The 288,358-nt window shown below is 37.4% G+C and overlaps 1 protein-coding gene and 2 long non-coding RNA genes across 3 annotated transcripts in view; all 3 read right to left on the bottom strand.

Annotated features, from left to right (window-relative positions):
• The window catches only part of ZFAT (zinc finger and AT-hook domain containing), a 291,294-nt gene extending 283,905 nt beyond the window's left edge, over positions 1-7,389 (bottom strand). Inside the window, 1 exon segment of the mRNA XM_072603001.1 lies at positions 1,444-7,389. Within this exon segment, the coding sequence (XP_072459102.1) occupies positions 1,444-1,462 (19 nt within the window). The 5' untranslated portion in view covers positions 1,463-7,389.
• An 81,924-nt stretch (positions 7,390-89,313) lies between these two features.
• Positions 89,314-110,981, bottom strand: LOC140500429 (uncharacterized). Its single transcript, XR_011965733.1, has 2 exons — positions 93,943-110,981; positions 89,314-90,649 (listed from the first exon to the last, which is right to left on the bottom strand). It is a non-coding gene; the product is annotated as an uncharacterized lncRNA (long non-coding RNA).
• A 21,213-nt stretch (positions 110,982-132,194) lies between these two features.
• On the bottom strand, positions 132,195-214,499 carry LOC140500430 (uncharacterized). Its single transcript, XR_011965734.1, has 2 exons — positions 213,810-214,499; positions 132,195-172,020 (listed from the first exon to the last, which is right to left on the bottom strand). It is a non-coding gene; the product is annotated as an uncharacterized lncRNA (long non-coding RNA).
• Positions 214,500-288,358: the final 73,859 nt, after the last annotated feature.

The following is a 288,358-nucleotide window of genomic DNA, read 5'->3' as shown; positions in this document are numbered from 1 at the left end:
ACTTAACCCTTCTTGCTTCAATTTCCTCACATGTAAAATGACTGCGAAGAGGAATGGATGAACCATTTCAGCATCTTTGCCAAGAAAAACCCAAATGGCATCACAGAATGGAACCAGGGACACGAAGAAAGGCAAAAACAAGGTCCCTGCCCACAGGGAGCTCACATTCTCACAGGATCATGTAACATGCAGAACACCTTTATCCATACTGTGCATAAGGACCGTCATCTCAAAGGGAAGGCACTAGTGGTGGTATAAAAGGGAACCAGGGCAGGCCTTTCTTTTTACAGAGAATGAAACTGAAGGTCACGAAAGCTCAATGACGTTTCTCATCCAGTGGCTGAATTTAAACTCCATTCAGTAAATGTTTAATGAAATAATATGTCATGGGAGAGAAGGAGCCAGTCGCTAGATACAGAGTAGCAGGGAAATTGGTGAGCCTGGAGTCGGGAGTCACTTCCCCAGAGCCTCTGTTTCCTCACCTGTAAAATGGGAACGATAATACTTGCCCTCTACATCATACTACCTTGGTAAGGAAAAAAATCCCTTTGTAAATGCGCTGTGAATTTTTTTTCCCATAACTGTTCTGGGAGCAAGATACTAGTATGACTATCCGCATTTTTCATCTAAAACTGAGGTAGATGGAGTTGAAATGGCTTGCCCAGGGACACATCTCATTAACATCCATGGTGGAATTTGAACTCAGGGACCCTCGACTCCAACATACAGAGTAAAACTTTATGGAAATAAAGTAACACAATAGGGCAACATACAAAGTAACCACTGCAACTTGTTACTGTTACCCAGAAATGTAGCCCTTAAAAACACAGGCGTCCACGTAAATTAACAGAAGCAAAAAACAAATAATAATAATTCTGGTTTCAATGTGTTTTATTTTTATTTTCTTCGCTTGAATTCTCATTAAATAATTTACTTCTTCCACTCAAAAAAAAAAAAAAAACCCGGCACAGATTTCAGTTGACGTTGGAGCCTCTGGAAGCCGCCCCCACGGCCCCCTACCTGGCCAGCTTCCCCGGGGTTTGCCCCCGATGCTCTCACCGCCACCCAGAAGGTCCCTGGCCCAGTCTAACAGGCCCAAGGAAAGCACGTGTCGCCCCACATCGCAAGAGCGACCCACCCCGTTTCCATGGAAATCCAGCCTCTTCCTCCCCCCACCCCCACGCGCCCGTGGTCAGCCGTATGCACTACTTTCTTAAGTAAGACGGCGTGATCCGCCCTGACTGATGCCTCACTCCCTGACGGCACTACATTCGCGGGTCCTCTCCCAGCCCCCGCCCCATCCTCTCGGGCGGCGCGCGACGAGGAATCCCTCCGCCGCCGCGACGGCCTCTACACTTCTTCCCAACGCTACATTCCAAACGGATCCCCGGGAGCCCCACCCCCACTCACATCTTTCCCCTTCCCGTTCCCAATCCGCCTTACCGGCTGCCTGCGTCTCCATGGCAACGCCCCTTCGGAGGAAAAAAAAATAGCGTCAGGTCCCTTCCGTGCAGACTGGGAAGGCTGGACTCTCCGCTGGCGACTTGTTTTCTAATTTTATTTTTTTTTTTAAAAGAGCCGGCGAGGTTATGGCGAATCTGCGGTATCCAACATGGCGGATGGAGTCTTCGCCCTCCTCCCTTTGGGACGTTGACGCTGGCGTCCCGAGCGTCCGCTCGGTTTAAGCTTGGGGGGGGCGGGCAAGTCCCAGGAGTATTTCCGGCTGGAGACCAGACCAGTGCGCATGCCTGAGCGCAGTTCCTGCTTCTGCTTCGCCGGAGTCTCTCCAGCCTCCTCGAGTTCCACTAATCCGGGTTTTCCTAAGCCCCTTAACCGGCTTCTATGGAGTCTTTAGGAGCTGCAGGTTCGGCATCGGGAGTCCTCTTTCCTTCCGCACCCAGCCTAAAGATTATCCGTCTCCTTGTCCATTGGCCTCCAGTGCTTTTTGAATGACTAAAATAAGTTTCCAAGGGAAGCGAGCTGTTTTCTCCAGGCGCCAAACTTTTAAAGACACGTTTTTTTCCCCCAAATCAAATAAAGATGATTCACGTTAATGTAGTCCTCTAAAGTTCTTCAAGGAGTTCCCTGTGGCTCTTTTAAATTACATTTCCATAGTCACACACCCAATAAGAAGGTAGCATTTACTGTCCAATTGCCAGAGAGAACCCAAGTCTAGTGTTTCTTCCTAGACCAAACTTCCCATATCGTTTTTCCTGGTTTTCTGTAACTCTTGGATCAAGGGATGGAGGATTTCTGAAGTCCCAGCTGATTGGTCATCTCCAGTTATCCCCGATCTATATCTGGCCCCTGGACCCAGATGGCTCTGGAGGAGAAGTGAGGCTGGTGACCTGCACAGCCCTCCCTCACTGAAAGCAAAGTCAAGTGCAAGTCATGTCATCATCTCCCTGATGTCATGGTCCTCTCTCAGAAGGAAGGATGAACCACACACACATTATACAAGTCATGTCATCATCTCCCTGATGTCATGGTCCTCTCTCAGAAGGAAGGATGAACCACACACACTCACACAAAGTCCCAGCTACAAATCATGCAGTTTATGTCTCAGTCAGCCAGCAAGCATGCAGAGATATTTCACCAATTGGAAAGATAAGGTGCAGCGACAAACAAGTCAGATATCAATTAATAGGGCCAGGTAAATGTGTAAAAATGAGAAAAGGACTGCAGATGATCTTTAACGTTCTTAACAGTATTTATGAAATAGATAACAGAGGGTTCCTGTCCTCATAAGAGATTATAGTTTAATAAGATGGAAACGGATTGCTATTGTCAAATGTGTGTATGTATTATTATGTGTGTGTATGTTACCCACATAGGACATATCTGTCTACATGGGTTTGTCTAGATGTGACTCACAGGGAAATATGACTAGATATCTCCAGAGACTCTTCCACTCACCCTTCTCCAATCAAGACTGGTTCCTGGTAGAAGAGCAGGAAATTGAAGCCATGAGGCTTACTACTCTGCTCTCCTCAAATAAAGGTTACTGGAATTCTATGTATCTTCCCCATAAAAAATGATGCAAGTCTAAAGGGGATAATTTTTTAGGTTCAAGTTTTGTTCTTGGTCCTTCACCCTGACTAGTTCCTGCAGGAAAGAGTGCCTCAAGCTATATATCCAAAGGCTTCACTCCCTTACCACCAAATGCCAATTACATAAAGACAAACATAGTGAGTAACAAACACAACATAAGAAGTAGCAATTACAGCCATTTATTCAAATTGATAAAAACAGAAAAGTTATACAGAGGAGAATATACCAGACAATACACAGAATGAATTAGTTCAACCATAAGAGACAAAGAGTTCCTAATCTCATCCAAGGGGAAATTCTCTAAGGTAAACTGGGAATAAGGACATGCTCAAGGATCTAGTGCCTCTACATGTTGATTTCTTTCCTTTTTCCTCAGTCCTTTCCTGACTCCAGGAACCTCTCCCTGAAGAGAGCATAGAACTGCTTATATCCCCTCTCCATGCCAGAAGCCAGATAAACTATGATCTCTCTTTTCCCCAGTTCTTTCTTGCTCACCTGTTCATACAGGCATGGAGCACTGTGTTACCCATTCTCTCTACCAACAAATAGGCTTGAGTCACATGTTATGTACTATAATATACAATTATATACAATATTATTCTGCATTAGCATTCCATAAAGCTAGAGATTATGAAAAAGATATAAACAGCTCTACCCCCATGGAGATCACAATCCAATAAGGGAATAAGATGGAACAGATAATTATAATCCATACATTATATTCTAATTGTTATATGACCTAGGTTTATAAAGGGGAACAGGGGTGTGGGAAGGGAGGAAGGTTGTGGCCAGCAAGTGAGATAAGAGAAAGCTTCACAAAGGAGGTAGAATTTGAAAAGACTTTAAAGGACAGAAAGAAATTTACCAGATATAGAGTTAGAATAGCACTGTGGAAAAGAATACTGGGTGGAATTCCTGGACACATTACTAACAAAATGGAAGACTAGACGTTTTCTCCAATCTTCACTGACCTCTCAAACTTCTGTGAAATAGGAATTATGTGCAAAAGATAAATATATTTCAGTTGCCTCTACAGTCTAGGACATCAAGAACTCTGGCAATATAGTAATCCACGAACTAACATCAGAGAAAGCTAATCCTTGGCCCACAACAAGTTCAGTCAGAACCATGTGCCCACCGTGCTAAGGCAAGGCTGCACAAGTTAATTCATGATCTTGACACAAAACTCAATTCTACCCTCCCACTCCTAGTGCCCCAGAAAACTAAAAGGCAGAAGTTTGCCCTGCCTAGGATAGCATCATGTTAGAACCTGTGCATCTACAGAGCTCAGTGAAACAACTGAGGAAGAAAGGAAATGGAGGCAAGAGGCTAGTGTGTTGGTCTGGGTGATACTCTAGTACACCTCAGGGAAAGAGGTCAGCATCCAGCTGGGACCAGTTCTATTCAATGCCCTACCCTTGTGCCCTCCCAGTCACTTGGTGCAGAAAGTGAGGCCTATGAAACATAAATTGTCCCCTATTAGGAGGACTTTGAAATGGCTTTGAGGTTTGTCTACATGAAAATGAGTGATAGAGGAATGGGGATTGAAGTCACCAAAGAACTCAACAGGAAGAAAACTCAAAGACCTCAAGCTTAAACAGATAACCCCAACAGAGAAGATGTTAATAACAGAAGGAACTGTGACCTCTAGATCAGCTAAGTGAATCCAGATGTCTATGAATAAATGTTGTAAAACAAAAAAAGTAACCAGTTTTTAAAATTCATTTTATTCTGGATAAAATTATTCTGACCTCATGATTTCAATATAAATGAATATATTTCAATCTAGAGGTGAATATAATTACATGTATATTTTAATGTAGATAAATAATGTTATAATTATTCTGACTTCTGACCTGAAGAGGCAGAGAACCCTATAGATGCCCAAGAAAGCATAGAACCACAGAAGGATGTTCCTTAATGATTTAAAAGTGAAATAAGAATTGTGAAAGCAGAATTCATGGCCTGTATAACAAAAAACAATTGACTGAATAGAAGAACTTAGATCTGTAGTTGCAAATCTCACCAAAGAGTCAAAAGAGAAAATAGCTAATTAGGAATGCTAATTAGGAACACAGAAAGAAAGAACAATTGGAAAGAAGAGAAACAAAAAAGTGACAGTGTTTAAAGAAAACATGATACAAGCACAATGTTGATCTTGAAAACAGAATACATAGTATTATAGGTCTCTCAAAAGAATATAACAAGTCAAAAAACCTGAACAATACAATGCAAAAAATAATACAAGAAACATTCCCAGAAGTTCTGAATACAGGAATGAATGCTGGATTTAGAATCAGAGGACTGGCTCTTTCGCTTCATACCTGTATGACCTTGGGCCAATCAGCTGACCTCTGGTCCTCCGGTCCTTTATCTATAGTATGAAGGAATTGGACTGAAACTCTAAATCTAGGATTCTCTAACTATATTCTTAAAGTCTGAGGCCCCTCACAGCTCTAAATCAGTAAGCCTGTTTCCTCATTTGCAAACAAGGAGGTTAAACTAAAGAGGCCTGCAAGATCCCTTTCAGGTCTCACAGCAGTTAACTTGAATGAACTGTATTATCATAAAGTTTCATTCTAAGTACAAATTGTCACTATTAGGCTTGAAGAGGAAGTAATAAATGAGCTTTCCTGTTTTAGAAAATGAAGTTTTTCATGACTTTCAAAGATCTAGAAAATTTTGTATCTTTTAATGAACAGAGATCTGAGTCTTTTCAGTTTCTTCTGCTACCACTGACCTTGTACCAGTACAGCAACACTTTATGGTTTCTACCATCAGGGGTCACTTGTGTTGTCCAGTAATTTTGCCAGGAAAATGAAATGTAAAATAGTACACTCTAACCGCATTTGAAATTCTTGTCTCTTGCTTCTAGTAATGATTTACCCTCCATACACTCATTACCTCTTCAAAAGCTTAAAATTCTGGAATCTCAAAATGCTGCCAAGTACAGTTAGACAATTTTAGGCAAAAAGATCCCAACATGTGGTCCTGATCTTATTCACAATACAGATTGTTTCCTAGGTGTGTTATGTCAGAATAATTTTTATCCAGAATAAATCAAGTAAAAAAAAAAACCTGTTAATTGGCTTTTCCTTTTTTTCATCCATTAGCAATGTAACCATATTGCTCTGAATTGATTTTCATCAGGAAGTCAGTATTGTTCTCCAGAGCTGACAAGATTGACTTGGTGCAAAGTTTTTCCTGCAACAGCATTTCAAATGTTACGTATTGATTAACAGATGGATTGCCTCTCCAGGCTGTTGTTGCCAAAGTGAATTTTGGGAGAAAAAAGAAAGTTTAAAATGGTCTCAAAACTCAATTACTGTGAATATTACTATGACCACATTAAAAGCTGAAAAATTAAAGAAAATGGATAATAGCCCTATATTAACTCTTATTATGCTACTTGTTGATCTTGGCAAGACAAAAGAATAAAAGACACAAATGTGACTATAAGCAATTTAAAGTTTTCAAAATAAAAGAAGGACATTTAGGAGATTTTCAAGATCACTACTTTTCATCTTTAGTTGGACAAAGTTCAACAAGCACTTATTAAGTACCTACTAAGTGCAAGACTGCTAATAATAGAAAGGAGGAAAAACAGTTTCTGTTCTCAGGGAATGAACAGTCTAATGCGCGGAGAGGGTTTGTTGGGTGGGGGTGGGACAACAATGCTAACAGTCAAGTGTGTTCATCCTTCTTTGCCAAAGAAGACCAAGCCATCAGAGAAATAATGACATTAGTTGCACTTAACTTTGTTTTGAGTGAGGGCTGTGCAGGTCACCAGTCTGACTTCTCCTGAGTCATCTGAATCCAGTGACCAGATATTCATCAGGGTGACTGGAGATGACCCAGGATGAGGCAGTTGGGGTTAAGTGACTTGCCCAAGGTCACACAGCTAGTGAGTGTCAAGTGTTTGAGGTGAGATTTGAATTCAGGTCTTCCTGACTCTTGCACTGGTGCTCTATCCACTACACCACCTAGCTGCCCAAGTCACTTATACATCCTCTTGTTGAAGACAGACACTCCTGTTACAACAAACTTATGCTTTATCTTCTTTTTCCCAATGAAGTCCTGGGGCCTCATCCCCAGTAGATAGAAGACTCTTTTGCAACAAAGAATTGCAGTGATATAAAACAAATGAACACACTTGCCATGTCTAACAACACAGGCCTTATTGGCATGTACAGCCCAAAACCTGCTTCCCCAAACAGACCCTTTTCTGCAAGCAACCAGGGTATAGGGAGGAAGCAATATATCACACAAACCTTGCAGGGGTCCAATGCTCCAGAGCTTTGGAATTCATTTAGCAAATGATAGATAGATAGATAGAGAGAGAGATAGAGAGATAGACAGATAGATAAATAGATAGATAGATATAGATATATATGTATATACATAGATATATATATCATATGATATATATATATGATAAATTGAGAATAGTCTTGAAAAGGATGATGAGGTTCAGAAATAGGGTCATCTGGAAAGAATTTAAGAGGCAGCTATTATCCTAGTCAAGAGGGTTTTATTGACACAAAAGCTGTGGGGCAATCTTTAGGGGTACTAGCAGATTGGAGAAAGACAGGATCTTACTTTTATACACAAGTCTTGGGCACTCAGCCAAGAGTGAGGTATGCTCCTGTGTGGGCAGTTAACACAGGGAAAGGGAAGCAGGTGCATTGGGTACTTTTAACCACAGGGAAGAAGAGGCAGGAAAAGGGAAGCAGGTGTGTCTTTTTAACAGGTAGAACCCCCTGTTACTGGGCAGGTTTAGATTTAGGCAAGGCTCTCATTGTTGGGCAGAAGTCAGTCTCATCAGTCTCAGAAGGAAGGCATTAAGATTAAGGGAAGACTAGGAAAGACTTCTTGTAGAAGGTAGGACTTTGAGACTTAAAGGAAGCTAGGGAAACCAGAAAGTAAAATTTTAAACTCTGCAATGACATAAAAATGACAAAGTTTCAGAAATGGAAGGAAATAAGAGGATATAAAACCACAGAGTTGGAAAAGACCTCAGAAATCAACTAATCATATCTTAATAAGAATTCCCCCCCATTTCCACCACTAGATGGCAGAGTGAATAAAGGGTAGGTAGGATTTAGGAGGCCCTGAGATCATATCCTACCTCAGAGACCAACTAACTGTGAGCCTGGGCAAGTTACTTGACTTCTTTCAGCCTCAGTTTTCTCATCTGTAAAATAATACTTTGCAGAGTTGTTGTGAGGATCATTGGATTAACATATGTAAAGTGCTTTGCAAACGTTAAACCAAAATAAATGATAGCTATTATTATTATTTGATTATACAACAACCTTTGAAATATTTGAAGACAACTCTTATCCCATTCCTTTCCCAGCATCTTCATTTCTCCAGGCTAAATACGCTCAAGTACTTTGATTAATTCTCATATGACATGAATCTTCACCATCCTGGTCATCTTCCTCTCTATGCTCTCCATCTTATAAATGTCCTTTTCAGAATGCAGTACTGGAAATGAAACATATTACTTTAGATGTGATCTGACCAGGTCAGTGTACAGAGAGACTGGCACCTCTCTAGTCTTGGGAACAATGCTTCTTAATTTGATCTGATATCACATTGTCTTCTATGGTCACACTGTTGGTCCACATTGAGTTTGCAATTCAAGTAGCAAACACATATGGGCACTGCATAGCATTTTTTTCTTCCCTCTGCAACATTTTAAAAGTTTGAGAGACACAGTTTCTGAGCAATTAATCATTTTGTTAAGAATGCTACTATATTATTCATAAAAGGGGTGTGGTCATTTTCCTGTCTCTCTCAGACCAAAGATGAATCATGTTGGTGAGCTCACAGTTTATATGCCCTCGGAAAAGTGAGTGTTCTTGAGGGTGGCAATCAACTATGACTGGTTAACAATTAATAAGAGAATGAATATTATAAGAGATTAATTTTAATTTAATTGTTTGCCATATAAAAATAAAACATCAATAAGACCTTTAAAAGACAGCAAAATTATCTGCTGAGCTTTCAAAGACCACTTTTTTATACTCACTACCCTCCCACACCTACTCTCCTCTTCCCATGATGGGTACAATTTAGGTAAGTGGAGAGAGAAGAGTAGAAGTTATCTAAAATGTAGGGAAGAACACACACAAAGCTGCAAATGTGGAAATGAATATGGTATTTGAAGAAAGTGCAAAGAAAACACAAACCAGAAAGAAAGTAAGGGTTCATATTGGGATTTAGAGGGATATATTACCATGGGACCCTGCTGCTGCTCTCATAAGTGTATAGGCACTAAAGAGTGCAAAGATGGCTTCTACTTCTAAAATTCTCTGACTTTATGACAGCTTCCATCTCCCACTTGGCAGACATTGAACAGATGTTCAGTTGTAGGTAGCTATCTGAATCTCTTTCATCTGGCCCACCTCCTCTCTGGGACATCTAAGATTGCTGATTGACATATATTTTGAAATAGATTCTATTTGCAAAGAGGGTTCACCATTAGTGACTCACAGTCATGACTTCAAAGGCTAAAGATTCACATCACACGCTAAATGTCATCAACAGCTATGTCCCAATTAGTGTGAATAATAAATCCTTTAAAGTGATGATGTGTATTCAGATTCACACTTTTTGAAGTTATGATTATGGAAAATATAATGATTGATTACAACCCAATGGAAATATAGAAATATGTGAATAGAAAGTGTGAATTCAAATAATGTAACCACTTCAGACGGATTCATAATTACATTAATCAGGATGTAACTGTACTATCACTTTAATGTTTGTTGCTGAGTTAAGCCTGGTCAGAGTTCCAAAAGAAATAGTTAACTTAAACAGTTACTTTCTGCCTCAGTTCTGAGACAGCAATTGCTGGGTTTTGAATATGATTAAGTTATTATATACAGGAGAAATATGAATACCAGAATCATAGTATTATTTGGGGACAAATGTAATTTTCCTCACTGTAGATGAGACTTTGTTTACTAATAAGGTAAGGAGGATTTATTCACGGAAAGGCTCCAGAATCTTAATTCAGAAAGATGAGACAAAACAGAGGGAAAAAAAAGAAAGATTATAGAAATGCATTAGCTAAGTTTGTAGCTAGAAGTGATGGATACTACATTTGCTGTCAAGGAGCAAGTCTAGATAAAGAGAGTAACAGTTTAGAAGCAAAGAATCAGATTAAGTCTCTCAGGGGATCAACTAATTTTGACTACAATATGATACTTTTTGAGGTATTAGTCAAGTATACTATAGATCAATTCAGTTTAGATGTCGTAGCATCTATTGACACAAAAGCTACATTCATCAAGAAATTTTTTATAGCTAAGACCTGAGACAGAAAGAAGAACCCAAAGTTTACAATTCCAAAATTATGAGTTTCTCTGAACATGAGCTTTCCTCATTCGTGTGCCTTCTCAGCAGGTTTCTGTAAGTGAGTGTGCCCACACTAGAAGTGCTAAATAATTATTTATTGAATTGAATTGAAGAGCTACCTACCTTTTCTGCTTTAGGTGCTGTGCTCTCAAGAAATGAGTTTGGGGTTTGGGTCTGTTCCACTTGTCTCTTTCAGTTCAAGGCACAGTTAATGGTAGTCACTCCACTCAAAAGCTTTAGTCATGGCTACCTTGGAATCAGGATTCCAAACCAGATGTTGCTGCCAACCCAGCAGGGAATTCCTAAGAAGCCAGAGTGATAGAACTTGAGCCCAGGGACAGCTTTAGACTTAAAACTTTATGGGACCACCATGCTATACAGGAATTGAGTCAAACTGTGACTCAATCCCCCTCTTCTCCCCTAAAGTGGTAAAGGGAAGGATGTTGCATATTTATTCTTATTATTCCTTTCCTTTGTGAAAGTGACTCTGTTAAGTGATTAAATGGAACCGAGGTTCAGGGAGCCCTAAAATTGAGGAAACACAATTGATGGGGTTTTGAGCCAATAGATAAAGCTAGACACTCTGAAATCCCTTTAGAAGCACTTAAAGAACACTGAGGAGGGGTAAAATGTTACCTCTTTGACCTTCAAGCAGTTGAGCCCAGGGTATTTACTGTTAAGCGTGATTTCCTCAGAGTTTTACTTCAGGATGACTGTATAATGAGCTAGAGACAATGAGGAAAAAGACAGATCTAGAATCTCTTAGAGAGGGGTCATGCAGTCTTCTGACCCATAGGCCATTTATGTTAATAATGGTTCTAACTGTATTTTATCAGAGAAATCACAGAATTTTAGAATTGAAGAGTTCCAAAACAGATCATCTAATACAATTTTCTCATCTTACAGATAAGTAAACCAAGGTCCAGGGTAGACCCAAGATCAAGCAAATAATTAGTAAAAGAAACAAGACTTGAATCTATGTCTTCTGATCCTAAATGTAAAGCTTTTTCCATTCTATATTTAAGGAGGCAGGATATGAGTGAAACAGATTGGCAGAACAGCAGAATTTGAGAAACTAACAATATTTCCGCTCCTTTGACACTATTGTTAAAAATTATGTTTTTCTTTTTATTTCTTGTCTACTTACTCCCTAAAACCTGTATCCAAAAACTTCTTTCTCCGCCCTGTAGCAGATTGATAGCTTTCTTCCTTCCCATCTTTCTTGGCTAAGACAATACATTGTGAAGTTTCATCTGACCTTCTCCTTTATATAGTCTATATAACCTATCCTGTTGAGGGTGGTAAGCTGAACTTATTTGTTGAAACTCAAGTACGATTAGCAAAGTTTTGAGAATCCATACATGTAAGAAAAAACAACTGTGGTATACAGTAAGAAGAATATTGGATTTAAGAGAACTTGGGTTGGAATCCTATCTCTACTACTTATTGCCTGTGAATCCTGGGAAAATCCACCTACTTCATCTAACATTCAGTTTCCTCAACTTTAAAAATGAGGGATTGACTTCTAAGGTCCTTTTCATCCCTGACTACTATGACCTTATGAAGTTGTGATCCTATTCCTTCTTTATATCAATGGACTCTATCTATATGATTTCCATCCAATTACAGTAAGGGTGGCAAATAATTCAAGCACAAAATCAATGCCTTTGAATTCTTTCTTGTAGAAGGAAAGAATTTTAGGCAGGGGTGAAGTGCAACATTCCAGGCATTACTAAAGTTGTGAGCATAAATAAGTCTCTACAGATATATAGTGATCCTAAGCTCCTAGGAATCTTTGCACTCAACAACAAAAAAGGCAGAGGCCATTCCCATTGTTCATCATTGCCTTCTTCATCCTGACAAGTCAATCAATCAATAAACATTTATGAATAACAATAATAATGACTAGCATTTATATAGCCCTTTAAAGTTTGCAAAAAATGCCTTATAGGGGGGCGGAGCCAAGATGGCGGAGTAGAAAGACGCAAATACACGTAGCTCTGAACCCACAACCCATACAACATCTGTATAAAGTAACTCACAGCGAATTCTGGAGCAGTGAGGCCACAGAACAGTGGAGCGAAGGAGATTTCTGTTCCAGAGGGACCTGCAAACCTCTCGCAAAAGGTCCGTCGCGCTGCAGATGCGGAGCCCAGCCCAGACCTGCCGCGGCCGCAGCACCGAGAGGAACAGATCCGAGCAGGCTTCAGGGATGGGATCTCCAGCAGCCGCACAAGTCCCTCCACTCACAGGTGACGGGGGTCGGTGAGAGAATCTCTTTGGGGGGTCGAGAGGGGAGTGAGGTGCCCCCATAACTCAGGCCCCCTCGGGAGGCAGAAGCTGAGAGGCAGCGGCAGACCAGGGCTCCCCAAGCAGGCAGGAGCCTGGATCCATTGTTCAAGGTCTGTGCATAAACCCCCTGAGGGAACTGAGCCTGAGAGGTGGCCCTGCCCCCACCTCAGCACCTGAACTTAATCTCACACTGAATAGCAGCCCTGCCCCCACCAAAAGCCCTGAGGCTAGAAGCAGCATTTGAATCTCAGACCCCAAACGCTGGCTGGGAGGATCAGGAGGCCACGTGGGTGTGAGGAGAATATTCAGAGGTCAAGTCACTGGCTGGGAAAATGCCCAGAAAAGGGAAAAGAAATAAGACTATAGAAGGTTACTTTCTTGGTGAACAGGCATTTCCTCCCTTCCTTTCTGATGAGGAAGAACAATGCTTACCATCAGGGTAAGACACAGAAGTCAAGGCTTCTGTGTCCCAGCCCACCCAATGGGCTCAGGCCATGGAAGAGCTCAAAAAGAATTTTGAAAATCAAGTTAGAGAGCTGGAGGAAAAGCTGGGAAGAGAAATGAGAGACATGAAGTCAAAGCATGAACAGCAGGTCAGCACCCTGCTAAAGGAGACCCAAAAAAATGTTGAAGAAAATAATACCTTGAAAAATAGGCTAACTCAATTGGCAAAAGAGGTTCAAGAAGCCAATGAGGAGAAGAATGCTTTCAAAAGCAGAATTAGCCAGATGGAAAAGGAGATTCAAAAGCTCACTGAAAAAAATAGTTCTTTCAAAATTAGAATGGAACAGATGGAGGCTAATGACTTTATGAGAAAGCAAGAAATCACAAAAGAAAACTAAAAGAATGAAAAAATGGAAGATAATGTGAAATATCTCATTGGAAAAACAACTGACCTGGAAAATAGATCCAGGAGAGAAAATTTAAAAATTATGGGCCTACCTGAAAGCCAGGATCAAAAAAAGAGCCTAGACATCATCTTTCATGAAATTATCAAGGAAAACTGCCCTGAGATTCTAGAACCAGAGGGCAAAATAAATATTCAAGGAATCCACAGAAAACCACCTGAAAGAGATCCAAAAGAGAAACTCCTAGGAACATTGTGGCCAAATTCCAGAGTTCCCAGGTCAAGGAGAAAATATTGCAAGCAGCTAGAAAGAAACAATTCAAGTATTGTGGAAATACAATCAGGATAACACAAGATCTAGCAGCCTCCACATTAAGAGATCGAAGGGCATGGAACAGGATATTCCAGAAGTCAAAGGAACTAGGACTAAAGCCAAGAATCATCTACCCAGCAAAAGTGAGTATAATACTTCAGGGGAAAAATTGGTCTTTCAATGAAATAGAGGATTTTCAAGCATTCTTGATGAAAAGACCAGAGCTGAAAAGAAAATTTGACTTTCAAACACAAGAATGAAGAGAACCAGGAAAAGGTGAACAGCAAAGGGAAGTCACAAGGGACTTACTAAAGTTGAACTGTTTACATTCCTACATGGAAAGACAATATTTGTAACTCTTGAAACTTTTCAGTATCTGGGTACTGGGTGGGATTACACACACACGCATGCACACACGCACACACACATAGAGACAGACTGCACAGAGTGAATTGAAGAGGATGGGATCACATCTTAAAAAAAATGAAATCAAGCAGTGAGAGACAAATATATTGAGAGGAGAAAGGGAGAAATGGAATGGGGCAAATTATCTCTCATAAAAGAGGCAAGCAAAAGACTCATTAGTGGAGGGATAAAGAGGGGAGGTGAGAGAAAAACATGAAGTCTACTCTCATCACATTCCACTAAAGGAAAGAATAAAATGCACACTCATTTTGGTAGGAAAACCTATCTTACAATACAGGAAAGTGGGGGATAAGGGGATAAGCAGGGTCGGGGGGATGATAGAAGGGAGGGCATGGGGAGGAGGGTGCAATTTGAGGTCGACACTCATGGGGAGGGATAGGATCAAAAGAGAATAGAAGTAATGGGGGACAGGATAGGATGGAGGGAAATATAGTTAGTCTTATACAACACAACTATTATGGAAGTCATTTGCAAAACTACACAGATATGGCCTATATTGAATTGCTTGCCTTCCAAAGAGAAGGGGTGGAGAGGGAGGGAGGTAAAGAAGTTGGAACTCAAAGTGTTAGGATCAACTGTCGAGTAATGTTCTTGCCACTAGGAAATAAGAAATACAGGTAAAGGGGTATAGAAAGCTATCTGGCCCTACAGGACAAAAGAGAAGACGGAGACAAGGGCAGAGAGGGATGATAGAAGAGAGAGCAGATTGGTCATAGGGGCAATTAGAATGCTTGGTGTTTGGGGGGGGGGAGGGGGTAAAAGGGGAGAAAATTTGTAACCCAAAATTTTGTGAAAATGAATGTTAAAAGTTAAATAAATTTAATTTAAAAAATACCTTATAAATAGTATCTCATTTTATCATCACAACAAACCTAAGGAGTAGGTGCTATTATTATATCCATTTTATTCTTTTCTCTTTATTTCTTTTATTACATTTTAAGTTCTGAACTGTCCCCTTTCCCTCCCACACACACTAGAGAAGGCCACCATTTGATGCAGATTTATAAATATATGTAAAACCATACTATCCATACTTTTGTTTATCAATTCTTTCTCTGATGTTGTAAAGCATCTTCCTTCATAGGTCCTTTAGAGTAGACTTGAGTATTTATATTACTCAGAATAACTTGGTTGTTCACATTTATTCTTCAGACAACACTTTCTTAATTCTACTCATCTCATTTTTCATTATTTCATGCAAATATTTCTTTTTTTTCCTAAAATAATTTAAAATTTCTTACAGTGCAGGAGTGTTCCATCATAATCATTTACCATAACTTGTTTAGTTGTTCCCCAATTGATAGGCATCCCTCTAATTTCCAGTTCTTTGCCACCACAAAGACAGTTGCTATAAATATTTTAGAACATATAGGCTCTTTTCCTTTTTCCCCTGATCACCTTGCGAAACAGACCTAATAGTGGTCTTGCTGAGTCAAAGGCTATACACAATTTTATAAATTCTTTGGGAATAATTTGAGATTGCTCTCCAAAATGGTTGAATCAGCTCACAGTTCTACCAATGGTGTATTAATGTCGAAGTTTTTCCATTTTAACCAATCTAATAGGTGTGAGATGATGTCTCAAAGTTGTTTTAATTTGCATTTCTCTAATCAATAACAATTCAGAACATTTTTTTATATTGCTATATATAGTTTTGATTTCTTCACTGAAAAACTATCTGTTCATATCCTTTGAGCATTTATCAGTTGGGGAATGACTCACATTCTTATAAATTTGACAAAATTCTCTATATATTTCAGATTGAGACCTTTGTCAGAAACTGTCTATTGAAAGAAAGTTTTCTCTGATTTTATGCTTTCCTCTTAATGTTGGCTACATTGGTTTTATTTGTACAAACCTTTTTTAATTTAACATAATCAAAAAAATTTAATATAGTCAAAATTATCCATTTTACATCTTACAATGCTCTCTACCTCTTATTTATTCCTAAATTATTCTCCCATCCATAAGTCTGATAAGTAATGTGTTTCATGTTCTTCTAGTTTTCTTATACTATCTCCCTTTATATCTACACCATGCATTCATTTTGACCTTATCTTGGCAAATGGTGTAAGATATTGATCCATACTCAATTTCTGCCAGACAACTTTCCTGTTTTCTCAACAATTTTTTTTACTAAATAGTGTATTTGTATCCCCAAAGATTAAATCTTTACTTTTGTCAAATATAAAATTACTATAATCATTTACTACTGTGTATTGTATGTCTACTCTGTTCCACTGATTCACTTTTCTTTTTTTTGACCAGTACCAGATAATTTTGATAATTGCTACCTTATAATACAGTTTAATATCTGGTACTGCTAAAGCACCTTCCCTTACATTTTTTCCCATTAATTCCTTTGATATTCTTTACCTTTTGTTCTTCCAAATGAATTTTATCATTGTTTTTTTTTTTTCTAGCTCAATGAAACAATTTTTGGTAGTTTAATTGGGATGGCACTGAATAAGTAGATTAGTTTAGATAGAACTGTCACTTTCATTGTAGGGACTCTACCTATCCATGAACAATTAATATTTCTCCAGTTATTTAAATCTGACTGTTTGCATATAAAGTGTTTTATAATTATGTTCATGTAGTTCTTAAGTTTGTTTTGGCAGATATACTACCAGATATTTTATACAGTCTACAATTATTTTAAATGAGGTATCCCTTATTATCTCTTCTTGCTGGATTTTGGTGATATATGGAAATGCAGGTGGTTTATGTGGGTTTATTTTATATCCTGCTACTTTACCAAAATTACTATTTCAATTAATTTTTTTGTTGAATCTCCAGGATTTTCCAAATACATGATAATATCATCTGCAAAGAGAGATAGTTTTATTACCTCATTACATATTCATTTTTTTCTTTTATTGCTATTACTAGTATTTCTAATACAATATTGAGGTATAATGGCAATAATGAGTATCATTGTTTCACTCCTGACCAAACTGGGAAGGCTTCTAGCTTATCTTCATTATAAATAATGCTTAGCCATGGTTTTAGCTAGATGCCTTCTTATCATTTTAAGGAAAAATCCATTTATATCTGGGTTTTTGAGTGTTTTTAATAGGGATGTTGTATGTTGTATGTTGTCAAAAGATTTTTTTCTGCACCTATTGATGTAATCATATGATTTTTGTTATTTTGTTACTGATATAATTAATTGTGTTAATATTTTCCCCTATGTTAAACCATTCCTAGTATAAATCCCACTTGGTAACCATTTATAATCTTTGTCCTAGCCTCCTGGCTGGCATTTTATTTAGAATTTTTGCATCTATTTTCATTAATGATATTGGTCTATAATTTTCTTTCTTTGTTTTTGTTCAACCTGGTTTAAGTATCACTATCATGTTTGTTTCATAAAAGGAGTTTGGTAGCACTCCTTCTTTGCCTATTATTGCAAATAATTGATTTAATATTGGAATTAATTAATATAGTAGAATTCACTTATAAATCTGATCCTGATGCTTTTTTATTAGGATGCTCATTTATGGCCTGTTCAATTTCTTTTTCTAAAATAGGCTTATTTAGATATTCTATTTCCTTTTTTGTAAATCTAGGCAGTTTATATTTTTGCAAATATTCTTCCATTTCATTCAAATTGGTAAATTTCTTGGCATAAATTGGGAAAAATGACTGCTAATAATTGCTTTGATTTTATCTTCCTTAGTGATATATTCACCCTTTTCATTTGTGACACTAGTAGTTTGGTTTTCTTCCCTTTTTTTTGTTATCATGGTAGACAATGATTTATTATTTTTTTATAAAACCTCATTTTCTTTATTAATTCAATGGTTTTCTTACATTGACTTTTATTAAACTCTTTTTTAATTTTTATCATTTCTACTTTGGTGTTTAATTGAGATTTTTAATTTGTTTTTCTTGTTTTTTTTTAATTACATACCCAGTTTATTGATCTACTCTTTATTTTATTGATGTAAGTGTTAAGAAATATTAATTTTCCTCTGATTACTGCTTTTGTTACATCTCATAGGTTTTGATATATTGTTTCATTAATATCATTCTCTTTAATAAAATTATTTATTGTTTCTATGACTTGTTCTATAACTCATTCTTTAAGATTAGGTTATTTAGTCTTTAATTTTTAATCTTTTTTCATGGTCCCTTATCAAATATAATTTTTATTGCATTATGATCTGAAAAGGATGCATTCAACTACCTTTTTGTATTTAGATGCATTCAACTGCCTTTTTGTATTTAATGTAAAATTTGTGTGCCCTAAAAATGTGGTCAATTTAAAGGTATCATATACTGCTGGAAAAAAAAAAAAGATATATTCTTTTCTATTTCCATTCAATTCTCTCCAGATATCTATTATATTAACCTTATGTAAGAATCTATTCATCTCCTTGTCTTTTTTTCTTATTTATTTTTTAGTTACATTTGTCCAGTTCTGAGAAGGGAAGACTGAAGTTCTCCGTTACTATACTTGTGTTACCCATTTCCACCTGCAATTCATTTAGCTTTTCCTTTAAAAATCTGGATGCTATAGCATTTGGTGAACATAGGTTTAGTATTGATATTACTTTATTATCTATAGTACCTTTTATTATAATGTAGTTTCCCTGTTTATCTCTTTTAATTAAATCTATTTTAGTTTTAACTTTGAGATCATGATTGCTAATCCTGCCTTTTTTTTATCAGTTGAAATATAATAAATTCTATTCCAGCCCTTTATTTTTACTTTATGTGCATCTCTTATTTTTAAATATTTCTTGCAAACAATATATTGTCAGATTCTGGTTTTTAACCCATTCTGCTTTACATTTCTATTTTATGGGTGAATTTTTCTGATTCATATTATAAGTTATAATTACTAGTTGCACATTTCCCTCTCTTTTATTTTTTGTCATTGTTCATTCTTCTCACCCTCTCTTTTTACCGTCCTTCCTGAAAGATCTAATTGACTTTTAACCATTGCCTCTCTAATCCACACACCCTTTCTAAGAATCCCTACTTTATTCTCTTCCTTCACTATCCTGTTCCTTAATCTATCCCCCCCCCCCTTCTGAGTCCCTGCTCTATCCTTTCCCCTTCTGCTCCTATTTCTTGATCTGTACACCCTTCTAAGAGTCCCTCCCTTATTTTTTCCTCTCACCCACCTACTTTGCTGAATGTTATTGACTCTTTAACCCAGTTCTGATAAGAATAAAATTCCAGCATTACCAGTCTCCCCTCCCCCTCTTGCTTCCACTGTAGCAGTTCTTCCATTTATGCCTCATTTGTTTGAGATGCTTGCTCCATTTTACCTCTTCTTATTCAATTTTATTTTTTAGGATCATCCTATCATAGTCAACTCAACCCCAAGTCTTCTATCTATGTATGTTCTTTCAAACTACCCAAGTAATGATAACATTCTTAAGAGTTACAGATAACACTTTTTCATATAGCATGTAAAGATTTTGACCTCATTAAGTCCTTAAAATTGGTCTTTAGTATTTACCTTTTTATATTTCTCCAGAGTCTACTAAGTCAAATTTTCCAATTAGTTCTGGTCTCTTCTTCACAAATATCTGAAAAATTCTTTAGTTCAATAAATATCCATTTTTCACCCATTCAGGATAATACACAGTTTTTTATTCATTATTGCAAGCCCAGCTCCTTTGCTCTACAGAATATATTGTTCTATGACCATTACTCTTTAAATGTAGAAGCACTTAAATCTTGTATTATCCTCCATAGTATTTAATTGTTTTCTAGTTGTTTGTAGTATTTTCTCCTTGACCTGGGAACGTCAAAAGTTAGCTATGATGTTCCTGTGAATTTTCATCTTGGAATGTCTTTTAGGCAGTGATTGCTACCTTTTTTTTCTATTTCTATGCTTCTACCCTCTCATTCTAAAATTTCAGGATTTAAAAATCTCTTAAAGTGTAATATCTAGGGTTTTTTTTTTAAAAAAATCATTACTTTCAGATAGTCTGAAAATTCTAATATTGTCCCTCTTTAATCTGTTCTCCAAATCAGTTTTCGAATGAGATGTTTCACATTCTCTTCTATTTTTTTCATTCTTTTCATTTTGTTTTATTATTTCTTGGTGTCTTATAAAGTCATCAGCTTCCCCTTGTCCAATTCTCATTTGTTTGTGTTTTTTTATTTTATTTTTTAAAATATTTTTTGAGCTTTATTAATTCATTTTTTTTTAATTTTCAACATTCACTTCCACATTTTAAGTTCCAAATTTTCTCCCCATCTCTCCCCTCCCTCACCCCAAGATTGCTTGCATTCAGGTTATCCCTTGCCCCAATATACCCTTCCTCAACTCCCTTCCCTTCTATTTTCCTATAGTACAAGATAAATTTCTATACCCCATTGCCTGTATATCTTATTTCCCAGGTGCATGTAGAAACAATTTTTAACATTCATTTTCAAAACTTTGAGTTCCAAATTCTCTCCACTCATTTTAGAAGGCAAGCAATTTGATATAGGTTATACATGTGTAGTCATGCAAAACACTTCTATAATAGTCATGATGTGAAAGACTATGTTTCCTCCATCATATTCCACTCCCCCACCCATTTATTCTATTCTTTCCTTTGAACCTGTCCCTCCTCAAAAGTGTTTGCGTCTGATTACCTCCTCTCCCAATCTGACCTCCTGTGTATCATCCCCACGTCTTTTCCCCTTCCCCCTGCAGGGTAAGAATGATTTCCTGTAGGGTGAGCTTGATTTCCATACTCAGTTGAAAGTGTATGTTATTCCCTCTTTAAGTCAAATCTAAAGAGAGTAAGGCTGCCCTCTCACCTCCTCTGTCTTCCCCTCCATTGTAAAATTTTTTCTTGCCTCTTTTATGTGAGATAATTTACTCTATTGTACCTCTTTCTTTTTCCTTCTCCCAGTACTTTCTCACCCCTTAATTTTCTTTTTTAGATATCATCCCTTCATATTCAACTGTTTATGTATACACACACACACACTATACACACACACACACACACACACACACACACACATATATGTATGTATATTCCCTCCAACTACCCTAATAATGAGAAAGGTCTCATTAGTTACAAATATCATCTTTCCATTTAGGAATGTAAACAGTTCAGCTTTAATAAGTCTGTTATAATTTCTCTTTCTTGTTTACTTTTTTGTCCTTCTCTTCAGTCTTTTACTTGAAAATCAAATTTTCTATTCTGCTCTGGTCTTTTCATCAAGAATGCTTGGAAGTTCCCTATTTCATTGAAAATTCATTTTTTCCCCTGAAATATTATACTCAGTTTTGCTGGGCAGGAGATTCTTGGTTTTAATCCTAGCTCCTTGGGCTTCTGGAATATCATATTTGAAGCCTTTCAGTCCCTTAATGTAGAAGCTGCTAAATCTTGTGTTATCCTTATTGTGTTTCCACAATACTTAAATTGTTTCTTTCTGGCTGCTTGTAATATTTTCTCCTTGACTTGGGTACTCTGTAATTTGTCTACAGTATTCCTAGGAGTTTTCCTTTTGGGATCTCTTTTAGGTAATCTGTGGTTTCTTTCGATTTCTATTTTATCCTGTCATTCTAGAATATCAGGATAGTTTTCCTTGATAATTTCTTGAAAGATGATGACAAAGCTCTGGTGTTTTATCATGGCTTCCAGGTAATCCAATAATTTTTAAATTATCTCTGCTGGATCTATTTTCCAGGTCAGTGGGTTTTTTTCATGGGATTTCTCACATTGTCCTCTATTTTTTCATTCTTTTTTTTTTTTTTATAATTTCTTGATTTCTCATAAAGCCATTAGCTTCTATTTGCTCCATTTTAATTCTGAAGGAATTATTTTCATCAGTGAGCTTTTGGACCTCCTTTTTCATTTCGGTAATTCTGTTTTTAAAGGTGTTCTTCACCTCATTGGCTTTTTGTACCACTTCCTCCATTTGAGTTGGTGTATTTTTTTAAGGTGTTATTTTCTTCAGTATTTTTTTTGGGGGGGGGGTCTTCTTTACCAAGCTATTGACTCAATTTTCATAATTTTCTTGCATCACTCTCATTTTTCTTCCCAATATTTCTTCTACTTCTCTTACTTGATTTTCAAAATCCTTTTTGAGGTCTTTTATGGCCTGAGACCAATTCATATTTTTCTTGGAGGATTTGGATGTACGAACTGTGATTTTTCTTGTCTTCATCTGGTTGTATGTTTTGATCTTCTTTGTCAGCAAAGTAAGCTTTTATAGTCTGATGTTTTTTCTTGCTACTTGCTCATTTTCCCAGCCAAGTACTTGACTTTTTTAGCTCTTTGTTAATTGACTTCCATTGTGGAGGCTGTACTGTCCTAAGCTTCAGGGGTTTTGTGCAGCTCTTTTCAGAGATACTTGTAGGGACCCGTAATTTTCAGTTTTTCAAAGGTGGCATGATCAAAGGAGAGGTGTTTACTCCTCTACTGGCCTGTAATCTGGTCTGTCAGTGACCATGAGTACTCTTTTCTGCTTTGTCACTGTGAAGAAGATTACCTTTCCACCATTGCTACAAGGTCTGCCATGTCAACACTCCTCCTTGCCCCATGTAAAAGCAAGCAGGCTGATATCCACAGGAGGGCCTGCTCTCACAAGTTTTTTGATCTGTTTTTCTAAAAGGAAAGACAACTTTTGATGGGTCAACAATCACTTTAATCAAGCACATATATCATTCACTTAGTTCAGGGGGAAAAGTCAGAACCCTGAACTTCAGAGAAAATACAAACAGAGAAACAAAGATCAACCAACAGACAGGGCTTCCAACTGTCTGACAGATCAAGAGACAGATAAGTGTCTGACAGTACATACATAGTTACCAGAGAGAGAAGGACCAACATCTGGGTTTTCAAAGCCAGGTGACTCCTTAGCAGTTGCCCAAAGTCTCATATGGCCAAACAAACCCTTCCAATGAGTAAGCCCCAAAACAAAATCTCACCTCAGAGTATATATACACTTTTCAGAGTTAGAGGGCATCACAACCCTTGGGAACCAGTGCCTCATTAACAAAAGATGTGGGCCTTCCTACAAATCTCCCCTAATCAAACTCCCCTTAATGGAAAGGCCTATTAATGGGTGGGGAAAATCTTTAATCTCAATAGCATTACATCCTGAGACCATCTCCTAGGACTGCAATCCAGATCCAAACACAGGCAAAGCCCAAGAATCCTGCCTCAGTGCCAGCAAAGAAATCTCTGCAATTTTCCCCTAATTATCCTCTTCATCCTCCCACCATCTGGAAGCAGCCTCTGCTGGTGTCACCACCCCAGGGCTGGGGCCTGATCAGCCTCCTCTCTCATCCAGGTCTGACAGATCTTTCCTACTGACCTTCTAAACTGTTTTTAGCATTTGTGGATTGAGAAGTCTGGAAACTGCCACAGCTACCATTGATTCATTCCTCTGATGCCTGCTCCAGGTTCACCAGGGCCCAATCTGTGCTGGATTACACTCCTTTCTCAGTCTCCTGTAAAATAGATCTTTCCTATGGACTTTACAGGTTGTTTTAGACTAGAAATTTGTTTCTTTCTTTCATTTTTTTGGATTCTGCTGCTATAGAATTTGTGTAGAGTCATTTTTTACAGGTATTTGGAGGTGTTCGGGGGAGAGCTCAAGCAAGTCCCTGCTTTTACTCCACTATCTTGCCTCCACCATCGCCTAATTCTAATTTTAAATGAGTTATTTTCTTCTGTAAGGTTTTGGATTTCTTTTTCCAATTGGTTGACAGTCATTTCATAATTTTCTTGATTTTCTTGCATTACTCTTATTTTTCCCATAATTTTCCTCATTCTCTTTTTTATTTTTTAAAAATTTATTTATTTTTAGTTTTCACCATTCAATTCTACAAGATTTTGAGTTCCAAATTTTCTCCCCATCTTTTCTCTCTGCCCACCCCAAGAGAGCATGCATTCTGATAACCTCTTCTTCTACTCTCCCCTCCCTTCTATCACATCCCTCCTTTCCATTATCCCCATCTCCTCTATTTTCTTATAGGGCAAGATAGATTATTATACCCCATTACCTGTACATCCTATTTCACAGTTGCATATAAAAACAATTTTTAACATTTGTTTTTAAAATTTTGAGTTCCAACTTCTCTACATTCCTTCCTCCCCACATATCCCCACCGAGAAGCCAAGCAATTAAATATAGGTTATACATGTTTAGTTATGCAAAACACTTCCATAAAAGTCATGTTGTGAAAGAGTAACTATATTTACCTCCATTCTATCCTGCCTCCCATTTATTCTATTCTCTCTTTAGACCCTATCCCTCCTCAAAAGTGTTTATTTCTAATTACCCCCTCCTCCCATGTGCCCGCACTTCTATCATCCTCCACACACCATGCTTGTCCTCTTCTCCCCTACTTTCTTGTAGTGTAAGGTAAATTTTTCATAGCAAATTGAGTTTGTATGTTATTCCCTCCATTAGCCAAATGTGATGAGAGTAAACTTCACTTTTTCCTTCTCATCTTCTACCTCTCTCCCTCCATTGATAAAGATTTTTCTTGCATCTTTTGTGTGAGAGATAATTTACCCCATTCTTTTTGTCCCTTTCTCCTTCCAATATTACTCTCTCACCTCTTAATTTTATTTTTTAGATATTTTCCCTTCCTATTCAATATACCCTGTGCCCTCTATGTGTATATAATCCCTCCAACTACCATAATACTGAGGAAAGTTTCAAGAGTTACCAATATTGTCTTTCCATGAAGTTCAACTTTAGTAAGTCCCTTATCATTTTGCTTCTTGTTAACCTTTTCATGCTTTTCTTGATTCTTGTGTTTGAAAGTCAAATTTTCTCTTTAGCTCTGTTCTTTTCAAGAAGAATGTTTGAAAGTACTCTTTTCATTGAATGATCATTTTTCCCCTGAAGTACTATACTCAGTTTTGCAGGATAGGAGAGTCTTGGTTTTCATCCTAGCACCTTTGACCTCTGGAATATCATATTCCAAGCACTGTGATCCCTTAATGTAGAAGCTGCTAGATCTTGTGTTATCCTGATTGTATTTCTACAATACGGGAATTGTTTCTTTCTGGCTGCTTGCAATATTTTCTCCTCAATCTGGCAACTCTGGAATTTGGCTACAATATTCCTAGGAGTTTTCCTTTTGAGATCTCTTTCAGGAGGTGATCCGTGGATTCTTTCAATATTTATTTTACCCTTTGGTTGTAGTATATCAGGGCAGTTTTTCTTGATAATTTTTTAAAAGATAATGTCTAGGCTCTTTTCTTATCACACCTTTAAGTTAGTCCAATGATTTTTAAATTTTCTCTCCTGGACTATTTTCCAGGTCAGTGGTTTTTCCAATATGGTATTTCACCTTGCCTACTATTTTTTCATTCCTTTGGTTTTGCTTTATAATTTCTAGATTTTTCATAGTCATTAGCTTCCATCTGCTCCATTCTTGTCTGTAAGGAATTATTTTTAAGAAGCGTGGTGTGCACCCAGCACCACCTAGGACGTGTGGAGTGCAGCCTAATGTAGCAGGAACAGGACCCTGAACAGACTTCAGGGAGCCACTGGCAAGCACCAGTTCCCAGATTGGTCAACCCACAAACAGCTTCAAAGGTCAGTGGGAAGGCTTCTTCACCCAGGAGAGGAGAATGCAGTGTGGACCCCATGCAGCAGCCACTACAATGGCAGCTTCCATTTTTGGAGCCCTCCACCTAGAGCCCCTGGGGGAATTGAGCCACTGATCTGAATCTTAGCCCTGAACTCTGCCCTGACAAAGAACTCAAAATTCAAGTAACTGGCTGGGAAAATTCCCCCAAAAGGGAAAAAGAATAAGACAATAAAAGGTTACTTTTTAGTGAACAGGTATTTTCTTCCATCGTTTTGGATGAGGAGGAACAATTTAGGTCTTCAGAGGAAGACCTAAAAGTCAAGGTTTCTGCATGCAAAACCTCCAAAATAAATATGCAATGGTTTCAGGCCATGGAAGAGCTCAAAAAGGATTTTGAAAATCAAGTAAAAAAAGTGGAGGAAAAATTGGGAAGAGAAATGAGAGCAATGCAAGAAAAGCAAGTCAACAGTTTGCAAAAGGAGATCCAAAAAAATGCTGAAGAAATTAACACCTTAAAAAAAAGACTAACTCAAATGGCAAAAGAGGCCCAAAAAGCAAGTGAGGAGAAGAATGCTTTAAAGAGTAGAATTAGCCAAATGGAAAAGGAAGATCAAAAACTCACTGAAGAAAATAGTTCTTTAAAAATTAGAATAGAATAGATGGAAATTAATGACTTTATGAGCAACCAAGAAATTATAAAACAAAGCCAAAAAAATGAAAAAATAGAAGATAATGTGAAATATCTCATTGGAAAAACAACTGACCTGGAAAATAGATCCAGGAGAGATAATTTAAGAATTATGGGACTACCTAAAAGTCATGATGAAATTATCAAGGAAAACTGCCCTGATATTCTAGAACTAGAGGGTAAAATAAATATTGAAAGAATCCACTGATCACCTCCTGAAAGAGATACCAAGAGAGAAACTCCTAGGAATATTGTAGCCAAATTCCAGAGTTCTCAGGTAAAGGAGAAAATATTGCAAGCAGCCAGAAAGAAACAATTTGAGTATTGTGGAAATACAATCAGGATAACACAAGATCTAGCAGCTTCTACAGTAAGGGGTTGAAAGGCATGGAATATGATATTCCAGAAATCAAAGAAACTAGGACTAAAATCAGGAATCCCCTACCCAGCAAAACTGAGTATAATACTTCAGGGGGGGAAATGGTCATTTAATGATACAGATGACTTTCAAGCACTCTTGATGAACAGACCAGATCTGAAAAGAAAATTTGACTTTCAAACACAAGAATCAAGAGAAGCATGAAAAGGTAAACAGGAAAGAGAAATCATAAAGGACTTTCTAAAGTTAAACTGTTTACATTCCTACATGGAAAGACAGTATTTGTAACTCTTGAAACTTTTCTCAGTATATGGGTAGTAATGGGCAAATTATATCTCATAAAAGAGGTAAGAATAAGCTTATTCAGTGGAAGAGAAAAGGGAGGATGTAAGAGGGAAAAAGTGAAGCTTACTTTCTTCACTTTTGGCTTAAGGAGGGAATAACATGCTCACTCAATTTGGTATGAAAATCTACATTACACTACAGGAAAGTGGGGGAGAAGGGGACAAGTGGGGTGAGGGGAATGATAGAAGGGAGGGCAAATGGGAGAAGGAAGTAATTAGAAGTAAACACTTATGGGGAGGGACAAGGTCAAAAGAAAGAATAGAATAAATGGGGGACAGGATAGGATGGAGGGAAATATAGTTAGTCTTACACAACATGACTATTATGGACTATTATGACTTTCACAAAACTACACATATATAGTTTTTATTGAATTGCTTCCCTTCTCAGTGAGGATGGGTGTGGAGGGAGGAAGGGAGAGAAGTTGAATTTCAAAGTACTAGGAACAAATGTTGATAATGTTTTTGCATACAACTGGGAAATAAGAAATATAGGCAATGGGGTATAGAAATCTATTTTGCCCTACACGAAAAGAGAGGTGATGGGGATAAGGGAAGGGAGGGTGTGATAGAAGGGAGGACATATTGAAGGAAGGGGTAATCAGAATGCAAGATGTTATGGGGTGGGTGAGGGAAGAGATGGTGACAAAATTTGGAACTCAAAATTTTGTGGAAATGAATGTTGAAAACTTAAAATTAATAAATAACCATTTAAAATTTTTAAAAAATTGAATAAAAAAAGGAATTATTTTCTTCAGTCAGTTTTTGAACCTCCTTTTCCATTTGCTTGTTAGGGCATTCTTCTCCTCGTTGGCTTTTTGGATCTCTTTTGTCATTTGCATTGGTCTATTTTTTAAGTGTTATTTTCTTCTTTTGTGGGATCTCCTTTAGCAAGAAGTTTACTCATTTTTCATGATTTTCTTCCATCACTTTTATTTCTTTCCCCAATTTTTGCTTTACTTCTCTTATTTGATTTTCAAAATCATTTTGGAACTCTTCCATGACCTATGACCAATTAATATTTTTCTTGGAGTCTTTGGATGTAGGAGCTTTGACTTTATTGTCTTTTGTTTGTATACTTTGACCTTTTTTGTCATGAAAGCAAGATTCTACAGTCTGATTCTTTTTCCAATTTTTGCTCATTTCTCCAGTCATTTCCTTGACTTTTGAGCTCTTTGTCAAGGTAGTTCTCTGCTTCCAGTGGGGGGGGGGGGGGGAAGGTTTGCTGTCAGAGGCCGGACCCTCCACAATTTGTGGGTCTAGAACTCCAGAAACAGATGTTTCAGCTGCCTCTGCTGCTGCTGGGGCTGCTGCGGGATCCTCTGCCCCCTCCCCACTCTGCTGCCCTGGTGCTGGGGCCACACCACTCTACTCTCTCAGACAGGTCCCGCAGGTTTTTTCCACTGACCTTCCAATTTGTCCTCAATATTTTGGGGATGTGAAGTCTGGAAATCACCACAGGTGACCAAGATTCAATCCCCCCAAGACCTTCTCAGGTCCTGTCAGTGCCAGTGTGGCCCACCCTAGACTATGTTCTGCTTCTAGCGCAGCATGATAGGTATTTCCTGTTGACCTTCCAGGCTGTCTCAGGCTGGAGATTTGCTTCACTTTGTCATTCTGTGGGTTCTGCAGATCCAGGATTTGTTTAGAGATTTTTTTAATAGATATTTGGCTGGGTTTGAGGGGGAAAACTCTAGAAATTCCATGCTGTTACTCTGCTCCCTCTTATTTGATTTTTTAAATCCTTTTAAAACTCTTCCAAAAACTTTTGAGGTTTGTGATTATTTTACTTTTTTCTTTGAGATAGAAGTCACTGTTTTAACTTCGTTATCTTCTTCCGAGTTTGAACCCAGATCTCTGTCATTACAGTAGCTATTTATGGTTGGGTTCCTTCTCTTTTGCTCACTCATTATTATTTTAGCAGCTTATTTCTTGTCTGTTAACTTTATGTTAAAGTCAGGCTCTAGTCCCAAGGTATGGGGGATAATATCTTGGACTTCAGGTTTTTTGTGCTGTTGTTTTCTCTATCCACTAACCTGACTTCAGGCATTCCTCTCTGCCCTTGAGACATGACCAGGGTCTCCAGCAATGTTTTTACTACAAATGCTCTTATTCTCTGTGGTTCCTCTTGTAACTGCAAGCTTCATCTCACCTCTCTATTGTGGAACCAAAACCAGAGACTTTCTGAGTGCTCACCACCAGCAGGGCCCTACCCTTTGCTACTGAACTCACATTGCCTGTGCTACTTCCTCCTCACCCACAGCCCTGCACCCTTTCCCTGAGAAGCTGTTTGAGGAAAAAGCTCCTGAAGCTGAGGCTGCAGCCTACCATACTGCTCCCAAAAGTTGTTTATTGATTGAGCTCCCTCCAGGGCTTATTGTGTGTTGATTTGGCAATATCTGCCCTGAGGTATTTGCACTTCAGTAAGATCAAACCGACAAAGGAGGTCTGGTTTTTCTTAAGGTCCTCAGAGTTGTCTTGACACAGTGCTTCTTGTGACCCCATATTGGGTCCCATAACTGAATGTGGGGATCCTGAAAAATTTGGCAAGTGTAAAAGGTTTCTGAACATGCAATGGCCAAAATCAAATTCAAAATTAAATGTGTAGTGAATCTGATGTGTTTCTGGCAGTGCTTGCTCCTACTGCATCATATGATTTTACTCCAACCTTGTGCTGAATACCCAAGATGCACACTTTGCACTGTGCATGTTGTCACAAAATGCTTCTGAAAACATCTCAGTTCAGATTTGAGACTATTGTATGTTATGAATTGCAGTGTTTTTTTACTGTACATGCAAAGTTTTCTGCTCTTATAGAAACATAGTAGTTTAGTTGTGGAAAATAAAGACTTTTAATATTTTCCTATCATTCCTCAGAATGTAGGTATCAAATTAGTATATCTTTGGATTGTATTGTGTTAGAATGTTTGATTTTTTAAATTAGTTTTCTCCTTCTTTTACAGAAACATAAGTGTTTAATTGCAGCAAGTAATAACAAAAGCCCATTAGTAATATTTTTCCACCATCACCACTGTATGTGTATATGTGTGAATATAAATTTTTAAAATTGAGCACAAATGTAATTTCATAAACTAAAGCCAGTTTTATTTGAGAAATTTTTAGCAATATTTATGTTTTAGGACAAAAATATTTTTTGTTATGGATAAGTAGCTAAATTTAGACAGAAGAGGTAAAAATACTGATGATAAAGCAGTGGAGTCTTCACTACCAGGTTGTAGCACACTTAAATCAACAAGGAAAAGAAAATATATCAAATCATGTGGCTCTCAAGAGGGAGAAATTTGAAGAGATTACTGAAATTAAAAGATGAAGTTCTTATATTTTTAGCAAAAATTTGATTTTTAATTTTTTTCATAATGACATAGCTTTCAAAACTGTGATTTGTCAGATATTTAAGAAAACTTCAAGGAAAAAATGTAACATATTTCTGTTAAAATATAAAATTGAAAGTTTTTCTAAAAAAGTAAACATATGGAAGAATAGGGTGGAAATGGTTCTTTAGAAATTTACAGCTACAGCTGATTTTATTATTGAAAATAACCTTCCCAAAGATTTAACTGTAAGAGTAATACTTGATCATCTGAAGTGCCTGGAGATGCAGTTTCAGAAATACTTCCCTTCAAATTTTGATTCTAAAAAACAAAGTTGGGTTCATAAACCATACTCAATTGAAATAAAAAAAAACTCAGTCATCTGCCATTAAGAGTTCAAGAAGAATTTTCTGAGTTATCAATGCCACAGGTTTAAAATTTGAGTTTCCTAAAAAATATTTAAATGAATTTTGACCTAGGATTAGGATGGAATTTCCAACAATTTCTGAAATGGCCTTAAACATACTTCTATTATTTTATACTATGTATTTATGTGAAGTGGTGTTCTCAGTATTGACAATTATAAAATGAAAATATCAATCAACTCTGAAAAACTTTGAAGATGCTCTATATCCTGCAGTATCAAATATTCCATGAAGATTTTTTTATGTAAAAATAGACAAGCACATCTATCTTGTTAGTATACAAATTTGTTTTACTTTTAATAAATGGTAATATTATATGTATACCAAAGAACTGTTTTAAAATAAATTTCTTTATGATTTGTTATCAGTAAATTTGATTTGTATACCCATTTTACATACCTATATGCCACAAAAATTTCTCAGGCAAAAAGGGGTCAAGAGTGGAAAAGTGTTTAGGAATCCCTATCTTTAGGGACAATTGCTTTACCCTGACCTTGAATTAATGCTGAAGCTCAAAGTTTGCTCTGAAGCATTATTTTATATTATTTGTGTGGGAATTTAGGAGAGCCAAGTAATTTCCTACCTTATTCCGCCATCTTTCCAGAATCTTCTCTATTATTACATCCATTTTAGAGAAGAAGAAACTGAGACAGACACAGGTTAAGTGACTTGCCAATGGTCATATAGCTAGTAAGTGTCTGAGACTCAATTTGAACTCAGATCTTCCTGATTCCAGGTCCAGTGCTCTTTTCACTATGCCACCTAGCTGCCTTATTTAAATACATAAATGTGTAAGCTTACTGTATGCATCTAGGTAAAAATATCCCACTACCTCTCATACCTTGACTCCTTTACCTGAAAGTATATGCTCCTCCATTTGGGATTTAAAGCCATTCACAATCTGGCTTTGGTCTATCTTTCCATGATGCTCGCACATCACTCCTATTCATGAATTCTACATTTCAGCTCAGCTGACCTAATTGCTGTTCCCTATAATCAACATCTTAAGATCTTTCTCAATCCTTTTTACAAACTGTCCTCCATGCACTTCAGCTTTATCTCTTGTCGCCCCCATGGTGGTGGTCAGCTCTCACTTTCTTCCATAGACCTTTCCTGATTCTTTCAGTTGTTAGTGACATCATCTCTCCCCTCCACCTCATCACTGTGTATTTAGTTTTTGAGTATCCAGTGATTCCACAGTACTCTGTGACCAGGGTGAAATCTTTTGGAAGAATGTACTCTCTTTGAGGGCAGGGACTATTGGTATCATGGCCTTACACAGAGCATGGCACATAGTATCACTGACCAAATGCTTGTTGGTTAATTGTTTGATTTGTGTTCTACTTTAACTTGTTCCGATTATGACCAGTCCCCATCTTCTCATCCTACATGATGCTTTTCCATGATTTTCCCTAGGGATCTACCCAACCGTTCAGAGTCCTACCTCCTGTTTTTTTTTTTTAAATATTTTGCAAAATACTAGTACAGCACCTACGTTGCTCACCTGTCTTCCCTAGCTCATGCTCCATGACCATATATATATATATAGAGAGAGAGAGATATATAGATATATTTTCCCTTAGAAATTCCTGCTTATCATACTAGATAGAATGCTGGACACAGGGTTAGGAAGACCTGAACACAAATCCCACCTTAGACACCTTACTAATCATAGTACCCTCACCAAAAAACTTAATCTCTATCTGCCCCTGTTTCCTCATTTGTCAAATGTGGATGATGGTAGTATCTACCTTATAACATTTTTGTGTGGATCAAATGAAGGCTATTTGTAAATCTTCAAGTACTATATAATCATTAAATTAAATTAAAGTACTATATTATCATTATCATTGCTATTATATTTTAGCTCACAGTCATTGTGGGTCTTTCTATCAATCTTTGCTCTAGGCAGAATTTTTGTTCTTCTAAGATCATAGTATTCCTTGGTTTACAACCATCTAAAATCACTAGGAGAAAATTGGGGTTAAACAGTAGTTTTTTCAATTTATTGGAGAAGTTATTAAAAGTATCTTCCTCAACCTGTAGAAATGCATGTTAAGTATTTGCCCACCTTGTGCTTAGCCTGAAGTTGAAGAAGAGAGCTGGGTTCTACTTGTGTTTCAGGCATTTGACAGTTGTGTGAACCTGGGGAAGTCCCTTAGCTATGAACTCTGAACTTCACTTGCTTGGACTATTAACTGGGGTTAATAATAACTGCAACTCCTCAGTTACAGAGTTATTGTGAGAATCCAGTGAGATAACATATCTAACAGAAAAGTTCTATGTAACTATCAGCTGTGATTCCTCCCAAGGTTGCAGAACCAGTCCCAGCATCAAGGCCTTTAGGGTCCCAGTCCAGTGGTCTTGCCCCCTGCACCACATCATCTTCATGAGTCAGCAGCTATGAAACTGGAAATGACACATGTTTTGAAATGGTATGAAAATATATATATATATATATCTTGGGACCTTAAAAGATAAATGAATATATTTAGTAATTGACCTTTTCTGGATTTGAATTTACTGATTTGTCAAATGAGGGAGTTCAACTACAATGATCTCTGAGGTAATTTCCAGTTCTAAATCCTCCTTGACTCTCTGATAAATTAATTGGGGAATGATGGAATAAGAAAAACATAAGATTAGCTGAGGAACCTTGGTTGGTTGTTTTCCTTCGTTCTCAAAGAGGATCAAAATGACATCACTATGATAAAGTCAAGTTTCAATGTATCCAACTGTGGCTGATCAGATCAATATGAGTTCAGAATGTTCTACCATAGGTTGGGCACAAATAGTCTGTGTCAACATTTGGGGTGGGTACTCTAAATGTGTACATTCTGCATTTCCTTTGAGCTGTTTCAATTTTGCTTTGCTTATAGAGCACAGCATTGTCTCTGATATGGGCACACCATGCTGAGTGGTCCTGTGCCAGTGTCTTCCATGTCACGCAATCATGCCAAGGTTCTTGAGAGTGTCTTTGTATCATTTCTTCTGGCCATCATGTGATTGCTTACCCTGTGTCAGTTCTCCATACAACAGTCTTTTTGGCAAGCGTGTATGTTTTGCATGCAAACAACGTGGCCAGCCCATCAGAGTTGTGCTCTTTGAATCACAGTTTGAATGCTAGACAGTTTAGTTTGGGTAAGGACCTCAGTGTCCTTATCCTGCCAGATGATCTTCAGAATCTTCCTGAGACAATTCAAATGGAAGCAATTCATTAAATTATATTTATGCCTACATTTTTGAAACTCATTGAGTTTGCAAAGTGGGGGAGAAAAGCATTTGTTAAGCACCTACTTTGTGCCAAGCACTGTGTCAACAATTTTACAAACATTCTCTCCTTTGATCCTCACAACAGTCCTGTAAGGTAGATGCCATTATTATCCATCTTGACAGCTGAAGAAACTAAGTGATTTATTTGTCAAAGTTTACAAAGCTTGAAAAGAGTGGATTTGAATTCAAGTCTTCCTGATGCCCAGTTAGGTGACTGATTTACATGATAGGAACAATATCTTAACCTTGACCCCCATGCAAATTAAGCTAGTTTTTTTCTTAAAAGGTACTGAGACTTTCCTAGAGACTTGATTGGTTCAGGAAGCTAAAAGCTCAGACAGTCTATTGATGTTACATCTTCTTCATCTGAGCACAAAGCAACCATGAAGAGCTCCAGAGGTTTCTGATGCTCAACTGGTGAATCACAATGAATAATTAGCTCAAATGCATGAACTCAAGGTGGCAAAGCCTCTCTTTGTTGACTGTCCTTCTCCTGTTATAACTAAATAAGACCTTTTTTTCTTAACTGTCAAATAACCTGAGTGTCTTGTTCTGTTCTAATATTGAATTTAACTTACTTGGAGACCGTCCTGAGTCAGGGTCAGCCCAGACCAATCCAATATACCTTAGTGCATCATGTTGATTAAGAACACCCAACTGGCTAGAGCCAGTGTAAATCAAAAAAATCTGAACACTAAACCATGAAGGGGAAAGGTGGGACAACATTCCTGGAACTCAGGTACAAGATGACAGCTGAATCAGCAGCAAGACTGACACAAACTCTTGGTCCAGGACTTCTTATATTCCTTCTAACTAAGAGTGGAAGGACTTCAGAATCTTGGGAATTGATCAAAGGGGATTAAATTACAAAAATTAGAAGTTAACCTGAGAGAAATTAAAGAAAATTAAAGCTTCAAGAAGGTGGTTATAAGTAAAACATGATCTGAGATATACAATTGTGTGACCATGGGAAGATCATTTAAACTCTCTGATTCTCAATTTACTGATCTGTAAAATGAGAATAAGCATATTTTTGCTGTCTACTGAATAGGATTACTATAAGGAAAATGCTTTTAATGATGTAAACATCTTTATAAATGTGTTTCTCATTACCATCAATACTTTTGGGTGATGGTAGTAGAAGGTCTAACTAGGATAGAATGGGAGCACTCTGAAATGTGATTGGATATAGTTTTTTACATCCAAAGTACAAATGAAATGCATAGGCAATAATATGATCATTCAATATTTTTAGGATGTGTAATTTTGTCAATGTGGGTACTCCCTCCATTGAGGCAACTTGTAATCCCTCTAGGACTTAGAAATTGTCTTTGAGAGTCAGTGTGACTGAATTATTCATCACCCTCCAGCCAACCTGATATTGATGAACTAGCTCTTCTATACTTGGCTAGGCTGGGTTATTGGATGGAAGACATCTACCTAGTCTACTACTGGACCTGTATTCAAAGCTTTCCCAAAGGGGTATGACTTTCCAGAGCTTTTGCTCTGCTAGCACAGACTTTGAAAATTCAGAGTCATACCTCTACACTACCATGAGACATCTGGGTATAACTTTAGTGGAGGATGAATAAGAGGAGGAGGAGGAGAAGAAGGAGGAGGAAGGGGGGAAGAAGAAGGAGGAGGAGAAGAAGAAGAAAAAGAAAAAGAACTAGCATTTATATAATGCTTTCAGGTTTGCAAAGTACTTTACAAATATTATCTCATTTGATCCTCCCGGTAAGCCTGGGAAATAAGTGCTATTATTACCCACCCATTTTACAGACACAAAACTGAGGCAAACAGAAGTTATAGCAGAAACTAGATTTGAATTGAGATCTTCCTGACTCCAATTCAACTCTTTATGATAATTCACATTTACTTAGCATCACAAGGACTACTGATTCTGTCCCTCATGACTAGAACACTTCCAAAGTCATCAGTGATCTCTTTATTGGCAAACCTAATGAACTTTTCCCAATCTTCATCCTCTTTGACCTTTCTGCAGCAATTGAAAATGTTAAATGCTCTCTCTTTCGGAATTCTCTTCTCTGGAATGATACTGTTTTGGGCCTCTTACCTTTTTCTCAGTCTCCTTTGCAGAGTCATCATCCATTGCCTATCCCCCCATGGATGTATATACCCAAGGGCTCTGTCCTGAGTTCTTTTTTCTTCTTCCTCTCTCTGATCTCATCAGTTCCCATGAGTTCAAGTGTCATCACTATGCACAAAACTTCCAAATCTATATGTCAGTCACTCAAAAAATATTTATCAAGCACTGCACACTGTACTAAGTATGAAGGACACAAATAAGAAAAAGAAAGACAGTTTTTGCCTCCCAAAAGATTACATTCTAACGGGGAAAGAAAACACATAAAAGAAGCTAAAAAGAAAGAAGAGAAAGGTGGAGAGAAGAGAAGAAGGTACTCAAAGTGGAGGTATGAGAGACTGCCATTCAAAGAGCGCAGCTAGTGGGGAATAAAATGGCTGGTCTGCGAACTCCCTTTAAACAGAGCCTTTGGAAGAAGTTTTGTTTGCTTTTGTTGTTGTTCCACCTGCCATCCCTCTAATCAGAGGGACAGAGGATACTAAACATACTGAAGAGATATGAGTAGCAAAGCTGACACAGTCTCACAGTATGATAGGTTTCCTGGGAATGCAACTTATCCATTCCTTATTCCTTGAGCCAGTAAAGGTTGGCTAGAGTCACACTGTGTATAGCTTGAAACACTAAACTTCCAACTAGCCATTTCCATGTAAATGGCCTAGAGAAACAAACTCAACGTATGAAAAAAAAAAAAAACAAACTCATTATTCTCCTCCCAACACACACACACACACACACACACACTATACTTTCCTCCTATTTCTGTTGAGACCACCTCTACTTTTCTAATCCCCTGGGTTCAAAACCTAGGAGTTACTTTGTACCCTTCATTCTCACTGATTTCCACTACTGTATTATGTGGCAAATTTTAGGTAATTCTACCTTGGTAACATTCCTTGAATCTGTCCCTGTTTCTCTACATGCCTAATCACTGCACTAATTCAAGTCTCTATTACTTCTAAATTGGTCTTCCAGAATCCTGTCTTTCAACTTCTCCATCTATCTACCACAACTGCTAAACTGACATTCATAAGGCATAAATTTAACCATATCACTCCTTCCTCAAGAAGTTTCATTGATTCCCTATTGACTCTTGGATAAAATAGAAATCTCATTGATTCCCTATTGACTCTGGGATGAAACTCTGTTTGACATTTAAAGTCCCTCCCAATCTGGCTTTAGCCAACACTTCCTGGCATAGTACTTATCACTTCACTTCACAGTGCTCTATACTCCAGCTAAACCAGACTATTTGCTGCTCCCTATACATGGCATTCTAACTCCAACTCCAGGGTCCAGGTGGGCAGACTATTCCCTATACCTGGTATGATTTCCTTCTTCTGCTTCTTGAAAGGCTCAGCTCAACACTATCCCCCTCAAGGAGTCTCCTGATTTCCTCAGTTGTTTTTACCCCACTCCTTTATAATACTTTGCGTGTGTGTGTGGGGGGGGGGGGGGTGGTATGTGTGTATGGTTGTCTTCCAGGTTAGAAGGTAAACTCTTTGAGAGCAGGAACTATTGATTTAAAAAAATTCTGTAACCTGATGGCCTCCACACAATTGGTTGGTTGTTGTCCTTTGTCTTTGAAGAGGACCAAAATGACATCACCATTGTAAAGTGAAATTTCAGTATGTCCAACTGTGGCTGATCAGACCAATAAGGGCTCAGAATGTTCTGCCACAGGTTGGGCACAGATGGTCCATTTGAATATTTGGAGTGGATATCCCAAATTTGCACATTCTGACTGTACTTTGTGCTGTCTGAATTCTGCTTTGCTCAAAGAGCATAGCACCTTTTCTTATGTGGGCACGCCATACTGAGCAGTCCTGTGCCAGGGTCTCCCATGTTGCACAGTCAAATCCAAAGTTCTTGAGACCATGAGAGTATCCTTGTATTGTTTCTTCTGGCCACCATGTGATTGCCTGCCCCATGCAAGTTCTCCATAAAATAGTCTTTTTGGCAATCCTACATTTTGCATTTGAACAACATGGCCAGCCCATCGGAGTTGCACTCTCTGAAGCATAGTTTGAATACTTGGCAGTTCAACTCAAGCAAGGACTTCAGTATCTGGTACCTTATCATGCCAGGTGATCCTCAGAATCTTCCTAAGACAGTTCAAATGGAAATGATTCAGTTTCCTGGCATGGCACTGGTAGACTGTCCATGTTTCATAGGCATACAACAATGAGATCATCACAATGCCCCTATACACCTTCAGTTTGGTAGTCAATCTAATAGCTCTTCTCTCCTAAATTTTTCTTAGAGCCTCCCAAACACTGAGCTAGCTCTGGCAATGCATGCATCAACCTCATTGTCAATGTGTACATCCCTGGAGAGTACACTACGAAGGTAAGTAAATTTATCCACAGCATTAAAAACTTCTCCATTTGTTGTAGCCGATGGTTCCACATATGGATGGTTCCACATATGGATGGTGTGGTGGTGGCTGATGGAGAACCTGTGTTTTCTTGGTGTTAATTATCAGGCCAAAATTAGCACAGGGAGCAGAGAATTGATCCATACTTTGTTGCATCTCAGCTTCAGAAGCTTCATTGAGTGCACAATCATCTGCAAAACAGAAAATCATGCACCAGCACTCCCTCCACTTTGGTCATGGCTTGTAACCTTTCAAATTGAAGAACTTACCATCAGTATGGTAGTTAACCTTGATACCGTGTTCATTCTCATTGAAAGCATTTGTCAACATGGCTAAAAACATCATACTGAAAAGCATGGGAGCAAGCACACAACCCTGTTTCACTCCATTGGTGACTGAGAAGGCACGAGAGCTTTGTCCATTATCCAGAATCCAGGTAAACCTGCCTATGAAACATGGACAGTCTACCAGTTCCATGCCAGGAAACTGAATCGTTTCCACTTGAACTGTCTTAGGAAGATTCTGAGGATCACCTGGCATGATAAGGCACCAGATACTGAAGTCCTTGCTTGAGTTGAACTGCCATCAAGAAATTGATGTACAATGTTGATGAACTTCTCCTGGCAATCAAATTTTGACATAATTTTCCATAAGCCCTCATGACTAACAGTGTCAAAGGCCTTGGTCAGATCCACAAACATTGTGTACCGACCTCTGTTCTACTCCTGGCATTTCTCCTGGAGTTGTCAGGCAGCAAACACCATATCAACTATTCCTTGGCCCTTTCTGAAGCCACACTGGCTCTCAGGTATATGCCCATCTTCCAGGTGAAGGATCAGCCTATTAAGGAGGACTCTAGCAGGAATTTTGCCAGCAATGACTATGACAGACATCCTCCTGTGATTGTCACAGGACAATCTATTCCCTTTACCCTTATAGAGATGGACAATGGAGGCAACCTTGAACTCCTGGGGGATAACCTCCTATTGTCACATAACCTGGAAAATTTCAGTCAGCTTTTGTATGAGCAATGGTCCCCCTACCTTGTAAATCTCAGTTGGAATAGAATCAGCACCAGGTGCTGTGCCACATGAAAGGAGCCTAATGGCCCTCAAAACCTCTTCTTCAGTTGGAAGTTCGTCTAAGGAGGGATTGACTTCAACCTGAGGTAAATGGTCAATGGTCTCAGCATTTATTGATGATGGTCTGTGGAGAACACTATGGAAGTGTTCAGCCCATCTCTCTAGGATCATGTCCTTACCATTTATTAATGTGACTCCATCAGAACTGAGTAGTTGTGATGCACCATAAGTTCTTAGTCCATAAATAGCTTTCAGGGAACCATAAAAGTGCTTTGGATTGTTGCTATTATCATAAAACTGAATTTCATCTGCCTTCTTACTGAGCCAGGAATTCTGCATCTCTCTAAGCTTTGCTTGTACTTTGCTTTTGATGGAATTAAATGCTGCCTTCTTAGAGGTGGATGAACTATCCTGCCGGTAAATTCTGTGGAGTTCACATTTTTCATTTAGCAGCTTCTGAATTTCCCCATCATTTTCATCAAACCAGTCTTGGTGTTTTCAAGTGTTCTGACCCAGATGAGTAAATGCAGTGCTGTACACCAAATATCTGAGAGCTGCCCACTCCTTTTCTGCTCCACTGTTACCAACTGTATGTTGGCTCAACTTTCCCTCCAAATCAGCAGCAAACTCTTTGCACTCAGAGAAGAGCTCTAATTTGTTGACATTAATTCTTCTGGTAGTCACTTTGCCTTGGGGGCAGGACTTTTGATGAATGTGAATATGTAGCTTGGAAAGGATAAGTCTATGATCAGTCCAGCACTCTGCACCACACATTGCCTTTGTCACTCTCACATCTTGTCTGTCTCTTCTCCTTACAATCACGTAATCTTTTAGATGCCCATGTTTGCTGCAAGAGTGCATCCATGAAGTTTTATCGCATTTACGTAAACAAAAGACAGTGTTGGTGATGAGAAGGTCATGCAATGTACAAGTCTTTAGCAGTAAATGACCACTGCTGTTGCTGTTTCCAACTCCATTCTTCCCTAGGACTCCCTGTCAAGTCTGGCAGTCTGAGCCTACTCTAGCATTAAAGTCACCCAGTATTATAAACTTGTCCTCTTTTGGTACATTGATGATAAGGGTCTCTAGGCCTTCATAAAATTTTTTCTTTGACTTCATCAGGGTCTGTCATGGTGGGAACATAGACACTGATGATGCTGGCATGGAATTTTCCTGTGAGTGGCAATTGCAATGTCATGACCCTGTCATTTTGGCAGGCATACCAGCTTGCTGATTAGTTTGGTTTTGATTGCAAAACCTGCACCAGCTTCATGGCACTCCCCTTTACTGTGCCCACTCCAGAAAAAGGTGTATCTGACTCCAACTTCAGTAAGCTGGCTTTCATTTGCCAACTTTGTTTCACTCAGAGCTGCTATTTAGATGCGATACCTATTGAGTTCTCTTGCAATAAGAGCAGTTCTTTCAGGTCTACTGGATTTTGTGTTGTCTCTTATTATGTGCACGTTACATGTGCTGATGGTGAGTACAATCATCTTTGCAGATGTTTTCGTACATATTTTTGTGTTTCGACCACATAATGGAATTCTCCGCCTACCACGGTAATCAGGCCAGGGTTGGGTAAGCAGGCAGTGTTTAGGGCACCCTTTCTTGCCCCCTTCCTCACACCAGGAGATGAGCAGTGTGATCCTTAGAAGGCTGCTTAGACACCCAGGAAGCTGTTGAGTCCCATTGCTGCTTCCAGTGAGAAAGGACCCGATGGTGTGGGCTGCCTGTATGCAGAGTTGTGACTACAGCTCCCAGTGTATCCACACCTGCTGCTTCATCACTTGCATGTTGCCACATGACTTTGAGGCATAATAGTGAAATGGTATGGGTGATGTCCTTTGATTCGTGGACAAATTGGATTTAAGTAAGGCAGAACTGCATGAAGTCTTCAGCCTCACTCTCTCCTACTGAGTCAACATAGTCCAGTGGCAGGACAGAGTCCAGATGGCTGGGTGACGATGGCTCAGGATACAGTGGACGACCCTGGCATCTTTGGTGTCTAACCAAGCTCTAAGTGCTCCATGTCACCTGCTTCATCTGCCTTCATGGCCATTGGGGCAAATTGTTCTGATCTGCCCATTTCACCAGATGAAGTCTTCACATGCTTGGGGTAGACACCCCCCTAACTCACCAATGTGTTTGAGAACCCTTGATTACCCTCAACATGATTTGCCCCTTCTGCCGAAACAGTTTGCTGGGGTGTGGCTGCTGTGCATGCTGCAGCTTCTTAGAGCCACAGGTGAGAGTTAGGCAGAACAGATGGACACCACAGGTGGAAAGAGCCCCAAAAAGGGCTCGGCAGCCATCACACCAAAGGTATTGGTCCTTCCTGAATATACCCTACACCCCACACAGTAGATGCATATTAAATGCTTGTTGAATTTAACTGAATTCCCATTTCACAAAAAATCATAGTAGCTCTGGTACAGGAGTTGGTCTTAAGTTGAGAGATTTGGTTTCAAGTTAGGTTTCTGATGAGTGCTGACTGCGTGACTTTGGACATCTCCAGTCATCCTGAAAATATCTGGGTCCAGATGTCTCAGGAGGAGAAAGTGAGGCTAGTGACCTTGAAAGCCCTCTCTCACTCAAAACAAAATCAAGTGCAAATCATGTCATCATTTCTCTGATGCCATCATCTTCTTCAAAAAATGGATGAGCACAACAAACTTTGGACTAGTCACTTAAACTCTCAGTGACCCCAGGCAACTGTAAAATCTGCACTGATAGATTTATCCATATCAATGAAATCATAGATTCAGTGTTGTTCAAAAAAAAACCACCTGGCTTTTACAAAGGGTGTTACATCAATGACTTCATACATTCTTACAAGAACCCTGAAGGATTTCTATAGTATGTACTTTCTATACCAGGGCTGTAACCACTTTGCCATCTAGCTGTCTCTAGCTATTATTTTATCCTTGTTGTTACAAATGGAAATACTAACTAAATAAGAAATCTGAGAGCTGTGGGGTTACTCAGGCAAGAATTGCTTAGCCCTGTTATGCCTAAGAATCTGCTATACTTTATTAGGATAACTTTACCCCCATTTCACAGAAGTAGAAACTAGGATTCAGAGAAGTTAAGTGATTTGCCCAGGGCAAATGTATACATCTAGTAAGCCTCAGAGAGAGGATTAAAACCCAGATTTCACCTGCTTTCATATCTCCCAGCACTTCACATAGTACTTGGCTTAATAAATGTTCATTGAACTGACTTTTAACTGTACCACAGGATCACTCAGCCAGTAAGTATCAGAACTAGAATTTAAACCCAATGTTTTCAGATTTCAAGTTCCCCTAAGTCACAATATCTCTCATATATAATCCCATATACCATTGGTGTAGTTAAAGTGGTACAATAGATAAAAAACTGTTGACCTCGAGTTAAGTTACTAACTGTGTGACTCTGGGCAAGTCACTTAAATCTGTCTGCCTCAGTTTACTCATTTGTAAAATGGGGGTAATAATAGTAGCTACCTCCCAGTGCTGTTGTGAAGGTAAAATGAGAATGCATTTAAATCAAGAGGTTTGCAAACCTTAAAGCGCTATACAAATGCTTTCATTTGTTGTTCAGTTGTTTCAGTCATGTCTAGCTCTTCATGACCCCATCTGGGGTTTTCTTGGCAAAGATAGTAGAGCGGTTTGCAATTTCTTTCTCTAGTTCATTTTACAAATGAGGAAACTGAGGCAAAAGGGTTAAGTGGCTTGTTCAGGGTCACACACAGATTTCAACTCAGAAAGATGAGTCATTCTGACTCTACTCCCAGCGCGCTAACCACTTTGCCACTTGGTCCCTTCGAGCTACTGTTTTATTCTTGTTGTTACATAAAGAGATATTAACTAAATAAGAAATCTGAGAAACATGGGGTTAATCAGGCAAGGATTATTCATTGGAAGGGCTCAACCCTGATGCTTAAGAAACTAACACTCTAAGGGAATATTTATATCCAAAAAACCCCAAATTCAAATATCCTTCTAGTCATTTTTTTTTTTAAATCGTCAAAGCCCCACTGTTCATATTAAGCTTTGCAAAATTAGGCTTGTCACTAATTGGACTCACATTTTTACTCCTCTACCCACTTCCACATCTTGAGTGTGTTTAAATTGGCTAAATAGGACTGAACTTTGGTGGGATTCGAATATCATAGGGTTCTGTGATCCTGGATTGCTGATTTACCTTCTTATCTGATCGTTATATTGTAACATATGTCAAGGGAATGACTGAAGGAGAAGTCTGACCTGGGAATTAATTGCTGCAAATGAGGCAAATCCTGCTAATGCCATGGGGAATATCAGCAATATTTCTCTTTCCAGAGGTAGCACTACCCCCAAGCCAAACTCCCACAATGATAAAACATATGGAGAATCTGGCTATCAACCTTCCTCAGCTTAACAAAATTCCCCTCAAGTCTCACATGATATTCATTGATCTTGACTCATCCCTTTGATGCTTTTCTCCTTAAAATGCGTTTTGCAAATTTCCAACTCTCTACAGCTGCTATAGAACCACCCAAGTATACATAATCCTTTCCCTTCTTCCTTCCAAAACAGATTAGATTGTAGAAAATCTAATGCCATTCACACCATCTCCAAGAGCTTAAGTGTACCACTAGGGACTGAATTCTCTCCATTGCTTGCACATATGTCCCCATTCTACAGCAAACACCACACACTTAGAATATGGGTATTTGTGCAAGGGTGAACATAAACATACTCCCAGTCATGGCATGTTATGGCTGGAAAGGAACTTTTTGAAAGTATTTAGTTCAAACCTTTCATTTTACAGATAAGAAAACTGAGACCCAAAGCAGGGGCGCAGGGGAGGGATGTGGGAGGTGAGGATAAAGTGACTTATCCAAGTTGCCAAAGGCAATTAATTCATGGCACTGTGGGAACTAGAGCCCAGAAGTCCTAAGTACCAGTTCAATACTGTTTTGAAAAAAGAAAAACTGATATCTTTCAATGAAAACATGACCATTTTCACTTGAGTAAGATAAATGTTTCCATGAGTATCAAAAAGAAAGAAGAGAGGGAGTGAAAAATGTAGTAAAGAGAAAGTTAAAGGAAGAATGAACATAAGAGATGAGAACTATACAGAAAAGGAAGGAAAGAGAGAAAAAGAGAAAGAAAAGGGGGAAGAGAGGAAAAGGGGGAGAGGGAGGAAAGACAGAGACATACAGAGGCAGAGAGAAGGAAGAAGGGAGAGAGATGGGGTAGGGAGGGAGAGGAAAAAGAGAGGGAGAGTAAGAGAGATTGTAACCTTCATACAAATGAGAGTATCTAAGTATCACAATGTTATAATACTGCTGGCAGTTTTGTTTGGCTTAATCTTATTAGGGGACTCAACCTCATGTTTCTTCTCCACAAAAGAATGTCAGGGTCCAAGTAGTTGGAGCTGAGATGCCTTTCTAGATTTAGGTGGACAATTTTCTTTCTTGTTTTTCCTTCTGAAATGATGTGAATGGCTAAGGAAGGAGAGGACAACACACAGGGCTTTGTAGATTCTCCAAAAGTCAAAGAAGGAAGGAGGTACGTTTCCGAAGTACCTATTATATGCCAGACACTTTGTAAATATTATCAAATTTGATTCTCACAGCAATCTTAGCAGGTAGGTGCTATTAATATCCCCATTTTAACAGGTACGGATTTTGAATTGGGGTACTTCAACTACCTCCCATTTACATTATCCTTACGGAAAATAATAAGAAAATATTCTCATAAGACCCTTTACTTTCTGAAACCAATGAAGCCAGTTAAAGTAGAATGCTCTAGCAAGAAGAGTTGGCACAATGGATTGGGTGTTAGACATTGAGTCAAGAAGACCTGCATTCAAATCTTGCCTCAGAAATTTCCTAGCTGGATGACCCTGGGCAAATCACTTAACCTCTCTCTGCCTCAGTTTTTCTTTCCCTCACCTATTAAAAAAATGGGGGTAGTGTTTACTTCGCATGGTTGTTGTAAGAATCAAATGATTTAACCTATGCAAAGCATTTTACAAACCTTAGAGCACTCCATAAATGTTAATAATTAATAGCTAATTTTTCCCATTAATTTTGCAAGAAAATCCCTTTTTTCTGTATTATGAGATTATATGGCCTAGACTTGGAAAAGAGCTTAGAAATCATTTAGTCCAACCCTATCTTTCAACAGAGTAAAAATATTTAGGCACAGAGAAGTTAAAACAAACAGAGGCATATAAAGATATTTGTGCCCAGAATCATGTAGGAAGTAGTGGAGAAACTTGCTAAAATGTAGGTGTTGACTTCTTATTAGTTATAATATGGTGAACTTTACTGAATCTTTTATTTTCAGTTGAGGATTCTATCACTTACCATCTTACATCTGGACTATTAAAACCAGCCTCCTAACTGATTTATCCAGCTCATTTCCCTCCTCTCTAATTCATTATATCCTGCAGATGACTTCCAGAGAAATTTTCCTAATGCACAGTTCCAATCCTCACACTTTCAGGGCTAAAAATTTCAATGGCTTCCCATTGCTTGATGAATAAAATCCATATCCCTTATTTGGCACTGAAGCCTCCTACTTCCCTATCTACCTGGTCCCCAACCTACATTTCTAACTTTATCTCACAGTACTTCTCTTTATACAATTTGTACTCCTATCACACTGGACTGTTCAATGATCCCTAAACCCCAGTTTTGGTGATTACATTTTTCCCATCTCTGCCATTACACAGAATGTATCTCTCTTTTGCATTTATCATATATTATTTTACGTTATGAGTATATTTGTGTGTGCATTACTAGACTGTTTATTCTATGAGAGCAGGAATAATTGCTTAACTTGACTTGGTATTTTCCCCAAGGATCTAGCACAATACTCTGCACACAGCAGGTGTGTAAAAATTTTTTGGGGGGGCAAAATAAATAGAGTTCCATCAACGTACCCAAAACCCAATTGTAGAATCTTCATGTTGCAAAGGAGATACTTGATCCAATCCACACTTGAACAGAAATTTCTTCTGCAAACAATGGTCATCCAATCTTTCCTTGAATAGCCAGTGAGATAGAATTCTTTCTCAAGGTATCCCATTCTACTTCTGGATAGCTTTAATGGTTAGAAAGTTTTTTGTCAAACCTGATTGCCTCTCTGCAATATGCATCCATTGGAAGCTAGGTAGCACAGTGAACAGAGAATTGGGCTTGGAGTCAGGAAGACCTCAGATCCAGCTTCAGATACTTATTAGCTGTGTGACTCTCAGCAAGTCACTTAACCCTGTTTGCCTCAGTTTCCTCATCTGTAAAATGAGCAGGAGAAGGAAATGGCAAAACATTCCAGTCTCTTTACCAAGAAAATATCAAATAGGGTCATAAAGAATCTGATACAACTGAACAACATCCATTACTCAAATTTACCCTATAGAGTCAAGCAGAAGGAACAACTTTCAATTTGAAGTAGACTTCTTCAAACACTTGACCACCATGTCTTCTCTATTCCAGAATAACTTTCTCCACTTCAAACGATCCTTGCATGGCACGTCCTCCAGTTCTCTTGCCTTTCTGGTCACCCTCTTTTAGACACATTCTAATCTGAGCTACAGTTTGGAGAGAGGATTTTTACCCACAAAATACTGCAGAACCTGTGGTAAAAATTAATACTTAGAGTGAGAAGAGCCTGTGACTTAAATATCATCTTGCTTTGTTATATGCTTTTCAGAGCATTTGGCTCAGTAGTGTCAAAACCACCTTAAAAGCTTTCATTTATTATGTACTACATTCCAGTGCTGGGGATACAAAGAGGCAAAAGATAGTTCCTGTCCTCAAGGAGCTCACAATCCAATAGAAGAGACAACAAGCAAACAAATAAGTACAAACTAACAACATACAGGATAAAAAGGAAATAATTAAGAGGGAAGGCACTAGAATTAAGAGGAGTTGGGCATAGCTCCCTGTAAAGGATGAAATTTTTAAGAAAGCTAGAGAAGCCAAGAGGCAGGGGTGAGGAGGCAGCACATTGTAGGCATGGAGGACAGCCAGAGAAATGCAGGGGGCCAAGAAATGGAGTGTCTCATCAATAAGACAGCAAGCAGATCAATGTCACTGGGGTGGGGTGGACATGTAGAGGTGTGAAAGATGTAAGAAGATGGGAAAGGTAGGAGGGAACTAGGTACTGAAGGACTTTAAACACCAAACAGAGGATTTTGTATTTGGTCTGGGAGGCAATAGGGAGTCACTGGAATTTTCTCAGTATATTTGCGGGGTAGGGTTTACATTGTAAGAGCTGCATTTTAGGAATATCACTTTGGAGACTGAATAAAGGATGGGTTAGAGTGTAGAGAGACTTGAGGAAGTGTATCTACCAGTAGGCTATTGCAGTAATCAAGGCATGAAGTGACAATGGCCAGTAAGAGAATGGTGGCTGTGTCAGTGGAGAGAAGAAGGTGTATCCAGGAGATGTTGCCAAGGTGAAATAACAAACCTTGGCAACACTTCGGATATCAGGTGATGAGAGACAGTGAAGAATTGGGGATGGCAACAAGATTGAGAGCCTGAGGGACTAAAAGGATGGTGTTCCCATCTACAGTAACAGGGAAATTAGGAGGGTGAGGTGGAAAGATAATGAGTTCAGTCTTAGACATGCTAAGTTTAAGATGTTTACTGGACATGTAGTTAGAGAAGTCTGAAAGGCAGTTGGAGGTGCAAGATTGGAAGTGAGCAGAGAATTTAGGGAAGGAAAGGTAGATTTGACAATTATCAGCATGGCAATGGTAATGAAATACATGGGAAGTGATGTGATCACCAAGTGAAGTAGTGTAACAGGGAGGAGAGAAAAGGACCCAGGACAGAACCATTTGGGGCACCTACAATAGAGGGCATGATTTAGATGAGTATCTGGCAAAGAAGAATGAGAATGAGTGGTCAGATCAGTAGGAGGAGAACCAGCAGAAAGTGGTTTCCCAAAAACATAGAAAGAAAAGTATAACAAGGAGTAGAGAGTAATCAACAACATCAAAGATTGCAGAGAGACATTCAGGAGAATGAGGATGGAAGAAAGGCTTTGTGTTTGGTAATTAAGACACCATTGGTAACTTTGGAGAGAACAATTTTGGTGGATCAGAAGGCAGATCATAAAGGGTTGAAAAGAGAAGGAGATGAAAGAGGAGGCAACTACCTAAAGAGTTTAGCCCCACATGGCAGAAGAGAGAGAAGAAAATAGTGGGGATGGAAAGATCAAGTGAGAGTGTATACATTGGGATTACTTATTTGGAAGTTACAACTACTAGGACAATTTTATTCAATGAATTTCTGATATCAAGTGAGATATAAAACGGGAATATGTGCATGCCAAAGGTATCCTCAGATGTTAAGGGAGATATCCTATATACAGTTTAAGTCAAAAAGGGATTTCCCATGGATGACAATGTACATATGCTCCTGTCTGAGGAGGACATTATGCTGATTGCATCAATCTCCAGAATGTTACAGGGTCTCCTCAGTGGGATCCATGGTCACTTAAAAGAAAATATCCTAATAATCTGCTCCAGAAAACAAAACAAGCAAAAAACAAATGGATGAATACAACTGAATGGCTAGTCCATTTAGTTCTCTCATCAATATGTATAACTTGAAAAAGCACCACCAGTGGGCAGTGAATTACCACCTAAAATGAATAGGAAGAGTGGTCTGAATTGTCTTTGGAGAACTGTATTGTGTTTTCAATGATCCTAAACCATTCTCTGCCTCAAAACTCATGTATTTAACACCAATATTCTCTTGGTAATACTATATGACTACAAATATGGAATATTATAGAGGTTGAAAAATCAAATTCAGGAGTAACTCGAAGTATAATGAAGACACATATGGTGGGTCTAAACAGTCTATAGCATTTATCATTTGTTGTTGTTGTCATTTTTCAGTTGCATCTGCCTCTTCATGACTCCATTTAGTGTTTTCTCGGCAAATATACTGGAATGGTTTGCCAATTCCTTCTTCAGATCATTTTACAGATGAAAAACTGAGGAAAACAGGGCTAAATGATTTTCCCAAGGTCACACAGCTAGTAAATATCTGAGGCCAGATTTGAACTCAGGGCTCCCTGACTACAGTCCTGGCACTCTATCACCTATGACATCTAGCAACCCCTTAATTGTTATTTAGGACTTGTGCACTAGAAGTGCAACAGAAAGTGCCAGCAAAGAAATACATGATGAATGAACGAAAAACCATTGGTTAAGCTCTTTCTATGTACCAGTTGCTAAGACACCTACTCAGGGATAGGTGAGATAGTACCTGTCCTTAGAAAGTTTATACACTAATGGTAGATTTAGAACTAGGTGACCTGGGATTAAATCCCAGCTCTGCCATTTAATGTGTAATCTTGGGCAAATCCAGTTCACATCTTTGGGTCTCTGTTTCCTAATCTATGAATTGAAGATCTTCTCTAAAGTTCCTTTTATGCAAGAGTGTTGAGTCTCAAATGAGATAGTGGATATAAAGCACTTTGTAAACCTTAAAAAATGCTACATAAATGTCATTGTAGCAGCAGCAGAAACAGCAACAGCATCCTTAGCTTCCTGTCACAGGCTTCCAGTCTGGTGATTACTCCATTTTCTTGTACTGTATTTCTAGCTCAAGCAATGTTTATAGAGCAATCCAGGGGTATGCTGGTAAATATTTAATAATCAGGCTCTGGGGGGAGGGAGGAACTGGATTTTATGCACATACTTTTTAAACTGAACCTTCATTATTAACACATCCTAAGTCTAGACAATCAACAAAACAACAAATCAAGCTTTTATTTGTAGTGATTGTAGTGATTTCTGAAATGTAAATGTTCACCTTGAAAATTTAACAATGGACTCCTACAAACTTGTTAGAGCTGACTCCAACACACTCTTTTTAGATGTAACTTAGATGAAGTCTACACCCTTGCTTTCAGTGAGGATCAACATGGTATCAAGGTCAACCACCATATGGATGGCAAATTCTTCAATCTGAAAAGGTTACAAGCCAAGACCAAAGTGGAGGGAGTGCTGGTGCATGATTTTCTGTTTGCAGATGATTGGGCACTCAAAGCAGCCTCTGAAGCTGGGGTTCAACAAAGTATGGATCAATTCTTAACTGCCCATGCTAATTTTGACCTAATAATTAACACCAAGAAAACACAGGTGCTCCATCAGCCACCACCACACCATCCATATGTGGAACCATCAGCTACAACAAATGGAGAAGTTTTGAATGCTGTGGATAAATTCACTTACCTTGGTAGTGTACTTTCCAGGGATGTACACATTGACAATGAGGTTGATCCATGCATTGCCAGAGCTAGCTCAGTGTTTGGGAGGCTCTGAAGAAAAATCTGGGAGAGCAGAGGTGTTAGACTGACTACTAAACTGAAGGACTACAGAGCCGTTGTGCTGACTTTATTGTTGTATACCTCTGAAACATGGAGAGTCTACCAGCACCATGCCAGGAAACTGAATCGCTTCTATTTGAACTGCCTTAGGAAGATTCTGAGGATCACCTGGCAGGATAAAGTACCAGACACTGAAGTCCTTGCTCGAGCTGAACTGCCAAGTATTCAAACTATGCTTCAGAGAGCACAACTCTGATGTTCTGGCCATGTTGTTCAAATGTAAAATGTAGTACTGCCAAAAAGACTATTTTATGGAGAAGTCACATGGGGTAGGCAATCACATGGTGGTCAGACAAAGGGAGACAAGGACACTCTCAAGGTCTCTCTCAAGAACTTTGGATTTGACTGTGCAACGTGGGAGTCACTAGAGCAGGACCACTCAGCATAGCATGCCCACATAAGAAAAGGTGCTGTGCTTTTTGAGCAAAGCAGAACTGAGACAGCACAAAGTAAACATAGGATATGCAAATTTGGAGTAACCAGCTCAAATATTCACACAGACTACTGGTGCCCAATGTGTGGTAGAGCATTTCAGTCTCATATTGGTCTGATCAGCCACAGTTGGACACACTGAAATTTCATTTTATTATTATGATGTCATTTTGGTCCTCTTCCAGAATGAAGAACAACAACCAACCAGATGAAGCCTAATGAAGCACTACTAAGGGCTAGACCATGTTCAAGATCCATAGATAAGAAATAAGTCAAAAACAGGGGCTTTTCACTTAAAAAACTGGGCTACAGTTCCTTCCCTCCTACTCATAGACTGGACCACAATAGGTCTTTGCCCAAGTTCCACTTAATGGCTTTATTTTGGGCCCTCCAGGCTTAGAGTGAATGTCAATGGTAACTTTCTCTTTTGGAACAGCAACTCTGAGGGTCTTCCACTCCCGGCTTGATTTTTTTCTTTTTTTTTCTAATTAAAGGGGCCATCCCTTGACTCACTTCTTAAAGAGGCCCATTGACTGAGTCACCTTACACTAAGTGAGTAAGTAAGTGAAAAGACCTTAATCTAAAAGGACTAGGCTCTCGAATTGCATCCTGGGTCATCTCCAGTCATCCTGATGAGTATCTGGTCACTGGACCCAGATGGCTGTGGAGAAGAAAGTGAGGCTGGTAACCTTGCACAGCCCTCCCTCATTCAAATCAAAGTCAACTGCAAGTCATGTCATCTTTTCCCTGATGTCATGGTCCTCTTAGAAAATGAAGGACAAACACAAAAGAACATTACTTCATTCAATAAACATAGAGAGTAAAGGCTTAAAATTTACATTTAAGTCTCTCTGTGCCTCCTAAATCAGGGGTAGGAAACCTGGGGCCTCGAGGCCACATGTGACCCTCTAGGCAGTCCTTTGACTAAATCCAAACTTCACAGAACAAATTCACTTAGTAAAAGGATTTGTTCTGTAAAACCTGGACTCAGTCAAAAGGCCCCTCCCAAGCACCTAGAGGCCTACATGTGACCTGGAGGCCACAGGTTCCCCACCCCTGTCCTAGATCTTTCCAGAGCCAGTCCCACTCATAATCTTATCTGTGTTGGGATCATTTTCATCAGCTAGAAACCAAAAGAGAAAAAGAACAGAGGTTCTCTACTTTGCTCTGCCTATTAGTAGTTCTCCTTAGAGAAGGAAAATGGTCAGATTTATCTTCTATAAGGAATCCAAATTTTTAGGCAAATGAACATCTTGAAGGAAGATTGAGAGGCCCTGCAAAGAGGTGTGGTAGCAATTAGGCAAAACTAGATTCAAGAACTCCAGAATCAGAAGTTCTTTGGATTCTGGCTTTCTTATCCCAGACTCTATAACTATCTCTGTTACAACCTTGTGCCAGTCATGGAAAAGCTTAGTGTCTTCGTTTCTTGTCTATAGGATGATAACATCTACTCTGCTTACCTCTGAAAGTTGTTAGGAGCATCAAACAAGAAAACTGTTGTAAAAGCATTTCCTAAAGGCATTAAGAGGTGCTATAATGCAGAGTGAATGGCTGGTTGAATATGGGAAGGCTCAGAATAAAAAGACAAGGCATTATTGTTAATCATTTTATTCTGTCATTGTCCAAATATATCCTAATGAGATTATAACCTTCTTGGAAGCAGGGGCCATGTCTTAGATATCTCTGTGTCCTTAGTATCTGGTATGGTGCCCCATATATGAGAGATGCTCATTGTGCATGGTGATAAGGCAATGTGATACAATGGAGAGAATACTGGATGAGTCAGAAGACCTCAATTTGAATCCAGATTCTGTCAGACATCACCTGGATGATACTGCACAAGTCTCTATAATTCTGGAAAATGAGGAAACACATACCAAAGCTTTAAGGTCCCTTCTGGTGTTCAGATTATCTGTATAATCTCTGCTACAATAGAATGAAATTCATATAGCATGTTCTATTTAAAAACAGCTCCATAAATTCATCTACAATATAAATATAAACCCCCATTTGATAAAGCTAAAATATTCCACTGGTAACTTTCTTTAATAAAATCAGGTGTTTCAAAATCCTAACTCAAAAGGAAGAGAATTTGAGGAAAAATAAGTGATTAGAAATGATCAATTGATTTTATAAATGCATTCATAGTGCTTAGCACTATTTATTCCAAGTAATTGAACTGTAGAATTGGAAGAGATCCAGCAGAAAGAGCAATGGACTAGGAGTCAGAAGACCTGGGTTCCAGTCTTTCCTCTACCACTTAGCAGAGGTATTAAGAGGTATTAGACTGCCGAACTGAAGGTCTACAGAGCTATCGTGCTGACTTCACTGTAATATGCTTGTGAAACAGCGCCATGCCAGGAAACTGAATCGCTTCCATCTGAACTATCTTAGGAAGGTTCTGAGGATCACCTGGCAGGGTAAGGCACCAAACACTGAAGTCCTTGCTTGAGCTGAACAGCCAAGTATTCAAACTATGCTTCAGAAAGTGCAACTCTGATGGACTGGCCAAGTTGTTCAAATGCAAAATGTACACTTGCCAAAAAGACTCTTTTATGGAGAACTTGGGGCAGGCAATCACATGGTGCCCAGAAGAAATGATACAAGAACACTCTCAAGGTCTCTCTCAAGAACTTTGGATTTGACTGTGCAACATGGGAGACACTGGCACAGGACTGCTCAGCATGGCATGCCCACATAAGAAAAGGTTCTGTGCTCTTTGAGCAAAGCAGAATTGAGAAAGCACAAAGTAAACTCAGGATGCGCAAATTTGGGATATCCACCCCAAATATTCACACAAACTATCTGTGCTCAAACTATGGTAGAGCATTCTGAGCTCATATTGATCTGATCAGCCACAGTCACACACACTGAAATTTCACTTTACAATGGTGGTATCATTTTGGTCCACTTTGAAGACGAAAGACAACAACCAACCACTTAACACCTGGGTAACTTATGGCAAATCACTTAACCTGTTTAGGCTTCATTTTCCTCATGTGTATAGTGAGGGGATTGGATTAGATAGCCTTTAAGGGCCCTTCCAGCTCTCAACCTGTAATTAATGATTGAGGTCATCAAGTCCAACCAATGCAGGAACCCCTTCTAGAATATGCCAGACACAGGAGGATACAATAGACAATTAATACCTACTTGCTTAATTGATTAATTAATTAAGCATGGAACTTCTTTAAATAGCAAGCACTCCTCCATTCTATGTTATCCAAGGCCCATCTCAGAGAACTCCAATTCATCACTACTGGCCATAAGGTGGCAATCACCATGCCAGCTATAAGGTGATGAATATTTTAGGCATAGTCTCTCATACTGACTGGCTACCAAGAAAGGAAAGGTTGTGTTCTGCATTGGGGGGAGAACTATTCTCACCAATAGAATTACATATCATCATATCTACAGAGCTCTCCTGGTACATTTAATAACAATAATGTAATGGGTATGTAGCATACCTTGGCACAGTACAAAAAAGGCTGATCTTGGAGTCAAAAGACATGAGTTCAAGTCCTGGCCCACAATGAATAGCTGTGTGTGACTGGGGCAAGTCATTTCTCCTTGGTGAGCTCTCAGTTTCCTCTTTTGTAAAATAATGATAATAGTACTTTGCATGATCCAGCTCAGTTCATTTTTGCAAAACATAAATAAATAAATAAAAACCCTTTCATATACTTTAAACTTCTGTACCTCAAAAGATGAGTGCTCTCTACATGAACCTGAATTATAATCACCAGTTAACTTAATTAGAACGTGAGCTATGAAGGATGAAAAATTCATCAACTTATGGCCATTTCTCTGAACTTCCCAAGGATGTTTGTTGGATGATAGACACAAAGTCCTACTATGGCCCCATATCCAGTCTTTCCAGTGTGGTGGCATTTTCCAGAACTTGTGCTCTCAGCCTGATGTACCCTTTGAGAGTCCCAGGCTCCCCTCCATACCAGAGTAAGGAAGAGTAAGGACAGAACCTGAACAATCTGTAAACTTACAAAAGCCCATCTTTTCAATGCTAATATTTTACCAGTGTTACTATATGGCAGCAGAACATAAAATACCACTGCTTCTGAAGTATTAAGAATTAGTATCACTCAAAGGGCAATGGAGAGGCATAGGGTAGATGCAAGAAGATTGTAGCAGAGAACTCATGAGGACCTCTGATAAAGAATATGAGTAAAAGATGTCACAGAGACATTGTACAATGGGAAGAGAAAATGGGCTGGATGACTGATAATAATGATGGGTGACCAGGGACAGTCAGAGCAACCCACTGGTACTTTTGCAATGTCAGCAGAAAGTGAGGAAGACCTTCAACATGTTGGTGGGACTCCCTACGAGGAATTTTTGGGAAGACATAGGTAAGAGTCCCACAGTGTGGGCAGATATGCATAGGTTTTGCTCTGCATCATTGGAGGGAATTCCACAATTGACTAGACCATAGATGAATTTCAGTATTTTATTATGATAATTATTAGAGACAGAGGCTATGGTGTGGTAACTATAGATAGTTGTTCTTGGAGTCAAGAAGACCTGGATGGAAGTCTTACCTCTGATACGTTCCAGTGATGTGATTATGGGAAAGTAATTTCACTTCTCAATGTTTTCCCCAGGTGACTCCCTGTGATAATGTTTACAGACAAGTTGCCAAACTGAATTGGTGGAAGGAATTTCCATATCAAGGGTCTCCTAAAATGATGAAATCACAAGGTGAAGAATAAGCTTGTCTGCATAATTCCTTTGTAGGTAAAGGAACACACAAGGAAAGATGTCTCATGGAAACTGGCCTCAAATCCTCAAGAATTCTGGGATTGCTGTGTTTCTCTTGACCTTGAACTAGAGAGTCAAACTCTGGGGTTTCAGTTTCCAAGAAGTGACAGAACATTTACTTCACAAGAGTGTTGCAGGTATTCACATGACATATCATGTAATAATTATACTTGGAAAAATAAACAAACAAATCTCATGAAGCCAAAAAATGGAACAATGGCTGCAAAGTGAACTTTTAAAATGAGGTGTGGATTCTTTAGGAGAAAGACAACACTGTATTACATGTGCTGGCTTCCAGCTTGTTGACACAACTTTGTACATGTTTCTAAGAAGAGACAGAAATCAAATTCATTTTCATCTATACTCTCTTTGTCTCAAAAAAGAAGAATGGGTGGAGTCTGAAAATTGGAGAGCTATGAGCCTGACTTCTATTCCTGGCAAAATTCTAGCACACAATATTAAAGAGATAGTTTGTGAATAATTACAATTACAAAATTACAGAAGCGATCAGTGTGGGTCAACATGGTTTTGTCAAGGCCAACTTCATTTCCCTTGCTTCCCAAGGTATTTAGATAGTTAAATTAAGGAACTCCAAAGAGATTGTAAATTTATATTGCATCAAAGTAGTTGATGAATTATCTCCAACTATTCTCAAATGGGAAGTTAGATAATAGTATACACTTGGGTAGATTTGGAATTGATTAAATGACCACACCCAAAGCCTAGTACAGTGACACAGTGATGGAACAATGTCATCTTAGAGGGAGGTATCTATTGGAGTGCCTTAGGAATCTGTCCTGGATGGTATGCTCTTCAACATTTTTTAAAATGACTTCACTAAATCCATAGAAGGAATGCTTGAAAAATTTACTGGTTTCATGAAGGGTGGAGGGATGCCTAATACACTGGATAATAGAATTTAAATGTTAAAAAATAATCTTGATAGAATAAAATGTGCTAAATATCAAGAAAGTGAAAATATATATGAATGTAATATCTTTTACCTAGGTTCAAAAAGTCAATTTTGGAAATATAGGATGGGAAATGCATGTCCAGAAAAAAATTCCTGTGAAACAGAGATGGGATTTTAGTGGTTTATTAACTCAATATGAGTCAACTGTATGACACAGAAGTTAAAAAACAAAACATCTAATTTTCTTTTAGACTGTCTTGAGAAGTATGTAGTTTAGAGGGAATGCAGTGATAGGTAGTTCCACTGTATTATGCCCAGATTGGACAATACCTTGAGTATTGTGTTCAATACTGGATGTCATATTTTGGTCAGGTCATAAATAAGATGAGGTGCATCCAGAGAAGCATAGATAGGATGTGGAGAGGACTGGAGAATGTACAATCATTAGAGGAATTGAGGATTTTTGCCTTCAGAAAGAGAAGACATCTGAAGGAACATAACAGCAATTTTCAAATATTTAAATGTCTGTCATGTAACTGATAGACTGGACTTGTTCTGGCTGGACCTAAACAGTAGAACTAGGAAAAAACATGTCAAAGGAAGGTAGATTTAGGTTTGATAGAAGATGACATCCAGAACTGAACACAGTGCTGCAGATGTGGCTTGAGGTCCTTTTGAAGCTGGCAAGTCTGATTCATTATGACAGTTGAAATAGATGTGATATTCTCAGAGGAGAAGTAGTCTTCAGTTAAAGCAGTGATGTGGGCAGAGTACTAGTTGAAAGTCTACAGTTATAGTTGAGTTTGTTGAGAACAGAGCAGGGCATGGTAGAATGAGCTGGAAGATCGATGTATTGATTTCATTCTTAGGAATGAATTCGTTTGTTCAGAATTAGGATGAGAAATCAGGAGAAGATAATATGACTATGAGGTTTCCATCTAAGCAGAACAATGGAAGGTTGACTGAAGTATCATACTGTGTCCGAAGAACAGAAAGAATAGACTAGTAGAATTGATTAATCCCTATATATAGGTTAAATTAAAGGCCTGGATCTAATGAACTTCATTGATGGAATTTGAAATTCTGGTGTTTTAGAATGTTCTCCCTCTCTGTCCACTCTGGACCTTTAATTTTCTTTCCACTCCTTTAGGGTGGATGTTAGACTCCATTTTGTCCTTAACCATCTTCTTTTGTCTTTCTGTACTTTGTGGGTGACCTTTATTCCAATAGAGTCAATAGTCATTTCTATGGGGATGATGTTCAAGTCTACGTTTCTCTTCCTAACCTCTCCTCTCAGACCCAGCACTGTATTTCCAAATGCCTGATGGATATTCCTATCTAATGTTTATCAGCTCCTCAAACCCCATATGTCTAAAACTGAACTTCCCTCCCTGCCCCCAAGCCTGCCTTTCCTCCTAACTTATCAACAACTTACCTCCTCTATTTCTTTTGAAAGTACTATGAACCTACCAGCCATCTAGGCTCATCAACTCAAAGTTATCTTTGGTTCTTTCTCTTCCTTTGCTTCTAAATCCAATAAGTTGCCAAGACTGACTGATTCTACTTTCAAAATATCTCTTGCATCTGTTCTCTTCCCTCATTGTGAGTATTTTTAAAATTGTCCAGTCTACAAGAAAAACAAAACAAAACAAAACCAACACCAAGGCAAAGCTCTGAACCCTTTATTAAAGGGTCCATGGTCCCCTCTAATGAAGTGGACCTCAAATCTTCCTCACAATCTGAGAAGCCCCCTTCCTCCAGGGACTTAGTTTTATAGTGCTTGATGCCTAGACAATACAGATGGAGCAGGCCAAAAATACAGAGTCTGATTGGTGGATAGACCTTGCCCTGGACCTTCCAGGAGGGTCTACACAAAATATAGAATCCCATTGCTAGTGAAAAATGGTTTAGTGAACAGACCTTAACAGATTTATCTTGACCTTTTAGGAAGTCCTACCAACCTGATGAGCAGAGATTGGGCTGATAAGCAGATGTCAAAACATCTACATGGACAGACAGGTCAGAAGAAAGGCAGGCCACAGGCCAGAAACTAGAGTCACTCAGTGGCTATATGCTCATGTTCGTCTCCTCATGTTGGGCAGCACAGGAATGACAAGGGACAGAAGGGTAACAAAGATAGCTGGGGGACTTTCCATGTAATTGAGTCACCTCTGTCACACTGGTCTTGGTTACTATAGCAAGGAAAAACAAGAGTGGAGGTCTTCTAGTTAACTTCCTATGATTAACCAAGTCAATTTACAATCTATGGTTCACAGCTCTAAGGCTTACTACCAGAACTTATAATCATCACCCCTATGGAATCACATCAATTTGATTAATAATGATTGGAATAGGAATTATGATTGGAATAATACTGATTAGGAACTGGACCCAATAAAATAGGGGTCCAATTAATCATCGATCACATATTCATAAATCTCTCACTTGGACTAACCAATCTTCCTGACCACAGTTTATCCACTTTCCAATATATCCGTCATATTATTGCGTAAGTAAACTTTCCAGGGCCCTGCTCTGGTTATAACTCCTCTACTAAAAACACAATAAAATATACTGCCTACCAGATACTGCATATCTTAGCATGTAAGGCCTACTCTAATCTGACTTTAACATCTTTCCTGCTTGATTACATTCTACTTCTCTTAATCTCTTTTGCTCTATCCTCCCTAGAAGACTAGACCCAGAAGAGGAGAGTTAGTTGGGGCCCTTTGGTGAAATGCCAGGGAACTCACTCTCCTAGTTTTTCATGTTAGAATGAATTTAGTTTCTGTTGCCATTTCCTAGACTTTAGTTGTTGGGGTTTTTCTTTTTCCTCCCCATTTCCTTGTGACTATAATTGGGACAGTGCTAAGGAGAATAATAATTATAAAAGCTATGAGGGAGGTGTCTGAATAGACAGAGGAACTATAAATTCAACTGAAGCTTCCACGGTCTCCAACGTCATTTGAGAGCCACCTGAACTTTGTCTTGTAATGGATTCCAGAATTAATAAAATGAGGAAAACAAGGATCAAATTTTATTTCTGATAATACCTATCTGCATAGTGCTGGGATCAGCTGGCTTGATCCATTTCTTTTTAACATTAAATATTCATTAGTTCCTGGAAATGTATGCCTTTGTAGACAGGCTAGGCAGTCATGACATCCACTGGCCTGTGGAAAGGACTAACTGTAATTGCCAAGGAAAGACCCTATGAAGGAGGCAAAATTCATTCTCATCAACATCTGTCCTCCACCCCTTCCAATGGAAGCTAAAAAGAGGTCATTAATCCAGCAACAAACTCCTGGGCTAATATTAATTTGTAGTGGCCTTCCCAGTTGGTTAGTTTGCTGTATCCCATCTCTTAGAACTACATTTCTCAGCTCAAAGAATATCTCTGACATTCCCAACCCTGCCCTTGCTTCTCTCCCCCTCTCCCCTTTCCCCCTGTGCCTTTAACTGTGACTTTCAGCTCCCCTCCTGGAGCTATGTTCTCCTGATCAGTAAGACTTCATGATATATAGCAAGCCTCAGACTGGACCACACTTCACTCTGGTCATTTTCCATATTCTTCCCATTCTGCTATATGCATTCTACCACTTTCCATTATAAAATCAACACTAGTATACCTAGGAAAGGGAATGTAAATTGATTGCCTATGTATGCACTCATCAGTCTTGTGATTTTACAGACCCAAACTCCCTCCTGCCCTAGTCACAACTTTCCTATAGATTTCATATGCTTGAGGGCAGAGGCTGTCTTACATATTTGCATGTAGGTGGCATGGTGGATAGGGTACTGCACCTGGAATCTGAGTTAGAATCCTACCTCAGACACTTACTAGTTGTGTGACCCTGGATAAGTCACTTTACCTCTCCATGGCTCTGTTTCCCCATCTGTAAAATAGGGATAATTATAGCATCTACCTCCCAGGATTGTTGTGAGGATAAATTAAGAAATCTGTAATGTGCTTTGCAAACCTTAAAGAACTACATAAATACTAGGTGGTAGTAGTAGTAATAGCAATAGCAGTAGCAGTAGCAGTAGTAGTAGCAGTAGTTGTCGTAATAGTAGGAGGAGGAGGAAAAGGAGGAGGAGTTTTATCATAGTGCCTACAACATAATAAGCACTTAACAAAAGCTTTTTTGTTCATTTATTTACTGGGGTTTTCTCACTAAAACTCAAAAATGGCTCCTTCCCTTCCCCACCTCCCCACCACTGCCCCTGATTTCCCCTAGGAACATAAGAGTTTGGCTCATGTCTAGTATTTCCCCACAAAAGGGGGAAAAAGGCCCCCAGTTTCCATACGAGCACTCAAAGTACAATAGACTATATATATGACAGATTTTGTTTAGCCCAACAGAAGATGCAAAGGATTTATACCCAAGCCCTTAAATAGTCAGGAGACCTCTTATCCTCTACTGGTCTCTCTCTTCTCATGGAAGTATACATATTACACAAGATTCATGGAATAAATGAAGAAAGAGGACTAAGATATTCCTCCACTAGGCCTCTAAACCCTTTGTCCTGGAAAATCTGGATGACTAGATTATGTAGGTCTCCCTCCAGGGAACCAAGGCCTTAGAGCTTCTGGACAAGGTGAGTGTTTCCTGTGTTCTCCATTACTTGGTACTATTGCCCTTCTGTCTGTGTTGCTATCTCCATGGGAGCTGTGTCCCAGCCTCTGGTAAGTGTTCTCTGTCTCATTGTAAAGATCCAAAGGCTTGATGAAATATCTGAATTTCACATAAAGGATGGAAGCCAGGGTTCTGGTAGTGCCAGAGGAGGGAATAGATAAGTGATGTTTGGAAAGGTGAATCAACAGGACTTGGTAACAGATTGGATAAGGGGAATGAGAGAGAGAGAGAGAAGAATCAAGGATGACACCTGTATTGTGACCTTCAGTGACTAGGAGGCTGGAGATGTCCACAATAATAGAGAAGTTAGGAAGAGGGGAAGGTTTGGGGGGGAGATAGTTCAGTTTTGGACATGTGGAGTGAAAATGTCTAGGGGACACTGAGTTCAAGATGTCCAATAAGAAGTTAGAAATGTGAGACCAAAAGGTGGGGAAGACATTGGGGCCAGACAAGAAGATCTCAGAACCTTTCTACATAGAGATGGCAATTGAAACCATGAAAGTGGATAGAACCACCAAATGAAATGGTATAAAGGGAGAGAAAAGTGTCCAGGACAGGCTCCTGGGGGGACACCTAAGGGTAGTGGGTGAGATCTATATGAAGATTGAGGATTGAAGAGTAGTTAGATAGTTGGAGAATCAGAAGAGAGAAAAGTCACAAAAACTTAGAGAGAAGAGAGTACAAAGTGGTAAAGGCTAGAGGGATGTCAGGAAGGATAAGGATTGAGAAAAGGACATTAGATTCAGCAATGAAGAGATCGTCGGTAACTTTGGATAGAGCAGTTTCAGTTGGAAAATGAGATTGAAAGCCACACTGGAATTAAGAGAGTGACAAGAAGAAAAAGAGGAGGCTGATGGTATACAACCTTCTCGAGGCATTTAGTGATGAGATGGAGAAACATAGAACAATAATTAGCGGGGATGGGCAGATCAAATGAAGGATGGAGAAGACATGGGCATGTTTGTAAGCAATACAAAAGCAGCCAGATGACAGGGAGAGACCAAAGATTACTAAGAGAGTGGGGATGATAAAAATCCATTCTTAAAAAAAATAAAAGGGCATTCTGCCAGAGAAAATGGGATGGAATGGGATCACTTGTGCATATAGAGGCGTTTGCCTTGGCAAGGAGAAGGATCTCCTCTTCAAGTGAGACAAGGGTAAAGGGAAAGTTGTGTGAGATAAAGAGAAGTGAGGACTATAAGTGAGATGTAGGAAGGGGTTAGGTTATGAAGAACTTTCAGTGCCATAAAGAGGACTTAATATTTTGGAGGTAATAGGGAGCCACTGAAGTTTATTAAATGGGGAGGGTCAGACATATGCTTCAGAAAAATCACCTTAGCATCTGAGTGGAGGACAGATTGGAATGGAGAAAGATATGAGGAAGTTGGAAGGCTACTTTCAGTCAAGTCGAGAGGTGAAGAAGACCTGAACTAAGATGGTAGCTATATAAATGAAGAGAACCTCAGTCTTTTTATCAATACAAGTCAACACCAACTGTTCAACTTAGAGTCTTAGAGAGTTGCCTAGAGTACTGAGAAATTAAGGGACTTGTCCAGAGTTCTGCAACCAATGTGAGATCCATCAGAACAGGGCTAACACATGGAACTAGTGCCTAGGACAGGGAAAGCTTACCATGTACCAAAGAGTTCACCTTGGGTTGGGAATGTAATTCTTTATTTAGGAGATAGAAACAGGGAAAAGGACTTAACTTGGCTCTTCTAAGGTCCTACACCTTGTAAATGCAAAGACAGGACTCAGGAGATCAGCTTTTTTGATTATGGTACCAAGGTTCTTCTCACAACAACCTTTAATTTCTCAAAGAAGAAAGTGGAAGGCAGGGCTTGAAATCAGGAAAACCTGAGTTTAAATCCTGTCTGGGACATAACTTAATAAATGCTTGTTGGCTGCCTGACTTCAGTTGGCCCAAGGAACAAAATCAGAGAATATATTTTTACTTCTCCACTCTGCAGCATACTACCTGCTATGCTTGTGGCAAAGAGTTTCCTTTGACATAGGTGGCTTCTGATGAATTTTCTCAATTACTTTTCATACTCCTAACTTAGGAAATATGGAAAAAATCTACACCTATCCCCTTCCTTCCTCCTATCCTGAGAATGGCTCCCTACCTGCAAGCATCTGGTGTACAATATTACAAAGAGGAAGACTGGCCAATGAGAGCCCAGTCCATAGAGTGTGCATAAAATGTTCTGCCTACTGTCAACAAATGTGGAGTCTTGGTGGACCTATTTCAGGAAGTAGCTTGAAGGATAGCACTATTGTGTGGCATTAGCCAGAAGACAACTAGGAACACAGTCTGTGAACTACAAAATGAATTACTCCATTTTGTAATGGGGGTGGGTAGAATAGGGAGCATTAGAATAGAAGCAAGAAGGGGCTAGTAAAAAAAAAAATCACAAAATTTCAGAGTTGGAAGAAACTCCAGTGGCCTTGTAGTCCAGCTCACACCTGAATAAGAATCCTCTCTAAAACATCCGTAACAAATTGTCCTTTCACATAAAGATCTCTAGGGAGATGAAACCCTCTACCTTCCCCAAAGTATTTCACTGTACTATTGCCTAACTCTAAGCATAAGACAAATTTTCCTTGTATCAAGCCAAAATTGATCACTTTGCAATTTCAAGTCAAAATTGATCACTTTGTAATTTCCATCCACTGATTTTTCTTTCTCTGCTCTCCTCAGCCAAATCAACGTCTGATCTCTTTTACACATGCTAACCCTTTACATACCTGAAGACAGGTATCATGTCCCCCTTTAATCTTATTTTCTATCCCAGACTAAATACTCCTATTTCCTTCATACAATACAAAGGAGTAGATCCTAGGTAGCTAGGGCCTTATATGAATATTTGTAACATCTGTGGGTACCTCCTTCCTCCTAGCTCACACATTCAATCTTCCAGACAAGACTTCTAAAAGTTCAAGGCATTCTGTGGGTCTATACTCAATCTAAACCATATCTTGCTAACTCTCATTCATGTGTTTGCCTTTCTAGTTAGCCAGAAGACTGAACTGGTTTAAAAAGAAATTATTTAATAAAATGGCATAGAAAAAAAAGCAGAAACAAAACATTTCTCCTATATAACTGAGGCATATCTTCCTATTAATAAAAATTGACCACATTTAGGACATATACTTGGAGAGCATGTGGGATCACATTATATAGGTTAGGAAGTTTTTATATTAAGCTAAAATTTGCCTCCCTGTAATATCAATTCATCAGTTCTAACTTCTGGCTCAAACAGAATAAAGCTAATTGCCCTCTTGCATAGCATCTCTTAAAAGATTTGAAAAGAGTTATCATGTCCTACTGACATGTCTTCTCTTCCCCAGGCTAAACATCTCAAGTTCTCTCAATTGTTTACGTCATGAGTATTTTGAATTTCCTCATACTCCTGGTCCCTCTCCTCTGGATGAGCTCCAGTTTGTCAATCAATTCCTTAGCTAAACTGTGTTACCCAGAACTGAATACAACATTCCAGATTGGGTCTAACTGGAGCACAATATTGTAGGACTATCATTTTCAGCTTTAATACTGGGCACTTCCCTATGAATATAGCTTTAGATGACATTAACTTTTCTGGTAGCTGTATTACATTGTTAACTGATTAAACTGGACCTTGAAGTTCACTAAAATTTCACCTTTAGTAATACTTTCCAACAAATTAACAATAGCTTGTGCTTTTATCACATACCCCCAAAAAAATCTGTTCACAAAATTGATCCCAAAGTTCTTGCTAATCTGTTTATGACACCGAGAAGCTGGATGTAGTTGGTGATTACTTTCTACATTCAACTAAATGAAATAAATTCAAAAGGCTGTTTTTTTTTTCTTTCTGTATGTCCTGGGATGTCTTTCTAAAACACCATGAGAAGAAAGAACAGTGAACACAAAGAATGCCAACAGCTCATGAGTTTCTTGGTCTTGGGAAGGCAATTACTCTCACTATAATTGAGAAAATGAAATCTGGTGAATGACTCATGTATTACAACCGTCTTTCACAATTTGCTTCGGTGATTTATGGGAATTTTCCTAACTTTTTCATACCTTTCCAATGTAGCCTCTAAGAATCCTACATTTACAACCCAAACTAAAAACATCTATTTAATTATACTAAAATAATGATTCCCTTTCTTCTACCTAGGAACTCCCACCACTTAAACAAAGCATAATCCCTCTTCCCTTCAGTGGATGACTTCTATTTGCTGTAGCTTAGAAAAAAATAATATGTCACCCAGGGACCATCCTTCTGAGGATTAAGTCTCCCTACACATAGGTCAGCTGGTCCTCATTTGCAAGATGGGATAATAATAGAACCTACCTTCCAGGGTTGCTATAAGTGCTATATAAATGCTAGTTATTACTATTATCTTTCCAAATTGGTAAGACCTATGAGAGCCTGTCCTCCACTGGCATAGACTTTGAGAACCCAAAGTTAGCTTGTGCTACTGCAATGGGCTGGCTTCGCTTTGTTTTATGCATGGTCAGATCATTTAAGGTGGAGGCACCTTGCTTCTGAGAGGACATTCAGGCTTTCTCCACCATGCTGTTGGTGGGAAAGCTTTCTTTCCATTGGTTGTAGGTTGCATCTTTAAAAGCTGCTGGACTGAGTGTCCAGACACAGCATAAATGCTAGGTAACTGACTTGGGGGGCAGGGGCAGGGAAGGGATACCTTCCTCTCTTTTCATCTTTTAAGTCTCATTTCACTAGAAGTTGTCCTGGAATTGTTTCATTTGCCATTTTCAGTTCTAGATACAGGCAGCAGAATCCCCACTGGATTGGAGAGCTTGAGCTATGCAGACTTTGGAGTCAGAATTCTAGGCTGGCTATTACAGCCAGCCCTAGCAAGGAAGCTGAAAGAAGCACTGCTGCCTGGGACTCAAGTAAAGTGGTGACTTGGAACTTGGTGGGGCTGCTACTATATAAGAACTGAACTAAGCTGTGAACCTAAACCAGAGTATGAGGTGATGGTGGTGGGGAGAGATTATGCCTTGGGGGAAGTGTCTATGTATTTATTCTTGCTATGCCTTTGAACCAAATATTCTTTTGTAAACACAAATCTGATTGTTAAGTAGCTAAACTGAACTGGGAGGCAGTGGACCCCTAAAATTGGAGGAGCACTATCAGTGGGGATTAGAGCCAATGGCAAATACCTAGACACCCCAAATCCCCTCAATAGCATTAAAGAACTCTTGGGGAGAGGTCAAATATAACATACCTAGACTTTAGACAGTGAGGGCCAGAGTATCTACTGTTATACTATGATGTCATTGGATGAAACTTTAGTGGAGAGATCAAAATATTTAGGGAAATTAAAGTAGATAACCTAGTTAAAAACCTAATTATTGAGTCTATTATAAAAAGCTCTGTGAGTACTTATTTCTTCCCTGGCTATTCTATTTGAAGAGTACTGATAGAAATCATCTCAGAGTCATATTATCAGATAAGAGCATACTGAATCTAGTCTGGGGTTTAATCCCTTTTCTGCATGATAGCTCTTCAAATATTTGAAAATGCTATAATATCTGCTCCAGTTCTTTTCTTCTCTGGGTTAACCATCTCCAATTCCTTTAATGGATCCTTGTATAAAAATTATCTCCATTCTTTCCATCACCTTGGTCCCCTTCCTGAATATTCTCTAGCTTATCTATGTCCTTCCCCCTGCCCCAAATGGGATGTCCATATAGTCCAAAGAGGTTAAGTTAAAGATGGAAAGTTACCATATACACCAAAATAATCATAATAGCACTTTGTGATTGCAAAGAACTGGGGGAAGAAGTAAATGCCTGCCAATTAGAGAATGGCTAAACAAATTATGGTATGTGAATATAATGAAATGTTAATGCACCATAGGAAATTAAGAACATGAAGAATTCAGAGAAGTTTAGAAAGACTTATATGAACTGACACAGAACCAAGCAAATTATATGTATATGACAATGCAAATGGAAGGAGCAAAATAAAAAAAAATTTAAGGTTAGACAATTATAATGACCAAGGTTTGGTCCTGGAAGAGAGTTGAGCAAGTATATCTCCCTCCTCTCCTTGTGCATGTGTGGGATATGGGTGTGGAACATTTCATGTACCATCAGACACAATTTATGTCTTCATTATTTTTGATGAATTGCTTTTTTTTCTTTTCACATCTGTTTTTCTTGTCCATACATACAGCATGAAAGACTTTATAAAATTCTTTGTTGTAACCTAAGTATTTTATCTAAAATATTCTCCTGACTTACCAGTCCAGTCTCCTGTCAAAAAAAAGAAATGAGATTAGTCAGGCGCAATGTGCTCTTGATGAAGCCCTATCTTAGGTTAATGGTCACCACTTCCTTTCCAGTTGCTTATAAACCAAGACTTTAATGACGCATCCTAGATTTTTGCCAAGAGTTGAAATCATACTCACTGGTCAATAGTTTGCAATCAGTCAACAAGCTTTTATTAAAGGCTTATTGTGTGTCAGCACCATGCTAAGTAAAATTTGGAGATATAAAGAAGGTAAAAAACACAATCCCTATTCTCAAGGAGCTCATGGTACAAAGAGAAAGACAGCATGCCATGATTTGCGCATAAATAATATAGAAATGGAAAATAATATAGAAATAGTACTTGGAAAGTAATCTCAGAAGGAAGGCTGTAGCAGTGGTGACGATTAGGAAAGGAATCCTATAAAAGGTGAGATTTTACCTGGGACTTGAAGGAGGCCACAGGAGGTTAAGGTGAAGAGGGAGAACCTGAGCAAAGTGACAGACCCAGAGATAGAATATTGTGCCAGCAAAAGCACTAAGCCAGATTCTACCCTTCCAAGACACTTGCCCTTTTCCATTCCTGTAGCACTGTTCCCATTCTCCATGGTCTTTCAAAATTCTTGAAAACAGACTCAGTAATTATACCTACCAGTTGGAGTCAATGTGTGCCAGTGTTTTCAACTTACAGAGGGAAGCTAGAAATAACCCTCCACCCTAGTTCCAGTTAGCTACTAACAGCTGGATTAGCTTTTACAACGGATTCCTTACTTTAAAGGTATATCAACAAATATACAGATGTACTCCCCAACATATGATGCTTAATCTATTCTACCATTACCACCACTGCCTAATACTCTAGTGAGGAGGAGAATATCAGGTTGTTATCTCAGTTCCTATATAAGACAGTCCCAGTTGAAAAATTCTCCCTTTGAGCAGGCACCTTGGCTGGCTGGTTGTAACATCCCACTGGGAATCCTGGCTCACCATGGCTCAAATTCCTGGGTCTATGAAGATTACCACCCGAACCTAAACACTGAGAAGGAAAAATGATTCAGAACAGAAACAGAAATACCCCAAACCATGGAGCCTAAAAGGAGAGTAGAGAGGAAGGTATCCCCTTCCTGGAGGCAGTAGGATAAAGTTTCAAGTAAAAGAGCAGAGACTGTCCCAATCTGGCAGTCCTAAAGAGGCAGCTTGTTCCAGTCACACAATAGAAGAGGTTACATCCACCCACACAGTAGAAGAATGCAGGATACTCCTCCCAGAAGCATGGTGCCTTCATATTAGGGGATCTGAGCATGCACTAAGCTCCCGGTATAGTTACTTTCAGTCCCAAAATCATACTAACCATTTTTGTACTATCATTTGCAGACCAAATATAATTCTCTTTCAAAGAAGCAAAAAAAAGTGAATTAAATATTTTTGCCTTGCCATCTTCATCTACTATTACATCTCTTCCACCTTGAGTCCAGCCCTATTCTTTCTTTGACCCTCATCTGGCTTCCAACATAATTACAAGAATCCAATTTTGTTGTCTTTAGCATCCATCATCAGTACCAGCTAATTCGAAGCTTTCATGCTCTCCATCCTATTCTCAGTAACCTTCCCTTACTTCCATCTTCTATATGTACTTTTGTACAACCTGAATTAGCTAATGAATTCCCTGTTTGGTTAAGATGTTCTCTTTAAGGCATCTCCCTCTTTTCCTGCTTCCAAGAATTATTTTTATCTTCAGAAATTCGTTGTTGGGAGAGTTCCATACTCTTTAATCCTTGAAAAATGTTATCAGACCATTAGATCCCATTTTTCTTTCTCTGAATCTTTTGAAATTTGTTCTACTGAAGTCTGAGGTAGAGTCAAGTAGTCAACAAGCATTTACTGAGTTCTTATCATGAGCCAAGCACCGGAAAAAGTGCTGGGAAAACAAATACAGGCAAAAAGAGACAGTTTTTGCTCTCAAGGAGTTCATATTCCAGTGGGAAAAGAAAAGATGTAAAGGAAGATGGAAAGTGAGGATGTTGAAGGGAGAAGGGCATGGGGTCCAGGCAACAGCCTAGGAAGAAACAAAGAAATGGTTGGCCTAGGTGTCTTCCTTGGTCAGAATCATATTTCAAAAAGTAGTTCACAATATCATAGCCTCTAACTTTTGAAGAATTTTCCAATTTGCTTTTCGCTGTCTTCCTCATGCCCTCCCCCCAAGTATACCTTGCATCTATTTTGCCCTTTTCCCTCAGTGGACTTTAAACTCCTTGAGGGTAGGGACTGTTTCATTTTTTCTGTGTATCCCTAGCACCAAACACTCTAGAAGTCACCAGTTATCAAAAGATATATGATTTTGATTTGCAGGATTTTTTAAAAATTCTTTTTTTAAATTACCTTTTCTGATACCATGGACAATGATGGACAAATGTCTTCCTATAAGTAGGCATTTAAGAAATGTTTGTTGAATTGAATCAGGTACAATTATCTCTGTGATATTCTTTTTGCTTTAGTACCTCAGATGCATATGAAAAGGGACATAGCAAATTGCCCAGACTAACAGAAGAGGAAGTTGAATACCTAAACAACCCCATCTCAGAAAAAGAAATTGAACAAGCCATCAATGAACTCCCTAGGAAAAAATCTCCAGGGCCAAATGGATTCACAAGTGGATTCTATCAAACATTTAAAGAACAGTTAATTCCAATACTATATAGACTATTTTTGAAAATTGGGGAAGAAGGAGTCCTCCCAAATTCTTTCTATGAAAAGGGACATAGGTAGGTGTCCTTGAAATGATGTTTCTTGCTTCATTTATACACACAAAAGTCCTGCTCTGATGTTCCTACATGAAATGTAGGTAATTTCTGTATTCTCAAAAATAGTGGAGTACAAACTCTGGCAGATTCTACCAAGTCAGAAAGGCTCTGAGAATAGTCCTAGCCATGGACTGTGCCAACTGCCCAAGGACAAACCTAGTTAAGTACAGAGAGACTCACTATCATCTTTCTTGACCACAGCAATCCATAGAACAACACACACACACACACACACACACACACACACACACACATATGTGCTCTCAATCCATTATGGTCTCTTTCAACTCCCGTAGGGATCATGGTGAAGTGACAGAAAAGGATACTAAACATACTAAGAACATAGTTTGCAAGTTTTCTTTTAACATGGATTCAACTGTTCATACCTCAGTGAGAGACGTTTGTCTAATGAGCAAGACAGTGGGCAGTAAATCACATCAGGACTGACTTTCTTACTGCCAAGGAAACACACAAAATTGAAGACAACAGAAGAAAATTCCAAGGTTCTTCTCAGAGAAATGAATAAAGAATGGGCAGAGTTAGTTTCATTATTCACCCAAAGGCATCGGGAAATTGTATTTCATTTATTATGACAGCTCATAAAATTGGTTATCCTTTGCTAAATAGTCTCTAGCTATAGAATTCAATGTCCTCATGATTCTGTTCAAATCAATGAGCACATATTAACTACCTACTATGTACACATTTTCAGAAACAAGTTTTCTGTTTAGTAACAAGGAAGGAAGGAAAGAAGGAAGGAAGGAAGGAAGGAAGGAAGGAAGGAAGGAAGGAAGGAAGGAAGGAAGGAAGGAAGGAAGGAAGGAAGGAAGGAAGGAAGGAAGGAAGGAAGGAAGGAAGGAAGGAAGGAAGGAAGGAAGGAAGGAAGGAAGGAAGGAAAGAAGGAAAGAAAGAAAGAAAGAAAGAAAGAAAGAAAGAAAGAAAGAAAGAAAGAAAGAAAGAAAGAAAGAAAGAAAGAAAGAAAGAAAGAAATATTAACTGCCTACCATGTGCCAGGCACTGTGCTAGCTCTTTAAAAATATTATTTCATTTTATCTTCACAACATCCCTAGGAGATAAATGCTATTATTTCCCCAGTTTTCAGATGAGGTTACTGAGACAGACAGAGAATTTAAGAGACCTGCTCAGGATCACATAGTAAGTGTCTGAGGCTGGATCTGAACTCAGGTCTTCCTGACTTCAGACTCAGTGCTCTTATCATTGCACTAAATCTGCAGTGGGTGATATTGTCACTTTTACTACATTGGTGCAGCTGAGTTATAAAAACGAACTCTCAAACTGCTTCTGCCCTCTTTTATTTCTGTAAAAATTCTTTTGTGGCTATATTATGTAAGTTCTGAATGCATATTAGTTGGGTATTTTAGAAATATATAATGCATTTTAAGTGAAATTTCTCTTCCAATTTTTTCCTACTGTGTTTTGTTAGTAATATAGTCAATTAGTAAATATTTATTAAGTGCCTACTATGTGCCTGGCACCATGTTAAGCTCTGAGAATACAAATAAAGGCAAAAATAGCTCTTACTCATGAGAAGCTCACAATCTCAAGGGGGGACACAACACACAAATAACTATGTAGAAAAGCTATATACAGGACAAATTGGATAGAAACACCAGAGGGAAGGCACCAGAGTTAAGAGGAATCAGGAAAGGTTTTCCTATAGAAGATGAGATTTTAGCTGTAACTTGAAGGAAGCCAGGGAAGCCAGAAGGCAGAGATGAGGAAGGAGGGCATTGCATACATAAGGGACAAATTGTGAAAATTCCCAGAGCTTAAAGCTGCAGTGACTGTTTGAGAAACACTTAAAAGGTCAATGGCATTGGATTGTAAAGAATGCAGAGTGGACTAAGGTATAAGAAGACTGGAAAAGTAGGATGCAGTCAGGGTCTTAAAGAAGGGTCTTAAAAGCCAAAAGGACAACTTTATACTTAATCCTGGAGGTAACAGGGAGCCACTGGAGGAGGAAGATGACATGGATAGATTTACACTTTAGGAAGATCACTTTGGTAGCTAATTGGAGAAGTAGGGAGAGACTTGAGATGGGGAGACCAATTGGAAGGTTATTGCAATAGTCCAGAAATGAGGTGATAAAGACATCACATGGGCATGGGAGAATTAATATGACTTGGCAACAGATTAGGGAGGTGAAAAAGTGAGTAGCTAAGGATGTATTAGTTGCAAGCTTGAGTGACAGAGAAGATGGCAGTGCCCTCAAATGTAATGTAAAAATTAGAATAAGAGGAGTGTCGAAGAGGAAAGATGAGTTCAGTTTTGGACATTTTGAGTTTATGATGTCCATGGGACATCTGATTCTACATTATGCAGATAGAAAGTTTAGGAGGGAGTCTGAAGAAATGTTCAGGAGTCCCAGGACAAAGCAAGAAGACACTGCATAAAATGACTGACGGTAAGGAAGATGGCCAACCAACAATTGGTAAATATGTTGGCAACCATCACAGCATATCTTTGGGGAGAGAGGTCATCTGTGCCTTTGCCAAAGAAACCAATTTTCCTCAAGTATATATAGGGAGGTAAAGTTTTCCCTCCACTCCCACCTAGGGAGAATGAGAAGGAAGGGGAGGATCTAAATGGGCAGATATTTTTAATACTGTAACTAAGGAAACCCAGTAGAACCACAGGGAGTAATTGATCTGCATTAGAAGTCTTGAGAATTGTGCCCCCTATGCAAGAAAGGGAGATAACTCTTGGTTGGATATTTAATTGAAGAGAAGAAAGGGTAGCAAATGATTACCAATAGTGATAATATTACAATCTTTGGGAAGAACCTGCTTATTTTGAAGAGAACTGACCCAAATAAACTTCTAGGGCGGTAACATCTTCCCTTAGGTAGGAGTGTTCTGTCAACGGAGCAGCCTTCTAGAAGACAACACAGGGGAGCAATAGTAGTGTTTATGTATCTCTTCCCTTCCCATCATATACTAGATATATTCTATGATGTCTGTGCTTAGTACACACACACACACACACACACACACACACACATACACACACACACACACATCCTCAAATAGGGGTTGTCTATTCACTGGAAGGGTAGCTGAGTGTATAATAACAGAAATCTGGGTACAACCCAGGCTGCATTCTGTAAAGGTGAGGGATCTGACCCTCTATCCTACTCTTCTCTCAATGTGTTTAAGAGGCCCAGACACTATATTTGGCAGGGAATCTGGGTGGATAAGAATAGCTGACAGTTTGATGTGCATGTGTGGAATGTGGAGAGTGGTTGGAGCTAGAAAAACTGATTTGGGAGTCAATCCCATAAAGGTGAAAATGGAACCTTTAGCACTCACTCAGAAGGAAGGAAAGAAGGGAAGTCAGCAAAGATGGAAGAAAAATGGTTAGGTGGTTAGAGAAGAGTCTAGAAAGAGTAGTGTCATAGATGCCAAGTTAGGAGAGAGTATCAAAAAGGAGGTGGTCAGTTGTATCAAATGCTACAGAGAGATTATTGAGATGCGAAAGATGATTCTGTGCTTAGAAGATCATCATCAGAGTGATGGAGACAGATGTAACATTGTTAATAGGCGTGGGTGACGAGGAAATGGGAGCAGTGATCACAAGCTATCTTTACTGCCCAGGGATTCTTTATGTAGTACCTCACAAAGATCTGAAATCCCTAAATAGTATCCTATGTTCTGGAGCTATTTATATTTCTCCCATAATGCTCCATTAGTGCACAAACATGTGCCTAGCACATACAACATAACGTCCCAATACAATCACATACATCAAATACTAACACACCAACACATAACACAAATTTATATACATTATTTTTAGCACCTCTTTCGTATTTGTCACTTTGTCAGCTTATGAACATAAAAATGTGAGGTATAACTTGGCTTGTATCTGATACCATATGGCCTCTGGGGCCCCTTCCAAACTTTTGATCTATGATTCTGTGAACTCAGCTTTTGCTAGGAAAGACAAGAGAAGCGGTATCAGGAACTCTCCAAGGAAGAGAGGACAGAAGAAATGGAGGGTAGGGCCAGCCATAGGTAGGGGTCAAATTATTTACCATCATTCAGCCAAGCTCAATGTGGCAAACTGAGACATCTTTGAATAGCTCTGTGCCTTGTTATTTGCCTGCCACCAAACAATTGTAAACTGAATACTAGGCCATGATTCTCATTAGTGACTTCTCAGACCTTACTGTGACTCCTAGTTATGCCCTTGCTTCCGCATCAGACATATCTTTTCTTTGCCTTTGATCCATTTACAAACACGAATGTCTGACAGTCCTGATCTCACCATGTGTTTCTAACTCACCATTGTAGGGATTTCTTGGCCATCTACATCCCATTCCTCCCACTTTCTTTTGTTTATTTTCTCATTTTATATATTTTTAATAATTTTTTTGCCTGGCTACATTTAAAGACTGTTTTTAACATTCATTTTTAAATCTTTCTCCCTTCTTCACCTCCCTCCCACACACAACTTGTTATAGGTTATATATGTTCAATCATGCAAAATACTTACCATATTAGTCATGTGAAAGAAGACATGCACCCCCAAAACCTCACAAAAGCACAGAAAGTGAAAAATAGTATGCTTTAATCGGCATTCAGACTCCATCAGTTCTTTCTCTGGAGGTGGTCCTTTGGAATTGTCTTAAATCACTTATGCTGTTCACGGTTGATCACTGTACACTATTGCTGTTACTGGGCATGGTGGTCTCCCGGTTCTGTTCACTTTGTTTTGCAACAGTTCATATAAGTCTTTGCAGGTTTTTCTGAAATCCACCTGCTCATCACTTCTTATGGCACAGCAATATTCCTTTACAATCATACCACAACATGTTCAGCCACTCCCCAACTGATGAGGAGACCCTCAGTTTCCAATTCTTTCCCACTACAAAAAGAGCTGCTACATATATTTTTATACAAATAGGTCCTTTACACCCCTCCACTTAAAAAAAAAAAAACATCTCTTTGGGATACAAATCTAGTAGTGGTATTGCTGGGTCAAAGGGTATGTACAGTTTTATAACCCTTAGAGCATAGTACCAAGTTGCTCTCCAGAATGACTGGGTCAGTTCACAACTCCACCATCAATGTATTAGTGTCCTAATTTTTCCACATCTCTTCCAATAATTATTATTTTTCTTTCCTATCGTATTAACCAATCTGATAAGTGTAAGGTAGTACCTCAGAGTTGTTTTAATTTGTTTTTCTCTAATCAACTGTGATTTGGATAATCTTTTCACATGACTAGAGATAGTTTTGCCTCTCATTTTCCAAAGTGGGAAAAGTTCAACTAGGGATGGGCTAAGGGAGAGGAGAGCAGTATAATCTGCTCATATAGCATCATAGCCCCTTATTATACCTTAAACTTTATAAAGGCAGGGATCATGAATTGCCTAAGGTCTACCATTCTAGCACTTGGTATAATATTCTGGGCATAGTAGGTTCTTATTAAATTACAACTGACTTGAATGAAAGTGGATATTTGGTATACTGAAAGATCTGAATGTTTAGACCTAAGTGGGACTGATGGCAAAACTTTTACCTTATCTTTTTTTTCTTTAGGTAGGCCAAAATGTTTCTCCTCTAATCCCTTTTAATCCCTCAAGCTTTCTCTCCTTTTCTTTTTCTAAAAATTATTTTATTTTTAATGTAAGGAATAAAACAAGCATTTCCATAATATAGTACAATTAAAAAAGATGATTTCACAGGAAACTGCAAATCTCCTATGGACAACTGCTACTCCTTTCACATATACAACAAAATTATCATGTAAATTTCTATTTTTTTCCTATCTCCCTTTCAAACTTCCATGTATGCCCTTAGATCTCTGCTGTTGTTTTGGTTGAGTTGTATCTGACTCTTTATGACCCATGAACCATATTGTGCCTGGGGTTTTCTTGGCAAAGATACTGAAGTGGTTTGCCATTTCCTTCTCCAGTGGATTAAGGCAAACATAGATTAAGTTAGAACAGCTATCAAGTGTCTAAGGCTGGATTTGATCTCAGGTCTTCCTGACTCCTGGCTGGGCACTCTATCCACTGGGCCATTTAGCTGCCCTTTAGATCTCTACCCACATTCAAAAAGAATTTTCTCTATGCCCTACCAGGCAACACACCCCCAGGGCACTTGGAAATGATTGTCTTATAATGCACTACTACTTCTCAGAACTATTAAGTGTTTCATAGAGGACGCAGGAGAAGAAAAAGTCTTAACCCCCCCAAAATGATTCTCTAGTAGTGAAATTTCAGAGAGTGTGTTAGGACCTATAAGACAGACATTTTTGGAAGGTATTTCTGGGGGCCTGAAAAAGTAATAACAAAAAGAATAGCAGTAATTCACGTTAATATAGTATTTTAGGGTTTCCAAAGGATTTTGCTTCCAATCCCCTTGTGTAGTAGATAGCATATGTTTCATTACCATTCTGGTGATGAATAGACTGAGGATAAGAGAGTTTAAGGTATTGTCTAAGGTCATAGAACCAATGAATGGAAGATTTGAGCCATTCAGATTCCCATTCCAGTGCTCTTTCCATCACACTAAGCTTTCAAGATGATATAAGACTGGCCCTAGATTTTAATTATCTCCCTCATCAGCACCAATAATCAGATAAACTGGGCATTTCATCTCTCTGCCCCAAAGGGTTTCCAGGAATTAAACTTTGTTCCAAAGTAGCATTAATGTAATGGGAAGAGCACTGGGTGAAAGACAGGAAACCTGGGTTCAGGTCCAGGCTCTGTTTTCATTTATTATGTGACCTTAGACAAGTCATTTCTCCCCCCTGGGCCTTGATTTTTCTTTCTATAAAATAATTAGATTTGGGGACGTTCTTTCTAATTCTTAAGTTCCAATTCCAGGTCTAGTTTCTTTTTGGATGAATGAGTTTCAAATACAGTCAGTAAAAGGTTAATTCAATCCTGTTATCTGACAATAAATCAAAGCCTTGAAAAGAAAGAGAGCTGCGGTCTCAGTATGTGACCACAGACAGGAACTCAAAGGCATGTTGCTTATTCATTCGAGAAAAATGTCAAGGACTGAACAGGTTATTAAAGGGAAACTGCACAGCTCAAGTCAAGTCTGGAATTTAGGTTTTTAATCCCTTCTGAAAAGGTTTCTTCCTGTAATACCTATGTTCTGTACTCAATTTTGTACTATTATCTATTGGAGTACCTAAGAGGCAACTAAAAGGCCATATCATTTTCCTTCCTCTCCTAAAAGTCTACTGAATTTGGCAGGAGGTGGGGTTGGAGCAGTGAAGCAGAAGGCAAGGACAGTTTGCTATCAGAAGTGGGAGAAAATATTATGAGACAACAGAATCTTAGGTAGGATGGTTCTACTCATCCTGGAAATGGAGGATGGGGGCTCAAATCCTCGCTTTGTCCCTTACTGCACGTGGGACATTGGACAAGTCACACTGACTTGCTGAATCTTGGTTTCTTCAACTATAAAATGAACAGGTTGGATGAGATGCCTTCTGAAGCTCCTTCCAGCTTTTAATTTTTGATCCTGTGATAACTGATAATTTAATAAATTAATTGCTGGTTCAGAAAGATGGTTGCTTTCTAGTTTTTGACCATGTCATTTCCTATGTTTAGAAAAGCATTCCCTGACATTTCTGCCTTTTGAAATCTCACCCATTCTTCAATCTCCAATTCAAGTATTCACTTTCCATGAAGCCTTCCCTGACTCTTTTCACTCTCCCCAGCTAGAAATCAGTTCAGTGGATTCTGAATTTCCCTAGCACTTTCTACCTCTCTTGTGAAGTTTTATATTCTGCTTTGTATTGATCTGTATATATAAATATATATGTGTGTATATATATAATATATACACACACACCTATATACACATACACATATATGTGTATGTATGTATGTATGTGTGTGTGTGTGTGTGTGTGTGTGTGTATATATATATATATATATGTGGAGATTCCTCAGACTCCTTAAGGCTTAAGACTCCTGGGTGTTTCCTAGCCTTTCATTTCCCTACAATGTCAACCCAGTACCTTTTGTATATAGATGATTAATAAATGTTTGATGAATTAAATTGCTAAGTAAATTAAATTTCATCTGTATATATTATTATCATTATTATTATGTATCTCCTGATAAGGACAGCTAGGTAGTTAGAGTGCTAGACCTGGAGTCAGGAAGACTCATCTTTCTGAGTTCAAATCTGGCCTTAGACACTTCCTAGCTCTGTGACCCTGGGAAAGTCACTTAACCCTGTTAACCTCAGTTTCTTCATTTGTAAAGGGAGCTGGAGAAGGACCCAAATGGGGTCACGATGAGTTGGATATAACTGAAATAATTCAACAACAGCAAATAACAAACTCCTGATGGTCTTTACAATAGTACCATAAGGAAGGTGATCCAGGGAGCTGGTCCTGTCTTTGTTCTCTAGGGTCAAGAAGCTGTCTGGCTTCCAATAGTGAAAAAGCCTTCTAACAGGAACTTTTCCAGTGTGGAAATAGGAAGTGAGCTCTTTATCACTTAAGGCCTTTAAGCAAGAGGTCAGGTAACCGGTTGTCAAGAACGTATAACCAGATGGCCTCTAGCAAACCTTCCAAGTGTAAATCTACGATTTTATTGTTCTCATTTTACAGACATGGAAAGTTAGGCTTTGAGAAGCTTGAGTGACTTCCTCAAAATATCACACTAAGTCACTGGTGGAACTCATAATCATAATGAAACATTAGAGCTTAGAAAAAACAAGTTTTCAAAAAATTGATTGGACACCAGTCTTTGGCATAGACATGCTGATCTCCACATGCTAGAAAGTATCAGACCTCTTACCACCATAACCACATAAAACAGAAGCAAGACAGATAAGAAATCCTCATCATTACAACTGACATTCAAATAGCAATTCAAAATTTGCAAAACATTTTAAAAACGACCGTTTATGCAGTGCTTTACAATTTGTAAGGCAACATATTTGTGTTAATTCATTTGACCCTCAAAACAACACTGTGAGATAGGTACTATTAATATCCTCTTTTTTTACAAATGAGGAAACTGAGACTGAGAGAGGGTGACTTGTCCAGGGACACACAGATAGTAAATGTCTAAAGTAGGATTTGAAGCCAAGTCCAGGGCTCAACTGCACCACTGAGCTACCTTTATATACATTATCTCAAGTGGTTCTTCTCTCAACAACTGGGAAATGGGCACTAGAGGTATTATTTCTCTCTGTTTTATAGTGTCATGAGCTCGCATCTGCCTTGGAACCCATACTTCACCAGTGCCCTCAGTACCCTCTGTCTCTTTGATTGGAAGCCCAGAAGACTAGAGCATTGAGCAAAGAACTTCTCCACAAACCCCCATTTAAAGAGGGTTCTGAGGCCAGCCACTTTTTATTTCCTACCTGGCTATATTTTTTTGGATTCCATTATGCCCCTTGTGGGCAATTTACTCCCCTCCCTTTTCAGCTTCCTTTTGTATATTGTCTTCTTCCATTTGATTATAAGTTTCTTGAGGGTAGGCACCATTTTTCTTTTTCACATTTGTATCCCTAGTTTCTTCTGTCACTACATAGTGCCTGGCACATAGTAGTTACTTAATAAATATTTATTGACTTAATGGAATAAGCCAAGGTAATAAGCAGTGCTTACTATGTGCATGCAGGGGCATGATGGCAATATAAACTGTCAGGAGGGAGATGAAATATGGCTGGCCTGGGTCCATCTGCAAAATGGAGGGCCCAGAAAAAATTCACAAATAGTAGGTGGGGAGGCAGTGTGGTAGAGGGGTGTTCCAAGGCAAGAAGACCCCTGACACTGTAGGTTTTCCCAGGGTGAGAAGACAGCTGAGCCATGGTGGCTAAGTCTAGAGAGTCAGAAGCACAGCTGGGAGGAGAAAGGTGAGGAAACTGAGGATCAGAGATATTCAAAACCTTCCTATGATCCCACATCTCATGAGTGTCAGCGTGACTTTCTTACTATAGTCCTTGTACTCAATCCACTACGTTAGGTTGCCTCTTGACAAAGCAAACCTACAACCTGCCCTGACTCTACTTCCCTCTCTGATCACTTAGAGTCACAGAAAGTTAGAGCTGGAAAGGATCTTAGAGAACAAGATGTTCAAGCCCAAAACACAGACTGTTAAGGACCTTGGAAACCATCTGCTTGTAGCATCAACATGATATTTGTAATACTTACTACAGCTATGAATATGCCAGCATAATTCTGAATCGTGAAATACCACAGACTGTCCATGTGGAACACAGAGCCAAAACATTTATTCAGACTCCAGAAAGCCCAATCCACCATAGCAACAAAGAAATCTATGTCCAATAACGATGCAGGGGGCACCACCATCCCCAAGCCTTCCCTCTCACCAGCTCCTTTAAACCAATCACAAACAGCTTCCTTTAAACAAAATCATAAACAAGCTCTCCAAGTCTTGCCAGTTGTAAGCTGCTTTCTCTCTTTCCCAGTTCTGACTAGTCTGACTCACTTCCTGCTCCACCCCTTCCTGTTCCACCCATTCAGCAAACTCCTCCCACCATAGGCTCCATGTGACCCAGGCAGTTCACATGGGTCTACTAATGAATGGGAAAGATCTTCCCATTTAAATTACCATTACACTACTCTAACCCTATCAGTTAAAAAATGAGAATACCCCAGCTCAGAATTGGGATCACACAACTTGATAAGAGTGTCAGAGCCAGGACTATCATTTGGGTGGCCTATCTCCTCATCATGTTTTCTGGAAGTCTGAGCCCACTATTCTAAGACTAAACAATGGTAGAGGGGAGGGTGTGCCTTGGTTTGGGAGTGGAATAGATATTTTTATGTTTCTATTCTTGATAAATCTTTTCAGTAAACATAATTTCATAAAAGCTAATTGGTATTAATTGGTTATCAATAATATTGAGGTGATTAATTAGTTAAATGATATTGTAAAGTTACTGATTGGATGATATTGGGAAGACGTTAACAGACTGACTGATATTGAGGTAAGAATACAACAGAATGAGGGCTCAAGTCAATAGCATTAGAAAGAATCCCATTGCCCTCAAAATCTCAGGGCAACTTACCCATAGACTATGCAGGGATGCTGTGGGGACAAACAGATACTGAGCTCTGGGAGTCCGGGCTACCATTAGAGTTGGTATTGGAAGAATAAGCCTTAGAATGCTTATTCTACATTTATGCTACATTATTCTACATAAATGTTACATTTTACTATGGCTTAATAAGATTAAGTGACTGGACCAAGGTCATCCAGATGGCATACGTCCAACTCCAACTCCAGATTATTCTTTTAAAATGCAATATAACTGAACAAACCTTCAACAAGTAACTTCTAGAACTCAGGTCTGAATTCAGTGCCCTTTCTACCATGACACACTTCATGGTTATGTCTGAACCAGGTCTGATACATCTCTTCCTCAGTGATTATTTTAAAATAACATTGGACACAGGACATACAAAGTCAACTTCATAAACAAGAATCAACAGTTTCTCTCAGATGATCAAGTCTTTCACACATTGCTAAGAAGTTCACTAATAGTGACTGAGTAAAATTAAAAAAAAAAAGATTTTCAGTCGAATTTTTGTCCAACTTTGCTATGACTTCTCTTGGCTTCACAAGAATGAGATCTAAACTGCTATCCTGAGAGCATGGCATGTAGCAGAAAGAGCGCAGGAGCATCCATCGCTTGGGAACCTGGAGTACTAGTCTTCACTCTGTTACTAACTAGGAGTTCAGGCAAGTTCTTCCACCTCTCCTGGCCTTAACTTCTTCTTATTCAAACTGAGGATGGACTAACTGGTATTTAGGGTCCTCCAGCTAGCTCATGCTAGCTTAATACCTTAATATCAAGCTATAAACCCTAGAACAATGACTTATAACCTTTACAGAGGGCAATGCCCAATCACCCTCTCATTTATTCGAAGAGCATTTATTAAACTCAAACTGTGCTCTATCATTAACCCCAATGCCTGTGTTCTAGTAGCATCATTCATAGTAATTTATATGTATGTAGTGCCCTACGTACACTATCTCACTGAGCTTCACAACAATATTGTGAGTTAGATAGTGCACATATTGTTATACCCATTTTGAAAAAGATAAAGTCAAAGAGAAACATTTTACAGATTAAAAAAATAAAAATAACAATTTCCCTAAATTCTCATAGATAATAAGAGAGAAAGCCTGGATCTTGGACATGACTGATTGCCATGAATGGAACAGAAGAGATAAAATAAATACACAATATTAATTCAAGGTAGAATACTGACAAGTATCAATTAAACATAGAGGCGGAATGTTATAGAGTTGGGTGAAGGGAAAAAGATCAGCATGGAGGTCAGCACAGAAGGCTTCAGGGATACAGGAAGAAGCATTTGAGTTTGACCTTGAAGGACAGATAAGATTTCATCATAATTGGTGAGATGTAGTTCTACATTTAAGAACATTGTGAAATGAATGAGAAGAAAAATGAAAGAATGTAGGAAAAAAATAGTTTGATATTCAGCGTAGATTTTTGTGAATATTGCTTTCAAACCGTTCTGAGAAAAGATAGATAAGATATCATGGACTGTAATTTTATAGAAGTCAACTCAAGAGGAATGGGAAGTTCTCAAGAAAGAAAATCTGAAGAGTCAAAGGGAAACAATTGTAATGTGGGAGGAAAAGGGATTTTGTCTAAAAAGACTAATGTGAGTGGGTAGGGAACTCATCAAATAACAGATTTTTAGAAGACATACAGAAGATGATAACAAAGAAAGGAAATCAGGGTGAATATATTAGTGTGTCAATCTTGTAAGAATAGCGTCATGAATACTAAAGGCCAAAATGACCTGCAGCCAAGTGCAAAAGTCTAAGGATGAAAAATTAAAATGCTGTTTGGGGAGTTGGGTGAGGTAGGTGTACCTATGAATCAAGAATTACAGAATTTCAGAATTGGTTGGGATATTAATGGCCATATAGTGCAACCAATACCAGGAAAAGAACTTCTATAATCTTTCTGACAAATAGTCATCCAGACTTTACTGAAAAAACTCCAATAAGAAGAAAGTTGCTACCTCCTGTGGCAGGCCATTTTTGTTGTTGTTGGTAAATTAATTGTGTCTGACTCTTTGTAATCCCATTTGGGGTTCTCTTAGCAGAGGTACCAGAGTGGTCTGTCATTTCCTTCTCCAGCTCATTTACAGAAGGGTAAGCTGAGGCAAACAGGGTTAAGTAACTTTGCCCAGGGTCACACAGATAGTATGTGTCTGGGACTGAATTTGAACTCAGACCCTCCTGACTCTAGGGTCAGCATTATATCCACTGAGACACCTAGTTGCCACTCTATTTTTTAATAGATCTGACTGTTAAGATTTTCCTTGTTTCCAGCCAAAACTTGCCTCTTGCGACTTCTATTGATAGTTCTGCCTTCTCAGGTAAGCAAAACAATTTGAATCTCTCTTCCACATGACAGACCATTAGATATCAACTAGCATGTACTCCCTAAGTCTTTTCTTCTGCAGGCTATATCACCAGTTCTTTCACTACTTCAATTAATGCTCAAATGGTATACACACAAAAACCTTTATAATAATCTTCCCCTGGATTCCCTCCAGTTGATCCCCTTTTGAGATGGAGGAAACAATGGACCACAATCACAGACAAGATAAAAGGAAAGAACAAAGACTCCATTCTCACTTTATTTCTGTTTTTACCACAGAGGAAAATGCTCTTTGGACTAGAAAGGACAAAACAGGAATGGCAGGTAGGGACTTCACACTCAAGAGAAGTAAGGAGATGATAATCGAGAACCTAATTACCCTGGAGGAAGCAAATCCACTGGTTCATATGGCAATACTCTAATGTAATGAAAAACTTGATAGACGAGATTGAGGAGGGTATAGTGGGGAGCCTTAAAAAACAAAAGAAATTAGAAAAGGTAACATAGGATTGGATTAGGGCAAATGTTTCCTGATTTGGGGAAAAGGGAGGAGAATGAACTCTGGAAATTATAAGCAAGTTAAGTCTGACAAAATTCTAGCACATTTTGCTAAAGGAATGGCTAGGAAACACTTAGAAAAGTAAGTGGTGATAATAACAAAGTCATCGTTGCTTCAAGAACAAGACATAGCAAACTAATGGTATTTACATTTTTTCTCAGGGTTATTATACTTGGAGATCATGAGAATGGTATAAATATAGTTTAACTAGATTTTAGGAAAACATTTGGCATCACATTTGCTATTCTTGTAGAAAATGAAAAGAGATATGGTCTAGGCAATATAATTTGATAGATTCAGAATTGGTTGAATGTCTAGATGAAAGAATGATCATTAATTCTTTGACATTAATTTGAGAGGTGGTGTTCAATGAAGTGGCTAGAGAATCTATGGCGTGCCAATTAAGTGGGAAAAAGTAAAATTATTTTATGTACTTATATGATGAACTTTACAACTTAAATCTTAAAAAAATTCTGACATGTAGTATGTCCTTCTTTTGCTGTAAACACTTGTTTTTAAATGATTTTTCATTGAGTTCACAGATTTTTTTGATACATTTTAAATATTTTATTATGAAAGCAATTTTTATTCCTTTTGGAAATTAAGTGTATCTTTGATAAACAGTCCATTTTCTCAAGGCTAATCTTGATTGTAATTCATAGGTTTCCTAGAGGTTTACATGGCACAAGTTTCAGGTCATTGAAACATATTTACATCCAGCTTTGGGGTTAATTTTTTGACTTTTCATCATGTGTGGTATAGTATTCTGCAACATAGTATTCCATCTTCATGTGGAAATTTAGGCATTCTAAAATAATTGTGCTTGTCAATATGTTGATACATTTATCAGAGTTAATTATCCCCCCAAGAGTATATGACTTCCAGGTCCACAAAAAATTAAAAAAGAAATTAAAACTTTTTTGGGATGAATCTTTTCATATCCTGATGAAAATGTCCAGATCTTATCAGCTCATCTGTACTTCTGATAACAGTTTTGGTATAGCTTTGAATGATAAAGTGAGTTTCATAACCAGATATTATCCTTTCCTGATGTTTAGTGTGCCAATCTTTGTATTATTTTGCCTATGACAAACATTTTTTCTTCATGGAAATGGTTTAATTCTGGGCTTTTCTTACTGGTCTTATTATTTGACCTTCAAGAAGCATATGGTTCACTATAGAGAAATGAATAATAACCTCTTCATCTACAAACTTCCTCTAAAGGTCTGGTTTGCTGAGGCTTAATTAGACTGTTTTGCAGCACACATTTGTCAGTTCTTGCTGTCTTCTTCTTCTTTTCTTTTTTTCTCTCTCATTATAAGTTTGAATGATCCTTGAAATTCTTGACTTCCCCACTCCAACAGCTTCTACAATATCTTTAAGAGTCACTGAAGTGTGCTATTTAGGAGCTACATATTTTGCATGTTCCCTTGAAATAATATCTATTCTTAAAGACCATGGAACAAGAAATCCAACAAAAGAGAGGAAGAAAATACATATGTGCAGCACAAAATCCAGCACTCAAAAGACCGACACTAAAAAGTGGGGGAAAACCAGCTCAATCCAGTTTCAGTTGACCAAGGTCAGATGTTCTGAATTAGCCTTGGGTCAACAGAAGTACACATGAATGATCACTGCTGTTATAAAATCAAATCAAAATGATTGTTTGTGTTGAGTATGAGATATGGTTTAGACAACAGTATAATTTGCTAAATTCATACTTGACCAACTAGCCAAATGAAAAGAGCAATCATTAATGGTTTGATGTCAACTTGGAAGGAAGTTTCTGCCAACCTGTCCCAGGAATCTATGTGTTGCCCTATGTTATTTAACAATTTTATCACTATCTTGGACAAAAGTATTTTTGAAATGCTTCCCATATTTGCAAATAACACAAAGCTAGGAGGTATGACTAACACATTAGATGACAGTCAGCATTTAAAAATTTTGGCAAGCTAGAACAAGGGGATTGAATCTAACAAGATGAAAATCAATGAAGATAAATGTAAAGTTTTACATGCAGATTCTAAAAAAAATCAATCTCATAAGTACAAGATTGGGGAAACACAGACAGACCACAGGTGATCTCAAAAGAGCTGAAGTTTTATACGAGTTAATAGTGTGCTATGACAGAAGAGAAACCTAAACTGATCATAGGTGGCATTAAAAGAAGCACAGTGTCCAGGATTAGGGAAGTAACAGTCTTCTTGAACTCATTAAATCTCAAAGGGGAGTGATAACCCCAACCTACACTAGAAGAAAAACCATTCATTAATAGGAAGAGGAAGAAGAGAAGAGCAGTTTTGCCAAGTGGTTGGCAATTCCATCCTAAGGGATACCAGTTTGGCTGTATGTCAATATGACAATGTCTTATGTTTCCCCAGGGTACGTATGCAAGATGTAACAATGTCCTGAGACTTGTTCAACTTAATAACTACTACTGTTATGGATATCCCAAATATGAAGAATTGGATTCAGTTTGGGGACCTGAATTTGAAGCACATGGATAAGCTGAAGAGTATGTAGAAAGGACTAACCAGAATGGTAAGGCATCATAGGAGGTTCATTTGGAGAAACTAAAGATGTCTAGTTTGTCTTCAAGTACTTAAAAATGCTATCATGTGGGAAAGGGTTAGACTTTTTCTTAGTCTCAGAGGGTATAACTGGGAGCAATGGGAAGAATTTATAAATGGACAAATTTAAACTTTTTATGAAGAGAAAATTGCTAAAAAATAGAGCTACCAGAAGTAGAATGAATTGTCTCAGAAGGAAGTAAGTTTCCCTTTTCTTGAAGTCTTTAAGTAAAGGCTGGGTAAGTCTTCGGATATCCCTTCTAACTCTGAGATTCAGTGATTTTAGACCAAAAAAGGAATATAAATAATCCAACTGCATATCCTTGTAGATATAGGATAAAGGAAAAATTATATGATTCCAAACTCCTCATGAATCAGAACCACATTATTCACCTTTATATGTCCTCCATAGCACCTTGCTTAAAATCTTGTACTCAGTAGTTGCTTATAAATGTTGAGTGAATGCTGAAATAGAAAATTTAATTTCCCTACATAGCACTGACTATAGCTCAATAATAGTAATACTACTTCTCCCATATTCTACATATCTGTGACCTCATCAGTTTGGGTATCCCTTCTGAAGGTGTAGAGTGCAACTCCATCATATCATCTTATCCAGCACCCTCCACCTATACCTATGCCTTCTCTCACTGCACCACAGGCAGTCCACACAGAGTTGTGGACTTTTCCATAGGTATGTTGACATTTGAAGAGAATCATTAGAGCAAAAGAATTGGTTATTGTTATTTAGTTACAGTATATGACTGGCCTACCTCCTTATCTGGTTATATATTTCTTTGATATATCTATTAGACTTTTTCTTCTCCGTGATTCTTTATCAATAATATGCTATAGGCATTCAAAAAGCACTTATTAAGTGCTTATTGTGTGCCAGGTGCCATGCTAAGTACTGAGGGATACAAAGAATGCTAAAATAATGTCTCTGCCATCAAGAAGCTCATACTTAAATACGGGAGACAACATTTAAACAACTCTGGATGTACAGAGTATGTGTAGAGTCGGAATAAATACTGAAATCGCAGAAGAAAGGTAGTAGTATTAAGGGGAACTGGGAAAGATTTCACTCAGAAGTTAAGATTTTGGTTGAGACTTGATGGAAACAAGGGAAATCAAGGTGGAAGTGAGGAGGGACAACACCAGCATGGGAGATTATCACTGAAAATGCAGAGTCAGGAGATAGACTATCTTATGGGAGGAACAACAAGGAGGTCAGCGACACCGATTATAGAGTAGGTCAAAGGGGAGTAAAGTATGCAAATACCAAAAAGGTAGAAGGGGGCCTGTTTTCTCTAATAATAATCTCTCTCTTGCCCTTGGTGGCCTGTATCTTTAAATCTTTTGGAAACTATGGTAGTTCATGATTATAGTAGTAATATTTATAACTTATATAGCACTTGGATCTTCACATCAACCCTAGAAAGTAGGTCCTATCATTATCCCCATTTTACAGATAAGGAAATGGTAGACAGGAAACGGTAGACAGGGGTTAAATGACTTACCCAGGGTCACACAGTGAAGTATATGAAGTATACGAGGCAGAATTTGAACTCAGATTCTTTTGATTCCAGGTCCAGTGCTCTATCCACTATGCCACCTAGCTGCCTCACAGCTATCTAATACCACCAGAGGTATATTAATGTTTAAAAGATTGTTTCTTTTTGTTTGTTTCAAGGAGATATTTGGAATCATCAAAAATACTGCATGATTTCCCAAACCACTGTGTTGATTAACAATTATTTATTTAGTAGGTGTTTTTACCTACTACATGACATACATTGTGTGAAGTGCTGGTATGTAAAGACAAAAATTAAATAATCCCTATCATCAAGGAGTTTATCTTCTCTTATGGTTTACATTCTATGCAAGTCAACCCATTCTCATTTTCCTATTCAGTCTTGCACTCAGTTAATTTTCTATGTTCAGTTCGTGTCCAAGATATCTGTGTTAATGGACCAGCTGTATGGGTGGTCTGTACAATTGCAAATCTTATTCTGGACAAAAGACATTCTTCATCACTTTGTTTTTTCCTGTGTGGAGAGTTAGGAAGAACTCTCTTGAGTGACTGAGAATGTCATTTTGGAGGTTCAGCAGTGTTCTCAGGCTGGATGTAATCAGCACAACATCATCTGCAAACATCTGGAGGATCTGGCCTTCTCTAGGGAGTCACTTCTATTTGGATCTTGTGCTAGATCGCTTGTGACAGTGGTGACTGCCTTCAGTGAACATGGCTTTCTGTTTTATGCCTTACTTGATATTAATAATTTGAGGACAATCGACTTATCAAAAACAATTATCCATTAAATATCTCAAGGACACATGACCTTAACACATCTGTGGAAGACACCTAATTGGAAGAGAGCCTTTAGGCATGTAAGGTTCTTTGCACCTTTCTGTCAATTGCCCAACTGGGTGGTCTACTACAAAACATTATTTGTAAAAGCCTGCCTGTTTATTTCTTGTACTTTTATCGATGATGGCCTTCATAGCTGTATGAATTATCCCCAGAAGGGTTTTGTAGAGGTGAGAAAGGAAGGATGTGGATTCATAGTTACCGATTTTTTTAGGAGCAATAATGTCCATTTTCCTCTAAGCATTTTCTCTGAATCAAACAGTCAATAAGCATTTATTAAACACCTACAAGGTGTCAGGTACTATGCTAAACACTTCTCAAATGTTATTTCATTTGATTGTCACTACACCTTTGGGAGGTAGGTTCTATTGGTATTCCTATTTTAGAAATGAGGAAATAGAGGCAAAGGTTAAGTGATTTGTCCATGGCCGTAATGCTTTTCAGCTAATAAAATCCTTTTGGTCCCGTTATTTAATTTAATCTTCCTGACAGTAGTCAAGGTGGGATCATTAGCCCATTGTTCAGATGAGGTAATTGGGGATGTGAAAACCGAAGAGATTTCCCTACTCACAATCACACAAATTAAGTGGCGGAGCTAGGGCTAGAACTCAGATCTTGGACTCCAGGTTAGTGTCTTAGGTCACTCATGAAGTCAGGTCTTAAAGTTTTCAAGTCCAGCGGTTCTATCCATTCATGGCACCACCAAGCTATGAGATGAAACAATATGTCCACATGTAAGTAAATAAAACATACGCACAATGAATACGCAATAATTTAGGGGAGGCTGAAGGCATCATGATAGGTTTCAATGTAGAAGTGGCACTTCTCTTTCAGATATCTTGAAAATCAATCCCTATGTGGTCTCAAAATAATAATAGCTCATAACTGTGTAGGTTTTATAGCTTAAGTACTTTCTTCATAACAGTTTCCATTTGAAATAATAAGTACAAATATTATCCCCATTCTATAGATGAGGAAACTAAGCAGAAAGGTAAAGTGATTTGTCAACTGACATATGGTTAATAATTAGCAAAACCAGTAATTACCAAAATCCAATCCAGGATTCCTGACTCTCAGGCCATTGCTATTTTCACAGTCCCACTTACAGTCAGGTATTTGCTTTGCCCCTACCCACAACCTTTTGTGGCTTTTTAAAAAATTTGGTTCAATATTTTATTTATTCTTAAACAATATCTATTTGAAACGCATTCATTCTTAAACAAGGAGAATCAGGATAATTGGCAATTGGCTATGATGAAAGTACATCCTTTATGATAACTGTCAAGCAGCACAAGATGTATTGGATGTTCTGATACAGATACAGAAAGGAAGTCATTGGACCCCATCTCAGCACAATCTGTATGCCAGAAATAGCTGACTTTGGAATCTAGAAAGCCCACAGCAGTGGAACATACTTTTAATCTAGCTGATGGCGCACAGGCCAAAGTTGAGATTGTAATGCACACATAACATCTATTGATGATGTGTCCACCGTAACCAGTTGAGCTGAAGAAAGCAAGTACTCTGCTCATAGAAGTAACCCACAAGCTTTTACATGTGACATAGACCTACGTTAAAAATCTCAATTAGGTAATTCAAACTGATTATACATTTTATAGATGGTCTCATTCTTGATTGTTAGCATCTCTCCTCTAGAATATCCAAGACAAATAAAAAGAGTATAAATGTGTGTATTATTTCATGCTAAGAGCCAGGAGACCTGGGGCCTAGTCCCTAATCTGTACCTTACTAGCTTTGGGACCTTGTCATTTCACCTCTTGGGGGTCTCAGTTTCTTCATCTGTAAAATGGGGATTATACATGTACACTATCAATGTAAAAAAGATGTCATTTGGGTCAAATAAGACAAGCAGAGTTAAGTGGTCTATGAGTAGACAGAACCCTGTGGGGATGGAAAGATATTAGGGAAAGAATGTTCCTCCATTCAATAAGTCTCAAAATGAAACACATGGAAGAAAGGTCTTTCTCTATACAGAAGAAGTAAACAATGTCACTTTACCCCATTATCTGTGGGGGGGGGCGCGTTTCATTATGGCTTTTAGGATTGCATTCATAATTACAACTGTCCCTTACACAGTCACATGTTTTTCAGCTAATAAAATTATTTTAATCATGTTATTTCACTTAATATTCACAGCATATTTATAGAGTAGGAAAGTGGGATTATTAGCTCCACTGTTCAGATGAGAAGATTGAGGATATAAAGGCTGAATTGATACCTTCACACAGCTTAGCTGAGTGGTGGTACTGTGGTGAGAACCCAGATCATCTGATTTATTAACGTCCTCATCTATATAAGTCTACTTGGTAACTTTGCTTCCATGACTAATAGAAAGGACTATGAAAATATGCAGAGAAATATGGGATATAAGTACCAATGGGATAATAAGAATTTGCCATAGGGCAGTGGTAAATCATGAGGACTTTTCAATAATTTATTTTTCTTTGAATGTTACTTTGAGTGACTTGAGTAATTGACTTCTGGCTCTGACATCCTGTGTTCTAATGTTCTTTTCAAAAGTCTCATCCAACTCTGACATTAAATTGTCAAATACACAGACTGCAGTCTATGGACTATTTTGAAGAGTTAATATTCATGGTATTTTATAAAATTAGATTACTGTACTGTTTTTGCAAACAAAGACAGCCACAGACATGCTGTTGGTTACTGGTGCTTCCAACTCTGAAAGAGTAATGTAATACTGCTTCCCAGCAATGTTTAACTACTAAAGAAAATGTAAAGACAAAAAAAATCTTTTAAAGGTGAGATGTCCCATTTATCAGCACAATTGCTGTAAGTATAGTGAAAGGACATATGTGGCAATTAAAGAAAAAAAAAGAAATAGTTGTTCTCTCTTTCCTCCTTAAATATAAAGAAGAAAATCATTGAATCATAGAGTGTTGAAGCAAGAATACTTGTAGAAACATAGAGTATTTTAACTGAGTCCTGGAATCACAGAATCATAAACCTAAAAATAATTTTAGGGGTCTCCTAGTTACTTCCAAATGTGGTCATTCTGTCTCCACCCAAATGTCACTAGGGGAAAGAACTAATTTCCCACTGAAGTAATCCATTCTATGATTGTATGGCTCTAAAAATTACGAAGTTCTTTTTCACATAGAGCTAAAAATCTGCTTCCTTGTACTTTCCACACATTGGACTTTAATTATAGGGTAGCCCTTCAAATATCTGAAGGATCCTTAGAGATAGACGTATCAATAATTTAAAAGTTTATTAGGGTAACTAGGGCAGGACAACTGGGGTTTTGCCACTGGTTGTTGAATTTAGAGGGCATTGACAGCATTTACAAATAAGGTTATAAAGTTCCAATTAGTGTATATAACAAATCCCCTGAAGTGGTTAAATGCATTGAATTCACATGAGTCAGACTTATAATTGTGTAAAATATGGTAATTGGTTCCAGTTCCATAGAAATTTGTAGTGCTCTTTCAAATAAGGCAGACCACTACAAGGGATTAATTATTCACACTAATTGGACCCTATCTGTACAACATAGAAGCAATGGAAATTAGCAGCTCTTTATTTTTTGGAGAGGACTGTGAATACCTATGGTTTCTTTACTATATGGAACTCCCAGTAAAGAAACTCGTTTTGCTAAGGTAAATGAATAACTGCTCTGCCCCTTTTAGTCTTAGAAAGTTTCCTGGGTCATTGAGTGGTTAAGTGAGTGGCTTAAGGTCATACAGACAGTGTCAGAGGTGGGATTTGAACATAGGTTTTCTTTCAGCAGCTAGGTATGCAGTAGACAGAGCACTGTAAGTCAAGAAGGTCTGAATTCTGCCTCAGACGCATATTAATTATGTAATCCTGGGCAAGTTACATCATCTCAGGCTTAGTTTACTTATCTATAAAATGGGGATAATAACAGCACTTACTTTACAGAGTTTATAGTGAGGATCAAATGAGATAATATATGTAAGTTCTCTGAAAACCTCAAAGTGCTACATAAATGCTTTACCATCATCATCATCATCATCGTCGTCGTCGTCATCATCATCGTCGTCAACCATCTTCTACTTCAAGGTCAGCTATCCACCATGCTATGTTGCCTCTCTGGTGATCACAAAGGAGAAGCTAAAAAGACTGAAATTTAAATAGGAAGCTACTAGATAGTGGATTACAGGGAGCTTCACCTCACTTCTATCTACCCTCCAGTGGCCATTTAAATTAGTGTCCTGGAGACTATTTCCCAACATAGGTACTATCCCATTCCCTTCTCACCTGAGGATATGTTTAATGCTGTGTTCCCTAGGCATGGTTGGTACAACTTACTTAATGCAAAAATTCCTTGTTACAGCTCCATATGTTATATTCAAAACAGCCATAACTGGGAATTCTGGGGCCTGGGACGGGAGTAGAGGTAGTGGACACTCTGGGGGTAGCGTTCCCAGCTACCATTGATTACATCAGGCAATCAAATGGATCCCTAGACTGGGCTGCATGAAATCATTCCACCTTGGTTAGAAAGACTATCCTAGTCTGAAAAAGTCATGCTGTTGTGGTAACGGCGTAAGGTAGGCTCTGGAAAAGGTGTCTGGTAGTGGTGGGATCCTCAGGGATAGGGGGCAGGTTTCCTCCCCTTAGAAAGGGTTATATCTTAGAGGGAGAGTTATAGGTCCCCAGGGCATGTCCTTCACTGACCCTACCATGAAAGCATGCTCCCTACACATGGAGATGTCAGTGTCATTTCGAGAGGGAATATGGTCTCCATATCAGCAAGTCAGGGCAAAACCCAGGTGGCCAGTGGCAGTTATGGCTCACACCCAAACCTTGATTTTTAAAAGCATTGAATAGAATGGTTGGGGGGGCGGGGAGAATGGGGAAATCCTGACAAAACAGATTCTCTGGTTACCTTGAGGATAACAAGTAACCCTTTTGTGCTTCATCTACCCTTTCTGTGGAAAACATTTCTGAAATGTGTAAGCCTACATTTCTTACCGCTGGAAGCAGCAGCTCTTGAAGGTAATTGAATCTATCTTGGCTGGGCTTTAGAGATATCACTATGGACATCAGTGATGATAGTGTAATCCAGTGGGGGTTTGGTTCAAATGCTAAGGACTCCATGATACCCTGCTGGAAGCTTTTTAAAAAAAAAATGGCGTGTGTGTGTGTGTGTGTGTGTGATCTCTTGCTCTTAAAAACTGATGCAAAAAATATTTGAGAGAATGTTAGGTACTAAGGGAGAAGGTCAGGGTCATGGAGCAGAGGGCATACAGAAATGGACTTTAAATCAGGGGAAGACTGGAGTGTGAATCCCATCTCTTAACACTTTACTTTGTGATCCAAGGCAAGTCCCTTTCACAACTTTTAAGTTTAACATATGCAAAATGAAAATCATAACACTTACACCACCACCCACACAGAATTGTTGTAAAGAAATAGCTTTGTGATACTCAGAGTGCAATAGATTTGGAAGCTGGTATTGTTAACCCAACACAGGGGCAGCTAGATGGCACAGGGAATAGAGCACCAGCCTAGGGTCAGGAAGACTCATCTTCCTGAGTTCAAATCTCACCTCAGACACTTACATGCTGTGTGACCCAGTCACTTAACCCTGTTGGCCACAGTTTCTTCATGCATAAAATATTCTGGAGAAGGAATGGCAAATCACTCCAGTATCTATGCCATAAGAACCCCAAATGGGATCACAAAGAGTCAGACACACACTGAAGCATCTTTGTTAACTCATCCATCCTGCCCTTCACTGTGGGGGGTTCTGGCTCTATTTATTATACACAATTCCCAAAGGGTGAACTCTCTGGTTAAGTCACAGAATTGTTGGTAGCCATTATTCACAATTCTGCCACTCGGCCTTGATCACTTTTCCCACCACCAGTTGTTCCCTGATTAATTCTTAAGCATATGGGTAAGGTTTATTTTTTAAAAATAGGATCATAGATATGTGATCTTGCAATTCTGTTCCTAGGATCCTAAACTGGAAGAAACACTATAGCTAGTCCAACCCCCATCATTTTACAGATGATGATATTGAGACCCAGAGAGGACAAGTCATGCCCCAAATCACATAGATCGTAAATAACCAGGCTGGGATTCAGTACAGGTCCTCTGATTCAAGACATTCAAGGCTTCCAAAACTCCAAGAGCCTGGACAAAAGTAGTGATCAAACTTCTGGAGATCCTCCAGCATGCATATCCTCTCATAGAAAATAATTTCTTGCGAATCAGTGGGAGATGCAGAAAAGAGAAAGGCCTTAGTACCAGACATGTAATTCTGGTCTTGTCAATTAATAAGCCAATAGGCATTTATTAAGTGCTTGCTGTATATGCCAGGCACTATTCCAGGACTGGGAATACAAGTACAAAAGCAAGACAGTCCTTGTCATCAGGGAGATTATATTTTGCTGTGGGATATGTAACATAATCACAGATAAGTAAATATATGTACAAAATAAATGTAAAATAATTAAAGAAGTGAAAGTTTTGAACAACTGAGGGAATTAAGAAAGACCTCTTGAAGGATGTAGTACCGAAGCTAGCCTTAAAGGGAATTAGAGATTCTAACAGGTGAAGGAGAGGTGCAATTTGGGCACAGGGCATAGCCTGTGCAAAGGTATGGTGAAAGGAGATAGAGTATAATATACTGAGAAAAACCATCAGGTGAGTCTGTATATTGTATAAGGGAGATTAATGTTTGATAAGGCTTGAAAAGTAATCTGGAATTACATTGTGAAATACTTTAAATCTAGAACAGAAATTTATATTTGATAATAGAGGCAAAAGGGATCTACTAAAATTTCTTAGGCAAGGGATTGTGACATTGTCTATGCTTTAGAAATGTTGATTTGAAACTTATGTGGAGGATTGATTTGACAAGGGGATACGAGATCTAGAGAGATCAAATTGGAGGATACTGTAATAGTCCCAGTGAGATGGAAATCTAGACTAAAGCAGTAGCTATGTGAGTGGAGAGAAGGGACGAAAGTAAGAGTGAACAGAAAGGACAAATTTGTGAAAAAGGTGAGAAGGTAGAATCAGGTAGCACCCTAGTGTGTTGGACTTGCTACCCGGAAAACCTGAGTTCAAATCCTGCCTCAGATGCTTCTTAACTATGTGGCCTTGCGCTGGTCATTTAACTCTTTCAGTGTTGGTGGTTTCCTCATCTGTAAAATGGAGATAATAATGGCACCTGCTTCACAGGGTTGTTATGAGGATCTAATGAGATAATGTATGCAAAGTGCTTTGCAAACCTCAAAAGTTCTATACAAATGCTAATTATTATTATTATGACTACAAGAACTTGATGACTGATTGTAACATGGTAGATGAGAGGCATGAAGATTCTGAGATTGTGAATGTGAGTAACTAGCAAAATGGTGGTACCCTCAAAAGACATTCAAAAAGTTAGGAAGAAGCTCTTTGGACCATGCTGAGTTTGAGTTGTCTATGGAATGTCAAGGTAGAAATGAGTAGCATGCAGTTATACGTATGAGACTACAGCTCAAGTGAGAAATATGAGGATTGGGCATATAGGGTTGAGATTCATCTATATGTAGGTAATATTTGAGCCTATGGAAGTTGATAAGTTCACCAAAAGAGAGGAAAGACAGAGAAAAGTACACCCTTGGGCAACAAGCACAGGTTATGGATGATGATTCTACAAAGGAGATGGTATTGGTTAGAACAGATTACTTTTCCAGGCTTATAGAACATTAGTCTCCCTCATACAATGTACAGGTATTAGAAAGACAGTCAGAAGAGAGCCATGTCACAAAAACCCAGGGAGAAGAAAGTAATCTGGAACCAAATTAGAAATGCTGAAAATCAAAGGAGAGAGTAATAAAATTGAAATTAGGAAAACTATAGAACTAATAAATAAAATTCAGAGTTAGTTTTATGAAAAAAACCAATAAAATTGATAAATCTTTGGTCAATTTGATTAAAAAAAAAGAAAGAAGAAAACCAACTTACCAATATCAAAAATAAAAAGGGTGAACTGCAAACTAACCTCAAATGAGGAGGAAATTTAAACAATAATTAGAAATTACTTTTCCCAACTGTATGCCCATAAATTCGACAATCTAAATGAGATGGATGATTATTTCAAAAAAATATAAATTGCCCTGATTAACAGAAGAGGAAGTTGAATACTGAAATAACCCCATCTCAGAAAAAGAAATTGAACAAGCCATCAATGAACTCCCTAGGAAAAAAATCTCCAGAGCCAGATGGACTTATAAGTTAATTCCATCAAACATTTAAAGAACAGTTAATTCCAATACTATATAGACTATTTAGGAAAACTGGGGAAGGAATCCTCCCAAATTCTTTTTAGGATACAAATATGGTTGTGATGTGTGTTTGTCCTTCAATAAGAAGAAGACCATGCCACCAGAGAAAAAATGACATGACTTGCACTTGGCTTTGTTTTGAGTGAGGGAGGGCTGTGAAGGTCACCAGCCTCACCTCTCCTCCAGAGCCATTTGAATCCAGTGACCAAATAATCATCAGGATGACTGGAGATGACCCAGGATGAGGCAATTGGGGTTCAGTGACTTGTCCAAGGTCACACAGCTAGTGAATGTCAAGTGTCTGAGGTAAGATTTGAACTCAGGTCCTCCTGACTCCTGCACTGGTGCTCTATCCACCATCTAGCTGCCGTATGGTTCTGATACCTAAACCAGGAAGAGCCAAAACAGAGAAAGAAAATTATAGACCCATTTCTCCAATGAATATAGATGCAAAAATTTTAAATAAGTATTAGCAAAAAGAATACAGCAACTTATCATGAGAATAATACATTATGATCACGAAGGATTTATACCAGGAATGCAGGGCTGGTTCAATATTAGGAAAACTATTAGCATTATTGATCATATCAACAAAAAACTAACAGAAACCACATGATTATTTCAACAGACGCAGAAAAAACTTTTGACAAAATACAATACCCATTCCTATTGAAAACACTGGAGAGCATAGGAATAAGTGGAACTTTCCCTAAAATAATAAGCAGTATCTATCTACCTAAAACCTTCTCCATTATATGCAATGGAGATAAGCTAAATGCATTTCCAATAAGATCGGGGAGAAACAAGGATGTCCATTATCATCACTGTTATTCAATATGGTACTAGAAATTTTAGCTGTAGCAATAAGAGAAGAAGAAGAAATTGAAGGAATCAGAATAGGCAAAGAAGAAACTAAGTTATCACTCTCTGCAGATGATATGATGATATACTTAGAGAATCCCAGAGAATCAAGTAAAAAATCACTTGAAATAATAAACAAGTTTAGCAAAGTTGCAGGTTACAAAATAAACCCAGATAAATCATCTGCATTTGTAAATATTACTAACAAAGCCCATTTTAAGCTATAGTAGGCACTATAAAATATCTGGGAGTCTACCTGCCAAAACAAACCCAGGGACTATATGAACACAATTACAAAACACTTTTCTCACAAATAAAGTCAGATCTAAGTAAGTGGAAAAACTTCAGTTGCTCATGAGTAGGCTGAGCCAATATAATAAAAATGACAATACCTAAATTAATTTACATATTCAGTGCCATACCAATTAAACTCCCAGGTAATTATTTTCTAGAACTAGAGAAAAATATATCAAAACTCATCTGGAAGAACAAAAGGTCCAGAATATCAAGGGAACTAATGAAAAGACATGCTGGGGAAGGTGACCTATCCCTACCAAATCTCAAATTGTATTATAAAGCAGCAATCATCAAAATCACTTGGTACTGGCTAAGAGACAGAGGGGTAGACCAGTGGAATAGGTTAGGTACTGAAGACACTATAGTCAACAAATATAACAATTTACTGTTTGATAATCCCAAGGATTCCAGCTTCTGGGATAAGAACTCACTGTTCTTATCAAAATTTCTGGGAAAACTGGATATCAGTGTGGTGGAAACTGCACATAGACCAATGCCTGACACTGTACACAAGAATAAAGTCCAAATAGGTACGTGATCTAGGTGTAAAGATTGATACTATAAACAAAATAGGGGAGCAAGAAATAGTGTATCTGTCAGATTTATGAAGAGTGGAGAAATTTTTGACCAAATGAGATAGAGAACATTATGAAATGCAAAATGGATAATTTTGATTACATTAAATTGAAAAGTTTTTGCACAAACAAACCCAATGCAACCAAGTTTAGGAGGGAAGCAGAAAACTGGAAAAGAACTTTTACAACCAGTATCTGTGATAAAGGCCTCATTTCTAAAATATATAGAGAACTCAGTCAAATGTACAAGAATACAAGTCATTTCCCAATTAATAAATGGTCAAAGGATATGAACAGAGGTTTTCAGAGGACAAAATTAAAGCTATCTATAGTAATATGAAAACAATGCTCTAAATCACTATGGGTTAGAGAGATGCAAATCAAAACAACTGTACGACATCACACCTATCAGATTGGCTAACATGACAAAACAGGAAGATGATAAATGTTGGAGAAGATGTGGAAGAGTTGGAATACTAATTCACTGTTGGTGAAGCTGTGAGCTGATCCAAACACTCTGAAGAGCAATTTGGAACTATGTCCAAAGAGCTACAGAAATGCGTATATGCTTTGACCCAGCTTCTAGGACTGTATCCCAAAGAGATCATAGAAATGGGAAAGGGTCCCACATGTACAAAAATACTTGTAGCAGCTCTCTTTGTGGTGGCCAAAAACTGGAAATTAAAGAGATGCCCATCAATTGGGGAATGGCTGAATAAATTATGGTATATGAATGAAATGGATTACTACTGTGCTATAAGAAATGATGAACAGGAAGACTTCAGAGAGGTCTAGAAGGACTTATATGAACTGATGCTGAGTGAACAGAGCAGAACCAGGAGAACTTTGTACACAGCAACAACCACAGTGTGTGAGGAACTTTTCTGGTAGACTTAGTACCTCATTGCAATGCAAGGACTTAAAAAATTCCCAGTGGACTCTTGAGGCAAAATGCCTTCCACATCCAGAAAAAACTATGGAACTGGATCACAGAATGAAGCAGAACATTTTCTTTTTTATTATGTTTTGTTTTGTTTTATGGTTTCTCCTATTCATTTTAATTCTTCTATGCAACATGAATAAGATGAAAATATATTTAATAGGAATTATGTGTAGAACTTATGTAAGATTATACACCATCTCAGGAAAGGAGTGGGGAGGGAGGGAGAAAGAAAGGGGAGGGAGGGGAAAAAAATCTAAGACATATGGAAGTGATTGCAGAGCACTGAAAACAAATAAAATAACAATGAAAATAATTACCAAAAAAAAAAAGGTAATCAGGAGAAAAGGGGAGGATAACAATGCTAAATGCTTCCAAAAAGTCAAGAAGGGAAAATCAAGAAAGGTTTCCTGGATCAGGTTTAAGCTGGATCTAGAAAGACATGCAAGATGTAGGATTTCATCAAGTAAAGGTAGAAATGAGACAGAGGGCAGAAAGGGAAATAACAGAAGGAAGCTGCAGTGACACATGCAACCATTACAGCAATCCCAAAGTAGGCTGGGCTGCCTCCAGAGAAAGCAAGTTTCCTCTCACTGAAGGTTTTCAAGCTGACCACTTGTCAGCATTGTTGTAAATTCTTGGAATTCTTCATCACATACAGGTCAGTCTAGGTGGCCCCTGAAGTGCCTTCTAAGTTCTGAAATTCCAGTCAGAGCAAATGGTGTAAGCAAAGGAACTGAGGTAGAAAATTCTTGGATGTATATGAAAAACTTGTGAGCAGTCAAGTTTGCGTAGATAGATAGGCAGGACCAGTGTGAGATAAGGCTGGAAAGGCAGAAAGGAGGCAAGTTGAGAAGAGCTCTCAAGGTTAAACTAAGTATTTATATTTTATTTAGTAGATCAAAGAGAGCTGCTAAAGATTTTGAATTTCTGAGCACAGTGCTAGGTACACAGTAGGTTCAAAACACATTCTAGTTGAATTTATTTTTAAGCAGAGAAATGAGATCAGGCCTGTGCATAAAAATGATGAATCTTGCAGCAGCAACGCAGAATATGAATTGGAGGGAGAGGTTAACGGAGACAGAAGAATAAGCTACGAGTTTATTACAATGCCCTGGAAGATGAAACTGAAAGCTTGACCTTCAGGGGCTAAATGTAAGAGATACTGCCAAGGTAGAATCACTGGAACCTGGCAACTGATTGGACGTGGGAAGTAATAGAGAATTCAGTGAGGCATAATGCATGGAATGTTGGACTTGTAGTAAGGAAGACTTGGGCTCAAATCCCACCTGTGGTACTTAATAGCTAGATTGCCAAGGCAAGCCACTTAACCTCTTAGCCTCAGCTATAGAATAGGGATAATAACACCCATAATATCTACCATAATTTTGGGGAAATTTCAATAAAAGAATGCATGTAAAGCTATATAAATGTCAGTGGGCAGTTAGGTGGTGCAGTAGATAGTGTCAGGCCTGAAGTCAGAAAAACTCATTTTCATGAGTTCAAATCTGACCTTTGACATTTACTAGCTGTGTGACTCTGGACTGTTTGTCTTAGTTTCCTCATCTATAAAATGAGCTGGAGAAGGACATGGCAAACCACTCCTTTTATCTTTGCCAAGAAAATCCCAAATGGGGTCAAGAAGAGTTAGACACAACTAAAATGACTGAACCACAATATAAATGTCAGCTGCTATTACTATCATAGTGTGAATAAAAGAGCTTCTAGGAGATCAAGTGTGTTTGCTGCCAAATGCTGAGACCCTTGCCCCAGATCATTTCCTCCTTTTCTATCTGCTCCCTGAGGAAGGTCATGTATGTGCAAAACCTCAAAGGAAACACAGTCATGGTTTTCATTTTTTTTAAAGCTCAAGAGGAAAAAGTAAAATAAAACAAAATTAGATGCAAAGGTATAGAATGATTACGTTTACAAAGGCCAGGATCTCTTCCTCAGCTATATAATGTCTAAATAGACTTATCTTCCTGAGTTCAAATCTGGCCTCAGACACTTACTAGCTGTGTGACCCTGGACAAGCCAGTTAACCCTGTCTGTCTCAATTTCCTCATCTGTACAATAATCCAGAGAAGGAAATAGAAAATCACTCCAGTATCTTTGCCAAGAAAATTCAATCTGGAGTCACAGAAAGTGGTAAACAACTAAACAACAACAGCAGTGAGGTCCTTCCAACTCTTGAGAGTCTGACTCCACCTACTTCAATCAATCGATAAACATTTATTAAACATCTGCTATGAGTCAGACACCATGCCAAGCACTCTCCAAAGTTCTTAAGATGAAAGGTGACTATTTCCTCTTCTGGAATCTCATTTGATGATATTACAATCGTTTGAACATTCAATATCCACGCAAACATTTCCCACTTACAATAACAGCTGAGTTCTATGTAGCATTTTATACCAATGTAATGTGTTCATCCTTTGTTGCCAAAGAAGACCACGCCATCAGAGAAATAATGACATGACTCACTTGACTTTGTTTTGAGTGAGGGAGGGCTGTGCAGGTCACCAGCCTCACTTCTCCAGAGTCATCTGAATCCAGTGACCAGATATTCATCAGGATGACTGGAGATGACCCAGGATGAGGCAACTGGGGTTAAGTGACTTGACCAAGGTCACACAGCTAGTGAGTGTCAAGTGTCTGAGGTGACATTTGAACTCAGGTCCCCCTGACTCCTGCACTGGTGCTCTATCCACTGCCCCATACCAATGTAATAGGGGTTTAAGAACTGACTTGTATCCTGGGATTTTCAGTTCAAAAGTAAAAGTGTTCCATTTTAGCCCTAAGGGTGATTTAAGACTATACAAATCTTTAAGCTGGAAGGTAAGACAAGTCACGCCTGGGAATTCCTGAAGGGACACACAGTCTATAAGACCAGAATGGAGAGAAAGGAGTAAGGGCTTCAAGAGTGGAGCAGCAGCAGCAAAGGAGAAACAGTATTCCTAGTCCCACCCAGACTTAATAACATGGGTCCAAAGAAGTTGGTAGCATGGGGGCAAAAGAAGAAATTAAAAGGAGAAAGGGAAAGGAGGGTTGAGTCCTAATAGAGAAGGGAGAAAATGAGCAGGATCATCCTCTACAGGAATTTGGGGGCAGAAGATTTAGGCTAAAGCTATTAATTATACTTATCTCTTCAAGTCCTAAGGTCAGTCTCTCCACCACCCGCCCCCCCAAAAAAGCACACTCTTTTCCCAACTTCCTTTTCCCTGACAGTCCAGGAAAATACTCTGGTTGCTTCTTTTACTAAAACATTTCCTGTTTCTTGATTTTTGCCTCAATATAAAGAGACCAGGGGCTAGTTAGCTAGGAATAAATTTAAATTGTCAGAGTCTACCTTCTTTTGTAACTTTTGGGAATTTCTCTAACTGGGGACTTTGAACTATTGGATCTAATTATAATGATTTAAATTCCATAAAATATAGAAAAGGACCACTTACACCAAAGGGTGGTTATATTGCCCCTTGCTAAAAATCAAGTTAATTGTTTTAAGAGGGTGTGGCTGACTAAATATCTGGAGAAAAAAGAAGTAGGGAGAGTGGTGACCTAAGATCATACTCTAAACCAGTGTCATCAAACTCATGTGGAAACAGGGCCACTAATTCATTCACACATAAGGATCCCTGTAGACTGCACATTGACCTAATTTTACTATGTAATATTCCTTATATATTATTTTATTAAACATTTCCTAATTCCCAATTAATTTATTAAAATATCCCATTTTAATCTGGTGTGGGTCACACCCAGAAGTGTTGTGGACCACATGCATGTTTGACAACTCTGTCCCAAATAATCCATCTAAGAGGAGAAAGGAAAGAGATAGGAGGGAGGGATTTAGCTCTAACTCTCCTCATCAAGAAGGAGGGAACAGAAAGGATTGAGTACCAGCATGTTAACTCTATGCAGTAATACCTACCAGTTTTATCCCAATATGCTAAAGATTTATGATTTATTTAACTTGAGGCCTTCCCTTCTCCAATGCACATCATAAGCCATCTATGACTCTGCAGGAGTTGCTTGAAGAATATGGGTCATTTGCCCAGGGTCACATAGCTATTAAGCATCATAAGCTACATTGGAACCCAACTGTTAATATCTCCCAACCCATTCCTCTATTCACCATAGCAATCTGCCCTTTTCTCCCTCTCTCTTCGTCTTTCTCACTTTATGAATACATAAAGTTTATTCTCATTTGATGACAGCAAGTCTATGAAGCAAATAGGACAGGTATTGTTAACATTCTACCCATGAGGAAACTGAAGCTCTGCATTAGAGGCTTTTGAATATTAGCTGGATGACCACTTGTACAGAATAGTATAGAAGGGGGAACTTGTTCAGGTAGATACAGGTAAGGCTACATAATCACTGAGGGCCCTTCCAACCTTAAGACTCTGTGAGAAAACCAAAAGGAATATGCTTACAGGCAATTTTCAAAAAGGACTGACCAGCTAACTGAAGGACAGTATCTTAATTCTGCAAAAGTAGGTACTTAGTACAGGTACACCTGGTTTTATTGTGCTTTGCTTTATTGAACTTAACAGTTATTGAGATTTTTTTTTTTTTTTTTTTTACAAATTTAAGGTTTGCGGCAACCCTGTGTTGAGCAAGTCAGTGCCATTTTTCCAACAGCATGTACTAACATTGTGGTCCTGTGTCACATTTTAGTAATTCTCATAATATTTCGAACTTTTTCATTGTTATTATGTCTGTTATGGTGATCTGTAATTAATGAGCTTTGATGCTCCTTTTGTAACTATTTTGGAGTGCCATGAACCATGCCCATATAAGATGATGAACTTAATCAATAAATGTTGTGTGTTCTGACTGCTCTGCCAACCAGATTTCTCTCTTTCCTTGGGCCTCCCTGTGACACAGCGATATTGAAATTAGGTCAATCCATCACCCTACAATGGTCTCTAAGGGTTCGAGTGAAAGGAAGAGTCAATTGATGTGGCAAACTTCCTTGTCTGATTTTAAGAAATTGCCACAGTCAACCCAACCTTCAGCAACCCTACCCTGACCAGTCAGCAACCATCAACATTGAGACAAGACCCTCAACTCACTGAATGTTCAGATAATGGATAGAATATTTTTTAGCAATGAAATATTTTAAAATTAACATGTACATCATTCTTTTAGACACAATACTACTGCACACTTAATAGACTACAGTACAGAGTAAATAAAACTTTATATGCACTAGGAAACCAAAAAATTATGTGACTCCTGGAACTGAACCTACAATGTCTCTAAGGTATGCCTATCGGTTGGTTGGTGGTTGTTCTTCAAGCTTGAAGAAGACCAAAATGACATCTCTCTTTTGGGGTCAAGGTACAGTGTGTTTGACTGTGATTGATCAGATCAGTGCAAGTTTGGAAGGCTTTACCACAGATCAGGCACAAATAGTCCATCTAAGTTATGCCTGTAAATGGTGGCTGGATGAATAAATGAACCAACAAATCAATTTAATTCAACCAACAGTTTACAATATCTGGTTGGGAAGAAAAGATACAAGGACAGTGAAAATTGAATAAACAACAGTACAAAAGCTACACTTCAGCAGAAAAGATGTCCTAAGACCATCTGTGATTAACTGGCAGACAAGGTAGTGAGTGCTACAGGAGTTCAGAGGAGAGTAAGCTCACTGGGGAAGGCTTCACAGAGGAAGGACTTCAGCTACTGTTGAAGGAGGGAAGCAAATCATCACTGGGAGTGCTCAGGGCGATGATGATGATGATGATGATAATTACAGACTGCTGATTCCCCATTACATGAGTTGGCAAACCATGGCAACACAGTAAACACGCCTTCTACTTCCTGTAAAACACAATTAGGGAGTCTGTGGTGTAGTGGAAAATCAGAGGCCTGTGAGTCAGGGGACACGGGTTCTAGTCCCACTTCTAACACTAATTGAGTGTATGCCTTTAGGAAGTCACTTCTAGTTCTCAGTTTCCCTCCTTTGCAAAGTGAAATTCCTTTCATCCCTAAACGTATGATTCTATGATTAGCATATACTCTAAGATACTTGTCTTTACATGAATTTTAAGAAATGACAAAAGTATAAGTCTGCATGTGTTTATAAGCAGCAAGGGCTTCAATTTGAATCTAAATGGAAGTCATCTAGTCCAACTCTTCCCAACATCATGAACCACTCTATAGTATCCCCCCCCCCCAAAAAAAATGTTTGGTGTTTTAGCCATTCCTCCAACATGTAAGAGTGACAGGAGGCTCACTACCTTATGAGACCACCCACTCCTTTGCTGCATAGTTCTAAGGAAATCATGTATTGATTTTCAGAAGGAACAGTTAGGAGGATGTTTTTCCACTCAAGAAAACTGGGTGATGATAGATAGCAGCATTCAGTCCTAAGTAAATTTCATCAGCATCCTCCCACCTTGTTTTAACTTTCCCACTACCAATGGATATGGTAGTTTATTTTGAAAATAACTGGAAATGAATCTGAAGGTTTCATGGGATTCTTTTTCTCACTTTTCCTATGTTTTTCATTAAGATAAAACTGTCAGCTGCCAGAGCCTCGGCAAAGTGAGTTACATAATTTTAAATGTACAGTTCTCAGGACCATCTGTTCTCCAATCGAGCTTCGTTAGCTCATCATGTTGTTCCATGGTTCTGAAACACAGACTCTATTACTCAAAGAATTTATGAAAAATAAATGAGCTCAACTTGCAGGTTTGAGCTGCAAGGCTAGAAGTACTGATAAATTAAACATCACTGTCAGGAGATCTTAGCTACTGTTTAACTATACAAAATTTGCTAATAAAAAAGGCCATTTGGACAGTGGGAGGTCTAGTCGTAGGTCCTTTTTTTGGAATATAATTGAGAGCATATTTAATTTTCTTGGGATTTTGAGTCCTAAAGCCTGTGTCTGAGTCCTGTCTCTGCCACTAAGCTGCTACGTGACCTTGGGCAGGTTAGTTCCCTATTCTGGGCATCAGGTTCCTTTTCTGCATGGTGAGAGAATTGAACTAGGTAATCTTGAAAGTTCCTAGGCTATGGGAGTGGGGGTGGGGAAGAGAAGAGGGTGAAAAAATGTCCAGTTGTATCTTCAATTTTTTGGGACCATTTTTAGACCTTAAAAAATTCAGGCTAGGTATGATCCCAAGAATCTGGGAACATGTCTTGTGCAGATCCTTGAGACTGGGAGATTATTTGTTCATTATGCATCCGCATTAGGAACATTCTCCTTGGGAATTAAATATAACATAACCAACCAATTGTGTCATGGGATCTTTGGTACTTTGGCAGAATTTCAAAATAGCTTATTAGTTGAAGAGCAGAGTGAAAGAGTCAGTGGAAAGAACACTGGACTTAAGAGTGATAAGACCTCAAGTACATTCATGGCTTTGCCCTTTACTAGCTAATCTTTTACTAAGCAATCTTTTGAAAGATCACTTAATCTCTTTGTTTTAGTTTTCTAATCTGTAAAATAAAGATACAAAAGGTTTTCTCACAGGACAGTTGTGAGGATCAAATACAATAAAGTATTTGTGCATAAGTGATTTGTAAACATTAAGTGCTGTACCAATGTAAGCTATTGCTTTATTGATGGCTTTTATTTCATTTTCACTTCTCCTGTATCTGTTCCTTAATAGAAACTCTTCCTTGTACTTTAGGAAAATAAACTTAAATACTGATCATGCTTTGCAATGGATGCCTCATTCCGCACCAAGACCCCCACATTCCTCTAATAAGATGAGAGAGTTATGTTTTAACAGTTGGCCATGGCACTGATCTCAATACTGATGTCTTTTAGTACCACTTTCATGAATGAATGAGCGAATCTTTCCAAGTTTCCCTGAATTCAATATATTTGTCATTTCTTAGAGTACAAAGCCATTCAGTTATATACATAAACCACAGATTGTTCAGATATTTCCCAATCATTATTACTATTAATGAAGTAAAGGAATAATTTGCTTTCCTGAGTAGAGCCATTGTCTGGGAGGTAGAATAAGGTTCTAATCCTGACTCAGCCAAGATCTCATGATGCAGCCTTAGCAAATTATTTCACATTTCTTGACCTCCATCTTTTTTTATTTGTAGAAAGATGAATGTGTGAAGATTTTTATGGTCCTTTCTTGCAATAATATTCTCTCATCCTAAAGCCCTCTCTGATTTCCAGATAAGGTGCTGAAGACATTTAATGACTATTTCTATCTTGTACTTCACATTCGGTAGAATGGTACAGTAGAAAGAGTGCTAACCCCAGAATCAGAGAACCTGGGTTCAAATCTTGCTCCTGACTCTTACCAGTGTGACAACAGGCAAATTATTTAACCTCCCTGGGTTTCAGTTTCCTCACTTGTAAAATGAGGGGGTTGGACTATGTTGTCTATGAGATCTCCTTCCTCTCTAGAGCTATGATCTTAAGATCTACGTTTTCTCAAGCAGTAGGGTGTGATCAGCAAATTGAATGGGAGTACAAGGATTTATATACCTGTGACCTCCTGCCTTGAAAGTCCCTCTTTAGCTGCTTACCTCAGAATACTAGTTGATTCCCCAAGGAATGATGTGTAACTAAGGGTATAACTTGCTTTTGTGTGGAATTTTTCTTTGGGCCAAATAACAGGTTGAATCATCTCAAATGAGGTGCTCACAGTTTGATGGGAGAATGAGAATCTGGGGGAGGAAAGGAAATGAAGTGACTAGTGGAGAAGATGGAGACAGATTAATTTTGTCCCAGCTTTGAAATAACAGTTGAAATTCAAGTAATGCTTTATGTTATACTAGGAGATTTAATCCACATAACACCCTACCTGTGAGCTAGGTTTTATGAGTACCATCATCCCCATCTTAGAATCAGGAAATTGAGGGTCAGGTTGCCCAAGGTTACACCATCTGTGGAAGATCCAGGGCTAGAATCCACATGTCCCAACTCTTGCTTAAATGTGCTTTCAACTGTATCACCTTATCTACTGTTCATTCTTCTTGGGGAAGTAGACATGCACAAAGACCCCTTTCTGGTATTCTGTGAGAAGGAAGATATTGACTATAATGAAAACCAGTTGTGTACTGTATGTCTTCCCCCTCCAGGAGAGCCATAAATCATAATAAGGAAAGAAAAGGAAGGGGATGGGGGAAAGTCATTTCTACAAAACTCAGCAACAGATCAAAAAAGTCTGACATTATTCATTGTGTTCCAGACCTTTGGTCTCTCGCTTCTTTTTTCTTCTTTTGTGTCGAGGCAATCAGGATTAAGTGATTTGCCCAGGGTCACCCAGCTCCTAAGTGTCAAGAGTCTAAAGTCAGATTAGGATTCAGGTCTTCTTGAGTCCAGGGCCTGTGCCACCTAGCTGTCCCCTCCCCCTTCTTAAAGGAAGGTGGGGAGGTATTTTTACATGTCTCTTCTTTGAAAGCAAAGTTTGGTCATTATAATTCTGCAGCATTCCCTGTCAGTTTGGTGTTGGTGTTGTTTGTTCTTTCTGTATACATCACTGTAGCCACTGTGTACGTTGTTTCCCTGGTTCTGATTGACTTCACCTGGCATCACTCCTAGAAGTCTTTCCTGACTTCTCTGTAGCCGTCACATCCGTTGTTTCTTTCAGCACAGTAATATTTCATTACACACATACATTACAAATTGTTTAGCCACTACCCGACAGATTGGCATCTGCTTCGTTTCTAGTTCTTTGCTCCTGAGAAAAGCATTGTTATAAATATCTTGGTGTATGTGGGTCTTTTCTTTTTGCCATTAGCCTCTTTGGAATATATATTTATCAGCAGAATCTCTGGGTCAAAGCATAAGAGCATTTCAGTACTCTCTTCACATAATTCTAAATTACTTTTCAGAAGAGTTGGACTAATTTACAACTCCATCAATAATATATTGGTATGTTCATTTTTCCACAATCCTTCCAACACCAATTTCCTATTTTTTGTCATCTAAGTCAGTTGGCTAGTAGTGAGGTGAACAGTAGAGTTTTGAATTGTACTTATCAGTGATTTGGAGCATTCTTTCAATAGTCTGTAATTCCTTTGACTATTTCTATACTGAGGGATGTGATACACACATATACATATGTATATGTATGTATGTGTATATATATATATATATATATATATATATATATATATATATATATATATATATATATATATATATATTTCTGCTAGTTGCCTATATATCTTAGATATTATGAGAAACATTTGGTACAAAGACTTTCCCCCCTCCCCAGTTCTGGATAGGAAAGGCTCTTCTTCCTGACTCTAGGCCTGGCACTCTATCCACTAAACCACCTAGCTTCCCTTTTTCACCCATAGCATGGGCACCACAAATTAAGCACAGTGTGGAGGGAAGTTCCACAGACCAATTCCCCTCCCCTTTTGAGGTCCCATAGTCCCAAGAAACAGGTTTGAGATTTTAGGGAGTTTCATTTGTCCTTTTCAGTTCTAGATAAAGGCTATGGAGTCTTGGACCTAGTATCTCAAGTCAAAAAGGCCTTAGATCCAGGATTCCAGGCCAAATGTTGCTAGCAGTCTAGCAGCGAAGTCCTAAGGAGCCTGTATGCTGCAACACAAGCCTTAGGGACTTGGGACTTAGGGGGACTAATGCTATATAGGAACTGAACTAAACTGTAAATCTAATCCCTCTCCCCTCCCCAGAGACTAAGGCCGTATATGCCTCACGAGGTATTTAGGGGAATGTTTAAGTGTTCATTTATGCTATATCTCTGAGTAAATATTCCTTAGTAAAAGCTAATCTGACTAAGTAGTTAAATGGAACTGGGGTCTTAGGGATTCCTAAAACTGGGAAAACAAAATTGATGGGGGCTTAAGCCAATGGCAGGGACTAAAAGCCCTCAGCCCACTCTTCTTTAATTCAAATATGACCTTTGATACCTACCAGTTATGTGACACTGGACAAGTTACTTAACTGCCTCAGTTTCTTCATTTATAAAATGAGCTGGAGAAGGAAATGGCAAACTCCAGTATCTTGCCAAGAAAAGCCCCCATGGGGTCATGAAGAGTCAGACATGACTGAAAACTACTGATGGGTGAAAAAGAGCTTCACCACTGGACTCATCTAAAGAGAGAAAGAGCAATTGTCTCAACCATGTAGATTTCACAGTACCCCATTACAGCTATGCAATGAAAAAAGGTGACTCCCACCCACATGGCCAAGGAATGTAGAATGTCCTTTCTCAATAGAGGTCCCTGATATCTCCGACATGGGGGCCTCCATCTTAAGCATCTGGCATGTGCAAAGCCCAGTGCTGCTCATAAAAGGAGATGTCTGACTATCTGCTTTGTCAGTGCACACTAAGGACCACGGATACTTCCTTCTGCCCTATAGCTGAAACCTGCAAATTCTTGTAAAGGCAACCACACAAACATATCCAGAATGCTAGCACAGGTTCTCAGATTTGCTTTACTAGGAAAGATGGCTGTTTAAGGGGTCAACAATCTTTTTAAATTACATTTCCTAGCTCAGGGGAATAGTCAGTACCCTGAACTTCAGAGAAAATACAAACAGAGAAAATATAAGCAGAGAAATAAAGACCAACAGACATGGTTCTACTGCCTGAATCAAAGCAATATTGCTATGTACTTTACATACATCCCTGGATCGAGAGAGCTTTTATATCTGGGCAGTCAGGGACCACTAAACATACAGCCACTCAGAGTCTTGACCAGGGAATCATAAGATCCTTCTCATAAACTAGTCCTCAAAGTAAAATATCAACTCAGAGTATATGTATTCTTCTCATAACCAGAAGGCATCACAACCCTTTGACTCAATGCCTAATTAGAAATTAGCAAAAGGTGTGAAAGTCTTCCTATAGCCAAGCCTCCCCTAAGCAAGCTTCTTTAATGGGCTCCACTTAAAGCCTATTAATGGACAGGGAAGATCTTAAATTCCATTAACATTACAATTATGTACTGTGTCTCTCTCATTAGAATGTCAGCTCCTTGTGAGCAGAGACAGTCTCCACTTTTTCATTTATAATCCTAGAATTTAGTACATGCTTTGCACAGAGTTAAGGACTTAATAGATGCTTTCTCATTCATACATTCCCAGTTGACTACTTCCCTTTTTATCCTAATTGCATTAATTTTTTAAGTTTTTTCAATTTCATGTAATCAAAATTATCCCTTATATGGTTAAAAATTAACCTCTTAGAAGGAAAGGTTTTTAATTGGAATGAGACTAGTGGATAATAAGACTGCAGCCATCTGAGGTAGTTATAAGGGACCATGAGCATTTGGGGATCAAAGAAAGCTTCTTGTAGGTATGTTTTCTTTTTTTGTCCTCTCTAATTTGCTGGGACAATAAAGTTATTGCTGATACACTGTGGCCAGAGTACTTTGAACTGATGCAATTAGCAATTAGTGGATAAGATACAACACTTGGGGTTAGGAAGACTTGAGTTCAAATCTTGTCTCAGTCACTAACTAGCGTTGAGAGTTTGAGAAAATCATTCGATCTCTCTCAATATCAATCTCTTCATCTATAAAGTGGGGGTAACAAGAGAATCTTCTTCATTGGGTTGTTGCATGAATCAGATGAGACAAAGCATATAAAGTGCTTTACAAACCTTAGGGTGCTATATAATACCATTATTATTTCAAAGGCAGAGTTGCACTGTCCACCACAGAGATTTTACAAGTATTCAGGTGCAAGAGTGTCCATGTGTGTGGAGACAAATTACCCATCCTAAAGGGAACCATAAATGGAATCATAATATCTCAGGAATGAGAGAGACCTGGTTGGTCATCTACTCCCAAACCTACCAGAATAGAAATTCTCTCTATCATATTCCTGAAAAACAGTTACAAAGCTTCCATTTGATTTTCAGTGATAGGGAATTCATTCAATCATCAAGGCAGCCAATTCCACTGGACTGTACTAATTGTTTGAGATTTATTCCTTATATGGAAACAAAATTTGCCTCCATAGTTTCTGGCCAATGATCTTACTTTTGTGGCCCAGCAAAAATCTAATATTTTCCCCCATAAGATTCTTTCAACTATATGAGGATAAATAATAACTCCTTTTTCTTTCCCTCCTTGTCCACTCCCCACCCCAATCTCCTAAGCTGTTCCCAAAAGCTTCTTCTCCAGTATAAACATCCCCATGTCTTGCCCCCTCTACTCACTAATCATAGGACTTAGACAAATCATTTAACTTCTTCAAAGCCTCCGTTTTCTATCTATATAACATGATAAATCTATTTTTCATATGGTTGTAAAGTTCAAATGATCTAATATAGAAAACATGTTTTGATGATCTTAACGACCTTTATGAATGTCATTCTCCTCCTTCTGCTCCTCCTCATTATTCAATGGATCCCTCAAATGACATCATTTTGATTCCTTCACCCTTCTGGTAGCCATCTTCTAGATATGCTCCAGCTCGTAAGTGTCCCAATGTAATACATACATGTCATATGCACACAACATACATCACATATGTGTAATAAATATGTATATGCAAATGTTTGTGTACATAAACATACATTGTACATATAAGATACATAATACAGAACACATATTATGTAATAGGTTATATATTTTTAATATAAATGTGTAATACATTTGTATGCATATATGAGGCAGCTAGGTGGCTTACTGGATAGAATGCTGGACCTGGAGTTAGGAAGACCCATCTTAGTGAGTTCAAATCTGGCCTCAGACACTTATTAATTGTGTGACTATGGACAAGTCACTTAACCCTGTTTGTCTCAGTTTCCTTATCTGGAAAAGGAAATGGCAAATTACTTCAGCATTTTTGCCAAGAAAACCTTAAACACAGTCACAAAGAGATGGTCATGACTGAAACAACAACAACAAAATGTAATTTTTACAACATACTATATATAAAATATCATATATCATAGGTGTAATATATGATATATTTCTCTATATCGATATGTACTAGCATACGGACATTGTAGAACATCATCCATGGAGTCTAAATACAAGAATTCTTTACTGGTGGTTAGGTTCTTAAAATGTACTCATGAATGACATTATACTAATTGTACTGAATTCCCAAACACTACACATGCTGTTCAATGAATTCCCTTGAAAAGTAAAAAGGCTTATCTAATCACCTACACTGGAAAATAATTAATGAAAAGCATATTTTCCTGGTTCCAGGATTGAGTGTGAGGAGACTTGGCTAAGTGTCATTTCTATGCATTTAAAAATCCCAAATTGCTTGCTCACACAAACGCTCATCTTTTTAACATCAATGTTTCCCTGGTGATGCTAATTTGATTACAAATCATGGCGTCTTAGAAGAAAAATAAATATTGTAGCACATACTCTGAGATGACTTTTCCAACTCCTATATACACTGATATGTCCAGTCCCCAGTTCTCTCCTAGGGAAAAGAGTATATCCCTGAGGTGGCAGGGGTATATTTTCTAATTCTACAGTTCATGGTCCTTTACATATGCGCTTTCCAAAATGATGACCCGTTAGTTATTAATTAGCCAGACATAAGTAGCTTTTAAAAAGGGGTATTGAGTAAATACTAAACATTATAAAACATCTCCCCAAAGATCTGTGTGATATAGTTTTCCACAAATTCATAAAGAAGCCAGGGGAGTGTGGGCTCAAACTTAAAAAGCACATGTAACCAAGGAATAACCTGTCTCTGAATTGCTAGAAATTCTTTCCTGCCCTTCAGGGGTTACTCATGAAGTTCTCCTTAGGTATGGTAACACCTTCCTGCTGCCTTCCCATATTGAATCCAGTCCATTCTAGTCTCCCTTTTCAGGCATTGCTGTTATCCATTGCTGTCCCAGGGGAAAGTTCAAAGGAGGTGGGGAGAACTGAGGCCAGTGCCAGAGATGAGGCATTCTCCTCCACACAACACTTCTTCCAGGGTTTTGCTGGAATGCAACATCAGATCTGGTGATATTTTGTAGATGAGTTCTACAAGGTGACCAAATTTCCTCAGCCAATCTGATCACACTCTCTGTGCAACTCCAGTTGGTCAAGACTTTTTCTACATTTGGTTTAAATACTCTGACTAATGTTTGACTAAGACATGTGCTTATCTTGTTAAGGTAATTATTTATTTTTGAAAAGTGGGGGTGACTTGAATCCTTACATGAAGAACTTTCCTTTGAAAGAAATGTAATTGAACACAGTAAGTATAACCAGTCTAAATTATGTTACCTCTCCTGTGAGATGTGAGAAGAGATGTGAAAGTCATTGCAAGGGCACATGTTATTGAAAAAGCCAGTGGATTGGGCATGGAAAGAGAATGAAGGGCATGAGAGATGGACAACCTGAGTGTTACACTGATACCCGGAATCATAGAATTTCAGAGTTAAAAATATCCTCAGAGGCCATATGGTTCAAACTGTATTTGAATACTAGTTCTTCTAAAGCATCTGTGACAATGGGACCTCCAGCAATGGGAAACCTATTATCTCCTGAGGTATCCCATTCCACTTCTAGATAACTCTAATTAGGAATCTTTTCCCTTATGCTGAGCAAAGTCAGACTTAAATCTGTAATATCCATGTACTGCTCCTAGCTTTCCTGACTGGAGTCAAGAAGACCCCAAAAGTCCAAAGACAGGACTCCAGTGTGCTGAGTGGATCCTTTATGGAAATTCTTTGCAAAGACAGGCAGAATTGCATAGGCTGAGAGGGTATAAAGGATTGTGTTCTCCATGGATGGAAATAATTCTCACCATACCAGAAGCCATGGAATTGTTAAAAGTATCAATATAAATATATACTGAAATAATCAGATGTATAACTAATCCCTCTCCCCATATTGAAAAGTTCTGACCATTTGCTTCTGGAACTCTTACTCCAAAATTATAAAGCTAATGCTCAGAGGTCAGCTAGTCCAAACCCTGCATTTGTAAAATGATGAGGTAGGGGTAGAACTCTAGGATTCTGGGAAGTTAAATGACTTACTGAGTATTAGGTTTTTAACTCAGGTTCAAAGTCTCTTTTCATCATTCCACAATGCTTCCCGATGTCGAATTGTTTTGCTTGCCTAACAGACCTCTTGGCAAGTCTCTGTTCACACACACACATGTACACACACACACACAAACACACGCACACACATAAATACACCCACAAACACACACACAATTCAGCAATAAGAAAACCATACTACAAGTTCTTTTTTTGTAATGGACTTCCAATTTCTCTCTCTCTTTCCAATGGAGACCACCCTCACTTCACTCGAGGGGTAATGATCACTAATTGATTACATATGTATTCTCACATATTCGTTTTGGGAATCTTTTAGAGGCAGCCATGATATCAACACATATTAATTATAGTAGGATGCAGAAATGTCTCCTGATCTAATGAATTTATTCCACAGAAAATGAAATATTCCAGAAGAGAAAAAAGTAAGCAAATGTATGCATTAGAAGATGCACCTTCTCCATCTCCAGTATTATTTCTAATAAGACTGTAAATTTCTTGAGGATAAGAACTGGGCTTTTTTTTTTTTTTAATTATTTATTTATTTTTAGTTTTAGACAGATACTTCCATAAGATTTTGAGTTCCAAATTTTCTCCCCATCTCTCCCCTCCTCCCACCCCAAGACAGCATGCATTCTGCTTACCACTTCCCCCAAACTGCCCTTGCTTCTATCACACTCCTCCCACTCTAATTCCCATCCCCTTTATTTTCCTGTAGGGCAAGACAGATTTCTATTCCCCACCTATTACCTGTATATCTTATTTCCCAGTTGCATGTAAAAACAATTTTTAATATTCATTTTTAAAACTTTGAGTTCCAACTTCTCTCCCTCCCTCTCCACCCACTTCCCACTGATAAGGCAAGAAATTCAATATAAAGCTATACATGTGTAGTTATGCAAAACACTTCCCTAACAGTCATATTGTGAAAGACTAACTATATTTCCCTCCCTCCTATCCTGCCCTCCATTTATTCTATTCTTTTGACCCTATCCCTCCTCAAAAGTGTTTACTTCTAATTATCCCCTCCTCCCATTTGCCCTCCCTTCTATCATCCTTCCACCCACCACTTATCCCCTTCCCTCTTACTTTCCTTTATTGTAAGATAGATTTTCATACCAAATTGCATGTTATTCCCTCCTCAAGCCAAATGTTATGAGAGTAAGGCTCACCCTTTCCCTCTCACTTCCTCGTTCTTCCCCTCCATTGAAAAAGCTTTTCCTTTGGTTTTTTTTTTTTAAATCACTAGTATGCAGCAGAATATCTAGTAGAAAGCAGGCATTTATAAATGCTTATTGACTATATGAATGACAACAAAGTTCCTGAAAATAAAGTATTACTGAAATACATCTGTAACATTAAAGGAAGCATGAAAGGATTTACAAAGATAATTACTGACATTCCTGTAATATCGTAAGGTTCACAAAGCACCTCCCTTACAACAATTCTGTGACAAAATCACTCCAAATATTCATTAGTGCCACTTAATATCTGAGGAGAGAGATACTTAGAAAGAACAAAGTATCCTAGAAAGGTCTAATGTCACACAGCTAATATCACTGAAAGGTTTCAAATCCAGTTTTTCTATTTCTAAATCTCATTTTATTTCTCTTAGCTACCATGTTGTCTCTTGAATGTCAGTAAGTCCACAGAACCTTTGATGTAGATGCTGAATTGGGAGCCAGGAGACTTACTTTCAAGTCCCGGCTAACAACCTGTGTGGCCTTGGGCACTTCATTTCACTACAAGAACCTCAGATTCCCCGTTGGCAAAATAAAGGATATAATTTTGTAATATATCTCCCTCATAGGACTGTTGTAAGGAAAAGGCTTTTCACACTTTAAAGACTCAATACAAATGTGAACTATTTTCTATAATTTTATTATTACTGTCACTACTACTTGTGCTCACACCAGTATCCAAAATGATGATAGTTTTCTCTCTTAGGTTTATGGTTACATTTTTCTTTCTTTTTACAACAAATTACAACTGGCTTCTCTTTTCCTGCTAGCTTTCAAATCATCCCATTTAACCTCTGAAGGATAATCCATGGCTCCAAGTCTGCTGGCTGCAATTTCAGCTTAAATGTTTCCATAACTTCCTAGTGAGTTGTCATTTTCAAGCCTTTCTTTATTAATTATTTAAACAATTTCCATTAGCTTATGGCTCTGCCTTAGTTCAGCCATTTTTCTTTCCCTGTTTAACAAGTGAAAAACCACCACCATAAGCTATAAATAGGAGGCACCAGGAGGAGCAAATTGAAGCAGACGAACAGAAGCGTGACTCACATTTCACCCATCCCTGGAGCAAATCCAGGGACTACCACGTTCTGGGAAGTGGTCTTAAATTGGTTCCACTTCCATATGGGAATTCAGAAGCTCTGAGACCATGTTCAAAGGATCTTTTTTCTCTTTCCTTGCTTTTCATCATTCAGCTCATTTTTGTAGGTATTCAGTGAGTGCCACCACCATGCTAAAAGCTATAAGTGATGCAAAGACATGGCTTCTGCCCTCAAGGATCTTGTGACTCTGTTGGACGGGCAAGATAAACCTCACTTCTTTCTCAGTGTGTCTATTTCTGCCAATAGCACCATAAAGAAGAATCTCAGACTCTCTAAATAGGACAAGACCTCAGAGGTCATGTAGGTCAACTACTACCTGAAGTATGCATCCCTCCTATAGCTTTCCAGCCTCTGCTTGAATACATCCAAATAGGGAGATTTCATTAGTCCATGAGGTACCCCAACCCACTTTTGGAAAGCTTTATCATTAGGAAACTTTTCTTCATTTTGAGCAGAAATCAGCCTTCCTGCAACTTCTATTAGCAATTCTGTTCTCTAGGACAAGAAGAATAAATCTGCTTCCTTTTAAAAAATACATAAAGACAGCAGAATGTCATCCCTCTCCTTTCACACCTTCTCTTCTCCTGGATAAATATCTACACTTTCTTCAAGAGATCCTCACTGAAGAACTTGGAGATTTATTCTCCTAAGTCATCTTTGCACCCATCTCTTCTCACATTTAAGGATGACAGAATCTTTTTGGCCAAAGTAATTCCTGAAACTCTCAAAGGCAACCAGGATCAGAACTATTTTGAGGTAATACCTGGCCTGTCTTGAAAGGCTTATTGTAAAGGCTGAATGAGACAATGTATAGGAAACTACTTTGAAAGGTATATAATACTGTTTTTCATTCATATTTACAAATTTAAGATTTTTACTATTCCTCCATTCCCTAAGGTCCTATCCTTACTCTCCAACTAGTGAAATTCTATCCATTCTTCAAAAAAGGTGGGATGCAAACTCCCCATTTAGGAAGCATTTCATGATTATTCCAGCTCCAACTTCTCTCTCTCTCTCCGAATGCCTATAGTACTTATACTCAAGACTACATGGGTGAACCTTTAGCTATGTGCAATTGTGAGCTATTAGCTATGGTTAATTGCTTCACATGCATTAACATTATCTCTTTAATTAGACAGAGCCCCTCCAAAGTAAAAACCAGGTGTTCTATACTCTTGAATTTCCCATAGAACCTAAATCAGCTTCAGACATGTAGAAAAGTGTTTAACATTCATTACATCTTCATCTTTCCTAATGATTATAAAAGGAAGAATCCAAAATATTAACTGCATCAGGTAACATGGTATAGGGGAAGGGGAAATCAATCAATTAATCAATAAGCATTTATTAAGCACTTACTATTTATTGACTAGGGATACAAATTTTTTAAAAAGCTTCTGACTTCTAATAGTTCACATTTTAATGAGGGAAGACAAAATGTATGTAAATAAGTACACACAAGATAGCTACAAATTATATGCAAGGTAATCTTAGAAGGGAAAGGTGTAGCTGCTGAGGGAAAAAGAGGAAAAGACTAATGTAGAAGGCAGAATTTGAGTTCAGTCTTGAAGTAGGTCAGAGAAAATAGGAGGTAGTGGTGAAGAAGGAAAACAAGTGAAGAGTCGATAAAGGCATAGAGATATTAGTTGAAACATATTGTGTGAAGAATGCCCATTAGGTAATTATGACTGGACTCCTGATTTGTGATTCCTTCCCTGGGCCATTATTTTGGGAAAGACCTTTGCCATGCGTCTCCTCACTCATGACTGGACTTTTTTCTTCCTTCTCCTTGCCAGCTACCTTGCCATTCTGGAGAAATCTCTGTCTTGGGGCCCTGCTGGTCTTTCAAATTTCACTCCCCATAGGGGTAGCCCTGCCACTGAGAGGAAGGAGAAGAGTTTGCTTTGGAAAGGGCCCACAAAGCCATTTCTCTGGGCATTGCTTAGGAAGAGGAATCCTCTTTCCATGAAGGCACACAAGAGAGTCCCCATGTGGATCCTTAGGGGTCAGAAGTCCCAGCTGGGAGAAATAACAGCCAGTCAACTTTATCCCTATGTTGATGGATCCTTGAAAACATGGAAAATCCCTAACTACTATGCCTCATGCTGTGTAAGCAAACACCACAGTACTACACCTATATGAATATCGCCTTTAATTTAGTTTGAATTGAGTTGCAATGTTGGCTAAGAACAAAGTTGCCATGAAATCAGCTGATCTCTATCTGCACTCAGTTTGCAATCAGGAGACAGAGGCTTTTTTCTTCCACAATATTCAATACTCTGTTCTGTAATAGTCCTGGAACTGATAATTTATTCCAATGAATTTTCTAGAATATCTTAAATAACTCTGATTTTTATAACAAAAAAGATGTCTTTTGATGTAACAATCTTAAAAGGTATGTAGTATGCTACTGGGAAACAATTTAGTGCGTCATTTCCATTCTAACATAAGGAAATACGGACTAGTATAAAAGTATATCCTAGTTACAGATACTTTTCACATGCATGGTTATAAAGATTATTCCCTATCTCTGCCTTCTTTTTTAAGAAAGTCTTTAACCTCTTCTCCCTCCACTGGGGGTCTTTCCTTCCTTCCCCTACCTCCTTGAGGAACATTCAACCCTTCTCTAGCACTGGGCCCCAGTCTTGACTAACCCAAGTAAAAGGAGAGTACAATAATCTCATTGTGCACAGGACTAGCAATCCAAAAGGAATGCTAGGATTCAGCCTGGTTCATGTGACTGGACGTGTGTCTGTATAACTCCCCTTCATAGTCTTCTCATGTAAAGACAGCATGATAGAGTAGAACCTACACTGGACTGAGTCAAGAAATCAACCACTCAGACAGGTCATGTGATTTGGGTTCATTTCCTCAAACAGAAAATTAAGGGGTTGGACTAGATCCAGCAAATATCCTACAGACATCCCCTTTTGATTCCCCAGTTCACAAAAACAAAAACAAACAAATTGTATCCTGCTAGTACATCCCTCTGTTGCTAACATGGGTCTCCATTCTAAAATTCAAATGTTCTCCATCAACTCCCCCTACTCACACTACTTCTACTCCAACTTTCACCCCATTTCTTGTATACACACTCTATTGCATTTTTAAAATCTCCTAGCCCTCACCTTCTTTCTCCCTTTCACTGTGACTTATGGAAGCCCTGTGGGTCATCCCTCTGCAAGTAAACTATTTTATCCTAAAACTATTTCTTTTATTTAATCAATTCAAATCTGTCTCCTTCTCCCCCACCTCCAAGAAGAAAAAGAACACATTTGTTACAAATGTGTAGTTCAGTAAAACAAGCTATTAACACTGGCTAGGTAAGAAAAAAGTCTTAACTTGCACTGACTTCTTCACATCTTTATGAGGAGAGAAGGGCAACATGTTTTATCATGAGCTCTATGAATCACGACAGATCACTGTGCTGGCCACAGTTCCTAAGTCTTTCAAAGTTATCTTTACAAAGTTGTCATTGTGTAAATTGTCTCCCTGGCTCTGCTCCCATTATTCTGCTTCAGTCATACAAATCTTCCCAGATTTTCCTGAAACCATCCCTCTTTATCATTTCTTTAGAATAATAGTATTCCATCACACACACACACACACACACACACACACACACACACACCTAGTTCAGTCATTCCCTAATTGATGGGTACCTTCTCAGTTTCCAGTTCTTTGTCAGAACTGCTACATTTTTCTACATCATTAGAATTTGTCTGCTTAAAACAAATTTCTTCATTAATCTACCCTCCTTCTTATTCCCCAATTCCTTAGCCTCCCTCTTTCTCTATTGAATTAAATATATTTCTGCACCCAACCATTTGTATTCTTCCTTTTTGTGACCTCATATGAGAATGAGATTCAAATGTCCCTGCTCCTCATATCCTTTCCTCCTTGTTAATACAGATTTCTACTTAGAAAAACCAATTATGTGAGATAATTTTCTGAATCCTTAGTCTCCTCCATTCTACTCTAATACATTCCTCTACCTCTCTTTTCATTTTTCTAAGATTATTAAAATATAACAGAACCATTCCCAAGCTCTCCAATTAGATTTCTTCTATGATCACCAATGATAAGGGTCAGTGGGGACATGTGTGTCATCTCCCTAAATTAGAATGTAAACAGTTTATCCCTTAGTCCCTCTTGATTCCTGTGTTTCTATGACAAAATTTCTATGCAGCTCTGACCTTTTCATCAGGAATGCCTGGAAGTCCTCTATTTCATTAAAGGTTTAATTTTCCTCTTATAGAATTATATTCAACCTAAATGAGTAAGTTATTCTAAGTTGTAAACCTTTATCTTTTGCCTTCTGGAATATCACATTCTAAGCTCTCCATTCCTTTATGGTGGTGGCTGCTAAATCATGTGTGAACCTGATTATGACTCCTTGATATTTGAATTCTTTCTTTCTAAATGTTTCTACTATGTTTTTTAGTCCGAGAGACTCTAGATTTTGAGTATAATGTTGCTGGGAGTTTTCCTTTTGGGATTTCCTTTAGGAGGTAAACAGATTCTATTCTGACTTCCCATCACTTTGGTGGGATTCATTTTTTTTGCTCATTCTTTCAGCCCATTTTTTGACTTTATGTTAGGGGTAGGCTCTGTATTTTTCTGGAGAGAATTCCAAGCTGCCCTTATATCCTCTGGTTCTTGCTAATGCTTTCTTGTAATATTGAGTATTATGTTATTCTAAGATCTCAGCGATAGCTCAGGCTGTCACATAACATTACACACTGCAACTAAAAAAAAAACTTCACAACAGATAAAATTAATGCACTGAGGATAAGAAGGGAAGTAGTTGAATGGGAAAAATTTCTTTGTATCAAATTTCTTTAATAGGAGTTTGGAATCCAAGATTCATAAACTATCTATCTACCTACCTACCTATCTATCTATCTATCTATCTATCTATCTATCTATCTATCTATCTATCTTTCTAACTATGTACTCACACATAGATATGTGTGTGACCAAATAACTATTCCCAACAGTATGAAAAAGGATATGAAAAAACAGTTCTCCAAAGTATTGCAAAGTATTCCCAAACACATGAAAGAGTGCACCAAGAAATGCAAATCCAAACAATCCTGAGGTTTCTACTCACACCTTGTCAATTGACAAAGACTACAAAAAACAGTAATGGTCAATGTTGGAAGGGTTGTGGAATGAATGTATACTAATACATTGTTTGTGGAGTTGTGAAATGGGCTAATACCTTAAGAAAATTATCTATATGAAGGAGGTTCTCATATACACCAAAAATATTTATATCAGCACTTCTTGTGACAACAAAGAATTAGAAACAAATTAGGCAGAGGTTAAAGAAACTGTGGTATGTGAATGTAATGGAATATTACTGTGCTGTAAGAAATTACGTATACAATGAATACAGAGAAGCATGGAAAGATCTACATGCACTGATACAGAGTGAAGTTAGTAGAGTCAAGAAAACAATACACACGGTAACTATAACAATGTAAATGGAAAGAATGATGACACACCAAAAATCAAAAGTGATGGCAATAAAATTATAAAGATACAGCATGACTCAAAAGAGATATGAAAAAATACTTCCAAGCCACCTTTTCATGGAGGTGGGAGGTCCATGTATATTATACACTGCATGTTTTTGGACTTTTTCAATGTAATTGATCGGCTGTACTGAATTGCTTTCCTCTTTAATGAAGTACTATTTGTTATATGGGATGGCTGTTTACAATGGGGAAAGGGAAGGATACTAGGAATAACTATGATGACTTAAGAAATAGAAGATATTGGGGAGAAGAATCAGGAGTACGTCATACATAGTTACTGACACATTGTGCAATAAAAACTGACTTTGATAGACTTGGCTCTTCTCGGCAATGAAAAGTTCTAAGACAACTCCAAAAGGCTCATGATGGAAAATGTTGTCCATATCCAAAGAATTATGGAGTCTGAATTCAGATCAAAGCATACTATTTGCTGCTCTCTCTTTTTTGTTTTGTTTCTTCTTTCTCATGGTTCATTTCATTGGTTATAATTCTTCTTTGCTACATGACTAATGTGAAAATATGTTTAATGTGGATGAATATGTAGAGCCTATATCAGATTACATTCTGTCTGGGGAAGGAGGAGGAGAGGAAAAAAAAATTTGCAACTCAAACGTTTGTGGAACCGAATGTTGTAAATTAAAAATAAAAATTAAAAAAAGAAATAGAAAACATCAATAAAACTTATTACAAAAACATTTTCACAAGTACAAAACAGGGAATACTTCAGAAGGAATTTGTCTAGAAAATGATCTGAGGATTAACATTGCTGTCAAGAAAATCAATACAGTTTTAGGCTGCATGTTGAGGAATCATGTCCAGGTCTAAGGAAGTGATTTGTTGTCTTCTAGTCAGACTGGATCTAGACTATTATGTTCAGTTCTAGGCACCACATTCTAGAAAGAACACTGATAGTGTAGAGACTTCCCAGAAGAGAATTTCAAGCTTATTTAATATTTGCAAGAGTAGGGATAAGCACAATAACTGAAGGACTGACAAGTAGAAAAGAGGATACACTTGTTCTTTCCAGTTCTGAGGAAAGAACTGGAAACAGTGAGAAGTTGGAGAAAAAACAAATTTAGGCTTGAGATAAAGAAAAACTTCTTAATAGTTAGAGCTATCTAAAAGCAAAATAGGCTTCCAGGAGGGAGTGAGAAAGTTACTTTTTCAAAAATGTAGTAGCAAAGAGGCACCTGCTTGCTTTCCCCACAGAAGAAGTTTGCTTATGCTATATCTAGCAGATAATGCACATCCAGCAAACTAAAAGCAAAGCAATCCAAAGTATAGAATCACAGAATTTTAGAACTTGAAATATTAGAGATCACAAAATCACAAATTAACTAGTCAAGCCCCTTCTTTTCATAGGTGAAGAAATGTAAGCAAAAGAAAGTAAAATACTTTGTCCAAGGTCATTAATTTTAACAGTGGCACTAAGAACCACATCTTCTTTTTGCAGTCCAGTGTTCTCACTGTTCTACCTTGCTACCTGAACTATTATTGGGGTAAGGGGAGAGAGGAGTGTTACATTTCTGAAGAAGCCAAACTGTTTATATATGTGGGTTAGAAAAATGGAATTAGTATCCTTTTCATCATATATACACACACACACACACACACACACACACACACACACACACACACACATCCCATTGTCTTCATTTCAGTGTGCTTTCAAAGATCAAGTGGGGTATTTTACCTTTGTACAAGGTTTCTTTCTCATGTAAGCAGCTAAAAGGATGATCCATTTCAACATTAAATCACTGCCATAAGAGTACTTCCCAACTTACTAAGTTTTGAAGGTAGATCTATACTAAGGCTGAAGCCTATTATAAACTATTGTTCATTCTGATTTCCCTGCATTAATAAATCAATATATATATTCATTAAACAACAGTTATAGGCCAGGAGTGATGCTACATACCAGGCATACAAAGCCAAAAGTGAAATAGTCCCTGACCTTGAGAAGTTTAAAATTTATCAAGGGGATTCCACATCTACCTATATACAAAATTAAAAAAAAAAAAAGATAGTTTTAGGAGAAAGATACTAGCAGTTTTGGGAGAAAGGTGGGGAATAAAAATGACTTTATGTAAAAAGCTGCATTTAAGTTGAACCTTGAAGGAAGCTGATATAGGATGATAGCTTGAGGGGATGGCAGAATTTAGAAAGGGCTTCATCATTTCTGAAATTGCTTCAACTTTGGTACTCAGCCTCATCAGTACTCTCTGTGGTCTCTGTCTCTTTGATTGGAGAGCTGGAGGCTGGAGTAAAAACCCTACCCAAAGATTCCTTTAAAGATTAGGTAACTCTCCATTGCCTGTCAGCTGCACCACTTGGTTTTTACTCTACCATCATTATGTCAGCTTGGTAAGTACCTTTACCTCCTCCTCACCTTGCTTTCCAGCTTCCATTTGTATGATGTCTCCTCTCTCTCTTTCTCTCCACACACACACACACACACACACACACACACGTATGTATGTATGTATATGTAAAAGGATTAGCGGGGAGGTGGTCTCATAGCTTTCAAAGCTTCTGAAGGAGTCCAGAAAGTAATATACTTTGGAGCAAAGGTCTATGAATGATTAAAGATAACCATGGTAAGTTCTGTTGCTGTTGTGAAATCATTTCTGTTACGTCTAACTCTTTGTTAATCCATTTGGGGTTTTCTTAGCAAATACACTGACGTGGTTTGCCATTTCCTTCTCCAGATCATTTTACAGATGAAGAAACTAAGGCCAACAGGATTAAGTGATTTATCCAGGGTCACACAGCTAATTTTTGAGGCTGGGCTTGAATTCAGGTCTTCCTGACTCTAGGCCCAACACTCTATCCACTGCCCTGTCTAGCTATGGTGGGGTCTAGGCTAAGCGATTAAGATAAAAGCCCTAGCTGACCCAGTCTTCACCCCATGTATCTCCTCTATTTCAGGAAGCAGTGCCTTTCTCTTTGTTAACAATTTCCCATTAAAACAGAAAAAGTACCTCCAATAATAATTTACATTTGTGACATAGTTCTATGGACAATAATGTTTAATCTTAATTTGTTGGTCATTAAATTACAGAATTTGAAAGAAACTGAATTATTGTCAAGTCCAATTGCTCTTCTTTTAGACTGAATACAAAAAAAGAGAAATGACAGCTGAGACATCCAGAAATTTATAGGAGATAAAATCTCCTATGAGAACTAGTTGTAAAACCAAAGCTCTCAAATGCTTATACACAAAATTAGAGGTCCTAACACAAAAAGACATATTTTACCTCACTAATGTCACTGAGATTTGGTGGGATTCAACTCATGGTTACAGCTCTGTGTGGGTATACTTTATTTGAAAGAAAGAGGAGAAACATGAGAAAGGGGAGATAGCATAATAATTAAGAATGTATACACATTAGAAAAAATCAACTAGAGTGGTAAACCACGATGGAGAATATCAAAAGTCAGGGAAATAGAAGTGATTTTATGATTGGAGGGTTCTACAGACATCTAGATAAAAAGAAGAAATAAAGGAGGAGTTTGGGGAACAGAATACACTTGTGGTTCAGAGGCATGATATAATAGTGTATTGAGGTGTGACATCAATTATCCAAACATATGAGTTTTCTCTATTTCAATCTCCATGTGTCTCTGACAATAGCAGAATAGCTAGTAACTTCAGATTTGACTCAACCAGGTATTTTTCAATCTGCCTTTGTGAAAATATAAGGAAAAATTTTGTTTTGGATTTACTTCTCAGTAAACAGGAGGATGGAGCAATGAGGTAGCACAGTAGACAGAGTGCTGGCCCTACAGTCAGGAAGACTGACGTTCAAATCCTGTCTCAGACATTTACAAGCAGTGTGATCCTGGGCAAGTCATTTATTTTTGTTTGCCTCAATTTCTTCATCTGTAAAATGAGTTGAAGAATGAAATGGCAAACCACTCCAGCAGCTTTGCCAAGAAAACCACAAATGGAGTCAGAAGAGTCGAACACAACTGAAAATCAATTTAACAAACAACAACAAATAGGAGGAACTGGCTGCTGGAGTAAAGACGACAAGAAACTTAGAGGTAGAGGAAGTGACCATTTAATCTTAGAATTTGTAATAAAAAACAGAGGCCATTTGGGCAGAGTGTGATATGCAAACTAAATTTTAATGAAACCAACTGTTTTTTATATGAATATGTTGAGACACATTCACTCTATCCTGCATATAACATATCCACAGGCAATTGTCAGACTGTCAACTCATACTCTATACTGCACTGTCTACTGCATATTGTTGGTGTGTATTTTCTCTGAATGGTACTCTAAGATGAGTCAACAAAAATTTATTAAGTGTTTACTATGTACCAGTAACTGTTCTAAGCACTAGGGATACCGAAAACGTAACACAGTCCCTCAGCTCAAGGAGCTTAAATTCAAGTGTGGGAAACAACATACAAATTACTATCGACATAAAAGATGTAACAAGTAGATGAGAGGTAATCTCAGAGAGCAGGTACAAGCAATGGGGGTGGGATGGGTGGGGAAAGGCTTGTTGAAGAAGGTTGCATTCAAATTAAACATTTGAGGAAGCCAGGAAAGCGAGGGAAAAGGGAAGACTCTAGGCATCGACCACGGCTGGTGAAATTGCCTAGACTGAACATTTGGTGTGAGGAAAAGCTAAGAGCCCAGAAGCACCAGACTGTAGAGAATGAGGAGTGTTGTAAGAATACTGTAAGGGGTTTTAAAAGCCAAACGGAATACTTTATATTTGATTCTGGAAGTAATAGGGAACCCCTGCAGCTAACTGAGGATAGGGGATGACATGGTCAGATCTGTGCTTTAGGAAGAACACTTTGATTGCTGAGAGGAAGATTGACTGGAGTGGAGAGAGATTTGAGGCAGGAAATAAAACAAGCATGCTATTGCAACGGTACAAGTATGAAGTGATGAGAATCTATTTCAAGACAGTGGCTGTGGAGAGAAAGGGATGTATATAAAAGATGTGAAGGCAGAAAGGGCACCATCTGGCAAGTGATTTGGATAAAATTCACTTATTATGAAGCTTAATAGCATGTTTAATAAGAATGAGTTGTATATTGTTAATAGCTTTTTTTTGGTCATCTATTGAAATAATCATAATTTTTGTTACTAATAAGGTCTATTTATAGTTTTTCTAATATTGAACCCTACCTTCAATTTGGGTATAAATCCAACCTGATTATGTATGTTCTTTGTGATGTATGACTATAATATCCTTGCTAGTATTTTATTTAAAATTTTTACATCAATATTCATTAGGGAAATTGCTCTATAGTTTTTTTTCCTGTTTTGACTCTCCCTGCTTTATGTATCAAGACCATATTTGTGTCATAGAAGGAATTTAATACAACCATTTCTTTACATATTTTTTTCAGTGTATGTAGTGCTGAAATTACTCTTTAAATGTTTTGATAGAATTAGCTTGTAAATCTATTGGTCCTAGGTACTTTTCTTTGGAAGTTCCTTTATGTCTCATTCAATTTCTTTTCTGTAATAGGGCTATTTTTTTTATTTTGTATTCTGTTAATCTAGGCAATTTATATTTTTGTAAATATTCATCCAGTTAAATTAGTCAGTTTTATTGATATATAGTTATTTAAAATAGCTCCTAATAATTGCTTTTGAAAATTTCTTCCTCATTGATTGTAGATTTGCTTTTTTTCATTTTTGATACTGGTAATTTGTTTTGCTTTTATAAAATTATTAGCTAAAGGCTTATCTATTTTTTCTTTCTAAAACATGAGTGCCTAGTTTTGCTTATTAGTTCATTTTTTTTTTTTTTACTTTCACCTTTGTCTCTCTTTCAATTTCCAAAATCTCTATTTGGTATTTAACTAGGGTTTTTTTTATTTTTACTTTTCTAGCTTTTTAAAGTACATGAACAATTTGTTGACCTGCTTTTTCTTTTGTACTAATTAACAGGTTTAGAAACATTTTCCTTTAAATATTGCTTTGCTTGCATCTCACAAATTTTGTTGTCTTCTCACTGTCACCTTTAATAAAATTGTTTTTATAATTTTTGACCCTCTCATTCTCTAAGAATATTTAATTTTCAATTAGTTTTTAATCTGACTTCCAAGGTCCCTTATTAAATGTGATTTTTACTGCATTATGGTTGGCACAAGATGCTTTAATGTTTCTGCTTTTCTCAATTTGTATGGGAGGTTTTTATGTCCTAATACATGATTAATTTTTCTGAAGATGCCAGGCATAGCTGAAGAAAGGTACACTAATTTGTATCTACATTCAATAGCTTTTCTAAAATTTTACTCAGGTTTCTAGCCTCTTTTTGATTCATGTGTTGGTTAGATTTATCTAGGTCTAAGAGGGATAAATTGATGCCACCTCCCACCACACCCCTCATTATACTGTTTTTTCCTACAATTCATTTTTTTCATTAAAATTTAGATGCTATACTGCTTGGTGCACATGTTTAGTATTGATATTAGTTTATTGTCTTTGGTACTTGCTAACAAAAAAAAAGTAGTTTCCCTGTTTAATTTATTTACTTAGGTTTTTTTTAACTTTTGCTTTGTTTAAGAGCATGATTGCCACATTTATCTTTTTACTTCAACCAAAGCATAATAGACTCTGCTCTAGCCCATTATTATAACGCAGTGTGCATCTTTCTATCTCAAGTGTATTTCTTATAAACAATATATTTTTGAATTCTGGTTTCTAATTTATTCTATTATTCTCTTCCATTTTATGGGTAAGTTCATCCCATTCACCTTTACAGTTATGATTGCTAACTATATTTCTCCCCATTCTTTCTCTTATACTTTACTTTCTCCCATACTTCTTTTGTTTCTGACTAATACCTCCCTTAATTTATATCCCCTTGGATTCCTCCTTTTGTTAACCTTTCTCCTTCTATTTTCTTGCTATGGTCTTTTGCCTCTTTTTCTATCCCCAACACTTAACACAAAGCCTGGCACATAGTAGGTACTTAATAAATGTTTATCGACTCACTTAGCTCTGTGTGTGTGTGTGTGTGTGTGTGTGTGTATTCTTCCCTCCTTTAACCAGTTCAGAGGAATGTAAGGTTTAAGTATCATCTTTTCTCCCTTTCCACCACTGACCTGTCCTTATTATATAAAGTCTTCCTTGAGCACCCTATTTATATGAGATATTTTCCCCCATTTTTCTTTCCCTCAGTTCCTGTTGTGTTGTTCGTCCTTTCCCTTTCCATTCATCTTTTGAGTCCATCCAAACACAAAATAATCACATACAGGCATTTTGTGACTCTATGGGATCTATGATCCCTGATGATAATGGAGTTCTGAGTGGCTTCATGTATCATCTCCCCACGTAAGAATGTAAGTTCAATTTTGTTTAGTCCCTTTTGATTGTTTGCTCCTGTACAGTTTTTTTATGCTTCACTGACTCTTGTTTGTATGTAATATTTTCTACTCACTTCTAGCCTTTTGATCAGGAATGTTGGGAAGTCCTCTACTTTACTAAAGATTAATTTTCCCCCTTTGGGATTATACTAAGCTTTGCTGGGCAGGTTGTTCTTGGATTTTTTTTTTTTTTACCTTTTGGAATATCATATTCCAAACTCTCTTCTCCTTTAAAGTGTGTCTGCTAAATCTTGTGTGATCCTAACTGTAGCTCACTGGGACTTGAATTCTTTCTTTCTCCCGATTTGCAGTTTTTATTTTTCCCTTGACCTTGGAGCTCTAGATGTTGGCTATAATACTAGAAAAACTTTTCATTTTGAGGGTTTTTTCCCAGAAGGTAACCGGTGGATTCTTTCAATTTCCACATTACCCTCCAGTTCTAAGCTATCTGGATAGTTTTCTTTTATGTTTTCTTGAAACATATCTAAAGTTTTTGCTTTGGTGTTTTTGTTGTTGTTGTTGTTTTTTGTTGTTGTTCATGGCTTTCAGGTAGTGCACTGATTCTTAAATTTTCTCTCCTTGATCTGTTTTCCAGGTCAATTTTTTCCCTCTATAACATATTTCACATTTTCTTCTATTTTTTCAGTCTTTTGACTTAATTCTATCACCATGTATTTGGAAGTTTAGAATACTACTGATGTCTCAGTACACAGACTTTTCTTGGACTTTTTAGTGCAAGGCAGCAGACAGGGATAATACTTGAACTTAGTCACAAGAAAACCATTTATAACTTGTAGCTATGGACTTTGCCAAAAGCTCTCTGTTTGATTTGCGAAGGAAAGAAAACATTTAAATAAGTTTAAAGGTGGGTAATCACTATCACTCACACATAATCACAGAAGGCCCAGAAATCACAAATGAACTAAACAAAATTGAAATATGTGTGAAAAAATACTTAATCAATTCTCAAAGATCACAGGGGCCAACAATGTTTCATCAAGAAGAAATAATGTCAGATCAACCTCATTTCTTTTTATTTTGTATTTTCAATACTGAATTCTCTCCTCCCTCCAACCTCTTCCTATCTATTGAAAAGGCAAGAAATATGATACCCATTCTATCTATGAAGTATAACATATTTCTGAATTAGCCATATTTTAAAAAGCAAGTAAAATAGAGGAAAAAATATGCTTCAATCTGCAATCTAAGTTCATTAGTTTTTTATCTGGAGGTACATAGTATTTTTTTATGAGTCTTTTGGAGCTGTTGTAGATCATTGCATTCATCAGAATTACTAAGCTGTTCAAAGCTGATTATGTTTACAATGTTGCTGCTAACATGTAGATTGTTTATCTGACTTCCGCTCACTCCACTTTGTACAAGTTCATATAGGTTTTTGTGAAACCATCCTCCTCTTCATTTCTTTCTTTTTAATTATTCAAATTTTTTATTTCCAAACTCTGTATGAAATAGAGATCTGATCCCCCAATTACGTTAAAAACTTTTTAACATTTAAAAAAAAGGTTTGAGTTTCAAATTCTCTCCCTCCCTCCCTAAGACAGTAAGTAGTCAGATATAGGTTACACAGGTAAAATTATGTAAAACATTTCCATTAGTCATTTTGAACAAGAAGACAAATAAAAAAAATTAAAGAGTAAAAATAGCATGCTTCAGTCTGTATTCAGACAATATCAGTTCTTTCTCTGGAAGTGAATAGTGTACTTCATCATCAGGTCTTCAGATTTTTGGGGGGATCATTGTATTCCTGAGAATAACTAGTCATTTACAATTCTTCATCATTCAATATTGCTCTTACTATATACAACATTGTCCTGGTTCTGTTCACTTCACTTTGCATCAGTTCATGCAAGTCTTTTCTGGTTTTTTTTTGAAATCATCCTGCTTGTCATTTCTTGTAGAATAATAATATTCCATCAGAATTATATGCCACAGCTCATTTAGTCATTCCCCAATTGATGGGCGTCCCTTCGATTTCTAGTTTTTAACCACTACAAAAAGAGCTGCTATAAATATTTTTTGTACAAATAGGTCTTTTCCCTTTTTAAAAATGTCTTTGGAACAATGGTATTGCTGGATCAAAGGGTATTCCCAGTTTTACAGCCCTTTAAATATAGTTCCAAATGGCTCTCCAGAATCACTGGACCAAGTTCACAACTCCACCAACAGTACATTAGTGTCCCAGTTTTCCCATATCCCCCACATTTATCATTTTCTTTTTTTTGTCATATTGTCAATCTGATAGATGTGAGATAGTATGTCAACGTTGTTTTAATTTGCATTTATTTAATCAAGTTATTTAGAGCACGTCTTTCATATGACTATACAGAGCTTTTGTCTGAAACCTGCTTGATCATATCCTTTGACCATTTACCAATTGAGAAATGACTTTTATTTTTATAAATTTGACTCAGTTCTCTACATATTAGAGAAATAAAGTCTTTATCAGTTATTTTTGCAGAAAAGTCTCCCCAGTTTTCTTCTTTCCTTTTAATTCTGGCTGCATTGGTTTTGTTTGTGTAAAAACTTTAAAAATTTTATATAATCAAAGTTATTTATTTTACATTCAGTAATGCTCTCTGTATTTTCTGCAGTCCTTAATCCTTCCTTATTCATAGATGTTACAAATAAACTATTCCATGCTCTCCTAATTTGCTTATGTGTAAATAATGTACTCATTTTGACTTATCTTGGAATATGGTATGAGATGTTGGTCTATACCTAGTTTTTGCCATTGTGTTTTCCAGTTTTCCCAGCAGATTTTGTCAAATAATGAGTTTTTGTTCCAAAACTTTGGATTTTTGGATATATCATGTACTAGATTACAATGGTCATTTACTATAATGTAATATGTACCTAATCTATTCCATTGACCTGCCACTGTTTCTTAGCCAGTAGCAAGTTGCTTTCATAATTACCACTTTATAGTAATTGAGATCTGGTATGGCTATACTTTCTTCCTTCACATTTTTTTTCACTGATTCCCATAACATCCTTGACTTCTTGTTCTTCCAAATAAATTTTATCATTTTTTCTAGTTCTATAAAATAATTTTTGGTACTTTGGTATGGCACTGATTAGATTAACTTAGGAAAATTGTCACTTTTATTATATTGGCCCAGTCTAACCATAAGCAATTAATATTTTTTCCAGTGGTTTAGATTTGATTTTGTGTGATGTGTTTTGTAACTTTGCTCCTATAGTTCCTGTGTTTTTCTTGATAAGTAGATTCCCTAGTATTTTATATTGTCTATTTGATTTTAAATGGGATTTCTCTATTTCTTGCTGCTGGACTTTGTTACCAATAGATATGCCAATGATTTATACTGTATCGTGAAATTTTGCTAAAGTTAATTATTCCAAGTAGCTTTTTAGCTGGATTCTTTAAATATGTTACATTTAAAGTGCAACAGTTTTGTTTTTCATTGCTTATTTTACTTTTTTCAATTTCTTTTTCTTCTCTTATTGCTATATTTAACATTTCCAGTACAATACTGAGTAACAGAGATGCTAACTGGCATCCTTGTCTTATCCCTCATGGTTCTGGGAAGACTTCTAGCTTATTCTTGTTTACATATATGCTTGCTGATGGTACTTATCATTTTAAGCTCCATTTATTTCTATGCACTCTAGGGTTTTTTAAATAAAAATGGATGTTGCGTTTTGTCAAAGGCTTTCACTGCATCTACTGAGATCATATGATTTCTGTTAGTTTTGTTGTGGTGGTCAATTATGCTGATAGTTTTCTTAATACTGAACCAGTCCTACACTGCTGGCATAAATGCCATCTGGTTATAGTGTATGATCCTTGTGATATATTGATGTAATCTCCTTGCTAGTATTTTAATTTTATTTTCAACAATATTCATTAGGGAAATTGGTCTACAATTTACTTTCCGTTTTGGCTTTGCCTGTATTAGGTATCAGCACCATATTTGTGTCATACAGAGAATTTGGTAGGACTCTTTTTTTGCCTATTATTCCTAATAGTTTATTGGGATTAACTATTCTTCAAAATTCTTTAAATATTCTTTAAATATCTTTCTTAAGAAGCCAAGAGATGGCTTGTTCAGTTTCTTTTTCCAAAACTGGGGTATTTCATTTCTTTTGTTATCTGGGTAATTTATATTTTTGTAGATACTCATCCATTCATTTAGATTGTCTAATTTATTGGCAGTAGAATTGAGCAAAATAACTTCTCATAATTGTTTTAATTTCTTCAGTGGATTTTTTTTGATCATCTGATCATTTTCGATACAAGTAATTTGGTTTTCTTTCCTTGTAAAAAATCTAATTAATCAATGCTTTATTCATTTTATTATTTCAATGGTTTTCTTTCAATTTTATTACACTCTCCTTTGATTTTCAGGATTTCCAATTTGGTTTCATTGGAGATTTTTATCTTTTCCCATTTTTTTTAGTTGCATGCTCAATTCATTGATCTATTCTTTCTCTATTTTATTGATGTAAGCAATTAGAGATATAAACTTCCCCCTAAATACTGCTTTGGTCGCATCCCATAAATTTTGGTGTGTTGTCTCACTGTTGTCATTTTAATGAAATTATCTATTGTTTCTATGATTTGTACTTTAACCACCCTCCCCCCTTTTTGGACTATTTAGTTCTTAATTAATTTTAATCTATTTTTCCATTGCTCATTATTGAAAGTAAAGCATTATGATCTGAAAATGATGCATTTACTATTTCTGCTTTTCTGCACTTGGTTGTGAGGTTTTTATGTCCTAATAGATGGTCAATTTTTGTGTAGGTGCCATGTAATGCTTAGAAAATGTATATTCTTTTCTACTCCCATTCAATTTTCTGAAGAGACCTATCATATTTAACTTTTCCAGAATTTTAACCATATCTTTAACTTCCTTCTTGTTTATATTTTGGTTAGAGTTATCTAGTTCTGAGAGGGGAAAGTTGGGGTTCCCCAGTAGTATAGTTTTATTGTCTCTTTCCTCCTGTAATTCATTCAACTTCTTTAAAAATTTAGATGCTATACAATTTGGTGCATGTGTTGAGTACTGATGTTACTTCATTGTCTATGGTACCTTTCAGCAAGATATAGTTTCCGTCCTTATCTATTTTAATTAGATCTATTTTTGTTTTGTCTGAGATCATGATGGCTACTCCTTTCTTTGTTTCAGCTGAAGCAAAGTAGATTTTATTCCAACCCCTTATCTTTACTCCATGTGTTTCTGTGCTTCAAATGTGTTTCTTATAAACAACATATTGTAGGATTCTGGTTTTGAATCTATTCTACTATCTGCTTCCATTTTATGGGTGAGTCCATCCCATTCACATTTATACTTATGATAAATGTTATGTCTCTCCATGCTATTTTTGTCTGGTTTATCCCTCTCATTCTCTTACTCTCCCATCCTGTTCCTCCCAATTTTCCCTCCCTTCTATCAATCACTCCCTCCCGTTATCCCCTTCCCTTTTTACTTCCCTACATGGTAAGACAGATTTCTGTATTCAACTGAGTATATTCTCTCTTTAAGCTAATTCTGACGTAAGGTTTAAGCTTTGCCTGCCAACCCCCCTTTTTCCCTTCCATTATATATGAGATAATTTACCCCCGTTCTCTCTCCCCTCCTTCCAGTTCAATTTTTTTTCTCACCCCTTTATTTTTGGGGGGGAGGAGGACAGGGTGTTAACATACCATCAAGGTCACCTTATATCCACACCCTTCTAACTGTCCTTATAGCAATAAAGTTCTTGAGAGTTACCAACATTATCTTGCCATCTATAAGTACACAAACAGTTTGACCTTAATGAATCCCTTATGTTTTCTCTTTCTCGTTTCTTTTTTACCTTTTTAAGTTTTGAGTTTCTATTTGGAGGTCAAATTTTTTATTCAGCTCTGGCCTTTTAATGAGGAATGCTTGACAATCCTCCATTTTGTTAAATGTCCATTTTCCCCTGAAGGATTATATTCAGTTTTGCTGGGTAGGCGATTCTTGGTTGTAATCTTAACTCCTTCGCCTTCCAGAATGTCATATTCCAAGTCTTCCAGTTTTTTAATGGGCAAGCTGCCAAATCCTGTGCGATCCTGACTGTAGCTCCACAATACTTGAATTTTGTCTTTTTTGACTACTTGCAGTACTTTCTCCTTGATCTGTGAGCTCTGGAATTTAGCTATAATGTTACTGGGAGCTTTCATTTTGGGATCTTATTCAGGTGGTGATGAGTGATTTCTTTCCGTTTATATTTTTTCCTCTTCCCCTCTCCTCCCACCTCATTTTGTGTATCAGGGCAGTTTTCCTTGATAATTTCTGGATATTGTCTAGGGTTGTTTTTTATATCACAACTTTGAAGTACTCCAATAATTCTTAAATTATCTTTCCTAGATCTCTTTTCTATATCAGTTGTTTATCCAATGAGAAATTTCACACTTTCTTCTATTTTTAAATTTTGTTTTATTATATCTTGATGTCTCATGGAATCATTAGCTTCTACATGCTGAATTTAATTTTTCAGGAATTATTTTCTTCAGTGAGCTTTGTACTTCCTTTTCCATGAGGCCAATTCTACTTTTTAGGAAATTACTTTCTTTGGTGAATTTTTGTGTATCTTTCTCCATGCTGGGGCCTCTTTTGTCTTGTATTATCATTTCTTTTCCCAATTTTTCTGCTACTTCTCTAATTTGTTTTTTAAAATCCTTTTTAAGCTCTTCCAGGAATTCTCTTTGGGCCTGATATCAAATTACATTTTTCTTTGAGGCTTCACTTGTACCTATTTGGACACTGTTGTCCTCTTCCAAGTTTGTGCCTTGATGTTCCCCGTCACCATAACTTTCTAAAATCAAGTTTTTGTTTTTGTTTTTGTTTTTGCCCATTTTGCAAGTTGGTATTTTTTATGCGAGAGTTGGGCTCTGTACCATACAGGATCTTGATGCTGGCTTTCACTGAGCTTTTAGGGCCTATCTGCTGGCTTGTATCAGAGGGTAGTCCTTCCTGTTAGACTTTTTTGGGTTTTGTTTATTCTACTAGTCTGCTCCAGGGGTGGAGCCTTACTGCTGGGTTGCTATGGAAACAAGGTCTCTCTGCTGGTAGGAAAGCAGGGGTGAAATCTCACTACTGGTCAGCAATGAGGTCAAGGGTTTGGTGAGGGGGCTGTGGCTTCTGAGGTAGGACCTTACTGTGCTGCAGACTGCTGGCTTGCCTTTGGGACTGCTGGCTTACAGGAGGGTGAAGCTTTGCTGGTGGATTGCCCTAAGGTTAGAATCTTGCTGCATGCCCTCTGCTTTGGGGCTGGCTGCTGCTGCTCTCAGATCTTGTTCCATTCTCACCCCAGTGAGACAGACCTTTCTTGCTGGGTTGCTAAGTTACTTCCCTGCTACTAGATTACTTCTGAAGTAGTTTTCAAGTTGTTTTGAAGGGAATGTGGCAGAGCTCCAGGGAGTTCCTTCCTCACTCCACCATCTTAGCACTGGAAGTTTTTTTTCATTGCTTAAAGCACAGTAGTATTCCATCATATTCACATCACCATAGCTTTCTCAGACATTCCCAGTTGGTGGGCATTCCCTCAGTTTCCAATTCTTTGTCACCACAAAAAGAGCTGCTATAAATATTTTTGTACATAGTGGTCCTTTTCCTGTGATATCCTTGTGGTACAGACCTAGTCGTGGTATTACTGGTGCAACTGGTACACACAGATTTTATAGCCCTCCCCACTTCTATTAAAGTCTTTCCCTCTACCTCCATCTCTCAATACAATCCTACTGAAAGTCTCCAATTCATTATTCCATACACCACAGGGATTCTTTGTAATTTTTTTTAAAAAAATTGTATTATATGTATTTATCATATATATTATATATATGCATGTCTGTACACATATATATTATATGTATGTTACATCACCATGGTTTCTTCCCTTCCTCCCACACAAAAAAATCCCATATAACAAATTGTATTTTTTTAAAGACAAAAAAAGGTAGAGATAGAATAATTAATAGGTTGAAAAAATCAGAAAATGTGCGATACTTGTGGACCTCCCTTTTACTGCAAAGAGGTGGGGTGGGAGGGCCTCTACATATCTCTTTTGAAACATGCTTTTTTTCTAATTTTTTTAGCATTTGATTTTTCGGGGTATGTGTGGTCATTCTCTCAGTTTACACTATTGTAACCATTATGAGTATTTTTTTTTCTTGGCTCTGCTTACTTCATTCTGCACCAAATCTTTCTATGCTTCTTTGTATTCATCACATTCGCAGTAATATTATATTTATGCACAATAATTGATTTAGGCATTTTTCCAACTGATTGCTATCTACTTGATTTCCAATTCTTTGCTATCACAAAAAGTGCTATTAGAATTTTTGCTATATATGGGGAGCTTCTTATTACTGCCTACTTTGGGCATAAACTTTATAGTGACATCTCTAGATCAAATGGTATTGCCATTTTAGTCACTTTATTTGCATAATACCAATTATGCAATACCAATATATAATACTAAGTGATTATATTGATTCACAGCTCGAGAAATGTAGCTACGTGCCTATTTTCCTACAATGCATCAACTATTGACTATTGGCATCTTTTATCATTTCTGCCAATTTGCAGAGTATAAGGTAAAACCTCAAGTTTATTTTCATTTACATCTCTCTAATCAGATTATTTGGAAATGTGAGATGCATAGATTTAGAGCCATTTCCCCTCCAAACAGTCACACAGAATATTTGTGCCCAACCTATGTTATGCCCTTCTGAGTTTGAATTGGAGTGATCAGCCACAGCTACACCTACTGGACCTTGACCTCAACATAGTGATGTGATTTTGTTCCTTTAAGTTATTTGGAGCGTTCTTTCATGTGGTTATAAATAGTTCATCATTCTCCTTTAGCAAACTGTTCATATACCTTAGCCACTTAACTATTTAGAATGACTTCATGTCTTCTATATCGGACGTCAAAACTTTATCAAGAGATATAATCAATTACCCTTTTTTCTTTCATGAGACTTGCCACTATATATTCAAGTTTGTCCAAATTTCTACTGTGCACTGCATAAATTATGTTTTCACAATTCTTATTTAAAAAGAAAATTAGGAATATCCTGCTGTTGTTTCATACTCTCTTGGAAATCCATAGGGTACTCTACCTATTAGGACTGATTCATTTTCCTCTGTCTTGTAGTACTTGATACCTGAACTATTTTATCTGATTATGAGGTCACTTTCCCTTCATATCTTCTCTGTTGTTGATTTATCTGCTTATATTCTAAGTCTGAGCTTTCTTTTACCTGAGCTCTTTGGTAAGTTCAATCTTTTTTTTCTCTTACTTTCCCTATTGCTCACTTTCTGACTCTGAGAGTGGGTTCCTTGGGAGTTGGCTCATCGAGTACTTGCCCTTCTTCCATGTGTACATTTCATGGCTGCTTTCTTGGAAAGTATTCTGCAAGACATAATCAATTGGAAAATCCCCTTTTTAGCCACTTTTTCATTGTCTCCTTCATTAGATTCTTAGGTTTTTGAGGGCAGGAATTATATTTTGCCTTTCTTTCTATCCCCAATATTAGTATAGTGTTTGGCACATAGAAGCACTTAATATTTATTGGCTCCAATGGTTTGACAATGGTCTTTGCCCCAAGTGACTATGAGCCCCATAAGGATGGTGGATTCTTTCCTTTGGGCTTAGTGGAGTGCCCCTCCCCCTATGTGTACTGACCCCTGTTGGCATATTGCCACTGCAGACTGAACAAATTTCTACAGCTCTGGGAGGAGGGGGCAGGTTGGGTAGACAGTTCTCTTGCAAATATGTGGGCCATCTGGTGCACCCTTGCTGCAATGGAGAGTTGTGGGTGGTGGGGAAGAGAGTGCTGAGTGAAAGACTTTGGGGATTGAGCAGCATTGGGGAACCTGAGGCTTTGAGGTCCCACGAGGACCTCCTCGTTTGCTCTCTGACTAAACACAAACTTCCCAGAATGGATCTTTATTTAAATTTTATTTAAAGACCACATGTGCCTGGAGGCCACAGGTTCCAACCCTAGGTTAGAGATTAGCCTTCTCTGCTTTTAGTTGTTATTTGTTTTTAGTCTTCACTGTGCTAGACCATGGAGACAGATGAAATAGCTTTATTTCTGGTGCATAATTCCTAGTTTAATGAGATTTGAGGGATCATGATGAAAAAAAATGTCCAATCCTCTATCTTACTGGTCACAAGACCCAGTCTTTTCATCCTTCCTCAAGCATCCCATCTCTTCCCTACTCTCTGCTGAAAACCTTGCCTCATATTTCACTGAAAGAAATGAAGTAATTGGCCAAGAGCTCCCTCTTTCACATTTCTTATTAATCAGAAGCTTTCCACTACTATGTTCTCCTCTACTTGTCTCACATGAAGCAGGGGGCCTTCTTGTCAAAAGCCAATCTCCTTTACATGCACAAGTGACCCTATTCCATCTCATCTTCTCCAGCAAACTGCTTCCACTATCATGCTTATTCTCTTACTAATCTTCTGTCTACTGGTTACTTCCTGGTCGACTGAAAACACATCCACGTCTCTTCCATCCTCAAAATAACGTCACTTTCATCTATCTCCACAGAGTATATATATCTCCTTCTTTCCTGTGCCTGAACTCTTTGGAGAAGGTTGAACTGTCTCCATTTCCTTTCCTCTCTCTTAACTCTTTACTCTGCAAATTTTGATGCCATTGGTCACTCGTTTCTTGATATTCTCTTTAGTTTGGTTTTTTTAAAAAATATTACTCTCCTCTGGTTCTCCTACCTGTTTAAATATTTCTCAGATTTCTTTGTAGGATTTTTATGTAGGTTTTTCCAACTAATGATGAGTGTCTCCCAAGGATCTGTCCCCAGGCCTCTTCTCTTAGTTCTCTCAGCAACTCCCATAAATTCAGTTAACATCTCTATGCTGAACTTTCACAGATCGCTTGTCTAGGCTTAACCTCTCTCCTTGACCTTTAGAATCACATACCTAACTGCCTATTGAACATTTATCATTGGATGTGTCATATACTTAATTCAAACTCACCATATCTCAACAATGCTTTACTGAACTCACAATCTTTCCCTCCATATTCTCCACTCCTAATTTTCTTATTACTGCCAAGGATATCATTGTCTTTCCAATTACCCAGATTAACAACCAAGGTTATCACCCTTGACTCCTAATCCTAAATTTCACACCTCATATCCAATTTGTTGCTGAGTACTATGGATTCTACCTTTGTAACATCTCACATATACCCCATTCTTTCCTCTCACAGTGACACCACTCTAGTACATACCCTTATCACCTCATTGCAAGAGATTATTGCAACAGATTTCTGGTTGATATTCCTGCCTCATGTCGTCCCACTACAACTCATCTCCTATTTAGCTGTCAAAGTAATCTTTCTAAAGCAAAATATCACCATTCTCAAGAACTTAAGCATATTCTCCACATAGACAGTATACTAGCTGGATATCTTTTGGCATGACTGTGATGACCCCTATTCAAAAACCTCCAGTGGACTGCTATCATTTCAAAACTCTCCATAACCTGATCCCCTGCTACTTTTCCAGAATTCTTACATTTTACTCATCCCTTTCTACTCTGCAATCCAATGACACTGGCTTCCTTTCTGTAGCTTGTTCAAAAATATTACATTTCCAACTCTAGGCACTTTTACTGGATGTCTCCCATACCTAGAATTTCCTCATCTCTTTCACCTTGTTTCCTTCAAGTCTCAGCTACAATCCCATCTTCTACAAGAGCAGTATTCCAATAACCCTTAAGAGCAATTATCCTGTATTTCCTGTAGTTTCATACTGTGTTCTGCACCACTGCTACCTTCCCCACCATCCATTACAATGATTTTCTTTAGAGATGGGACAAATAGGTGCCTTACACACACACACACACACACACACACACACACACACACACACACACACACACACACACACACACACACACCACATAGCCCAGTGCCCAGCACATAGTAGGTACTTAATAAATGCTTGCTAACTATTCACAGTGCTGGGTCAAGTGTTAAAGGCAAAACACTACTTGCCCTCAAGGAGCTCACAATCTAATGAGACAAATTTCACTTTCTGGCAGGGTTACTAAGCTTGGAGATGAGAGGAACACTATAAACGCAGTTTACCTACATTTTAGTAAAGCTTTTGATAAAGTGTCTTATACTGTTCTTGTAATAATGGAGAAACATGGAATAGAAAATAATGAGACGGTTTTAGAATTGATTACATGGTCTGAGTCAAGAGTAATTTTTAATGGTTCAGTGTCAACATGAAGGGAAGTCTCCAGTGGAGTTCCCCAGGAATGTGCTTAGCCCTTTACTGTTTAACATTTTTATGAATGACTTAGATAAAACCACAGTCCGCATACTTACAAAATTGGCATATGACAAAACTGGAGGGATATCTAACCTAGTAGGTGATAGCATACAATAAGATGAAATTTTACAAGGGTAAATATAAAGCCTTGTATTTGGGCATTAAAAAATCAGCTTCACAAGAATAAGATAGGCGAGATGGCTAAACAGTTATGCTGAAAAAGACTTTGGGGTTTAGTGGACTGAAAGCTCAATGACAATCAGAATTTACAGGTTCCCTAGAGATATCTCTAAAAACAGGAATATCAAATACAAGAATACAAAAACCCCTGAAACTTGGGGCAGCACACCTTCAAACTTAACAAAGAGTTCAAAATTCAAGTAATTGGCTGGGAAAATGACCAAAACAGGGGGAAAAAATAAGATAATAGGTTACTTTCTTGGTGAAAAGGTATTTTCTTATGATAAGGAAGATCAAAGCATACAACTAGTGGAACAACAAAGCATACAACCAGAGGAAGATAGCCAGGTCAAGGCCCCTACATCCAAAGCCTCCAAGAAAAAACATGAACTGGTCTCAGGTCATGGAAGAGCTCAAAATGAATTTTGAAAATAAAGAAGTAGAGGAAAAATTGGAAAGAGAAATGAGTGATGCAAGAAAAATCATGAAAAACAGGTCAACAGTTTGCTAAAGGAAACCCCCCAAAATGCCAAAAAAAAAAAAAAAAATGACACTTTTTAAAACAGACTAACCCAAATGTCAAAGGAGATCCAAAAAGTCAATGAGGAGAAGAATGCCTTAAAAAGCACATTTGGCCAAATAAAAAAGGAGGTCGAAAAACTCACTGAAGAAAATAATTCTTTAAAAATTAGAATGGAGGAAATGGAAACTAATGATTTAATGAGAAACCAAGAAATTATAAGAGCATGAAAAAATAGAAGAAAATGTGAAATATCTCATTGGAAAAACAACTAACCTGGAAAAGATTCAGGAGAGATAGTTTAAAATTACTGGTCTACCTGAAAACCATGATCAAAAAAAGGGCCTAGACATCATCTTTCAAGAAATTATCAAGGAAAACTGCCCTGATATTCTAGAACCAGAGGGTAAAATAGAAATGGAAAGAATTTACCGATCACCTCGTGAGATACCAAAAGGAAAACTCCTAGGAATATTGTAGCTCAATACCAGAGTTCCCAGGTAAAGGAGAAAATACTGCAAGGAGCCAGAAAGAAACAATTCAAGTATTGTGGAAATACAATCAGGATAACACAGGATTTAGCAGCTTCTACACTAAGGTATTGGAGGGTTTGGAATATGATATTCCAGAGGTCAAAGGAGGTAGGATTAAAACTGAGAATCACCTACCAGGCAAAACTGAGTATAACACTTCAGGGATAAAAATGGAATACCAATGAAATAGAGAACTTCCAAACGCTCCTGTTGAAAAGACCAGAGCTGAACAGAAAATCTGACTTTCAAATACAAGAATCAGGAGAAACATGAAAAAGTAAACAGGAAAGAGAAGCCATAAGGGTTTAACTGTTTATAGTTCATAAAGTTGAACTGTTTCCATTCCTACATGGAAAGATATTTGTAACTCATGAGACCTTCCTCAGTATTAGGGTAGTTAGAGGGAGTATTTACATACATACACATATACATGTATGTATGTATAGACTGTGTATACATATATGTGTATGTACATGTATGTGTATATATACATACACACACATAAATATAGACAGAGAGCACAGGGCGAGCTGAATATGAAGGGAGGATACCTAAAATAAAATTGTGTTGAGAGAAACATACTGGGAGAAAGAGAAAGGGAGAGACAGAATGTAGTAAATCATTTCACATACAAGAGGTAAGAAAGAGCTTTTACAACGGAGGGGAAGAGGGGGAAGGTGAGAAGGAACATCAGATTTGGCTTAAGGAGGGAACAGCACACATTCAATTGGGTATGGAAATCTATCTTACACTGCAGGAAGGTGAGGGGAAGGAGATGGGAAAGAAAGACTAATAGAAGGGACAGCAGATTGCAAGGAACGGGTAATCACAAGCATACACTATTGTGGGGGGTACAGGTCAAAGGAGAGAATGGAATAAATGGGGGCAGAATAGAGAGAAATGTGGTTAGTCATTTGCAACATGACTGTTATCAAAGTGTTTTGTATGGCTACACATGTATGACCTATATCGAATCGGTTGCTTTCTCAACGAGGGTGTGTGGGGAGGAAGAGAATGTGGAACTCAAAATTTTAAAAATGAATGTTAAAAAATTGTTTTTTCATGCAACTGGGAAGTAAGTTGTACAGGAAATGGGGTATAGAAATCTATTTTGTCCTACAGGAAAATAGGGGGGAGGGGAATGGGAGATGGGGGGGTGATAGAAGGGAGGGCAGATTGGGGAACAGGGTGGTTGGGGTACACACTGTCCTGAAGGGGGAGGAGAGAGATGGGGAGAAAATTTGGAATTCAAAACCTCATGGAAGTGACTGTTGAAAACTGAAAATAAATTATATTTTTAAAAGTTTTATTCTGAGAATGGATCAACAGGCATCACTGGAATGCTGAAGGTGTCTATGACACAAAAATGTTAAGAACTCCTGTTCTACTACATACACTAATTGTTATTTAGCCTTTGCTTAAAAAACCTCAAAGAAACCCACTACTTCCCAAGGGTATTCTATTGCACTTTTTAATAGTTTTAGTTATTTGGAAATTTCCCCTTCTCTCAAATCCAAATCTGTCTTTGCAATTCCTTGCCATTATACTCAATTTTGTCCTCTGGGGAAAAAATAAGAACTTATTTCTTCCCCCAAATAGCCTTTCCCCCTAGTTCTTTGTCTTCAAGTGATATATCCCTAGTTCCTTCAACCAATTCTAATATATTCTTTGTAATCATGGCTGCCTTCCTCCGCAGAACATCACAGAATCTCAAAAGTACAAATGATTTCAAGAGGTCACCTAATCTGGTCCACCACTAATCATGCATCTCAACATCATTATTGTAATCTGCTTTAAGATTTCCAATAACAAAGAACTCACCACTTTATAAAGTAGTCCATTCTTCTTTTGGACTGCTCAAATTATCAAGCTAAGTGGCAGATGTAGCACAAAAACTTAATCTCAAAATTCTGGCCCTGTTATTTAGGTCTGAATGACCCTAGGCAAGACACAATCCCCAGTGTGAGCATTTCCTTTATCAAATGAAAAAAAAAGCTACTTGTAATAGTTTATAAGGTCCCTTCCCATCAAGAAACTGTTCCTTATACTGATTTGAAGCTTCTCAGTATCTTCTAGTCACTTCTTAGATCTGCCTTCTATTGTCCAGCAAAGCAAGTCTAATGTAAGGACACTGGTGAGGTGGGGTATCCAAAGGACCTGAGATCATATAAAGAGTGTTAGAAGGATTTATGGATTTTAGCCAGCAGAAAAGACATAAGGGGAATATAATATATGTATTTAGGACAGTTACATGTAAGAAGGAACACATTTATGGTTGGCTCCACTGGGTAGAATTAAGTGCAGTATATGCAACTTACAAAGAAACAGCTTTTAGTTTGATATATGAAAAAACAAACAACTTTCCATTAGCTTTCTACAAAACATAATTGACTCCTTAGGAGGAAATGGGTTCCCCTCTCCTAGGTATCTTTTAAAATGAAAGCCAGACTACCATTTAACAAATTTCTTGAGATATGTCTAACTAGAACAGACTGAGAAGATGGCTATCTTATTCTTCCTAAGTTTTCTCTTCTCCATGTTTAAACATCCCTAGTTCCTTTAACCAATACCTCTACAGCATTACACTATTATTAAGTCTAGGTTTATATACCTAAGTTATGTTAAATCTTTAGTAATCATTTAAAACATCAGGGTGGTTTTAGTGACTAATTTTTTGGCCACAGCAACTTCCTAAAATTGTTATGTGGGAAGGATTGGTGAGAGGGAGGGAACACTCACACAAGTGAAATCAGAGATAATTTTGGGGTTTAATTTAGTTAGATTGTATAAGAGTTGGATTTTTTTCCCTCTGAATCTCACCCTATACCATCATAGAGAATGAGGTTAGTTTCTTAGGAGCTCCTGGGTGCAAATAAATATGTCCACCTGTCAGGTCTCTAGAGCTAGCTAGTCCTGTATCCTTCCTTTGCTCCTTGACTTCCAGACACTGGAAATTCAGAAACCATTCTCACTGGGACACTGTTCCTGGCCTTGGTTTGTCTCTCCTCACTCCCCCACTCAAAGATGTATCTGATGCTTTTGTCCCAGCACACAGACAGAAAGTCACAACTCTGCAGCCCAGAAGTTGCTGTTGCAATCTGTCTAGGAGTCAACCCAGGATGAAGGAAATAGGTTTTAGAACTGCTGCTTCATGTGTAGTATGTGGAAGCAGTAAAGGGGAATGAGGAATGAGAGGAAAACATGGGAGAAGAATGGCTGGTAAGAGTACATAGAATTTCAGTTCTGAGGTATAGTTGGTTGTTGTCCTTCATTGTCAAAGAGGACCAAAATGACATTACTATGTTAGAGTCAAGTTATGGTGTATCTGACTGTAGCTGATCAGATCAGTATGAGCTTGGAATGCTCTACCATAGGTCAGAGACAAATAGTCCATGTGAACATTTGGGGTGGAATCTCCAAATGAGCAGATATCATGTTTCTTTTGGGTTACTTCAATTCTGCTTTGCTCATAAAGCATTGGACAGTCCTTTGCCAGCACCTTCCATGTTACACAATCAATTCCAAAGTTCTTCAAAGAGACCTTGAAAGCATCCCTGGTATCACTTGTGATTGTTTCTACTGACCACCACATGAGCACTTGCCTTCTGTGAGTTCTCCATCCAAGTCTTTTAGGCAAGCACATATTTGACAGTTGAACAACACAGTCAATCCACCAGAGTTGTATTCTCTGCAGTAGAGTTTAAATGCTTAGTTTAAGAAAGAACTGCAGACTCTGGTACCTTATCCTGGTAGATGATCTTCAGAATCTTCCTAAGGCAATTCATATGGAAGCAATTCAGTTTCCTGGCATGGTGCCTGTATACTGTCCCAGTTTCAGGACCTTCAGTGTGGTAGGCAGTCTAATACCTCCTCTTTCCTTTAGAGCCTCCCAAACACTGAGCTAGCTCTGGCAACGTGCGCATCAACCTCATTATCAATGTGTATATCCCTGGAAAGCATATTGCCAAGGTAAGTGAACTTATCTACAATATTCAAAACACCTCAATTTGCTGTAACTAATGGTTTCATGGATGGATGGTATGATGCTGGCCAGTGGAGCACCTATTTTCTTACTGTTAGACCAAAATGAGCACAAGCATCAGAGAACTGATCCATTTTTTGTTGTATCTCAGCTTCAGATGCTGCAATGAGTGCACAATCATTTGAACAAAAAAAATCATGCACCAACTCTCCACTTGGCTTGTAGCTTTTTAAAGTTAAATAATTTACCATCGGTGTGGTAGCTGACCTTAATGACATGTTTGTCCTTACTGAAGGCATCCGACAACGTTGCTAAAAACATCATATTAAAAAACATGGAAATATAGGATGTGTTCAGGGAAGAGGAAGGTACCTCTAGTGCGAAGGCTGCTGAGCTCTTTTCAAGGCTTCTTCCCACCTTTGGTGTCTACCTGATCCAACCAACTCTCACCTGTGGCTCTAAGAAGCTGTAGCATTCACAGTGTCCATACTCCAGTAAACTATTTTGACAGAGGGGCTATAAGCCAGGTTGAGGGTAAATGAGAGGTCTCAAAGCCTTTGGTGAATTAGGGTGGTGTCTAACCCAAGCAGGTGAAGACTTTCCCTGGTAGAATGAGTAGATGAGAACAAATTGTTCCAATAATCATGGAAGTGGCTGAAGCTGGTACTATGGAGCTCTTAAAGAGCTTGGTTAGACATCAAAGACACCAAAGTCTGAGGTATAGGACAAAGTAATGATTAAGGGCACTGGAAAAGGATCAAGTTTGTCCTTTAATTTGCATCACTATGTTAAATGACAAAGTATAGTACATCAAGACACTCCAAGGAGTGTCAAAATTTAAGACCTTTGAGGGCAGGGTCTATTTAATTTAGTATTACTAGAAACTACCATACTGCCTTATATAGTTTTTTATCATTGTCCTGAATAGGAAAGCTGATTATACATTCAAGAGAATAAAGTAAGAAGAATCCCCCCCACCGAAGTGTAGTTTGTCTATGTAAAATAATAGTAATTACAAAGATATATTAAACAATCAGGCAGATATAACTCTTTATTACCATGCAGTATAATAGTGATGTCATCAAATTTATGTCAAACTCACTTTACTGAAAGTTTTATTTTGTGATCAGCCTTCATATCTTGTTCCTTGTACAACATAACTTAACAATAATCAGGTTAAAGATAATACTGGTAGTATGGTGAAGCACACAGTCCTTTTAAGTATTAGGCATTAGAATACACATGGTACTTATATTTGAAATTAAGGATATCTTGTGTCCCTAGAAATACATATTTCAAAGCAAAAAAAAAATCTTTATGGAATGAAGTAGCAAGGAGAAGGAAAATTGTCTATCTTTCCTCCTGCTCTTTCTGCTTCTAGAGATAAGGCATCATTACTTCTCAGACACATTGAGATGTTTTTTCCTTTGTTGGAAGTAATTAGGAGTCTTGGTTTAAATGGCATTTTGGGGGCAGCTAGGTGGAGTAGTGAGTAGAAAACCAGCCTTGGAGTCAGGTGAACCTGAGTTCAAATCCAGCCTCAGACACTTGACACACTTACTAGCTGTGTGACCTTGGGTAAGTCACTTAACCTCAATTGCCTTGCCTTCCCCCCTCCATAATTAAATAAATAAATGACATTCTGCTGGGCCACAGAATATATGGCAGATAGTACTAGTGTTAACAAATAACCATTTCCCCAATCTGTTTAAGTATCAGTATTTGCTGCTGAATTAAGAGAATATGCAAATATATTACAAGGAAGGAATGAGGGGATAAGTTAGGTAGAGAGTAATTATTTATCTAGTAGGGGTTTGTCCTGTAGATGAACTGACTTTTAATGCCTCTTCTAACTAAGAATGTATGATTAATACAAACTTGAAGGCAAGATTTACCATCTTATCTATAAGAGAAATAACTGATAATGTGAAAAAGGCTAGGCTACCAAAAGGGCAACTGTGTAATTTTCCAGTGGCCTGAAGAATAACCTGCATTTCATTAACTTTTCAAGAAAAAGCAGTCACTTCTGTAAATTGTACCTGGCAGCCTAGTGGCGCAGGAATTTTCTCAGCTTGTATGTTAAACTTTTTAAAGTTTTTAAACCATTTTAGTCAGTAGGATGAACAGTACTTAAAACAGCTTAATATACAGGTATTTAAAGCCACCTCAAGACAGCCAAAACAAAAGTCGTCATAACTTCTAAGCCAGCTTTAGCTGCTCAACCTTGAGAGTCCTAAGATAGAAAGGTAGCTGAACTGGTTCAACTACTAAAACCTTGACTCATGGGACAGTTTTACTTGCTGCACATAATAAATCACATTATAAAAACAGCCTTGAGGCCGGTACATTTCTGTAACGCTAACAAGCCCAATAAAAGAAAGCGAAATTTATTTCACATACTTCTGTTTCTTTCAACATAGGAAAACCAGTTTCGGTTTTTAAATGCAAAAATAACTGTCAAAAAAGGAAAATTTATAATGTTGATTATATTTTCTCACCATTTCAAGCAAGGAGCTTTAAAGTGAGAATATGAAAACAGAAGTTGTGGCCATTTCAACAAATTATAAATCAGCAGGCATTATTAAAGGCCTACTACATGCCAAGCACTAAGGATACAAACACAAAAATGAAGCAGTTCTTTGAAATAGCATACACACAGTTTAGCATTCAGCATATAGAAAATACAGGTTAATTTTAGTACGGAGGTACACTAACAGCAGAAGGTGATTGTAAAAGACTTCATGTAGAAAGTGTAATCTGTGAGAAACTATGAAGGGAAAAAGGAATTCTAAGAGGCAGAGGTGAAGAAGCAGAGTGTTTCAAACACAGGCTTAAGAGATGGAGAACAGCTTAATTTGAGGTATTTAAAGAGAAAGTTTAAAGCGAAGAACAAGAGGTTACAAGTTCTAAGTAAGTTTAGCTACATTATAGATTTACATGAAAAAGGAGCATTTAAGATATTCTGCTTATAACTACAGTTTCTTCCAAGTGGGAAGGATATTAGTAGTTGGTTTGTTTCAAACCCAAACATGAAATACGCAATCTCTGTCCAACACCAGACAAGGCCCTGCTTTTCCTATGAAGTCCTCTCTGAAAATACCAGTTAGTTATGACATTTGTATGGTGCCTGGGATTGTAGCAAATATCTTTTCTTTCACATTAGTCTATGAGGGTCTGAAGGGCAGAAATAAGGTGCTATCTGTCCTTATATCCCTAACAGGACCCATAGCACAAATTTTGATATACTAATATAATTCTGGGAATGTGGACAGTGAACTACCGTTGAATCTAATTAAATGCTAGCATCACATAAGACTCCACTTTAAAATAGTGCAGTTTGACTTGGTCAATATCTAGATAATAAACTTCTACAATCTAATCAGAAATAAAGAAGACAAATATGTAGACATATATACATGCAAAAGCATATAAATATGTATATACACACATACACATGTATGTCTACACATTTACTTTCTACTACACAGTAGATACACATACTATAACTTGTTCATCCATTCTCCAATTTAAGAGCATGCCCTCATTTTCCTTCTTTGCCACCTTAGAAAGAGCTATAGATATTTATGTCCTTAGGGTTTGTTTTGCTTAGAACTAATCCCTCCCTTATTTTACCCTCCCCTCTTTTCCCCTTTCCATCCTATTTCCCTATTGAGTAATATGCACTTAAGCACCTGTGTGTATTCCTTCTTTTAACCAGTTCAGATAAGAGTGAGGTTCAAGTGTCTGCCACTACCTATCATCCTACTCTTGTTTGTAGAGATTTGTGTACCCTGATTATGTAATACAATTTTCTCTAGCCTCATATTTCTTCTCTCCCCCTATTTCAGTGTACTCTTCTTCCATCTCTCTTCCCATTTTTTTTTTTTTTGAACATCACCAATAACAGAACTACTCCCAGGCTTTGTGTGAACCCTGTGAACCATGACAGTGATAGGATTCAGAGTCAACACAAGCATCATGTCCCCATATATAAATACAAGCATTTTGTCCTTGCTTAAGTCCTTTATTGTTGTTGTTCATTCATGTTAACATTTTCATGTGTCTCTTCACTTCGGTTTGAACTTCAAAGTTTCTATGCAGCTCTGGTTTTTTCATGATAAATGCTTGGAAGTCCTCTATCTCATTAAAAATGCATTTTTTTCCCTACTGTAGTAGTACACTGGACAAGTCATTCTTTGTTGTAATATCCTTTGTCTTCTGGAAAACCATATTCCACGTTCTCCACTTCTTAACAGTGGTGACTGCTACCTCTTTTGTGATCATGGTTGCTGCCTGCAACATTTTTTCTTTGACCTGGAGCTCTGGATTTCAGCTGTGATGTTCCTGAGAGTTTCCAGTCTGAGGCTTCTTTCAGGAAGTGATTGGGGAATTCTATTTCCATTTTGTCTCTGGTTCTGTGAAACCTAGGCAGCTTTCTTTGAATATCTCTTAAAACAGAATGCTAAGCTCTTCTTTTTTATGATTATGGAGTTCAGATAGTCCAATGATTTTTAATTTCTTTTCCATCTGTTTTCCAAATCAGTTCATTTTGCTATATTTTACATTTTCTTCCACTTTTCTCAGCCTCTTATCTTTAATATTTCTCATGCTTCATGAAATCACTGGCTTCTTTCTATTTGGTCCATTCTAATTTTCAAGGACATTGTCGCTTGGGCAAGGTTTTGTGCACGCTGTTATTTCCCTTCTAATTCTTTCTGTCATAGATCTCATTTCTTTTCCATTTTCCCTTAAACACTCCCATTTCCTTTATATAAAAAAAATCTTCCAACTCTTTAAATAAAAACTCTTGCTTTATCTCTTCTAGAAACTCTAATTGAGGGGCAGAGCCAAGATGGCGGAGTAGAAAGACACACATACGCTAGCTCCGAACCCACAGACCATAAAATATCTGTAAAAAAGAACTCCCGACAAATTCTGGAGCAGCAGAAGCCACAGAACAGCAGAGCGGAGGAGATTTCTGTTCCAGAGAGCCCTGAAAACCTTTCGCAAAAGGTCCATTGTGCTCCGGACCCGGAGCAGAGCCCAGCCCTGCCTTGGCCACATGGCACCGAGAGGAGCGGATCCGAGCAGGCTTCAGGGATGGAATCTCCAGCAGCCGCACGGGTCCCTCCATCCACAGGCCGTAAAGGTGGGTGAGAGGGTCTTCTCGGCTTGCTGAGAGGGGAGTGGGGTGTCCCCATAACTCAGGCTCCCTCGGGAGGCAGCAGCGGAGGTGGGAGCAGACAGGGGCTCTCAAAGCAGGCAGGAGCTCAGATGCACTGTTGAAGGTCTCTGCATAAACCCCCTGAGGGGTGAGGCGGCCCTGCCCCAACCTGAGCAGTTGAACTTAATCTCACACTGAATAGCAGCCCCACCCCTGCTGAAAGCCCTGAGGCTGGGAAAGCAGCATTTGAATCTCAGACCCCAAGCACTGGCAGGGAGGATCTGGAGGCAAAGTGGGTGTGAACAGAATACTCAGAAGTCAAGTCACTGGCTGGGAAAATTCCCAGAAAAGGGAAAAAAAATAAGACTATAGAAGGTTACTTTCTTGGTGAACAGGTATTTCCTCCCTTCCTTTCTGATGAGGAAGAACAATGCTTACCATCAGGGTAAGACACAGAAGTCAAGGCTTCTGTATCCCAGCCCACCCAATGGGCTCAGGCCATGGAAGAGCTCAAAAAGGATTGTGAAAATCAAGTCAGAGAGGTGCAAGAAAAACTGGGAAGAGAAATGAGAGACATGCAAGTAAAGCATGAAAAGCAGGTCCACAAAATGCTGAAGAAAATAACACCTTGAAAAATAGACTAACTCAACTGGCAAAAGAGGTTCAAAGAGCCAATGAGGAGAAGAATGCTTTCAAAAGCAGAATTAGCCAAATTGAAAAGGAGGTTCAAAAGCTCACTGAAGAAAATAGTTCTTTCAAAATTAGAATGGAACAGATGGAAGCCAATGACTTTATGAGAAACCAAGAAATCACAAAACAAAACCAAAAGAATGAAAAAATGGAAGATAACGTGAAATATCTCACTGGAAAAACAACTGACCATGGAAAATAGATCCAGGAGAGACAATTTAAAAATTATGGGACTACCTGAAAGCCATGATCAAAAAAAGAGCCTAGACATCATCTTTCATGAAATTATCAAGGAAAACTGCCCTGAGATTTTAGAACCAGAGGGCAAAATAAGTATTCAAGGAATCCACAGATCACCGCCTGAAAGAGATCCAAAAAGAGAAACTCCTAGGAACATTGTGGCCAAATTCCAGAGTTCCCAGGTCAAGGAGAAAATATTGCAAGCAGCTAGAAAGAAACAATTCAAGTATTGTGGAAATACAATCAGGATAACACAAGATCTAGCAGCTTCTACATTAAGGGATCAAAGGGCATGGAATAGGATATTCCAGAAGTCAAAGGAACTAGGACTAAAACCAAGAATCACCTACCCAGCAAAACTGAGTATAATACTTCAGGGGAAAAATTGGTCTTTCAATGAAATAGAAGACTTTCAAGAATTCTTGATGAAAAGACCAGAGCTGAAAAGAAAATTTGATTTCCAAACACAAGAATGAAGAGAAGCATGAAAAGGTAAACAGCAAAGGGAAGTCATAAGGGACTTACTAAAGTTGAACTGTTTACATTCCTACATGGAAAGCCAACATTTGTAACTCTTGAAACTTTTCAGTATCTGGGTACTGGGTGGGATTACACACACACACATGCACACACACATGCACATGGACACACACATAGAGACAGAGTGCACAGAGTGAATTGAAGAGGATGGGATCATATCTTAAAAAAATGAAATCAAGCAGTGAGAGAGAAATATATTGAGAGGAGAAAGGGAGAAATGGAATGGGGCAAATTATCTCTCATAAAAGAGGCAAGCAAAAGGCTTTTTAGTGGAGGGAAAAAGAGGGGAGGTGAGAGAAAAACATTAAGTTTACTCTCATCACATTCCACTAAAGGAATAAAATGCACACTCATTTTGGTATGAAAACCTATCTTACAATACAGGAAAGTGGGGGATAAGGGGATAAGCAGGGTAGGGGGGTGCTGGGGTTGGAAGCTCAATTCCATGTGGACAGTCTCAGGCGGGTAAAGGTGGGAACTTCTAAATCTTAGAGTTCTCACGAGACCCCCCAGGAAACGACTGGGAATCGAGGTGAACCGAGCTATCTCGTGTATTTCCGCCTCTTCCCGTGAGAAACGTGAAGGGAGAGAGCTCTCCCCGCCCTCGAGATTGTCCCGGATCTGGGCACACTATTGTTATCTAACAGCACGGTATTCAGATGCAAACTATGCGGCTGGAGAACTTAAGTAGGATCAGGAAAGCCTGAAAGCTCTCTTGGGCGGAGGGGCCACGTGTGAGGACAACAAGGCTCAGCTTTTCCTCTCTCCTCTCTCCCTTCCCCCTCTCTCCCCACTTATACTTCTACTTCCAATCTCTTATTGTAAGATCTTTGCCTCCTTGGGAGATTCTTCGCTCCCTCCTAAGGAAGAATTCCCCTGCACTTCTAACTAGACCCTGAAATAAAGCTCAACCCTTGTTCGACTCTGGAACGTCCTTTCTCTCCGATAGAGGTAAGGGAAGACTCGGGTAGCCCACAGGCCTCTAGGCCTGGCAGGGGGGATGATGGAAGGGAGGGCAATGGGAGGAGGGAGCAATTTGAGATCAACACTCATGGGGAGGGACAGGATCAAAAGAGAGAATAAAAGTAATGGGGGACAGGATAGGATGGAGGGAAATATAGTTAGTCTTATACAACATGACTATTATGGAAGTCATTTGCAAAACTACACAGATATGGCCTATATTGAATTGCTTGCCTTCCAAAGGGAAGGGGTGGGGAGGGAGGGAGGAAGAGAAGTTGGAATTCAAAGTTTTAGGAACAACTGTCCAGTACTGTTCTTGCGACTAGGAAACAAGAAATACAGGTAAAGGGGTACAGAAAGTTATTTGGCCCCAGAGGACAAAAGAGAAGATGGAGACAAGGGCAGAGAGGGATGATAGAAGAGAGGGCAGACTGGTGATAGGGGCAATTAGAATGCTTGGTGTTTTGGGGTGGGGGGAGGGGACAAAAGGGGAGAAAATTTGGAACCCAAAATTTTGTGAAAATGAATCTCAAAATTTAAATAATAAATAAATAAGAAACTCTAATTGAATTTGTGCCCAATCTGCTTTTGCTGAAGTATTCCTTGTATGTTGTTTTCCTTTCTTCTGCATTTTTGTCTTGAGCAGCCCTGCTACAATGTTCACTAGCAATGTTCTTTTTCTGCTTGCAATTCTCTCCATCTATTTCCAGACTTTGGACTTGCTGTAGCTGGGCTCTACACTTTTGGAAGGAAGGTCTGGGCTGGTTCTGTTCCTGCTTTCTTGGGGTAGATACTAAATACTAATACTAATTCCAGGATCTTAGTGACAGGAGAGGTACCTAAAAGCTTTAAGTACACCCAGGTCTAATTCAGGGCAGTTTGATTGCTATCTCCTTAGACTGAGTTCTTCAAATTCCTGGCCTAGGTTTGAATCTTTCCAAGAGGGACTGTTGCTGGACTCAGCTCCTATTAGTTAGCTACAAAGCTCTACTGGGAGCGTGGCAGAATTTTAGGTTTGTCCTCTTTAGGGTAAGCTAGATGAAATTTTGCTCTGTGCCTGGGGTCTGAGTCAAACCCCTGCTATTGCTTGTGGTTTCTGAACTTCTTCCTTTCTCCATATCCAATCCAGGGCTTCCCAACCTAGGAATACCACTCACTTGCACAGGTCCCTTCTTAGTCGGCCCGACATCTGTGACCTGAAACTGGGTAGTGGACAACGAAGCTGTCAATTCCACTTATTCTCTTTGTACCCTTGGTATGGACCTGAGACCTCCTCTTGCCCTAGGCCCAGCTTCTTCATCACACATGTGGCCCAACCTCATCCCAATTATCCACAGACTCCATGTCTGTCTCAGCTATGCAGAGCTGAACTGCATAAATGACACACTGGCTTTTTCTGGATTTCACCATAAGATTTCAATCTAGTATACTTTCTAGATCTATTTGGAGGAGTTTGTAAAGGTGAGTTCACTACACTGCTTCTTACCATTCAGCTCTCGTGCCTTAGTCATTTTAATCAGCATGTCTACATGGCATAAATGATAAAGGAGATGGATTCCATATCTTTAAAAACAAAAGAAATCAAGTAGAATTTAAGCTCCTTAAGGACAAAAACTGTTGCATTTTTGTCTTTCTATTCCCAGAGTCCAATAGTGTTTGGCACATAGGCACTTAATAAACACTGAATTGAACTGGCAAAAAAGTAGTGAATGTAAAAGAGCATCCTCTGAATTCACATCAAATTCAATTATAAACTAACTGAAGAAATAACACTTCATTTTGTATTTTCTATTAGTGAAAAACAAAAACAAAAAAGTATACATGGTATATGTGGAGTAATTTGGTAAAAAGGAAGGGGACATTACAATATTTACTGCTGGCATAAGAACACATTTTAAGCAACATAATTGATAAAAACATGCTCATCTTCAGATAATTTAACTTTTATGTAAGGAATGCATATTCTTTTTTTTTAAAATCATGTTTGTTTTAGTAGAATAAGAAAATAAGCAAGAACATCTTTTTAATTAAAAAAACCTTCATTACAAAGTGCTACATACATAAATATTATTTGCAACAAAAGTTCTACATAAGACTGATTACGAAGTAAAACATTTTAGTCAATAAAGTCTGAAAAAATAGTAAAAATGTAGAGAATGTCAGTTAGGAATTTGACCCATGTTATGGCCAGACAATCTCACCTTGTGCAAGCATTCCAAGAATTTTTTTCTGGTTTGAGAGTGTGGAGTAAAGTGCCCGTTGCTATTTAGTGTTTTTAAAGTGGAATTGGGGGGAAAAAAGAAACAATTTAAAGAGTTGCTTTTAGATTATGTAGTACTTCCACTGATGAATTTTTCTTGAATTGCAATAAATTGTAAACCAATTTAAAAACGTTGGATAAGTTTCAAGGAACTTGGGTAAATCACATACTGAAATCACAACAGTATATAACTAATGCTTCTCAATATATTGAGCTACTTCAAGTCACTGGTCCCATGACTAAGGAATCTAGTAAGGTTGTCAAAAAAAAATAAAAGCAGGGAATCCTTCAGGATTACGGTCTATAAATCTTATTTTTATTTTTAACTGAGAAAGCCCCCATATCTTGCACTCATCTTCCACAGTCACAAAATTAAACTTGTATTCCAGTTATTTCTGGGCTTAGGCAGAGAAAGGTTCACAGAAGCTTGCCAAATTGCTGAGATAATGTTTCTTAAGAGAACCAAGAAGGGTTTCTTGTTAGTTCATTTGAGCTTGCAGATGTTTCACTGATAGCAAATGGCAAACATTTCATAAAACTGATGAGAAAAATTATGGAAGTGTGTTTTAAGTAGTTTTATAAGAATGTTCAATAAAATGTTATATATGTAAACATAACTACATATGGATATTAGTTTATCTTCAAATCATTCAGAAAAATATATTACAACTTTTATAATCTGAAAATGTCATTGGTACTTATAGTAATGTTAAAAAATATCAATTGCTTGTACTCATTTCCCTTCAACCAGAAAATTAATATTACCTTTACTACCATAATAAAAATAGTTTTACAACTACTTTAAATCTGACAGATAATAAACAAATAGGACATAAGTACCTAATAACCAAAAGCTTCTACCAGTATTTTTTGTGCCCCAAACATCCCACAGCTGCCTGTCATAATATTATTAGATAATGACAGATCAAATCTTTACTATGACTTTAAACATTTAACCCCTAAAATAATATTGCCAGATGCTATTTTAGAATGTTAATAGGCTGTTATTCCAAGTCAGCTGAAGTAAACATCCACCTCCCAGCCAATCATGTGTTACAGCTGAGTGTAGGATGTTTACATGAACTGGAACTCAGTTTAATGACCAGCTTATGAAATTTTTTTATTTATTTAAGTTCACCTTAGGATACATATGAGATCTCATTCAAACTTCAATTTCATACAGCATAAATTTTAAGATAACACAATAAATCAATGAAAAAATGACAGATAAAAGCAGTTCAAAAATGTACTTCAAATTTTGAGAATTTAGGATTCTACTTATTAAGGAAGACAGTTATGGCAATACATACTGATAATCCCTACACAGCATGATCTAGAGAATATATAATATATATAATAATATATACTGCATATAGAGCTAGACACAATATTTCCTTCCCTACCTTCCTACCACTATCCTCAAATATTCTACTCTGTACATGGATTCATGTACCCTTTGTCCTGCCCCAAACTGTCTGATTTTAATGCTATGAGTTGTTCTAATGCAATGATTCCTTCTCAACTTCTCTTTCCTTCCCCCTCAGAATTCCCATCTATATCTAACCTTTTTCTATTACTGTTCAATGTCTTGTTGCTTCTGTTTCAGGTAATCTCTTATCAGAAAGAACACTAGATTAACAGAGAGAAGATCAGGGTTCAATACCCTGGATAAATTACTTCATCTTGAGGTATTTCAGCTTCTTCATCTGAAAATGAGGGGGGCTGGACTGGATTACCTTTAAGATTCTTTCTAATTCTAAACCCTATGATCTTTCTCATGGTAGATCTATGGTACCTTTCTTCCTCCTCTCTTCTCAGTCTTACTGAGCTAGCTTAGGGGGAAAAAAATTCCCTCTTTATTCCACTTGAGTCAAATATGATCCTATTATTAAGAAAATGGACAAGAATTAAATTTAAAGTAAAATTACATATAGAACAAAAGCCAATAATCTCTAACCCTCTAGAAGTACCCAAAAGTTCCTTGCTGCCTATCTCTTCATTATTTTCTAAGTAAAGGATTTTTTTATCCAACTGTCAGTATTCAAAATTTTAAAAAAATTCCTGTCATTGTTTAATTACCAGCTTTATAAAAGTACTATGAACCAAAAAAACAGCAATATCATAAAACTTTCAATTACCCACACTAATGGAAGGAAGTTGTGACTGATGTAATCCAAAAATAGAAAACAAAATGTGGTAAAATTTGTCTTACCTTGACAATGGTTTTGTCAGAGAGAAGATAAAAATTAGTTTACATTCCATATGCATACGTAGATTCAGTGATTTTTGGAGTGTAATTCCAAATTACTTTTCACAATGGCTAGATCAATCCATAACTCCAGCAACAGTGCATTAAGCATACCTGCTTTTCCACAACGCCTCCAACAACTGTCATCCTTTTGTTTCTAACAGATGTGACGCAGAACCTTAGGAATTACTGAATTTCCTTTTTTCCCCCTTAATCAGTGATTTGGAACATTTTCCTCCCATGATTTTTGATAGGCTGTAGATCTTGCTTTAAAAAGTCTATTCAAAATTGCCTAACCAATTATCTAGTGGGGAATAGTTTGTTTTTATACATTTGAATCCATTTTTTAAGCGTTGGATATAAGACCTTTTATCAGAGAAATTTGATGCAAAGATTTTTACCCAGTAAACCATTTCTCCACAAAAAATTTGGTTCCCTGTGATCAAAATTGTCCTTTTAATCTTATCTTCTATGATGTTTCTCATTTGCTCACACTCTTCACTTTATATACTGTTAAGAAAGTGTTTCCCTTCCTTGTTCTATATTGCTTATGAAATGATGTAAATCACATACCCATTTAGAGCTTATCTTGCTACATGATATGAGACAATGTTCTAAACCTAATTTCTACTTGACTGCTTTCTAGTTTTCCCATATGTTTTTATCAGTGAGTCTTTCTAGTAAATGGGATATTCAGATTTGTTGAACACTATTTGCTTCTTATATATCTCTAAGGGAACTTCTAGATCATCTACCCAAATATTTTTTCTAGAAAATAATTTCTTGAGATTCTTGACCTTTTGCTCCTCCAGATGAGTTTCACTGATATTTTTTTCTAACTCTACAATGTAATATTTTGGTAATCTGATTGCTATGGTAAGTAATACATTCAAGGCACCATGCTAAAAATTCTGCTTTGTACATGGAATAGTGCAAAGAGTACATGGCTTGTAATCTGGAGATGTATGTTCAAGTTTTGGCTCTACTACTTTCTAGGTGCATGGTCCTGCTGACTCCCCTAAGTCTTGGTTTTCTCATATATTAAAAATAAAAAGTGTAATATTATCTACCTTATATTGCTTTCTACTTTTTTATTATATTTTCCACTTTTTGAATTACACACATCTGGATAAATAAGTGCTATTTGAAACTATTTTCAACTAACAAAGGTTATTTGTTTTTTAATAAAAATTGTCCTAACTGAAAATGAACATTTGCTGCCTATTTAATTTTAATAAATTATCTCCAAATCATCTTAAAAACAAACTTCAGCAAAAAATTAAGTTGGAAAGAATTCATTTAAAGACAAAACTAGATTAAAAAAAGTAGTTTTAAGTGACGAAGTTTCTCATGCTTTCTATTTAACCTAAACATTCTCTATTTTATTCAAAGCAACAATTAGTACAAGGCTGCTTAGACACACATTAATGATGTATTTACAAACAACTTAGTGGTATATGACAAACAATTTAAAAGAATCTAACTTTTCTAAGACATGTAAGATGTGAAGGATAAATAAACTTGACTACCTTCAAATATTAAAACTTCAAATCATTTAAAAATACTTGAGGTCATAGTTAAAGTCACCTAAGCAAGGGTAGCTAAAATTATAGCTGATGAAGAATTTATTTCACCTCATTACGCCTGAATAATATAGAACAAGTGTTATTTAACACCAACTATACTATTAATTCTGTAGTATACAGAGACAACAGAACCACCTGAGCGTAATATGTCTGTTTTAATGAAGTTCAACCCTTTTTGCTTAGAAAAATATTTCTTATATACAACTCTATAAAGTATACTTGTTGTTAATACATATGACTACATGAAAAAATAAACTTCTAAATTAAGCTTTTCACAAATGAACAATTTTTAAAAATAAAATATAATACTTTGGAGCAGAATCTGACACGTGCAAATATAAAAATTTAGGTCATTGGGGCGTATGTAATATAAAATATTCTACTACAAAAAAAAAAACAAAAAATAAATTGCTTTATCAAGAAGACTATTAGGAAGTGAACTTTGATGGAGAGTAGCATAGACTAAGATTTGTTGCTGTAACACCTTGAATTATCAGTATTTGAAGTAAACAAAGGAAAGATTTGGACACTATCCCTCTCAAACAAAAGAAAAAGAACATTACTAGAATACTATACCATCACAGTTCAGACAAATCTTAGATGACATCTAGGACAACCCATATCTGAAAGAAAAGTCCATTCCACAACATCCTTTTAAACAAACTATACCACTGGAAAGTTTTAAAGATGGTACAAGTTGGTACTTTGGAAATCCATGATTTCATTATTGTGGTCCCTCATTACCAAGACAACCAATGAAGATGAAAACCCTTCTGTGAATCCTCATCCTGTCTGACTCACATCCATATTTTTCTGAAATTCTTCCATAAGGAAGAGTGTTAAAATAAACATCAAATCAAATATGTATTAAGCCTTTACTAAAAAGGTACCTCAAAAAGATCACATCCTTTGTGGAGAAAAAAAATGCTTTGCAAAGCTTACCGTACTATAGAATTGTGAGCTGTTATTAGTATTAAAAATGTGATACAACAGAAGAATATGTCATTAATATGAATAAAAATGTCTTGTACTTTAGGGAACAAGGATGCTTATTAAAATATGTTCACTTGAATTATTGTGACTTTAAATAGTCAATTATCAGAATTTTAAGGGTAAAGTAAGAGAGACACAGTATGGTATAGTGGAAAGGACCTGGTTTTAAAACCAGAAGATCTGAAATCAAGTTCTCGCCTTTTTATTCTTTAGGTGAACTGGATTAAGTCACATAACCTGTCAGTGCTCTAGGCCAAAGGTGTCAAATATGGGATGCAGTCACATCCAGACTATAACACACATAGTCTGCCTGACTCAGATTTAAATGTAATTTAGAAATATTTAACAAAAGAAATAAAAATACAATAAACACAGAGAATGTTAACATGTGGTTTTCTAAGTCAATATGTGCCTTGCTGCAAGGATCCTTAGGTACAGTTTAGAGACTTCTGCTTCTATCTGACATCACTGCTCTAGGCAACTCTCTAAAAGAATATTATGCCTTATAGAAAAGGTATCAACATGCATTTGTTAAGGAAGTTTCCATATCTGGGACTGCCCTATATCGGTGAAATCATCAATCCAGCCCATATCCCATGTATAAGAGTAGGAACCATGTTTTTAGCTCAACTAAGTGTGGTACTGTATATTTCCCTGTGCCTAGAAATTGATAAACCAGTGTTTTATCAAAGGGATTTAAATAAATTAAGAAACCATTAGGCTAATGGATGGAAAAAAGAAATAAGATATTAAGAAAAACCATCTATAACATTTATTAGTCAGTAATAGTAATTGAATTATCACTATATACTTTATGTAAAGACATAATTTTGGTGAATTTAAAACCTCTAGTAGAGGAAAGAAGTAAAACAAAAGAACCAGGACCATATACATGAAAAAAGCTTTAAAAACATACCAAAGGTACAGATAAACAACTAATTACATCTATGATCCTAGGGATGTTTTTCAGAGTTTAAAAAGATCTTAGAGATCATCTGGTACAAGCCCTTCTTTAGATTAATTATACAACTAAAGTCCAGAGGGGTTAAGTATCTTTCTCCAGGTCACACAGGCTAATAAAAAGAAAACTTAGGATTTGAAATCTAATCCTCTGACTAAGTCCAACTCTCAAGTGGTAAGCAGGGTAATGAAGAGTTGTTGCTCTGTCTAAAGTAAGGTATTTGGGGACTAGAGGGCTTCATAAAGAGGCAATCTGATCATAGTTACAAAGGTCAGAGTGATAATTTGGCTGAAAGAGATGGGCACCTCTGCCAGGGGAAATGTGGCATTTCATGGATCAAAGGTAAGAGCAAACATCCATAGAGAAGCTGATTTATCTGGCATGGAAAAAAATACAATAAAGAATAATATTGATTAATCTGATGTAGAAGATGAGATTATGGTAGATGTGAGGCTAGAAAATGGTAACTGATAAGAGTTTCGATGCACACACTGTTGACTACTTGGCTTAGTAACAGCTGTAAGACGTTCCACAGCTAGAGTCTGGCCAACAATGCCATTACTCTATAATTTTTTTTAAATTTTCAAATCCTCACACAGAGCAAAAATTCCTCATTGCAAGCTGCAAAAAAATTACTAAGGAAAGAACTAAATTCATTCCTTGGTATATAATAAAATGTGTAAAGAAGAAAAATCAGTACAAAGATAAACTCTGGCATAAGTGGAAATATAAGGAATAAAAGAAAAAGCTTACTCTCATGACATAATCAGAAAGGCATCCAATATGAAACTATGATTCTTATATGAATTACAATGGGTCACAAAGCAGAAAAACCAACTAAAATCTTAAGGACCCTGAAGAATATGCTTTTTATTCTATTTAATTACAAAATTTTATTGATTTAATTAACAAACAAGTGCTATCACATTACAAACAAAAATACAAATAGAACACGTGTGGAGGAAAGACACAACTTAGTACTTCAAAATTTTTCCACTCTTCTCATCCTCTCCACCACTGCTCCTTATGCAAAGGAGACATCTTGAGAGGATACATAATTATAACGTGATGACGTTTGTGATTAGCCGGTAGCAGCAAACATCTGACTGAAAGCTTGGCTGTGTCTTACAGCTTCCAGTCGGGGATGTTTACAACGACAGACTTTCGTTGACAATTACAAACTTGATGTATTGCTATAAGCTCACCAGTTATTTTCAAATTTCTCTTTTACTTATAAATTTTTTGTGTGTGTTAAATAGCACTCGTAAAAACTAGGAGAAAAAAGCTACAGTTAAATGCTGTTAACATAATAAGAAAAGGTCTAACAATTTTACTTTACAAAAAGAAATGAGAAAATCTGATTTGAATATGACTGGAAATATTACATATACTTATTTTTCATTATAGATATCATCTAATGATCTTATACAACAATGAAGATGCAGCTCTTCTAATTGCTGAGAAAAAAATTAGAGATATCATTCCTTTCTCTCCCCAAACTAGTGAAATGCAAAATGTTTGGGGGCAGGACTGAACTAGATGATCTCCAAAACCCCTTCTCATTCTAATATTTTATGATATAGCAAATTAGCAACTTTTAACCAAAATTAACCACTCTCACCCTCCCCTATTTGAATATGCCCTTTAATGTGAATTGTTTTTGTGCTACTGATGATAAGATTTATTACCTAGAATAACCTTTTCTTCATCTCCCCATTGTGGCCAACAGCACTAATAGATCATTACGTATTAACATCATCTTTTTTCCTCCCATAGTGTCACCAGACAGGTTTATCAGGTATTCCAGTACACCACTGGTCTCCAAAGCAGAACAAGGGAGCTGTGGCAGTATGCTAGGGAGGTAGGTACTATAGCTTAACTCCAAGTGGTGTGCAAATAACCAAGAGACAAAAATTAGATGGATACAGCGTTGGACCTGAAAGATGAGTTCCAATCTAGCAGCAGACACATCAGATACCTACTAGCTGTGTTACTGAGAAAGTTATTCAACCTGTCTCAGTTTCCTCATCTGTAACATGGGGCTAATAACAGCACCTACCTCTCAGGATGGCTGTGAGGATAAAATGAAATAACATTTGCAATGTGTTATGTAAATCTTTAAGCAAAAAATAAATATTTGCCACAGACCTAACCTCCAGATCTCCCAGTGGTTGAGGCAACTCTGCACTTGGGTCTTAATGATTAGTGAGTAAGAACTCTAACTTCCTCCTTCCTTTTCATTTTGCATAGAAGAGAGTGAGTTACACAAGACAAGCAGGGACAGCTAGCTTGTGATCTAGGCAGTGCTTCTTAAACTGGGGGTGGTGACCAAATGGGCTGTGTGTAGAAAAAGGCATGAAGGGGTTGTGAGTAGAAAAAGTTTTCACCCCTGAAGAGTACAGACACCATTACAAGTATCTTTTTTCCTCAAACCTATTTCCCAGACTTCCCTATATTACTGTTCCTAAGATACCACCAACCTTCAATTCTGCCATGTTTTCAGAATGTTTGTCATCTCTGACTCACTGTCCGTCCCCACACACACACACACACACACACACACACACACACAATTAGTTGCCAAATCTGATCACTTCATCCTTATCACTCACATCTGTTTCTGTTTTTCTACCTATGTGGTTAACATCCTACTGCGGGACCCTCATTGTCTTTTAGAGACTATTGTAATAACCTTCTAATTGGTCTTTCTGCATCATGTCTCTCCTTTCTCTAATCCATTTTCAACATAATGACAAAGTGATCTTTCTTGAAACATAGATGTGACCATGTCACTCCCCTACTCAATAAACTCTAATGGCTCATTACTGACTGTAGGATCAAAGATTATTTCATTTTTATCTCATCCTCTTTCATCTCTATTTTTATATAAGTTTTATACTATACAGAATTACTATCACAAAACATGCATATAATTAATTAGTAATTAAATATATATATTTACAAATCTCTCTCTCTCTCTCTCTCTCTCTCTCTCTTTATATATATATATATATGTATGTGGGGTGTATTCTCAAAACCTTTTGCTTTGATAGGGCTATAACATCAAAAGAGTTTGAAGACCATTGCTCAAGTAGCTCAGGGGAATGGTGTATATATACATAGTATATTTGAATATAGGCAAGGCATTTCACAAAATCTTTTCAAATAATGGAAAAATTTTCCCTTTCCAAAAAATAGAAAAATGTAGACTGCATGATAATAAGAAAGATTCACCGGGATTTAATGGATTAAGGTTAATGTGAAGGGAGATCTGTAATAAAGTATTCTAGTAATTTGTTCTTTACCCTATGCTACTTAACATTTTAATCTATGATTTGGATTTATACTTGCAGGAAACACATGACAGAATTGAGATTTTAAAAAAGATTCCCGCAGTCTGAAATAAAGCACTTGATCTTGGGTTCAACAATCAAGTGCAATTTTATAATGTAGCTGGAAAATAATAATAAGAGCTAGCATTTATATAACACTTGCTTTATATTTATTAATTTGATGACAAATTTCTGTGAAAACTTATAGGTTTTAGGTAATCACAAGCTTAATTTGAGTCCATCCTATGACACAGAAGCCAAAAAGGCTGAATGGATTTTAGACTACATTCAGGGGGACATGCTGTTCCCAAAACATGTCATACCATACCTGAAACACTGTGTTCACTTTCTATTTTACAATCTCTAGGGCATAGCATAGTGGTAAGTAAGTACTTGTAAAACTGAATCCACAAATAAGAGAGGATACCGACAAGTTAGAAAGTATCCAAAAAAAGGTAAAGAAGATGGTAAGAGCACTTGACCCTATAGTATAAAAAGTGAAGCTGAAGGAATTGGATATGCATAACCCGGAGAAACTAAGACATAACTATTTTCAAATACATGATGGATTGTCAATTGGGAGAAGGAAGATTTGTGTTGTGTTTAAGTTCCAGAGGGCAAAATGAATGACAATGTACAGAAGTTGCAGAAGCTGTGACTGAAACTCAATACAAGAAAAATTTTCTAAGAACAAGAGTGGTCCAATATTGGGGCAAGCTGCTTCAGAACACAATGAGCTTTTCATTCAGAGACAGGATGACTATTCATCTGTCAAGGATAGTATAGACAAGATATTTGCTCAGTTACCAGGTTGGACAATATGGAATCTGAGGTCTCTTACTTAGGTTCCAGACTTAATATATGTGTAGATAGCTGACTAGGGCTGATAAAACAAACTGAACTATATTACCTCACCCTTTAACCTGAAATTATCACATTACCTGAACTATTTTCCTAATGGGAGTAATATGGAATAGGCTCTGCAGTTGTTTTAGCCAAAGCAGGTATATGGGACTTGGGAGTCATGAAACTTGGGCTTTAATTGCAGCTGCCACTTGTTAGTCACATGATCTTCAGTAAATTGTTTGACTTCTTTGAATCTCAGTTGCTTCATCTCTAAAAAGGAGATGGTAATACCTGTATTATCTATCAGGGTGTTGTGAGAAAAAAAAGTTTCTTTCAATTTCCCTAATCATACAACCACTGCCCCTGTTAAGGACCTGACCACCTCTGCTTGGTGACTATCTAGCCTTCCTAATTGTTCTCCCAGTTTCCTGTCTCTTCCTTTTCCAACTGATCCTCCAAACAGCTCCCAAATTAATATCCTGAGGCACTTAATGTTTGTTGAATTAAAGTGACCATATCTCTTCTCTCCTAAAAAGTTTTGGGTGGCTCCCTCTCGCTACTACAATAAAACATAACCTTTTTGGCCTGACATTTAATGCACTACACAATTTGGCTTTAAACAGGCATTTCCAAACCTTATTTCATATTACTACTTTATGGACTCTATTTAATCATTTAAGCCTAGCACTGTGTGTGGAACATAGAAGACACCTAATAAACATTTCCTAATTGATATCTTCCAGCTAAAGTGGACTGCTAGGTGTTTTTTTTCAGACGAATTAAATACTCCATTTCCTGCTGCCATGTGAGAGATAGGAAGCTGGCTTCACATGACTGAAAAATGCAAACTCCCCTATCTGTGCCTCTTGGAATTCTTATCTTCCTAAGAGGCTCAGCTTAAATGAAACCTCTTACAAGAGACTTCCTCTTACTCCCAGTTTTTAGTGCTCTCCCTCATCAAATTACTTTTTTTTACGTATTTGTGTTATACATATTTTGTACTTTCTATACTGAAGGCAGGGGTTATTTCTTTTTTGGCAATATATTCACAGCATGCTATTATTAGGGGCTTAACAGTGCTTGTTGAAAGGGCTTTGTAACATGCGCTATATAAATGAGCAATCAGTATTAGCATTAGCAATTAGCTAATCAGCAATTAGTGTTCTGAAAAGTGCAAGAGATGAAATCTAAATAAAAGCAGAAATATTTGGATTCCAGTACCAGTCTAATTGTGTTCTATAATTTAATGATTTCTTTTGTCCAGACTTAAGATTTCACTATTAAGGCAATTTCACCAAAGGAGATCAGCAATGTATCTAGAGTCTCAGATAAGCTCCTGGCTCAGTCACACAGCTACTATGTCTGAATTAAGTATGTCAGATTTTAACCGATTTGAACCCAGGTCTTTTTGACTCTGAGGCTTGCTCTCTTTACCCACTACACCAAGTTGCCTCATTTAATTTCATGAATATGAATAGGAAAAGAGAACCTTTTAAAATAAATACAAGTCATCTAAAAATAAAATTAGATCTGAGGTTATATTATAGGGAAAATGTCAAAAACCTATTTTCTTTTACCCTAGGAATATATAAAATGCAAACTCAAAAGTAGCATACAAAGTATAACATAAATCTACTGAAGGAAAACGCATCTACTGTTTTGAAGATATGAAAAGGACGAGTGCCCTGTAAGCTGCCACTTTTTTTGCTTCCTTCAAGAAACTACATAGAAGCCATCATTCCGGGTACTGACCACCATATGTTAATATTAAAAGACTGTTTTCCAATATAAAAAAAAACTTTTTGTTCATATGATGTAAATAATTCTGGCCATTACACGAGTCATGTTAAGATTAATGAGAAAACTACACGCAGTCTCTATGGTTACTAATTTGACCTTCATAGTTTTTTAGGACAAATACTTTTAAAAATCCAGTCACAATTTACAATAAAGTCACCTTTGTCTGCTCTACAACTGAAAAAATTCAATGTTTAAATTGCAAAGAAATACTTGTTTCATGCAGAAGTAGGCACATGGTATTTGACTAATTAGGTTGCTGAGCATTAAGCTGTAATGAAACATTTATTACAACAATCTCTTTTAAAACATTCATTTTTTTAAAAATCAATGAAGGTTAACACAATGTCAGCTATTTAAGCAGAAAGTAAAAGAATTTCCCCCTTTCTTTTCACAGTTTTTTTTTTTTAAAGGGTTTCTGTATCACAGTCATTATACTTAATACAAGAGAAAATAGAAAGTATGTCTTGGCCATGGAATCACATCATATTAAATTTCACAATATTGTAAAATCCTATTATTATAGTACCTTACCACAGTAGCATTTTTTACACCATGGACCAAATTATGTCCCTTTGGCACATGATTATATACAAAGAAAATAATGTAGTCTAAAGATTTATTAGTCACTAGAGTTCTAGCAAAAGTGCCCCTACAAGAAGTCACCTAGTTTCCACTTGAAGTAAGGAATAGTTAACTTACCACTTCAAACTATGAGACAGTATCACCTTAAAAACTCTGTTCTTTAACTTCCACACACTGGTCCAAGTTCTGCCTTCTGCAAAATATGTTTTAGGTGCTTGATGAATACTTCATTAATAGGAATCTCTTTCAATGTAATATATGATAACTCTCTTATCAGTCACCCTTCTCTACCTAGAAGTCCCAAAGCCACCATTAACTTCAGTAACAGATGACCTGTAGACACATTGTGAAACACCAGAATTCTATATTACATTTTAAACGTGAGATAATTCTACCACTTTCCCTATCATCTTGTATGTTAAAGAACTAATTTTCCTGCCAGCACCAACTTCAGGTTTTATCCTATAACATCACTCTTACCACTTTGGACATAACTGAAGACATGTTCAATAAACTCCCTAGAATCCTTAACCCTATTCAATTAAGTAGCCCTAGCCCAACCTGACAAATCTGTTCTATAATGTATTTTGGGAAATCCCACTTCTATCATTTAAAATTGTTCAAAAAAATAAATTTACTAACTTTTATTTTTATATCATTTTCATTTCTGAATGTATCTCTTCCCAATGACCAATTTACACCAAAAATAAAACCTTCCTTACCCACAAGAAAGTTGTATTCTAACTGGGGAAATAAGAGGTAAGTAGATACAGATACACACAAAACAGATCCATGATGATTTTGGTGACAGTGAAGGATATATTATTAGTAGCTGGAAGGCCTCAGAAAAGACTTTCTTTATAAAGTAGCATTTGAGCTAAGTCTTGAAGGAAATGAAACAGTCTAAGAGGTAGCATCATGGAAATATATATTCTAGGCATGGTAGAAAACCATTACAAAGGTAGACACAGGAAACGGAATGCTGTATGTAAAGAGCAGAAAGGCCAGACATCCTCATCAGCAAAGGGGGAGGATGCAAAAAGTGACAAGGAAATATTAAAAAAGCAGAAATACTAACAACAAGGGGGAAAAACTTAAATATAAATCCAGCACACAAAAGGATAGAGAAGATTCTAAAGCCAGAAGGAAGAATCAGTAAAACTTCAGAGAATACAAAGTTCTCTTAACAATATAATATGAAGAACAATAAATTAACAGTATCTGGTAAAATACAAAAAACTCAACTCCCTAAAGAACACAGAACAACAAGAAACTCCAGGACAACTTGAAGAGAAATAAAACAGAGAAGAAACCAGCAATGAGTATTTGTCAGAAATTGGTATTCTCAAAGCAGAATTAAAAAAAAAAAAATTGGATCCATTACAGCAAATCTCTGTGAATAAATGAGACATTACTAGATTTAGAACCCACAAAAACTGAAGTGCAGGAAAACTGGCAGAAGTGAGGTAAGTCACACACACATACACATATACACATATACACATACACACACACACACACACACACACACACACTCTCTCACTCTCTCTCTAAACAAGCCAAAGGACCTGATCTTGAGATCAGTTAATTCAACAGAAATAACTCCCAAAAAACCATGATTACAAAAATATGAATATGTTTTATAAGCAGGAAATAACAGAAGAAAACAACATTCTGAATACATACAACATGGCCTGAGAGACTAAGGGTTATGACTTGGAAAGAAACAACAACCTTGTCCATCAAATTCTAAGGCAAATTTACTGGTTAAATTGGACAATTTCCATGATAAAACAAAATTTTGTAAGTGAACATGAGAAAAATTCTCAAGGATAAAGGTAATGAAGTCCAAATAATACTTTTTTTGCTATCATGCTGATATATCACAGAATGCAATGGAATAACATGCTCGGAAAAGCAAAGAAGTTCAATCTGCAACCCAAAATGACATAGGCTACAAATCTGACATTTAAAAAAAACAAAAGAGAGGCATCTGAGACATTTCTGGGGGAAAAATAAAAACAGGAGAATATCTGATTTATAAACATCCCAAACAATAGCAGCAACAACAAAATATATAAAAGTAGAAGAAAGGTAAATAAAAATCAAGAACAAATAATAAAATCAACGGTCTCACGTTAAGAGGCTATTGAAAAAAAGAGAAAGACTGACCTATGGGATAAAAGGGGAGCACTACCCAAAAAAAGATTTAATTAGAATTTAAAGGATGGGGAGATGTAAAAGTTGAAAAAATGAAATGATATGAACACACTATTGTATATGGAAACTTTCTGCCTTTGCCTCCAATGGTGGTATCTAAAGTGGTGTCCACGTTAATCTTAACAAACTCTTCTACATACGTGAACTTTTCCTTTCAAATCCTTCTCCCTTCAAGCTTTAACTAAAACATGGCTTTTTCCTGAAGAAACATAGCTTCTAAAACCCTCTCACAATTGAGGGCCATTAGTCTCTACCATCAGACATTTCACACATCCAGTAGAAACAGTACAATTCTCCCTCCCTCCCTCCCTCCCCACTCATGCTTCTTCCATATCATTTCTCAATGGCTTTTCCTCTATCAACATTCCTCAAGTTCCTCCTTTGACATTTATATCACTTATTTAAACCACTTGTTCACCATGCTTGTTGCTATTATCTATTTATTTCCAAATTATTTAATTCTCCCAAAGATTTTAATTGTCTTCTTCTCTCTACCATTCTCGTCATCACCTCTATTATACTGATCACACTTAAAATTCCCCTTCCAGATAAACCTTTTACCTCATTTCAGCCAACTACTGACAAGATCAAAGCTCAGATTTTACTATGTCACAGATTTATACTACTTGTAAGAGCATCAGTGTAAAAATTTTATTCTCTCATATTTCCCCCTTTCCCATCACTCCTTAACTCACATGAAACTTCATCTTCATACTTACTGGAACATCATTTTCCCATGTTTCCACTCAGCCCTTCTCTTTCCATCCTAGCATCATTTACCTCCAAACCCAGCATTGGTTACATCATGTATTTCTTTTAATGATGCACAAGAAATGACAGTAAAATTTCTTTCACATGTTCAAACTCTTTCACTATACCATCCACAATTCTCAACCCGCTTATTTTCAACCTTGGGTTACCTCCCATCATCCAGTTTCTCAGATCCTCTCTTCTGGAACTTCTCAAATTCTTCATTTTCCTTCAAGGCTCATTTGAGTTTCTACTTTTATATGAAGACTTTCCGAAATGACATTGTCTCTCTATACAGCTGTCCAAATACATGCTTTCTTGCCATATTAATTATAAATTTTTTGAATGCACAGACTATTTGACCTTAGGCTTTGTTTTCCCAGAGCCTAACAGATTGCTTGAAAGGCCTTCTTGGAAGGCCTGTGACTGACTAGGCTGTAATACACACTTAGACCCTAAAAAAATTGAGTTGATTTCACTATTAAAAATGTATGATGTGGAACTGGTCAACTTCCATCCTGGAAGGAAAATTGGAACTATGCTTAGAAATTAATTACACTGTGACACAGAGATAACATTAGTAGGCATGTAAATCAAGAAGGTTGATTAAAAAAGTTATATGTACACTAAAAATATTTATACCAGAATTTTTTGTAGTGTAATACAACTGGAAACAAAACAGTTGCTCACTGAAAACAGAGTAGCTGGAGAAATGAGCAAAAACCTGAAAAAGAATCAGACTATAGAATCTTACTTTGGTGACAAGGGAGACTAAAACATGCAAACAGAAGAAAACAAAGTCAAAGCTCCTCCATCCAAAGCCTCCAAGAAAAACAGGAATTGGTGTCAGGCCACTGAAGAGCTCAAAAAGGATTCTGTAAATTAAATAAGAGGAACAGAGCAAAAATTGGGAAGAGAAATGAGAGTGACACAAGAAAATCATGAAAAATGAGTCAACTGCTTGCTAAAGGAGACCCAAAAATAGTGCTGAAGAAAATAACACCTTAAAAAATACACTAACCCAAATGACAAAAGAGATCCAAAAAGCCAATGAGAAGAATGTCCTAAAAAGCAGAACTGGCCAGATAGAAAAGAAGGTCCAAAAGCTCACTGAAGAAAATAATTACCTAAAGATTGGAATGGAGCAGATGGAAGCTAACGACTTTATGAAAAGTCAATAAATTATAAGACAAAACCAAAGGAATGAAAAAATAGCAGACAATGTGAAATATCTCATTGGAAAAACAAATGACCTGGAAAATAGATCCAGGAGAGACAATTTTAAAATTATGGGACTATCTGAGAGCCATGATCAAAAAAAGAGCCTAGACATCATCTTTCAAGAAATTATCAAGGTAAAGTGCCCTGATATTCTAGAACCAGAGGGTAAAATAAATATTGGAAGAATCCACTGATCACCTCCTGAAAGAGATCCCAAAAGGAAAACTCTTAGGAATATTGTAGTCAAAAACCAGAGCTCTCAAGTCAAAGAGAAAATATTAAAAGCTGCCAGAAAGAAACAATTCAAGTACTGTGGAAATAAAATCAGGATAGCACAAGATCTAGCAGCTTCTATACTAACCGATGGAAGTACTTGGAATATGATATTCCAGAGATGAAAGGAGCTAGGATTAAAATCAAGAATCACCTACCCAACAAAACTGAGTATATAATACTTAAGGAGAAAAAATGTTCATTCAATGAAATCAAGGACTTTCAAGCATTCTTGATGAAAAGATGAGAGCTGAATAGAAAATATGACTTTCAAACACAAGAATCAAGAGAATCAAGAAAAGATAAATGGGAAAGAGAAATCCTAAGGGATTTACTAAAGTTGAACTGTTTACATTCCTACATGAAAAGATCATATTTATAACTCGAGGCTTTTCTCAGTGTTAGGATAGTTGGAAGGATTTTATATACACACATACATATATATATATGTATGTATGTATATATACACACACAAACAGAGGGCACAGCATGAGTTGAATAGGAAGGGATGATATCTACAAAACTAAAATTAAGGGGTGAGAAATATATTGGGAGGAGAAAGGGAGAAATAGAATGGGGCTAATTATCTCACATATAAGAGGCAAGAAAAAGCTTTCACAATGAAGGGGAAGAGGGTGGAGATGAGAGGGAAAAAGTGAAGCTTACTCTCATCACATCTGGCTTAAGGAGAGTAACATGCACGCTCAATTTGGTATGAAAATCTAACAGACTACAGGAAAGTAGGGGAGAAGGGGGTATAGGTGGGGATTATAGAAGGCAGGGCACATGGGAGGAGAGGGTAATTAGAAGCAAACACTTTTGAGGAGGGACAGAGTAAAAAGAGAGAGCAGAATAAATGGGGGACAGGATAGGATGGAGGAAAATATAGTCTTACACAACATGACTTTTATGAAGACTTTTGCATAACTACACATGTATAACCTATATTGAATTGCTTCCTTTCTCAATGGGTATGGGTGGGGAGGGAGGAAGGGAGAGAAGTTGGAACTCAAAGTTTTAAAAACGAATGCTAAAAATTGTTTTTACATGCCACTGTGAAATAAGATATACAGGTAATGGGGTATGGAAATCTATCTTGCCCTACAAGGAAACAGAAGGGATAAGGATAAGAGAAGCAAGGGATGTGACAGAAGAGAGGGCAGATTGGGGGAAGGAGTAATCAGAATGCAGGCTATCTTGGGGTAGGGAGAGGGGAGAGATGGGGAGAAAATCTGGAACTCAAAATCTGCGAAATTGAATGTTGAAAACTTAAAAATAAATTAATTAATTTTTTAAAAAATTATTAAGCACCTACCAAGTGCCAGGCACTGTGCTGCTAAGCACTGGAGATATGAAAAGAAACAAGAGATCATTCCTACACTCAAGGAGAAAAAAAAAAAATGACAAAGAAGATGATTTCAGAAAAACCTGGAAAGACTTGCATAAACTGATTCAAAGTGAAGTCAACAGAGCCAGAACAAAATGACTCACATATGCTCAGCAATACAGTGATCCAAGAGAATTCCAAAGGACCAATGGTGAAGCATACTATCCACCACCTCTAGAAAAAGAACTGATATTGTTTGAATACTGACTGAAGCATGCTTTTTTCACTTTCTTTATTGTATTCAAGTCTTCTTTTACAAAATTTGCCAACGTGGAAATGTTTCATATGATTGCACATATATAATTTGTATTTGATTGCTTACCATTGCGGGGGAGGTGAGAGAGGAAGGGAGGAAGGAATAGAACCTGGAACTCAAAACTTAAAAAAAGGGCTAAAAATTGTTTTAAGATAAAATTGGGGAAAAATAAAATATGTAAAGATGTGGTTTTTTTTAAAAGAATTCTGCCACTTATGTCTATATCTTCCTGTTCTGCCAGTAAGCTCCATGGAAGGAGACACACCATCTCATACCACTAACAAAGATACCTATTTGCTTATTTTTCATTTAAATTCATTGTGAAGGTGATAGGCTAATAACACACATACAGTTCAAGAATCATAAAGTAAAATTAAAAATAGACTGGAAGGAAGAAAAATAATGAAAAGAACAAAGATTTCTTAGGAAAAGGCACAGTAAAAGAAAATATATAAAATAATATACTGGAAGATTTTGAAGTAATCAACTAAGCAGGGACAAAGAAAGGAAGAGGAGGAATAGATAAATAAAAGAATGAAAAATTTAATACTTTAAGTAAAACCCAAGAATTACAGAAAGTAGATAATCACAAAAAGAGAAAAAGGGGGGGGGGAGGAATCTGTAGGTTAGGTTCAAAGTAGTCTAAGCATATTTAACTTAAAAAAACCCAAGAAATAATGTAAAATTAAATAGTAAAGAAAATAAAACATAAGTTTAATAATGTAATAAACAATCCAATAAAATAAAAATGAATAAAATAATGTATACAAGAAATATAAAAAAGACAGAATAAAAATGAGAGATGGGAACAATTATGTAAACCTAGAAAAAAGGAACTGCAATTATTCTATTAGACGAAGAAAAAGTCTCAAAATTCAAAATATGAAGACATAAACAGGGAAAATGCATTATACTAAAATGACAATGGCAAATATATTTAAACCAAATGATATAGTATCTAAATGCACAGAGGAAATAGTAACAGTAGGGGACCTTAACATTCCACTACAGTTAGTCCAGTGGGTAGAGTGCTAAGACTTAAAATCAGTTAAACTTGAATTCAAATGCTGCATCAGACAATAAGTAGCTGTATAACTACAAATCATTTAATCTCTTCGTACTGTATTTTCCTCATCTGTTAAATGATGAGGTTAGCCTTGACAGCCTCCAAGTTCTCTTCAAGCTGTTAGAGAACTTGAAAACAGTTAAAAGACATAGCGGTTTCTTATTTCTAAGTACATGGCACTTTAACAAAACTATGAACTAGGACATAGGGAAATCATAAATGAATGGAAAAAAATCCAAATATTAAGCACATACTTTATAGCCCATAATACAGTGAAAATACTTAATACAAGGAACATAAGAAAAAGATCCACACTTTTATTAAGTGAAGGCTTAATAATGACATCCTAAATAATGCGCAGATCAAAGAAGAAATTATAGAAACAATGATTATGTAAGAGAATGAAAATGATAAGACAAAAGCCTAACACCTTCTGAGTACACAACGTCAGCACATAATCCTCTGTACACAGCAGGTACTTATGAAATATTTGTTTTCTTTAAATTCACTGTGAAGACAACACACTAAAAGTGATAGCTCACATTTACATAGCACTTCTAAGTTTTGCAAAGCAATATATATTATATAAATGTTTATATATACCACATTTATAAATACATATTTATTTGGAAATTAATATATATGTACGTGTGTATGTGTGTGTGTATGTGTAAATCGCCCATAGTCACACAGAGAACAGATACGTAGGCTATTTGAATCCACGTAGGATTCTGATCAGTATCAAGCATTCTATCTACCATCATATAATGCCTCTTTACCAAGATACTGCAAATGTATCCATGTGTGACTCATTCATATATACGGTATCAACCCAGTATGTTAGGGACACTTTCCTTACATTGTTTTAACATCACAAGGATAGCAATGGGGCAACGAGGATGTTCACTGGTTATGCCTTGATCTTAACACCTAAACAGCTCTTCTTTTTCACTCATACATTTCTTTGATAAATGTTCAATTATGCACACTACTTGTCTTTCATAACTCCCTGTCTCTAACGTGTTGTATCCTGTTCATGCTTACCATGCACATCTCCGTGGCCTTTATGAAGACTTTCCTATAAATTATTCTGAGACTATAATACTCTACAACTTGTAGTCATAAAAATATGAGCAGAGAAATATTAGCATTAAAAAATATGGGTCTTTCCTTCAGGAAAAAGATTGAGGTCAATAAAACAACTTTATAATTTCCTAAGGGCAGCTCATTCCCTTCTCTTTTTCATTTTCTGCATCCAGGTTACTGTGTGAACAATGTTTGTCCAATATCTACATGACTGAGCTTTTTAAGTTATCCATCCAACTGTTTTTCATATCACAGACGTTAAGTATTCTTCATCAATTTAGCTCTTTGTAGATAGTTCCTATTTACAAAGTGACTATGAGACTGAATATAGTCAACTCAGATGTCTATGAATTGCAATTGGGAGACTCTGGAATATTCTAGAACTTAATGTAATCAGCCTATCTTTCAAAAATCTGAGCACTTGGAGGAAGGATCTCATTATTCACAAGGAATAATGCTATGAATTGACTGAACTAGAATTCTTTGACAAAAGTGGTGAACATCTTTGGCAAGGATGTTTCCCTTTCTAATGCCTTACTTGCCATTAGTGATCGATCAGAGGGTCACTGAATAAGGTCTTTTGTTATATCTTTCAAGTAATCTTAAATAATTTTTAAATATGTGTAGGAATTACCTTGTTGGAAAAAGATTTAAGTATTTTGCTTCGCCAAATCAAATGTTTCCTTATACAATGAACGATATAAGCACAGTAGAATCTTGTATAGGAAATAAAAGTAGATGCAAAGTCATACCATGGAATTTCATGATTTCAGGAGGCAGAAAGCACTAACAACTGGAAAGAGAGAAGGGAAGAAAAGAAAAAGCCTTGGCGTAGATATGTCATCTGACTTGTGTTTTGAAAGACAAAGAAGACACAATAAAAATCCCTGTTGACCTGATCTGTGTAAGTGATCTCTCCACGGATATAGATTATTTCAACTCTCTGTCTTAATGTCTATGAAGTACTAAGGTCCAAAACAATAAATTGCCCTAAAGGCTAAGTTTCTATGAGTCAAAATTTGGTAGTGTTGTTGGTTATCAAGTCATAGTCTGCTGCAAGATTACACTTGAAATTTTTCCAGCAGCTTAGTAGGATCAAAAGATTAAAATATGTCTGTTATAAGGGACCTAAGAGTCCATCTTATCCAATACAAACATGTACAGGTTGGATGTATCAACATACACCGGGGTGGGGGTGGGGGGGAAGGGGGCACTGCTATCACAGGTTCTTTGATCTGTTTTTCTAAATGGAAAGACAACTTTTGAGGGGTTAAACAAATCATTATAATCAAGCACATATGTCATTCTGTTAGTTCAGGGGAAAAAGTCAGCACCCTGAACTTGGAGAAAATACAGAAAAATCAAAAGTCAACAGATATGTTTCCAAATGTCTGACCATTAACATACATACATACATCTTTACCAGAGAGGAAAGCACCAACATCTGGATTTTCAAAGCCGGGGTTGCTTAGCAGCTTCCCAGAGTCTCATCTGGCACACATCTTCTTCCAAAAACCTAGCTCCAAAGTAAAACCCACACCTCAGAATATTTATACACTTTTTAGAGTCAGAGGGCAACACATCCCTTAAGAAACAGGGCCTCATTAACAAAAGGTGTAGGCCTTCCTACAAATCTTCCCAGGTCCATCAATAGATGGGAAAGATCCTCCTCAATCATATTATTCAATCAGAGGCATTATACTGCTTGATTATACCAAAACAAAAAGCAAAAGATCCTACTCTGCTTGTCCTTACAGTGGATCACAGATTTAGAGCTAAAAGGGTCATCTCAGAAGCCACTAGATCCAAACCCCTAATTTACAGATGATGAAGGTCAGGCACAGAGAAATCAAGTGACTTGTACAGGGTCACACTGCTAGTAAGTGTCTGAGATGGGATTTGCTTCACATCTTCCTAACTCCATACCCAGTATAATTACACCATACTACCTGAATTAAAAATCCTCTACAGCATATCTGATAAATAATTCTCAAATTTTTGCTTGCAGACCTGTTGTTTGCGATAATAACGCACTTCTTCCAACCTCCTTCTAGGATACAAATATGGTATAGATTCCTAAAGATATGATAATTTACTTAGAAAACCCTAAAAAGTAAACCAAAAAAAGAAAAAATATATTAATCTGAATTCAGCAGAGTTGTTGGACATAAAATAAGTCCACAGATCATCGGCATTCGTGTACATTACCAACAAAACCCAAAATGAAGGGATAGAAAGCAAAATTCCATTTAAAACAACTACAAAAGTTGCAAAATATTTGGGACTCCATCTGCCAAGAAGAACTCTATAACTTTATGAATTTCAACTGTAAAGTACTCCATTGACACATAGAAAAACCAAAATAATTAGATAACGATTAACTGATCGTGAATAGGTTGAGTCAACATAAGAAAACAATACTACCTAAATTATTCAGTACTACACAAATCAGATTACCAAGAATATTTTATAGAGTTAAGAGAAATAATAAAATCCACACAGAGGAAACAATAGTCCAGAATATGAAGAGTAATAATGAAAAAATGGAAAGGTCTAGCCCTGATGACAGCCCCAGTGTGTGTGTGTGTGTGTGTGTGTGTGTGTGTGTGTGTGTGTGTGTGTGTGTGTGTGTGTGTGTGTGTGTGTGTGTGTGTGCACGCGCGCTAGAATATAACTTACATAAATTTTCAAATGTTATTATATTGTGTATTTTGCTTAACTGGTTTTCTTTATTATAAAAACTCAGATTGGGGCAAAAGGGGGCAGAGAAATGAATAGTTTATAAAAATAAAAAGGTAAACGGCCTTTATAATGTTAAATAAACCTTATAAGAGGAAAGGGCATATTTATCCTGGATAAAACAACACTTGGAGCCTGTTTTCTTCAAGTATTTGAAGGGCTGTAACATGGAAATGGAAATAATATTTTTTTCTGCTTGATCCCTGGGGACAGAACTAGAAGCAATGAGTTTTGCAACTTCTGCTGCAGAGATGAATATTTAGGCTTCATGTGAGGAAATAATTTCCTAATGATTAAATCTATCCAAAAGTGAAATCAGCTATCTTAGGAGGTGGTAGATTCCTATTTTTTTAGAGGTTTTTAAGTAAGGGCTAGAAGAACATTTGTCAGAGATGTTATAGTAGGGACTCTTCTCCTTCAAGTTCCTTCTTCCTATCAGCTTTGAAATACAAGGATGATTCTGAGATCTTCCAAGGGTCAGATCAGATGGGAAGTTTAGGTTCCATAACCACAAGCCATTAAACTCACATTTCCTAGGTAAGACCGTGCCTAGGATTAGACTGCCTCCTGGTTTTGTTTGTTTTTGTTTTTTGTACTTTGGTAGAGATGGCCTTGTGACATGATGAAGGGTAGAGCTTAACTCTTCTCCTTCCTGGGCACCCAAGCATTAGGATAGCAGCTGCTGTAACAATTGTGGAAACAACAGTAGCTGAAGCAGAATGGCCCTCTTCTCCCTCCAAAAAGCCCCAAAACAAACAAAAAAAGCCTACTCACAGATTAAGAGAACATCAGGAGAGGCAAATCTAAGCATATTCCAAGGACTGGGGCCTTCACTAGCAAGTCACCCCACCACATATGTAACAATAACAACACAGACACAACATGAACACCCTAACCTGGAAACTGACAAGTTGTCTATCATACTTATTTCCTGACTAGTTCCTGGTTCTTCACCGTCAGCTACAGGGAGAAGGCATAATTTTTAAGCTTGAATGGGGCTTGCCCAGGTTTCTTATTTGTCATCATTAGTCTCCTTTTATATCATACATCATCACAGTTTTTCAAATGATCCTTAATACTTCTTTGTGAAGTGACATACAAATATTATCCCCATTTTTTGACTTGAATTCAAATCTTAGCTTTGCCATTCATTCCTTCATGTGACCTTGGATACTAGGTTAACTTCTCAAGTTTCATTTTCTTCATCAGTAAAAGGAGGGGTCTGGACTACATGACCTCTAAGGTCCCCTGTAGCTCTATGATCCTAAGCACCTTAATCAAGAGCACATAGCTAGAAAGAGAGATGGAGCTAGAATTAGAATCCACCTCCTAATTTTTGGTCTATTACACAAGTCTGCAGGATAAAATTTTCAATTATTTACATCTTAAGTCATCTTTCTATCTTCATAGTTACATTACAATCTCTTTTGAGAATAGGGATATCATCTTATCCATTCTTTTTTATTACCCTGATGGTGCTTGGTGTTCCAGACATGGAACGGTCAATAAGTATTGAAACTGGCTGGGAGGGACAGGAGGTAGTTACAGTTTGATTTAAAAGATATTTCCTGAAAGCAGAAATAGATCAGAGGAATTACAAACTTCCTTCATTTTAAGAAAAAGTCATTAAGTTCAAGCATTCTAGTTAAAAAAAAACTCTTAATTTTTCTGAAATGTGAAATCACAGATGTCATTTTATCTATGCATGTTTTTTTCTAAGTGAGTATCTGTATATATTATTCTCTAAAATTCAATTCGACAAACATTTTTAAATGCCTATGGCTTCTTCTGCGGTTTATTAAGTGACATACATACGTATATACTGGATGTTTGTTGTTGAGCCGTTCAACCGTGCCTGACTCTGTGATTCCATTTGGGGTTTTCTGGGCAAAGATTCTAGAATGGTTTGCTACTTCCTTCTCCAGTTCATTTCACAGATGAGGAAACTGAGTTAAATAAGACTTCCCAAGGGTCACATAGCTAGTAAGTGTCTGAGACTAAATTTGAACTCAGGTCCTCCTGACTCCAAGGGCTACCTCTATCCACTGTGCCACCTAGCAAGCCCATATATATATATGAATATGCAACAATTTACATGTATATGGATTATGTGTGTGTCACTTAATAAACCACATAAATTCTATAGTGTATATATTATATGTGTATCTATGTATATATACACATATAACACATACAGATCCTCTCACAAAACCCTGTAATATAGCTAGAAGAGATATAATACCCATTTAATAGATGAAGAAACTGAGTGACTTGTCTGATGATGATTCACAGCTAGCAAGTTATGAAGTTAACACTTTTAGCACAGAATTTTTATTCCAAATTCAGCACTCTTTTCAGTACTTTCCAACAAGTTGGATATGGAAAAATACTTCATCATCCCAATTCCAATTCTACATTGCTTACTACCAGAACAATAGCATGGTATATGTTTGCTGAAATAAAAGAACATGGGCCTAGAAGTTCTGTGTTCTACTCCCAGCTATACTACAAGTTGGTTGTATGATCTTTAAAAATGAGAACTTCAATTACATTAAAGAAACATTCATTAATACTTTTCTGTCCTGTTAGATGCAGGCACTATCTTGGGCACTGGCTATGAAGAAATTACCTTGACGGGAAAAGTATTATGTATATTTTATCCAACTAGCCAGACTTTAAGAAAATCAGGCTGTTTGGACAATAGGGCTTATTAAGTCTAGCCATAAAGGTCTAAAGATAGAGGTAACTGAGTGGTATAACCAACAGAGTGAACTTAAAGTAAGAAAGACAGGGCAAAGCCTGCCTCAGATACTTAACTAGCTGGGTGACCCTGGGTAAGTTATTTAACCTGTTTGCCTTAGTTCTCTCAACTGTGAAAGGAGGATAATAATAGCATCTGTCTCACAAGGTTGTTGTGAGAATCACATCAGATAATATTTGTAAAATGCTTATTAGCACAATTCCTGGCACGTTTGGCACATGTTTGGCACTATATAAATGGTTATTCTCTTTCCCTTCCCCTACTCTCTATGTTACAGATGAGTTAACTGAAGTCATTTACCTAAAGGACAGAAAGGTCAAGTGACTTGCCCAAGAGGACAGCGTCATAAAAATCAAGATAACACAGCATATCCAGGAAGAGAGGATGGCCAACAATGTCAAATGTATGGAGAATTCAAGAATAAGGAAGATTGAGAAGAGGCTATACATTTATTGCCTTCTGTTCATCTGTACGTTCACTAACTTTGGTAATCTAGCTTCTGAGCACCAATTAAGTATTAAATGCCCAAACCTATGACCTTTATTCAGTTCTCCTATTTTTTGACCTTTGACTTTTTGACCTTTTGACATTGTTGACTTACCCTCTCCTGCATACTGTCTCCTCTCTGGGTTTTCATAGTACTACTCTCAAGGTTCTCCTACCACTCTAGCAGATAGTTATCAATCTTATTTGCTGAATTCATGAACAATGAATGTCCCATCCAATTAAATGTGGGCATACTGATACAGTGTCCTCTTCTCTCTATATTCTTTCTTAGTGATTTCAGTTCCCGTAGGTTCGACTATCATCTCTCAGCAGGTGACTCTCAAATCTTTGGATCCACCCTTAGTTTTTCTCTGAACTCTTATCTTGTCTGCTTTCATCAAAAGATCTCACTTCCTTCAACACTCCGTTCAAAACTTACCTTTTGCAAAAAGGCCTTTGCAAATCCCATTCCATCCTTCCTCCCTGACTACTAGTGTCTTCTCTAAGATTACCTCCCATTTACACTTATTTATTTTGAACATTTATAGCTGTTTGTGTATGGTGTATTCCCTCCTTAGAATGTGAGCTCCTTGATTGCAAGCACCATGTCTTTCTTTGTATCCCCAAGCACTTAATAAAGTGCCTGGCATATAGTAAGAGTTTAATGAATGTTTACTATTTGACTACTAGACATCTCAAATAATATGGTGCACAGATACTTCTTATTCAACATGTCCAAAAAAGGACACATTATCCATGATCCTCCCTGCTCCACCTCCTTTTAACTTTCCTATTTCTGATGAGGCTATTATCATCTTTCTAGTTACCCAGATTCTTAACCTCTAAGTCACATTCAGTGCTTCCCTTCACTCTCACCCAGTTGCCAATCAATCAAGCAAACAAACAACATCCAGTCAATTATATGCTCCACAATGTACAAGTAGTAACCTCGTTCAAGCATTCATCATTTCTTGCTTGGACTATTTCACTATTTTCCCATTCTTTCTCTTCTCCAATCCAGCTACCACACAGCTGCAAACTAATAACCCTAAAGCAAAGACCTAATTCTGTCAGTCCTCTCCAAAAACCAAACAAACCAAAAAAAAAAAAAAAAACAAAACCAAAAACAAAAAAACAAAACACTTTCAGTGATTGATTCCCTCTTGCCTCTGGGATAAAATGCAAATTCTGACTATCCATTTCTCAAGTCCCAGCTAAAATTCTACCTTCTACAAGAAGTCTTTTCTGATTTCCCTTAATGTTAATGCCTTACCTTTGGAGATTATCTTTAGTTTGTCCTGTGTATATCTTATTTGTACATAGCTGTTTGCATGCTGCCTCCCCATTACACTGTGACTCCAGTGGCTCCCTATTATCTCAAAGATCAAATACAAAATCTTCTATTTGACTTTCAAGTATCTTCATTAACCTGACCCCTTCCTAACTTTCCAGTTTTCTTATGCTTTATTCCCTTCCACATACTCTGCAATTCAGTGACACTGATATTCTTGCTGTTCTCCTTGAACAAGGCACTGCATCTCCCATCTGCAGCCATTTTCACTGGCTATGCCTGGAATGCTCTCCCTCCTCATCTCTGCCTCCTGACTTCCCCATCTTACTTAAAGTCTCAGTTAAAAAGCTACTTTCTCCAAAAAGCTTTTCCCAGCACTCCTTAATTTCAGTGACTTCCTCTTGAGATTATCACCAATTTTTCCTACGTATTTATCCTGTTTTATATAGTTGTTTCTAAGTTACTTCCCTCTTTAGTCTGTGAACTCCTTGAGAGCATGGACAGTATTTTGCCTTTCTGTGTATACCTCCCTGCTTGGCACAGTGCCTGGCACACTGGAAAAGTGTTTTTTAATAAATGTGTTTTAATAAGTGCTAATTAACTGATTGATAGGTTACAATAACATCTAAGTTTCATTACAATATTATGTACTGGCTATACTAGACAGTTTGAGGTACACACACAAAAAGAATAGTCTAAAATAATACATAAAAGATAGGTGCAAAAAAGTACCACGGAGTATGATATGAAGATGGAAAGATTATCGTGGAGGCAAAGAAGGAAGGCTTCACAAGACACCTGAAAATTGGGCTGAATGTTAAAGGATGGGTAGAATTTTACTTTCAAAAGAGAAGCATTTCAGGCATAAATAACAGTATGAACAAAGGCAAAAATGGCAGGAAAGCAGGGGATGTGTTCCAGGAATACTGAGTAGTAGTAGATTTGGGCTAGAATTTAAAAATAGGGTGGTGTAAAAAACTGTAGAAGGACTTGAAAGTCAGGCAAAAAAAAAAGGTAAACTTTATTTGAACAAAATCAGAGAGTCACTTAAGGGTTCTGAATAAGGAGATCTGGTCTTGGTACATAAAGAACACAAAGGACACATAGGAGCAAAAGGAGAGGCAGGAAGACTAGTTTAGGAGAAAACATTAGGGTACTACTGTAGAAATCTAAACAGATGTTAATGAGGATCCTTAATAAGCTTCTAAGCACCTAGTTAGATGGCAGATGAAAAGGGGCCAGTCTCAGTTCCACTTTCCACCTCCTCTCCCCAATTTGGATATAATATCTGAAGCACCTTATAATCATCTAATAGGCATTATGGTTCAGTGGAAAAAATAATACTGGCTACAAAGAAAGACCAGGTTGAAATCCTGTCCCCTTCACCTGTTTACTGTGAGCAACCTTTGGTAAATCATTTTGCCCCTTGGAACTACAGCTCTCTCAGCAGTAAAATGAAGGGATCAATGTGGTATGGGAGCCAGGCCTCCCAACCCCAAATTAATGAGATCCTGGGCTTCAATGAGAGACAAAACTTCATAGAATGTGGTAATTCCCCCTATATTCTGGCTACTTAGAAAGTTGCAAAGAGGTAAATTTTGGTGTGATGACCTGTACTTAGAACTATACCAAAGTGAAATAAGCTAACTTGAAAAGTAGTACTACTCTCACCAGAGGATGGGGGAGTCATCAAGCAGAGACTAGATAACCAATTTGGAGTATGTTGTAATGTGCATTCTTTTTCAGGTATGGGTTGGAACCAGGTAGCCACTGAGGTCTCTTTCAATTCTGAAATTCTGTGATTCTGTGGCTAGAAAAACCTCTAAGGACCTTTCCAGCTTAAAATCCATTAGTCTTTGAATAGTATAATGTATGACAGGAGCAAAAGATTGTACAAGACATTGAATGCCAGACTGTGTGAATCTTTTGGGGAGACAATACAGACTCTTAAGAGTTCAGAAAACTGAGTGACATGGCCAAATCATTAATCATTGATTGTATTATAATTTCAACACTTCATGGCTCCATTATTTCATTAGCAAGGGTATTCCCTCTATTAAAATATTATAGTTCACAGCCCCTTACAATGTAACAGATGGTCTTTGAAAGCTGCTGTGACCAAAAATATTCATCATACCACAGCCAATCTCGGGCTAAGCTTCTCCAAACTTAGCCCAGCTAGTCTTCTGAGAATGTAATCTGTCTCTAGGTCTGGGCATCATTATTATTAATAATCAATCAGAAAATATTTAAGGAAGCCCCACTATATGCCCAGCAACAATGGACATACAAACTAAGCATAAAAAGTCTTTACATATTCTCAAGGAGTACTTAAACAGGCATAATAAGCACATAGGAAATGGCAAAACAACACAATCATTACATACTTAAGAGCTAAATTATAAACTATAAATACCATCAGAGTTCTGAGGAAAGGGATATCAATGACAAATAGAGGAATCAGAAAAAGCTTTCCTAAAGTAAGATATAAATGAGCTGAAACTTTAAAAGTACTTTAAAGTATATTTTAAAGTGAAACTTTAAAATTTGTAAAGAAAGAGGAAAAGAAGGGGCAGGGTTCAAGGCAACAGGGACAAAAGTCTGGATGAGAATGGCTTGAAGAAGATAAGATTATAGTTTGGGGAGTATTGGGAAAACTAGATCAAGTAAGGCTAGATTATGGCAGACCTACAAGTGAGAAAATATAGGCGTGATGATAGGAAATAATAAAAATCATTAATGATTTGACAAAGTACAATATAGTGAAGGTAGCATTTAGAGAAAAATAAATCTAGGAATGGTATACAGAATGTACTGTGGATGGAATCTAGCTTAAAAATTTTTATATTAATCTAGGTGAAAAGTGATGAGGGCTTGGACTAGGATAGTAGAAATAGAAGTAGAGAATGCATATGGAGATATTTTGACAGATAATATGGGCAGGAGAAAAAAGTGAAAATGAAATAAGTGAAGTCTAGATCAAAGATAACTCCAAGGTATAGGTAACAAAGAATGGCTTAAATTTACAGTAACTATTGAACACAAACAAATATCAGTTTATACCAACTTGCTCTATGTAATTTGCTTCTCATTTTAAAAGTGAGACATTGGTAAAAAATTCTGGTCAAAGCTTCTAGTAAATTTGGCTTAAGCTAATCGAGGTATTAATGTAGTTTTATAAGAAGCTCCTCCTAAATTGTTGCTGGCAAGGTGTTCTGAAAAAAAAAATGCTCATAGTAAAAGCAACCAAATTGAGAATACAAACAAAAAAGAGTAAAGGCTCAATAATGAGAGGTAAGAATAAACAGTAATAATATAAAGAAAAAAATTAGAATAATCTAATATGGAAGAGCTTAATCCTAAAGGGATCAAAGGTGCAAAATAAAGATAGTAAGCCTAGGTCACCAAGAAAGAGAAATATAAATGAAAGAAATCAAAATTATGCTAATGATATTTAACCTAAAATCTCCAAGTAGGAAACAATAAATATGAAGACTGAGAGGTAGGAAAGTAGCAATTTTGATTTGAGGAACTGAAAGAGAAACTTCAAAAAAAACCAAGTTATTCCTGACATCAGAACAAGCGTTGTTAACTATGATGACAATGGGAAGAAATGGTACCTTTTTAAATGAGATAAAATAACAAAACATACCAAAAATAACAATAAGCTCAACAATCAACTGCATTTCAGAAAATGCAGTAATTCTGTAATGAAATCAGAACTTCCAGGACAGAGGAAGAGAAAACTCTCAACAAGAAGTGCTAGCACATATACATTCTTTTTTAAGGAACAGAACAGAATATGCAATTTGGGAGTTAGAAAAATCTGATTCAAGTTCTACCTTTGCCATTTACAAGCAACGTTACCTTGGGCCAGGTACTTTTTCCCCCTCTCTAAATTTCACCAGAGTCCTGGTTGTTAATCTGAATCTTGCGGAGAATTGGATAAATGTGCTATTTTACCACGTTCAATCTTTAAATTCTATAATTCACATGACCTCAGGAATTAGCTCTAAGCATAACAAGATATGGGTGGTTTCTTGCTATACAATTCACTATGTTTGTTATATACATACCTACACATAACTAGATATGAGTAGTTTTTCACTATACAAGGCAATAAAATGAGTTCCAAGAGTTAGCAAACCACTTAACATTTTTTATATTACCCACACCCAACCATAACTACCCTTGATCATTTATTCCTTAACTATTCTTTGAAGACATTTAAAGAAAATATATTCCGAGTAGCCGTGTTACTCCTGTACCTTCACACAACTATTCCAGCCATTCTCACCTACAACTGCTCTCAGAAAATACAAACATTATTGGGGTGTGTGAGGTGTTCCAGGAGGACTAGCACCTCTCGTGTGAGCGTTTGCTGAGCCCTTTTCAAGGATGCTCATCCACTTTTGGTGGTGGTTCACCTGTCACCTAATTCTCACCTGGGACTCCAAGAAGCTGTAATGTTGGATGGGCAGGTTGATGAGTTAAGGAGATGTCTACCTCAAGCATGTGAAGACTTCCCCTACTGGAATGGTGGATGACAACAATTTGCTCCAAAAGGCCTGAAGGCACCTGAAGCAGGCGGCTGTGGAGCACTTAGAGCTTGGTCAGACATCAAAGATGCTAAGGTCATCCCAGGCCATTGCCATCCTGACTTGTGTTTTACCACCGGACTAGGATGACTCTGGATGACTCTGCAACTCTGCCTCACTTAAGTCCAATTCACATGCAAATCAAGATATCACTCCATGTTATCAGTCCTCTTCAAAACCAAGGATAAATATGTTAGTCATCTTAAGTGTGGACTACTGCAATGATCTAACTGGTCTCCCAACTTAATACAGTTGAAAAAGCACTGACTCTAGTCAGAGAAACTGGGTTCGAATTTTATCTCTATAGCTTACTTCATCTTCATGACCTTGGGCAAGTCACTCAACCTCTCTGAGTCACAGTAACAGCCCAGGGCTCCCTCCAGGACTAAAACTGTGATCTGAAAATCTCACAGCTGTCAGTCATTTCCCTTAAGCACAATTCTGACCATATCACTCTCTAATTCAATAAATTTTAGTGGCTTCCTATTGCCTCTAGGATAAAATTCAAACTCCTTTGTCTGGCACAGTGCCTAGCACAAAGTAAAAGGTGAATAAATGCTTTATCTGTTTAGCTTTTAAAATCCTGTGTAACCTGGCCCCAACCCATCTTTCTAGCCTCCTTATATATTGTTAACCTTCCCACACCATAGATTCCAGCCAAATTGGCCCTCTCCCTGTCCCTCCACCTCCCTCCTCGGTCATTGCACTAGCTCTCTCCCATAATCACCTCAAAGAATCCAGCTCCAGCACCACCTTCTACACAAAGCCTTTCCTGCTTCTCCTCCCTACACCCCTTGTGTTTATTCTCTCCTTAAATAGCTCTATGGTGTCTCTCCAAATTGAATATAAGCTTTCTGAAAATAGAGATTATCTTTTTCTGTCAATACAGATCTAGTACTTAGTACAGTGCCTACAGTAAGACTTCATAAATGCTTATTATTTGATTGTCACTAAATGACAAGACACATATGTCTCTGTCTTCAAGGAGAGTCACCTATGTAAACCCTGTAGATTTTTTAATCTGTGGATTATAGGTTTTCTTCTTACCTGTTTAATGAATTCTTGGTTTCCTTTGCTGGGATCATCACATAGCATAATGTCCAGGGTTTCTGGTCTGGGCCCTTTTCTCTACACTCTCAGCAATCTTATGAGTTCAACTATATGATCAAATGAGGTAATATTTTTAAAGCTCTTAATACAATGCTTGGCACATACTAGGAGCTATATAAATTCTAATTCCATTCTCCTTCCCACTTCTACAAAAGTAACTCTTATCTACATATCCAGTCCCAGTCTCACCTCCGAGTTTGAGTCCCACATCATCAACCACCTATTGGACATCTTCACCTGGAGACATGGTGTTTGAGATGCCTACCTGTAAGAACTTACATTTTCCTTCAAGTTCTCCCCTCTTATTAACTTTCTTATTTTTGCTGAGGGTACCACCTTCCTTCAAGTCCCTCAAATTTGTAATCTTGAAGTGACTCCTCAGTTTTTCTTTCTCTCTCACACCCAATGTTGCCAATCCTCCTGTTTTACTGAAAGAACATCTCTTGAATCAGTCTCTCTACCCTACACAGATACCACTCTAGTTTGGGACCTCATTATCTCTTACCTGAATTACCCTAATACCCTCTTAACTGATCTTCCCGCCCACAGCCTCTCCCCTCTCCAATTCATTCTCCACATAGCTGCCAAAATGATATTCCCAAACAGGACTGGCTATGTTAGTTTTCTTCTTAAGAACCTCTAAGCAGTATCTTCCTCTTACCTGTAGGAAAACATATAAACCCCATTTTGTTTTTCAAGACCTTCACAATCTGATTCCAGTGTAACTTTCCAGTGTTTCTACACATGATCCTCCATAATGCACTCTACAATAAAGCCAAACTGGCCTACCTATATTGTTCCCCATAGACCACATCCCATCTCCAATCTTTGTGCCTTCAGGAAAGGTATTTTTTCTTCCATGCCTGGAATGACGCCCCTCCTCATCTACACCTATTGGAATTCCTTCTCATTATTATTCAATCATGTCCAACTCTTCATGAGTCCCATGGACCATACTGTCGAGGGGGTTTGCTCGGCCAAGATACTGGAGTGGTTTACCTTTCTCCAGTGGATTAAGGTAAACAGAGGTTAAGTGACTTGCCCAGGGTGACACAGAGAGCAAGTGGCTGAGACCAGATCTGAATTCAGATCTTCCTGACTCTGGGTCTAGCATTCTATCCACTGGCAGAATAGCTGCCTCTACTGGAATTCCTGGCTATCTTCAATTCCTATAGGAAGTCTATCCTGATCCCATCAGTTACCAGAACTCTCCCCATTCCTGGAATTACTTTGTATATATTTTGTATTTAATTTTCTATATGCACCTTTTTGCATTCCCATCTTCCTCCTCCCTATTCTTCCCCCCAGTAAAATTAAGCTTCTGGATGGCAGGAATTGTTCTGTTTGCATCTTCACATCCTCAGGGTTTTAGAACACTGCCTGGTGCATAGTGGGCACTTTAAAAATGCCTGCTTATGAATGATGCTCAAGGAGACAATGTGGTTATTTTCTTACTTTCACCGCTATGCATTCTAAGTTTTTAAATACTGAGGACAGGTACTACTATATTACTTAGTAGGGTTGCCCTACTTGAAATATATTCTGTATTCTGAATTTCTTCAAAAAAGAGTGGGCTCATGAGTGTTAATAAATCCCTACATTGTATCCCCAGAGATAATGATTAATTGATCCCCAGTAATTCTGTGTCTGATTATAGTTAATTTCTTAATTATGTGAATTTTAAAAAGACAGTTATTGTCAACTACTAAAAGAAATAACTACAACACAGAAAAATATAGAAAGAAGATAGTCTTTTTACATTTGTTAAAGATGGGTACAATCACTTTGGCTCTCTACTCTGATTTACATCTTCCAACACGCATAGTTCAAGGAATCCTATCTTTTGGTAAGTAGGGTTTTTTTTCATAATCCTGTACCACAATCTACACAAAAAGGTAAACATACACTCACATTTTTTGACTGTGTTACTCTCAGGCTACTGAGTCCAAATGTCTCCATTCAAATTCTGAGCACCTAGCTGCTATGATCTGTCTTAGATGTGACCCAGGGGATGGATAATACATTAATCTGTCAAAACTGGACTTGTGCTAATAAAACCTGAGGAAACATAATGAAGCCTTCAAAAATTTATCACCTAATATTCCTTTGCATTACATGCCATAGTGAAAAATTTCAATTTTCTTTCTCTCTAAACACATTTTTCTTTAAACCATATCTAAGATACTTCTTGGAAGATAAAAGAAACTTTTAAATTATGGTAGAATAAAGAGTTTAGAATCAAATCAATTTTATTTAGAAAACAAAGTCAAACATATATCTGAGCATTTTTTTGTGTGAGAAAAGTAAAGTTAATATCCTTTCTTCACCTCCAATAGGAATAATCCAACAAGCTCTAAACAAAATTTTAATCAAACTTCATTTACACAAAATGACTTTTGGGTAAAGGACAAGAACAAAACTTACCTGCTCAAGGGATAATTTTTACATTTTGCAGAAAATTATAAGCTCCTGAAAGAGAAACTCTTAGAAAGTACTGACTGACTCCTGCCTAATTACAGCACTGCTACCTGACCTACCTCTCCTTAGGATATAACTGTGGAGGGCTTATTTTAAGATTCAGAACATGTTCATTAGAATCTACAAATGAAAACTCTGCTACTTTCTTCAGGAATAATCACTCACAAAAGATTAAAAAGCATTGAAAAGGTTAGCAAAGGTGTGTTATTTCCTTAAAACATTTTTTTCTAAAATTAAGAATTTTGCAACATTATTTAAGAGAGAGGAGGTAAATTTTACCTATTCTTAGATTGGATTAAAATAACAGATTTAATAACACCACATTGCATATCTAGTTAAAACTAAATATACTATTACCACTAACAACGAATGAGTCAGAGGCTTACTCTGCCACCTCTAAAATTTGTTCAGTGCACTCAAGGTCCTACAAAGGACTAGTGGTCTCTGGTCAGGTTTTGCAAGTCAAATATAAACTCAGCCTATTTTGATAGCTTCATGGCCTTCAGGCCTGGAATTTGTTCCTAGGTCATATATCATTACATTAATACTACAAAAGATGGAAAATTTCATTAGTTTTGTTTCCACAAATAATAACCAATCCAATTCAATGTTTTCATGAATTAGTAGTATATCTCTCAAAAATTACCAGTCTTCTGACAAAGTACCACTCTGAACTTTGCCAGATTGGTCCATTTCTACCTTAGCCCTCAGCTTACAGCCATACAATCCATTGCCAGGCCCATACCTCAAGACCTTCTACTTTGCATCCTGTAAAAACTTATGCTTTGTAGACATGGCACTGGAGGACTCAAGGTCATCTCCATGTCAAGCTGAGGCATGCATCAAAGTAGAACTCAAATGGAGGTCCTGAGTCAACAATGACTAAAAACAACTCAGGGAAATGGGATATTTTTATCCATGGGCCCTACCTGGTCAGGGACAGAGATCCCATAACCAAGGCAACACTTATCCATGCTTACCCTCAACAAATAAGGTAATACACAATTTGGTCTACAGATTGCAGTTTTAAACTTAGAGTAACTTAATTGAGATGTAGTAGAATAACAGACGAAAATAAAATATATGGAATCAGTGATTTTTTTTTCTAAATATTTCTTTACGTAAGTTACTCTAAGTAAACTGATGACTTTATCTCCCAAGGAGGACAGAAAATAAATTATTTTCTCTATTTGACTGTCAAATCACTGCATAAGAAGACAGGACTAGATTATTTATCTAAAGCACCTCCCAGCCCTACAATCCTTTGATTCTTGGTAGCAGTACACTTACAGGATTTTGCTGATCAACAGAGAATTTATAAATTAATGATAGAGCTCATGCTTACAAAATGCTTTGTAGTTTGCAAAGTACTTTCTTCACAATATCTCTGTAGCACCAATAGTATCATATCTATCTTACAGAAGAAGTTGCTGCTAACAAAAGCTGTTCATTTGACTAGTCAAGTGGTAGAACTGGCACTCAAAGCTGGGTCTTGGATATACAGTTGATGGCTCTCTCCATTATATCACACTGTTCTTTTGACAAGAATAAATTGCAAAATCCAATTTTGTGAAAACTACTAGCAGCCTGCCCACAAGCAAAAGTTTTAAATTACAAGACAATATTCTACTGCAGACGTTACTAACAGTACTTTTCCTTGGTATTATAAAGCAGGATTCATATGAGGTAGATCCTGCTCAATGTCACTTTAAAAAACTCACTTTGCTAATTATATAAACTGCTCCAATTTTGACTCTTTTCTAAATGCAAAGTTTAAAGTTAATTAAAAAATACAACAAGGCAAAAGGCTTTGGATCTATATCTAAAAAGCTGGGGCCTGTATATTTCCAATGCTCCCAAAGTAAGATGCTTTACTTTTACTCTCAGCTTAGCTAATTCCTCTCTCCCACCTTTGAGTTAAGGCAAAGAAATAACTGTAACTCACTGTGTGACTTCAGGTAATATACTTAACTTCTATGAATCTAAGTTGCCTAATTCATACCTGCTTAAAGAAAGTTAGACCCTTGAGATTCCTTCCCAATTCTAAATTCTATATTCATCCCAACTTTTCCTACTTTCAACTTCTTTGTGTTCCCTTTTAATTGAAATACAGAGGCAGCTACGTGACATGGGCTAGACCCTAAGTCAGGAAGATTCGAGTTCAAATTTGGTCTTGGACACTTACTAGCTTTGTGATCTTGGGCAAGTCACTTAACCTCTGTCTAAATTTCCTTTTCTGTAAAATGAGAATAAAATAGCACCTAGCATCCAGGGCATTTACAAAGATAAACTGAGTTGATATTTGTAAAACACTGTGAAAACCCTAAAGTGTAATATAAGGGTTTATTCTCCTTAGCACATAACATACCCCCCATACTTGAGGCCTCCAAAATGACAGCAAATGAGCAGAAATTCAGGGAGAAAGCCCACTTGACTTTTAAAAATCAGTTAGCAAACCCCTATACATACATACATACATACATATACACATACACATACACATACAGGTTGAACTAAATTTTCATGTTAACTTGATTTCAATACTTAAAGTGGATTTGTAATTTCATGAATATATGTATTCCCTCCAATAATACAGGTGATAACCTATCCTAGGTCTTTCATCCCATGTGCTTCCTCACCCATTTGATTGTTGTTCAGTGATAGGTCTGACTTTTTATAACCTTATGGACCATATCATTCCAAGACAGTCCATGGAGTTTTCTTGGCAAAGGTACTGAAGTGGTTTTCTATTTCTTTCTCCAGATGATTAAGGTAAACAGAGGTTAATTAACTTAATCAGAGTCAGCTAGTGTCTGAGGCCATATTTGAATTCAGGTCTTCCTGACTCCAGGTCCAGTGTTCCAGCCACTGAGCCACTTAGCTTCCTCTTCATCATCCATGTCCTCCTACAAATTCAACGACTCTAAGTTTCCCAACACTGAATAGATGCCAATGGAACACTCAAGTTATCCATCAGTTATCCCTCCTTAATTGATAGCCTAAATCTTTCACCAATTAATATATCTCCCTGGTAATATCCTTTATATCTTTTCTGGTTTAGTTCTTCATCATTAGTTATATGTCTCAGTCTATTCATGCATTTCATGCTCCTCTTTACTGACCTTTAAGTGACCTAGAATTTAATTTTTTCAATGACTATGGTATTCCATGACTCGCAATCTTACAGCATCATAAAAAAGACTATTACTGTTTAAAAGATGGGTCTTTGTTTCACAGAGAAGAGTGAGGATATTAAAAGTACTATATAATTTCCCAAATACAATCCAGCCTGCTTTCCTCCTACTCAATTCTGAGCCTAATAGCATGGAGTATTATTACAAACAAACAAACAAAAAAGTTGGCAGCTACTGACAAACTGCCTTTCTTCCCCTCCCTCTTCTCTTAAAGCTGTCAATAAGCAAACTAAAAAATTCTCTGTTACTGCCTTAAGGATTTAAAATATTTAAACAGTGTTAAGTCACATCTTATCAGCATATAAGCCTAAATCCTTTTGAGTACAAAAAAAAAAGATTTCTTTTTAATCTATTGTAGAAACACATACTTTTCTCTGTACTGAAGAGAATGTAAGACATTAGTGAAAATACAATCAATTTATGTTCACAAAAAATCCATTTGCTATATTTTTGTGGATTACAAATGGCATTCAACTTGGTAGAAACAATGGCAGCTTTGAATCTACTGAACAATCGTGAAGTAAATCCAGTGTGTATTGACACCGATGATGAAATAAACACCAAATGCAGAAATAAAGTGAGATACAATAGACATCTAAGATGAGCAACTATCCCTCTTGGCAAAATTAAGTAGATTCAAAGGAATGACTTCTCACAAGGCTAAGACATGGCTTAAAGACTGAGAAAGTAGGATGTGAATCTCAGTCACCAACCTGAGGCTGGACAGAGAACAGACTCCAAGGATTCAAAGCCTCCAAGCAGGATATGAATGATATGATGCTATCCGCAATGATTCACACATCAGAATAATGATCTACAACAAAACCTGGGAGCATAAGCTTGTTTATGGTCACTCAGCAGTCAATGAAAAGAAAAATATTTAAAACCAAGAGAAGTAAAAAACAATGTAGTGACAGATGTATTGATGGTAGCTTATCAGCAAAAAAAATCTAGACAGATCACGTAAAGACAACATACAAATGACACAGAAGCTTTTAGAGAATGTCAGAACTGGAAGAGACCGAAAAGATTACTTAGTCCTGCGGTTCCCAAATTGTATATACTAAGGCGCCGCCATGAACTCACAGGGGTGTTGTCGGATAGTTTAAATTTTCAAGGAAAACAAAAAGACAATGAACATCTGGTGGAAACTACATTACCTACTAACTTGAGGGAGTTAACAGTTTCAACATTAGATTGAATTATATTCCTTTTGATGAAATTCGTGAATGTTTGATCTATTTTTGTTTACTTGCACTTTTGGCTCCGCCAGTAACTTTTCAAGCTTTCTCATTTTCAACATTGTGTTTTTGTGAAGTTGGGTTTTCAGCAGTTGTTGTGATAAAAAGTACCACATGAAAAACAATGATGGTATCCAATAAGATTCCAAGTTTTAAGAAGTGATGTAGTGTCCAACAGGTGCATACATTCTATTAGTAATTGTGAATAAAATAAAATATTAAGAATAATATATATATTTTCCTTTAAATTATGTTATTTTTTCAAACAGTTACTAAGTCGTTAGGATGTAAATACTCATTTAGTTGTTTGGACCTAACTATTTAATAAATAGAATTGTTATGTATTTCTTTTGGACTAGGAGGAGTATGAAAAAATTAATGCGACACTATGAGCATTTGAACCAAGAAAATTTGGGAACTTCTACCTTAATCCAATCCTCAAACTTTACAGATGAGAAAACTGAGGTTCATGTGACCAGAACTGGAATTTAACTTCAAGCCCTCAGACTCTGAATACACCTATACCACCTAGATAATAGGTGGCCTACTCAAATAACAGGAAATATTTCACAGATTTTAAACAGCTGTTGAGAAGGGGCAGGCCAGCACTTTCAACTATTTGGACAAGACTGATAACATAGGATCACCAATTTTGGTATTCAGTAGAGCTGTGCTCATGCTACAGCAAGCAAAAAAAGAATTTAAATACAATACTTTTTACATAACAAATTCCTTCCGAACTCACCTAAAATTATCATTATTTTAAAGTGTTAGAAAAGATTAGATAAATAAACTACTGCACTTTCTTATAACTTAGTTAACACTAATTTTATATTTGAATTTGAACTATTTTACCACATGAGTAACTGTTCTCTAACGCACTTGAAAAATGGAGAAACAAAGGGATGGTTCACTGAGTAGAGGAGTGGGAGAGATATATTTGGAAATAAAGGTAATATAAAAACAAGATAGGAATAATAAAGTTTTTAAATGCATTAGTATTTTTATTTCTTTTCATGACAAAACTAAGCAAAGAATGAAGATTTATAAAAGTCACGTAGGAAGGCATTTTGCTAAATAGAAATGAAACCCCCAGGGTTAATCATAACACTAAACACACTCATGTCCTTTGGTATCTCTGTAAAGGAAATAGGTTTGATCTAAACTTTACTAAAAATCCTAGAAGCTGTTTTTCCTTTTGTGGCTTAGCTCCCAGAATCTTCAAGAGAGGAGGACAAAAGAATGCCCCACCATGAAGGACAATCACACTTAGAAATTCTTATTTATAGTATTTGAGAAAACATGGCTTATGTTAAGAACCAAAGTACCAATTAAAAGAAAATACTGCTGTCTGATCAACTTACAAGAACATTTCTTTTCACTTTTTTGTGTGTGTGAGGCATTTAGGGTTAAGTGACTTGCTCAGGGTCACACAGCTATTAAGTGTCAAGTTATATTTGAACTCAGGTCCTCCTGACTCTGGGACTAATGCTCTATCCACTTCACTACCTAGGTTGTCCCCCATGAACATTTCTACCACTTAACATTCCTTAATGCAACCTATAATGCTCGAGATAAAACCTCCTTTCTGTCAACATTTTGTTTTCTGTACCCAGGGGAAGAACAAACTGCTAAGTTATTATTTGGGTTTATTTTATTTTCAAAGGAAATCACTCTTTATAAAACACCTTAAAATAGCAAAAACATTGAAATACCTACTTTATATAAAACAGAGTAGCTAGGTGGCGCAGTGGAGAGAGTGCCAGACCTGGAGTCAGGAAGACTCTTCCTGAGTTCAAAATCTGGTCTCAGGCACTGACTAGCTGTGTGACCCTGGACAAGTCACTCAATACTGTTTGCTTCAGATAACTCATCCATAAAATGAGCTCATGAAGGAAATGAGAATCACTCCAGTATCTTTGTAAAGAAAACCCCAAAAGGAGTCATGAAGAGTCACAAACAACTGAAATGACTAAACAACACACAGGCAAAATACTGTGCTAGGTCATGAAATATAGGAATGAGGAAGACATACAAAAATTTATAATTAAGACAGTGCTGGCTCAAAGAGTTTATTACCTAGTAAAATCTCAGAAAACAAAAATTAATCTGTTATACTTCTGACATTTTCCCCCTTTCCCAGCATGTTTCATATAAGCATGATGGTCTGTTTATAAAAAGGGTTTTCACAGGACTGCTGAGTTCGTGACATATTTCACTAATAAAAATGAATAAATTTCATCAATAATAATCTAATTTACATAATGCTTTAAGATTTGCAAAATGTTTTCCTCACAACAACCCTGTGAGGTAGAATGTACAATTACCTCATTTTACTGATGTAGAAACTGAGGCTCTGAGAAGGTAAGTACTTTCCCAAAGTCACCCACCAGTCTTTTCTGGAGACAAAATACAAAACCAGGTATCCTGATGCCAAATCCAGTGCATTTCCCCATCACCCTGGCTCTTCCACACATACATAGGCAGTATTATGGACTATGTGAACATTAATAAAGGACCTATATCACTAAAAACAGGTCCTTCTTTGGGACACAGACAAAAGTATGGACTAATCCAAAGGATGTGTACAATCTGAAGTCAAAAAGGGAAGCAAGATGACAAACTTGAAACTGTTCTAACTACTGTACAATATTGAAGTTTTGAATAGTTAGGTTTCCATAAATTTTGTAAAAGCCCGTGACATTTGTTTTTCCTACTCAACAGTATTCTACCTACACCAAACTTTACAGTTTATGAGTACCAGCTAGAGCAGCACAGATGGTAGAAACACCACCCTCAGCTCTAAAAGCTAGAAGAATGTAGTTCCCACGTCATTGTGACTGAAGTCGTCCATTTTTCACTAGGAACTATGAGAATGGAATACACTACCCTGCCTGTTGTTATCTGTCCTTTACTCTTGAAGAAACCTGCCTGTTAAAGATATGGTGACACTCCAAAAGTAGAAAAAAAATTACTCATTTTCTTAATAGGATGACTTGCTTATACCACAGGAGATCAAACAACAGAAAAGAAGGGCACAAAATAATCCCAATTTCAGAGCTGAAAGAGATCTCAGGGGATATCTAGTCCAACTCACACATAAGAGTCCAACTCAAAAAACACAGCCAATTGGTCATCTAAACCAGGCCTTTTTAAACTATTTCCATTTGTGATTCCAAAAGTTGGTCTTGCGTGGCCTGAGGGCATGTGCAGTACAAAGTGCACATGCTTTGTGATCAGAACCAAGGCTGCAGTGAAGTCACAAGGTACAACAGGGCAAGCACTGCCAGAAACACCTTGGATTTTTGGTCATTGTGCGTTCAAAAAACTTTTGCTGTTGCCAAATCTGTCACGACCCCATATGGGGTCACGACCCACAGTTTAAGAAGCCCTGCTCTACAGTGCTTGAAGAGTAACCCACTGCTTTCTAAGACTGCCAATTCCATTACTGGTCAGCTCCTAACTGGGAAGAAGTTTTTTCCATCTATTATGCCTAATTTTGCTTCATAGTAACCTCTACCACTAATGCTAGTTTTGCCCTCTGGGATTAAACAGGAAGTCCAATTCTTATTCCAAATGATAGCTCTTCAAGTACTTGAAGATTTGCCATATCCTCCAAATCTTCTTTTCTCACTCTATGTTCCATCAAAACTGGCCTACTCGCTAGTCCTGCTACACAACAATCTATTTCTCATTTCTGAGCTTTTTGTATAAGCTGTCTCTCATGGCAAGACTGCACTTGGGTCTTCACCTTAAACTTTTAAAAAGTCCTCATTTCTTGATCCACTTCAGCTGTTCATGCCCTCTAGAATTATATTTACTTTTATTTACTTACATGTATATACATTTGCCCTAATAGAATGTAAGCTTCAGGAGGCTAGGTAATGTTTTGTTTTTGTCTTTGTATTCTCGACACCCGGTACATAGTAGGGATTTAATAAATGTTTATGGATTGATTCCTTCTCCAGACAATACTTATTTCTTCCAAATGATACTTATATGAGAAAAATCCTGATGATCTTCACCACCCTGATTTCACTTCTCAGGTCACTTTCCACTCTTGGACATCACACTCTTCTTTATACTGTCTTAAGACTGCATTAATTTTTCTGACTCACATATAATATACTAACTTAAATGGAACTTGGAGTCCACTAAAACCCCTAAATCTTTTTTATACTATGTGCTGCCTAGCCATATCTCTGCCATTCTGAAGCCTAATGTAAAACTTGACATTTTATCTTAGATCTAGATCCAACATTCCAGATTCTCAAAATCCTCTGGATTAAACTTTTTTATATATTTTAGTTATCCTTCCTAGCTTTGTGTTATCTATAAGCTTGATAGTATGCTATGTTATATAAATCACTGATAAAAATGATGAAATGATAGAAAATGAAGAAAAGCATTGTGCCACTTGAGCTATCTCATTGAGGAGCTATTTCATACTATATAAAAGTGTTACCACAAAAAATGATATGTGGTACCTGACAATTTTGACCAAAGAAATAGGAATGCTTTATGAGTTATCCAAAATCATTAGCATCCTTATAAAGTTATACATAAAAGGTATTTCTCAACTAACTTTCATTTCATTAATAAAAAATTAATCCCCGTCATCAGTTTACTATGAATACTCTCCTGGTCAGTTAAACTAATTTTTGTATTTCCAACTTTCCTCAGACCATGATGGAGACAAGCCAGTATCAAGAGCTTTGTGAAAAGCAAGGCCCTCAGGACCACCAATCTCGCATCCAGCCTGGGCTCCACAGCCATCATCAAGAGGGATCAACTACTATGAAGAACTGGTCTACTTTCCTTGCCACAAACACCAATTTCTACAATCATTCAAGTAACCCCAAAAGCCCCAGGAGTGGTAGTACCCCTCAGACTTCTAGTCCAGCTGTTGTAAGATCAGCCCTGGAAGAAACCACTATGAAGATGCTGGCAAATGCTTCTGTGGGTGTTGCACTCCCTGCCTCCTCAGCATTCATAGCTACTGAGGACCCAGAAAATAAAATTCTCTCTCCCAAAGACCTTGGCATTGTCAAAGCAACTAGGTGGCACAGTGGTTAAAGCAATGGGTCTGGAGCCAAGAAAACCTCAGTTCAAATCTGGCCTCAGCCTCTTATTAGACTCTAACTTGGACAAATCACTTAAACTTGTTCTGATTCAGTTTCCTCAACTGTAAAATGTCAATAATAACAGCACTTACCTCACAGGATTATTATGAGGATTGAAAGATATATTTGTAAAGCACAGTGTCTAGGACATAGTAAGCACTTATTAAATGCTTATTCCCTTCCCATCTCACCTTCCCTCAAATGGTTCAACATCAGAAATAAATACTATTTTATCGGTGGAAATGATGTATCACCATCGGCTTTGCCAAGGTCTTAACTTTTCCATACTTGTTGCTAAAACTTTCTATATGTGCTTTCACCTTTAAGACTGTGAATTCCTTGAGAGCATGGATTGATTGACTTGCTTTTTCTATCTATATCCCCAGCCCTTAGCCAATGCTTTGCATATAGTAAGCATTCAATAAATGCTTTCCCTCCATTCCTTCTTGTAACATATGAGTTGATAGTGGCCTCAGATGGCATCTAGTTCAAGCTGCACCAGTATATAATTTTTGTGCTTTCTACCCTTACTTGTTGATTAAAAAAAAAAAAATCAGCATTATGTCTTTAATACACTATTTGCTCATTAAATATTAGTTGATTGATACTATTTCTGACATGAAAGTAATTCAGGAAACATTACATGTCTATATTCTATAAATCATAATATGTACTAAGAATTGAGGGAGATAAGAGATAAACAACACATAGTCCTTGCTCTCAAGAGGCTTATTACTTTTTGATCTGAAAGAAGTTAAAAAGGTACCTAGCTGACAAAGTGGAGAGAGTACTGAACTTGAGTCAGAAAGACCTGAGTTTAAATCCTGCCTCAGACACTAGCTGTGTGACCCTGGTCAAGTCACTTACTCTCTACCTCAGTCTCCCCATCTGTAAAATGGAAAGAATACACCTACCTCCTGGAGACTGTTGTGAGGATAAAATGAGATAATATTTGTAAAAGTGATTTGTAAACCTTAAAGTATATAAATTATTAACTATTATTTGTTGAAAACATCATCATAATGCTATGGGACCACAGAATAGGACCACAGAATCATAAATTTAAAACAGGAAAGGACCTTAAGGTCAACTAATTTAACTTCATTTTACAGATAAGGAAATGGAAGCCTAGATAGGTTAAATGAATTGTTGAAAGTCATACAAGTATTAGGTGGAAATGTCCTGATTCTAAAATAATTAAGCTAGTCCTCAGATTCAAAAGTAATGGGAAGACTACTTCCCTAGTACTCAAGGGAGTCTAGGACTTCAGAACTAACTATTCCTAACCAGTTGCATGATCTCAGGTAATTCACTTGGGAGTACCTTATCAATGAAATAAAGGTTATCTGATTCTTATTTGATGTTAAGTCCTGATTCAACAAATCCAAGGTGACAGGTCACCACACAATTTTATCATGATACCAATAAATATTCTATGCAATCTCTCTCAAAACTACAGAAACTATTTTTTTTTTACTATCACAATAACCTCTAATAGCAGGAGACTCCTCCTCTAACTTCTTAAGTCCCTGGCTCCAACTCCTCCTTTCCTGTTTGTGCTAAAGGAGAGGGAAGAAGACTGCAAGGGGTGCTGGGAAAGACTAATAGTCAGGCTAAGTTTTCCTCAATTCCTTCCACAGAAATCCTCAAGGTCCTAGGACCCTTGGTGACCCAATTTGAGTCTCATGTTTGGTTAAGAATCAATGATGTAAGGCAATGTACAGTTTTTCTTTACCTTTGTTTTTCTTTCCTAGATATATACCCAAACACGTAAATAATAAAATGTTACAATATAGGACGTTATAGTATCTCTTTCACCACTCCCCTTCAGCTTCCAAGCAAACAACTATAAGCATGCTTTGTAAACTGATGGTCTAGTGTTTCTAAGGTTGATTTGTATATGCAAATCCTTCCCCTTAGGACTGTTCCCTGATCTTTTCTCCCATCTTATAAAATTCAGTACTTTTATAATTTAAGTATGATCATCCAGAACGATAATTAGTGAGAAAGCTGCTTCATTTCTCTCTGGTAGCAATCCTTTTAAAAGTATAACATTCCTAGCAGCTAAAACAAACTTTGTAAAGACTGAGTAATTTCTATTTTAGCAGCTTCCAAACTGTATAACTCACTGTGAATCACAGACCACTCAACATTAGAGTTGCACAAATAAATACAACAAGACTGTAATCTTGGGACCTAATTCACTTTCTACAAAACCCCCTTTCCACTTTTATTCCTAAACTTTGAATACTAATATTGTAATAAACTTAAAGATTCTGAAAAATTGTTTTCAAATACAATCCCCTTTATCTAGATACCGTAGGTTAAAAACAAACATTAAAAATAATTGTTCAACTCTCAATTTAAGAGTTATAGGAAACAGAATTAGTGCTAAGGTTTATCTTACATAGTTCTCATTTCTTTCCTCCATCAGATAAGAAACTGAAAAAAACGCAGTCCACTCTGAATACCATACGGTAAAAATTCTAATGCTGTTTGGCCAAAAGCCAATTATAAAGGAGAGGTATGAGGAGGCAAACCATAAATTCATCAGTGAACTAAAACACATTCTGTACTTGTATTGTCCACACAACAAGGAGATAACCATAAAAGAAGCAAAATTAAAACTTATAATTACTAAAATATCATTTCTATGTGACATTCTGAATTTAATCCAGAAACAAATACAAGCTATTATTCCATTATAGATTTGTTTTTATGGGTCTTTATGTCATAATACAAATCAAACCTAATTGAGTACATTCATTTAAAATACTGCCACTTAGTATAAGTCTTAGAACTGCTATGTAATCACTGAAAAACAATATTTTCAAAAAAACATTTGTTTATGAATCAGAAAAATGGGAACATGTTTTTAATGTATTTTGTTTTATATTTATTTTAATTTTTTTTAAAAAACATATGGAAGGGCATATGGTCTGGGTAGTGAGAAGACTTCAGTACTTTGCAAACCACCTCTGCTTGTGATGACAAATCACCTTCCACCTCTGGGCCTCAATTTCCTCATCTGTAAAATGAGGAGGTAAAGAGAGCATTATGTCCTGGTTAGGTAGTGGCTCAGTGGTTAGATGGCTGGACTAGAAGATGTAAAGACCTGAATTTCAAATCCTGCGTAAGCTACTAGCTCTGTGACCCTGAGCAAGTCATTTAACATCTCTTAGCCTCAATTTCCTCATTTGCAAAATGAGTTTGATAATAGCACCTACAGAGCTGTTGTGAGGATCTGAATCAAATGAGATAATAATTGTACAAACTTTAAAATGCTACATAAATGTTAATCATTATCATTCTAGAACTAATAATGAGAAAACGTTGATTTCTAGATTTTAAAAAATCCTCAGGATTACAATGTCATATAATGTGATCATTAAATAACTGACAATTCTAGAATGTGGGGAACATTTGAAAAATATTACAATGACATGAAAAGTTTTAATAGGTTGCTATTATTGTTGTTCACACTTAGTTTAAAACTAGATCTAATAATATCATTAAATTAAAATGTTTAACAAAATATGTGCTGCATTTAGTTGTGGCACTATTCTTCTTTCCTTAAAGGGAATGCAGAAGTCTTCTACTTAAAATAACTTGATTAAAGTATGCTTGGTTCAAACAATGTTTAACTTAATTTACAGATGGAACAGCTGGGAGAAAATATGCAAAACAGTCATTAAGAAATAAACTTTCTATTGGCATTATAGCTAAGATGTTCCAGCATTTAACATCATCATCAATGCTTAGAAAATACAAATGTACATGAAAAAAACTCTATAAATAGGGGCACATGGGAAGGAAATTTAATTTTAGGAGATAAACAATAAGCTAAAATCTATTTTAAAAGATTAGCTCCAAAATTTTATTCTAATTCCAAAAAGTAGATATAAAGGGAGCTTTTAAAAACACACAAGTTAACAAAGATCATGCAAAAATAATAAGCTTGTGACAGCGTCTTAAAGTATCCCCCAAAGCTATACATGTTTATAAAAATCAGCCCTACCTTACAAAGTATATTCTTGATTTCATTTTGTAGAAAAGAAAAACAAGAGCAGGAAAATTAAATGATACTTAACAGTTTAAAGAACTATGACTACAACTCCATTTAAGATTCCAATACTTCTTTCTAATCACTATACCATTCTTACAATTCTATGGGCATAGTACACAGTGTACTACACACAAAAAAACTGTGTATCTGCTGCTTTTCTTTTAACTTAAAATAGATATTTTAAAATTTGGAAGGAAATCCAAATATCTACATTAAATACACTTTCTCCAGTCTTCTCCCTCACTCCCCAGACACAGGCAATCACTCTAATATTTTCCAATAAAAAACTGAAAATACTCACTTTGGAATCTATCATTCAGATTCTAATTTTTCTAATATTCCTTTACCATAAAATGAAGAAAACTGAGCTCAATATCCCAAATGCAGCCTCTCTGGATCACATATAATATAATAATTTTAGACTTTAAAGGCTTTACTTTTTAAGTGAATATTAAGTATTTTTTAAAGTTTCAAAATATCTATTCATCATTTTCTTAAAAATATCTCTTACTCTGTATGAAATTGGAATAAGTTTAACTATCAACACATTGACACATACTTTACTCTTTTCTCTAATCTCCTTCCTGTTAATCATAAGAGTACTCAAAAAACGCTGGAAAAATACTCATCCCTTATTTCACCTTTGGTCCAAAATCAGCCTAAAAATGATTCCTCTTCTTTCCAGGGCTCTGGCTCATTCACTTTCCCTTTTCCTCTCTTTCCAACTACATAAAGTTTGCTATAGGAAGCTCTCATTACATTATTACAAATTCCTTCTTTTAGGTCACTCAACCAAATTGATCTCAAAATTAAATTCTGAAAGCAATCGATTCAAGTACCTTCAGTCATTTCAAATAAATCCAAGTTCCTAACAAAAGAGTAGGAAAACTCTTCTGAAATTATAAAGAAAATATAAATACTAAGTATTTGCATAAAGAGCCATGATGAACATAATAGGTCCTATGTATACAGTGATTATTTGCTACATGTAGGTCCCAAGTAAAATTATTTAGTACATCATTAATCTTGTAATTCTGAAGAATATTTTACATCTAAATATCCTTTCAATGTAACTGGATTTTATTTAAAGGTGTATTTCAGACCCAAACTATTTACTTTACATTACACTGGAGTTTCAATTTAACGTTTCCCCAAGGGTCTTGTGGGACCACCTTATTGGAGAGAGTATCTCATGACAAGATGCTTTTGATACTCGAGTAACTAAACCTCTTTGGATGGGATCCGAGACAGACCTGCCTCAGACCAAACTTTGCTCTAAACCAGTGTTACAGTGGGAGCTGAGGGTACTACTAAAAAAACGTAACAGCACAAATCAGATCACAATTATACAACACAAAAACTGAGTGGCCAAAGAGAACACTATTTGGAATCACAAAATACAAAAAATACTAATCCGGACACCTATGAAAGGGGAGATAATAAAAAGAATATAAAATGAGGGGGCTAAACCGGATTACCTCTAAGGTTTCTCCTAGCTCTAACTCTATTCTGTGTCAGTCCCTGTGACTGTCTCTCTCTAAACACACGTATACCTTGGCTATATGCCACAAAAATGGTCATAAAACGTTGTGAAACTGAAGTACTGCCAACCAAATCACATTTAAAATGTACTATACTAGGAAAGCTCACTCTTTCAAAAAGTCCTATAGTGGATCTTTTTATAAAACAAAGGAACCTTTTGTATTATGAATAATCATCTCCTTAGTTATCTATTTGTAGATTTGTATATGGGTTTTCTTAAATCAGGGCAAAGCTATTTCAAAAGGCATATTCACAACCAAACTTGCTTTCTTCTCTCTCAACATATATTCACATAAAATTATTTTTAAAAAGAACTTTAGAAAATACAAATTACTCTGGAAAAGAATTTAGAAAGTGCACTTTTTAAAAATAAGTGAGGAAAAAGATATGTATTATAACATAAGGCCAGGTACCAATGAACTGTTTGGGTTTTTTGGTCTGTTTTGCTATGGCTTCAGTAAAAAAAAATATGAAAAAGACGTTCATGTTTCAAAGCACTTAAGCATCTATTTCTATAATCTTGCGGTTCAAAACTGTTCAAAAATTGTTTCTCTGTTAAACTATGACCTCTAAAATGTCATCAAGGTCAATAGGACCTACAGCAGGATGATTTAGTGAATAAGTGCTGGTTACAGAAATTAATGATGCCCAAGGGCAGGTATATTATTTACACTTGCTCAACTTTCCAGATTTTCTGCAAATCCTGGGCTTATGAATTAAATGACACAGTTCTTCATATTGCATAATCACATAAAACACTAATAGTCAATGTCAACAAAGTATAAAAGGGATTCAGAGCATAGTATGAGGTACAAAATAAAACTCCACCAAATCGTATATATTGTAATAACAAGACACAAAACTTTTCTTACTCTGTGTACTAAAGACCTTTGAACTTATATTTTGGCCAAGTGGCACAGAGCCCACATTTCAAAGCAGGAAGTCCTCTGGAGATATAACCTTCTGTAAAGATAAAATACTTGAGAAGCTGAAAGGGCATTTCAATTGATCATAAATCTTCTAGTGACTAAAAAGTTAGTTTGGATATTCTGGGCCTGCTAGTCAACATCACCTTCACTTTTCTCTCAGCATTTAACCCTTTGGCCACTACTTTAGCTTTCATATAAAAAAAGTTACTTTTCAGAGTATGTTTTGAATATTAAAAATTAATGATTCAATTTCGCATGTTTAACTACACATACAAAAAAGCACTACTCTTTGAAAACCATTCCTATTCCTTCAGAAAATAAGTTTGTCAAAAAAGCTTAACAATTCAAGAATTAAACACACTAAAGTTTAAATACCTACAGATTCAAAGTTAATGTGTGAAAGGATCTGAGTCAAAAAGAATTCTTTCGAACATAGGAATTTAGATTCAACATGGACATAAATACACATTTAATATTATGACAATTTAAAAAACAGTTAAGGTGACACAGATGCTTTCAAACTAATACCAAAGAACTAGACATTCGTTATAATGAAGTATTTTGCTGAATTTCCTTCAGTAAAGCTTCAGTATGGAAAGTGGCACTAGGTCAATGTGATTACTAAATTCCTAGCAGTAACAACTAAAGTGCATTTTGATGGCTTCCAAAGCTTATTACAGATGACTGCTTATACATTCTCTTTCCAATTTTTTCCCAGGAAACACTAAGCTACTTCAAACTCATCTGACCAATGTTATCACTTTACAAGGCTTTAGGGAGATTTGTACTTGTTATTTTTAATGTTTATTAAACAAACACAAAAGAAAAAGAGTATCCTATTTTGCATGTAATTACAGCAGAAATCATATAATAAAGGCATTTACATTTCTACCAACTTCACTTAGCAGAATTAGTGCTACCTAAAACTACCAATTAATACATTCACAAGGCACTGACATATCAATGGTCATAGTGTCATGATATGCTTATTCACAAATTATTTATTCCCAATCCAAACACAGACCTCTTGTCTTATCTTACTTCCACCCCTTAGGTCCAGTACTATGTAAGATTTCTCTCAAAACTAAGCATTTAGCCACTCCAAGTGCAAGGGATAGGCCCATGACAGAGAATCTTCATACAGTTCAAATGCCCAGCCCAACTGTCCTAGTCTTAAAACTCACCCTTGTCCCAGCAATGACCTCCGGTTCTATCCCTAACGCTCACCTCACAGCCCCAAACACTTAACTTTGAAGGGTCCTTGGAGATCATCTAGTCCACTCCTTCATTTTACCAAAGAAGCTGAAACTCAGAAAGGCCAAGTTTCTTGTCCAAGGTCACAAAGCTTTGTGTAGTATGACTACAACTAGAACACGCTGCTTCCCAAATCCTGAGCTCCAGGGTTCCTTGCGTCTCCGAGAACCTAAGCTGTCTCTTTCCAAGGTTACTTTCGCCTCCCCCGTGCCCACTACTTACCTGGCCCCCCTGTCCTCCACCAGACTCTACTCTCGAGCCACCCCGAGGGTCCCCGGGCAACGACTCGTCCATTTCACTCTTGTCAATATCGACTCTTTCCCCCGGGGCCCCTCCCACCTCCCAGCTCAACCTCCTCACTTCCCAAACCTGGGAAGCGGTGAGCGACATCGGTGTCTTGCCCTTGGCCAACTCTTCCCCCTACCCGGCAACAACCTACCCCCAAACCCAGGGAGGAGGGGCTCCTGTTCACCCTGAAAAAGCCACCCCGGCTCAAGACTTCATTATATTATAAACTCCCACCCCCAACTCCTTCCACTTCACCCACATCATCTCCGGAGTCACGGGGCACTTAGTTCCCAACTTCGCCTTGGCCGGTCCTGCCTTCCTCTGCCAACTTGTGTCCCGGTGTCCCCAGACTGCTCTGCCCACCTAACTCCGGGGGTCCCAGAACAAGGGAGGAGGGGAGCTCCCTTAAGTCCTTCCCTCTCCTAGCACTCTCTAGACCAACTGAGGGCAGGGGACCCCCTCCCACAAAAGCTTCTCTGGCCTACCTCCCCCCCCTCAGTATAACCCCCTCCTTACGCCTTCCTGGAGCGCCTCTCCGATTAAAAAGTAAGGAGTGGGGGGTGGAGGGGCACAGGGGGTCCTCACTTCCCCCTGACAACCACCCCCGCCTTTAAAGCACTCACCTGGTCAGCCCCCTCTGGTCTCTGCAGGAGAGGGGGTGGTAACGAGTCTCGAGTACAGGGAGGTGGACAGTAGCCCCAGTAGCCGCTGCCACAGCACCCCCTACCCCGAGCCCATTCCCACTCCCCCGCCCCCCTTCGTGCGCGCGCCCCTGCGCGCGCCCCCGAAATAACGCTCCCGCGGGAGGGGGGAGTGGTGAAGGAGGGGGGCGTGGACACGCTCGCGCCGGGAGGGGGGGCGCTTCCGAAGGCGGGCGGGGGGAGAAAAGTCAAGGGGGGGGTCGCCGGCGTCCGGGCGAAGGAAGCGGATTAGATTGCGTCCGTCATGGCGCGCGCCGGCGGCAACGGCGACTGCTCCCTTCCGTCTCCTCCTCGCCTTTAGTTTGACCTTTTCCTCTGGTGTGTGCGTGTGCGTATCTCTGTGTGTGTATGTGTGTGTATGTGAGCGTGTGTGTGTGTCGGGTTCGCTCCCCGACGCTGCCTGACGTAACTACCATGGCAACGGCAGCCCCGCCCTTCCATTTCCCCATTTTCGGCTCCCCACCCCTTCTTCCTCCCTCTCTCCAGCTCCGCGCCTCCTTTCCACGTTCTCGGGCGGTCTTGTGCTCTATCGCACGCGCGCATGCGCGTGCGCTCCCTGAGCATGGAGCGAAGCGGGCTGGGAGAGGAGACTGCTAAGTCTCCTTCTCCTTCTTCTCCCGGCCCCTCCTCCACACCTCCCCCTCCCTTTCCACCCTCTCCCCCCTCCCCGCTCCCCTCGACCAATAGAATGAGGAGATGCTGTGGGCGTGGTGGATTTGGGTGTTGCGAAAAAAGTCCCAAGCTGATGAAAGCCAGCGGGGTTACTGAGCATGCGCGTTGCGGGTCTTGTGAATGTGGGTTGGTAGATGGGGGAGGAGTGGACTAAGGAGACTGGAGGCCGTCTTCTAGGGCTTTTACTATTAGCCGGGGTAAAGGAGAGAGCGTGGGAGGCCGCAACCGGACTCGGGCGCTTTGCTCTCGGAGAGTAGGTGCTCAGATTGCAGAAGAAAGGACAGGAGGGAAACTTCCATCGAAGCACCCCTGAAGTGGTTAATTCAGCATGTGGGGCAATTCCCGAAATCCCACGCGTGACCCAAGGGGTGGACAGGGGTCATCCATAAACCTGATCCTAGGCTCCATTCCCGAAACGTATCCCTTCAAGCACCGGCAGGGCGGTATTGGGGAGAGGGCATTGGACCCAAGGGTCAGCAGAATGGCTGGATAGGCCACAGACACTGGTGTGAACTTGCTCAAGTCACTGCCTCCCTCCAGCTTCCCTTTCCTCTTCAGTAAAATGGGAATCGTGATGCTTAGACCGCCTTCCTCACCAGGTTAGATGATAAGTGTAGGTGCCTCCTGCTGGCGACCACGGGTGTTAGAAAGCTGTGCCCATGGAGGACCAACTCTCCCAGATCATAGAGGTGCACAAACATTAAGAAACTAAAACAATATTCACAAGGCAACAGCCTGGTGTCATGCCAGACGAACCTGATTTTCTGTTTTGGACGGTCACTAGATTGGCAGATCAAGAGAATTCTACAATATGGGGAGAGAGAGAAATGAGAGAGAGAGGAGAGACAGAGAGTTTACCTAGTTTTTTTATAAAGCAGTTAACAAAACCGTGCATGCTTTGGTGAAAAACAATAGATAAGGGTTCAAACATAGTGTAATTAGGGGAATTAAGAATTTATTCAATCAACATGTAGACTCAAAGAGTGGTCTGTTACCGTATGTCACCTTACAAAGAGGTTTCCTAGGTATGCCCCAGTGATCTGTTTGGCTCCCTACGGTTTATCAGCAATTTGGTTAAAAGCTTGGATCACGTGCGTATCAGAATTGGAGATGACAAATCAAGATGGGTAGGATCAGGAGTCAGGAGAATCTTGTTCAACAAGAATATTGTGATAGATAAAACCTGATAAAAAGGGACGAAGGTAATGTTTTACACTTGTGAAATTTATTTTTTTGAAAGGACGTGCAGAAAAGAATATGTGGCAAAACAGCAATTTATCTGGGAAAAAATGGGTAGTTTAACTAAACGTGAATAAAGTAAAGAAAATTAGTGCTATACAAGCTTAACTAGCAATATAAATCACTCCTGGGCCCCAGGGATTGGGATACTGTATCTCTTCACTCATAGGTCTAGCTCAGGGCTTGTATGATTTGGGGATGATTAAATCATCTCCTTATTAGCCACTGAACAGGGGGAAGTACCCCAGGGATTGGGATACTGTATCTCTTCACTCATAGGTCTAGCTCAGGGCTTGTATGATTTGGGGATAATTAAACCATCTCCTTATTAGCCACTGAACAGGGGGAAGTGCCCCAGGGATTGGGATACTGTATCTCTTTACTCATAGGTCTATCTGCTCTAGATTCAGCATGTAGCAGAATGACTGGCACATAGTGTGACTGACTGAGACGATATGGACCAGGTTCAGTACTGAGGGAGCTTGGACTCCTTTTCTTATACTCTTTGGTTCTTTGCATTCATGTTCCCACCTCTGAACCCTGAGGAAAATTATTTAAAACAGGTTTTGGTTCATGTCTATAGTCTTCACAAATTGAGGAGTATAAAAGTATTTATTTCCTACACACAAAAGAAACGCTAAACACATTGACAGAAAGATTTAAATTCAGTAACTTAACCTTTACCCTGCAATACTCTCTAAGGAGGCTGAAACTTAAACTTCATCAGAACACAGAACAGTTTTCAGGCCTGCTATGAAATCAAGTAAATACATTTTCCTTTCGTTCCATACTTCCTCAAAGTCCATCTGCTGTATGGTTGGGCTCCTTTTCTTGCTTGTTACATCTTCTCTGATACAGAAATTTCCCCTGCTGTCAGTCATCACCCAGGGGGCCCTGAACCTTTGGAGCTCTTGTACTGGAGGTCACATTCAGACCTAGGTTAATGTTTAGTTACTTATATTCCGGAAAGAATCTCATCAGAAGAGGCAACTAGGGTTCTGCCCTGAAATCCAGTTTCAGACTTGCAAAAAAATGTGCTCACTGCTACATGGTGGTCTGGGTGGGTAAAAGGATAAGTTGCACTTTCCAAACCCCAGAACAAAGGAAGAGAATGACTGGAGCGGAGTCACTTTCCCCCTGTTCAGTGGCTAATAAAGAGATGGTTTAATCATCCCCAAATCGTACAATCCCTGAGCTAGCACATGTGATCAGCTAAGAACAGACTGGAAATGTCTATGTATCCTCTGTACCATCTATGTTTTGTTGAGGTTACATTAGAAGGTTTATTGTCCAGACCTGGAGACATGACTTCACCGTATATGCTCACATATTTTTAATTTCTAGATGTTACATTTAAGGAAGGGCACTGATAGGCTCTACAAAGAATGAAAGAACCATCATATGTCTTAGAGAAGAAAAGACTTGGGAGGGGAAAGGTGAAGAGGCAAGGTAATAGCAATCTTTAGATATTTGAATGGCTGCCCTGGAAGAGGGGAGAGGATTGATTTGTCTACTTAGTCCCAGGGACTAAGAAAATGAACGGTGGGTAAAATTCTAATAAGCTTGATTTCAGGAAATTTTTTCAAAAGTCAAAAAATCCAAAAGTGAAACAAGTTGTCTCAGTATATATTAATTTCCTCCTTATGAGTCTGAATTGGGGATTTGTGGTACTGAAAAAGTAATTTAAGCTGTCCTGTTCTTCTCTCCCATCTACCCACAATACCCCATTTAGCAGCAAATGCTTTCTAAATACCTTTTGCAATAAGTTAGCAGCCACTACTATAGGGGAATAGAAGAGAGCTGACACATAATACTTATTTAATTATATTGAAAGATATTTTTAGGTTCAATCATGAGATTGTTGGTCTCAAATGGAGTGGGAACATGGTTGATGAGGCCTCTCAGTGTCTCTATTAGGAGTATGCTGCTCTAGGCCTGTATGTCTCTGTTGGAGGAAGGTGGTATTTCAAGATTCAGACTTATGAGTGATCCTACTATGAGCTTAAATTCCGACAACTTCATCATGGTCTTTGAAGAACAAAGAAACCTAAAGACAAGAATTTTGATCATTTTTACATACAAAAATAGATCCCATTCTCTCATATAGGCTGTCGTTCTTATCAATTTTTGCCTGCTTCAGATTGAGATTTGGGATCAGAGGCCAAGCTTAAAATTTAGCTTTGCAATTATCAGTTGTTTCACAGTCTTTGGGTAAGAACTGGATATTCTTATTTTCCTAATTTAGTTTACCTAAATGGTAAATTGGATGGGGTCTAGGTTGGGATTTTTCAGATAAGCTCATATTTTCCTCAAAGTGGGTGGATGTATATCAATTAACCTTCAGAATTCCAGGTCAATGATAAACTAGAAACCACTGAGACTATTTTTTTTTATTTTTAAAAAATACCTATGAGTGTATGCATCTGCCTATATAATACAGATATTTGCATATGTTTATATTTCCTGCTCTGATACCAGTGTTTTTCAGATCCACACATTAAAATCACACAAATATAAATTGTATAAATAAACAAGGGATATATAGGAATTCATTACTATTCTATCTAATTTTATTAACTGCTAATAAGACATGCTAATGGGCAAGAACTTGAAGACTTGATTTCCTTGTGATTTTCGATCAGACTGGTGTAACAAAAACACAGAAGAAATCTCTTTAACAAATTTCTGGTGGTAAAGAATGGGACATAAATAAAGTTTGCTCTAGCATTGTTAATAGGAGTTAGGGGGAACCCAACCCTTACCTAAAGTAAAATGTTTTATTTTCCTTCTGTCTCAGTCTCTGTCTCTCAAACACATACACACATAGAAACAACACAGTATGAAGTTAATGGATAGAGAACTAACCTCAGTCACAAAGATTTGGGTTTAAGTTCTGCCTCTAACACATACTAAGTAACCCATGGCTAACAGTTATTTAACGTCTCAGTACCAACTGTCTCTCTCTCTCTCTCTCTCTCTCTCTCTCTCTCTCTCTCTCTCTCTCTCCTCTCTCTCTCTCTCTCTTTCTCTTTCCCCCCCCAATTATAAATTAAAGTTTTCCATCTACATTGGTAGAGGACGTTTGTCACCAAGAGCTCCCTACACTGATGAAATCACTGAAAATATATATGTGTGTGTATGTACAGTGTGTGTATGCATGCATATATAATATATATACACATGTAATATATGTGTGCAATATGTATGTGTAGACATATACACATATATTTATAAATTATGCATATGTGCATATGTATATGTCAGGATAATGCGGGTATACTTATTTTTTACTTTTTAATAAATATTTGCCTTTGGATCTACTTAGTGGCTGTAAGACTCTCTAATATATTAGGCACTAAAATAAGTGTAATACAGTATGCTCCATATGACTTTAGTTCTAAACCCTAGAAATAAGGCAAGGTCGAAGTTTAAAACATCTTCCAGAATAAAGTCTCCAAGCAAAAGCTAGCTGACCACCATCCTGTATGCTGTGGAAGGAATTCTTGTTCAAATGGGCACTAGCCTTGATGGCCTCTTAGGTCCTTTCTAAGGCCAAGATTTGGTTATCCTGTGATTCCAACTTTGGAAATTGCTGTAAGGATTTTAAGTAGAAACTGGTAATAGACCATGTGTGTTAACCAAGGAACAATCTAGTTAAGTTTTGAGAGGCTCATGACCCAAAGATTGGCCATTAGATGATCAAAATTTTTGGTCACATCAACTCATATCTTAAAGACAATTTTCTACAGAGACCTAAAGGTTGTAATCTGTATCAGGGCAATAATTCCTGGTGCTAGGCAACTCAATTCGACATTATTTCTTAAGGACCTTCTAAGTCTCATTCCTAGATCAGGTACTACCTCTAACATGAAGTCTTTCCTGATTTTTCCCCAATTGTTTAGTGTTTGTTGTGTCTTAATATTTTTGTGTAAGTTTTTACCTACTTTGTATTTCCTATGCAAGCTATCACTGTATTTATTCTTTATTGATTTTTTCAAAGTATTCAAAGTATCCAGTAGAACAAAATACCACCTTAAAGACCCTTTAATAACATGGTCTTCCATTTACACACTAAAATTAGTAAAGATTCTTTGTAAGAGATAACAAAGATACCTTGTTTGCCATATGATCATAAACTAGGAGTGGCATAAAAATGCCTTATTAAAGGCAAATTAAAGATGCTCACCGTTGCCAGAAAGGAGATACAGTGCCGAATCCAAGTTGAAAAGGGATTCCCTGTAATGGCAAGGTCATCCACATGCTCCTTTCTGCAAATGACTTGGTACTGGTAACCTCAAATTCTGGAATAGTGTACAGGCACCTAGTCATTATCTATAACAATTCAAATGACTGGCCAAACTATGCACACAGAAAAAAAAAACCCAAACAAATAAACAAAAATCCAAACAGCAACAACATCAAACCAAAGTGAAATATCTCTTGTTCAGAGTATAACATGAAGCTAGGTGGACCATTTATTCCAGAGAGTGAGCAGCTCAAGTCAGTCATCTTTGGAGGAGCCAAAGGCAGTGTCTTTGCATATTCCGATTGGTTTTTCTACCCTCCCTCATACAATTATTACCTTGAATTATACTGTTACTCTACCCTGACTTAGTGTATAAATGTTGCAGCCTCTGTTGCTAGGGGACATACAGGCCAGGACCAAAACCTTACATACCTCACTCACATCTCACCTCTATGATTTGGCCCAAGACTTGAGTCTTACCTCAAGGACTAAGCCTCAGACAACAGGATCCCCCTCTCTAGAATCAGAATCCCAAATATCAAGCTTCTTTCTAGCACCAGAATCACTAATAGGCCCTTGACTCAAGGCTATAACTCAGTACCAGAGGCTCAAATGCCAGACCACTGGCTGTCAAAACTTCACCTACATGAATGGTGCTGATACTCTACTGTTTGGCTTTTAAAATCCTTTACAATTTAGTTTCAGCCTACCTTTCCAAGAGTACTGCATATTGTTCTCCTTTATGGACTGTATTTTCAATCCAAATTGGCTTACTTAATCTTTTTCCTACCCAACATGCCATCTCTCACCTCTATTCCTTTCTGTAAACTGTCTTGTGCCTTCCTCTTTTCCTTCACCTCTTGGAGCTTCTAGCTCCTTCCACAAATTTTCAAATGCCTGCTTCCTTACATGATGCCCCTCCTGATCTCCTTAGCCCTGAAATTACTTTATAGTTAATTTTTACCTCTCAGTGTTCAAGTCATTTTTTTCTGGTAAACTGTAAAGTCTTCAGGGGCAGGTGTGTTTCTCTTTTGTTTTGTTTCCACTGCATGAAGAGTAGTGCCTGGTTTATAGACCACTAATACAATAACTAACATTTATATAATAAAATTTGCACAGCACTTTATAAATATCTCATTTTATCCTCAAAACCACCCTGGGAGGGAGATGCTATTGTTATCCCTATTTTACAGAAGAGGAAATTGAGACAGAGGCAAAGTGATTTGCTCAGGATCACACAGCTGTAAGCTTCTGAGACAGAATTCGTACTCAGCTCTTCCTGACATCAGGTTCAATGATCTGTCCACTGTACCACCTAGCTGCTTATTGATTGATTATTGATTTATTTATAGAGTTTATTACTAATATATAGGGTATCCCAGAAATCTTTGGGCAGTTTTACAATAGTAAAATCTTTCACATGTAAGACTATACGAAGACTTTTGGGACACCCTATATGTATATATTTATACTATCTATCTTAGATATAGAGAGATTTATATCTTGTAATAGCTCATATGCAGATAATGTATGTGTGCATATGCATATATATAATATATTTTGTATACATAAATATCTTTGGATAAATAGTGTGAATAGATAATGACTTTACACTGGAATTACGCAGTGGGAGAACAATAAGCCAAATTTTCTTTAGGAAATTGAAAGGTGACTTCCTCAAGGTCACAAAGTTGCTAGTAAGTCAGAAGTGGAACTCAGGTCTTCTAATTGCAAGAGTTCTTACAACTAACTAAACCATGATATACTATGGATATACTATGATACTATAGAATGCATATACTAAGTACTTAAAGAGAATACAAAGTTTAATATACATCTTAAGGGATATTTTATTGATTCCTTTTATCTTTACATTTTAATCCTTCACTTTCCACATTAAACTTTTTCTTGGGACCAAGTAAAAGAAAGAAGCAAAAGCATCAAATACAGTGACCAAGTCTGAAAATATATATGATATTTTGCTCTAGTAGTACCTCACCTCATTGTCCCATTGTATCTTTCCAGTGACCAGTGGCTATCACTTTGTACCATTAAACTCATATTCTTCTATAGTCAAGTGACTTAGTTCAGGTTACCCAGCATCCAAATAAAGAAAACTTTGATTGCATTAAATAGGAAGAATGCACATAAATCCAGATAAAAGCATTCATTTTTGTTTGCAGATTTATTTTTACATACCTGAAGCAAAATTACTTCATCTCTGAGGGAAAAATGGTGAGAAAACCAGTATTACATGTTTAAAATTCGCCTTTGAAATAGAAATAGCATTGCTCAAAAGGAGTCCCAATTCTACTTACTTTGCAGACCAGAAATTTATCTTTTCTCTTTATATTTCTGAGGATGATCAATAAAGAGCTGAACTGCCTCATTTTTTAAAGGGGAATAAGCATTTATATAGCACCTAGTATGTGCCAGAAACTTTGCTAAATAATTTCATTAGATCCTCAAAACCCTGTACTGTTATCTCCATTTTACAGTTAAAGAAACTGAGGCAAACAACAGTTAGATAATTGCACAGGTCTTCCTGACTTTAGACCTAGTGCTCTATCCATTAAGCCACCTAGTTGCCCCATAGGAGAAAGTCTTTTTAACTCAGATTATTTAACCAAGTGTTTGTTTGCTTGTTATGTTCTATTTAGTTTGTATTTATTTATAATAGAGGAGAAGTTGGGTTTTAGTGGAAAGAGCATTATCCAGGAAATAAAGAAACCTATAGGTTCTTTCTAAGCTCTTCTATTAACTGTTATGTGACCTTGGTTGAGATATTTGGTTCCTGAGAGTATCTTTTCTTCATGTTCTAAAGGAAGAAGGTTGGATTATCCAATCTCAAGACCTTTTCTAGTCCAAGCATTCTATGAATACTGAAGTCTCACCTAGTTACTGTATTTTTTAAGATGGGATTTCAATATGGAAAGGACCAAGAATTCCAAATCTAAATAAGAATTTCCTTTATAACATATCAAGCAAGTGGTCATCCGGCTTTTACTTGAGCATTTTCATTGAAGAGAAACCCACTACTTCTAGAGACAACTAATTCCAGTTATGGAAAATACGAATTGATAAGCTTTTTCCTTAACTGAAGACCCCAAGTACACCTTTTTGCAATCTCTACCTATTTCTTTTAGGTCTTCATCTGGGGCTCAGAAGAAAAAATTGATCTGTATTCCATGTTATAATTTTTTAGGCACTTCAAGACAGCTATTGTCCTCCCTTTCCTCCTCTTTCTCCCCTACACCCAAATACCCTTGACCCCAAGTCTTCTCTAGGATAAACTTTCTCACTTACTTTAACTTATCAATATATAGCATGAACTGAATGCCTGTTATCATTATCCTGGTGGTCTTATTCTGGAAACTCTCATTCATTAGCATTCTTCCTAAAATACGATACACAGAATTGAACATAACACTCCAGATGTGGTCTAAAGAGAGCAGAATGTATTCACTGAGAGCCTACTTTGGGACCAGGAAAGTACATATATTGAAGTTAGGAAAAGAATCTTCTAGCTTGGAAGTTTTTCCATTTCTTTTTGTTAAACTTTTGTCAAACGTAGATAGATGCTAAGCAATACTATGATGATAAAAGTTTGCATTTATAGCTCCTGTTCTAGGTAATTCATGCTCCCAAATTTATACTCAATTTAGTAAGTTGGGTCTCCAGGACAATAACTACTATCCTGGTTCAAGGTCCTCTGATAGTCTCCACAAGTTCATAAACTGTGGGGTCACAAAAAATTTGGGAACAGTAAAAGGTTTTTGAACATGCAACGACCAAAAATTAATTAAAAATCAAACTCCTAAGGAATCCAAGGTGTTGCTGGCAATGCTTACCCATGTTGCATTATGAAACTTCACTGCAGCCTTGGTTCTGAAAACAACACTTGTGCATTTTGCACTACACGTACCCTCAAGCCGTGCTGAAACATGAAAAAAAGGGTCTTAACCAGGGGCTTCTTAAACTTTTTCCACTTGTGACCACTTTTCGTGTTTCATTAGCATCAGTGTTGTTTGTAACATGGTTTGAGGGCATGAGCAGGGCAAAGGGTGCATGCTTTGTGTTTAGAACCAAGGCTGCAGTGAAGTGCATGGGCAAGTGCTGCCAGAGACACCTTGGATTCTTTATGAGCTTGATTTTAATTAGTTTTTGGTCATTCCATGTTCAGAAACCTTTTATTCTTGCCCAATTTTTCACAACTCCATACGGGGTCCTGACCCATAGTTTGGTTTATACTCCCAAAAATGGTTCAGGAACCCCCATCAGTGCTTACCCTTGAGTGAACCCATAGGGACAATTGGTTCAAAGCAAAGGATTTATTGAGATGGAATCGCAGAGTCACGGTAATGAAGTATTTCCCCCATAAACCTGGAGTGCATATTCCCACAGATATATCTGTATCAGTGCAAAGAGTGGGTACATACATCTCTAGCATTAGAATCTTTTCTCATAGCATCCTTATGCTGTCCCAACATAAGCAGTCTCTGCTGGGCAACTCACTCAGCTGGGCTCTTCTCCATAGTTAAAGTCCTAAATTCTTGAATCCATAGGTGGCTTTTTTCTCTGCTAGCAGGTTGTCTTCCTTGGAGCTGCCTCCACTGACTGGCCCATTCCCTGCTGGGTAAGTAGTGTTGTGGTAAAACACTATGGTCAGTCAGGTTAGGGGTGGGAAGGAAGGGAGGAAAGAGAAATTTCTGCTGCTCTTTAATAGAGAATGGCAAAGAACAATCTCTTATGAAAGACTGGTTATTCTTCCATAGGTGTCTGTCTTCCCCAGGGGGTCATATTCCTCAGATCCTTAACTAATACTCTAGAGAGTGGCTTGTCTTTTAAATGCTGCTGGGCTGTTGACCTGTCATTGGCAAATCAGGCTATGGATGCTTCCTAACTCCATCAAGAAAACTTCTTCAGTCTTTCTTGAAAGGTCACAGTATAACTATATCTTTATATTTAACACATTATTAGCATCTTGTGTCTATTGCCTGCCATTTATGTTATTTTATCAAATGAACTGGACAGGGCCTTATGGAAATCAATTGACCAGATGTTTTCTGTTTGTTTGTTTTTTTTAAAATACTTTCAGACACATTAACTTCTTTAGATTCTTTACATTAAAATGCAAGTACTGAATATGTGTAGCTCTTCTCCAGGTCAGGTTCTTTAAACTATTTGGGTCATGATATGTAGTAACATCCAATCAATTAACAAATAATTTATGGAGTGTCAGGAAATCAGTCTCTTGAAAATTAACATCCTACTCTTTGTAATACCTAAAAGTTTATACAGATTTAAAATCTTGTTGAAATCCTTTCACATCATCTCCAGTATCATGGAAGAACTGACACAAACTTCTACCCATGCCTATGTAGATCAAATAGTGCACTTACTATTACATGTTCATTAGACATCTTAAGAATAAATACAGTACTCCAAAGTCCCTTCCTATTGTAGAAATCTGTCTAATGACGTCTGTGACCTGTCTGTGTATCCCAAAGATCTTATTACAGAGAGCCTTCCATTTTCTCTCTGTTACTTATGTTTCAAAGTTTTGGGTTTTTTTTCTTGTCCCACCACATATAACTGCCACGGCTGGCAGAATGGTTATGTTTGTCTCTAGAGACTGATAATTAGTGGGAATAGCTGTGCTGCAGAAATCATCACATGGTTGAGCTGTAGGGATAATCACTCACGAGAGAAAAAAGTATTGTTAAGAAAGAAGTCCAGACAACCTATGCCTCCGGTCATCATCATCATCATCATCATCATCATCATCACCACCACCACCACCACATTACTATGGAGTCAGAGGATTAGAGGACCTGGAGAAGTCATCTTTTTAACTTGTTTATCACCAGAAAAGCCTGCAACTAGTTGTCCCAGAGAATTTGTGCTTAATCTAGAATCAGATTCATCAATAATTATTGTAATTTTTTTCCAATTTATTTTTAGTTTTCAACATTGACCTCTATAAGTTTTAAATTCCCCTCTTCCCCAAGATGTATCGTAGTTTTTTTTACGCATTTAGTGGGAATAATCTTTCTTTAGAAACTGACATTGTTTGAACCCTATCAGAATTATTAGGTAGTCAAGGTCTAGAATTCCCCACTGGTGCTTTATTTTATAACAATTTAAAATGAGAACAGAATGACTTAATGAATTAATCACTGTCTGTCCCTCAGGTTCAATGGGTTCGAATTCCACTTCTTGGATGTCCAGTTTTAATCCCTAAGTCATTATTCATTCTCCTTGCATACAGACATTTGGAAAGGACTGAGAATGTCATGCTCTGGAGGCAAGAAGGGGAAGAGCTTGAAGAATATAATATTGTTTCTTCTTGAGGAAGACTTGTACTATTTTTTATCTTAACAAGACAGCCTTGAACCATTTTTCAGAGTAACTCCAAATCACTAATTTCTCCATCATTCATTCAATGATTTATTACATTTCTCCTATAGGTTTGTTAGACACTATAGGAATTAAAAACAATCTCACTTAATCTCTGTCCTTATGGAACCTGTAGTCTAGTTGGAAAGATGAGACATATACAGTGACAAATTCAATATATATTAGAAAATTTTAAGTGCACACAAGGAACATAAGGTGCTACAAAAGTGATGTTCAAGTTTTCCTAATGTGATCAGAGATCACATTGTATGTGTGTGTGTGTATGCACATGCACGTGTGTGTATGTGTGTGACATGCATTTTTAATAATCACTGTTACTACTTGATCCAAGTCTGCTGTCATGACACCTGGCTGCATTCAATTACAAGTCAGTAGCAACTGGCAAGTGGTTAGATACTGTGGATCTATTACTACTTGATAATAGGGAAAAAATTCCTTTGAAATCTCAAACACTTTATGCCCTAAAATCAGACTTTTCACATTTGTCCCATGAGTAGCACATTGCATTCCTGAAGAACATGTAATCAGATGAAGGAGAAATCATTTTCTCTTGTGGAGATTAGGGAAGAGCTGACAATTGGGCTAGGACTTGAAGGAAGGATTGAATATCAACAAGCCAAGATAAGTAGGAGAGGGTGTTGCAGGTACAGGGACTAAAGGTACAGAAATGAAAACGCATAGGATGTTTTTGAAGGGGCCTAAAACCTCTCCAGTTCAGGTTTCCCTGAAGCAGAAAAGTAGCAAGAGATAAAGCCACAAAGCAGTTTGGAATCAGATTGTGCAAGATCTTATTTAGTCTATTTAGACTGAGTCCCTCTTCATTTCCACCTCTTAGAATCCCTAAAATTCCTCCAAAGTTCAGTTCCTTTAATGGTCAAAGGGTATAAACAGGCAATTTTCAGAAGAAATCAAAGCTATCTGTCATCACTATTGATTAGAGAAATGCAGACCAAAACATCTTTGAAGTACTACCACATACCTGTCAGATTGACTAATGTGACAAAAATGAAAATGTCAAATGTTGGAGGGGAATGTGGAAAAATTTGGACACTGTTAGTGGAGTTGTGAACTGATCCAACCATTCTGGGAAGTGATTTGGAACTACGACCAGAGGGCTATGAAATGTGCATACCACAGATCCAGAAATACCACTACTATCATCCAACTCTCACCTGTCATTCCAAGAAGCTATACTATGCCCAGCAACCACACCTGGTAAAACCATCTGAGTAGTTGTACTGAGCCAGGTTGAGGATATCCAATAGGCCTCCACCCCATTGGTGAGTTAGCAGGATATCTACTTCAAGGAGGTGAAGACTTCCCCCCACACAATGGGTGAATGAGAACAATTTGTTCCAATGGCCCCATGAAAGCAACTGAACCATGCCTTGTAGAGCTTGCTCAGACATCAAAGATTCCAAGGTCATCCACTGTATCCTGGGTCATTGCCAGGTGTTTTGGCTTTTGTCTTGCCACTGGACTTTGATGACTCTGGAAGAGAGAGTGAGGCTGATGACTTTGTGCTACTTTGCCTCACTTAAATTAAATTCATATGCAAGTCAAGACATCAAGACATCACCCACTATTTTACTCCAATATCATGATGTCATTGGTCCTCTTTGAAAATGAAGGACAAAGAACAACTACTACTTGACCTATATCTCAAAGAGATTTTTTTTAAAAAGGAAAATGACCTATATTACAAAAATATTTGTAGCTGCTGTTTGTGTGATGGCAAGGAATTGGAAACTGAGGGCATGCCCATCAATTGGAGAATGGCTGAACAAGTTGTGGTATACGATTGTCATGAAATACTACTGTGCTATAAAAAACGATGAGCAGGATGCTTTCAAAAAGACCTGGAAAGCCTTACATAAACTGATGCAAAGTGAAGTGAAGTAAACAGAAGCAGGAGAATATTGTACACTGTAACAATAGTATCGTGTCATGATCAACTATGCATAACAGCTATTCTTATCAATACAGTGATTCAAGGCAATTCTGAAGGCCTTAAGATAAAAACTGCCATCCACATTCAGAGAAAGAACTGGTGGGATCTGAAAGGAGATTGAAGCATGCTTAAAAAAAAAAAAAATCTTTGTTTTTCTTGTTTTTTGATTTTTTTTCTATGTTTTTTTTTTTTGATCTGTGTTTTCTTTTGCAACATGGCTAATGTGAAAATGTGCTTGGCATGACTACACATATATAGTCTATATCAAATTGCTTGCCTTCTCAAGGAGGAAGCAGAGGAAGATTGGAGGTAAAGAATGGAACTCAAAAATTTTAAAAAGTAAATATTTAAAAATGTTTTTTATGTGTAACTGGAAAAAATGAAATACAATTTTTTTTAAAGTCCAGCTCATTGACGTTTCTTATGGCAATCCATTCCTGACCAGTCCAGGGATTCTTGGTTTTGTTTTGTGATTTCTTGGTTTCTCATAAAGTCGTTAGCCTCCATCTGTTCCATTCTAATTTTGAAAGAACTATTTTCTTCAGTGAGCTTTTGAACCTCCTTTTCCATTTGGCTGATTCTGCTTTTGAAAGCATTCTTCTCCTCATTGGCTTTTTGAACCTCTTTTGCCAATTGAGTTAGCCTATTTTTCAAGGTGTTATTTTCTTCAGCATTTTTTTTGGGTCTCCTTTAGCAGGGTGTTTACTTTTTTTTCATGCTTTGCTTACATGTCACTCAATTCTCTTCCCAGTTTTTCCTTCACCTCTCTAACTTGATTTTCAAAATTCTTTTTGAGCTCTTCCATGGCCTCAGCCCATTGAAAGGGCTGGGATACAGAAGCCTTGACTTCTGCGTTTTTCCCTGATGGTAAGCATTATTCTTCCTCATCAGAAAGGAAGGGAGGAAATACCTGTTCACCAAGAAAGTAACCTTCTATAGTCTTATTTTTTTTCCCTTTTCTGGGCATTTTCCCAGCCAGTGACTTGACTTCTGAGTATTCTCTTCACACCCACTAAGCCTCCAGATCCTCCCAGCCAGCACTTGGAGTCTGAGATTCAAATGCTGCTCCCCAGCCTCAGGGCTTTGGGCAGGGGCAGGGCTGCTGTTCAGTGTGAGATTAAGTTCAGGTGCTCAAGTCAGGGCAGGGCCGCCTCACGGGCTCTGTTCCCTCAGGGAGTTTATGTAGAGACCTTCAACAATGGATCCGGGCTCCTGCCTGCTTGGGGAGCCCTGGTCTGCTCCCACCTCCGCTGCTGCCTCCTGAGGGGGCCTGAGTTATGGGGGCACCCCACTCCCCTCTCGACCCGCCAAAGAGACCCTCTCACCGACCCTTGTCACCTGTGGGTGGAGGGACCCACGCGGCTGCTGGAGATTCTGTCCCTGAAGCCTGGTCGGATCTGCTCCTTTCAGTGCTGCACCGCCGAGGCAGGGTTTGGCTCTGCTCCTGGTCCGGGGCGCGAGGGACCTTTTGCGAGAGGTTTTCAGCCTCTCTGTAGCAGAAATCTCGTCCGCTCCATTCTGTGGCTTCTGCTGCTCCGGAATGCACCCGTGGTTCTTTTTGTTACAGGTATTTTATGGGCAGTGGGTTCGGAGGTAGCATATGTGCGTCTTTCTACTCTGCCATCTTGGCTCCGCCCCCTCTAGTCCAGGGATTCTTAATCACAGGTTAGTAAATTTAAAAAAAAAAAACAATTAAAATTAAAATATATTTCAATGTGATTAGTTTCTTTTGTGATCCTGTGTATTCTCTTGATTCAAAAGCATTATTTTAAGAAATCCACAGGTTTCATTGGACTGCCAAAGGGGTACATGACACAAAGAAGGTTTGGAAACCTTTCTTTAGTTGTTAGCAACCTCTCCTTTTTGAAATTTGCATATTTATGCCTATCTGTTTGCATATTGTATCTCCTTAATAGAAAGTAAACTTGTTTTAATGTGAGATTGCTTTTTCTTTTATCTTTATATCCCTATCCCCAACATAGCATCTTGCACATAGTAGGTATTTAATATATTCTTATTAGATTGTATTGGAGTAAGGACTTTATTTGGTAAGCAATCATCTCAATGCATTCAAAATACCTTCACATTTACAAATAGTCCATGCAAATAGATAACTTGTGAATAACCCATGTATAACTAAGTTTCAAATTCAGGTAATACAAAATAAGAATTTAAAATAATAGTTGCAGCTTGAATTTATATAGCTCTTTAAGGTTCACAACTTTATATGTGCTATTTGATTTAAAAAGGTTTGAATTATCAGCCATCTCACCCTAATTGAAAGAGGACAAAGAATAAAACCACTTCTTCCAGAAACAAAACAAAACAAACCACCACCATCGGAATGACCTCTATTCATAAGGGCAAAGTGTATTTTGCTTTTGATTTCAACCAGTTCATCTCTTGCTTTTTATGTGATTGATAGCTCTCTTGCTTAGAATTAGTGGACCATTATAGGAACACCAAGTACTGTAGAGAATTTATTTCCATTTGGAGTTGGGTTTTTCTCTCACCCCATGCATTGCAAAATCCTGCTATGCCTGAGTCATCCTGTCTGAACTGTGCAAAATTCTCTCCACTTGCCTTCTCATTAACAGCAGTATCACTCAGCAGAGGCCACTCCATGATTCCGTTCCTCATTACAAATGCACCTCACTTTGGACTCCCTTCTTTTTTGAAGTCTATGATTCATCAGTTCAATTAGACCTTATCTACAAGTCTTAAATACCTTACCTCCTTGTGCCATATCAATTGTATCGTACCCAACTTCAACTCTATGTTATCCCCACCATTAGACTTCTCTATTGCTATTCAGATACTACTGATTTAACTTCTCTACACATTTATTTTATCTACTTTCAAATACTCCCTTTTCACTACATAATAATCCTTTATATACTTTTCTCTTTGATTTTCTTTCATGTTCTCCAGAATGACTTTTCCCAAACTTGCTCATTCTTCAGAAATTCCATTCTACTTTCTCTCCTGCTTTCTCAGCAGAGGTCCACAATTCCTATTTTACTGAGAAAAGAGTATATTGTCAACTTTCTCTTCTCCCCCCACTTAACCCCTCTTTTTTTTTCTTTTTTATTAAATTTATTTATTTAACTTTTAACATTCATTTTCACAAAATTTTGGGTTACAAATTTTCTCCCCTTTTATCCCCTCCCCCCGCCAAACACCAAGCATTCTAATTGCCCCTATGACCAATCTGCTCTCTCTTCTATCATCCCTCTCTGCCCTTGTCTCCATCTTCTCTTTTGTCCTGTAGGGCCAGATAGCTTTCTATACCCCTTTACCTGTATTTCTTATTTCCTAGTGGCAAGAACATTACTCGACAGTTGATCCTAACACTTTGAGTTCCAACTTCTTTACCTCCCTCCCTCTCCACCCCTTCCCTTTGGAAGGCAAGCAATTCAATATAGGCCAAATCTGTGTAGTTTTGCAAATGACTTCCATAATAGTTGTGTTGTATAGGACTAACTATATTTCCCTCCATCCTATCCTGTCCCCCATTACTTCTATTCTCTTTTGATCCTATCCCTCCCCATGAGTGTCGACCTCGAATTGCACTTTCCTCCCCATATCCTCCCTTCTATCATCACCCCCACCCTGCTTGTCCCCTTATCTCCCACTTTCCTGTATTGTGAGATAGGTTTTCCTACCAAAATGAGTGTGCATTTTATTCTTTCCTTTAGTGGAATGTGATGAGAGTAGACTTCATGTTTTTCTCTCACCTCCCCTCTTTATCCCTCCACTAATGAGTCTTTTGCTTACCTCTTTTATGAGAAATAATTTGCCCCATTCAATTTCTCCCTTTCTCCTCCCAATATATTTCTCTCTCACTGCTTGATTTCATTTTTTTTTTTAAGATATGATCCCATCCTCTTCAATTCACTCTGTGCACTCTGTCTCTATGTATGTGTGCGTGTGTGCATGTGTGTGTGTGTAATCCCACCCAGTACCCAGATACTGAAATGTTTCAAGAGTTACAAATATTGTCTTTCCATGTAGGAATGTAAACAGTTCAGCTTTAGTAAGTCCCTTATGACTTGTCTTTGCTGTTCACCTTTTCATGGTTCTCTTCATTCTTGTGTTTGAAAGTCAAATTTTCTTTTCAGCTCTGGTCTTTTCATCAAGAATACTTGAAAATCCTCTATTTCATTGAAAGACCAATTTTTCCCCTGAAGTATTATACTCAGTTTTGCTGGGTAGGTGATTCTTGGTTTTAGTCCTAGTTCCTTTGACTTCTGGAATATCCTATTCCATGCCCTTCGATCCCTTAATGTAGAGGCTGCTAGATCTTGTGTTATCCTGATTGTATTTCCACAGTACTTGAATTGTTTCTTTCTAGCTGCTTGCAATATTTTCTCCTTCACCTGGGAACTCTGGAATTTGGCCACAATGTTCCTAGGAGTTTCTCTTTTTGAATCTCTTTCATGCGGTGTTCTGTGGATTCCTTGAATATTTATTTTGCCCTCTGGTTCTAGAATCTCAGGGCAGTTTTCCTTCATAATTTCATGAAAGATGATGTCTAGGCTCTTCTTTTGATCATGGCTTTCAGGTAGTCCCATAATTTTTAAATTGTCTCTCCTGGATCTATTTTCCAGGTCTGTTGTTTTTCCAATGAGATATTTCACATTATCTTCCATTTTTCCATTCTTTTGATTTTATTTTGTGATTTCTTGGTTTCTCATAAAGTCATTAGCCTCCATCTGTGCCATTCTAATTTTGAAAGAACTGTTTTCTTCAGTGAGCTTTTGAATCTCCTTTTCCATTTGGCTAATTCTGCTTTTGAAAGCATTCTTCTCCTCATTGGCTTTTTGAAACTCTTTTGCCAATTGAGTTAGGCTAGTTTTCAAGGTGTTAATTTCTTCAACATTTTTTTGGGTCTCCTTTAGCAGGGAGCTGATCTGCTGTTCATGCTTTGACTTCATCCCTCTCATTTCTCTTCCCAGTTTTTCCTCCACCTCTCTAACTTGATTTTCAAAATTCTTTTTGAGCTCTTCCATGGCCTGAGCCCATTGGGTGGGCTGGGACACAGAAGCCTTGATTTCTGTGTCTTTGCCTGATGGTAAGCATTGTTCTTCCTCATCAGAAAGGAAGGGAGGAAATGCCTGTTCACCAAGAAAGTAGCCTTCTATAGTCTTATTTCTTTTCCCTTTTCTGGGCATTTTCCCAGCCAGTGACTTGACCTCTGAATATTCTCCTCACACCCACCTCGCCTCCTGATCCTCCCAGCCAGCATTTGGGGTCTGAGATTCAAATGCTGCTTCCAGCCTCAGGGCTTTGGGCGGGGGCAGGGCTGCTATTCAGTGTGAAATTAAGTTCGGGTGGTCAGGTCAGGGCAGGGCCGCCTCTCAGGCTCAGTTCCCTCAGGGGGTTTATGCACAGACCTTCCACAATGGATCCAGGCTCCTGTCCCCTTGGGGAGCCCCGGTCTGCAGCCGCCTCTCAGCTTCTACCTCCGGGGGGGGGGCTGAGTTATGGGGGCACCCCACTCCCCTCTCGACCCGCCAAAGAGACTCTCTCACCGAGCCCTGTCACCTGTGGGTGGAGGGACTTGTGCGGCGGCTGAAGATCCTGTCCCTGAAGCCCATTCGGATCTTTTCCTCTTGGTGCCGCGGCCACGGCAGGGCTGCACTCAGCTCCCAGTCCCGGCGCCCAGTCCGCAGCGCGAAGAACCCCCCGCGAGAGGTTTGCAGGTCTCTCTGGAACAGAAATCTCCCTCGCTCCAATGTTCCGTGGCCTCTGGGTGCAGAATTCGCCGTGAGTTACTTCCCTGTAGCCGTTCTATGGGTTGTGGGTTCGGAGCTATGTGTATGTGAGTCTTTCTACTCCGCCATCTTGGCTCCGCCCCCCAACCCCTCTTCTTTATATCCCATTCTGTCCTTCCTTGGTGCAGTCTCTGAAGAAGAGCTGAGCCTTCTTGCCAATACTAACTACTCCATTTGTTTCATTGATTCCATTTTCCCCTGTCTCCTCTTACTTTCCCTCCCTCCAATCACTGAATGAATGAAAATATTTTATTAATAGCTTACTAATAATACTAATAGCTTTCACACTGCCAAGCACTGTGTTCAGGAGAAAATGAGATTGTCCCTACTTTCAAGGAGTTCACACTTCAATTGAGAGAAATAGCATATATGTATGTATGTATGTATGTATGTATTCTGTGGAGCACATGAATTATCCTAGAAGTTCTAAGGGTACAGTTGAGGGATGACTAGACAGATTTAGGAGTCCTTAAGTTCAATCATCATGTCAGATGATAGCACCCAGGGGACCAAGAGGGATTTTCCCTCATATTCAATGGAATGCCTAGATGTCCCAAATGATTTTTTAAAACCTTCACTTGAACCTGATAGTCTCTTAAATTATTGCCTTATATATCTCTTCCTTTAACAATCAATATCCTAGAAAAGGCTATCTTTCTACAATACTTGTCTCCTCCATTTCCTCACTTCCCACTCCCTTTTTAATCCATTATAATCTGGCTTCCAACCGCATCACTCAATTGGAACTGCAGTCTCTAAAATTACCAATAATTTCTTAGCTTCTAAATCTGATGGTTTACTCTTACTTAGCCTTTGACTTTCTTGACTTCTCTACATCTCTTATCGCTGGCATTTACCTCCTACCCCACTCTCTTATCTGATTTTTTTCTTTGTTATTCTCTCTTGGTTTTCTTCTCCCTCTCTGACTCCTCCTTTTCAACTTCCTTTGTTGGATCCTCCTCCTCTTCCTGCCCACTCCCCCAGGGTTCCATCACAGGATGTCTTTTCTTCCCTGTTAATACTGTCCTTTTTCTTCATTTCATATTATGTCTACGATGATGCCTCCCAAAACCACCTTTTCAGGTCTTGTCTCTCTTTTGAACTACAATCCTGAATTACCCACTACCAGCTTTGTATGTCTGCCTGGCTGTCTGTTGGGTATCTCAGACTCAATATATGAAATAGAATTGATCATATTTTGAATGCAAGCCCTGACTCCATCCACGCTTTCTCATTTCTGTTGAAGTTACTACCATTTTCCTAGTTGACCCAGATTCAAAACCTCACAGTCATTCTTAGTTCTTCCCTTTATTTTACTTATGTATTTAAGTCTTGTTGATTGTACCTATGTAACAGCTTTTATATCGGTCCCCTTTTCTCACTCATACTGCCATTATTATAGTTTCTGCTCTTAATTACATACATAATTTACTTAAGGTATTTCCTGATTTCCCCAATTGTTAATGCTTTCCCTCCCCTTGAAATTTTATGTATCCTTTATATATACTTGTGTATATATTATATCTTTCTCCAAAAAATATCAATTCCTTGAGGACAGGGCATATCTAGTGTTGTCTTTGCTTCTCTAACTCTTAGCATAATGGTATGTGCTTAATGGTAGGTGCCTAATCAATGTTTGTTAAATTAATAAATGGATATGAAGACAGGATTCTTTGCCTGTAGATCAAGCTTTTGATTGTATAAAGAAGGGCTCTTTCATAATATGCCTTTTAAAGTTCTTGACATAAATGAGTGCTATATTTTGCCAAAGAATTTTTCAGTTTCCAAGTAATTTTATTACCTTTGTTATTTATAAAATTAATTATGTTACTGCTTTTCTAAAGTTGAACCATTCTCAAATCTGGGGTGCAAATCCTCTTTGGTCAGAAAATAATTTTCTCCATGTATTTCTGTAGTTTCCTTGCTAGGATTTCACTGAAAATGCTTGAGTTAACATTCATACCATACCAGTCAGTCTTGATATACTCTTTTGAAACTATAAAATAGACAATAATTATTTGGAAAATATCCCACCAAAAATTCATGAAATACAAAGATCATCATCCTAAGTAAGTGGTAGAAAGATTGTTAAGAAGGAAAAAGATTGATAGACATTCTTAAAGAACATGATAAAAATTATCCAAAATTTTCAGACATATTTTTTATAGCAAGTAGACATTGCTTCATTGAATAGTTGTAAAGGTTGATTGCAGATATGCATTATTGGATTTGTCAAATGTAACCATTAGTGGTTTACCTCCAGATAGAGCCTATGAAATCTATGATCCTAAGTGTTGGTTTTGGAGCTTCTTAGGGGGGGAAATATTTCTGAGATTTTTGGAAAGAAACTCAATAGAAGATGTGTGATACTCCCAGAGATGTTCGCTGTCCCTTTTTTTTTTTTTAACTAGCATCTTTGTAATAAGTATTGACATTTATTTATCTAACAGCACTAATTAGGCTATTGAAATGTTTGTTTAATTTTCTTGGTAAATTATTTATGATAAGACCTTCCTTATCTTTTCATGCTACCATATTGGAATATCTAGTTTCAGTTAAAAGGCCTATTAGAGTGATTTATTTTGTCAGTAAATTAAATTTTTATATTGTGGGTTTCCTTTAATTCATGGGTGGGGAAGCTACTACATTTTCCCCATCACTTGATGTCATCTGGAAAGTATAGATACTTGAGTTATAGTCCAGAGAAAAAATTTGCACCATGGTGAGTTACTATGACTATTCTAATCAGAACAAAGCCTCTGGAGGTTCAATAAAGCAGCTGTGAATCTGTGAAATGTTAAGCCATTTATTCCTGAAGGGCTTTGTTCATTGGATGTTTTCTGGTTTGTACTACTTATATATTATTCCTATTAGAATCCAAATTTATAAAAAAATCATTTCTTTGATTAGAAATGAAGGTTGGTTTCAATATAAAGCAATTAACAATAAATGAAATTGATACAGCTTTAAAATATGCAAAATACTTTTAATTCATTACCTTATATATCACTCCTTAGTTTTGAAGCAGTGCTAATCTCTCACCAGTGTCAACTAGATATGTTCAGAGTGAAAAAGATTTCAAAATATAAACATTTAGAAGAAGAGATCAAAATCACATAGGAACAGGATAAGATAAATTTCCTCTCCATTTTCTTATGTGCTACTGGATGCCACTGAAGATGCTGTCTATGAATCTACAGAGGATGAATTTATACCTGAATACTTTTATTCAGCTATGAAAAATAATTATTTTATCCACCTGAAAATCATTCACAGGATATTAAATATTAAAGAAAAATTGCAGGAGAGTGACTCATATCCAGACCATTTCCACCTTTCCCTTTCCCTTGAATCCTTTAAGTCTGTTCTTTCTCCTCACAATGGTCTCCAGTCCCTCTGACCCTCATTTCTTTTCCAGACCATTATCTTTGCATTGACTCTGCTCTCTTTTTTTTCTCATCTTAACCATTGGTGAAACAGCTCAACTTTACTCTGTCTTCTCTTCAATCCCTTGCTCCCTCCTGGTAATACTAATCTTGTCCTGCCAAGCCTCAGTCTTGCGTTTTTCCTACTGTCTTTTGTGATAATTTCTACTCATGTGTTGCTCAATGAAGCTAGAGAAAATCATGAAATGTGCAGACTGGGTTCACTCCAAATATATGTTACATAATCTCAAGTGGGCCCTCACAGCAGCAAGGCAAGCTTTAAGTCTTCCCTGATTGGTTCACTACCCTACTCATCCTAGCAGATTTTCCAAACCTTTTCATCTTTCTCAAATATTCTATAGCTCTTTATTCCCACACCTCCTTAACCAGGAGCGTGGCTCATATTTCACTGAAAAAATTGAGGTCATTTATGGAAATGTCTCTTTTTTCTCCTCCTTCTCATCTTACATCACTCAGATACCTTCTGCTACTATGACCTTTACAAAAAGAGGTAGCCTTTCTTTTTGTCAAGGCAAATTTCTATGAATACCTGTGATCCCATTCTACACTTTTTTTCTCAAGGAGACTGGTCTTTCTAATATTCTCCAAATTCTTATTTTACAATCCCTCCCTGCTGACTGGCTGTTTCCTTACTGCCTATAAACATGTCCATGTCTCCTCTATCCTCAAAAACCCCTCACTTGATCTGTCCATCTCTATTAGCTATCACCCAATATTTTTTCCTCTTTCATCGCTAACCTCTTTGAGAATAGTATCTGTAATACGTATTTCTACTTCTCCTTTCATTTTTTCTAAATTTAACAGTCTGACTTCTAACCATTATCATTTAACTGAAACAGCTTTCTACTTTTCTCAGTTCTCCTTCTCCTTGACTTCTCTCCAGACTTTGACACTGTTGATTAATTTCTTCTCCTTGATTCTGTCTTCTCTAGTTTTTTTTGTGTGTGTGTGACCCAGCTCTCCCCTCTATCAGCTCTATCTCAGTCTTCTTTGAAGGATCTTCATCTAGTTCATACCTGCTAAATGGGTCTTCTCTTTTCCCTTAATATTCTTTTTCTTGGTGCTTTCATCAACTTCACAGATTCAAATATACTTCCTAATGCAGAGGACTCTCTTGTTCAGTCCTAATTTCTTTTCTCACCTTGGCTTGAATCTCTAACTGGCTGTTAGGTAACTTGAATTAGGCTGTGTTGTAGATATCTTAAACTCAACATGTCCAAAACTGAACTCATTATCTTTGTCCCCAAACCCTAGCTTCTTTCTAACTTCCTTAATACTATTGAGGATACTACCATCTTCCCAGTCACAAGTCTTACAACCCAGGCATCATCCTGGACTTCTCTCTCTCTCTTTTCCATCCCCTCTCTCCCATTCCTTATTTCCACCCCCTGGCTTCCTTTAAATCTTAGCTACAGTCCCGTCTTCTAGAAAAAACCTTTCCCAGTCTTCCTAACATTTTCTGACTAACATTGTTAGTCCTTTCTATCTGAGCTTATCTCCAGATAATCCTGTCTATGTCTTATTTATTTTTATTTATTTGCATGTTGTCTCCTGCATAAGACTGTGAGCTCCTTGAAAACATGGGCTATTCCCCTCCCTTTTTTTTGTATCTCCATATTTTTTTAGCATTGTGCCTGCCACATAGTAGATTCAAATAAATACTTGGTGGTTGACTTAATAATGCCTCAAGTATAAAATGCAAAAGTTAGCCTTAAGTGCCAATATTTTTTTAAAAAATTGTTGGCATATGAGTGACCTTGGGTTCTCCAAAACTGAATCAGCAAAACTCCTGTTCTAACAAATTCTGTCCAGATGGAAAGGATTTGCCTATGTGCTTGGTGGTAAGAATGTAGCTCTATTGTCTGAAGATTAGCTATCTATGTGTGGAGAAGCTCATGTTCTCTCCTATCTCTCTTGGTTCTCTCTGCCTCAACCTCTTTCTGTGTCTGTGTCTGTGTCTTGATCTGCATCTATTTCTTGCTCTTTTCTCTAGCCTCTTCTCTCTTTGTCTTTGTCTGAACCATCACTCTTTCCATCCAGTGCAAGAATCTTCTTCACGACATTCCTGACGGGATCATCATCAAGAGGAGACGATTTTTTCTTTGGGGTTTTCTATTTTTAATTGGGAAAGGGGACTTTCAGGAATGGAAAGTTTATTCCCCCTTTAAGGCTGTCCCTTGCTGCTCAGCTCTAATTGATAATAAGTTTATTAATTGCTTTGAGATGAAAACTGTCTCCCTAAAAGGTATTCGTTCATTAGTTCTTGTTTTGTCCTCTGGGTCCAAACAGAATAAACCTAATGCCTCTTCCACTTGCCAGCTTTTGCTTAATACTCATATGAATATATTAGGGAAGAGGGGAGTGTTGAATGCACAGTTCCCCCCCCTCCCAGGCTATGTCCTTCACCATCAGACCACCCTGCTATTAGGGTGTTATTTTCCCTGTCCTGCTTCAACTCTTCTCTTCTCCATTAAGACAACACTGCCCTCTGTCCTCTTCCCCAATTAAAAATGGTAAACCCCAAAGAACAAGTCAAAAAAACTAATAAAAAAGAAGTAAAAGAAAAACTATTATTGAGATAATTTTATATCTTTTTTATATCTTTAGAAAATTAATTAAAGGTGAAAAGTAGGCCTCAGTGAAAAAGATTATATTTTTGAATTTGGGAAATAAATTGTGTCAAGTTGAATTCAGATTTCTGAGAATTGTTTTCTTTTCCTTATCACACTAAAAAGTCTGTGAAAGTAGTGGCCTTGACTGTGTCTTATTTTAACATTGAACCTCTTTTAGCACCTAACACAGTACGCTGGACATAGTAAGCACTCAATAAATGCTAATTTAAGTGAACTAAATTTGAATTGATAGTTACATTTGAGGTTATACTTTGATGCACAAAGAGGTCTTTACTTGCTTTATTTCCACATCTTTGTCTACATGGGGGAAGTTAGATAGTCAAAGATTAGGTAGGAATGTGGGTGAAGTATCCACCACCTTGCCTTGGACAATGAAGCTTCTGTTTATCTGAGTGTGAGCCTGAGGTTTCAAAAGAGCTAAATGAGTGAATTCCTAAATGGTTGAGACTAAGCCTGGAATTGCAAAATAGGTGAGTGAACTCAATGCAGGGGACTTAGGTCTGATGAATGTCCAAATAGCATGGGGATGTTCCAGGGCTGAAGACACCATTCTAGGGGAAATAAATAGAATCCAGGGCAAGAGGATCATGAAAGTTAAGTTATTTGTCTTGGAGAATTTTAATTAAAAAATAAGTATCAGTCAGACTGATACAAGACAGTATGCTTTCAATATTCAAACACATAAATAATCTGTAATTTCTTTAGCATAAGGAACTCCCATTATGGGAACTCCATCAATACAAGTCTCAATTTGCTTGTGTCTTACTGGATAAGTCTTAGGTTTCTTCAGGCTTATAGGCTATTCAGTTAGTATGTAGTAGAGGTATGATTTGAACCTTGGTCTTCCAATACAATGTTATGAACATTTATTGTGCACCTCATACATCCAAAACAATGTGACAGCAACTAGGGATGCAAAAATAAAGTGAAAAATAGTTCCTACCCTCAAGTAACTTATATTCTTCTGGGAAGTGCAACATGTAAAAAGATAAATTTATACAAGACATTTTCCAGAAGAAGAGATCAGTAATGACCAACAGTATCAATAGAGGCTTCCTATAGGACATAACACATAAACTGAAGTAAGCTAGGGATTCTGAGAGGCAAAGATGAGAAGAAAGTACATTCTAGGCATGGATTAACCTTGCAAAGGCACAAAGGTGGAAGATGGATTGTTCAGTTAAAGTAACAATAAGTAGGCCACTTACCTGCAAAGGTAAGTTGGAATAAGATTATAAAAGGCTTTAAATGCCAAGGTGAAGATTTTATATTTCATCCAAAAGCCAATAGAGAGTTAATGAAGTTTTTAGAGTGGGAGAATTGCATGATCAAACTTGTTTTTTAAGAAAATACTTCAAGCAGAAGTGCAGATGGTAAATTAGTGAGAAGAAAGAATGGAATCCAGGAGGCTCTAATAGTCAGAGCTGAAAAGAGTTCAAACTAGCTTGCAAATGAAGAGAAGTATTTGGATATGAAAAGATGCTTTGGAGATAGAATTGATGAGACTTCCTGACTCTAAGTCCAATACTCTATCTACTATACCATGTTGCCTTTCTAATCAATCTAGTATTTTTCATTTTTGAAGTGAAAGTTATATGATCTTTCCTTATCTTCCTTGATTGGCAGGGAGCTAAGAATTCAGTAACCAGTGATCAGTTAGTTTGTCATGATATGTTCATGTATATATTTATTCTCTCTTTCCTTGTAAATAAATATTTTCTAAGACAAAGATATAGTAGAAAAAAGAGAGAATAGGTACTAGAATTTTTCTTTTCTCATTTTGTATTTAAGTGTAAAATAAAAAAAATTACCAAAAAAAAAATAGAATTGGGCACTGTGTTATAATTAGATCTCTGAACCTGGGAAGCCAAGCATGCTCAGGGTCTAAGAAAATCAAGGGGGTCTCATTGTATTGACCCAGGGGTTAAAGGTCATCAGGATTGAAAGGGAGTGGGGTTGCTTGCCTGCCCATCTTTCTCCCCAATAGCAATGAAGGTTAGAGGTAGATGGCACCAGGAACATGTGCTTACTTAGGTGAGCTTGAGTCCCTCTTGACTTTTTTCTTCTGCCATGCTGATTCAGTCCATGAACACTGATCATTAATCATGAGGAATGGAAGTTTCCAGCCTTGGTAGTAACTTTTGAGTTGTGGGTTGAGAATTTCAGAATTCTGGAGTCAGGTGCCAGCCAATCAGAAAGAAATGAATTTCTTCAAGAAGGTAAATCTTGTCAGATGACTCTGTAAGTTGATTGATTAAAGAAAGCCCAAGACTTCTCCTTGTTGGTCAGGAGTACTGGACCTCAGGAGCTGTTCAGACAGAGCAGGTCTTAGATGAAAGTGAAATATTTGACCAGCAGGCCACAAAGGGCTTTTATCTTTTTGAATAATATAAATGGGGTACTTGAGATATATTTTATTTTTCTCTGCATTTCTTTGTGCACCTCTTAGAGTTCTTTTGTGTCTCAGGTGTTTTCTAAGAAAGACAAAATAAACCCCTGTCCCATATCTGAAAAAAAAAATCAGTGAAGGTTTAAAAATGAGTAAAGAAGAAAGCCCTAGGATCAAGAATAAAGGTACCCTGGCCTGGTTCTAAGTGATATGTGTAATCTTTTCAAAGCTGACAAGGCTCAAAAAGTCCTCATGCTCAGGACCAGGTCCTGGTTAATAGGAAAAGCTCAAGCCCACTGTCACAACTGCCACCATGCTCACATACATTTTAATCACCTGTCATATATGCAACTAAACTTGGCCATTAGAGAAACAGTGAAGAACATTGGACTTTGAATCAGGAGAACTAGAATCTAGTCTTGGCTCTGATACTAACTTTCTGTATGACCTTAAACGAGTTACTTCGCCTTTACGAATATTAGTTTGCTGATCAGTTATATGAGGAGAGTCTATGAGGCAAACTAAATTCATATCTTAACTTCACCACTTACTTACTAGCTGTGTGACTCTTGGTAAATTCCTTAACCTCTTTGGACCTCAGTTTCCTCATCTTGAAAATGAAAATAGTAATCCTTAACTTTTTACTTAATAGTGTTGTTATGGGAATCAAATGTAAATATACGTAAAGTGCTTTGAAACCATAAAGTATTACATACTTAGGGAGAACTGAAATTTTAGTGACTGATGGGAGGTTGGCCAAAGGTCTCTAATTCTACCAGCACCACATGATCCTTTTCAATTTTTTTTCTAGTGTTGATTTACATGGCAAACAGGAACTTTTGGAGAGTGAAAGGAATTTTTTTTTCTTTACCACCACTTCATTTGGTGATTTGGGATGATTTGAAAGAATGTAGCCTTTCAACCCAGAGGAACGATTGAAGTTACAAGGAATTTTTGTTTAACACAGATAAGAGTTTAGAGTGAGAGATCATGAGCAAAGGAGTTCAAAAATCAGACTTTAAAATATCTAAGAGCTTTTCTCACTAGCTGCCTGGATGCAGCTGACTAGGGTCTACATCATAAAAGAATGAAAGACAATATCAGTGGCTATAGCTAAATAGCTGGCAGACCACATAACCAACATGGAAGAATATAATACATAAACATCATAGGTATGAGTTATTCCAACTCTGTATATTCCTTGATCTTATGTATTCCCTATACACAATCAGATAATGAATGATGGTGTTTTCATCTTTTGTTGGTGAAGGGAATGCCTATGTGAAATTATAAATGCTTGCAGTAAGAAGTGCAAGGTATTATTTTGAGAATCTGCTGCTGCAGTATGGCAATACTCTGGCCCCCTGGGCATAGGGAATAGCATGCATTAGAAGATTCTGGTTCATTAAGTACTCATAGTATGTCTTATTCCTTCCAGAAACTTGCATGACAATAATGCTAATGATAACTTGGCTCTACAGAAAATTCCACATTCCACAATGGATTGCTTTACTGTAAATTAAAAAACTTAAATGCATTATAAAATTAAAGTATAGATTAAGGAAATGGAGCACATCTATTGTAAATTTGTATAGATAGATCCAGGGCCTAAATGAAATTAGGCATGGTCACTGAGAGATCAAGCTGAAGGAATACAAGATTTAGACTGAAAATAAAGAATAAAAATATTATGTATATGTATATAATATATAAGAATATTATATTTCACTGAGCTATGGACCCTCTTTTCTGTAAAATGAATCATTACCAGAACAGACTTGTGATTTGTTGGTTGGAGGACATTATTCATGAAATCAAGGGAGTGAATTCAACTCTTGAACTACCTTCTTATCATCAATAACAGACTGAAGCCTAAACTCTGGCCAGTCATGGCAAAAGTAGATGCCACTGGTCAAAAGACAATTATTGGGCTACGAACTGTAAATGGGTCAGACCAAAACTTTCCAGTACTAGTCATATGAGTCAAAGGGGAGTAGCGTGGAAGAACTAAAAAGGACTTAAAATTAGGAGACCTGGGTCTGAATTCTAGCTTTTCTATTTAACTTATTATGTGATCTTAGCCAAATCAATTCATCTCTTAACCTTCAGTTCCCAGCTTTGGAAAATCAGATCAGGAATTGTTCATCTTTTTATGTATATCAAATGGACCAAACCTATGAGCTGTTCAGAATTATTCCTTAAAAAATTATAATAGAAAGAAATGCTAAATTTCAGAGGTTAGTGAAGATAGAGATGTATTTTTTTTTGCTGGTCAGGTTCATGGACTTCTTGAAATCTATCCATGGCCCCCTTGAATGAGTACCCTGGCTGAGTACCCTGAATTTAGATGACCTTTAAAGTTTTTAACATTCATGTTGAGTATATACTCTTTTTTGACAGGCAAGGTTTAATTTTAGTGATTTTTAAATAATAATTTGGACTGTATTGGTCAACATGCATCAGGTATTTTTGTAAAAGTGAATAAAATCTGATTAACTTTAGAATGCTCAGCCCTTTTTTAGAGCTTTTTTTCAGAAAAATGAAAGTAAAGCTATTACATTTTGGAAAACCATAGTTAGCACATTAGGGAAGTGAGGATTATAAGGAACTGACTGGAATCTAGCACTCTTTAATCATGGGTGATTTTTTGCATTAAAATAGAATTTTGAATAGGAGGAGATTGAATCTTAGACTTGAAAAAAATGTTAAAATCATCTCATACAACCCACCCTTGAAGAGAAATCTCCTTTACAGCATATTGATTCACATAGCTATATCTATGTCTAGGATGATTATTGTTTCCTTCCAGTAGAATATCTTCCTTCCACTTTTACTATATGCATCTTATCCATTCTTCAAGGACCACATGATTCCCACCTCTTTCTGGAAGCCTTCTACAAGTATTTTAGTTCATATTGACCTTTCTCATGCCTGACCTTCTACACTTCATATTGCCTACATTGCAGAGACTGGCATTTTGTTACATTCTGTCATATTATTCTGTTTTTGTTTCATGTATGTGTTGGCTACTCAGCTAGACTATAAGTTCCTTAACTACAAGTCACTGTATTTAGAACAGTACAGGGACCATGATGGGCATTTTACTAGATATAAATTGGATTCAGTTAGACTGGGTGAGACTTTAGAATTTTGATTTCAGTTCATTTCATTTCAACCCCATTTAATGCACATTTATTGAGTGTTTACTATGTGTAAGGTCTGATATTCGATATTCATGGAGATATAAAGAACATTAAGACTTGGTCCCTACCCTCACAGAGTTTACAATGTAGTATCAGGGGAGACAAAGCAAAGTCATTTATTTTCTTCAGTATTTAGCTCAACGCCATCCTTCTGGTCTCTCAGGCTCAGCAACCTAGATGTCATCTATTCCTCACTATCTCGACCCCCATATCAAATTTATTGCAAATGTCTACAGACTTCATCTTCGTAACATCTCTCAAATGTATCTCCTTCCCTCTTCTGCCATTGTCACCACTCTAGTTCAGACCTTCATCATCTCACACTTGGGTTATCACAATAACTATTGGTGAATCAGTCTGTCTCAAATCTCTCCACTATCCAATTCATAGACTATTCAGCCATTAAATTGCAGGTCCAAACACATTACTACCCTATTCAATGCCACTCCCATGGCTCCCCATCAAATAGTATCAAATAAAGAAACCTCTGTTTGGCATTTGAAGGCTTTTATAACCTGGAGCCTTGGCACCCTATTCCAGGTGGCATGTTGGATAGAGAGTTGGGCCTGGAGTCAAGAAGACTTGAATTCAAATCTAACCTCAGATATTTACTAACTTGTGACCTGTGGAAAGTCACTTAACCTCTGTTCGCCTCACTTTCCTCAGTGGTAATGAAGAATGGGGATGATTATAAGCACTTTCCTTGAAAGGTTGTTGTGAAGATCAAATGAGATAATATTTGTTAAGTGCTGAGCACAACATCTGACACATAGTAGGTGCTAATAAATGGTTATTCCCCCCCCCCCTCCCACCCTACACCTTTCTAGTCTTCTGATATCTTGTTCTTTTCCACTTATTCTCAGTCTGGTGACACTGATCTCCTTGCTGTTTCTTTACATAAGACAAATGTCATCTCTCTAGGTATTTTCTCCTCTTGTCCTCCATGCCTAGAATGCTCTCCCTCTTCATCTCTTCTTCCAGGCTTCCTTTAAGTCTCAGCTAAAATTATATCTTCTACAGGAAGGTTTTCCCAACCTCTCTTAATTCTAGTGCCTTCCATCTTTCAATAATTTTCTATTTATCCCATATATACCTTATTTATACATATTTGTTTCCTGGTTGTCTCCCTAATTAGATTATGAGCTTCTTGAGCGCAGGGGCTGGTTTTTTGTTTTTTGTTTTTTTTTTTGCCTCTTTATATCCCCAGAGCTTAGCAAAGTGCCTGACACATTGTAGGCACTTAATAAATGTTTTTTAACTGACTGATTAAAATGTCACCTTTGACTCTATAGAAGTCTTTCCTCATCTCCTCCCCCTGCTCCTAGTGCTTTCACTTAGAAAATTATCTTGAATTTATATCTGTATTTATATATATGCACATTATCTTTTTAAATAGAATACAAGCTCTTCAAGGGAAAGACTTATGTTTTTGTTATCTTCAACACCCATCCACAGTAGGTGATTAATAAATGTTTTCTGACTGATTAATTATAAAGCAAGGAGGGCTCACTTCCTGCTAGAGTGACACCCTTAGGAAGGGTGACAATTTAATTATAATCAACATAGAATTTATGTATGGAAGGAACCTTAAAAGTCATCCACTCTTACTATATTATTTGACAGATGAGGAAATCAAAATTCACAGAGTTCATCACTTGCTCAAGTTCCTATAGGGATAGAAATAGTAGAGCCAGGAACCAAACCCACAGCCTTTGATGTCAGATTCTTTACTTTTCTCACTACACTAGTATTTTTCCACACTAGCACTGTTTCATTCATCTAGTCCATGTTTCTAGGTACTGGAGTACCCTGAATTTTCAAATAGCATTTATAGAGAACTATTGGGTATTATGCACTAGGGATACTAAGTTTTATAATAACCTTCAAGGAGCTCACAATTTATTTTGGGAGAAGGGCACCTGAAAAGATGCCTCAATAAACAAGCATCTGTTATTTTCACATGACATATATCTTCATCAATGTAGAGCAACCCAGCTCTAGATTGGTAGGTGAGTAGGGTTGCCTGAGAGGTTATGTGACCTGCTAGTGATCATGTGACTATTAAATGTTAGAGGTAGAATTTGAGCCCAGGTCTTCCTGATTCCAAGTACAAAATCCTGTCCACCATCACCACGCCATCTTTCTTAAGTAAGTGTAAATGGGACAAATAAGTAATATAAAAAAGAAATAAAAAAAAAAAACCACTAGTGTAATTCAGAGGCAGAGAAAAACCATCTTGGACTGAGGATGGGGGTACAGTTTCATGGATGAAATGGGATTTGAGATGCAAGTTAAAGAAAGAATTGGACAGAGATGGGCTGAAAAGAGATGAATGACACTGGGGGGACATTCTGAACAGAGACACAAGTGTCAGCAGTCAGAACAAGTCTCCTTCTCTGGCATGCAGTGTGACTGAATTTGGCTGATCTCCCTGTGTGCGATGTAATGGTACTTTGGTTCCATGTGGTTGCTGCCAGTTTCCCCCTCCTTGGAATATTGTCTAAACCACAAAATTGACCTTTAATGTTTTAAGTCATCCACTGAACACCCTGCTATGCTGGGGATGGAAGCTCAATTCCATGTGGACAGTCTTGGGCGGGTAAAGGTGGGAACTTCTAAATCTTAGAGTTCTCACGAGGCCCCCCCAGGAAACGACTGGGAATTGAGGTGAACCGAGCTATCTCGTGTATTTCCGCCTCTTCCCGTGAGAAACGTGATGGGAGAGAGCTCTCCCCGCCCTCGAGATTGTCCCGGATCTGGGCACACCTAACAGCACGGTATTCAGATGCAAACTATGCGGCTGGAGAGCTTAAGTAGGATCAGGAAAGCCTGAAAGCTCTCTTGGGCGGAGGGGCCACGTGTGAGGCCACAAGGCTCCGCTTTTCCTCTCTCTTCTCTCCCCTCCCCCTCCCTCCCCACTTATACTTCTACTTCCAATCCCGCCCCGGTCTCTCCGGCCCTTCCAAAAGACTCTTAATTACACCGAATATCAGGAAATCTAAATCCTCCAGCTCCCCGGGGCATAGTTGCTCATAAGCGGTCATTTGTTCTCCGACCGCTCCCCATCTTTCTCTTGATATTCCTGTCTGCTCGAGCCAAGGAGAAACTTTCCAAATCCTTTTACAAAATTCTCGGAGGTCGTTTAACTCTATAGTGACCCCCGCCTCCCTGCATTCCCTGTAAAGTATCTCAGCCCAGACCTCCTGTTCCTCTGGCTTTATTACTGGCAATTGATTCCCCATCCCTGCCCTTTTCCCATGGGTGTGGGAAGCTACTCTCACTCTTTCTCTCCTTCCGAATCTAGGATTCGGGACTCGCGTCTTTCACAGCCCCTTCCGGGTGTTCCCAAAGCACCCAGGATATCTGCGCTCCCAGTCCCTGTTCGGGCGCCAACTGCCAGGCCTCTAGGCCTGGCACTGCTCAATTTTCCCATAGAAATCTTACTAAATTTGAGAATAATTGCAATGTCAAAATCCTAGTATTTTACTGCAAGATTTCCATAGATAGCCAGTATTCTTTCCATGACAGATTTCATGACATGTCATTGTTTTCTTGCACAAACATCAGTCATGCCTATATTCTAGACTGTACTAGGTACTATTTATTCCTGAGTCAGTTTACACCATGGTCTTTCCTTTTGAGGTGGAATATTTTGTCTTCTCTTTGTATCTTACTCAGCATCTAGTACACTATCTTTTGCTGAATTGAGTTGTCATTTGATTCTCATGGAGAAGTTGAACTGGATTACATGCAATTTTGTCCATACAAAGTTGATTAGCTGGAGGATTTAAGGAGGAGAAAAGATGATTACTGTTCCTGGTGAAATATTAGACTAGTGATTACCCTGGTGCATTTGGGTAGGTACATTTGTGAAGTGATGTTAAGACTCAAGTAAGCCTTGGGACTTCTCGTCTGTGGACATAGCTCTGAAGGTTTTCTCTAACTTGTAGGATGGTAGCTAGGGAAGCAGTTTACCTTGACTGCCTTTTCTTCCCCTTAAGAGACTCTTGTTCTCTGGCTATGTCTGGTATCTCTCTTACTCTTACCCAGTGATAAGGTTCAGTTTTTCCCATATGGTTAAATCTATGTGACAAGGTAATTCAGATACAACTCAGGCTGCATTACGGGTATGACAGTTGTTCTGAAATTTCACTACATCACTGTAGGGCTGTGTTTGAGAGCTTCAGACAAAAAAGGTGATTGGGAAAGATCTTTTGATTGCTGTTAACTATGTACACCAGTTTGATCTCCCAGTTTTGTAGGTTTGGAACAGTGGTAGTCCTCTTAGACTTGATGGAACAGGCCCAAGAAAAATCTGACCCATAACATTGAAACTTAGGTGATAATCTGAGCCCTTTTGCACTCAGAAGCATCTCTGACCACCTGGAGAACAGTATAATAAGCCCTACCTCTCTCTGGCTCTTAGCATTTTCCTATGGTCATGGCAGAGAGCTGTAAGCCCTTTTCCTCTGACCACCATGTGAACCTGGCTGTACCATTAGTGTTGACTTATTTTCTAATATAGTATGGGAAGGGAGCAAGAGTGTTGTGAGTCTCAAATGAGCTAATAGATGTAATAGCACTTTCCAAACATTTAAATGCTGTTTAAGTGCCAAATATTAATTATTGTTATTATCCCATATTCATCAGGCTTCCAGTCTGGTGATTTCATTTTCTGAGCCTTCTATTGCACTCCTGCTGAACTCAAGCAAGGTTTATGGAGCAGTTTATAGAGCAGGGTAAATGTGCTGGTAAATGTTTAACAACTGGGCTTTCTAGAAAAAAATGCATAGACACTTCCAAGTTTAATCTGCATTATTAGCACTTTCTTCAGTCTAAAAATTAACAAAACAATAAATCAAGTAAGCCCTGATTTGTAGCAATTACTAATTTCTGAGGTATAAATATTTCTACTGAAATTTTTTAGAAATTATATTTATTTTATTCTGAAATTAAGAAATAAAACAACCATTTTCATAATATAGCATAGAAAAAAAGATGACTGTACATGAAACTGCAAAACTATTATGTACAATTTGCTATTCCTTTTAAGTATATAGTAATGTTATGTAACTTTTTTCCCCTCTTTTTTCCTCCCCCTCCCCCTTGCCCTAGAGATAGCTACCATTAGGCACACACACACACACACATCCACACACGTGTGTGTGTTTTGTGTGTGTGTGTGTGTGTGTGTGTGTGTGTAAAATCATTTTCCATGTATTTCTATTTATCAGTTCTGTCTCTAGATGCCAATAGGGTCTTCCTTCACATGTCCTCTGTAGTTAATTTGGGTAAGTGTAATAGTCAAATTGACTTATTCATTCAAAGTTGTTCTTAAAACAGTATTGTTGTTACTGTATTTAATGTTCTCTTTGTTCTGCTTATTTTGCTTTTCATTATTTTGTGTAAGTCTATTCATGCTTTTCTAAGATCATTTAGCTCATCATTTCTTATGGCACAATGTTTCATCACAATCATATATCACAACATGTTCAGCCATTCCCCAATTGAAGGGCATCCCCACAGTTGTCAGTGTTTTGCTACCACAAAGAGAGCTGCTATAAATATTTTAGACCATATGGATTCTTTTCCTTTTTCCCTAATCATGTTGGGAAACAAACCTAGTAGTGGTATTGATGGGTCAAAGGGTATGGACAGTTTAATAACTCTTTGGGCACAATTCCAGATTACTCTCCAAAATGGTTGGATCAATTCATAGTTCCACCAACAGTGAATTAGTGTCCCAATTTTTCCATATCCATCCAGAATTTTTCGCTCTCCCTTTCAATCATTTTAGCTAAACTGATGGGTGTAAAATAATATCTTAAGGTTGTTTCAACTTGCATTCCTCTAATCAATAATGACTTAGAACATTTTCATATGAGTATAAATTGTTTTGATTTCTTCATTGGAAAACTGCCTGTTTATATTCTTTGACCATTTATCAATTAGGGAGTGACTTGTATTCTTATAGATTTGACCAAGTTATTTAAATATTTTAGATGAGACCTTTATCTGAGAATCTGTCTATAAAGTCCTCCATCGCGCCAATTTTATGCTTTCCTTCTGATCTTGGCTACATTTGTTTTATTTGTACAAAACATTTTAAATTTAATGTGATAGAAATTATGCATTTTATAACTCACATTGCTCTCTATCTCTTGTTTATTCATAATTTGTTCAACTATCCATAAATCTGATAGGTAATATATTCCATGTTCTTCAAATTCTCTTATAATGTCTCCCTTTATATCTAAGTCATGTATCCATTTTGATCTTATTATGGTAAATAGTGTAAAATATTGGTGTATGCCCAATTTCTCCCAAACCTCTTTCCAGTTTTCTCAATTTTTTAAACCAAATAATGAATTATTATCCCCCAAACTAAATCTTTACACTTGTCAAATACAAGCTTACTATATTTATTTGCTTCTGTAAATTGTATGTCTACTAATCTATCTTTCCGTTTCTTAGCCAGTACCACGTAGTTTCAATATTTGCAGTCTTATAATATAGTTTAAGATCTGGTACTGCTGAAACTCCTACCTTTACATTTTAAAAATTATTTCCTTGGATAGTCTTCACTTTTTGTTCTTCCAAATGAATTGTGTTTTTTTTTTTCTAATTCAGTAAAATATTTTTGGTTAATTTAATTGGGATGGATTGAATATACAAATTAGGGAAAATTGTAATTTTTATCATGTTGACCCTGCTTATCCATGAATAATTAGTATTTCTTTAATTATTTAATCTGATTTTATTTGTATAATTTTTTTTTTTAAATATAACTTTGTTCACATAGTTCCTAGGTTTGGTGAACTCCCAAGTATTTTGTACTGTCTAGAATTATTTTAAATGGGGTATCTCTTACTATCTCATCTTGCAGAATTTTTTTGTGATATATAAGAATGATGATGAGTTGTGTGGATTTACTTTATATCCTGCTATTTTGCTAAAATTATTAACAGTTTCAACTAACTTTTTAATTGAGTCTTTGGGGTTTTCCAAACATATCATCATATCATCTGCAAAAGGAGATAGTTTTATTACCTCATTCCCTATTCTGATTCATTCTATTTCTTTTTCTTCTCTTGTTGCTATTGCTAGGATTTCCAAAATAATACTGGATAATATATACATTTTTTTTTTTTTTTGCTGGGAAGGTTTGTGGTTTACTCCCATTAAAAATTTATTTATAGTTTTAGGTAAATACTTTTTATTAACTTAAAGAAAAATCCATTTATGCCTATACTCCTAGTATTTTTTAATAGAAATAAGTGTTGTACTTTATCAAAGGCATTTTTTCTGCATATTTTGATATAATCATATGATCTTTTAAAACTTTTATTATTGACATTATTGATATAATCAATTATGATAGTTTTCCTTATGTTAAATCATCCCTGCATTCCTGGTATAACTGTTGCTTGGTCATAATATATAACCTCTGTAATATATTTTTGTAATTTTTCAGTTAGTATTTTATTTAGAATTTTTTCATCCAACTTCATTAACAAAATTGGTCTATAATTTTCTTTATTTGTTTTACTCTTTTTGGTTTAGGTATCAGTATCATAGTTGTTTCACAAAAGAAGTTCAGTAGGATCCTTTCTTTACCTATTATTCCAAATAATTTATTTAACATTGGAATTAGCTGACTTTTAAATGTTTGATAAAGTTCATTTGTAAATCCATCTGATTCTGGGACCTTTTTCTTAGGAAGCACATTTATGAACTGTTCAATTTCTTTTTCTAAAATAGGTCTATTTTGATATTCTATTTTTTCTACTGCTATTCTATGCCATTTATATTTTTGTAAATATTCTTCCATTTCATTTAAATTGTTAAATTTATTGACATACGATTGAGCAAAACAGTATCAAATTTCTTTATATAATTGTTTAAATTTCAAATTTCATATGCATTAGTGTTATATGCACCCTTTTCATTTTTAATACTAGTGATCTGATTTTCTTCTTTTTTTATAAAAATCACATTAAGTAGTGATTTATCTGTTTTATTGGTTTTTTCCCATAAAACCAACTCTTAGCTTTATTCAGTGGTTTTTTTATACTCAATTTTATTAATCTCAACTTTAATTTTTTGGATTTCCAATTTAGTGCCTAATGGGGACTTTTAGTTTTTTTCCAATTTTTTTTTTTTTTTTTTTTTTTTTAGCAATTACATACTCAGTTCTTTGGTCTGCTCTTTCTCTATTTTATTGATGTAAGGATTTGGAGATAAACATTTTTTCTCTGATTATTGCTTTTGCTGTATCCTATACTTCTGGATATATTGTCTCATTATTGTCATTCTATTTAATGAAATTATTTGTTATTTCTATGATTTGTTCTTTGCCTATTCATTCTTTAAGATTAGGTTGTTTAATCCCCAATTAATTTTTAATCTATATTTCAGTGATAACTAATACATATAATTTTTATTGCATAGGATACTTTTAATATTTCTGCTTTTTGTCTTCTACTTATAAAATTTTTATTTTCTAATATATGGTCAATCTTTGCAAAACTATCATTAACCACTGAGAAAAAAGCATATTTCTTTCTATTTGTGTTAAATTCTTTCCAGATATCTATCACATCAAACTTATCTAAAATTCTATTCATTTTCTGAACTTCTTTCTTGTTTATTTTTTGGTTGGAATTATCTCGTTCTGAGAGGGGAAGATTAAAGTACCCCACTATTAATGTACAACTATCTATTTCTACCTATAATTCATTTAACTTTTAAAAATTCAGGTGTTATAGTATTTTGTGCACAAACATTTGGTATTGATATTGCTTCAGTATCTATGATACCCTTTATCAAAGTGTAGGTACCCTGTTTATATCTTTCAATTTTAGTCTTAACTTTGTCTGAGATCATGATTGCTACCTCTGTCTTTTTGGCATAATAAATGTTTCATTTATGTCTTTGAAGCATAATAAATCCTACTCCAACTCTCCATTTTAACTGTGTACATATCTCTCATTCATAAATGTGTTTCTTGTTAACAACATATTGTTGGATTCTGATTTTTAATCCATTTTGCTATCCATTTCCATTTTACAGATGAATTTATCTGTAATTTAAATGGAAAGATCTTTCCCTTTCATTAATAGGCCCATGTGACCTGCTTAAATCTCATGGAAACCTAAGTCATATGTGGTGGGAAAAGCTTCCTGAATGGGTGGAACAGGAAAAGTGGAGCAGAACTGAGAGGAAGTAATTGAGAGAGATTAGGGTGGAGGGAGGTAGAGGACACATGCAAACAGTATCATGTGTGTTTCTTTGTTTATTTATGGAAAGGCCCCAGTAGGTGGGGGAGGCTTGAGAAGGGCTTTGTCCCCTGCAGTGATAATATGTATTGACTTCTTGACTCCTATGATGGATCTGGCTTTCTGGTTTTCAAATTTGGCTTTCTGGTGTCTGAATAAATGTTTTTCTTCTGCCTTCTATATGGAGACTCTGTTATACTTTATGATTCCAAACTATGTCAGCATATTCATGGTCTGTGCTGTAAATTTTCCCTGGGTTATACATTTGGCATCATGAATAGGATCACAGCATATAACATCTCTATTTGGAGGCAGAAAGGATTTAGAGGAAGAAATGGATACCCCAGGTAGGGAGGATTTGCTGTATTCCTCCCTAGCAAGGGAATAGGCTAAAAGCACTGGGTCCTGTGAAAACTGGGAAGCAAGGTTACAGGAGGGGGAATCTAGAGATTTGTAAATGTGTTTGCAAGGAATACCAATAAAACCAGGGAAAGAGCTGGCATGGTTAAGTAGGAGGTGCTGGATTTTATTAACAGATTACCGTATTATGTGTGAAAGCAGAGATGAGCTCCTGAAGAAAAAAAATCGTAGAAAAAGAGTTACCTAGTTTGCATGGGAATTCTCAGCATTCAGGCTCTCTTTTAAAAGAGTAAGCTAGGGGATATCAGGTAGGAGAAAAGACTGTTCATTTAGCTAAGAAGAAGAGGAAGGCTGGCAACAGAAGTGTTTATACAACCTTTGTGCAGACTCAGCGTAGTTGCCATGATGACAACTGCCAGGGGAGCACATGAGCAGAAAATATAATTAAGTCAGAGTTGGAAGATGAAACAGTGTTGGAGGGGGAGACTGCTAAGGCCAAAGCTCATACTATAATAAGGCAAAAACAAGAGAACCAAGCAGAGAACACCATCTATAGGGAGATAATTAAGGATTTTACTCAGCAAGAGGTCACAGATATTTTGAGTTGGTTTGCTCAAAGAATGGGAGAATCATTAGTGTCTTGGATGGTGAGAAGCAGTGATGAAGGAGATGGAGGAGTATCAATAGATGGTGTGAGTTTCTTGAAATTTATAGGTATCAGTCATAATCCTTTGGTATGGCAAACCTTTAAAGATTATAATATGCAAGGAGGTAACAATATGACTAATCTGTTAGCTTTAGCTGCAGAAGGATGCAGTAAGCAGTCTCCTTCTGATTCTGTGTGGCATGGTAGAGACAGACCCTGGTATTCACTTAGGGACTATCTGCAAAAGTTAAAGGAAGAAGTCATGAAGAATGCCATAATAATTGGAAATGCAGATGCACACCCCCTTTGCAGTTTCCCATAATAATATAATAGTAAAGACATTTCCTCCTGCTTACAAACACCTAGTTTTGACTCTAATAATTGGAGAAATGATGAACCCTCTTTCAGAGGTTCTGGACAAGATTTCACAATTAAGTGACCTAGGGGACTGGGAAAAGATAAATTTCCTGGGGAGAGAGAAGAGTAAATAGCCAGCAGATTCAAAGTCAGAATAGATTGACAAGGAAAGAATTGTTTACTGTTCTGTTGAGAGCAGGGGTAGATTTTGGAAGCACAGATGGTATTCCAACTCATGAACTATATAGAATGTACCGAGAAAATGGGCTTGATACTAGATGGAATAGAAAAATAAGAACTGACCCTACAGATCCTCCTGAGCCCCTGTATCCAAGTTTGTCACACCTTTAGGGAGAACAGGAAATTTGCCAAGTCCTAGCTCAGGTTAAAGAAATAAACAAGTGGGATTACACACTCCATATCAATTTGACTATATATTGGAAAAATGGATCAAATACTGTAACTAGGGCATTAATAGATACTGGGTCAGAGGCCTCCCTTCTATATGGAAACCCTGGTAAGTTTAAACATGGAACTCATATCACCATCATAGGACTGGGAGGGGCTGAAATACCAGCCAGACAAGTCAAACTTATGAAAAAATTGGACAATTACCTAAGAAAGAATATACCATGGTAATTGTACCTATTCATGTACCCATGAATACATCATTGGAATAGATTTGTTGAGAGGTATGACTCTAAATTTACCTGCGGGGAGATACCAATTTGCAGTAAGGAAGATAGGAATTAATACAGTATTAATGAGTAAAATAAAAATGGACCCAATCACTTTACCTGAACCTTCTACAGTAATTACTTTAAAACAGTATTGTGTGCCAGGTAGGCAAGATGAAATTACCAATACTATAAAGGAAAATGTTGAGGTAGGAGTGTTAGTCTTTACAATAAGTAGATAGGATAATACTGTCTGGTCAGTACAAAAGTCAGATGCGACATGGAGGATGACAGTGGATTATAGACAATTGAATAAGGGGACTCTTCCTTGAAATGTTGCTGTTCCAGACACCATTACCTTAACAGAAAGGATTCAGAAATATGATGGAGCTTGATATTCAGTTATTGATTTAGACAAATGCTTCTTTTACTGTCCCAATAGATTCCTAACAATGGGACCAATTTGCTTTCACTCAGCAGGACCAACAATATATTTTTACACATTTGCCATAAGGATATCTACATAACCTCACTATTTGTCATAGGATTGTGGCTGAATATTTAGATGAATTAGAGCTGGCTGGTATACAGCTTAACCACTACATAGATGATATTATGATACAAAGAAAAAATGCAAAAGAAGTGAAGAGTTTGATGTTTTTGATTGAGCATATAAAAAGCAAAGGGTGTGAAATTAACTCTGAAAAGACTCAAGGGCCAGCTCAAACTGTAAAATTTTGGGATATACTATGGAATAAGGGGATGTGAGAGATTCCCCTACAAGTCTGACAAAAGATTCAGGATTTTCCTAGTCTCACCAATAAGAAAGAGGCCCAAAATTTTATTTGATTATTTGGATATTGGTGACATAACATACCATATCTAGGACAAATTTTGAAACCCTTATGTTAAATTACTAGGTAAAAATATGATTTTGATCAGGCACTTGAGCAAAGTCTTTGAAGAAGCAAAGGGTGCTAGACAATTGGTCCTACATTTATGGTCAATGCCAAGTGTCTTAGTGGTACAAGTGACTGTACAGGAGGAATTTGCAAACTGGAGTTTATGACAAAAACAACAAAGCCAAAATGTACCCTTAGGATTTTGGTCTAGGAAACTCCTTTCATCTGGAGTTCAATATACCTCTTTTGAAAGCAGTTGTTAGCTGTGTATTAGGCTTTGGTAGAGACTGAACAACTGATTCTGGGCCATGAAGTAATATTAAGGCCTGGAATCCTGATTATGACCTAGGTAACAAGTACGCCAGCTTCTCACAGAATTGGACATATGCAAGAGGCTAGCATAAGTAAATGGAAATGGTATATTCAAAATAGATTTAAAGCATTTGAAAGTGGAGCTTCTGTTTTACATGAATCTATATCAAAAATAGATACTGAGAGAAATGATACAGTCCCTGAACCAAAGCAACAGTTTGTACCATTCTTGGTAAAATGGAATGAGGAATATGATGGGTTAACTGAAGAACAAAAGAGACATGCATGGTTTACTGATGGGACAGCAAAATATTTGGGCCACAAAAGACATTGGAAAATGGCAGCCTATAACCCATGTATTAGGTGGACTTTGGAAAGTATTGGGATAGGTGGAAGTAGTCAATATGCTAAACTTATGGCAGTACATCAAACTATCAAAACAAAACAAGGAGGACAGTGTGATATATTCACCAATTCATGGGGGGTAGCTAATGGGTTAGCTAGATGGATGCCCAAGTGGAAAAAATCAAAATTGGAAAATTCATGGCAAACAAATCTGGGACAAAGAATTATGAGAAGATATAAGGGACATTTCTTTGGTTACTAATTGTCAGTTTTTCATGTAGATGCTCACATGGTCCTCCTCATGCCAGAATGGGAGTACAATGCACATGCCAATCGGCTAGCAAAGATTGCTACTCAACATATTGTCCCTACTCTGACACCAACTGATGATCTGGTACTAGCAAAATGTGTCCATCAAATGGCCGGCCATTTAGGAGTCAGACCACATACCAGTGGGCACAAGACAAAGGTATTAGTATCTCTCATTCATTGTTATACCAAGCAGCAGAGAAATGTTATACTGGCAGATTCATAGTTGCCCTTGGTGCTGTGAATATTGCCTGGGAGATACATCATCCCATTCACATTCAAAGTTATAATGACTATTTCTGAATTTCCCTTCATCTTATTTTTGTTCACTATTGTTCTTTTCAGCCTCTCATTTTACCCTATCCCTATTATCTTATCTTCTTCCCCACCCCATCCTCCTAAATCTTAACCTATATACCCTTCTATAAGTCCCTCCCTTATCTTGCCCCCTGGTCCTCTTATTTCTTTACAAGTTTAGAAGACTTTATATCTTTTTAGATATAAGTTGTTCCGTCTTTAGCCCAGATCTGACAAGAGTAAGGTTCCAACACTGCCAGCTCTCCACCCCTACCTGTTTCTTCTGGATCATTTCTTTCTTTCATGCCTTATTTTTATGAGATAATTGTTCCTTTTTACCTTTTCATACCCAGTTTTTTTTTTAATCAACTCATCATATACAAATCATCCTCAACCTTTCTGTCATGCTCCCCTAATAATGTTAACAGTCTTAAGAATACTGATAACATTTTCATATTTAAGAAGGAAATAGTTTAAATTTAGTGAGTCCCTTATAATTAGTCTTTAATGTTTTTCTTGTATTTGTTCTGGATCTTTTATATTGAATTTTCCATTGAGTTCTGGTCTTTTTATTTCTTCTTCACAAATACTTGCATGTCTTTCAGTTTGCCAAATGTTCATTAATTTTTTTTCATTCAGGATCATCTTCAACTTCTGTGGGTAGGCTATTCTTGGTCACAACCTCAGCTCTTTTGTTCTTCAAAATACAATGTTCCAAAACTTATGGTCTTTTAGTATAGAAGTAGGTCTTTTGAAGTCCAGATTGTATCTCTGCAGTGTTCAAATTGTTTTTTTTTTGTTTCTTCTTGTGCTTATACTGTTTTCTCCTTAACCTGGAAGTTTTGAAAGTTGGCTATGATATTCCTGTAAGTTTTCCTTGTGGTGGTGAATGGTAGATTTTTTTCTATTTCTACCCTCTAGTTCTAGAATTTCAAAGCAGTTTTCTTTAATAATTTCTTATAATATTATATCCAAATTATTTTTTTCATCATAACTTTCAAATAGTCATCAATTCTTGTATTGTCTCTCCTTGATCCGTTCTCTAGATCAGTTGTTTTTCTAATGAGATGTTTCAGATTCTCTTCTTTTTTTCTAGTTTTATTATTTCTTAGTGTCACATAATGTCATTTGATTCCTCTTGTCCAATTTTAGTTTTCCAGGGGTTAATTTTGTTCCCTAAGATTTTGCACCTCCTTTTTCAGTTTATTAATTTTCTTTGAATATTTTTCTTGGATTGCTTTGTTTCCCCCTAATATTCCTCTGTCTCTCATATTTGATTTTTTAATTCCTTTTTGAGTTTTTCCAAGAACTCTTTCTGGGTTTGTAACCATTTAATGTTGCTTTTTGGGGTAGGAGTAGCTTTTTTTATCTCACTTTCTTCCTCTGAATATGAACTCCTATTTTCTTTTATACCATAGTAGCTATCTATGGTTGGGTTCTTTTTTTCTTTGCTTATTCATTTTTCTTTTTCTTTTTTCTTTTTATTTTGTTTCATTTTATTTCTAGCAGCTTATTATTATAATTATGTTTTAATCCTGAATTGTGGTAAATGGTGCCCTAGAATTCAGGGCCTGAATAATAACAGTAAGTTATTTTCTGAATGCTTTCTGGGATCCCAACCTCAGTTTCTTTTTTTCTCCTTAAACCACAGTTAAGGCTCCAAGCCACACTGTTCTCAAATGCTCTTGCTTCCTGTGGTATTACACTCACTAGGCCTGGCCTTGTTCCTTGTTGCCCACAGTCACAGACTGGGATCATGCTGGTTAGCACCTCTAGGTCTGGCATCTGGAAATGGGGGGTCAAGAAGGCCAGGACAAGGGTCATTCAATCTTCCCCCACTCAGCTCTCTGATCCCCATACTGTTGGGGGTCAGAAATTTAATCAGCTCTTGCAAGTTGGTTAGAGCTGGCTCCAGCACAACTCTGGGAGTGTGGCACTAGATTGGGAGTCACTTTCTCTGAGTTTAAGTTCTCAATTTTATATTTACTAGCTTCATCTGTTTATACCTATGTACATGCATACATACATATATACATACATACATGCACACACACATTTTATTTCTTCCTACAAAAAAGCAAGGTTACTTTGAGGATCAGCCAATGTTTGTAAAATGCTTTGTAAATTGTAAAGTACTATATGAAAATGTGAGCTATTATTATTTGTATCCTAATGTTTTCCTGTTCTCCATTCCCACCTCACCTCCTTGTCTGTTTTAGATCTCTTAACACTGCCCTCCATTTTGTGGAACAGAGTTTGGACCTTCTGACATTAACTTTGGCCTACTCATTTGAACTTTGTGCTATGCCTGACTTCTTCTGGTTTTCATGAGTTGGAATGTGACCTTGCCTGCTAGACTCATAGTATCTTTTTTCCCTGACTATGTTCACTCATCCTCTGGCCTTCACCCATTCCCGATAGACACATCTTATTTACATCAAACTTGAACATGTGTTTTTATAACTTACTTACGTTTTCCTTGCTCTTCCCAGTGTTCACACTGTCATGCACAGTATGTTGCAAATATATCATGGACTTCAAGTAAACATTTCTTATTTGAATTTTTTTTCTTCTTTCTTTTGTGTTTCTATTTGCAAGTCCTAGAATGCACTCCCTCAGATGGTTCCTTCCCCGTTAAGGGTTCTGTGATTTTCCTCCATTTGTTTATGCTCTTACTTTATACTTGTGCTATTGTAATATGCATAGACATGAACGTATTACAGTTACCAGAAGAGTGTAAGAATACAGGTTTTGGAATCAGAATATTTGCAAGATTTGGAGTTAGCACACAATAGGTGCTTGTGAGGATAAGGGATGTGATGGCACCTCTTAGACCACCAGTCTAGTTTCCAGTCCAGCTAAATTGATTTCCCATCATTCTGGGAAATAATTGATCTGGCTGCTGCTTCTATGAGTACTGTAGCTAGCCACTAAAGACTCAGAAATGAAAGTTCTTGCTACCTAAGTTCTTGGTATTGGCAAATGGTTCAACATCAGAAACTAATCAGTTTATCAATGGAAATTACATTAAGGATAACGATGTCAGACAAATATTAGTTATTAATACTATCTCCACAAGGCCATGACTCATTATACATAAACAATACTTGAGAGATGAGAAAGGATGTGGAGAATGGACTGGAGATAGGAATAGTTATGGGTTTTCTTCAAACTTTATATCATCAGAGAGTATTAGGCTGTGTGATGCTCACATTAGAAGTTAATTTGTTGAGTAATAGAATCCAAAATGATATTGGTGTAATGGAATAATAGGCCAAATTTAACAAAGTTAAAAAGAAGATAAATATAAAATCTTGCACTTGAGTTAAAAAAAATCGACAGTAATATAGAATGGGTAATAGCTAGATAGTAGTTTCTGGGTAAAGGACCTGAGGGTTCTAGTAGCATACAAACTCAATAAAAATTAACATTGTGATATCAGATAAAAAGGCTGATGTGATTTTAGGCTTCACTGATGTAAATCTAGTATACACTGAGTGAGAGATATGATCTCATGATCCTCTGCCCTGGTTAAACCATACCTGAAGGATGGTATACAGTTCTAGGTACTACATTTTGAGAGAGATTTAATGAATTAGTGAATATTCTGAGGTGGTTAATCAGACTGATGAGATAAATGGAAATTACATAGTATGAGGATTGCTGTAAGTAAGTGAGGATTTTCAGCCCATAAAGAATAGTTAGTGAAAAACATATCTATTTAAAAATATTTGAAGGGGCATTATATGGAAGAGGGATCAAACTGGTTCTCTAAAGTTTCAGGAAACAGGACTAAGAGCCATCTCAGATTGGATGCCCTATAGACATCTTAAATTCAACATGTTCAAAACTGAACTCATCTTCTTCCCAACCTCCACTCTCATCCTAACTTCTCTGTTATTATCAGGGCCGCAAGCATTCCCACAGTCCCTTTGGCTCACAACTCAGGTGTCATCCCCCATTTCTCACTTTCCCTCACTCCCCATATCCAGTCCGTTGCTAAGGTGTGTTCACCTTTGCAATATCTCCCAGATATGACCCCTTCTGTCTCTCTTCTGATACTGCCACCATCCTGGTGCAGTTCCTTATCTCCTCATACCTAGAGTATTACAACAACTTGCTGGTGGGTCTGTCTGCTACAAGTTTCTCCCCACTCCAGTCCAACATCCACTCGGTTGCCAAAATGATTTTTCTAAAGTACAGATCCTGCCATATTACCCCTCCCTCCCACTCAATAAATTCTGAGGCACCCTATATCACCTCCAAGATAAACTATAAAATCCTCTGGTGTTCAAAGTCCTTCATAATCTAGCCCCCCCCCCCCCCACCTTTATAGCCTTATTACACCTTATACTGCTCTTCCCTACCTTCCAGGTAACTTTTCTTTCCTTTTGCTGTTGAAGTTAAGACCCTTGCAAGGGTCACAAAGTAAATGTCTGAGACTGAGTCCAGAGCCAGTGCTGTATCCACTGTGTCACCTAGCTGCTCCCCTTCATGTACCTTTTAATCCATTGACACTGACCTTGAACAAGACAGTGTGTCTCTTAATTTTAGGCATTTTCTCTGTTCTCCTTGCCTGGAATGTTCTTCCTCCTCATTTCATCCCAATACCTAGGGTCATGATCTCAGTGTCATTCTTGCTTTCTCATTCTCTCTCTCTCTCTCTCTCTCTCTCTCTCTCTCTCTCTCTCTCTCTCTCTCTCTCTCTCTCCTCTCCCTCTGTATTCAATCACTTGCCAAACGTTGTCATTTCCAGCTTTCTTTTTACTTACATAGCCACAGTAGTACAGGCCCCTTTCACCTATTTTCTGTACTATTATGATGGCCTTCTGATCTCAAGTCTCTCTCTACTCCAATCTATCCTCCACACAACCACCAAAATGATTTTCCTAAAGTGAAGGTCTCACTATATTACCTCTTATTCAATAAAGTTCAATGGTTCCCTGCTACCTGTAGAATCAAATATAAAGTCCTATTTGTCGTTGAAAGATCTTCACATCTTGGCCCTAAACTACTGTTCCTTTCTTCTTATATAATTAGTCTCTTCTATGTGCTCTACCTCTCAGAATCCATGGTTTCTTTGAAGATTCAGTTGAAGTTCTATCTTCTATAACTACACCCTAAGAACCACCAGGCATTTCAATCTACCCTGTACATTAGGATTCCAGATCCTTGAGAGGAGTGTCTTATTTTCAATTTTTGTCTCTATCATCTTTGCATGGTATTTGGTAAATGGTGAATGCTTAGCAATTTCATTTTATTTTTTTTCAGAATGACCTCATCATACTCAGCTCAACCCCAAACATTTTTTTTCAAATTACCCAAATAATGACACTCATGAAAGTACTTATACTATTTCACCTATAAGAAGTAAACAACTTGATGTTATTGAGTCCCCTATAATTGGCCCTCAGTGTTTACTTTATATTTCTCCTGGATGTTATATGTCAAAATTTCCCTTAAGCTCTGCTGTTTTTGTCACAAATATCTGAAAGTCCTTCAATTCACTGAATATCTTTTTTTTTCCATTCAGGATTATACTTAATTTTGCTGGGTAAGTTACCCTTTGTCATAGCCCTAGTTCTTTTGTTCTAAGAAATGTAGTATTTGAAGACCTACAGCTCTTCAACATAGTAGCTTCTAGGTCTTAAATAATCCTTATTGTAGCTCCATGATGTTTAAATTGTGTTTTTCTTATTGTTTCCAGTTTCAAAAATTTCTCCTTAACCTGGGAGTTTTGAAACTTGGCTATGATCTTCTTGTAAGTTTTCCTCCTGGACTCTCAGGGAGTAATCTGTGGATTTTTTTCTATTTCTGCTTTCCCTTCTTGTTCTAGAACTTAAGGGCAAGTTTCCTTGATAATTTCTTGTACTATTTTATCAATATTCTTGTTTTAATTGTAATTTTCAGATAGTCGGACTATTTTTGTATTATTTCTTCTCAATTTGTTCTCCAGATCAGTGATTTTTCTAACAAGATGTTTCACATTCTCTTCTCTTTTTTCATTCTTTTGATTTTACTTTTTCTTGATGGGAATGTCATTAGCTTCCCTTTGCCCAATTCTAGTTTTCAAGGAATTATTCTTTCTCAAGTTTTTGATTTTCTGTTTCAAGTTGGTTGACTTTCTTTTTATAATTTTCTTGGATTGCTCTTATATTTTTCTAATTTTTTCTCTTATTTGATTTTAAAGTCCTTCTTAAGTTCTTCTGAGAATTCTTTTTGTGGTTGAGATCATTTGATATTTCTCATTGAAAAAGGAGTGACTTTTTTAGCTCCATTATCTTCCTCTGAATATGAATTCAGATCTTCTCTATCCCTATAGCACCTGTCTATGGTTGGATTCTTTCTTCTTTGCTTACTCATTTTAATTTATTTTTTGTTTTATTATATTTTTTAGCAGCTATTAGTAAATCAAGTTCTAGCCCCGTGGTATAGGGAATGATGCTCCTACTCTTGGGTCCTTCTTACTGTTTTTGTCTGAGGTCTATCCTGGGGCTCAACCTTGGATTCTTCTCTCTACTCCTAAGCCATGGCTAGGGCCCTAATCCACACTGTCCTCCAAATGATCTTGTTTCCAGCAGGTTGCTCTGTGGTTGGCACCTCCAATTTATAGTAAATTAGTTAATTGGGTCTTCTTTTTTCATCATCATCATCATCTTGCTTCAATACTTGCAAAGATTATGATAACTCCAGGTGATCCTAAATAAATATTGGTCCTCCAGAGTCTCATAGACTCACAAAGTTGGAAGGGATTTTAGAGACTGTATGATCTATACTTCACCAATAATCCAACCAGCAACATTCCCAACAAGTGGTCATTCAGTTTTTGCTTTAAAAATCAATAGTTTGGGGAGCCAAGATGGCACAGTGAGAGTAAGTACTCATTTAAGCTCTAACACAAACTCCTTCAGATACCTCTAAAAAGAGAGTCTGAACAAATTTTAGAGTGGTCTATTGGAAAGTCATGAAAGAGCCTGGACAATATTTTCCAAGAAATCATCAAAGAAAACTGCCCAGAAGTCCTAGATGCAGAGGGCAAAATAGTCATTGAAAGAATCCACTGATCACCTCCTGAAAGAGATCCCAAACCGAAAACACCAAGAAATCTCATTGCCAAATTCCATAACTATCAACTAAAGGAGAAAATACTGCAAGCTACCAGAAAAAAAAACAATTCACATATTGAGGAACTACAGTCAGGATCACACAGGATCTTGCAGTTTCTACATTAAAAGATCTGAGAGATTGGAATATGATATTCCATAAGGCAAAGGAGCTGTGGCTACAACCAAGGATCAAATACCCAGCAAAATTGAGCATAATATTTCAGGTAAGGAGATGAACATTCAATGAAATAAGGGATTTCCAGACCTTCCTGATGAAAAGGTCAGAGGTCAATAGAAAATCTGATCTTCAAACACAAGTCTCAAGAGAGGCATAAAAAGGTAAACAGGGGAAAAAAATCTTGTTCTTCAATATGGACAAACTTTACATCTCTTTAAGGGAAGATGATACTTTTTAATCTTGAAAACTGTATATTTATTATGATATTTGAAATGGGCATAGATGGAGGGTGTGGGTATACATTTGTTGATGTGATGATAAAAAATGTGGTTTAAGGGTGCAAAGGGATTGTAATGGGAGATATGACAAGGAGGAGGCAGAAAAGGGTAAATTACATCATAGGAAGAAGCATGAAAACATATTACAGTGGAGGGAAACAGGGGAGGGAGATGAGTACTGTTTGATGTTTGCTCTCATCTGATTTGGTTTAAGGAGAGAACAACAAACTCAGTTAAGTATAAAAATCTAACTAGCTCTAAAGACAGTAGGAGGGGAAAGGGGAAAGAGAAAGGAGGGGAGGCTAAAAGAGAGGGAAGAAGCAGTAAGGGAAAAGGGGAGTAAAAGGGAGGGAGGCTGAAAGAAGGGAGGGAAGACAGAGAGGTGGTGGTCAAAAATTAAAACTCTATCATGGAGTGAAAGGGAGAAGGGAAAATTAAAAGAATAAATGGGAGGAAATAGGATGGAGGGAAAGACGCAGATAGTAATCATAACTGTGAATATGAATGGGATGAACTCTACCATAAAATGGAGGCAGATAGAAGAATGGATTAAAAACCATAATCCAACAATATGTTGTCTACAAGAAACACATTTGAAACAGGGAAATACACACTAGATAAAGGTAAAAGGTTGGAACAGAATATATTATGCTTTAGTGGATGTAAAAAAAGCAGGTGGTAGCAATCCTAACCTCAGACAAAGCAAAAACAGAAATACATCTAATCAAAAGAAATAAGGAAGGAAACTATATCCTGCTAAAAGGCACCATAGATAATGAAGCAATATCATTACTAAATATATATGCCCCAAGTGGTATAGCATCCAGATTCTTAGAAGAGGAGTAAAGGGAGTTACAGGAAGAAATAGATAGCAAAACTATACTAGTAGGGGACCTCAACCTCCCCCTCTCTGAACTTGATAAATCTAACCTTAAAATAAACAAGAAAGAAGTTAAGGAGGTAAACAAAACTCTGGATAAGGTAGACATGATAGATCTCTGGAGAAAGTTGAATGGGGATAAAAAGGAATATACCTTTTTCTCAGTGGTACATGACACATATACAAAAATACACATAAAAACCTCATAATCCAGTGCAGAAAGTCAGAGATAGTCAATGCATCCTTCTCAGATCATAATACAATAAAAATTATATGTAATAAAAGACCAGGGAAAGATAAACCAAAAATTAATTGGAAACTAAATAATCTAATTCTAAACAATGAGTGGGTTAAACAACAAATCGTAGAAACTATCAACAGTTTCATTCAAGAGAATGACAATAACGAGACAACTTACCAAACTTATGGGATACTGCACAAGCAGTTCTTAGAGGAAGTTTTATATCATTGAACGCCTACATGAATAAAATAGAGGAAGAGGAGATAAATGAATTGGGCATGAAGCTGAAAAAGCTAGAAAAAGAACAAATTGAAAATCCTCAAGTAAATACCAAATTAAAAATACTGAAAACCAAAGGAGAGATTAATAGAATGAAAATTAAGAAAACTATTGAATAAAGCTAAGAATTGGTGTTATGAAAAAAATAAAACTGATAAACCTTTGGTCAATTTGATTAAAAAAAGAAAGAAGAAAACAAATTACAGATATAAAAAATGAAAAGGGTGAATTCACCTCCAATGAGGAGGAAATTAAAACAATAATTAGAAATTACTTTGCCCAACTATATGCCCATAAATTTGACAATCTAAGTGAGATGGATGAACATTTTTAAAAAATATAAATTGCCCAGATTAACAGAAGAGGAACTTGAATAGTTACATAACTCCATCTCAGAAAAAGAAATTGAACAAGCCATCAATGAACACCCTAGGAAAAAAATCTCCAGGGTCAGATGAATTTGCAAGTGAATTTTGTCAAACATTTAAAGAACAGTCAATTCCAATACTAAATAGACTATGTGGGAAAATTGGGGAAGAAGGAGTCCTCCCAAATTCTTTTTGATACAAATATGATTCTGATACCTAAACCAGGAAAAGCCAAAACAGAGAAAGAAAATTGTAGACTAATTTCTCTAATGAATATAGATGCAAAAATTTTAAATGAGATATTAGCAAAAAGAGCATAGGAACTTATTATGAGAAAAAGACATTATGGTCAGGTAGGATTTATACTAGGAATGCAGCACTGGTTTAATACTAGGAAAACTATTAGAATCATCGATCATATCAACAACAAAACTAAGAGAAACCACGTGACTATCTCAATAGATGCAGATAAAGCTTTTGACAAAATACAATACTCATTCCTATTGAAAACACTGGGGAACACAGGAATAAATGGAACCTTCTGAAAAATAATAAGCACTCTCTACCTAAAACCATCAGCAAGCATTATGTGCAATGGAGATAAGCTACATGCAGTTTCAGTAAGATCAAGGGAGAAACAAGGATGTCTATAATCACCACTGTTATTCAATATGGTCCTAGAAATGTTAGCTTTAGCTACAAGAGAAGAAAAAGAAATTGAAGGAATTAGAATAAGCAAAGAAGAAACTAAGTTATCACTATTTGCAGATGATTTGATGATATACTCAGAGAATCCCAGAAAATCAATAAAAAACTACTTGAAATAATAAACAACTTTGGCAAAGTTTCAGGTTACAAAATAAACCCACATAAATTGCCTGCATTTCTATACATTACTAACAAAGACCAACAGCAAGAGACAGAAAGAGAAATCCTATTTAAAACTACAGTAGACACTATAAATTATCTGGGAGTCTACCTGCCAAAACAAACCCAGGGACTATATGAACACAATTATAAAACACTTTTCACATAAATAAAGTCAGATCTAAGTAAATGGAAAAACATCAGTTGTTCATGGGTATGCTGAGCTAATATAATAAAAATGACAATTCTACCTAAATTCATTTATTTATTCAATGACATACCAATCAAACTACCAGATAATTATTTTCTAGAGTTAGAACAAATAATATCAAAATTCATCTAAGAGAACAAAAGTTCCAGAATATGAAGGAAACTAATGAAAATGAATGCTAAGGAACATGACCTAGCCCTACCAGATCTCAAATTGTATTATAAAGCAGCGATCATCAGAACCACTTGGTATTGGCTAAGAAATAGAGGGATAGACCAGTGGAATAGGTTAGGTACTCAAGACACTGCAGTCAATGAATATAGCAATCTACTGTTTGATAAACCCAAGGACTCCAACTTCTGGGATAAGAACTCACTGTTTGACAAGATCTGCTGGGAAATTTGGATAGCAATGTGGTGGAAACTGTCTGACACCATACACAGGAATAAAGTCCAAATGGATGCATGATTTAGGTATAAAGATTGATGCTATAAGCAAATTAAGGGAGCAAGGAATAGTATATTTGTCATATTTATGGAGAATGGAGAAATTTTTGACCAAATAAGAGATAGGGAACATTATGAAGTGTGAAAGGGATAATTTTGATTACATTAAATTGGAAAGTTTTTGCACAAACAAACCCAATCCAATCAAGGTCAGGAGGGAAGCAGAAACTGGGAAGGAATTTTTGCAACTAGTGTCTGTTTTAAAGGCCTCATTTCTAAAATATGTAGAGAACTGAGTCAAATTTACAAGAATACAAGTCATTTCCCATTTGATAAATGCTCAAAGGATATGAACAGGCAGTTTTCAGAGGAAGAAATTAAAGCTATCTATAGTCATATGAAAAAATGCTCTAAATCACTATTGATTAGAAAGATGCAAATAAAAACAGCCCTGAGGTACCACATCACACCTATCAGATTGGCTAACATGACAAAACAGGAAGATGATAAATGTTGGAGAATATGTGGGAGAGTTGGAACTCTAATTCATTGTTGGTGGAGCTGTGAGCTGAGCCAACCATTTTGGAGAGCAATTTGGAATTATGCCCAAAGGGCTACAAAAATGTGTATACCCTTTGACTCAGCAATATTGCTTCTTGGAATGTATCCCAAAGAGATCATAAAAATAGGATAAGGTTCCACATATTCAAAAATATTTATAGCAGCTCTCTTTTTGGTGGCCAAGAATTGGGAATCAAGGGGATGCCCATCAATTGGGGAATGGCTAAACAAGTTGTGGTATATGAATGTAATGGAATATTATGGTGTTATAAGAAATGATGAACAGGAAGACTTCAGGGAGGTTTGGAAGGACTTATATGAACTGATGATGAATGAAAGGAGCATAACCAGGAGAACTTTGTACACAGTAACAAACACAGTGTGTGAGGAATTTTTCTGGTTGCCTAGCCCTTCACAGCAATGAAAGGACCTAAAAAATTCCCAATGGATCCTTGAGGCAAAATACCTTCCCCATACTGATAGAGTACTATAGAGTCAGAACACAGAATGAATCAGACTATTTTCTTTTGTGTTATGTTTTGTTTTGATGGTTTCTCACATTCATTTTAGTTCTTCTGTGCAACATGACTAAGGTGAAAATATATTTAATAAGAATGTATGCATAGAACTCATATAAGATTATATGCCTTCTTGGTGAGGGAGTGGTGAGAGAGGCAGATGGAGGAGGAGGAAGAGGAGAACATCAAAGATTTATGGAAGTGAGTGTAGAAAATTGAAAACAAATAAATTAATTAAAGAAAAACAAAAAAACTAGTTTGGGATAGCCATCAAAGATGGTAGTCTACTTTTGGATATCTATGAGATTGGAAGCTGCTTGAAGCCAGGAACCGTCTTTTGCCTTTCTTTGTTTTTTCAGTGCTTAGCACAGTTCTGGGCACATAGTAGGTACTTAATAAATGCCTCTTTACTGACTCTAATACTCAGAAGGTTGTTTGTTTTTTCCCATCTGAAGTAAATCTACCTTATTCCTTGCTCCTAATTCTGCACTCTGGAGTCCATGCGGAGTATACCTAATCTCCTTTTCAATTCAAACCAGGGATTCTTAAACCTAGGGTTAATGAGCATGTAAACAAATCCAAAACTAAAAACTATTTCCGTGTAAATTGGTTTTCTTTTTATTACCATGTATTTTATACTTTTATAAACATTATGGTCCCTGAGAAGAGGTTCTTAGGCTTTACAAAACTGCCAAAGCAGTCTGGACCCCTTTCATGCCTCTCTCTACTGATGCAGATTTCAGACCTATTTTGCCTTATATACAGTTTCACAAGTTACCTTTAGCCAAAATCAAATTTTTTAATATCATCCTGTAGCTACCTTCCTGACGAGTCTCCCTTCACTTAACTAGGCTGCTCTGTCATTGGAACTGTTTGAAACTGTTCCAGCTTGGTAGAACTTGTCATAGCTTGTAATCCATTGACATAGTATTCAAGATGTGAGGGTCACCTCCACACTGAAATTAGATTGCTGGGTAGGATGTTAGTGGGGGATTCTCATGGTCATTAGTTAATATTAAGACCTTCAGTGCACAGGATGCTATTAGCATGATAGCTGGGGGAACCCATTGGAATAGCATGGAATAGAAAAAAACTCTGCAGCAAATGGTAATATTGTTTTCCTGGGGTGTTTGGCTGGGATTGTCAATGAAAACAAACACTGCTACTGTGGCAGGTGAAGGTGACTGTAATCTTCTTTCACTGTAACCTCTTAGCTTCTCAGGTGAGAGAAAAATTGAGCTGTTAACCTTTAGGGCTTGGAGTCAGATACAGCTGCTGTTGAGTGGATACCATGGGGAGGTTCCCTTTATGTGGGAAAATTCTGTGTGTTTTGCCTCATGCACTGATCCCTAGGAAAAGTTTCTAGGATGGGGAATGGCGACTATGGTTATGTGTGGCTGTACTCAGAACATACCTCAGAGAAATAAAGACAGTCCAAGATGCGTTCTTTAAAAGTGATTGTTCTGAGATATCATACCATCACTCAGGGTTATGATTAAATGCTCCACGTATATTAGTAAGGTTAGTGGCATGTTTATTTATGATTATTTCATTCTTTGTACTGATCCCTAGCACCTAGCAAAGTATATGACATGCAAAAGGTGCAGTTGATAGACATCAGACTTTGAAGTTAGGAAGACCCGGGTTCAATTCCTGCCCGAGAATAATACTGACTATATGACCATGTGTAATGTTAATTAGAGTTAAAGATCTTCCCTGCCCATTAATTGACCTCACCTGGAACCCCCTAAGGGGAGCTTGATTAGGGGAGGTGTGTTTTGTAGGAAGGCCCACACCTTTTGTTAATTAATGGGGCACTGGGTCATGAAGGTTGTGCCCACCTGCTCTGAAAAGTGTACATGTACTCTGAGATGAGGTTTTGCTTTGGGGACTTGGAAGAAGGTTTATGGGCCAGATGAGACTCTGGGTAGCCTTGTCTCTCTCTCCCTCTTCCCCGGCTCTGAAACCCAGATGTTGGTTCTTCTCTCTCTGATAACTATTTATGTATGCAATGGTCAGACAGTTGGCTCTGTCTGTTGATCTGTGATGTATGCATTGCTTCTGGTCAAACAGAAGCCCTGTCTGTTGGTCTTTATTTCTCTGCTTGTATTTTCTCTGTTGGTGAATTTAATTAAAGTAGATTGTTGACTCCTCAATAGTTACCTTTTAGAAAAGCAGATCTAAGAGCCTGTACAGCAGGCTCTCCTATGTAAGCCAGGGTTCTTTCTGCTATACCATGAGTATCTCACCTACATTATTAGTGATCCAGGCAACTCCCTAAGATTTTAAATTGCAGAGGAGGTATCCATCTACATTGGTAGAGGAAGTTCCTCATAGATAACTTCTTGCACTCCTTAAATAGGTTTGTTACTTGTGTGTGTATATATATATATATATATATATATATACACATGATTAAGTACATATATACACATTATCACACAAACACAAATATATGCTTATTTGTTTTGTAGCTTCCTAATGGACAAGGACTGTATAAGTGTTGTCTTTGTATTTCCCATATCTGGTATAGTGCCTCCTTGTACATTATGGGCTCTTACTAAATGTTAACTGAATTGAATTTGAAACAATATTCTTATTTAATATTTTATTTTTCTCCAACTACATGTACAAAGAATTTTAACATTCTTTTTTTTTTTGCCATTAGGGTGAGTCTATTTTTTAAGGTGTTATTTTCTTCAGCATTTTTTGGGTCCCCTTTAGCAAGCAGCTGACTCATTTCTCATGATTTTCTTGCATCACTCTCATTTCTCTTCCCAATTTTTCCTTTACTCTTCTTACTTGATTTCCAAAATCCTTTTTGAGCTCTTCCATGGCCTGATACAAATTCATATCTTTCTTGGAGGCTTTGGATGTAGGAGATTGATTTTGTTGTTTTCTTCTAATTGTATGTTTTGATCTTCCTTGTCACCAAAGTAAGATTCTATAGTCTGATTTTTTTTTCTGGTTTTTGCTCATTTCCTCAACCAATTACTTGACTTTTGAGTTCTTTGTCAAGGTAGTTCTCTGTTTCCAGGGAGGTGTGGGAGTGTACTGTTAGCCACTAGATCCTCCCAACAATCTGTGGGCTTACAGCTCCAGAAATAACTGCTTCCACTGCTGCTACAGCTACCTTGGGCTCCACCACCTTCTCCACTGCCTGAGGCTGGAACCAGATCATGCTCTCTCTCATGCAGGTCAGACAAGCTTTTTCCACTGACCTTCCAAGTTGCCCTTGGCATTTTGGGGTAGAGAAGTCTGGAAACCACAACAGCTGTGAGTGATTCAGTTCCCACCACTCCTCAGCCTGCTCAGGCCCCATCTGCTTGTGTGGACCACACTGTACTGCCTTAATGTTCTTTTCTTTCTTCAAATATTGAGTTCCAAATTCTCTCCTTCCCTCTCCTCTTTCCTTATTGAGAAGGCAATCAATTTGACATAGTTTATACATATCTAGTCATGCAAAACACATTAGCATATGTCATTCTGTGAAAGAAAACACAGTAAAAAAAAACAAGAAAAATTAAAAAAAGTAAGGAAAAGATATCTTTGATCTGCACTCAAGTTCTACAGTTCTTTCTCTGGAAATGGATAGCACCTTTCATCATAAATCCTACAGAATTGCCTTGAATCAATGTATTCCTGAAAATACTTAAGTTATTCATAGAAGATCATCATGAAACATTGCTGTTACTCTGTACAAAGTTCTCCTGGCTCTTCTCATTTCATTTGGCATGGATTTATGTAAGTCTTTCCAGGTTTTTCTGAGAGCATCTTGCTCACTGTTTTTTAAAACACAGTAGTGTTCCATCACAATCATATCCAACAATTTGTTCAGTCATTCTACAATTGATGAACATTCCCTCAGTTGCTAATTCTTTGCTACCACTAAAAGAGCTGCCATATTTTGGTACTCATAGACCCTTTTCCCTCTTGTTTTTTATCTCTTTGGGATGCAGACTTAGTAATGGTATTGCTTGGTCAAAGGGTATATTTAGTTTTATAGCTCTTTGGGCATAGTTCCAAATTGTTCTCCAGAATGATTGAATCAGTATACAATTTCAAAAAAGTACATTACTGTTTTGATTTTCCCAAATCCCCTTCAACATTTGTCATTTTCTTTTCCTGTCATATTAGCCAATATGACAATGTGAGGCAGTAACTCAGAATTGTTTAAATTTGCATTTCTTTCATCAATAGTAATTTAGAGAATTTTTATATGGCTATAGATAGTTTTGATTACTTTGTCTGAAAGCTGTCTGTCCATATTCTTTGACCATTTATCAGTTGAGGAATGGCTCTTCTTTCTATAAATTTGACTCTCTTTTCTGTTTGAGAAATGAAGTCTTTATAAGAGAAACTCAATGTAAAAATTCTTTTTCACAGTAATGATTACCAGCTATGTATTTCCCTTCATCTCATTTTCCCCTTGTTTATCCTACTCTCTCTCCTTTTACCCTTTCCAATCTTAAGTGTTTTGCTTCTGACTTTTATCTCCCTCAAATGACCCTCACTTCTATCAGTTCCCTTCCTATTATCTCCTTTCTTTCCTACTTTTTGTATGGTAAGATAGATTTCTACATGTGACAAAGTATGTGTATTATTCCCTCTTTGAGCTACTTTTTATGAAAGTAAGTTTCATGTGCTCTCTTCTCCACTTTCCCCATAAAATTTCTTTCAGACTCCTTTTATGTCAGATAATTTATCCTATACTACCTCTCTCTTTCCCCCTTTCCCAGGGCATTCTTCTTTTTCATCTCTTAATTTTATATTTTTAGACAATCATACCATCACATTTAACCCACACTTCTGTTTTCTGTCTATGCATACCCCTTCTAACTGCCCTAATAATGAGATAGTTTTTAAGCATTTGTAGTGCCAGTGCAACATTCACAGAGCCTATGGTGGCTATGAATATGCCAACACAGTTCTGAATCACAAAATATAACAGACTCTCCACATAGAAGACAGAACCAAAACATTTATTCAAACACCAGAAAGGCAAATCCATCATAGCAACCAAGAAATCTACACACAATAACAATGCAGGGGGCACTACTGTTCCCATGCCTTCACTCTGTTAGGCTTCCCACAAACTAGCTCCCTTAAACAAATCACAAATAGGCTCTTTCACTCACACTACTTGCTGCATGCTCTTTTCTTCCAGTTCTGACTTACTTCCTGTTCTACCTCTTCCTGCTCTACCTGTTCAGCAAACTCCTCCCACCAAAGGCTCCATGTGACTCAGACTTCCATGTGACCCAGATAGGTCACTATTGATGGATGGGAAAAACTTTACCATTTAAATTACTATTACAGCATTATAAATATCATCTTTCCATGTAGAAATATAAATAGCTTAATATTCTAGAATCCCTTATGATTTCTCTTTTCTGTTAACCTTTTTATGTTTCTTTCACTTTTTGTATTTGAGAAAGTAAAATTTTCTATTGAGCTCTGGTCTTTACATCAGGAAAGCTTGAAAGTCCTCTATTTTATTGAATATCTATTTTTATCCCTGAAGAATTATACTTTGGTTTTGCTGGGTAGGTGATATTCTAAGTCCTCCAATCCTTTAATGTAGAAGTGCTAAATCTTGTCTTATCCTGATTGTGGCCACACAATACTTGAATTATTTCTTTCTGGTTGCTGGCAATATTTTCTCCTTGTCCTGGGAACTCTAGAATTTGACTATAACATTCCTGGAATTTTAATTTGGGGATCTTGTTCAGCAGGTGATCACTGGATTCTTTCAATTTCCATTTTCTCTCTGTTTCTAGAATATCTAGGTAGTTTTCCTTGACAATTTTTTGAAAGATAATGTCTTGTCCCTTTTCTTGATCATGGCTTTCAGGTAGTCCAAATTTCTTAATTAGCTCTTTTCAATCTATTTTATAAGTCAGTTGTTTTTCCAATGAGATATTTCACATTTCTTCTATTTTATTCATCCTTTTGATTTTGTTTGATTGTTTTTTGATGTTTCATAAAGTCATTAGCTTCCACTTGTTCAATTCTAACTTTTAAGGAATTGTTTTCCTCAAGTGAGCTTTTGTACTTCCTTTTCCATTTGACCAATTCACTTTTTAAGCATAATTTTTCTTTAGTGAATTTTTTATATATTCTACTATTTGTCCAATTGTGCTTTTCAAGGCATTTTTCTCTTCGTTAGATTTTTGTGCCTCTTTTACCATTTTGCCAAGTCTATTTTTTTCAAGGTGTTATTTTTTTCAGTATTTTTTTGTGTCTTCTTTACCAAGCTTGTTGACTCTTTTTTTCATGATTTTCTTGCATCACTCTCATTTCCCAATTTTTCCTCTACCTCTTTTACTTGATTTTTCAAATCCTTTTTGGGCTCTCTGATGCACCAAAACCAATTCATATTCTTCTTTGAGGCTTTGGATGCAGGAATTTTGACTTTGTTTTCTTCCTCTGAGTGTGTTTTGATTTTCCTTGTCACTGTAGTAGCTTGCTATGGTCAGAATTTTTTCTGTTGTTTGCTCATTTTCTAGCTTATTTCTTGACTTTTAACTCTATACTAAAGTGGGGCTCTGCTTCCCAAGTGGAGAGGGCACTCTCCCAAGCTTCAAGATTTTTTTTCTGTAGCAGTTTTCAGAGGTAATTCTGGGGACCTGTAAGTTTCGGCTCTTCCAAAGTGGTATGATCTAGGGGGAGATGTGCTTAGTACTCTCCTGTACTGTGCATGGGTTTGTGAGTGACCACAAGGACTCTTTTCCCTGGAACTGTGATGAGGGTTTCTGTTCCACTGAGACCCCAAGCTCTGTTGTGCTAGTACTCCTTCTCATACTGGAGGTAAGACCAAGAACTATATCCCAGATCAGAATATAGGCAAGGCAAAAGAATCCTGTCTCTGGTGTCAGCAAAGGGACCTCTATAAATCTTCTTATCCATTGTTTGATCCCCTTACCATCTGTGAACTGAGAGGTCTGGAGACTACCATTGCTGTCACTGATTCAGTCACCCCAAGGCCTGCTCCTGGCTTGCTGGGGTCTGGTCTGCAGTGGCATGGCCTTTGCTGGATTACTGCTGACCTTTTAAGTTGTTGTGGACTGGAAAATTGTTTTACTCTGTCTTTTTGTAAGTTTGACCACTCTAGAATTTGTTTAGAGTCGTTTTTAAAGGTATTTGGAGGGGTTTTGGGGAGAGCTCAAGTGAGTCACCACCTTTACTCCACCATCTTGGCTCTGTCCATAGCTGCTCTTCTGGATATAATATTCCAAAGGTGATTTAAGCTCAGAAAAATGACATAGGAGTTATTATTGAGGAAATATGTAATCCCAAAGGAGATGAGAGAAAGCAAAGGATAACAGATGTTCCACTTGTGCCCTCAAAATGAAAAAAGACCTTGACGAAGGCCTGCATAATGTTGGCTGATTCTTTGATTTCCCCTTCATGTCATCTTGCATCCATCCTTTTCTCTCCTCTCATGTAGAGTCTGGCTAAGGACTTTATCAAATTTTGCTCAGACTATTGCAGTAGCCTCCTAATTGGTTTTCCTGCCTCCAGTTTCTCCCCTGTCCAACTCATCCTCCATACAGCTATTAAATTGATATTCCAAGAGTACAGATTCTTGTGTTTATTACACTAGCCTGCTCAAGAAACCCTACTGATTCTCATTTTGCTTGTAGAATAAAATGCACATTCCTCTGCCCTTTATAGGCCTTCCTAATCTGATTATAGACTTCTTCTCTAGGTTTATAGGATATTATTCTGCTTGGCAAGTAGCAAGTGCTTAATAAATGCTTTTAAATCAATCAATTTATTAATTAAGTTCTCCAGTTCTCTGTACACTCTATATTCTAGCCAAACTTGCTGTTCCTTATGTATGATATTCTATATTGCATCTTCCATCTCCATGTCTTTGCTCATTGGCAAAATGGATAGAGCAATGAGCCTGGAGGCAGAAAGACTTGAGTTCAAGTGCAGTCTCAGATACTTATTAAGTATTTAGCACAGTGCCAGGCACAGAGTAGGTGCTTTATATATGCTAATTGTTATTAAGCTGGAATTCCTTCTCTTCTCATCTCTGCCTCATAGATTGCCTCATTTTCTCCAAGATGCAGCTCAAAGGCCACCTGACCTATTTTGACTCCTTTTCTCCCTGCCCCACAATGGTTAGAGCTCTCTCTTTCCTGGAAATTACTTTGCATATTTTTTTGTCTTTATTTACCTATTTCATATTATGTGAACCCTGTACACTCTTTCAGAGCAGGAATTTTATTGTTTTTATATCTCCAATGCTCAGTACCTTGCCTAGTACATAGTGGGGTCTTAATAAAGGCTTATTGAATGAAGACATTATGGAATAATACGGATAAGAACTACCGAGGATCAACAGGCAGAAAATGGGTCATAATTTATGCCAATGAAGGTATACCTAGATTAGGCTGTGAACACTTTGACATATTGAATATTGAAACATATGCAGTGCTATACCATGAATACATAATATCTATGATTCTGTGAATTAGGCATTTAAAGGAAGGATGTAAGATAGCTGCATGGTTGGTAGAAATATCTGCAGAGAAGAAATCACAAATCATTAAATATTGAAGTAAAATATTGAAGTATGATATAATATGAATAAATATACAGCGTAGATTCATAGCTTATCATATTCTATATGCACATGCTTATATGCATGTCATATAATTTGTATTGGGAAATGGCCATTGGTTTTTAAAGTTTGGGGAATTTTCTACATTCTTATATTCTTTTCCCAAAGGAAAGTTTTTCCTTTACAGAGTGTTGCATAACTGAGTATAATAGTTTCTTTAATTATCTTGGTAGAATTATCTTCCTAGTGTCAATGACCTTGTCCCATGTTATTCTAAGACAAACACACAAGCAAAACCCCAAAGAAAAACATCAGGGCAGTATTTATTTGTTGAGGGCAATCTTCTTATTTTTGGAATATTATAGACCATCCTCAAATTTGCCTTCCACATGAGCAGCAAATAGATATCTTTGTGGACTCTGTCTACCTCAGTGGTATCCAAGAGACAGAGAGAGGCCCTGTCTGATGCTTAGTTTGCTGCAACCAGTAAGGGTCACAGTGCACGAGTGGGTAGGGAACAGAAAGCCTTGCATGATGGTTAGGAGCATCAGGGAAGAGGCAGAGGAGAGGTCATGAGCCATGGATCTGCTGGGATTCAAGGAATGTAAAAATCAGGATGAGGTCACTTGTTTTTTTGTTTTTTTTTTTCTTTTTAAAAGGAAGCAATACAAATCAAGCAAAAGGGAAATAAATTTCTGACTAAATGACAAAGTAGCTTCTCTCTTTCTACTGGGACCTCTAGTGGTGAGCCTAATGGAATAAATCAAAACATTATTGCTTAAGGTACAAAAGATTTATTTAATTTTCAAGAACAGAAATATATTGAATCAGAAGGATAAATAAAACATGACTTCTTAATGTGAACAGAAATGTTGCTGATTGAAAAGAGAACAAAAATATCTAGAGAAAAGGACACCAGGGAAATGTCTTGGACTCCATCCCATGAGAAGGTGTGTTGCTAGTAATCTCGATGCTGACCAGAGACAACATCTTGAGACTCACAGAAGTAACCTTATATTGGTGTGCTGCTGTTTGAGCTTTTCAAAGTGCTTTCATGTTTATTCATTTTATTTTATCTTCATGATGACTGTGAAATATAGAGGGCCACAAGTCTTCCACATCTTTTATTAATGTTGAAATGAGATATCTGGAAACACCACTGGTTCTGGAGTCAGAAGACTCTCACTACTGACATTTCCAGCTTTGTGACCTCAGGCAAGTCACTAAACCTCTTTGAGACTCATTTTCCTCATCTACAAAATGAATCTCTTGGATTAGATTACCTCTGAGGTCCCTTCCAGCTCCAGTGATTCTGTAAAGTTGAGATGTAGTTGAGTTGCAGAAGAGGCTGAGGTAGACGCACCAAACTTGAGTGACCATAAGAGGAAATGAGGTGGTGCAATGACTAGATCACTGCTTTTGGAGTCAAAAAGAACTGAGTTCAAATCTGACCTTAGACATTTACTTACCAGGTATGTGATTCTGGACAAGTCACTTAACTTGGGTTTCCCTCATCTGTAAAATGGGGATAACAACAGGTTATTGTGAGGATCAAATGAGATGCTATTTGTTAAGACTTTAAAATATCACACACGGTAGCTATTATAATTATGACAAACATTTTTATAACACTTCAAAGTGTGCAAAGCACTATAAATATATATATGCATATATATACATATATATACAGTGCTTATATATATAATATATATCATTTGATATATATTAGTTGCTGTGTGAAGTAGATCCTATATCAATTACTTCCATTTTACAGATGAGGAAACTAAGAATCTTACAGGTAAGTGATTTGGTAGAATTTAAGCCCATTCTTCCTTAACTCCAAGTTCACCATTCCACCCACTATGCTAGACTATCTCTCTGTTATTATTAATGATATCAATTGCTATTCACTATCATTTATTAATTATTAATATTTAAATAAGGGAAGGAAGAAAATAATCATTCATATAGCAACCACTATGTGCCAGGCACCATGCTAAGTGTCTTATAAATATTATCTCATTTGATCCTCACAACAGCTCTGTGATGTAAGTGCTATTAGAAGCTTGGTAACTTGCCCAGGATCACATACCTAATAAGTATCTGAGGTTACATTTGAACTCAGGCCTTCCTGACTCCAGGCCTAACATAATATATCCATGGTGCCACCAAATGTTTCAACGTAAGGTTTATAAAATGCCTTACCCACATACAAACACAATGCTTTATGTGATTTCCCTTGATTTTAGCAGCAGCCTGGTGCTTTAAAGTTTACGCATCTTCTCTGTCCGCACCTGCCAACTTTGATTTTATGGGAGAGGAATCCCTGGTTCAAAAAAGAATATAACTTTTCTAAGTTCATACATCTAACCTGTAACTGAACCAGGAGTCAAGCCCAGATTCTGAAATCTTCCATCTCATGTGCTTTCCTGTCCCTCAAGCTGGTTCTTCTAGAAAGTGAAGGAGTTAAACAAGATGGCTATAATCCTTCCAGGTCTAAATTCTATGACCATAAGACTTTTTCAAGTCACTCAGTGGCAGATCTGGGACTACAGTACAAGGCTGTGGGCTCTCACTTTCATCCTGTTTCTTCTCTCCCTCTCTCTGTTTCTGTGTCTCTGTGTGTAAATGCATGCACACATATACTTATATATGCATATGTATATCCATATATAGTACCTGACATTTAGTGCTATTTAGTGAATAAACACATCACACTTGGAGTCAAGATTTGGGAACAAATCCTGCTTCAAGCATTTACAAGATGTTTGACCCTGGACTACTCATTTTACCTCCTTTAGCTTCAATTTCCCCCTTATCTGTGAAATGGGAATATGATAGTACCTACCTTACTAGATTGTCATGAGGACTGAATAAAATGATATTTGTGAAGTAAACTTTAAAGCACAATCTGAATATGAGCTATTATTAACATAGGAAGTTGTTCATTATTAACACAGTAACATTATACCCACTCTCTTTGATTTGCACAACAACCTATGGTTTTGGAATGATCTTCATTTTAGGGGATGTGCTGGGGGCAGCTTAAAAGTATTAGTATGTATTTAAGTCCTTAAAAAGTTTTTTAAACAATTTTTTTGTAAGTAGAGTGACAGTGAGCTCAAGCCCCTTATGCATTGTTTGCTGTTCTTTTTTCCTGAATCTGTGCTAGGACAGACTGAATCTCTGTTTATACAGGTGTTACCGAAGGGATGGATAGCTATCAGTCAGTGACCAAATATTTATCGAGCATTTACTAGATGTAAAGTGCTGTGCTGCAGCAGTGTTCTCTCTCCAGCTGTGTGTGCACAAAACCTCTCGAGAGCCATCAGAACAGCTTGCTCCTCTCCCCTGATACTTGTCCTGAAGCTGCAGCACTGACCGCGATGGTCCTTTCCTTGCCAGGATGGTGTTTTAGTACTAGGTCCTCTGCTAATGCTTGGGCTACCCACTTCAAGTTCAGTGCTAGTAATAATGGCAATGATCATGCTCATAAAAATGCATTTATTAGGTCTTTATTCTGTGCCACGTACAGTGCTAAGCACTGGAGATAAGTACTGTAACTGTAATTTTGTATATGAATTAGTATGAGTAGATAAATATGTGTATAAATATATGTATGTGTGTGTGTGTGTGTGTGTGTTATGACTCTGGAGTGAGAAAACTCCCTCTCCATGTTTGCAAGTCATCATCGCTCCAATTTCAAAGTCATTTTGGAATAAGTGATTTACCCAGGATCGTCCAGCCACTATGCGTCAGGAGCGATGCTCAGGCAGAGGTCTTCCTATGCCCAGGCTAGTTCTCCATTTTGCCTCATTGCAAGCTAAACAGTCTCTGAATTCAAGAATCTTCCATTCCAGTGAGGAAGACAACATTAACGTATACTTATCTATGTTAATGTATATATATATTTGAATATATACATTATCTAAGTGTATTATTTATATCTATTGCCTATTACATATTTATATGTAAGTATAAATACAAATTATATAAGTATAAATATATTTTTAATGTATTATAAATGTGTATAAATAAATGTATTTATATATTGTAGTTTAGTCATTTCAGATTCTTCATGACCCCATTTGGAGTTTTCTTGGAAAAGATACTGGAGGGATTTGGCGTTTCCTTCTCCAGCTCATTTTATAGATGAGGAAACTGAGGCAAACATGGTTAAGTAATTTTCTCAGATTCACAAAGCTAGTTAGTATCTGAGGCTGAATTTGAACTTGGGTCTTCTTGATTCCAAGTCCAGTGGTCTATTCACTGTTGTCACCTAGTTGCCTTATATGTATATCTACCTACCTACCTATCTGTCTGTCTATCTATCTATCTATCTATCTATCTATCTATCTATCTATCTATCTATCTATCTATCTATCTACCTATCTATCTACCTATCTATCTATCTATCTACCTACCTACCTATCTGTCTATCTATCTATCTATCTATCTATCTATCTATCTATCTATCTATCTATCTATCTATCTATCTATCTGTCTGTCTGTCTGTCTGTCTGTCTGTCTGTCTGTCTGTCTGTCTATCTATCTATCTATCTATCTATCTATCTATCTAATTTATATGGTACTGGCACTGTGTCAAGTACTTCACAAATAGTATCCTATTTGAAGGATATGCTGCTATTATCCTTAATAATTGAGGAAACTGAGGCAATTGGAGATTAAATATTTGGCCCAAGGTCACAGTTAGTAAATGTTTGATGTTGGATTTGAACTCAGGTCTATCAGACTCCAGGCCCAGCTATCTACTATGCCACCTAGTTACTTCAAAGTAGATATGTGGTAACTTTAGAGAAGAAGGTACTAGCATCCGGGAGACTGGGAAAGGCCTCCTGAAGAAGATGGTGCTTGATCTGGTCTTAAAGGAAGCCAGGGTCTCCAAGAAGCAAAGGTGAAGAGAGAACATTCCATGCATAAGTACAGAGATGGGAGATGGAGTTCAATGTGTGAAGAACACCAAGTTAGACTACGATTTGATTGTAGAACGCATGGAGTAAGAAGACTGGAGGAGGTCAGGTTATGAAGAGATTTAAATGATCAAGCAGAGGTATTTACGTTTGATCCTAGAGGAAATTGGGAGCCACTAGAGGTCATTGTGACTAGAATTCATAGTGATGTGGTCAGAGTTGAGCTTTGGAAAAAATCACTGGCAGCTGTGTGGAGAACTGATTGGTGTAAGGAGAGACTTGGGGCAGGGCTATCAATTAGGCAGGTATTTCAGTAATCTGGAAAGGAAGCAATGAGGGCCTGAAATTGGGCAAGTGGAGAGAAGGGAATTGTATCAGAGAGATACTGTAGTGATAGAAATGACAAGATTTGACAGCTAAATATGGAATGGGTGCAAGTGAGGAACAGAGGACAACACTAAGGTTTTGAATCTGGGTGACGGGAAACTTTGACAAAATGGTTGCTTTTTTGGGAGGGAGGAAGTGTGTGGGTGAATAATTCAGTTTCCATGCTGAGTTTAAGATACCCATAGTACACTCAGTTCGTAGGTGATGCTGAACTGGGACTCAGGAGAGAGACAGGGGCTAGACAAATAGGTCCTGGAATCATCTACATATAGATAATATTTTAATCTATGGGAGCATGTGAAATCACCAGAGAGTACAGAGAGAAAAGAGATGAGAGCTGAGGACAGAGGCTTGGGCAGGGGCAATGTTTTTTTCTCGTTTTCCTCATCTGTGAAATGAACATAATAATAGCACTACCTCCTAGGGTTGGTGTCGAAACTCCCTCACCCACACACCCCCAGCCTGCTGCATTCCTCTTTGTGTTTGTTTGTTTTTATGATACTAGATACCTCTGGATAAGGTAGACTGCAGTAGCTCAGGTAGCATATTTGAGTTTCTTGAGATGTCTACCTGCAATCCACAGCCAGGTCCTGGCTATTTCATAACCAGTACATAGTGCACAGGAATTTGTTTAAAAGCAGAAGGGTGGGGGTGGTACAGGGAATATTACATCCTTCTTCAGTCCAAGATCATTGTATCAGATCATCCAAAATCAAATTCAATTCCAATCATCTGGAAAAGATCTCCAGAATTGGACAACCTATGAGAAAGACTGGGATTGTCTTTGTGGGGATTTCTATGTGACTCCATTCAAACATGGGTTTCTACCACCATGAGAAGACAACTGTTTCTTTTGGGAGAAACTCTAGCAATAGGCAGCTGTACACAGCTGAAACTGTTTCAGAAGAGCAAGGGAATTGGGGTCATTTTCAATGTAATAATATCTAGCATTTATACAGTGCTTTAAGGCTTGCAAAGTCATTAACAAACATTACCTCATTTTATCCTCACAACAATCCTCAAAGGTAGATTCTATGATTATCGCCCTTTTACAAATGAGGAAGATGAGTCAGGCAGTTTTAGTGGCATGCTCAGGGTCGTAGGGCTTGTAGGTATCTGAGGTAGGATTTTTTTTTTGGAGACAGAGTTAAGTAACTTGTCAGGGGTCACACAGTTAGTGTCTGAGGCTGGATTTAAAATCATGTCCTCCTGACTCCGGGGCTGGTGCTCTATCCACCATGACACCTAGCTGCCCCTTGAGGTAGAATTTGAATTCTGATTTTCCTGGTTCTGGGCCCAGTACTCCACCTATTGTAACAACACAGATTGCATCCTAATGGAACTAGGAAATAATATAGTTTAATCCTCTTACTTTGCAAGACTTACCCAAAGTCACAGAGCTAGCTGTGGAGAATCTGAAACTCATGTTTCTTAACTCCTAATTTTGTGACTCTTCAAAACATTGAAGCATTCTTCCAGGAGATGGGAGATAGATCTTGAACAATTTGGTATTGTGGCTAGAGGTCTGGGCTTGGAGTCAGGAAGACCTGAGTTCAAATTTAACCCCAGATACTCACTAGTTAAGTGAGTTTATGCAAGTCATTTGACCTTTGTCTGCCTCAATTTCTTCAACTGTAAAATGGTATACATCACCTTTTGTTGTTAGGTTGTTGTCAGTGTCAAATGAGACAATAATTGGAAAGCACTTAGCACTCTTCTTGGCACATAGTAGGTAGTATATAAATGCTAATTATTATTTCTAAAACTCCTTACCCTTGTTTCTGAATTACTGAAGAAACTGACACCAGTCTGGGTTTTTTTTTCAGTTTCATCTCACATTATTCTACTTCACTGTCCAGATAAACCAGAAACGCTGGAATTCCCTAACACATCAGTTTCTGACTGGCCACCTGCCACTGACTGAACTGAGTCTAAGAAGGGGATTCATTCACATGGATCATGGTGGGCTGATCTTGAGTCCACACTATCCAGCCTCACAACTATGCAGATTTAGCTGAGCAAGGAAGGAGCACAGTTAACATGCTACCATTAGAAAAGGTGAATATTTCTGGCTGATTCATGATTTGAAGAAAACTGTCAGTTATCAGGGTTGCATGCTTCTTCTCTGTGACATTTTTTCTTACTTGGCTCTGTGTCCTCACACTCACAAACCCTGCTTTGACCTTTTCCTCTCATGCTCAAGTGATCAGACATTTTGACTGGTTGTCTTTGTGAATGACTGCCTTGACCTTGGTCTGGTTTTTTTTGTACCTGGTGAATTCTGGTTTGGTTCACACCCTTCATTCCTGTGTCCTCTTTCTACCTCCCTACCTAAGAGACTTGTAAAACTCTTCATTTCATATTTCTGTTCTCTCCTTGCTTACTGTCATTAATTGTTAGTAAAGGGATAAAGTGTTAGCTCTTCATTTCCCTACTGCTATGACTCCCTAAAGGGGGCAGGGATCTTTCAAGTATATGTGGAAATCATTAACAACCAACAGGTCTTCCAAGCAACTGGATTCTCAGTCAGGAGAAGCAGAGGCAAAAAACATCTCTGGTACTAGTTTTATTATTGTGGGCAAGTCATGTGAACTCTCTCCTTTATGAAATGGGGGAAACAATCCTTGTATTACTCACTTCAAGGGAGGTGTTTGTGAAGAAAGAACTTTCCACATAAATACCAGTTATTATTCCTCATCTTTCAGTGGTGACTTGCCTCTGAGAAATGACAGACTGAGATATTGTCAAGGGCATATATGATCAGGAAAGGTGATGGGCCAGTCCTGAAGCAAGACTGAGAGGTATCAGATAGATAGATAACCTAAGGCCTACACCAGCAATCACAAATGTTAAAAGTCTGAGAGGAAGATCTTAGCATTTGAGGATATGGTTCCTACAGGACATATCGGAGGATATGAATGAGTTCTTCAGGATGAGAAGGTGTGGCTCCATTGTGATCTGTCTACACCAGAAGAAATAGGTGGTATAATGTATAGAGTGCCAGACTTAGAGTCCAGAAGACCTGAGTTCAAATCTGTCTTCAAGTACTTACTAACTGTGAGAGCCTGGGCAAGTCACTTAACCCCTGTCTCAGTTTCCTTATCTATAAAATCAAGATAGTAAAGGTACCTCCTTATAAGGATCAGATGAGAAATATTCACAAAGTACTTTGCAAACTTAAAGTTC

Source organism: Notamacropus eugenii, chromosome 4 (assembly GCF_028372415.1).
Source record: "Notamacropus eugenii isolate mMacEug1 chromosome 4, mMacEug1.pri_v2, whole genome shotgun sequence".
Classification (NCBI taxonomy): Eukaryota; Metazoa; Chordata; class Mammalia; order Diprotodontia; family Macropodidae; genus Notamacropus; species Notamacropus eugenii.
Note: the sequence above shows the minus strand (reverse complement) of the source record. Positions and strands in the feature narration are given on the sequence as shown.